We start from the raw sequence: 288,358 nt of genomic DNA on the forward strand, positions 1-288,358 counted from the left end.
CCAGCCTCCCACATTCTACACTATGTAAACTTGAGGTCATGCAAAACTCAGCAGCCCGTGTACAAACTCGCACCAAGTCACGATCATCCATCACCCCTGTGCTTTCCGACCTACATTGGCTCCCGATTAAACAACGCCGCAATTTCAAAATTCTCATCCTTGTTTACAAATCACTCCATCGGCTTGCCCCTCCCTATATCTGTAATCTTTTTTGGCCTTACAACCCCACAAGATGTCTGCGCTCCTCAAATTCTGGCCTCTTGAATATCCCTGTTTTTTCTGTTCAACCATCGGTGGCCGTGCCTTCTGCTGCTTGGGCCCTAAGCTCTGGAACTTCCTCCCTAAACCACTCCGCCTCTCTACCTCTCTTTCCTTCTTTAAGACGCTCTTTAAAACCTACCTCTTTAACCAACTTTTAGTCATCTGCCTTAATTTCTTCTTTTGTGGCTCGATGTCAGATTTATCTGTTTTGTCTTATAACACTATTATGAAGCGCCTTGGAACGTGTTACTGCGTTAAAGGTGCTATATAAATAAAATTTATTATTACAGTATTATTATTTATATTATCTCCTAGTCTTTTTTCATGTTCCCATTTAGTCCCTGTAATCTCCCTTTTAACCTTTCCGCTACACTTTTTATATTCCTCATGATTTTCTTTTGCATTTTTAACACAAGTTTTATTTTGTGCCTTTCCTTTAAGTTTCAGTTTAGATTAAATATTTGAATTGGATGGGGAGGAAAAATTAAAGAATCATAGCATGATACAGCACAGAAGGAGGCCATTCAGTCCATCATGCCTGTGCCAGCTCTTTGGTGGAGCTATCCAATTAGTTCCACTCCCCTGCCCTTTCTCCACAGGCCTGTAATGTTTTCCATTCAAGTATTTATCCAATTCCCCTTTGAACGTTATTATTTCTCCACCCTGTCAGGCAATGCATTTCAGGAAATAACCAACTCGCTGTGTAAATTACTTTTTCCTTATATCGTCTCTGGTTCTTTTGCCAATCATCTGCGACCTCTGCTTAACGATCCTTCTACCACTGGAAACAGTTTTTCCTGATTTGCTCTATTAAAATCGTTCCTGATTTTGAACATTTTTAGCAAATCTCCTCTTAAACTTCTCTGCTGTAAGAAGAACAATACCAGTTTCTCCAGCCTCTCCACGTAACTGAAGTTCCTCATCTCTGGTAATGTTCCAGTAAATCTCTTCTGCACCCGCTCTAAGGCCTTGATATCCTTCCTAAGGTTTGGTGCCCAGAATTGAACACAAAGCTCAAGATGAGGCCTAATCAGTGTTTTGTAATGATTTAGCATATCTTCCGTGCTTTTGTACTCCATGGTTCTATTAATAAAGCCAAGGATCCCATATGGTTTTTTGAAAGCCTTCTTAACTTGTCCTGCCACCTTCAAAGATTTGTTTACATACACCCCCAAATCCAAACTCTTTCTGTTCCTGCACCCCCTTTGAAATTGTACCATTTAGTTCAAATTGCATTCCCTCATTCTTCCGATCAAGATGCATCACTTCACACCTTTCTATGTTAAATTTGATCTGCCATAGTCTGCCCATTTCACCAGTCTGCCTATGTACTCCTGAAGTCAGTTACTATCCTCCTTATTGTTTACTGTATTTCTGAGTCTCTTGTCATCTGCAAACTTTGAAATTATACCCTGTATACCCAAGTCCAGGTCATTAATATATATCAAATCAACCCTGGGGAACACCACTGTCTGTCCCTCGAATCTGAAAAACACCCATTCAGCATTACTCCGTGCTGTCTATCCCTTAGCCAATTTCATAGAATCATAGAAATTTACAGCATTGTGTCTGTGACAGACAAAAAAGAGCTATTCAGACTAATCCCACATTCCAGCTCTGGTGGGTGGCAGTGTGAGCTGTGAGGAGGATGCTAAGAGGCTACAGGGTGTCTTGGACAGGTTAGATGAGTGGGCAAATGCATGGCAGATGCAGTATAATGTGGATAAATGTGAGGTTATCCACTTTGGTGGCAAAAACACGAAGGCAGAATAATATCTGAATGTTGAATGATTAGGAAAAGGGGAGGTGCAATGAGACCTGGGTGTCATGGTACATCAGTCATTGAAAGTTGGCATGCAGGTACAACAGGCAGTGAAGAAGGCAAATGGCATGTTGGCCTTCATAGCGAGAGGAATTGAGTATAGGAGCAGGGAGGTCTTACTGCAGTTGTACAGGGCCTTGGTGAGGCCACACCTTGAATATTGTGTTCAGTTTTGGTCTCCTAATCTGAGGAAACTTAGAAACATAGAAAATAGGTGCAGGAGTAGGCCATTCTGCCCTTCGAGCCTGCACCGCCATTCAATAAGATCATGGCTGATCATTCCCTCAGTACCCCTTTCCTGCTTTCTCTCCATACCCCTTGATCCCCTTAGCCGTAAGGACCATATCTAACTCCCTCTTGAAAATATCCAATGAACTGGCATCAACAACTCTCTGCGGCAGGGAATTCCACAGGTTAACAACTCTCTGAGTGAAGAAGTTTCTCCTCATCTCAGTCCTAAATGGCTTTGCCATTATCCTTAGACTATGTCCCCTGGTTCTGGACTTCCCCAACATCGGGAACATTTTTCCCGCATCTAACCTGTCCAGCCCCGTCAGAATCTTATACGTTTCTATGAGATCCCCTCTCATCCTTCTAAAATCCAGTGAATAAAGGCCCAGTTGATCCAGTCTCTCCTCATATGTCAGTCCAGCCATCCTTGGAATTAGTCTGGTGAACCTTCGCTGGACAAAGAAACGGTATTGGGGAAAATTGAGCCCAAAGAGTTGTAATGGTTAAATTTCCTTGTTACACCACTGTGTGATGAGTCTTGAATTGTCTCCACTGCTATTTAAAGGTCTGCAGTTATCTATAATACACTCTTACACATAATTTCTTTAGGGATTCTCCTGATCTCCCACTGGAAGATGGAAAGAATACCTGGAGAAATGGCATAAGTGACTAGAAACGGCCCGAGTGGATTGAATAACCTACAAACTGCTTCATAGAAAAGCAAGAAACTGTTGGCCGACATAAAAGATAACCTCAGTGAGTTGGAGAAAAGGAATAATAGAGGGGAATGTGGCAAGATTAATAAAGGGTTCTATCAAAGTGCTAGAAAGATATTTTGGGTTTTTTGTTAAGACAGAATCTATATGGATAGAGTTACAGAAAAGGAAGGTAAATCATGTTTTGATTTTTTTGATGAAGTAACGGCGAGGGTTCATGATGGTAGTCCGATTGATGTTGTGTGTATGGACTTTCAAAAGGCATTTGATAAAGTACCACATTATAGACTTGTTGCAAAATTAAAACCCATGGGATTAAATGGACAGTGGCAGCATGGATGCAAAATGTATAAAATTATGAGGGGAACTAGATAGAGTGAATAGGAAGGACCTACTTTGCCTAGCCGAGAGGTCAATAACTAGGAGGCATAGATTTAAATTAATTGGTAGAAGGATGAGAGGGGAGTTGAGGAGAACCTTTTTCACCCAGAGGGTGATAGAAATATAGAAATATAGAAAATGGGTGCAGAGTAGGCCATTCGGCCCTTCGAGCCTGCACCACCATTCAATATGATCATGGCTAATCATGCAACTTCAGTACCCCATTCCGGCTTTCTCGCCATACCCCTTGATCCCTTTAGCTGTAAGGGCCACATCTAACTCCCTTTTGAATATATCTAACGAACTGGCATCAACAACTTTCTGTGGTAGAGAAATCCACAGGTTCACAATTCTCTGAGTGAAGAAGTTTCTCCTCATCTCAGTCCTAAATGGCTTACCCCTCATCCTTAGACTGTGACCCCTGATTCTGGACTTCCCCAACATCGGGAACATTCTTCCTGCATCTAACCTGTTCAATTGCGTCAGAATTTTATATGTTTCTTTGAGATCCCCTCTCATCCTTCTAAATTCCAGTGAATATAAGCCGAGTCGATCCAATTTTTCTTCACATGTCACTCCTGCCATCCCAGGAATCAGTCTGGTGAACCTTCGTTGTACTCCCTCAATAGCAAGAATGTCCTTCCTGAAGAGGAAATTAATGCAATAGTAAGGAGGGACATTAGCCTGGATGATGTGGAATCAGTATGGGTGGAGCTGCGGAATACCAAAGGGCAGAAAACGCTAGTGGGAGTTGTGTACAGACCACCAAACAGTAGTAGTGAGGTTGGGGACAGCATCAAATAAGAAATAAGGGATGTGTGCAATAAAGGTACAGCAGTTATCATGGGCAACTTTAATCTACATATTGATTGGGCTAACCAAACTGGTAGCAATGCAGTGGAGGAGGATTTCCTGGAGTGTATTAGGGATGGTTTTCTAGACCAATATGTCGAGGGGCCAACTAGAGAGCTGGCCATCCTAGACTGGGTGATGTGTAATGAGAAGGGACTAATTAGAAATCTTGTTGTGTGAGGCCCCTTGGGGAAGAGTGACCATAATATGGTAGAATTCTTTATTAAGATGGAGAGTGACAAAGTTAATTCGGAAACTATGGTCATAAACTTAAGGAAAGGTAACTTCGACGGTATGAGGCGTGAATTGGCTAGAATGGACTGGCAAAGGATACTTAAAGGGTTGACGGTGGATAAGCAAGGGCAAACATTTAAAGATCGCATGGATGAACTTCAACAATTGTACATCCCTGTCTGGAGTAAAAATAAAATGGGGAAGGCTAACAAGGGAAATTAAGGATAGTGTTAAAACAAGGAAGAGACATATAAATTGGCTAGAAAAAGTAACAAACCTGAGGACTGGGAAAAATTTGGAATTCAACAGAGGAGGACTAAGGGTTTACTTAAGAGGGGGAAAATAGAGTACGAGAGGAAGCTTGCAGGGAACATAAAAAATGACTGCAAAAGCTTCTATAAATATGTGAAGAGAAAAAGATTAGTGAAGACAAATGTAGGTCCCTTGCAGTTGGAGTCAGGTGAAATTATAATGGGGAACAAAGAAATGGCAGATCAATTGAACAAATACTTTGGCTCTGTCTTCATGAAGGAAGACACAAATAACCTTCTGAATGTACTAGGGGACAGTGGGTCTAGTGAGAAGGAGGAACTGAAGGATATCCTTATTAGGCGGGAAATTGTGTTCGGGAAATTGATGGGATTGAAGACAGGGTCAATCCCTGGGGCCTGATAGTCTGCATCCCAGAGTACTTAAGGAAGTGGCCCTAGAAATAGTGGACGCATTGGTGATCATTTTCCAACAGTCTATCGACTCTGGATCAGTTCCTATGGGCTAATGTAACACCACTTTTTAAAAAAGGAGGGAGAGAGAAAACGGGTATTTATAGGCCGGTTAGCCTGACATCAATAGTGGGGAAAATGTTGGAATCAATCATTAAGGATGAAATAGCAGCGCATTTGGAAAGCAGTGACAGGATCGGAGCAAGTCAGCATGGATTTATGAAAGGGAAATCATGCTTGACGAATCTTCTGGAATTTTTTGAGGATGTAACTAGCAGAGTGGACAAGGGAGAACCAGTGGATGTGGTGTATTTGGACTTTCAAAAGGCTTTTGACAAGGTCCCGCACAGAGATTGGTGTGCAAAATCAAAGCATATGGTATTGGGGGTCAGGTACTGACGTGGATCGAGAACTGGTTGGCAGACAGGAAGCAGAGAGTCAGGATAAATGGGTCCTTTTCAGAATGGCAGGCAGTGACTAGTGGAATGTCGCAGGGCTCAACGCTGGGACCCCAGCTCTTTACAATATACATTAACGATTTGGATGAAGGAATTGAGTGTAATATCTCCAAGTTTGCAGATGACACTAAACTGGGTGGCGGTGTGAGCTGTGAGGGGGATGTTAAGAGGCTGCAGGTTGACTTGGACAGGTTAGGTGAGTGGGCAAATGCATGGCAGATGCAGTATAATGTGGATAAATGTGAGGTTATCCGTTTTGCGGGCAAAAACACGAAGGCAGAATATTATCTGAATGGCGGTAGATTAGGAAAAGGGGAGGTGCAACAAGACCTGGGTGTCATGGTTCATCAGTCATTGAAGGCTGGCATACAGGTACAGCAAGCGGTGAAGGCAGCAAATGGTATGTTGGCCTTCATAGCTAGGGGATTTGAGTATAGGAGCAGGGAGGTCTTACTGTAGTTGTATAGGGCCTTGGTGAGGCCTCACCTGGAATATTGTGTTCAGTTTTGATCTCCTAATTTGAGGAAAGACTTCTTGCTATTGAGGGAGTGCAGCTAAAGGTGCTCGCAAGGTGATGTGTGTACAATCAATGCAGCCCTGTACCTTTGGGAAGACAGCAATCCTGGAGAAGCCCACAGCCCTTTCATGCATTTCCTGGGTGGTCATGGGGAACTTTATGCAGTCATTCCTCCGGGCATGTAGTGCAGCAGTTACTTACCGAATGCAGATATGTGTTGCATGTTGAGAAATGGTGCATACATCCCCAGTTGTGGCCTGGAATGATCCAGGCGCATAGAACGAAAGTGCAGCTGTAACCTTCACTTCAACTGACAAAGCAGTCTTCCTGACGTTTCTAGGTTGCAGGTCTGATTTTACTAACTCACGCATCTCGGTTACAACGTCTGTGTGGAAACGCATCCTTCTCACACAGTCTGCATCATTCAGGTGCAGGTATGGATGCCTGTCTCGATATACCCGATGTGGGTAAGGCCTCCTCCTCATCATCCTATGTGCTCTGAGGTTTCTTATGCAATGACGTCGAATCAGTCATCTCCTCCGCAGCACCATCATGCAGAAGGCTTGCTCGAAGTATGGCATTGTCAGTATTGCCCCCATGATTAAATTGTACCTTTGCAAGAAGCTCAAAACAGCAGGACAAGCTTCTTTGTTGTCTCTCTCCAAGGTCGATGCCCTAGTATGGACCACACCCAGGTCTGCACATGCGCAATAGGCTTGCTTAGAACGGGAAGCTAGATATTCAAATGAGGACATTTGGGGCAACGAAGTCTAATACAATTCTTTAATTTTAAATATCTTTCAAAGTACCACCCCACCACTGACCAAACGTCTCCTCAGTGGGCTCAAGTGTCAGCCGGCAGAATCGCTCCCTTGCCCGGACACAGGGGCTCGGCAAACACTCAACTCTCCCCCCGGCTTCTTTTGATGCTGCTTCAAAATGTAAGGGTTCTCATCCTTCAGTTCAGTGCCCACACACCCCCAACCCCCCCGGGCTTCTTTTGAAGCCAAGGTCCGAGCCCCTGTGTCCGGGTGAGGGATCGATTCTGCCGGCCGACACTCCAACCTTCGAGCCTGGTTTGGAGACATTCGGTGATGGTGTGGAACTTTGAAAAAAATCCCAAATGAAACTTCCATTTTCTGCGTTTTAAGTTTGAAAACATTAAGCTTTATGATGCATATTTAATGTGTTCTTCGCCTAAAAACAATTGCGTCTTTCTGCGCTGATTTTTTATGTGCGCTGTTTTTTCTTAAGTGCACAGAAGGTTTTTTAAGAGTGGTCCCAGGAAAAATGTAAGTTGGCTAAACTTGCATAAATGTGAAAAACTGGCACAGACATCAGGTTACGCCCTCTATGATGCAAAAAACCCCTAAAAAGATCATATTTAACTGAGTTACACTGGCGCACAATCTTTGGGGAAACTTGGATGTTTAAATTTAGGCCAAAAATAGGAGCACGCGCCAAAAAAACGGCGCAGATAACTGGGAAAATTGAGCCCCAAGATTTTGAAATAGCTCTCATTAGTGGCTGTGCATTATTTAAAGAGTGCTGTGACACTTATTATGGAATGCCACGAATATAAATGTAGGCCCAACATCTTACTATTTGGTTTGCTCAAGATCTCATCCCCTTAGCAACAGTTCTGAGTAAACATTCTGTTTAATTGGGTTTAACCCCTCCTCCCCAGTTAATGTGGAACTTCGTCTCTGCCCAATGCACAAACTTAAGAATCACTGCACCATGGTTGTTCCCAGGTGTTGCCCTACTATCAGAAAAAAAATTAGAGATGAGATTTTCACTCCTAGAATTTCTACTTTGTATCTTGTGTGCTGTTCCTGAACTCGGAATGGTTCATGCATTAAAGAAGAAACTTCTATCGCCCAGCACTGGCATTTCTCAACTTGATGCGCACAAATATTCACAGAGAAATATAACAAAAATTGAACCTTATTTTCTGCATGGTTGATACATGCCTAAATGGACAATGAGGCTGATTTTTCTATTCAAAGGCTTAATTGCTGTAATCAGTAGTTTGGCACGCAATACTCCAATCAATATGATAATGTAATCAGTGACTCTTGTGTTATTCATGCTGATGTGGGTGCATTGGTCTAGTGCAACACTATTAAAGTGTTCATAAAAAGGGCATCATTTTCTAAATGCATATCACCGGTGAGGAGCCATGCCCACCACCAGCACTTGTCAGAACATTGCTGGCAGTGAAACCACGATTCTCCAATATGTGTCCTCACTGCAAACACATTCTTGGTGTCACCCTCACATAAAAGTCTGTGCTTCCTAGTATTAGCCGTGGCTCAGTGTGTAGCATGCTTGCCTCTGAGTCAGAAGGTTCTGGGTTCAAAATCTAGGCTGACACTCCAGTGCAGTATTGAGGGAGTGCTGCACTGTTGGAGGTGCCGTATTTTGGATGAGACATTAAATGAAGGCCCCGACTGCTCCCTCAGCTGGACATAAAATATTCCACAGCACTATTTCAATGAAGAGCAGGGGAGTTATCCCTGGCCAATATTTATAATTGAACCAACCTCACTAAAACAGATTATCTGGTTATTATCTCATTGCTGTTAGTGGGATCTTGCTGTGTGCAAATTGGCTGCCTGTTTATTACATTACAACAGTGATTACATTTCAAAAAATACTTCTTTGGCTGTAAAGCACTTTGAGACGTTTTAAGGTCAAGAAAAGCCCTATATAAATGCAAATTATTTCTTTCTTATTTTCTGTCCTCAACTATTAGGAGAAGGGCTGGGTAGTCCATATTAGTAAAGCAGAGATTTTACTTGAGTGGGCATTGTTCTGCAAATGTATAATAAAAATATTGCAGAAAGGTTATTTGAGAGAGAAGTGAAAGAGCCAACCACTGAATGAAGCAGTCCATGTCCGAATGCAACAAGACCTGCATGACTTTCAGGCTTGGGCTGATAAGTGGCAAGTAACATTCGCATTACACAAGTGCCAGGCAATGATTATCTCCAACAAGAGAGAGTCTACCCACCGCCCCTTGACATTCAATGGCATCACCATCGACAAATCTCTCACCATCAATATTCTGGCGGGTCACCATCGACCAGAAACGTAACTGGACCAGCCACATAAATACTGTGGCTACAAGAGCACGTCAGAGGCTGGGTATTCTGTGGTGAGTGTCTCATTTCCTGACTCCCCAAAGCCATTCCACCATCTACAAGGCACGTCAGGAATGTGATGGAATACTCTCCACTTGCCTGGATGAGTGCAGTTCCAACACTCAAGAAGCTCGGCAACATCCAGGACAAAGCAGTCCGCTTGACTGGCACCTCATCTACCACCTTAAACATTCACTCCCTCCACTACCGGCGCACTGTGGCTGCAGTGTGTACCTCCAACAAGATGCACTGCAGCAACTCGCCAAGGCTTCTTCGGCAGCACCTCCCAAACCCACGACCTCTACCACATAGAAGGATTAGGGCAGCAGGCGCATGGGAACACCACCAACTCCAAATGCCCCTCGAAGTCATATACCATCCTGACTTGGAAATATTTCGCCGTTCCTTTGCAGATGCTGGGTTAAAATCCTGGAACTCCCTCCTTAACAGCACTATGGGAGTTCCTTCACCTCACCGACTGCAGCAGTCCAAGAAGGTGGCTCACTACCACCTTCTCAAGTACAATTAGGGATGGGCAATAAATGCTGGTCTTTCCAGCGACGCCCACATCCCAGGAAGGAATTTTTTAAAAAGTGTTCCTCTTTTACTTGGTATTCTGATGCGGTAGAGTACAAGCTGAACTGTCTTTTTAAAAGCTACGGAGGATTTTCCATGCAATTCAGCTGTTTAACTCCAGGTTTACTTGGGTGGGACACTAATGACTGCACCAGAGGGAATGCAAATGGCAGATGTGGAACCCTGTGTGTAACTCTCTCTGCAGGCCACCGGCATAATTTTTTTAAAGTACAATGGCAGTGTAACTCTAGAAGTGTAATGGAAGCATGCTAGGAGCCTAAAATGACGAACCAGAGACTTATCTTAATGGAGGCAAGGATCCCTTTAAATACTGCTTGTGAAAGCTGCTTGCCAACTGTTCCCACCATGATTTGCTGGAGGCGCATGGACAGCTATTTCACAAACCGTTCCTGATTCAGTCACCGGATCCTTATTAACAAATTTAAATGATGCCTGCGTTTGTCTCAGCTGGCCTCCAGGGACACCTATCTAGCACCCAAACCAACATGCAGCTGGGGGTACTTCTGGTGCCATTTCTGGCATAGAATGTCTCGCTGCAGAATTCAACTTTGTGGTACCCATTTTTGGACCTGTAAAATTGTGCAAAATGCAGACCAATTTCTGTTTCACTATTGCAGAGAAGCCACCTCTCTTTCAGTTTGAATCTTCTGAAAGAGAAAAAAATCAGTTTGAATTTCTGTATAGCAATTTAGATTAATTAGGCTTCACAGTGGTAAGAAATTCAGGGAAAAGAATCCCTGTACAATATGAAAGTTATTTACAAAGAATTGGCTTAATTCTTTGTCCACTCAAGGAGTTCGGGGAGAGGATATCTGCTATAGATATTTAACTATTATATGACTGCTACTTATTTGCCTGCTCATATTTTGTAAAATAAATTTTCTAGATATTTTAAACTTAAACCATAGCCTAATATGATGTTCTATCACTTTCAAAGACTGGAGTGAGAATTTATAGAAGCATAGGATATAGTTTATATGCAGTTCACAAGAGCGATCTACAAAGCTGCCACCAAGAACTGAGTGTGGATCAAGCAGGTTTCAGAGCAAACTGTGATCAAGTGCTGGCACTCAACACCTACATCAAGAATGGCTTTCAGACTAGGCAGAAGACGGGTGCAGTATTCCAAGATCTTACTGCTACATATGACACGGTCTGGCCTACTGCACAAACTGTTATTGGTCGTAACACAATGGGTTAGCATGGCTGTGGAACTGCTACTGAGAGACCTCTGGTTTCAAGTTCCACTTGGAGGTCCCAAACCTGTGCTCTACCCGAAGACTTGGTTCTAGCACTGACACTTTTCAACCTTTTCACAAATGACCTTCCCAGCACCACTGCAGGCACTTTATTTACACAGATGACATCTGACTGGCAGTCACCTAAAAGAAGTCCTGAATGTTGCCTTGAGGAAGATGTTCCACTGTTGCAAAAGATGGAGACGTAAACCAAGTGTTAAAATGACAGTTTCCAGCTGCTTTCCATCTAAACCACAAAAAAGGCCAATAAACAGCTTGTCATCTTCCTGAATGAACACAGGATGGACCACGACCCAAAGCCTGTGTATCTGGATGTTACACTGAATAGAACTTTGACTTTCAAAGAACACCTTACCAAGACCTCGCTGAAAATAAAGACAAGAAGCAACTTGATCAGCAAACTAGCTAGTTCACTCTCGGGAACCAATGCATAGATATGAAGTAACTCTAGGCTTACCGTACGTTATTCTGTAGCAGAGTATTACACTTGGTGTGGCTCAGTTCTTCTCACAGAGGACTAGTTCGACACCCAGCTGAATGAAACCAGGCATAGGTACCATGGGGCCAACAACCTGGCCTGACTGCCAGTCCTGTTCAACATCGCCCCTTCTGAAATCATTTAACAGGGTGCCTTGCAGAATCTGCTCTTTAATGTTCAAGATATGACTCATTTCCCCTGTTTAAAGATGTGCTTAATCAACCGAGCCACCAGCTTAGCTCAAGTCACCATTTAGGACAATTCTTCTAAGCATTCTAGATGCCACCTCCAGATGGTGTACTTGGTGGCAAAGAACAAACTTCAAACATAGCCAATGTTTATTTAGTGATAGATCCAACAGTCCAGTCCTCTGGTTTTGACCTTCTACACCTCCTCTGGGTTAAACTCAATCACTTCAGATGTGGATTGATCAGATGTGCTGCAAATGATTATGTGAGGTCTTCGTGGCGCCCGCCCTTTCAGCTGTAGCCAGTTAGGAGATAGAGGCTGCATACCTGCAGGCTGTATCCATAGGTAAGGACTGCCTGATTCCCTAATGGACTTGCACAATGCCCTTAACTCAGCTATTGAATGGTTAGGACACTAAGCTAATGAATGGTTAGGAGACTATCATTGCAAATGTAATTGCAATACAATAAAAAATCTGTACTGTCCTCTATTTTAATGACAACAACCTAGCTCAAGCAATCTTCAATTGCATTCCTCATTCAGAATCCCAACCATTGCGAATATGGATCATTTTGAACTCCAGATCACAGGGAATCTCAAACATACGGATATATATTTATTAGATCAGCAATCCAATAGGTTACACCAGACTCACAGAACTAACATATACTTTGGACTCATTAAACTTCTAGGGAAATTTAATTGGACTTATATGGGAACTGTGTAAACCCCGGGAAAATGATATAATATAATTTACGCTGTTTTTCCAAGGTTTCTGTTGTTATTCTCTCAAATTTACAGCAGAAGATTGGGGGAACCCCAATGAAATTCAACCCTAGTGTAGCCTTCAGGTGAACTGGGCTTAGAGGGTAGAGGATAATTGGACTAGGGTTCACAGATGTAATAAAGTCTCCATTTTAAACATCTGTCCTTACTTTTATATAACACTTTAATTTAATTTTTTTTTAAATATGTTTTTGGGATGTGGGCATCACTGGCAAGGCCAGAATTTATTGCCCATCCCTAATTGCCCTTGAGAAGATGGTGGTGAGTAGCCTTCTTGAACCGCTGCATGAAGCTACTCCCAGTGCTGTTAGGGAGGGAGTTCTAGGATTTTGACCCAGCGACGATGAAGGAATGGCAATATACTTCCAGTCAGGATGGTGTGTGACTTCGAGGGGAACGTGGAGGTGGTGGTGGGTTCCCTTGTGCCTGCTGCCCTTGTCCTTCTTGGTGTTAGAGGGTTTGGGAGGTGCTGCCGAAGAAGCCTTGACGAGTTATCTTGTAGATGCACTGGCTATATAAGCTAAACATTCTGGAGCTCGCATGATATTCGGATTTCTGGCACATATTATTATTTCTAGGTAACTAACAAAACTTATGGTAATTTGTGAAGCAGTGAAATAGAGTTGGTTGGAGCATAGAACTGTATCTGCATTACAGGCTAATGAGCTGAGAAATGCAAAACAGAAGTAGTAGAGTACCACTAGTTGTGGGAGGGTGTAATTACAGCCTGACAACATTACAGACACTGTTTTCATTACAAATATGGACATGGAAATTTATAATGGAAAAAAACTGATGTAAAAATGTGACACCAGGTCTAATAGACAGGAAATATGCACAGATGGAAGAGTTTTAATATATTAATAATAGATTCAGGTCAAAAACAGTGTAAAACATTTCTAAAAATACTATAGTAATACATTTAACTACTATTAACACAAAAAGTGAAACAAAAATAATTATATTTGTTAAATGTGGATATTACCTATGTTTTATTATTTGTACAACTGGTTTACTTTTGAAATCAGGACGTGTATAATTCTTGAAATTGCAGTTGGTGATTTCTTTTAAAAGTTCTGCCACTCATACTATGCCTGTTACCTTCATGCTTGGTGACTTTTACTGAATTGAACCTGCACTGACAATTGGGATGCAGCTGGAGAACTGTCAATAAAACTGCAATAATAGGATTATGATGATAGCAACCCAATGGGCAATTGAGATTCTCCCAGCTGTGTAGCAGCTGGCCAATGTAATTAAAATGATAATTCTCTGCTAACATGAAAGCTGAAATGTGTGTTCACTCAGAAGAAGCTCATAATTAAGGATGTATTTGCTCTCTTTTACGGTATTCAGCACCAATCCTGAGTGAGGACATTAATCCTGCAGGCTGAGTCAGGCCCTTTCTGTTGCTTCAAGCAGTTGGTTATGCTAGCTTTTGTAATCACTGGCTATATAAGCTAAAATTTCTGAAGTTGCGTATTAATCTGGTTTTTGCATGATACTAGGATTTCTGGTACATATTTATTAGCTGTAATAAAAGTGAGACGTGGAGTACAGGTTGAACCTTCCTTATCCAGCACCCTCGGAACCTGGCCTGTGGTGGACAAGGGATTTTGCCAGACGAGGGGAGGTCACGTGTTCTACTGTCTTTTACAACTGCCAGCTCCCAGCCACAGCCAGCCAGCCTTGATGCAGATATCCCCGACCCCGCGATCCTCCGCCCTGCCGCTCCCCCGCCACTCCCCCACACCCCACGAACTCCAAGACTCATAGAAACATAGAAACATAGAAAATAAGTGCAGGAGTAGGCCATTTGGCCCTTCGAGCCTGCACCGCCATTCAATGAGTTCATGGCTCAACAGGCAACTTCAGAACACCATTCCTGCTTTCTCGCCATACCCCTTGATCCCCCTAATAGTAAGGACTACATCTAACTCCTTTTTGAATATATTTAGTGAATTGGCCTCAACAACTTTCTGTGGTAGAGAATTCCACAGGTTCACCACACTCTGGGTGAAGAAGTTTCTCCTCATCTTGGTCCTAAATGGCTAACCCCTTATCCTTAGACTGTGACCCATGGTTCTGGACTTCCCCAATATTGGGAACATTCTTCCTGCATCTAACCTGTTTAAACCCGTCAGAATTTTAAACGTTTCTATGAGATCCCCTCTCATTCTTCTGAATTCCTGTGAATACAAGCCCAGTTGATCCAGTCTTTCTTGATATGTCAGTCCCGCCATCCCGGGAATCAGTCTGGTGAACCTTCGCTGCACTCGCTGAATAGCAAGAATGTCCTTCCTCAAGTTAGGAGACCAAAACTGTACACAATACTCCAGGTGTGGCCTCACCAAGGCCCTGTACAACTGTAGCAACACCTCCCTGCCCCTGTACTCAAATCCCCTCGCTATGAAGGCCAACATGCCATTTGCTTTCTTAACCGCCTGCTGCACCTGCATGTCAACCTTCAATGACTGATGTACCATGACACCCAGGTCTCGTTGCACCTCCCCTTTTCCTAATCTGTCACCATTCAGATAATAGTCTGTCTCTCTGTTTTTACCACCAAAGTGGATAACCTCACATTTATCCACATTATGCTTCATCTGCCATGTATTTGCCCACTCACCTAACCTATCCAAGTCACTCTGCAGCCTCATAGCATCCTCCTCGCAGCTCACACTGCCACCCAATTTAGTGTCATCCGTAAATTTGGAGATACTACATTTAATCCCCTCGTCCAAATCATTAATGTACAATGTAAACAGCTGGGGCCCCAGCACAGAACCTTGCGGTACCCCACTAGTCACTGCTGCCATTCTGAAAAGTACCCATTTACTCCCACTCTTTGCTTCCTGTCTGCCAACCAGTTCTCAATCCATGTCAGCACACTACCCCCAATCCCATGTGCTTTAACTTTGCACATTAATCTCTTGTGTGGGACCTTGTCGAAAGCCTTCTGAAAGTCCAAATGCACCACATCAACTGGTTCTCCCTTGTCCACTCCACTGGAAACATCCTCAAAAAATTCCAGAAGATTTGTCAAGCATGATTTCCCTTTCACAAATCCATGCTGACTTGGACCTATCATGTCACCTCTTTCCAAATACGCTGCTATGACATCCTTAATAATTGATTCCATCATTTTACCCACTACTGATGTCAGGCTGACCGGTCTATAATTCCCTGTTTTCTCTCTCCCTCCTTTTTTAAAAAGTGGGGTTACTTTGGCTACCCTCCACACGATAGGAATTGATCCAGAGTCTATGGAATGTTGGAAAATGACTGTCAATGCATCCGCTATTTCCAAGGCCACCTCCTTAAGTACTCTGGGATGCAATCCATCAGGCCCTGGGGATTTATCGGCCTTCAATCCCATCAAGTTCCCCAACACAATTTCCCGACTAATAAGGATTTCTCTCAGTTCCTCCTTCTTATGGTACCCTCTGACCCCTTTTATAACCGGAAGGTTGTTTGTGTCCTCCTTAGTGAATACCGAACCAAAGTACTTGTTCAATTGGTCTGCATTTCTTTGTTCCCCGTTATGACTTCCCCTGATTCTGACTGCAGGGGACCTACGTTTGTCTTTACTAACCTTTTTCTCTTTACATATCTATAGAAACTTTTGCAGTCCTTCTTAATGTTCCCTGCAAGCTTCCTCTCGGACTCTATTTTCCCTGCCCTAATCAAACCCTTTGTCCTCCTCTGCTGTGTTCTAAATTTCTCCCAGTCCCCAGGTTCACTGCTATTTCTGGCCAATTTGTATGCCACTGCCTTGGCTTTAATACTATCCCTGATTTCCCTTGATAGTCATGGTTTAGCCACCTTCCCTTTTTTATTTTTACGCCAGACAGGGATGTACAATTGTTGTAATTCATCCATGCGGTCTCCAAATGTCTGCCATTGCCCATCCACAGTCAACCCCTTAAGTATCATTCGCCAATCTATCCTAGCCAATTCACGCCTCATACATTCAAAGTTACCCTTCTTTAAGTTCTGGACCATGGTCTCTGAATTAACTGTTTCATTCTCCATCCTAATGTAGAATTCCACCATATTATGGTCACTCTTCCCCAAGGGGCCTCGCACAATGAGATTGCTAATTAATCCTCTCTCATTACACAACACCCAGTCTAAGATGGCCTCCCCCCGTTGGTTCCTCGACATATTGGTCTAGAAAACCATCCCTTATGCACTCCAGGAAATCCTCCTCCACCGTATTGCTTCCAGTTTGGTTAGCCCAATCTATATGCATATTAAAGTCACCCATGATAATTGCTGCACCTTTATTGAATGCACCCCTAATTTCCTGTTTGATGCCCTCTCCAACATCACTACTACTGTTTGGAGGTCTGTACACAACTCCCACTAACGTTTTTTGCCCTTTGGTGTTCTGCAGCTCTACCCATATAGATTCCAGATCATCCAAACTAATGTCCTTCCTAACTATTGCATTAATCTCCTCTTTAACCAGCAATGCTACCCCACCTCCTTTTCCTTTTATTCTATCCTTCCTGAATGTTGAATACCCTTCGATGTTGAGTTCCCAGCCCTGATCATTCTGGAGCCACGTCTCTGTAATCCCAATCACATCATATCCGTTAACATCTATTTGCACAGTTAATTCATCCACCTTATTACGGATACTCCTTGCATTAAGACACAAAGCCTTCAGGCTTGTTTTTTTAGCACCCTTTGTCCTTTTAGAATTATGATGTAGTGTGGCCCTTTTTGTTTCTTGCCTTTGTTTAATCGGCCTTCCACTATTGCTTTTTACCTTTCTACCATCTGTTTCTGACTCCATATTACTTCACACCTATCTCGCTGCATAGGTTCCCATCCCCCTGCCATATTAGGTGAAATACTCCCGAACTGCATTCGCAAATGTTACCCCTAGGACATCAGTTCCAGTCCTGCCCAAGTGCAGACCGTCCCTTTTGTACAGGTCCCACTTCCCCCAGAACTATTTCCAATGTCCCAGGAATTTGAATCCTCCCTCTTGCACCACTGCTCAAGCCACGTATTTATTCAAACTATTCAGCTCCCTCTACTCTGATTTGCACGTGGCACTGGTAGAAATCCAGAGATTACTACCTTTGAGGTCCTACTTTTTAATTTAACTCCTAGCTCCCTAAATTCAGCTTGTAGGACCTCCTCCCGCTTCTTACCTATATTGTTGGTACCTACATGTACCACGACAACCGGCTGTTCACCCTTCCTCTCCAGAATGCTCTGCAGCTGCTCCGAGATATCCTTGACCCTTGCACAGGGAGGCAACATACCATCCTGGAGTCTCGGTTGCGGCCACAGAAACTCCTATCTATTCCCCTCACCATTGAATCCCCTATCACTATCGCTCTCCCACTCTTTTTCCTGCCCTCCTGTGCAACAGAGCCAGCCACAGTTCCATGAACTTGGCTGCTGCTGCCCTCCCCTGATGAGTCATCCTCCTCAACAGTACCCAAAGCGGTGTATCTGTTTTGCAGGGGGATGACCGCAGGGGACCCCTGCACTACCTTCCTTGCACTGCTCTTCCTGCTGGTCTTCCATTCCCTAGCTGGCTGTGGACCATTCACCTGCGGTAAGACCAACTCGCTACACGTGCTACTCACGTCATTCTCTGCATCGTGGATGCTCCAGAGTAAATCCACCCTCAGCTCCAACTCCGCAACGCGGTCTGTCAGGAGCTGGAGGTGGATACACTTCCCGCACACATAGTCATCAGGGACACCGGAAGTGTCCCTGAGTTCCCACATGGTACAGGAGGAGCATATCACATGACCGAGCTCTCCTGTCATGACCTAACCCTTAGATTAACTAAAATTGGCAACAACAATGCTAAAGTTTACTCATTGTTATACAAGAGAACAAAGAAAAACTACTCACCAATCAACAGCTCATCACTTACCCCCTTGGCTATGACGTCACCTTTCTGTTTCTTTCCACTTCTTTTTTCTACTCATTGAAAGTAATGAAGAGGTATTTTCTTTTTGTTTGGCAGAGCGCCGAGGGCAGCGGGGAGGAGAGCGGAGGAACGGCTAGCCCAGGACGCGGCCCGCTGGCCCGACCACAGAGGGAGCGCCGACAGCAGTAGGAAGCGGAGGGGAGGAGCACAGCCAGCCCAGGATGTGGCCCGCCGGCCCAACCTTGGCCAGGGCACGGAAGGCAGGTCAATGGGACTCAGTGCAATCCGTGTGCTGAGCCGGGATCGTGTTAAGAGCAAGCCCACCCAGCCTAAGCATGAGTTCCCGGCATAGAGGAGAAAGATAGCGGCCAAGCTTGGCAAAGTGAAAAACTAGCCGGGGGGGTTTAAAACATATTTATTTTTTTAGAAAATAACTTTTATCAAGCTTTTATTTATACTTTAATTCAAAGTATAATTATTAATAGCACAGGTTGAACCTCTCTCACCCACCCACCGACTTGAATATCCACCCTCAAGGCCACTTAGGCAATCAGTGCCTTCCGAATCAGACCGAGGAAGGAGTCTCCATCTTCAGGAGAGCAGAGAATATTGGTGAGTAAGACAAAAAAATAATCTGCGCATGCACCACCTGGCGGCCAGGAATGGTGCCAGACGAGGGGTGGTGCCGGATAAGAAAGTCACGGATAAGAGAGGTTCAACCTGTATTTGGAATAGGAAATTGAAAGGTGATCAGGAATAAATTTGGTGGAGGATAATGAAAATAAACTGAAATTAGTTCAATCTTTTGAAAGAGAGACTCATAGCCATGCCACATACTTAAGGATGAATATTACTATCCCACAATCGCAGGGGTTACTTATTAAAATTGATTATCCTTTCCAATTAATGTTTAATATAATAGCTATCTTTATTAGAGCTAAACTGGCACAAGTTATTTGTGCTTGAGAAATAAAGTAAGTACATTCTGTTTATATTCATACACTTGAGTTTTCAAATATTTTTAATGTTGTCTCTAATTATTTTTAATAGAAGCTATTATGAGCATAGCTGGTCCTGTATTATTGTTGCTGCTATCATGTGAGCCGTTTCATCAATCTCCAGAAGTTATTGCCTGTCACCGTGCTTCTGAACACAGATTAATTATTAAATTAACAGAGGCAACTGAACTCCAAATAGAACCCGAGTCAACCATGATTCATGGCGGAAAAATGTTAACATAATACGTAACTGTGCGACATGATGTGAATAGACAAACAGTAAATGTTGCATTTCTCTTTTGGCCACAATACAGATTGAAAGCTTACACTTCAGGCTCGCACTGCAGTGCTATGACTGCAGACCTCCTGATATCAGGGAGTTTATGACAGCAGTACTTAACTTATGGCCAGCCTGCTGAAACTAAGTACAGATTCTGTTCTATATAGCGGCCAATGGTGAATTTTAGCATTTAAACATTGAGCATTGCGTATGCACTGAAAATCGGCTTTTCCGATTATCAAGTTTCTGGCTTGACAGATCTCGTACATATCGGGAACGAGGATATTTGTACGTGCAAATTTGCGATATCTACACATACAAATGTCCTCAAAAATCTTTCACCTGAAAAAGCAGGCGCATAGCCTATTTTGCAGGCGCAAGTTTTTTAAAACACACAAAAACGTATAAAAATAAAGTTATGAAAACATATTTTATTGTTAAAAACCCTCCTCCCAACGGTAAGTTTATTTTAAGGCATAATTTTAAAAACTTTTTTTCAAAGATTGCGAAAAACATTTTTTATAAGACATTAATAACTTTAATTTAAATGAATCTTAAATATGTAGTGTATATTTTCTATTTTTTATTAGTGTTTTGGGTGTTTGGGGAGGGGTTTCTCATTCATAGTAATAGGAGTTTCGGACTTACGAAACTCCTATTACTATGAATGAGAATATACTATACCTGATTGGCTGCCCAGAGCCATGTGACTCCAGCTCCAGGCCTGCGCATGTCCCAACGTGCACGCGCTGCGATGTGCAGCAAGAGGAGGCCTGTGGATCGGAATGTCGAGCGGGGGCCAGCAGCTTCAGGTAGGTGCATATTTTTTCTTTAAAATCAAGTCGAACGCCCACGTGAAGGAGAAAGTGGAATTTCTGCGCCATTATTTTTTATGTGAGTTTGTATGGATAAATGGAGCTAAAAATGATCCTAGCTCGGTGACTCAATACTAAAACAATCTATGTTTACTGGTGTGAGGTGCCAGGAGACTGAGCTGGGCTCTCCTTTGAACAAAGCAGCTGATTCCTGTAAGGGTTGCTAAATGCCTAGTCCCTGTTACACAGTTCTTGATGTCAGCTTTAAAAAGAACAAAATTACACACGGCACAGGGTTTTGGCTCAACCAAGAATCGTACGTTTTATGGAACATGCACACAACTACCTCCATAGTATAAATCACTACGATCTATGTGGGACTAACAAACCCAGAATACAAACCCCTACGAAAAGGTCATTTGCATTGGCACAACTTGACAAAGTTAAACTCGTTTGCGATTTGACTGTTACAAAAAAAAAACCCTTCCCTCAACGACTATCTGTCCCACCTGTGGTCGAGTCTCTGGCTCTCATATTGGACTGTTCAGCCACCTAAGAACTCATTTTAAGAGTGGAAGCAAGTCTTCTTCGATTCCGAGGGACTGCCTATGATGATGATGACACATAAGTTATCCAGACCCAAACACAAAACCCTTCTATGATTTGGCTGGAACAAAACATACAATCACCAATTCCTCGGCTGTATTCTGAGGTTGACTGTAGGCCCTTTCCTTGGTTGCAGCTTGTGTCCCGAAGACTGGCTGGCTTCTGAAGCTGTTCCTGTACTGCTTCTATACTGCTGAGTCCTTTGCCTTCGAAAATAGGTTTTCTTTATACCAAGAACCAACTTGCAATCTTGGAACAGATTTAACACGATGGCCGCATCAAATGTGAACTCTTGATGGTTAATTGTTCCCCATCTAGAATCCTTGTTCATGATAGTTTTGAGATCCTTTACAAGATTGGTTTTCTATTAGTATTCATATCCGTGTGGCTCAGGGTCCGGTCCATTGTCTAGGACTAACCTGATACCAGCCTTTCTGGAGCCACAGTCCAGGGTACGTTCTTTAAACAATGTAACCCCTTAAGGTAAATGAATATATAAATGTTCCTATAGTTTTTCAGGCAGGAAACCATTGAAGTTCTGAATGTCTGTCTTCGGCTGCCTTTGGCTGGTGATTTAGGTCGATGGCAGATATCCTGTATCAAAGTCCTTCATGATGCCTGATGGTTTGGCTGCAATGTAAAAATTAACACTTTCCTGCCCAGCTCTTTTTGCAGGTTGTAACACAGTTCTGAGTATTTATATTCAATAGTCCAATTTTTGCTGTTGCGGGGGGAGGAACGGATCCTACATTCCTGTTGTTGAATAGTAGGGAACTCATAACTGTAAAAATAATGGACAAGTGAAGAACTTGACGATCTGAGCAGGGGTTTTCATGCTATTATTTCAACAAAATGACCTTGTGAAAAGGCTAAAGGTCAATTTTTCCCCTTACTGGATGATCGTGCGCTACTAAAGCATAACTGGGTACATGACGTTATTATATTTATTGGCTGTCGCTGATGCACTTTACCATATGTAAATGAAACAATAGATTTGAGTAATGTCAGCTGACATGTGACTGGGTGTTTCACCTTTATGCAAATGGAAAGTAAGCCACAGATTGTGCGAATTGCAAGCTTCCTGCTTGAGAAGTAACTGTGCCCAAGTACCATTGGGACTGTTAGAGTGAACACAATTCCTGCACATCAATTTATCACTGTCAATACATTTGGACGTGTTTGTAATTTGCATCGGTCTTACTAGTCATACATATTACTAGTATTCACAGCACCACAATATAAGTTCCAGTTTTTGTGTTGTTTGGCAACTTAATTTGGAATGTGGGTGTAAAGTCCTGTCCCTGCAGTACAAATTCACACGAGGCACATAATGAAGTCAAGGTCACTCAGGACCTGCACCTTTATTACATAGCTCCCGAATGCCACACTTGCCTGAGACCTGTCCTTATATATCTGTCTGGGACAGGTATCCAGTGTCTCCTGCAAGTGCACCCCTGGTGGTAAGGTAAGCTTGTGGTTACAGGTCATCTCTAGTTACAGTCATGTATAGCATGGTAAGATACAATTATGTACAGTAGTGTGAGATACATGACATTACCCTCCCCCAAGGTCTTATTGTCTTTATAGGTTCAGTCTCTCAGGTAGTCTACGCTCTCGTGTGGAGTGTCTTAGTTGTGGTTCAGTTGTTTGCCTTGGTGCCTGTTTTTCTTTCGGTGTGATTGCTGGTATCTCACATGGGCTGCCTGTTTCGTTCAGTATGATTGTTGGTGTCTCGCCTGGGCTGTCTGTTGGGATTGCCCTTTCCTCAGGTTGTTCCCTCTGTCTGTCCACCAGGTGTGGTGTGAGTTCCACATTGTAGTCTGCCTCTGGTTCAGCAGTGTTGTTGGTAAATCTACTTTTGACTTGGTCTACATGCCTCCGGCAGGTTTGGCCATTGTCTATTTGTACCACCAGTAGCCTGTTTCCTTCCTTGCCTGTTACTGAGCCTGCAAGCCATTTGGGACCCCTGCCATCGTTTAGTACAAACACCTTGTCCCCTATCTCATTCCACCTCCCCCTCGACTTTCGGTCATAGTATTCAGTTAGCTTACGGCACTTTGCCTCAACGATTTCATGCATGTCTGGGAGAATTAATGAGAGCCTTGTCTTCAAGGTCCATTTCATTAATAGTTGCGCGGGGGGAACTCCAGTCAATGAGTGCGGACGAGATCTGTATGCCAGCAGCAGTCGTGACAGGCGGCCCTGTAGCGTGGCATCTTGGATTTTGAGCATGCCTTGTTTAATGATCTGCACTGCTCGCTCCACCTGGCTGTTGGAGGCCGGCTTGAACGGTGCCGTCTTAACGTGATTTATGCCGTGGTCACTTATAAAATCTTGGAATTCTGCACTGGTGAAGCACGGACCATTATCACTGACCAATATGTCAGGAATGCCGTGCGTTGCGAACATGGTTCCAAGGCTCTCCACAGTGGTGGAGGTGGTGCTCGAGTTTAAAATGGTGCATTTGATCCACTTAGAAAATGCATCTACAAAGATGAGGAACATTTTGCCCATGAATGGGCCCGCATAGTCCACGTGCACCCGCGACCACGGTTTGGTGGGCCAGGGCCAGGGACTCAGGGGGGCCTCCCTGGGGGCATTACTGAGTTGGGCACAAATGGTGCACCGTCGGACGCAGAGCTCCAAGTCCGCATAAATGCCAGGCCACCAGATGTGGGATCTGGCTATGGCCTTCATGAGAACTGTCATGTATTCAACCAGCATTGTAACCCATGTATAAACTGACCTAAGTTGTACACCGTGAGAACACTGACCACGAGGTGGGAGACACTCCTAACCTGGATCTTCAGGTATAAAAGGGGAAGCTCCACCCACCTTCATCACTTGAGTGCTATGGAATAAAGGATAGGTCACAGACTGACCTTCTCTCAAGCATGGGCCTCGTGTACATTTATACTGTGTAGAAAGGACGTATCAATGGCGACAAGAAATTGGGATTTAAACCACGCGAGCATGGCCACTAGCAGAACAGACGAGAGGTACTGTGTTAAGGAATGGTTGGGACAGAGATTCAACATTGTTAAAGCAGCACACAGTTCTCCAGGCAGACAAGGGCAGTCAGGCATGCCCCAACATGTAGTCGAACCCAGAGGGGGAGTTCGACAGAGACAATGGCAAGCTGAACAGTGATTCACGCCATTGCAAGGGACAATGCGGCCAGTAATGGGGCCATCAATACCTGTTAATGGTGCACTCAAGGACAATAACAGGGGCAGTCAGGGACGATTTACTGGCAAGGGACCTTTTGTTTCAAACCGCAACTCATGCTGGAGGCATAGAGGCATACATTCAGCCGGAGTTTGCAGAGATGAGCAAAATACCTGCAGAAATTGCAGAAATGGACACTGGGGGAAATCGCTGGAAGCTGAAGTTCAGTGAGTTCATGTGGAGCACGTATACAGTTCATACACCAGGACGCCATCGATAATGATGAAAGTGCTCCTCAATGGCATCCCAGTATCAATGGAGTTAGACACGGGTGCCAGCCAGTCCCTGATGGGTATCAAACAGTTCGAAAAGTTGTGGGCATCCAAGGCCAGGAGGCCAAAATTATCGCCGATTGACGCACAGCTACGGATTAAGACAAAGCAGATCATTCCGGTGCTAGGCAACGCCACGGTAGTCGTGACCCACAAAGATTCGGAGAACAGGTTGCCACTCTGGATTGTCCCAGGGGACGGTCCCGCACTACTGGGGAGGAGTTGGCTTGCTGTCATGAACTGGAAATGGGGCGATGTCAATGCAATTTCCTCTGTGGAACGAGTATCATGCTCGCAGGTCCTGGACAAATTTGACTCATTATTTCAACCCGGCATTGGCACTTTCATGGGGGCCAAGGTAGTGATTCACATAAACCCGGACGCCAGACCAGTACACCACAAGGCCAGAGCGGTGCCATACGTGATGCGGGAAAAGATAGAAGGCGAATTGGACCGCCTGTTGAGGGAAGGCATCATCTCGTCAGTCGAATTCAGTGACTGGGCGAGCCCGATTGTGCCGGTGCTCAAGGCGGATGGGTCGGTCAGGATATGTGGCGATTACAAGGCCACCATCAATCGGGTGTCACTCCAAGACCAGTACCCGCTACCGAGAGCGGAGGACCTCTTTGCGACGCTATCCGGTGGCAAACTTTTTTCAAAATTGGACCTGACCTCAGCTTACATGACCCAGGAGCTGGCGAGTGAGTCGAAGAAGCTGACCACCATCATGACACATAAGGGGTTGTTTGAGTACAACAGATGTCCATTCGGGATTCGCTCGGCCGCCGCGATCTTCCAACGAAATATGGAAAGCCTCCTCAAGTCGATTCCAGGGACGGTGGTTTTTCAGGATGACATCCTCATTACGGGTTACGATACTGAAGAACACCTCCACAACCTGGAGGAGGTGCTACGCAGACTGGACCGGGTAGGTCTGCGACTGAAAAAGGCGAAGTGCGTCTTCCTAGCTCCAGAGGTAGAATTCCTGGGGATGAGGGTAGCAGCAGACGGGATCAGCCCTACTGCACCCAAGACGGAAGCGATCCAGAGAACACCCAGACCCCGTAACACGACGGAGCTGTGTTCGTTCCTGGGGCTCCTGAACTATTTTGGAAACTTTCTTCCCAAATTGAGTACGCTGCTAGAGCCGCTACATGTGCTCCTACGCAAAGGTCGCGAATGGGTCTGGGGGGACAGCCAGGAAAGGGCTTTTAATAGAGCACGCAATTTGTTATGTTCCAACAATCTGTTAACGCTATATGATCCATGTAAGAAACTTGTGTTAACGTGCGATGCATCGTCCTATGGTGTCGGGTGTGTGTTACAGCATGTCAATGCCAAGGGTCAGTTATAGCCGGTAGCTTATGTCTCCAGGAGTCTGTCCCAGGCAGAAAGGGGCTACGGGATGGTAGAAAAGGAGGCGCTCGCATGTGTATATGCGGTAAAGAAAATGCACCAGTACCTGTTTGGCAGGAAATTTGAGCTGGAGACAGATCACAAACCCCTAACGTCCCTTTTGGCCGATCCTCTGCCATGGTAGAAAGTCTACGGGCAATGTTCGCCGCCCACGGTCTACCGGACATCTTGGTCAGCGACAATGCCCGTGCTTCACAAGCACTGAATTCCAGGACTTCATGGCAGGCAATGGAATTAACCATGTTATAACGGCACCGGTCAAGCTGGCCTCAAACGGCCAGGTAGAACGAGCAGTGCAGATAATCAAACAGGGGATGCTCAGATTCCAAGGGGGTTCCCTACAAACCCGCTTATCACGCCTCCTGTTGGCCTATAGATCTCGACCACACTCGCTCACAGGGGTTCCACCCGCAGAGCTACTAATGAAAAGGACGCTCAAAACCCGATTATCCCTTATACACCCCATCATGAAAGAAATTGTCGCGAGCAGGCGCCAGTCACAATATGACTACCATGACATGAATGCGAGGGCGCAATGTATTGATGTAAATGATCCTGTTTTTGTCCTCAACTACGCTGCAGGGCCCAAATGGCTCGCAGGCACTGTGGCTGCCAAAGAGGGAAATAGGATTCTGGTAGTTAAACTTACCAATGGACAAATCTGCCGCAAACATGTGGATCAAACAAAAAGGAGATTCAGCAACCCCATAGAAGAAGCAGAGGAAGAACACGATATAGAGTTCACTCCATCACAGGTGACCGAACACCGGAACCAAAGGGAGGAGAGCCCAGTCACTGTGGGCAGTCCGGACAGGCCAGAGGCACTGCAAACAGCAGACATTCAGGCCAGTGCCCAACAACCGGAGACCCAACTCAGGTGCTCTACAAGGGAGCGTAAACCACCAGAGAGACTCAACCTGTGATCCAAATAAGACTTTGGGGGGGGAGGTGATGTCATGTATTCAACCAGCATTGTAACCCATGTATAAACTGACCTAAGTTGTACACCGTGAGAACACTGACCACTAGGTGGGAGACACTCCTAACCTGGACCTTCAGGTATAAAAGGGGAAGCTCCACCCACCTTCATCACTTGAGTGCAAAGGAATAAAGGACAGGTCACAGACTGACCTTTTCTCAAGCATGGGCCTCGTGTGCATTTATACTGTGTAGTAAGGACGTATCAAGAACGATCCCCGGGTGCTCGCGGTGGAACTCCCGGACAAATGCCTCTCTGCCTCGCAGAGGCATAACTACTTGGCTGCCCCACATCAGGCAGTCTGCTTATAGTGACAGCTCATGCATGCGCCTATGCGCCTCGGGACAGGCATCGCGAGCCTCTGTCCAGTCACCAGTTAAGACACATCTTTTTACTCGGGATAACGTGGGGTCGCTGGCCGTCCAGGCTCTGATTTGGCGAGCCGTCATGGGCGAAGCTGTGGACTCAAAGGCATTGATTGCCATGACTATCTCACAGTCCTGTTCGTCGGACCCTTCTGTGGTCACCAGGGATAGCCTGCTAAGCGCGTCGGCACAGTTGTCTGTGCCTGGTCTGTGCCTTATGGTATAATCGTAAGACGCCAGCATGAGTGATCACCATTGACTGCGCGCCGAGGCGTTGGCGCTTATTGCCTTGCTCTCGGATAGTAGACACGTGAGGGGCTTGTGGTCGGTTTCTAATGCGAACTTGGCCCCGAAAAGTTATTGGTGCATCTTTTTAACACCGTACATGCAAGCGAGTGCCTCCTTCTCTACCATTCCGTACCCGCGCTCCGTTTGCGAAAGTGACCTGGAGGCATAAGCTATGGGTTGAAATTTACCCGCACTATTGACATGTTGTAAAACGCACCCGACCCCGTATGCTGATGCATCAAATGTAAGAACTAGCTTTTTACCTGGATCAAAGAAAGCCAAAGCATTGTTGGAACACAGAAGGTTGCGTGCCTTATTGAAGGCGCGTTCCTGGGCGTCCCCCCAAAACCAATCGCACCCCTTCCTGAGTAGCACATGGAGAGGCTCCAGCAGCATACTTAAGTTCTGCATAAAGTTCCCAAATTAATTGATTAGCCCGAGAAAGGCACGCAGTTTTGAGACATTCCAGGGCCTGGGTGCCAGGCGAATTGCTTCTGTTTTGGACTCTGTTGGGCGGATTCCATCAGCGGCAATCCTTCTGCCCAAAAATTCAACCTCGGGTGCGAGAAACAGGCACTTGGATTTCTTAACTCTTAGGCCTACCCGATCCAACCGCTTTAGTACTTCCTCCAAATTGCGGAGATTGAAGTCAGTGTCCCTACCCATGATAAATATGTCGTCTTGAAATACAACCGTCCCTGGGATGGACTTGAGCAGACTCTCCATGTTGCGCTGGAATATGGCAGCAGCTGACCTGATGCCGAATGGGCATCGATTGTACATGAAAAGGCTTCGATGTGTGTTGATGGTGGTGAGTAGCTTAGACTCGTCGGTCAATTCTTGCGTCATATACGCAGATGTGAGATCTAGTTTTGAGAAAAGTTTTCCTCCAGCCAATGTGGCAAATAAGTCCTCCACTCTGGCAGCGGGTATTGGTCCTGTAGGGAGACTCTATTTATGGTAGATTTGTAGTCCCCACAGATTCGTACGGATCCATCAGGCTTCATGACTGGGACGATGGGACTTGCCCAGTCGCTAAATACCACAGGTAAGATAATGCCTTCCCACAGAAGCCTGTCCAGTTCATGTTCAATCTTTTCCCTCATCACATAGGGCACAGCTCTAGACTTGTGATGGACCAGTCTAGCATCCTGTGTGATGTAGATTTTGACTTTAGCCCCTTTGAAGGTGCCCACACCTGGCTGAAAGAGATGTTCAAATTGACTTAGAACTGTTGAGCAGGAGGTCCGTTCCTCTGACGACATAGCGTGAACATCATCCCATTTCCAGTTTAGTTTTGCCAGCCAGCTTCTCCCCAGCAGTGCTGGGAGATCTCCGGGGACAATCCACAGGGGAAGTCGGTTCACTGTCCCTTTGTGTGTGACTGAGAGCATGGCACTGCCGAGGACTGCGACGATTTCTTTGGTATAGGTCCTTAGTTTGGTGTCGACCCTTGTGAGTTTAGGTCTATCTCTTTTGTGCGGCCACAGCTGTTCAAATTGTTGAGCGCTCATGAGAGATTGACTCGCTCCCGTATCGAGCTCCATGTTGACGGGTATCCCATTGAATAGGACCCTCATCATTATTGGAGGCGTCTTGTTGTAGGAGCAGTGGCCATTGATCGTGTTGACCCGCTGTACATAGGTGTCCCGGGTACTGTCCCCATCGTCTTCTGGTCCACTTTCCGACCCTTCCGATTCGTATACCAGCCGAGCTGCCGTTTTTCTGCACATATGGGCCAGATGCCCTGTATAGTCGCAGTTTCTGAAAACAGCATGCTGAAATCGACATCCCCTTGATGAGTGCCTTCCCCCACATCTCCAGCACAGACCGCTGCCATTGTTTCCAAAGGATGAGCTGCGTCTGGCTGATCTCTCATGAGCTTCTCTCAGTTTGTAGTTGATTGCTCGCATTGTGGGTTGATGAGGTGTGAACAGCCGTTCATGTGGCCCTTGATGGCTTCTGGCACCACTGCCTGCTGTTGAGGGCCTGCTCTCCTGCCTTTGCCTGTGTGTGGGGGTAGCAGCTTGTTTCACGCTGTGAACCCCTTGTTCCGATGTTTCGTTAGTTGTCGTACCCACAGTGTAGATCAACCTCGTCTCTTCTTCTCCTGCCAGGAATGACTGTGCAACCAATGCTGCTGCCTCTAGGGTCAGGTTCTTGGTCTCTATGAGCTTTCAGAATATGCCTGCGTGGCTTTTTCCTTCAATAAAAAAAGTCTCTCAGTACTTCTCTCCTTAGTTCATCGGGGAACTCACATAAGCTAGCCAACCTCCGAAGTTTCGCCCCGAAGTCGGGTATGCTCTGGCCCACACAATGTCTGTAGTTGTAGAACCTGTGTCTGGCCATGTGTAGGCTGCTCACTGGCTTCAGGTCGTCTCTTACCAGTGTGCTCAACTCTTCAAACGACTTGCTTGCTGGTTTCTCAGGTGCCAGCAGGTCCTTCATTAAGGCGTATGTTTTTGAGCCACAGCTGGTCAAGAGATGTGCTCTTCTCTTGTCTGCCTTATCGTCTCCTATCCAGTCTTTCGTTACAAAGCTTTGCTGGAGCCTTTCTATAAAGTCCTCCAAATTATCTCCAGCATTGTATTTTTCCTCTGAGCCGTTGGTCGCCATTCTGTGGATTCTGTAATCCCGTAACTCGTCGCCATTGTAAAGTCCTGTCCCTGCAGTACAGATTCATACGAGGCACATAATGAAGTCAAGGTCACTCAAGACCTGCACCTTTATTACACAGCTCCTGAATGCCACACTTGCCTGAGACCTGTCCTTATATACCTGTCTGGGACAGGTATCCAGTGTGACCTGCAAGTGCACCCCTGTTGGTAAGATAAGCTTGTGGTTACAGGTCATCTCTAGTTACAGTCATGTAAGATACAGTTATGTACAGTAGTGTGAGATACATGACAGTGGGCCAGATACATTTCCATTTCATAATTTCTAGGGGAAATTTACCATTCTTGTGCCGCAGGGGTGAACCTGAAGGTGTGTATGCGCATCTTGCATTGAGGTCATTTTGAGGGCATCTCCCAGCATTTCCCAAAGTTCTCTTATTTTACACAAGGCTGCCAGTGCAGGTTGGTCCATGTGCTGGGAGCATGGAGGTTTTGGTTGTTACGATATCTGGTACAGCAGCAGATAAGAACTTTCACTGTGCCTTAATGGGGCACCTGTACTTTCTGTTATTTGCAGACACAATGCTTCAATTTGTTTTTGTTGGGATATTATAGATAGCAGAGGAGAGTGAAAGGGCCCGGGGGGAGGGAGGACTGCTTCTTTTACAGGCAGAATCTTCACTTAAATATAATACAACTGTCCTTCCACATCCCTGTGTAACTTTTAAAGGTTACTGAAGAAAAGCTAACTGAAGAGAGAGCTGAGGTAGTGTAGTGGTTATGCTACTGGACCAATAATCCAGAAACCTAAGCTAATAATTTAGCAAATTCAAATCCCACCTGGGCAGTTTGAAAATTTTAATTCAGTTTTAAAAAGCTGGTAATAATAAGTGACCATGAAGCTGTCAGATTGTTGTAAAAGCCTAACTGGTTCACAAGTCAACTTTGGGTGAGGAAATCTGCTATCCTTATGCTGTCTGAATTATACATGACTCCAATCCCACACCAATGTAGTTAACTCTTAACTGCTGCCCTCTGAAGTGGCCTAGCAAGCCATTCAGCGACGTGAAAACTTGGGCGACTGGAGACAGTGAACAAATGCCAACCTTGCCATTGATGCCTATGTTCTGAGAATGAATTCGAAAAAAAGAGAAACCTTTATTCAAGAACAACTAAAATGTTAAATCTAAATAATAATTATTGTTTGGCAGTACTGCATGTGATTTCTATTATTCAAAGCCATTTTATGTGCGGCTTCTACTTTACAATGTTGTACTAAATCAGGGCTAGGTAATCAAGAAGAGTGTCACAGAGACTCGGTTTGCTTGTATTTTATTTAGACAATTATTGAAATCCACATAAATACATGTACAAAACAATCCATTACTGGCAAATTGGAAGCTGCTTATACATAGAAACATAGAAACATAGAAATATAGAAAATAGGTGCAGGAGTAGGTCATTCGGCCCTTCGAGCCTGCACCGCCATTCAATAAGATCATGGCTGATCATTCACCTCAGTACCCCTTTCCTGCTTTCTCTCCGTACCCCTTTATCCCCTTAGCCGTAAGGGCCATATCTAACTCCCTCTTGAATATATCCAATGAACTGGCATCAACAACTCTCTGTGGCAGGGTATTCCATAGGTTAACAACTCTCTGAGTGAAGAAGATTCTCCTCATGTCAGTCCTAAATGGCCTACCCCTTATCCTAAGCCTATGTCCCCTGGTTCTGGACTTCCCCAACATCGGGAACATTCTTCCCGCATCTAATCTGTCCAGTCCTGTCAGAATCTTATACATTTCTATGAGATCCCCTCTCATCCTTCTAAACTCCAGTGAATAAAGCCCAGTTGATCCAGTCTCTCCTCATATGACAGTCCAGCCATCCCTGGAATCAGTCTGGTGAACCGTCGCTGCACTCCCTCAACAGCAAGAATATCCTTCCTCAGATTAGGAGACCAAAACTGAACACAATATTCCAGGTGAGGCCTCACTAAGGCCCTGTACAACTGCAGTAAGACCTCCCTGCTCCTATACTCAAATCCCCTTGCTATGAAGGCCAACACACCATTTGCCTTCTTCACCGCATGCTGTACCAGCATGCCCACTTTCAGTGACTGATGAACCATGACACCCAGGTCTCGTTGCACCTCCCCTTTTCCTAATCTGCCACCATTCAGATAATAATCTGCCCGTGTGTTTTTGCCCTAAAATGTATAACCTCACATTTATCCACATTATACTGCATCTGCCATGCATTTGCCCACTCACCTAACCTGTCCAAGTCACCCTGCAGCCTGTTAGCATCGTCCTCACAGCTCACACCGCCACCCAGTTTAGTGTCATCCACAAACTTGGAGATATTACATTCAATTCCTTCATCTAAATCGTTAATGTATATTGTAAAGAGCTGGGGTCCCAGCATTTAGCTCTGCGGCACTCCACTTTCAACTTTTTAGGTTTATGCTGTCCAATAACAGAATCGGGAGGTTTTAGCTGTGTGCTATAAATCTATGAATTAATTTTTTAAGTGGATCTTCAATGCACTTTTCTTCATTCATTGCACTATATTTCTCTGTAAATTTGACTAAATTAAAAGATGAAAGTGGCAACTTGACATGTCTGCAGTTTTGGAATTAAATCACTTGAAAGTAATTTGTAACTGCATAAAAATATATTTCATGGCAAAATTTAGCAAGGTAGCAGAATGTAAGTGTAGCTGTAATCCACGTTTGCTTATAATCGCAGCTGGTTTGATTGTTCTGTTTTGTATATCATTATTTATCTGGAATCATAAGGTCCTAGGTTTGAACAGATAATCCAAGCCAACAATTCAGTGAAGGACTGAGAAGTGTAGCATTGTGGGAGATGTTATGATTTGGATCAGAACTGGGATTCTAATTCGCGATCCTGAAATTGGACAGAATCACGGTGAAGAATAACAGAAAATTTGGACGGTGAGGCCATACCATCCAACTGGGATTTCCTTTCCCACCCCCACTGGGACCGGCAGTAGCCACTTCTTTCCTGCCCAGCACATGCAAAGGGTGGCAGAACAATTGGTTCCGGGTCCCAGAGGATTTCCTGTCCATCTGGCCCACTTATTGCTGTTCTTTGAGGCTGTCATATGGTAAAGGCCCCGGGTTTCCCGAATAGAGGAAGAAGGCTTTCTAGCTGACTCCTCTCCCTCCAAGTCAGGCCCAGTGCTTACCTGTTAAAGGTTTTGGCCGAGGCCTTCATTGTGAACTTTGATGCCATATTCTTGGTGCTTCTGATCCTTCCCTTGCTGCTTCTTCTGGTGCTGCAGAACCATTCCCACTGCAACACCGCTAGGATTTACACCCTTGCACTGACAGGCTCCCTCTTGAAGGCAGGAATTCTGCCGGGAGCCCGTCATGCAACACAATAAGTCCCAACTCAGGAAAATGGCTTGAGGTTGGGACAGATTTGGTGTCCCACCCCAAGCAGAAACTCTGCCCCGAAGAGGAAAATCCAGCTGAGCTGTTAAACTGAGATCCCACCTCCCTTTTAAGGTGGATGTAAAATATCCCACAGTACTATTCTATGAAGAGCAGGAAAGTTCTTCCAGAGTCTTGGCCAACAGTTATCCTTCAACCAATGCACCAAAAACAGATGAAGTGGTTATTCATCTTATTTGCTGTTTGTAGAACCTTGCTGTGTGGAAATTGACTGCTGTGTTTGCCTACAGAATAACACTGAATATACCCTTCCAAAAGAATTAATTGTCTGTGAAGTGCTTTGGGGCATCCTGAAGACATAAAAGGTGATGTATAAATCCAAATGCTTTCTTTCATAGAAAGAAATGAAAAATAGCATGAAATAGAGTTTTCACAGATATTTAGGAATCAAAAACATATGATTCTGCAGGTATACAAGAAATATATTTGCTAAAAAGAAAGAAAGACTTGCATTTTATATGGTGCCTTTCATGACCATTGCATGTCCCAAGCACTTTATAGCCAATGAAGTACTTTTGGAAGTGTAGGAAACGCAGCAGCCAATTTGCGCACAGTAAGCCCCCACAAACAGCCATGTGATCATGATCGGATAATCGGTTTTAGTAATGTTGAATGTGGGATAAGTATTGGCCAGGGGATAACTCCCCTACTCTTCTTCAAAATAGTGCTGTGGGATCTTTTACGTCCATCTGAGATAGCAGATGGGGCCTCAGTGTAATATCTCCTCTGAAAGACAGCACATCCGGCAGTGCAGCACTCCCTCCTGCTGCCAGGACTGGAGAATTTTAGCTATGAGGAAAGATTGGATAGGCTGGGGTTGTTTTCTTTGGAACAGAGGAGACTTAATTGAGGCATATAAAAATCAGGTATATACAATTATGAGGGACCTAGATGGAGTGGATAGAAAGCACCTATTTCCCTTAGAAAAGTGGTCAATAACCAGGGGGCAAAGGATTAGAGGGGAGATGAGGAGTTGAGGAGAACTTTTTACTGTCTGAAAGGCTCGTAGAGAGAGAAAACCTCATCATATTTAAAAAGTACTTGTATATGAACTTGAAGTGCCATAACCTGCAAGGCTACGGACCAAGAGCTGAAAAGTGGAATTAGGCTGGATAGCTCTTACCACCAGCGCAGACATGATGAGCCAAATGGCCTCCTTCTGTGCCATAAATTTCTATGAGTCCATGATTCAGTACTGCACTGGAGTGTCAGCCTGGATCTTTGTGCTCAAGTCTCGACAGTGAGACTCTGAACCCACAGTCTTCTGACTCAGAGCCAAGGGTGCTACCAACTGAGCCATGGCTGAGATGGCTAATTATATTGTGGCAAACGAAAATGAAAAACACAGTATTGAACAGTATTCTGTGGAAATACTGAATTTTAATAACTTTTTTTGGGGACAGGGTAGTTGTTATGTATTCATCACTAGTCATCGACTAGAGCAGCTGGGATTGTTCTCCTTAGAGCAGAAAAGGTTAAAGGGAGATTTAATTAAGGTAGTAAAAATTATGAAGGGTTTTGATAGAGTAAATAAGGAGAAACTGTTATCCACTGGCAGGAGGGTCGGTAATCAGAGGACACAAATTTGGCAAAAGAACCAGAGAGGAGATGAGAAGGATGTTGCTGATGCAATGAGTTGGTATGATCTGGAAGGAGGATTCAATAATAACTTTCAAAAGAGAATTAGACATATACTTGAAAAGGAAAAAAATTGCAGTGTTATGGGGAAAGGGCGGGGGGAAAGATTAATTGAATAGCTCTTTCAAAGAGCTGGCACAGGTATGATGGTTCGAATGACTTCCTTCTGTGCTGTATGGTTCAATGAATCCATGAAGCAACATAATATCACCACTGTGGAATTAAGTCTTCTCTGATGTTTTCACCCATTGTCTCACCAATTACTGTTGTTAATTGCAGTATGATTCAGCAGCTGTCAAGTTTTCTCTACATTATTCCAACAATATTTTAACCTTCTAATATCCGAATAATATAATAAAAAAATCAAGCCTGCTGCACTAAATTAAGGTTAATATTTCACACAACAGCCACCTTTATATTTTAATGAAATAGATTGCCCAACTAGTATCAGATTCAGCATCATTTTATGCTATGGGTCACTGCACTTTGAACTAAGTGGATACTTACCAAATTAATTTTCATTTCTGGGCCTTAAAAGCTGTAATGTAGTGAAAGATATAATCCCTTCTATCTGGACTAGGTTCAAGTAAAAGTTCTGTATTTTCTTGTTCACCCCTATCCATGATAAACATTTTTTCAAGAGGTGATATTAAAGTCAGATCCACGCTCACCTTTCACCCCAGTTAAAATCGGGGCTTTCGTTTCATCATTCCAGGTTGAATTTGAGCCCAAGCTCTTGAAGAGAAGGAAACCATGCTAAAGTCATAATTCAGTCCACAATTTTATAAATCTTATTTTCTTTTAATTCAAGTAAAGCGTTTGTTTAAGAATATATAAAACAACTGTTAATTATCTTAGTCTTCACCCATATATCTAAAGATCATTTAATTTGGACAAGAAAAAATAGAAGCCTTTAACATGTTAATATGTAGTGACTGGTGAATAAACAGTGAGATTTGGAGAGATTCCATTGTTTACATTAACTGTGCGAATCACTGGAGATAGCAACAGCTGCAGAGGTTTGAGATGTAATGAATGTGGCTCATGCATTTAACGCGTTTCCATAAATTGTATGTTATAGTGCATTCCTAAATTCATTTGTGTAAATGAATATTTGATTGGAGAAAAGTACATTGCTAATTACTTGACTTCCAGAAACATCTTGAATGTTGTTGAATGTTATTCAAGCTTTTGATCAGAACCAGGGAATTTTATGAACAGTTCTGGACACAGATAGAAATATTCCAGTTAATTGTAGCCATGACTTCTATCATTGCATCCAACACCATATTAATGACTTGTGTGAATGTAATTCCTGATGTAATGCTTTATCAAGTATCTCATGCAAGTAATATGATCATGAGCGTTGAGCAATTAATTAAATTATTGGTGTAACTGAAATTGTAATTAAATAATAAAAAGAAAATCTATGCCGAAATGTATGTGAAGCACAGTATAATAAACCTAGTGAATGTTCAGTCCAATACAGTAAAAGAGAGATTGCCTGGAAGTCTTAAAACTGGTTAATTTTGGTTTAAAACTACCAGCTCCGCAGTAATGAACACTGGGACAGGCATTCACCTTTAGGTGCACATCAGTTCAAACTTTTTAAGATGTGGTGCAAATCACATCTAAAGCGTTGCCATGGATTTTCGGGCCCAGTCGGCTCTCCACAAATAGCTTGCCCATTTTGGAAAAATCCATTTCAAGCAGCTTGCCTCGGCGGAAGTGAACCTCAGGTGAGGAGCACAAAGGGCAGGGGATGGGGGGGGGGGGGGGGCAGGTAGGGAGAGAGAAAACAGGGAATTATAGACCGGTCAGCCTGACATCGGCAATGGGTAAAATGATGGAATCAATTATTAAGGATGTCATAGCAGCGCATTTGGAAAGAGGTGACATGATAGGTCCAAGTCAGCATGGATTTGTGAAAGGGAAATCATGCTTGACAAATCTTCTGGAATTTTTTGAGGATGTTTCCAGTGGAGTGGACAAGGGAGAACCAGTTGATGTGATGTATTTGGAATTTCAGAAGGCTTTCGACAAGGTCCCACACAAGAGATTAATGTGCAAAGTTAAAGCACATGGGATTGGGGGTAGTGTGCTGACGTGGATTGAGAACTGGTTGGCAGACAGGAAGCAAAGAGTAGGAATAAATGAATACTTTTCAGAATGGCAGGCAGTGACGAGTGGGGTACCGCAGGGTTCTGTGCTGGGGCCCCAGCTGTTTACATTGTACATTAATGATTTAGACGAAGGGATTAAATGTAGTATCTCCAAATTTGCAGATGACACTAAATTGGGTGGCAGTGTGAACTGCGAGAAGGATGCTATGAGGCTGCAGAGTGATTTGGATAGGTTAGGTGAGTGGGCAAATGCATGGCAGATGAAGTATAATGTGGATAAATGTGAGGTTATCCACTTTGGTGGTAAAAACAGAGAGACAGACTATTATCTGAATGGTGACAGATTAGGAAAAGGGGAGGTGCAACGAGACCTGGGTGTCATGGTACATCAGTCATTGAAGGTTGGCATGCAGGTACAGCAGGCGGTTAAGAAAGCAAATGGCATGTTGGCCTTCATAGTGAGGGGATTTGAGTACAGGGACAGGGAGGTGTTGCTACAGTTGTACAGGGCCTTGGTGAGGCCACACCTGGAGTATTGTGTACAGTTTTAGTCTCCTAACTTGAGGAAGGACATTCTTGCTATTGAGTGAGTGCAGCAAAGGTTCACCAGACTGATTCCCGGGATGACGGGACTGACATATCAAGAAAGACTGGATCAACTGGGCTTGTATTCACTGGAGTTCAGAAGAATGAGAGGGGATCTCATAGAAACATTTAAAATTCTGATGGATTTAGACAGGTTAGATGCAGGAAGAATGTTCCCAATGTTGGGGAAGTCCAGAACCAGGGGTCACAGTCTAAGGATAAGGGGTAAGCCATTTAGGACCAAGATGAGGAGAAACTTCTTCATCCAGAGAGTGGTGAACCTGTGGAATTCTCTACCACAGAAAGTTGTTGAGGCCAATTCACTAAATATATTCAAAAAGGAGTTAGATGTAGTCCTTACTACTAGGGGGATCAAGGGGTATGGTGAGAAAGCAGGAATGGGGTACTGAAGTTGCATGTTCAGCCATGAACTCATTGAATGGCGGTGCAGGCTCGAAGGGCCGAATGGCCTACTCCTACACCTATTTTCTATGTTTTTATGTTTCTATGAAGAGGGACAGCAGAAGTGCTGTGGAGCTGGGAGGAGCACTTCTACTTCTCCTGGATCCAGATGAATTAAAAAAAAGAAACTTACCTTTTTGGTGGCGACCACTTACTCTGCTGCGTACACACCTGGAAAGACTGAACATCTGCTCTGCTCACGACAGCCCAGTTTCCCTGACAGGTCCGAAAATAGGCATTTGGCCCTTCTTTAGTGATGATTAATTTCTACTCGATCAAATACAAATAGCACTTACATACATACGAACAATGATGGACAGGTAAAGGCTCTCTGGTCCAGCCAGCCTGTCCTTCAAAATTGCGATATCTTGTGTATCACAATATATACACTCCACTCCACCCAAAACCATGTGATCTCCTGGGAGAGGCAAAAAAAGATTTTAAAATCCAGGCCAATTTGGGGGGAAAAAGATCTGGGAAATTCCTCTCTGACCCATCTTGACAATCACTCTGGCCCTGAATTCCCTGCAGTGCCTCCCTGCTGTAAGAGGTGATCTCCGCCGCAGCCAGAAGCAGGTCCTGCTCTCGCTTGAAGGAATTCTGTGAATCAGCATCCACTGCACAAGACAGCAGCCTGTTCCAGAGGTCCAATATTCTCTGGGAAAAGAACCACCTCCTGGCATCTAACCTAGATCTGGCTAAACATAACTTTAATTTGTGACCCCTCTGGGCATCCCTAACCTATTTAATTGAAACAAACTGTCAGCTGGAACACAACCTATTCCCTTCATTATGTTATGAACTTCAATCAGATCACCTCTAAAATTTGACACCAAGCTAGATAAGGAGATGTTAGGACAGGGCTTGGTCAAAGAGGGAGCTTTTGAACGACTTAAAGGAAGAGTGAGAGGTAGAGAAGTGGAAAGGCTTAGGAAGGGAATTCCAAGGCCTAGTGTCCAGGCACTGATGGTGGCTGCACTCAGGGAAATCAACCCTACAGACTGCACCTCCTGACCCCACAAAGATAAGTTTACAGTTTACCCTTTAGGACCTCCACTTTCTCCTCTACAAGGTTTACTGAACAGGGCAGCCATAGTAGTCTCAAGGAACTAAACTTTTTTTATTTTGGATGAGACTGAGTGCAGATATCGCACTCGTCTTGAAACATTGAAGTAATGTACAAAAGATGAGAGGACTCAAGTACATAATTCACAAACCTCAAGCATAGTTATACCACAACAACAGCACCAATTTTCATTTACATTGTATCGTTAACATAGATAATGTCCCAAGGCATTTCACATAAGTGTTACCAAACAAAATTTGACATCGATCCACACAAGGGGCTGGATTTTGTTGGCGCTATGAGGGCGCATTCAGAAGCGGGTCTGCTGTCAAAATCTAAAAGATTGACAGCGGGGCAAGATTCTGTTCTGTACCCACCTCCGGGGATAATGTATTTGCTTCATGGATTCTTTGCTTAAGAATTCATAGCAACACATTGCTATTAAGAACTAGTTGGTTTAATAGCAAAGGTTTAACAATCACACGACACATTACCAGTTCATCCACCAGGCTCCCAACTACCTGCCTCATCGTGGATCCCATGAATCCAACTGTCTGGGCTTTTATTAAGTCTTGTGATCATCATGTGACTGGCTCAGCCACTCCTAACTCAACAGCTCTACATTATTACTGTAACACAATAAATCAAGTGCCCCCTTTTAAGGGACACTAAAATTGATAAACTAAACAAATTAAACTTCTAACATTAATGGATTAAATTAAAATTTGGTTACCAATGGGTAATGATGCACTCCAGTCCCTCCCGTGCCCACCTCTCACGGAATGCCGCGAGCATACTGGTGGATACTGCATGCTCCATCTCCAGGGACACCCTCGGAAGAGAGGCAGGCAGTCGGGCTGAATGACCCCCTCGACCACCTCCTGCCTGGGCTGGTTAATGGCCTACAAGGAGGCCTTCTGACCTGCCCGCTCCCCTCCACACAGGATGCCCAAAGATCAGGAGCGTGGGATTGAAGTGCAACCAGAATTTGAGGAGCAGCCCCATCAAATATTGGAACAGGAGCTGCAACCTGACACACTCCATATTGTAAGGGGTGGTTTTCAGGGGGTCAGCTTTCCCTTCTGACCTTATATGAGCAGTTCCGAATCACTCCCACACCCTTAGTTCCAGACACTGAAATTATGAAGGGACTGTGACAGACTTGGACAGACAATCGGTTTCAAGTTAGGAAGCAGGTAAGGCTTTATTGTGTCTAAAAAAAGAAGTAAAAGGCACACCTTTAATAACACACACAGAATAGTAATACCAATACACACTGAGGGGTACAACACATTGAATAAAATGTCAAATTACAGCCTGTGGGGAAAAGAATACAGCTTAAACTCTAAATGGGGTAAAGAGGAGAATGGAGATACATTTACACAAGTTATCCCAGCCTCCCCCCACCCAATTCCCCTAACTAACTAAGTTATAGCTCTGAGGGTTCAGGGGCTATGCTCACCAATCCCTTTTGACAGTTGCCGGTGAATCGTGATTTCGGGGTTCACTCCACTTGGCCTTCTAGGCGGGCCGTACCCCGGATGGAGGAGAGGACTTCAGATTGCGTAGTCTTTGGTTGGGGTGCGTCCGTTGATGCGGTAAGTTGCGTTTTGGATGTATGGGGTAAGTACCCACTTTCTTTGGTTAGGAATAGTTTTAGTTAGCCCTTTTTGATAATTTCTCACCCGTTGGGTTGTTCAGAAGTAGATTGTAGAGTGGTTGTCAATTTGGTTGCTGACTCCTAACATTTCGTGGGCCTCGTGCTCGGTCAATTCTTGATGAGTTCTAGTTGTTTCCTTCACTACTCCATTTCTTCACTCCCCAGCTCCGGCTGCTTGTGTCTGTGTCTGTGTTCGAGTCTGTGTCTTTTCCTGGTAAAACTGGGAACAGATATACCCCCAAAAGGCTTCCTTATCTCCCACCAAATCTGGCCCAGCTCTTTGTTTCGATTTTGCAGCCCAGCTAACTGAAACTTGATTAAGTGGTTTTAATCTGGCGTTAATAGGCTTTTCGAAGTTGATGAGCACTCGTCCATTGTGCTAGTCTGGCCTGAGCCAGCTATTTCTATGCCTGTTAAAAAGGTGTTGGAATATGTATGTGACATTTGGGTCCTCTGGGTGGGGTGATAATGTTTCTTCCATGGTCGATTGTTTAAATGCTAATGTTTTCTAGGGGCAAGTTTCGAGGGGAAACAGTTCGCAGACAATTTGATTAGTTCCAATGTCCAAACTGGCCCTTTAGAGATTGACCCCACCTCTTTTCTTGCAGACCCAACATTCACCTTTTAAAAATCCCAAATTCGATTAAAGTTCGGAGTTTCTTCCATGTGCACTTTAGGATTTCAAACTTTCTGGTAGATAGTTCCAAATTAAATTCCCTTTCCTGTGAGTCCAAGCACTGGGGGGGTCTCCATGAATGCATCCCCTTTTATCCCCTGCAGGCCTCGTCTCCCCCCTTTAAAACTCATTTGTGTCCCGAAGTTTTTCCTTCCATTTTAAAAGTCCAGAAAAGGATTCTTCTCCTCTGCAGGGGAAAGGTACCAGGAATCTTTGCGAAATATTGGTAAATTCTACAATCTAAACATGGAACACGGACTCTTGCAGACCGTAGAAATTCTAAGCGGCCTTGGAATCCGTGAACCAACTTAAAAATCTACTGCACGGGACTGCCCCGTGCTCCACCCTCCAGGCTAAGTCCCCAATAAATAAAGGGAGGATTCCCATATAGAGAGCACTCCATTGGGGACCACCGCCTCCTCTGGATGGCAAAATATTAACAGCTCTACAAACCTGTGAGCATATATTATCACTGTGTAAGTTTCCCAAGTGCCGGTACTGCCTGAGCTTTGCAGACTGGCTTTGCACACTAAGCGGCAATTTAAATATTTAAGAGGGTATTTAAGCAGAATTTTTCAGCTACTAACCATTTTTTGAATTTTTTCACGAGGTTCCCTTGCTCATGGATCATGTCAGGTAAGTACGCCGGGTTTTCAGTTACTCTTCATTGCTTTGAATAGGTGACAGCTGCAAAAGTGGTATAAAAGCTACCATTTCACAGCTGTTCACTTTCCAATCTTAGAAACTGGAGCCTTCAGGATTTGGAAGAAACTTTTGAACTGTGTGCAGGTTGGAAGTATTTGCAGTGAACTCTCTATTCACTGTCACCTCCTTGGAGCAACCTCTCTCACCATTGACAGATCATTTCTGTCATCTCAACTGCATCTGCCATCTATTCCATCAGCATCGATGCCCTTGAAAAAATCTCATCTTGGTCCTCAGAATCCCACCATGATCAGCCCCAAAACCAACATCATCGGGCACACCAGCAACACCAACAACAACACCAACCTTCTCCACAATCACCTGATGCTGAACAGGACACAGGGCATCAATACATGAACACATTGCTGCCTGGGAGGCCAGGGATGGCCTCACCATGGCTATATTTACTTCACTTGATGCTGTACATCCTGGCTACTACATGCTGCAGCAAATTGGCACCACCCCACGCCAGCACCATAAAGCATCCTTGCAATGTCCAAGCCATTCATTTCATACTCATCACAGGGAGTATCCTTATGTCTCACCATTCACTACAACTCACTAAGCCACTTCCAAATGCACACACAAATCTGTCCAAGAAGGCAAAGTATTCAAATGTTTGACAACACATTAGCAGAAACTCTACATGAAATTGGCTCAAAGACCCAAGTACATACCCTTGTGTGATGTTAATTGGTATTATTGGACTAGGATGAGGGTGATTGTGAGAGGTGGCTAGTGAGATGGAGATGTGATAATGTAGATAAAGAGAGAGAGGGATGGGTGGAGGTACAAGGTAAGTTGGTGTGAGTAAGGATGTGCAGGAGTAGGGAAGGCAGAGTGATGGGGATGTGATGAATGGCACAGCAGGATGAGGTTGAGTCTGGCTTTGCAGAAACATACCATGATCTACTGAGATCATTGAAAGGTTTGCGCCAGTGCAACCAGGTCTTGCTGACATCCCTGCTTGTGCCCTCCTGTACAATGTGCAACCAGGCATTGGTGTCCTGCGGAGATCTCTTCCGCCCATTGGAAAGGAAGAGATTCTCCCTGCCTTCTGTGACTCGCTCCATAAGCATCTGGAGGGAGTCATGGGAGAGCCTAGGTGCAGCTATGCACCTTTGTGCAGTGCTTGTCATTGTTTGCAGCACCTCAATGCTGTAGAACACTGACAGCACAACCGTAAAAATCAATATGAACATGGTCCCTTTAAGGAAACCATCTGATGATGTGTGTCATCAAATGATGTCATCAGACCTGCTTCCTTTTAACTGACCGGGAATCTCGCAGGGCCAGCATAACAAGCCCCATCAGGGAAAAATTACTTCAACAGAGCATAATGGAACCGGTAGCAGGGTCTCAGTCTGCCACCTATCTTGGCCGCACTTAGCCCAACTCGGTAGGTGAAATCGCAGCCAAGGAGATAGTCAGACAGATGATCAAAAGCTTGGTCAAAAAGGTAGGTTTTAAGGAGCGCCTTAAAGAGAGAGATAGTGGTAGAGAGGCTGAGAGTTTAAGGGAGGAATTCCAGAGTTTAGAGCCTAGGCAGCTGAAGGCACAGCCGCCAATATGGAGCGATTAAAATCGGGGATGCACAATAGATCAGAATTGGAGTGCAGAGATCTTGGAGGGTTGTAGGGCTAGAGATAGGGTGTGGTGAGGCTGTAAAGAATTTGAAAACAAGGATAAGAATATTAAAATTGGGTCTTTGCCAGACCTGAACCAGTGCTGGTCAGTAAGCACAGTACTGATGTATGAACGGGACTTGGTGTGAGTTAAGTTATAGGCAGCAGAGTTTTGGATGAGTTCAAGTTTACGGAGGGTGCAAGGTGGGAGGATGGCCAGGAGAGCTTAGCTCAGGATAAAATAGAATGTCAAGGTTGCGTAGAATCTGGTTCAGACTTAGACGGTGACCAGGGAGAGGGTTGGAGTTGGTGACTAGGGAACGGAGTTTGTGGCGGGAATCGAAAACAATGACTTCGGTCTTCCCAATATTTATTGGAGGAAATTTCTGTTCATCCAGGTTTTGAGGTCAACCAAGCAGTCTGAAAATTTAGAGACAGTTGAGTGGTTGAGTTAGCTGGTAGTGAGGTAGAGCTGGGTGTCTTCAGCATACATGTGGAATCTGACATTGGGCCAGAAACTGTGGTCGGACGCTTCCCGCGGGCGGAGTATGTCATTGAAAGTAATGGTGAGTTCCGTTTGTACAGAGTTCCGTTTGTACAGAGCTCCCATTACAATTAATGAGAATACCCTCAAAAATACAGAAACACCAAAACATAAATAAACATACACCTCACATATTTAAAATGAATTGAAATTGAATTGAATTAAATGTTTTAGAAAAATAATTATTTTTTTGAAATTTTTGTTACTATCGTTTAATAGGGTTAAAAATAAACTTACCTTAATGCACAGGGTTTTTAATATAAAATTTAGTGATAAAATTTAATTTTTCTATCCTTTAAAACTCTTATGCTGGTAAAAGCAGGCTAAATGGAATGTTGGCCTTTATTGCAAGGGGCATAGAGTAAAAAGTAGGAAAGTCCTGCTACAACTGTACAGGGCATTGGTAAGACCACACCTAGAGTACTGCATACAGTTTTGGTCTCCTTATTTAAGGAAGGATATACTTGCATTGAAGGCAGTTCAGAGAAGGTTCACAAGGTTGATTCCTGAGATGAAGGGGTTGTCATATGAAAAAAAGTTGAGCAGGCAGCTCAGAGAGTCTGAAAGGTTATCTTATTGAAAAGTATAAGATTCCAAGGGGGCTTGACAGGGTAGATGCAGAGATGTTTTCTCATAGGGTATCTAGAACTAGAGGGCATAGATTCAGAATAAGGGATCGCCCATTTAAAATGGAAATGAGGAGGAATTTCTTCTCCCAGAGGACCCGTGAATCTTTGGAATTCTCCAACCCCAGAGAGCTGTGGAGGCTCTTTGAATATATTTAAGGTGGAGATAGACAGATTTTTGAATGATAAGGGAGTCAATGGAGAGCGGGCGGGGAAGTGGAGTTGAGGCCAGGATTAGATCAGCCATGATCTTATTGAATGGCGGAGCAGGCTCGAGGGGCAAAATGGCCTACACCTGCTCTTATTTCTTATGTTCTTATGTTCTTATGCCTGCTTTTACCAGGCATAAGAGTTTTGAGGACATTCCCTGGACAGGAGTTGGACAAATAGACCAAATCTCCACCTGCGAAGGCCCTTCTCCCGTGGAGGCACACGATCTTTCAAAATAAATTTTAACAGGTCGCAAGTCCTGGGATCAGGCGCATGCGCTTCGCGTTCCTAAACCCAGAACCTGCGGGACATCTTTGGGCACATACGCACATTGTACGCACCTGGAGAGGCTACAATTTACCATTGTGTTTTCAGATGATGTCACAGAGGAGCAGCATGTAGATGAGAATAGGAAGAAGCCAAGGATAGAACCTTGGGGGACTCCAGAGGTAATGGTGTGAGAGTGGGAAGAAAAGCCATTGCAGGCGATTCTCTGGCTATGACTGGATAGGTAAGAATGACATCAGGCGAGGGCAGTCCACCCAGCTGGACGACGAAAGAGAGGCTGGAAATCCTTCACCCCACCCCTCACACAGGATAGTGAATACATGGGACTGGCTACTAGAGAACATAGGTGATTTCAAAGGGAATTGGAGCAATATCTGTTGAGAAACGGGTTAAAGTTATAAAGACAGTAATCACACTACTTCATGGCCTATAATTTGTAGTCAGCAGAGAATCAAAGGCACTTGCTGCTGGTCCCGAAGAAAGCTGCCCACATAGATCATGGGACGTTCAATTGATTGCAATGCTCTGTAATGGGAATTCATAGTGGGATGCTGTTGTGACATCAACAAGCAACCAATCACATTGCAGAATTCTCACAGACAGAAAATGAAGAAATGAGAAGCTGCTTTTATCTGGACTTTTAAAAAATATTACAGAGAGTAAAATAAAGACTGGCCCATGGGCGGATTTTCAGCTCCTTTCCGCTCCATTTTTCGCCCCGGAGCAACAGCAATGGCGGCGGTGAGGTGTTCTGGCTGGGCGGTCAGCCTCCAGCGCCCGCAACGATCCTTGGGTCTGGTTTTACAGCGGCGTGGAGCAGCACCGCCGGGAAGAGCTGTGCCAGTGTGCAACACCCCTGATTGCGACACCGGCCCGTGTTTTGACTCTTGCCCGATCCGTATGCCCCGAAGCGTGCCCCGCAGTGAACACTTGGGAAGTCAGGCGGTCCAACGATACTGACAGCGAAGAGGTAAGTTAATTGGCTCCTAAGATAAGTGTGATTGTTTTTCCTTTCATTTTTTTGGCTATTTTTGTTGTGCTGGCATGGGCAATGTTGTTGTGGCTTTTTTGAATGTTTTTTATCCCCCCCAGGCGTCTCTTGGAGTGCTCCCGGCTCCTGTCTTTAGAAACATAGAAACATAGAAAATAGGTGCAGGAGTAGGCCATTCGGCCCTTCTAGCCTGCACCGCCATTCAATGAGTTCATGGCTGAACATTCAACTTCAGTACCCCATTCCTGCTTTCTCGCCATACCCCTTGATCCCCCTAGTAGTAAGGACCTCATCTAACTCCTTTTTGAATATATTTAGTGAATTGGCCTCAACGACTTTCTGTGGTAGAGAATTACACAGGTTCACCACTGTCTGGGTGAAGAAGTTCCTCCGCATCTCGGTCCTAAATGACTTACCCCTTATCCTTAGACTGTGACCTCTGGTTCTGGACTTCCCCAACATTGGGAACATTCTTCCTGCATCTAACCTATCTAACCCCGTCAGAATTTTAAACGTTTCCATGAGGTCCCCTCTCATTCTTCTGAACTCCAGTGAATACAAGCCCAGTTGATCCAGTCTTTCTTGATAGGTCAGTCCCGCCATCCCGGGAATCAGTCTGGTGAACCTTCGCTACACTCCCTCAATAGCAAGAATGTCCTTCCTCAGGTTAGGAGACCAAAACTGTACACAATACTCCAGGTGTGGCCTCACCAATGCCCTGTACAACTGTAGCAACACCTCCCTGCCCCTGTACTCAAATCCCCTTGCTATGAAGGCCAACATGCCATTTGCTTTCTTAACCGCCTGCTGCACCTGCATGCCAACCTTCAATGACTGATGTACCATGACACCCAGGTCTCTTTGCACCTCCCCTTTTCCTAATCTGTCACCATTCAGATAATAGTCTGTCTCTCTGTTTTTACCACCAAAGTGGATAACCTCACATTTATCCACATAATACTTCATCTGTCATGCATTTGTCCACTCACCTAACCTATCCAAGTCGCTCTGCAGCCTCACAGCATCCTCCTCGTAGCTCACACTGCCACCCAACTTAGTGTCATCCGCAAATTTGGAGATACTACATTTAATCCCCTCATCTAAATCATTAATGTACAGTGTAAACAGCTGGGGCCCCAGCAGAGAACCTTGCAGTTCCCCACTAGTCACTGCCTGCCATTCTGAAAAGTACCCATTTACTCCTACTCTTTGCTTCCTGTCTGACAACCAGTTCTCAATCCATGTCAGCACACTACCCCCAATCCCATGTGCTCTAACTTTGCACATCAATCTCTTGTGTGGGACCTTGTCGAACGCCTTCTGAAAGTCCAAATATACCACATCAACTGGTTCTCCCTTGTCCACTCTGCTGGAAACATCCTCAAAAAATTCCAGAAGATTTGTCAAGCATGATTTCCCTTTCACAAATCCATGCTGACTTGGACCCCTATCATGTCACCTCTTTCCAAATGCACTGCTATGACATCCTTAATAATTGATTCCATCATTTTACCCACTACCGATGTCAGGCTGACCGATCTATAATTCCCTGTTTTCTCTCTCCCTCCTTTTTTAAAAAGTGGGGTTACATTGGCTACCCTCCACTCTATAGGAACTGATCCAGAGTCAATGGAATGTTGGAAAATGACTGTCAATGCATCCACTATTTCCAAGGCCACCTCCTTAAGTACTCTGGGATGCAGTCCATCAGGCCCTGGGGATTTATCGGCCTTCAATCCCATCAATTTCCCCAACACAATTTCCCGACTAATAAGGATTTCCCTCAGTTACTCCTCCATACTAGACCCCCCGACCCCTTTTATAACCGGAAGGTTGTTTGTGTCCTCCTTCGTGAATACCGAACCAAAGTACTTGTTCAATTGGTCCGCCATTTCTTTGTTCCCCGTTATGACTTCCCCTGATTCTGACTGCAGGGGACCTACGTTTGTCTTTACTAACCTTTTTCTCTTTACATATCTATCGAAAGTTTTGCAATCCGTCTTAATGTTCCCTGCAAGCTTCTTCTCATACTCCATTTTCCCTGCCCTAATCAAACCCTTTGTCCTCCTCTGTTGAGTTCTAAATTTCTCCCAGTCCCCAGGTTCACTGCTATTTCTGGCCAATTTGTATGCCACTTCCTTGGCTTTAATACTATCCCTGATTTCCCTTGATAGCCACGGTTGAGCCACCTTCCCTTTTTTATTTTTATGCCAGACAGGAATGTACAATTGTTGTAATTCATCCATGCGGTCTCTAAATGTCTGCCATTGCCCATCCACAGTCAACCCCTTAAGTATCATTCGCCAATCCATCCCAGCCAATTCACGCCTCATACCTTCAAAGTTAGCCTTCTTTAAGTTCTGGACCATGGTCTCTGAATTAACTGTTTCATTCTCCATCCTAATGCAGAATTCCACCATATTATGGTCACTCTTCCCCAAGGGGCCTCGCACAAAGAGGTTGCTAATTAATCCTCTCTCATTACATAACACCCAGTCTAAGATGGCCTCCCCCCTAGTTGGTTCCTCGACATATTGGTCTAAAAAACCATCCCTTATGCACTCGAGGAAATCCTCCTCCACCGTATTGCTTCCAGTTTGGTTAGCCCAATCTATGTGCATATTAAAGTCACCCATTATAACTGCTGCACCTTTATTGCATGCACCCCTAATTTCCTGTTTGATGCCCTCCCGAACATCACTACTACTGTTTGGAGGTCTGTACACAACTCCCACATTAAGTTTTTTTGACCTTTGGTGTTCTGTAGCTCTACCCATATAGATTCCACATCATCCAAGCTAATGTCCTTCCTAACTATTGCCTTAATCTCCTCCTTAATCAGCAATGCTACCCCACCTCCTTTTCCTTTTATTCTATCCTTCCTGAATGTTGAATACCCCTGGATGTTGAGTTCCCAGTCCTGATCATCCTGGAGCCACGTCTCTGTAATCCCAATCACATCATATTTGTTAACATCTATTTGCACAGTTAATTCATCCACCTTATTGCGGATACTCCTTGCATTAAGACACAAAGCCTTTAGGCTTGTTTTTTTAGCACCCTTTGTCCTTTTAGAATTTTGCTGTACAGTGGCCCTTTTTGTTCTTTGCCTTGGGTTTCTCCGCCCTCCACTTTTCCTCATCTCCTTTCTGTCTTTTGCTTTTGCCTCCTTTTTGTTTCCCTCTATCTCCCTGCATTGGTTCCCATCCCCCTGCCGTATTCGTTTAACTCCTCCCCAACAGCACTAGCTCTGGAGTTTCCCATGCTAGCACCCAAAGAGAGGTGCACAACGCCTCCCTTAGTGCTACGACCCCTGACTCAGGGCCCAGCTGCCCAATGTTACTTACTGAGGCACAAACTATTCCCGGGTTCAAACTTTACGGCCCCGCTGCCATTACCGCCCCAAAAACATCAAAGCTGAAAATCCAGCCTGGGACTTTCACACTGGGATAAGGTAGAAGCTGAAATATCATGAACAAACTTAAAAAATATATTACTTATGTTTTTGTTAAATTCCAGGCCCATGTTTTCAAGGTAAGTAGAGGAAGGAACTTAATACTCTTTAAAGTCGGAGATTAACAGGTGGTGGTAGGGAGGGAAAGGTCTATGATGGAATACTCATACATGGAATTTGGATGGAGTGGGCTTAATGGCTTCTGGTTGCATGGGCTTTTTATGTTCTTCACATGCTGTACTACTCATCAGTTCTGCTTTCTCAAGTCAAGACATCCTATGGCACATAATTGTAAATGATGGGTTGACATTAATAGTAGCACTTGCTCTAAACTTCTGCATACTGTTTGCTGCATGTTGAGCACATTCCCGTCAAGACAACCTAGTGTTTTCTCCACTCTCCAGGTGATCCTGTGCATTTGTCTCTGCTTCCTCACGTCTCAAATATTCTATTTTCTTTTGGTTTATCTGCCACATCATCCCATTCCTTCACCAGGTTTAGTGCCAGCTCTGCTCAACTGTAGTATAAACCGTTGCCATCAGAAGTCCAATGATGTGGAAATTTGCAGGACTTTAAGGTCTTAACAAGAAACAAACCACTTTGGGGAAAATTTTTACTACTCTTCATCTGCCATGTTTCCATTGGGCAAGGAATTTTAGGAGCAATGCAAATGGACGAATGCTCCATCGTACACTGTTCCATATTTATGACCATTTATGCAGTCATTAAATAGGGGAGAGGATGTGTTTTCAGACAGACTAAAAATTGTAGAGCTGTATTTATTGTGAAAGCTTTGATAATTATACCAGTAGTGTACAATGGAACGGACACCCTGCAGTTTTCCATTTGCTGCTGGTATTCATGCTTGTCCACCCACTGAAGCTGTCAATCTATGGTTAGGCTTCAGTGCCACAAGTCCTGCTACAGCTGCTTTCAAATTACTGTTATTTACCTTCAAAGAGAAACTATATAGATCTCTGCTACATTTGAAACCATTACCTTAATTAAAAGCCCCAAATTAAATGGCTTATTCAGCTTTAGCCATGCAGATAATAGTGTTGTAGAAACCTCAAATGATGATATATTTAGCAGCGTTTAGACTATGCTGAGTTTAAGATTAGCTGCAACCCAGAATTAACAGATGTGACAAATGTTTCTCTTATCTGACTTTCATTCAAAACACTGAATAGCAATGGTTATTAAATCCCACAAAGATTTTTTCTCCTAAAGCCAAGCAGAGACATCTTGGTGCTTCCTATGTGGTGATTCTTGCAGTATTTTTGACCTTGGTTCATTCCTTTCTTGAGTCATCTATCCAAAATAAAATTACATGTGTCATTAATTGTCCACATTAGCATTCATCTCTAATTCCAAGCAACATTTATCTGTATCAACTTTCTACCAAGATAACAATGTCCCATCCATCTATCTGTCCATCCATCCATTCATCCACCTATTTATATCAGCGTCCTCGTCCAGGCTAACATCCCCAGCATTGAAGCACTGACCACATTCGATCAACTCCACTGGGCAGGCCACATGGTTCGCATGCCAGACACGAGACTCCCAAAGCAAGTGCGTTACTCAGAGCTCCTTCCATGGCAAACGAACCAAAGGTGGGCAGCGGAAACATTATAAGCACACCCGCAAAGCTTTCCTGATAAAGTGTGACATCCCCACTGACACCTGGGAGACCCTGGCCAAAGACCGCCCTAAGTGGAGGAAGTGCATCCGGGAGGGCGCTGAGCATCTCGAGTATGAATGCCAAGGGTATGCAGAAATCAAGCGCAGGCAGTGGAAAGAGCATGCAGTAAACCAGTCCCACCCATCCCATCCCTCAATGACGATCTGTCCCACCTGTGACAAAGTCTGTGGCTCTCGTATTGGACTGTTCAACCACCAAAGGACTCACTTCAGGAGTGGAAGCAAGTCTTCCTCGATTCCAAGGGACTGCCTATGATGATATATAAAAATGCATCACATACACCCATGTCATCACATTTTGATGATGCACCTTGGGTATCACACCTTGTTGAATGCAAATATTGTGTCTGATTAGCTGAAATGTTGCAGGAAATGCACAAATTAAATGCAAAGGCAGCAGGCAGATAAATGTCTATGCCGAAGATCAGCGGAACCTCCCGTTTCCACTATTTATCCAGGTCTTTTGCTGATTATCCACCAAGGTAAAAGTGGCAGATCAGGAGAACCCTTGAGGAAATTCCCAGAACTCTCTCTCCAGACTACCAGCAGGTGCACCACTTTTTCCAATAGTGCACTTGGAGAAAATCCACCCCCGTCCCCTATGATCCAATAATTAGTGTTCTGTGTGTTGCACATTCAGAAGGTTATTTAATTAATCGTAAGTTTGCAAGTTTCTAACTGGGATTAAAAATGCCAGGTATAATTTTGTTTGACAGGTATTAGACAACAGCTCTAGAGAGTTCAACCGTGGAATGAAGAACATTATAACTGGATGCTTCTAAATCAGAATTGAGATTATACAGTAGGTACTGAACAATACTTCAGGCAGTTTTATTCTGTCGATGTATTTTTGATGGAAATAGACCGAGGGCCGTGAAACTCATTCCATCTGTGACCCATTACAGGTCTTACTGAATCCCTTGTAAACACCTTTCTTCTTTAAGCATTAGCCTGTGGATATCGAAAACAATCCTGAAAACTAATTTTACTAACACCAGCGCATAATCCTTTTAGGATATATCCACATTAGTAAAACTGGAGTCTAAAGATATTACCATAAAGTTTTGCCTCTAAAACTGTTACTTTTACTGCATTGCCTAATATGTTTCAGATACAAATAGCTGAAAGCATTTTGTGAAGCAATTTAAGTGTCATGGCGTATAGACGTAAACATCGATTGTATTGCCAGTTCATTTTCTTCTGTAGCCTAAAGGAATTGCTCAGTTCTCCAGTTGACCAATCATCTGATGCTACTTTTCTGTGATATTCCAAAAAGGATCTTTAAAACAAACTAGTTTTTTAATATTAATTAAGGCAAGTGAGATGTAAACATGCAAGGCTCTCTCTTGAGAAATGTTTCCAGTGAATCTCTCAATATTGCTCTTTTCTCTCTAGTCATACTTTTGGAAAACTATCGTAGCCTGAATATGGGTACAATTTATAAGGCAATTCTAAAACTAATTCAGAGTAGACAGAGTTTTGGCATAAAAGGTGGACAGTTAATGACACAATATGATTTAATCACTATTGCCTAGAAATTACTGTTACAATTTCAGCATACATAATCTGAACCTGTTTGTATGATTTTCCTCTGTCTTTTATTTTAATGAAGGCCTTTACCAACTTAAGATAAACAAGTGAGTCTAGAAATTCAATGGCACTGTGGCCATTTTACAGACACTAAACAGGAGCCCAAGCCTCCAATATACCGAGCTGGAAGTGTGCCGTCCGCCATATTAGTACTGGCGACAAAAGCGTTTAAGGCCCCACACCTGAAACAGGTATTAGTCCTTTTACATATTCAAATAAGAGGACTAATGCCTGTTTGAGGCCCCCTGTCCAAAACTGGGTTGCCCTGAATGCAGCCAGCACCGGGGCAGCTGCATTCTGGAATACCAGGTCCACATGTCCTTAAAGGGCCACCACTAAAAAAGATTAAGCTTTTATTATATACTTTCCTGAATGTGTAGACAGGAGGTGGAGGAATGCTCCTCCTGGCTCGACATTAAAACAACGATCTGCTGCTAGCCATTGCTCGCTCTCCCTCCTGATTACCCTCTTCTCCTTGTCACTCCCTTCCTCATCACCAGCCTCCGCCCATGCTTCAGTCTATCTTTGGCTGAAACCCTTATCCATGCTTTTTTGACCTCCATAATCAACTATTCCAATGGTGTCCTGGCTGGCCTCTCATTTTCCACCCACTATAATCTTGAGCTCATCCAAGGCTCTGCTGCCCTTATCCTAACCAGCAACAAGTCCCATTCGCCCATCGCTCTTGTGCTCGTTGACGTACCATTGCTCTAGTCTATCTCAAATTAAAAATTCTCATCCTCTTGTTCAACTTGCTGCATGGCCTAGCCCCTCCCTATTTTTGTAAGCTACTGCAACCCTAGAACCTCTGAAAACTCTGCATTCCTCCAACTCTGGCCCCACTCCTTTCACTTCACCATTGGCGGCTGTGCTTTCAACTTTTTAGGCCCTAAACTCTAAACCTCTATGCCTCTTCTCCTTAAAATTTACCCCTTTGACTAAACTTTTAGTCATCCCTCTTGATAACTCGTTCTTGGGCTTGGTGTGAATTTGTGTTTGATTATGCTTCTGTGATGTGCGTGGGACATTTGTCAACATTAAAGGCATTTTATAAATGCAAGTTGTTGTTGTTTTTGTTAATAATTGAATACGGTTGAAAATGGGATGTGCACATCTAATGTTGTTCAAACAAAATCATGAAACGCTGGATCTAATGATAATTTTATATTCCTATGTCTATCTTTATCTCCTGATGTGCTAACATGATATGTCCATCCCTGACAAGAAATATTACCAAAAGCTATTTCATTTCCTGTTCCAAGAAAATCAAATGTGCATATCTCTGCTTCTGTTCTGTATGGGCTGGCACCAGACTATGCAATGTATTTTACAGATCTCCTGTCTCTTTTAAGCCATCAATGAAACTGTGACAATTAGTCAGAATAATTTTCGCAGAACAATAGTATCAAGCATTTCACTTGTTTCTTTTCTGTGGGGCCATAATTGAACATGCTCAACTGATACAAGTGCTTGTCTATGGCAAGATAACAAGGCACTTGTGTTGAAGGAGCCATTCAGTCCCAAATAACAGGAATGAACAATAGGTTTTATTCTACCAGATAATTTTACAAGAACCATTGCCGAAACCCTCACCACATTTAAAAAGTACTTGGATGTGCACTTGAAGTGCTGTAACTTGCAGGACTATGGACCAAGAGCTGCAAAGTTGGATTAGGCTGGATAGCTCTTTGTTGGCCGGTGCGGACATGATGGGCTGAAATGGCCTCTGTTGGGGTACAAGGAAGACTTCTCTTCCTTGAGGTGGACTCCCTGATATAAGGAGTCGACACTTGCCCTCTGTATAGCGACCACGGAATCACTTAGACCGAAAACTTCGGTTCAACCGGGTTTTATTCGAGCATGCAAGGGAAATGTTCTGAGGAACACTTCCCAGAACAACAGTTTGTAATTATATTTATACATATTCTGAGGGATGCCACCCTCCTACAAAACCACCGATTGGCCGACTGCTATCAGTGAAGTTATATTGATTTGTTGACTCTTATCAGACTGGCTCTGAGTGGTTCTTCCCCACCTGTCCATCTCCCATCACATGTCACCCTTCTGGAATGTGTTATTCAAAGGTGTCACTTTGCCTCAGTTTCTCATGACGTGTGAAGTAACCTTGCTTCCCAGGGTTTGATACCTTGTTCCCAAAACAGCTGCATTCTTATCCTGTTCCCAAGAGGACTTTAGTCATAATGTCCTAGGTTCTCATGAAGCTGTTTACAATCTATGTTCCCAAATACTTTACTCTCCACTGTCCTTGGCAAGTGTTGTTCGATACTGAATGTGTTGTTTCCATTGTTTCCATTTATGGTAGTTCATTAACCATTAGGCATTGCAACCTAGCAAGTATTGCTGCTTCCCCTTCTTAAAATCCATTCAAGCAAGTGTATAAGCATGCTTTACATACATAAGCAAATTTTACATAAAATTACAAACGCTATAGAGATAGAGGAACTCCTGATTCCTCAGAACCTCCTAATATTGATAAGCCTACAATTTCAGTTCATGTATCAGTTTTCCTCCCCTTACAGTCTCCTTCGGTGCTGTAAATTTCTTATGATTCTATGATACAAGATGAAGGTTAAATGCCGGGGTAAGGAAGAGAGAGAAGAGTCATGAGGATCAAACATTACTCGGACCACGTCCTGGAGATTGAAACTGGTGCCAATACTGGAAATGAGACTTCTGCCACTCAGTGCAATTTTGAAAATATAGGAAGTGGTTGTTTTAATGGTGAACTGCTTTATTTTAAAATGTTGAAAATGTATTTTTTAAGCAACATTTGCAAAAAAGAACCCTGTAAATTTACCACTATTCAACATGAGAGACATAGAAACATAGAAACATAGACAATAGGTGCAGGAGTAGGCCATTCAGCCCTTCGAGCCTGCACCGCCATTCAATGAGTTCATGGCTGAACATGCAACTTCAGTACCACATTCCTGCTTTCTCGCCATACCCCTTGATTCCCCCTAGTAGTAAGAACTACATCTAACTCCTTTTTGAATATATTTAGTGAATTGGCCTCAACAACTTTCTGTGGTAGAGAATTCCACAGGTTCACCACTCTCTGGGTGAAGAAGTTTCTCCTCATCTCGGTCCTAAATGGCTAACCCCTTATCCTTAGACTGTGACCCCTGGTTCTGGACTTCCCCAATATTGGGAACATTCTTCCTGCATCTAACCTGTTTAAACCCGTCAGAATTTTAAACGTTTCAATGAGATCCCCTCTCATTCTTCTGAACTCCAGTGAATACAAGCCAAGTTGATCCAGTCTTTCTTGATAGGTCAGTCCCGCCATCCCGGGAATCAGTCTGGTGAACCTTTGCTGCACTCCCTCAATCGCAAGAATGTCCTTCCTCAAGTTAGGAGACCAAAACTGTGCACAATACTCCAGGTGTGGCCTCACCAAGGTCCTGTACAACTGTAGCAACCTCCCTGCCCCTGTATTCAAATCCCTTCGCTATGAAGGCCAACATGCCATTTGCTTTCTTAACCGCATGCCAACCTTCAATGACTGATGTACCATGATACCCAGGTCTCGTTGCACCTCTCCTTTTCCTAATCTGTCACCATTCAGATAATAGTCTGTCTCTCTGTTTTTACCACCAAAGTGGATAACCTCACATTTATCCACATTATACTTCATCTGCCATGCATTTGCCCACTCACCTAACCTATCCAAGTCGCTCTGCAGCCTCATAGAATCCTCCTTGCAGCTCACACTGCCACCCAACTTAGTGTCATCCGCAAATTTGGAGATACTACATTTAATCCCCTCGTCTAAATCATTAATGTACAGTGTAAACAGCTGGGGCCCCAGCACAGAACCTTGCGGTACCCCACTAGTCATTGCCTGCCATTCTGAAAAGTACCCATTTACTCCTACTCTTTGCTTCCTGTCTGACAACCAGTTCTCAATCCACATCAGCATACTACCCCCAATCCCATGTGCTTTAACTTTGCACATTAATCTCTTGTGTGGGACCTTGTCGAAAGCCTTCTGAAAGTCCAAATGCACCACATCAACTGGTTCTCCCTTGCCCACTCCACTGGAAACATCCTCAAAAAATTCCAGAAGATTTGTCAAGCATGATTTCCCTTTCACAAATCCATGCTGACTTGGACCTATCATGTCACCTCTTTCCAAATGCGCTGCTATGACATCCTTAATAATTGATTCCATCATTTTACCCACTACCGATGCCAGGCTGACCGGTCTATAATTCCCTGTTTTCTCTCTCCCTCCTTTTTTAAAAAATGGGGTTACATTGGCTACCCTCCACTCTATAGGAACTGATCCAGAGTCTATGGAATGTTGGAAAATGACTGTCAATGCATCCGCTATTTCCAAGGCCACCTCCTTAAGTACTCTGGGATGCAGTCCATCAGGCCCTGGGGATTTATCGGCCTTCAATCCCATCAATTTCCCCAACACAATTTCCCGACTAATAAGGATTTCCCTCAGTTCCTCCTTCTTACTAGACTCTCTGACCCCTTTTATATCCGGAAGGTTGTTTGTGCCCTCCTTAGTGAATACCGAACCAAAGTACTTGTTCAATTGGTCTGCCATTTCTTTGTTCCCCGTTATGACTTCCCCTGATTCTGACTGCAGGGGACCTACGTTTGTCTTTACTAACCTTTTTCTCTTTACATATCTATAGAAACTTTTGCAGTCCGTCTTAATGTTCCCTGCAAGCTTCCGCTCACTCCACAAAATAATGCGATCAGTAATGGGAAATAGAAGCCCTGCACACACATGGGGATAGTACTGTCCTACTGTCCTAGCAGTGAAATACTTTTGATCAAGGGTATAGCTTGAATTTAAAAACCAAGTGAGTGGAGAGAATTCTGTGTCACCATTCCAAAAAACAATCAAGCATCCTCACGTACCTCATGGGTGTAACTCTAAGGAGATATATAGCTTGTTAAAATAAATAAAATTGGAAACAGAATGCTGAAAAAATATCAAAATTGCTATTAAAAATGCTTATAGAAATATGATACCCTGTCAAGCCCCCTCAGAATCTTATACATTTCAATAAGATCACCTCTCATTCTTCTAAACTCCAATGAGTGTAGACCCAACCTGCTCAACCTATCGTCATAAGACAACCCCTTCATCTCAGGAATCAACCTAGTGAACCTTCTCTGAATTGGCTCCAATGCAAGCATATCCTTCCTTAAATACGGAGACCAAAAGTGCACGCAGTACTCCAGGTGTGGCTTCCCCAGTACCCTGTACAGTTGTAGCAGGACTTCTCTGCTTTTATACTCCATCCACCTTGCAATAAAGGCCAACATTCCATTTGCCTCACTGATCACTTGCTGTACCTGCATATTAGCTTTTTGTGTTTCATGCACAAATACCCCCAGGTCGCTCTGGACCGCAACATTTTGTAATCTCTCCCCATTTAAATATTAATTTGTCTTTTTATTTTTCCTACCAAAGTGGATAACCTCACATTTTCCCACATTATAATTCCATCTGCCAAATTTTTGCCCACTCACATTTCCCCTCGTGGGGGAATCTAGAACTAAGGGGCATAGTTTCAGAATAAGGGGTCACCCATTTAAAGCTGAGATGAGGAGGAATTTCTTCTCTCGTAGGGTTGTAAATCTGTGGATTTCTCTGCCCCAGAGAGCTGTGGAGGCTGGGTCATTGAATATATTTAATGCAGAGATAGACAGATTTTTGAACAATAAGGGAGTGAAGGGTTCTGGGGAGCGGGCAGGAAAGTGGAGTTGAGTCCATGATCAGATCAGTCATGATCTTATTGAATGGCAGAGCAGGCTCGAGGGACCAAATGGCCGACTCCTGCTCCTATTTCTTATGTTCTTATGTTCTAATTAGGCTCCTTGCCCTTTTCAGGTTTTCTAGGCATTGATAAGGCCCAGCAAGTGGCTGCCACCAAAATGGTAAGTTTAATGAAAGCTGCACTGTGCTTTAAACCCTGGAGCTTTAGTGAGTGAAAGACCCTTGCACCAGAAATCAGAAACTATGTACAGTTATATTGTTCCAACTTTGTAGACATCATAGTTATCAATGATAACATTGAACGTGTTGTACAGCCTGTTGAGGAAATCCACCACCTGGTAAGGGGTACTGGCACTGGACAGCAGAGCAAATCCAACAATATCACTAGAGGAAAATAAACAGGGAGTACGTAAACAGAAACATAACTGGAACAATTGCTCTCTCCGCTCAAAATGTACAAAGGTAAGTTTTTGGTGATACAGGCTGTGAGAGACCATCAGCGCAAGGTCGGGGCCATAAAAGGAGCGGCGTACGGCCCAGGAGCAGTGTGGAGGCCAGGCCACTACAAGGTACAGCGTGAGCTGGAGCAGGAGGGCGACGGCAGTGAAAAGTGATGTCACCAAGGTCCAAGTCGGTGATTGGAGCATGGGCAGATACAGCAGGAGCGGCGAGGTCGGGGCGAAGGAGTGCTGAGAGATTGTAGAGGGATGTGGTCGGGGCTCAAGGGAGGCATGAGTTCGGGGTCCAAGAGAGGCGCGAGTTCAGGGCCAGCGGCCCAGGGGCAGCATGGGCCAACCCACACTGCGATATGTGTGCGCACTAGGTTCGTGCAGCAGAGCAGGTTCCCCAGTCATCCTGGTTAACCCTTGCCATTGGACCAAGATCTAGATCTGTCAAGCCCGTGTGGTGGCTGGGGTGCAACGGTCACACATGTTAAAAAAATCCATGCGCAGGCATCTTCCACCGTTCAGGATGTAGTTCGAGTCCTTCATTGAAACACCCATGAATTCATCCTTTTTGTGGCGTGGAAGCAAGTCGTCCTTGTTTCGAGGGACCGCCTATGATGATGATGATGATGAGTAATATGATGTGATACTGAGCCTTACATACCAGAAAAGTCCTGGGTTTCATCCCTGGTCTTTCTTGAATTTAGACTTCAGTCTGGCAGCAATGGAGGACATTCCAATTAGCATCAAGGTCTCCTGACTAAAGAGGTGAAAATTCAGCCAGGATTATCATTCCTAAATGCTATCCACTGACCCTTGTTGGACAACTGCATCTGTGTGGATGTGGCATTAGGGTGAGATTGGTGGTGAGTTGTGATGCCACACAACCAGGAATGCTGACACTCAGGGTCTGAAATTCCTGAGGTCGGTGAAGATGCAATGGTGATGTTTTTAGTGCAGGGGATTAGGAATTTGGCGAGGGACCTGGAACCACTAGGTTTTGGCTCCATTTAAAATTCATTCAAATTACACTAGAAGTGAAGGCGGTAGGAAGGAGTGCCCATTTTATAAACTGTGCAAGTATGCAAATGTTGGATTTAGAATGGGGTGATGTCATCCGTCCTAAATTCTGTCATTTTAATCCTCAAATCCACCTTTCCATGAAGCACCTGTATAAAGCAGACATGTTTGTCAGGGTCAGGTGAGAACAGCAAAGTGCAGTCCGAGAGTAAAAGGGACCATGTAACTCTGATGGGAATGCAGTGGAAAGGCCAAGAATTTGGCCGGCATCCAATGAAGCTGGGTCTTGATTTTATGTCAGGGATTCCACAGGCTTTGCAGTGGGTGGTGCCTCCATCTGCCCCTTACAAGGCCTGTAAGAAATACATAGAAATATGGAGAAGTTACAACATGGAAATAAACCATTTAGACCAACTAATCTGTGATGGCATTTACCCTCCAAGCAAGCAAATAGTTCTAATCACATTTACCAGACACTCCTGGTGAAATTCTGCTAACAGACTGTGGGCCAGAAATTCCGACGTCCCGGGACCGTACGAAGTTTCTACAGACCTGGGAAGGCATCGCAATGCGCATGCGCTGAAAACTGGCTTTTCCGATCTGTCAAGCTGGAGCTTGGACAGCTCATAGCCAGATCGGGAGCGAGGACATTTCCTTGGGCAAGATTGCGATATTTATGCATACCTTGCCCAGCAAATGTCCTCAAAAATCTTGCACCTGATAAAAGCAGGTGCATAGCCTACTTTTACAGGTGCATGTGTTTTAAAACGCACAAAAACATATTAAAATAAAGTTATGAAAACATATTTTATTGTTAAAAACCTTCCCCACTATGGTAAGTTTATTTTAAGGCACAATTAAAAAAACTTTTTTTTAAATCGGGAAAATATATTTTTTTTATTAGACATTAATAACTTTAATTTAAATGAATCTTAAATATGTAGTGTATATTTTCTTTTTTTATTAGCATTTTGGGTGTTTGGGAAAGTTTCTCATTCATAATAATACGAATTCCAACTTACGGAGCTCCCATTATTATGAATGAGAAAATACTGTACCTTGATTGGCTGCCCAGAGCCACGTGGCTGCAACTCCAGCTTACGGACGTCCCGACGAGCATGTGCTGCAACGTGCAGGGAGAGGAGGCCTATGGACCGGGATCTCGATCGGGGGCAGCAGTTTCAGGTAGGTGCGCATTTTTTCTCCAAAATCTAGTCGAACACCCGCGGGAAGGAGAAAGCGGGATTTCTGGATCATGACAACTAAAATACTCCTTCTTAACACTCTTTATAGAATTGTGTCTTAAAAGACAACAATTCAGCCCAGATGCCTCAGAGAATCTCTGCTTACTGTTGCAACTGAAACTGCAGATCAGATCTGGAACTAGGACTGTGCTTATGGTTACCAAAAAGGCCACAACACCACTCAAATTATTTTACAACTAACTCATTTCAAGGTGACTATTGTTGCATAAGTCAATTTGCAGTCAATACCACCCTAAGGTATTATAAACCAGCACTGTTTGTCAGGTCTGCCCAATTGTATTTCCACAGAGTTGCAGGATTTCCCAGGGACCTTGGGGTGATTCACTGCACAGATGTGACTATACGTGCCTAGACTGAAAATCCTTAGCATTTAATTAACAGAAAGGGATTTCACTCCTTGAAAGTTCAACTAACATGTAATTACAGGCATAGATTCTTTCATGTGAATACAAAGTCTGCTGGCAGCCACCATGTTGCCTTCAACCTCTGGAAGCTGAGCATCCCTGCTCTATTGCAAAATGAAGGACAATTGCTAGGATGGCTCCATGGAGACAAACATAGAAACATAGGAACATAGAAAATAGGTGCAGGAGTAGGCCATTCGGCCCTTTGAGCCTGCACCACCATTCAATGAGTTCATGGCTGAACATGCAACTTCAGTACCCCATTCCTGCTTTCTCGCAATACCCCTTGATCCCCCTAGTAGTAAGGACTACATCTAACTCCTTTTTCAATATATTTAGTGAATTGGCCTCAACAACTTCCTGTGGTAGAGAATTCCACAGTTTCACCACTCTCTGGGTGAAGAAATTCCTCCTCATCTCGGTCCTAAATGGCTTACCCCTTATCCTTGAATGAAGTGAAGTACACACCTTTACCAACAAGAGTCCCCTGATTATGATGAACATTAAACTGAACGACATACCGGTACCGATGGAACTGGACACGGGTGCGAGCCAATCGATCATGAGTCAGAAGGCCTTCGAGAAGTTATGGGCAAACAAGACACACAGGCTCAAGCTAAGCCCGATCGATGTGAAGCTGCGCACCTACACCAAAGAGATAATCCCGGTCCTCGGAAGTGCAATGGTTCAGGTGCTGTATGATGGTTCTGTGCATAAATTGCCACTATGTATTGTTCCCGGTAATGGGCCCAGGCTGCTTGGCAGAAGCTGGCTACAGAATTTTAACTGGAAATGGGACGATGTAAAAGCATTATCGTCGGTGGAGAAAGCCACGTGTGCGCAGGTCTTAGACAAGTTTCCCTCACTGTTCCAGCCTGGCATCGGCAGCGTCACAGTTGATCCCATTGCGGGTTATGAATTCTTTGAATTCAGCACTGGTGAAACATAGCCCATTGTTACTGACCAGTATGTCAGGCAGGCCGTGGGTGGCAAACATGGCCCTCAGGCTTTCAATGGTGGCAGTGGTGGTGCTTCCCGACATTATTTCACATTCAATCCATTTTGAAAAAGCATCCACCACCACCAGGAACATTTTACCGAGAAATGGGCCCGCATAGTCGACATGGATCATCAACCATGGTCTGGAGGGCCAGGACCACAAACTTACTGGTGCCTCTCTGGGCGTGTTGCTCAACTGAGCACATACGCTGCATTGCCGTACACAGGACTCTAAGTCAGAGTTGATACCGGGCCACCACACGTGGGATCTGGCTATCGCTTTCATCATTACTATACCCGGGTGTGTGCTGTGGAGATCCGAGATGAACGTCTCCCTGCCCTTTTTGGGTGGCACTATGCGGTTACCCCACAACAGGCAGTCTGCCTGAATGGACAGCCCGTCCTTTCGCCGCTGGGACGGCTTGATTAGCTCTTGCATTTCAATGGGGATGCTGGCCCAGCTCCCATGCAGTACACAGTTTTTTTACCAGGGACAGCAGAGGATCTTGGCTGATCAAAGTCTTAATCTGGCGGGCCGTGACAGGTGATTTATCATTTTCAAACGCTTCCATGACCATCAAGTCTGCGGGCTGCACCACCATCAACAAGTTTGCAGGCTGCACCATTTCCACCCCTGTGGTGGGCAACGGTAGCCGACTGAGGGCATCCGCACAGTTCTCGGTGCCTGGCCTGTGGCGGATGGTATAGTTATACACTGATAGCGCGAGTGCCCACCTTTTTATGCGGGATGAGGCATTAGTATTTCTCACCTTGTTTTCAGCGAACAGGGATATGAGGGGCTTGTGATCGGTTTTCAGCTCAAATTTAAGGCCAAACAGGTACTGATGCATTTTCTTTACCCCAAACACACACGCTAATGCCTCTTTCTCAATCATGCTGTAGGTCCTCTTGGCCTTAGACAAGCTCCTGGAGGCATAGGCGACGGGTTGCAACTTCCCCGCAACGCTGGTTGTTGTAATACACACCCGACTCCATATGACGATGCATCACATGCTAGCACAAGACTTTTACACGAGTTATACAATACAAGCAGCTTGTTGGAGCATAAAATGTTTCTAGCTTTCTCAAAAGCAATTACTTGTTTTTTTTCCCATACCCAGTTCTCACCTTTACGCAATAAATGTAGGGGTTCTAAGAGGGTGCTTAACCCTGGTAGGAAGTTACCAAAATAGTTGAGGAGTCCCAGGAACGACCGCAGCTCCGTGACGTTCTGTGGCCTGGGCGTGTTCCTGATAGCCTCTGTCTTGGTGTCTGTGGGCCGAATGCCGTCCGCCGTGATCTTTCTCCCCAAAAACTCCACTTCTGTTGCCATGAAGACGCATTTCGACCTCTTCAGCCGCAGCCCTACGCGATCCAGTCGCTAGAGGACCTCCTCGAGGTTTTGTAGGTGCTCGACAGTGTCCCGTGACCAATATGTCATCCTGAAAAACCTTAGTGCGTGGTACCGACTTGAGTAGGCTCTCCATGTTTCTCTGGAAGATCGCTGCAGCCGACCGAATTCTAAATGGGCATCAGTCCCTTGTGCGTGTTGATGCAGGTGAGGCCCTTCGAAGACTCCTCCAGCTCCTGCGTCATGTTGGCCGAAGTCAGGTCGAGCTTGGTGAACGTCTTGCCTCCTGCCACATCGCAAAAAGATCGTCTGCCTTAGGGGGGTATTGGTCCTGTATCGAGAAACGATTAATAGTTACTTTATAATCGCCGCAAATCCTGACCGTGCCATCACTTTTGAGTACTGGAACAATTGGGCTGGCCCACTCGCTGAATTCCTCTGGGGAGATGATGCCCTCGCGTTGCAGCCTGTCCAGCTCGATTTCCACTCTCTCTCCCTCATCATGTGAGGTATCGCTCGTGCCTTGTGGTGAATGGGTCGTGCCTCTGGGACCAAGTGGATCTGCACCTATGCCCCGGAAAAGTTTCTAATGCCTGGCTCAAAAATGGAAGGAAATTTTTTAAGAACCTGGGTACATGAGGCCTCATCAATATGTGATAGCACTCAGATGTCATCCCAGTTTCAGCGGATTTTGCCTAGCCAGCTCCTTCCAAGCAGTGTGGGGCCATCGCCAAGGACAGTCCAGAGTGGCAGTTCATGCACCGTGCCCTCGTAGGTGACCTTGACCATGGTGCTGCCCAGGACAGTGATGAGCTCTTTGGTGTATGTTCTCAGTTTCGTGTGGATGGAGCTCAGGGCTGGTCTGATTGCCTTGTTGCACCACAGTCTCTCAAACATCTTTTTACTCATGGTGGATTGGCTAGCGCCACTGTCCAGTTCCATAGCTACGGGTAAGCCATTCAATTTTACATTTAGCATTATAGGTGGACATTTCGTCGAAAATTTGTGCACCCCATGTACTTCAGCATCTGCCTCCTCTCTCTGAGACTCGAAATTGCTTTGATCCACCATGGACCGATCTTGCTCTGCCACGTGGTGTTTAGCAGGTTTTGCAGAGCTTGCAGATCGTCTGTAAGCTCGTTGGATGTGTCCCATTGTTTCACAGCTCTTGCAAACATACCCTTTAAAGCAGCATGAATAAGCTGAATGGAAGCCTCCACAATGCCAACAAGGTGTGAATTGCCTTGCATTCATTCTTTGTTGTGGACTCTGAGTCATCTGGGTCACCTGAGGCCTGCTGGTAGTTGCAGACTCATGGCTTCTGCCCTGTACATTTTTGCTCGCAAACATAGTTCCAGTTAATTTAGGAACATTGCTAGCAGTTGTGTGCTGAGAGATTTGTTTGGTGTTATCACTGGCGGACATAATCGCCTGTGCTATCGCAATGGCCTTACTGAGTGTCGGTGTCTCTACAGTCAAAAGTTTTCGTAGGATGGTGTCGTGGCCAATGCCCAGTACAAAAAAGTCTTTGAGCATCTGCTCCAGGTAGCCATCAAACTCACATTGTCCTGCAAGTCACCTTAGCTTGACCTTCAGATCGCTGGCATGTGTAGAACCGATACCTCGCCATCAGCACGCTCTCCCTCATGTTAAGATGCCCCCGAACCAGTGTACACAGCTCCTCAGATGACTTATCTGTGGGTTTCACCAGAGCCAGAAGATTCTTCATGAGGCTGTAGGTCGGTGCCCCGCAGACCGTTAGGAGGACCGCTCTCCTTTTTGCAGCGTTTCCTTCTCCGTCCAGCTCGTTGGCTACAAAGTACTGGTCTAGCCTTTCGACATAGGCTTCCCAGTCCTCACCCTCCGAGAACTTCTCCAGGATGCCCACAGTTTGCTGCATCTCTGCATTGGATTCGTATACTCGTCGCCAGTTATTATGTTGATAACACAGCTGAGACTGCACACAGGGAGGTTAAAGTAACAGTGACCTCAGTCTTTATTAAGACACTCCAGAGAGTGAGGAGCAGGCCTTAGGGGCCGGCTTATATACAGTGCTCCCAAGGGTTGCTGGGATCCCTTGGGACTTCAGGGATGCGCTCCCTGGTGGCGGAACATGGGAGTGCATGCTTTACAAATACACAACAAAAACATTGCCACGATAGATAAAAAGCTTAAAAAACCTCCAAGAACAATTCACTACCTGCTGTCGTGAGACTTGCCTGTTTCAATTTTCCCTTTCTGGGCCTCCAAGGTTCAGTGTCATGTCAGGACCATAAATCATGTCATTAACAGGGTTCTTATGACAAGAATGACCAGTCCTAAATGGCTGTGGCAAGATTAATTCACTTTATCGGCATAAATTCTGTAATTTCTGCAAAATAAATTTCAATGAGGAGGTTGATGGCGAGTTTGCAGTTTTTTTTGGTTTTGTCGAGGTCAATGGTAAAGCAAATCACCCTGCAATTTGTGGAGAATCGGAATTCATGGCATATCTCTTCCAGGCATAAATTGCTGGATCTTTTACAAAATAACAATGGCAAGTGCTGTTAATTCACCATTATTTTTCCAGGAATTTCTGAGCCAATATTTCTATGCATTCTTCAATCTCTCCATCAACTATGTCCCCTCAGTGCTGGGACCCCAACTATTTACAATCTATATCAACAACTTGAAAGAAGGGACTGAGTGTAACGTAGCCAAGTTTGCTGATGATACAAAGATGGGAGGAAAAGCAATGTGTGAGGAGGACACAAAAATTCTGCAAAAGGACATAGATAGGCTAAGTGAGTGGGCAGAAATTTGGCAGATGGAGTATAATGTTGGAAAGTGTGAGGTCATGCACTTTGGCAGAAAAAATCAAAGAGCAAGTTATTATTTAAATGGAGAAAGATTGCAAAGTGCTGCAGTACAGCGGGACCTGGGGGTACTTGTGCATGAAACACAAAAGGATAGTATGCAGATAGAGCAAGTGATCAGGAAGACCAATGGAATCTTGGCCTTTAATGCAAAGGGGATGGAGTATAAAAGCAGGGAATTCTTGCTACAGCTATACAGGGTATTGATGAGGCCACACCTGGAATACTGCATGCAGTTTTGGTTTTCATAGTTACGAAAGGATATACTTGCTTTGTAGGCAGTTCAGAGAAGGTTCACTAGGTTGATTCCGGAGATGAGGGGGTTGACTTATGAGGAAAGGTTGAGTAGGTTGGGCCTCTATTCAATTGAATTCAGAAGAATGAGAGGTGATCTTATCGAAACGTATAAGATTATGAGGGGGCTTGACAAGGTGGATGCAAAGAGGATGTTTTCACTGATAGGGGAGACTAGAACTAGAGGACATGATCTTAGAATAAGGGGCAGAGACGAGGAGAAATTTCTTCTCTCAGAGGGTTGTAAATCTGTGGAATTCGCTGCCTCAAACAGCTGTGGAAGCTGGGACATTGAACAAATTTAAGACAGAAATAGACAGTTTATTAAACGATAAGGGGATAAGGAGTTATGGGGAGTGGGCAGGGAAGTGGAGCTGAGTCCATGATCAGATCAGCCATGATCTTATTGAATGGCGGAGCAGGCTCGAGGGGCAGTATGGCCTACTCCTGTTCCTATTTCTTATGTTCTTATTATAAGAGACCCGCAAAGCTGCTATTTAAGACATTGTGGTAGCCACATACACCAAGTTAACTGTCACTTTTTTTCCCTCCAGAGGCTGAAAGCAAGGAAATAGAAGAGAATGATAATGATGGGCCAAACATTTGCAGTTCCCTCTACCTCTGGAAACATTGGCACCCAATCACCTACCTCGTCATTCACTCATTCCCTTGCACACAGCAGCCCAGAGACAATTAGTTGATAGGGTATATAAGGAATTGTAAAACATCTAGGATGGATGATATCATCCTATCCTAACTCCATGATTAACATACAACTGCTATTGAGAGGGTAGGCACACCTTCAGCCTACGTTGAAAGCTACCAGAATTTGTGACATAATGCATTTGGATGGAAACAGGATAGATCGAACACTCACCTCAAATTCCTGCCCCACTCTGCAAATACCAACCTCCACCCTGTCCAATATAGAAAGTTCATGGCTTCTGTTTCTATAGCTAATGTCTGAACCTTAAACAAGGAGGATTTTAGAACAATATCGATAGGTAAATAATATTGGCCCTGAATTTGCAGATGGATGAGACCAGGATCAAGTTTGGTTATGATGCTCCTTAAAGTTGAATAGCTTCCTGAAACTGATGAGACACACATTGCCATTTCGCTAGTACCTCTGAAGTTGTATCCCAGCAAAGACAAAATATTCCATGAAGGTGGAGAGAAAATTGAAAAGAGAAAGAAAAAAAAGAAGAAATAATAATCCAATGACAAATTTTAACAATAATGCAAGTTTCCTCATTTGTTTGAAGGCACTACCACACACGGTCAGCAGCTTTTGATGTCCCTATCATTGAAACGATTCATTTCACAGGAAGCTGCAGCTGTCCTGGTCACTGATGTTGAGAAACTGACAAACTAATTATACCTAGAATCAATAAAGGTCACATTTAGTTCAACTGAAAATGACCCAATCTGAATGGTATTCCTTGGGGCTGCTCTGATTTTGGGTATTAAACAATCTGACTGATGCAACAGCTGACCTTTTTTTAATCAGTATAAAATGGTTGAAGAGGTGCAGTAGGCAATTATTTCAGCCTGGCACACAAATCTAATTTATAGTTCTGTCCAACTCTGAGGTGAGCAGTTTGTAATTTTAATACATCCAGAGTCATTGATAACTTTATGGGCTTTTATTGTTGATAATTTGCATAGCTCATCTGCAAATTTTCAAGATATAATTATAAGCTCTATTTTAAACGTAACTTTTGTGTTTGATTAGCATTTTAATTTCCAAGTGAGGAAGAATGGGTCGATTTTAACCCAACCTGCATGGTGGTAAAATTGGCCAGGCGGGTGGGCATTTAAAATAGCCCAGGTTACCTACCTGCTCTAGTGCTGCCAGCAACTGAGTGTTTGGGATTTTATCCTGCTGAGCTGAGCAGGTGTTAAGGACACCTACCCAAAGCTGGGGATGTTTGTGTCAGGTCCCGACGACATCATGATCCACACTGCCTTGGAAATCCCAATTGATGGCGCAGAGTCGGGCTATTTGCCCACCAACTGCCCAGCAATTACGGACATTTTTCTTATGGTTCGTGAAAGCAGGCGCAGGAGCTTGTTTCACATCTTAAATGAGGTATGTATATTGTGTATGTTTTGGTGGAGGAAACATTTTATGTTGGTTGAATTTCATTTTAATTTCTTGGGAAGTTGAATAAGAACGTTAAATAAAGTGGACATCTATCAGATTTCAGTGACCAATTGTGTTCTTTCAACTCAAAAATGAACATCACAAACAAGATCTGTGGTTTGCTTGAATACCCTTGACATTTGTTGCTAATTTACAGATCGTTGACCATTTCACAGCTTCATGCTACAAGCATACCTGGCTGGGCTGTTTTCTGTCTCTCCCAGATTCAAATGCAACTAATGGCTTACACAAACACCTTCCCAAATAACCGTGCACATGAAAGCATTTACTGAGACAGGAAAGAACCTCTATTATGTATCGGATGGAATTCTCTGGGAATATTAAACAAATCAAATATACCCATCTCCCAAAATAAAGGTAAACTAGATTAGATAATAAAACAAACCTGGGAATGTGACAAACCTTTGTATACGTTTGGTTCAATGTTTAATGGTGATCATGTCAGAGGGAGCAAGCTGCCCCTTTATAACTGAGTTTTTGCACTTGACTTGCCAGTGGAAAAAAAAATCTCTAGGTAACAATTTTACCTGAAGAACTTACGAACATGGTGATCTGCTTTAATATTGCAGACTTTCTTTCATTACAGTTATTTCTTAGTTCCTATGGATTGGAGGATAGCTAATGTAACCCCACTTTTTAAAAAAGGAGGAAGAGAGAAAACGGGTAATTATAGACCAGTTAGCCTGACATCAGAAGTGGGGAAAATGCTGGAACCAATTATTAAAGATGTAATAGCAGCGTATTTGGAAGCAGTGACAGGATCGGTCCAAGTCAGCATGGATTTATGAAAGGGAAATCATGCTTAACAAATCTTCTGGAGTTTTTTGAGGAGGACTGTTGCTAAATAGATTACTGTCAAAAATGTGAAAAACAAGATAATCACAGTAATTCGAGCTAGCTAAACATTTATTTGTTTGATTTTTTTTTTCATATAAATATTAGCCTAATTAGAAATCTACTCGACAATAAAACTTTCAAGATGTTACTCCAAAGTAATTGTTAACGTAGTTCCATCGTCAGACTCACTGACGATTAAGGGCTGTGTGCATAAAATCAACAGACAATTCAAAAGTCAACTTACATAGATTTGAATGAGTTCCGTTCTAACAGGTAGTGACCAACTGGTCTGGCAATTTTAATCGATCTGAACAAAACAAGTGAATCAACGTCCATGTGAGTGTGACTATGCCTTTAACAGACTGAAAAGCTCAGCGCAGTTAATATAATGCATCTATAACAAAGAAACTTGATTTATCTATTCGTAGTCTAAATGAGGTATGAATAATGTATTTTATTCCTGAAAATTAACATTGAATATACGGCTGGGAATCTCTTTCTGAAGTTCAACAATGTAATTTGTAGGTGATATAAAACATTGTTAGACCTTTACTGAGTATCAAAATAAGAAATTGTTTACATAGAGACCAATAAATTGTGAGATTGGATGAAGAAAATAAAACAAAATGCTCATACATGAAATAAGTCCAAATACCATTTTTTTAAAAAAGGTTTTAATTTCAATGGAAAAGACTGGAAAAGGTTTCTGTGGGCGTTGCTTAATTTTGACAGATTTTGTGGGCATGTCTTCCCTTACACATGGGCTATATGCTGTGCTCCTGGCCTTCATGATGTAATACATTGTGCACAACTCTGCAACGCAGAAGAGGAAGTCTCCATCTGGGAGTCGCACAAGGTAAGTGTGAATTTTTTTCATTGGTTGGTGCCGTACTCCATAGCTATGCCCTATTTGAAGCAGGGTGGTACGATGGAATTTTGGTATGTTTCACATTGTTTCTGCTCATGAACTGTGCATATTCTTCTGAACAAAATTGTGGCCCATTATCTGATACAATTTCTTCTGGGAGGCCATATGAAGAAAACAATCTTTGCAAATTGTCTAGTGTTTTACTTGTTGTTATTTTCCGCATCGGATGCACGTCTACCCACATTGAATGACTCTTAATCACAATGAACAATTGTTGTCCTTCTAGTTCAGCAAAATTTACATGTAAGCTTTGCCACACCCTGGGAGTCCATTTTCATGGCTGTAAAGGTACTGATGGTGATTTCTTCCTTACCATGTTTACACTGACTAATGATATACTCTATAGAAACATAGAAACATAGAAACATAGAAAATAGGTGCAGGAGCAGGCCATTCAGCCCTTCTAGCCTGCACCGCCATTCAACGAGTTCATGGCTGAACATGAAACTTCAGTACCCACTTCCTGCTTTCACGCCATACCCCTTGATCCCCCGAGTACTAAGGACTTCATCTAACTCCCTTTTGAATATATTTAGTGAATTGGCCTCAACTACTTCCTGTGGTAGAGAATTCCACAGGTTCACCACTCTCTGGGTGAAGAAGTTTCTCCTTATCTCGGTCCTAAATGGCTTACCCCTTATCCTTAGACTGTGACCCCTGGTTCTGGACTTCCCCAACATTGGGAACATTCTTCCTGCATCCAACCTGTCCAAACCCGTCAGAATTTTAAACGTTTCTATGAGGTCCCCTCTCACTCTTCTGAACTCCAGTGAATACAAGCCCAGTTGATTCAGTCTTTCTTGATAGGTCAGTCCCACCATCCCGGGAATCAGTCTGGTGAATCTTCGCTGCACTCCCTCAACAGCAAGTATGTCCTTCCTCAAGTTAGGAGACCAAAACTGTACACAATACTCCAGGTGTGGCCTCACCAAGGCCCTGTACAACTGTAGCAACACCTCCCTGCCCCTGTACTCAAATCCCCTCGCTATGAAGGCCAACATGCCATTTGCTTTCTTAACCGCCTGCTGTACCTGCATGCCAACCTTCAATGACTGATGTACCATGACACCCAGGTCTCGTTGCACCTTCCCTTTTCCTAATCTGTCACCATTCAGATAATAGTCTGTCTCTCTGTTTTTACCACCAAAGTGGATAACCTCACATTTATCCACATTATACTTCATCTGCCACGCATTTGCCCACTCACCTAACCTATCCAAGTCACTCTGTAGCCTCATAGCATCCTCCTCGCAGCTCACACTGCCACCCAACTTAGTGTCATCCGCAAATTTGGAGATACTACATTTAATCCCTTCGTCTAAATCATTAATGTATAATGTAAACAGCTGGGGCCCCAGCACAGAACCCTGCGGTACCCCACTAGTCACTGCCTGCCATTCCGAAAAGTACCCATTTACTCCTACTCTTTGCTTCCTGTCTGACAACCAGTTCTCAATCCACGTCAGCACACTACCCCCAATCCCATGTGCTTTAACTTTGCACATTAATCTCCTGTGTGGGACCTTGTCGAAAGCCTTCTGAAAGTCCAAATATACCACATCAACTGGTACTCCTTTGTCCACTTTATTGGAAACATCCTCAAAAAATTCCAGAAGATTTGTCAAGCATGATCTCCCTTTTACAAATCCATGCTGACTTGGACCTATCATGTCACCATTTTCCAAATGCGCTGCTATGACATCCTTAATAATTGATTCCATCATTTTACCCACTACTGAGGTCAGGCTGACCGGTCTATAATTCCCTGCTTTCTCTCTCCCTCCTTTTTTAAAAAGTGGGGTTACATTGGCTACCCTCCACTCGATAGGAACTGATCCAGAGTCAATGGAATGTTGGAAAATGACTGTCAATGCATCCGCTATTTCCAAGGCCACCTCCTTAAGTACTCTGGGATGCAGTCCATCAGGCCCTGGGGATTTATCGGCCTTCAATCCCATCAATTTCCCCAACACAATTTCCCGACTAATAAAGATTTCCCTCAGTTCCTCCTCTTTAATAGACCCTCTGACCACTTTTATATCCGGAAGGTTGTTTGTGTCCTCCTTAGTGAATACTGAACCAAAGTACTTGTTCAATTGGTCTGCCATTTCTTTGTTCCCCGTTATGACTTCCCCTGATTCTGACTGCAGGGGACCTACGTTTGTTTTTACTAACCTCTTTCTCTTTACATACCTATAGAAACTTTTGCAATCCGCCTTAATGTTCCCTGCAAGCTTCTTCTCGTACTCCATTTTCCCTGCCCTAATCAAACCCTTTGTCCTCCTCTGCTGAGTTCTAAATTTCTCCCAGTCCTCAGGTTCGCTGCTATTTCTGGCCAATTTGTATGCCACTTCCTTGGCTTTAATACTATCCCTGATTTCCCTAGATAGCCACGGTTGAGCCACCTTCCCTTTTTTATTTTTACGCCAGACAGGAATGTACAATTGTTGTAATTCATCCATGCGTTCTCTAAATGTCTGCCATTGCCCATCCACAGTCAACCCCTTAAGTATCATTAGCCAATCTATCTTAGCCAATTCATGCCTCATACCTTCAAAGTTACCCTTCTTTAAGTTCTGGACCATGGTCTCTGAATTAACTGTTTCATTCTCCATCCTAATGCAGAATTCCACCATATTATGGTCACTCTTCCCCAAGGGGCCTCGCACAATGAGATTGCTAATTAATCCTCTCTCATTACACAACACCCAGTCTAAGATGGCCTCCCCCCTAGTTGGTTCCTCGACATATTGGTCTAGAAAACCATCCCTTATGCATTCCAGGAAATCCTCCTCCACCGTATTGCTTCCAGTTTGGCTAGCCCAATCTATGTGCATATTAAAGTCACCCATTATAACTGCTGCACCTTTATTGCATGCACTCCTAATTTCCTGTTTGATGCCCTCCCCAACATCACTACTACTGTTTGGAGGTCTGTACACAACTCCCACTAACGATTTTTGCCCTTTAGTGTTCTGCAGCTCCACCCATATAGATTCCACATCATCCAAGCTAATGTCTTTCCTAACTATTGCATTAATCTCCTCTTTAACCAGTAATGCTACCCCACCTCCTTTTCCTTTTATTCTATCCTTCCTGAATGTTGAATACCCCTGGATGTTGAGTTCCCAGCCCTGATCATCCTGGAGCCACGTCTCCGTAATCCCAATCACATCATATTTGTTAACATCTATTTGCACAATTAATTCATCCACCTTATTGCGGATACTCCTTGCATTAAGACACAAAGCCTTCAGGCTTGTTTTTTTAACACCCTTTGTCCTTTTAGAATTTTGCTGTACAGTGGCCCTTTTTGTTCTTTGCCTTGGGTTTCTCTGCCCTCCACTTTTCCTCATCTCCTTTCTGTCTTTTGCTTTTGCTTCCTTTTTGTCTCCCTCTGTCTCCCTGTATAGGTTCCCATCCCCTTGCAATATTAGTTTAACTCCTCCCCAACAGCACTAGCAAACACTCCCCCTAGGACATTGGTTCCGGACCTGCCCAGGTGCAGACCGTCCGGTTTGTACTGGTCCCACCTCCCCCAGAACCGGTTCCAATGCCCCAAGAATTTGAATCCCTCCCTGCTGCACCACTGCTCAAGCCATGTATTCATCTGCGCTATCCTGCGATTCCTACTCTGACTAGCACGTGGCACTGGTAGCAATCCCGAGATTACTACTTTTGAGGTCCTACTTTTTAATTTAGCTCCTAGCTCCTTAAATTCTTTTCGTAGGACCTCATCCCTTTTTTTACCTATGTCGTTGGTACCAATGTGCACCACGACAACTGGCTGTTCTCCCTCCCATTTCAGAATGTCCTGCACCCGCTCCGAGACATCCTTGACCCTTGCACCAGGGAGGCAACATACCATCCTGGAGTCTCGGTTGCGTCCGCAGAAACGCCTATCTATTCCCCTCACCATCGAATCCCCTATCACTATCGCGCTCCCACTCTTTTTCCTGCCCTCCTTTGCAGCAGAGCCACCTACGGTGCCATGAACTTGGCTGCTGCTGCCCTCCCCTGATGAGTCATCCTCCCCAACAGTACTCAAAGCAGTGTATCTGTTTTGCAGGGGGATGACCACAGGGGACTCCTGCACTATCTTTCTTGCACTGCTCTTCCTGTTGGTCTTCCATTCCATATCTGGCTGTGGACCCTTCTCCTGCGGTAAGACCAACTCACTACACGTGATACTCACGTCATTCTCAGCATCGTGGATGCTCCAGAGTGAATCCACCTTCAGCTCCAATTCTGCAACGCGGACCGTCAAGAGCTCGAGGTGGATACACTTCCCACACACGTAGTCGTCAGGGACACCGGAAGTGTCCCCGAGTTCCCACATGGTACAGGAGGAGCATATCACATGACTGAGCTCTCCTGCCATGTCTTAACCTTAGATACCCTTAAATTGGTAATAACAATGTTATAGTTCACTTACTGATATAAAAAATAAAAGAAAAGCTACTCACCCAACACCAGCCAATCACTTACCCCATTGGCTGTGACGTCACTTTTTGATTACTTTCTACTTCTATTTTGCTTTCTCTCCCGCTGTAGCTGCACCGGTATGCTGGCTCTCGATCTCCCGCTGGGCTTTTGACAGGTCGCTCCCCTCTCACCAACTGCCGCTGGCTCTCGATCTCCCGCTGGGCTTTTGACAGGTCGCTCCCCTCTCACCAACTGCCGCTGGCTCTCGATCTCCCGCTGGGCTTTTGACAGGTCGCTCCCCTCTCACCAACTGCCGCTGGCTCTCGATCTCCCGCTGGGCTTTTGACAGGTCGCTCCCCTCTCACCAACTGCCGCTGGCTCTCGATCTCCCGCTGGGCTTTTGACAGGTCGCTCCCCTCTCACCAACTTTATAACTTTATCTAAACCTGGCCACCATACGTAACTGTGTGCAAAACTCTTGTTCAAGCACATTCCCAGGTGCTGGTCATGAAGATCTCCTAACAATTTGGACCTGAACTTATTTGGAATAACTATTCTTGCACAACACATGATACAATCTTTATACACTGGCAATTCAGTCCTACGAACGAAATATGGATGAATATCCTCCTCTGATACCTGGTTTGGCCAACCATTTGCTATGTAATGATATACCTTCGACATAAAATTCTGATGGGTTTAGACAGGTTAGATGCAGGAAGAATGTTCCCAATGTTGGGGAAGTCCAGAACCAGGGGTCACAGTCTAAGGATAAGGGATAAGCCATTTAGGACCGAGATAAGGAGAAACTTCTTCACCCAGAGAGTGATGAACCTGTGGAATTCTCTACCACAGAAAGTTGTTGAGGCCAATTCACTAAATATATTCAAAAAGGAGTTAGATGTAGTCCTTACTACTAGGGGGATCAAGGGGTATGAAGCTGCATGTTCAGCCATGAACTCATTGAATGGTGGTGCAGGCTCGAAGGGCCGAATGGCCTACTCCTGCACCTATTTTCTATGTTTCTATAACTGGGTCACGTTTGGTTGCTCTACCAATCTCTTCAGCTGTGATGGATAGTTCATCAATGTGTGAAAAATAAAACACTTCTTCACTATTGGGTGTAACTTGTGATGGAAACCTGGACATAGCATCAGCATTACTGTGATCAGCTGATCATCTGTACTCAATGTCATACACATATGCTGACAAAATCAAAACCCATCTTTCCATTCGGGCTGCAGCTAAGGATGGAACTGGGGACTTTGAATGGAATATTGCTGTCAGAGACTTACAGGCAGTATCGATGGTAAACTTATGACCATACAAGTATTTGTTGAACTTCTTGACACAAAAATCAATGCCAAAGCTTGCCTTTCAATCTGTGCATAATTACGCTCACTGGCACTGAGAGTGCGCAAAGCAAAACTAGCCCACTAACTAGTACATGAGAGTTCACTGAGCCAACTCCATATGGAGGCATCAAATGCTAGCTTGATCTCCTTAGATACATCATAGTGAACTAACATGGTACTCTCTACCAATTGGCTTTTACACTCTTTGGATGCTGTGTCGCATTCTTCTGACCACTTCAATGGACCTGTGTTTTCAACAGCTCATTCAGTAGATGTAACACTGTAGCCAAATTTGGTAAGAACTTCCCATAATAGTTCAAATACCCCAAAATGATCGAAGTACAGTGACATTCTTGGGAGTGGGTGCATCCAGTTTTCCCTTGGTTGGATGTAAACCATCTTTGTCTACTCTGTGCCCTAAGTACTCCACTGAGTTTTGAAATAACTCACATTTGTGAGCAGTGACTCCGACACTGTGCTTCCCTAGACATTTGAGCACTTAATTCAATACATTATTATAGATTTTCCTGTTTGGTGCTGAAATGAGTATGTCATCTAAATAACAAACTGCCCAATCAAGACCTTGCAAAATCTGGTTCATTACCCCTTGGAATATGGCAGGGGCGGAAGATACTCCAACTGGTAGCCTATTAAACTGATATAGGCCTAGATGAGTGTTTATAGTCAAGCATGACTTGGACTCCTCATCTAGTTCAAATTGTAAGTTGGCATTTGTCAGATCTAAGTTCAAGAAGATCTGGCCACCTGTCAGTGTTATGAACAAATCTTCTACATTTGGCAATGTATTGGGTAGATTACCCTCTAGAACCTGGTTTACAGTTACTTTATAATCACCACACAACCTTACTTTACCACCTGACTTAGGTACAACAACAAGGAGTGTAGCCCAATTACTTAAATCTACCTTAGAGATAATGTTCTCAGTTTCTAGTCTTTGAGCTCTTGCTCAACTTTCTCTTTGAGTGCGTATGGTATGGGACAGGGCTTGCAGTAAACTGGTCTTGCACTCTGACACTCGCCTTGAAGTCTTGGATCGGACTGCCTGTTTCGCGGAACATCTTTGGATACTGCTTGATGATGTTACCTTTTGATGCAAATTTTATTTTCACACAAAAAATCTCCTTGCATTAAGACACAAAGCCTTCAGGCTTGTTTTTTTAACACCCTTTGTCCTTTTAGAATTTTGCTGTACAATGGTCCTTTTTGTTCTTTGCCTTGGGTTTCTCTGCCCTCCACTTTTCCTCATCTCCTTTCTGTCTTTTGCTTTTGCCTCCTTTTTGTTTCCCTCTGTCTCCCTGCATTGGTTCCCATCCCCCTGCCATATTAGTTTAACTCCTCCCCAACAGCACTAGCAAACGCTCCCCCTAGGACATTGGTTCTGGTCCTGCCCAGGTGCAGACCGTCCGGTTTGTACTGGTCCCACCTCCCCCAGAACCGGTTCCAATGCCCCAGGAATTTGAATCCCTCCCTGCTGCACCACTGCTCAAGCCACGTATTCATCAGGGTATTCCTGCGATTCCTACTCTGACTATCACGTGGCACTGGTAGCAATCCTGAGATTACTACTTTTGAGGTCCTACTTTTTAATTTAGCTCCTAGCTCCTTAAATTCGTTTCGATGGACCTCATCCCTTTTTTTACCTATGTCGTTGGTACTAATGTGCACCACGACAACTGGCTGATCTCCCTCCCTTTTTGGAATGTCCTGCACCCGCTCCAAGACATCCTTGACCCTTGCACCAGGGAGGCAACATACCATCCTGGAGTCTCGGTTGCGGCCGCAGAAACACCTATCTATTCCCCTTACAATTGAATCCCCTATCACTATCGCTCTCCCACTCTTTTTCCTGCCCTCCTGTGCAACAGAACCAGCCACGGTGCCATGAACTTGGCTGCTGCTGCCCTCCCGTGATGAGTCATCCCCCTCAACAGTACCCAAAGCAGTGTATCTGTTTTGCAGGGGGATGACCACAGGGGACTCCTGCACTACCTTCCTTGCACTGCTCTTCCTGTTGGTCTTCCATTCCCTATTTGGCTGTGGACCCTTTCCCTGCTGTACGACCAACTCGCTACACGTGATACTCACGTCATTCTCAGCATCGTGGATGCTCCAGAGTGAATCCACCCTCAGCTCCAACTCCGCAACGCGGACCGTCAGGAACTGGAGGTGGATACACTTCCTGCACACATAGTCGTCAGGGACACTGGAGTCATCACTGAGTTCCCACATGGTACAGGAGGAGCATAACACCCGACCGAGCTCTCCTGCCATGACTTAACCCTCAGATACACTTAAATTGGCAACAACAATGTTAAAGTTTAGTCACTGTTATAGAAGAGAAAAAAGAAAAACTACCCACCAATCACCAGCCAATCACTTACCCTCTTGGCTGTGACGTCACCTTTTGATTTCTTTCTACTTCTTTTTTGCCTTCTCTCCCCGCTGCAGCTGCACAGGCACGCCTCTTGCTGCCGCTGAGCCTTTATAGGCCTCACCAACGTCAGGAACTCCCACCTCTCTGACTGCCGCCGCCTCTTGCTGCCGCTGAGCCTTTATAGGCCTCACCAACGTCAGGAACTCCCACCTCTCGGACTGCCGCCGCCTCTCGCTGCCGCTGAGCCTTTATAGGCCTCACCAACGCCAGAAACTCCCACCTCTCGGACTGCCGCCGCCTCTCGCTGCTGCTGAGCCTTTATAGGCCTCACCAATGCCAGGAACTCCCGCCTCTCGGACTGCCGCCACCTCTCGCTGCCGCTGAGCCTTTATAGGCCTCACCAACGCCAGGAACGCCCGCCTCTCGGACTGCCCATGATCCTTTATTATTTGGACATGCTTAGTTGTACTGCCAAAATGGCAAACATGATCCACCCTTTGTTCTGGTTGGCCCCCTTGGGGGATGAGCCACATCCTGAAGTTTCATAGGAATTTATAACTGGAACCACCCATCTCAAGGTCTCACTGACTTTCCAATTTGTATCTTGATCCACTTTGACTTCCTGAAGCGACAGAGGACAGAGCTCCCCAGAAGACAGCAAGGGCCAGCCAAAGTGCCCTACCCCAGTCCAAGTACAACCCTCCCCCAGCCAAAGTGCCTTACCCTAGTCCAAGTGCATCCGTCCCCTTCCCCCACCTCACCATAGATGAGGCAGGTATTATGTATGGATTGTATGGATTGTTAACAGGTTTATTGGTTATGACGTGAATAGTGACAGTGTCGTGACTTCTGGATATCATCCACTCCAACGATGTCCCTTGTAGGGGGCTGGAAGAACGTGATCCGTCTTCCCCCCCCCACCCGTGTCCCTCCCCCACACCCGTGTCTCTCCCACCCCCCCGCCCCACCCCACCCATGTCTCTCTCTTCCCCCCCAGCCTTTCTCTCTCCCCTGTCTCTCTCTCTCTCTCCCCTTGCCCCCCCACCCCACCCCCTCAGTCTCTCTCTCCCTCTTCCCAGCCTCTCTCTCGCTATCGGGTCCACGCCGGTCACTCTCGGGCCCAGGACCGCCGCTCTTGGCCCACGCTGGCCGGAGAGGAGAGAGTCGGAACCTCAGGTCCTGCTTCTCGGCACCACGTGCATGGAATGATTTGGGTCAGGAAGGGGGGTGGAGCTTGACAGGGGATGGGGCTTGTCGCCTGTCTGTCAAAAAAGTGCAGAATGGGCAGGGGGGGAGGGGTGGGTGTTTTGACAGATACCGGTCTGTCAAAAAAAGTCCAGTCCAATTAGTTACATTGTTATTATTTACATCAGTAGTTGCAGTACATCAGTACTCCACTAGGTGGAGCAGTAGTTCACTAGGGGGAGGTCTATTACAGGTGTCACTGGGTGTTTTGCAGCTAGATATGCCAAAGCTTTCGATGAATTTTATCCAAACACGACACTATCACCAAGAATTTCTTCTTGCTTTTGTCCGAAACCCCTTTAATGCACTTAAACAAGGATTCTGCTGATGTTACAATGGGAAAAGACCCCAATTTCTTAAACAATAAGGAGATAAGGGGTTATGGGGGAGCAGGCGGGGAAGTGGAGCTGAGTCCATGATCAAATCAGCCATGGTCTTAATGAATGGCGGAGCAGGCTCGAGGGGCCGTATGGCGGAGCAGGAGAGCTCGGACACGTGTTATGCTCCTCCTGTACTATATGGAAAATCAGGGACGCCTCCGGTGTCCCTGACGACTACGTGTGCAGGAAGTGTATCCACCTCCAGCTCCTGAAGAACCGCGTTGCGGAACTGGAGCTGCGGGTGGATTCATTCTGGAGCATGCACGATGCTGAGAATGATGTGAATAGCACATTTAGTGAGTTGGTCTTACCGCAGGTAAAGGGTGCACAGCCAGATAGGGAATGGAAGACCAACAGGAAGAGCAGTGCAAGGAAGGTAGTGCAGGGGCCCCTGCGGTCATCCCCCTGCAAAACAGATACGGCGCTGTGGGTACTGTTGAGGGGGATGACTCATCAGGGGAGAGCAACAGCAGCCAGGTTCATGGCACTGTGGTGGGCTCCGCTGCACAGGAGGGCAGGAAAAAGAGTGGGAGAGCAATAGTGATAGGGGATTCGATTGTAAGGGGAATAGATAGGCGTTTCAGCGGCCACAACCGAGACTCCAGGATGTTATGTTGCCTCCCTGGTGCAAGGGTCAAGGATGTCTCGGAGCGGGTGCAGGACATTCTGAAAAGGGAGGGTGAACAGCCAGTTGTCATGGTGCATATAGGTACCAACGACTTAGGTAAAAAATGAGGTCCTACGAGACGAATTTAGGGAGCTAGGAGTTAAATTAAAAAGTAGGACCTCAAAAGTAGTAATCTCAGGATTGCTACCAGTGCCACATGCTAGTCAGATTAGGAATCGCAGGATAGCTCAGATGAATACGTGGCTTGAGTAATGATGCAGCAGGGAGGGATTCAAATTCCTGGGGCATTGGAACCAGTTCTGGGGGAGGTGGGACCAGTACAAATCGAATGGTCTGCACCTGGGCAGGACTGGAACCAATGTCCTAGGGGGAGTGTTTGCTAGTGCTGTTGAGGAGGAGTTAAACTAATATGGCAGGGGGATGGGAACCAATGCAGGGAGACAGAGGGATACAAAATGGAGACAGAAGCAAAAGACAGAAAGGAGAAGAGTAAAAGTGAAGGGCAGAGAAACCCAAGGCAAAAAACAAAAAGGGCCACGTTACAGCAAAATTCTAAAGGTTCAAAGTGTGTTAAAAAGGCAAGCCTGAAGGCTCTGTGCCTCAATGCGAGGAGCATTCGGAATAAGGTTGACGAATTAACTGTGCAGATAGCAGTTAACGGATAAGATGTGGTTGGCATCACGGAGACATGGCTCCAGGGTGACCAAGACTGGGAACTCAACATCCAAGTGTACTCAATATTCAGGAAGGATAGACATAAAGGAAAAGGAGGCGGGGTGGCGTTGCTGGTTAAAGAGGAAATTAATGCAATTGTAAGGAAAGACATTAGCTTGGATGATGTGGAATCGGTATGGGTGGAGCTACGGAATACCAAAGGGGAGAAAACGCTAGTGGGAGTTGTATACAGACCTCCAAACAGTAGTAGTGATGTTGGGGAGGGCATCAAACAGGAAATTAGGCGCGCATGCAATAAAGGTGCAGCAGTTATCATGGGTGACTTTAATATGCATATAGTTTGGGCTAACCAAACTGGAAACAATACGGTGGAGGAGGATTTTATGGAGTGCATAAGGGATGGTTTTCTAGACCAATATGTCAAGGAACCAACTAGGGGGGAGGCCATCTTAGACTGGGTGTAGTGTAATGAAAGAGGATTAATTAGCAATCTCGTTGTGCGAGGCCCCTTGGGGAAGAGTGACCATAATATGGTGGAATTCTACATTAAGATGGAGAATGAAAGAGTTAATTCAGAGACCATGGTCCAGAACCTAAAGAAGGATAACTTTGAAGGTATGAGGTGTGAATTGGCGAGGTTAAATTGGCGAATGATACTTAAGTGGTTGACAGTGGATGGGCAATGGCAGACATTTGGAGACTGCATGGATGAACTACAACAATTGTACATCCCTGTCTGGCGTAAAAATAAAAAAGGGAAGGTGGCTCAACCGTGGAAATCAGGGATAGTATTAAAGCCAAGGAAGTGGCATACAAATTGGCCAGATATAGCAGCGAACCCGGGGACTGGGAGAAATTTAGAACTCAGCAGAGGAGGACAAAGGGTTTGATTAGGGCAGGGAAAATAGAGTACGAGCGGAAGCTTGCAGGGAACATTAAGACGGACTGCAAAAGCTTCGAACGATATGTAAAGAGAAAAAGGTTAATAAAAGACAATCGTAGGTCCCCTGCAGTCAGAATCAGGGGAAGTCATAACGGGGAACAAAGAAATGGCAGACCAATTGAACAAGTACTTTGGTTCGGTATTCACTAAGGAGGACACAAACAACCTTACGGATATAAAAGGGGTCAGAGGGTCCAGTAAGAAAGAGGAACTGAGGGAAATCCTTATTAGTCGGGAAATTGTGTTGGGGAAATTGATGGGATTGAAGGCCGATAAATCCCCAGGGCCTGATGGACTGCATCCCAGAGTACTTAAGGAGGTGGCCTTGGAAATAGCGGATGCATTGACAGTCATTTTCCAACATTCCATAGACTGTGGATCAGTTCCTATGGAGTGGAGGGTAGCCAATGTAACCCCATTTTTTAAAAAAGGAGGGAGAGAGAAAACAGGGAATTATAGACCGGTCAGCTTGACATCGGTAGTGGGTAAAATGATGGAATCAATTATTAAGGATGTCATAGCAGTGTATTTGGAAAGAGGTGACATGATAGGTCCAAGTTAACATGGATTTGTGAAAGGGAAATCATGCTTGACAAATCTTCTGGAATTTTTTGAGGATGTTTCCAGTAGAGTGGACAAGGGAGAACCAGTTGATGTGGTGTACTTGGACTTTCAGAAGGCTTTCGACAAGGTCCCACACAAGAGATTAATGTGCAAAGTTAAAGCACATGGGATTGGGGACAGTGTGCTGACGTGGATTGAGAACTAGTTGTCAGACAGGAAGCAAAGAGTAGGAGTAAATGGGTACTTTTCAGAATGGCAGGAGTGACTAGTGGCGTACCGCAAGGTTCTATGCTGGGGCCCCAGCCATTTATATTGTACATGAATGATTTAGATGAGGGGATTAAATGTAGTGTCTCCAAATTTGCAGATGACACGAAGTTGTGTGGCAGTGTGAGCTGCGAGGAGGATGCTATGAGGCTGCAGATGTGACTTGGATAGGTTAGGTGAGTGGGCAAATGCATGGCAGATGAAGTATAATGTGGATAAATGTGAAGTTATCCACTTTGGTGGTAAAAACAGAGAGACAGACTATTATCTGAATGGTGACAGATTAAGAAAAGGGGAGGTACAACAAGACCTGGGTGTCATGGTACATCAGTCATTGAAGGTTGGCATGCAGGTACAGCAGGCGGTTAAGAAAGCAAATGGCATGTTGGCCTTCATAGCGAGGGGATTTGAGTACAGGGGCAGGGAGGCGTTGCTACAGTTGTACAGTGCCTTGGTGAGGCCACACCTGGAGTATTGTGTACAGTTTTGGTCTCCTATCTTGAGGAAGGACATTCTTGCTGTTGAGGGAGTGCAGCGAAGGTTCACCAGACTGATTCCCGGGATGGCGGGAATGACATATCAAGAAAGACTGGATCAACTGGGCTTGTATTCATTGGAGTTCAGAAGAATGAGACAGGATCTCATATAAACGTTTAAAATTCTGACGGGTTTAGACAGGTTAGATGCAGGAAGAATGTTCCCAATGTTGGGGAAGTCCAGAACCAGGGGTGACAGTCTAAGGATAAGGGGTAAGCCATTTAGGACCGAGATGAGGAGAAACATCTTCACCCAGAGAGTGGTGAACCTGTGGAATTCTCTACCACAGAAAGTTGTTGAGGCCAATTCACTAAATATATTGAAAAAGGAGTTAGATGTAGTCCTTACTACTAGGAGGATCAAGGGGTATGGCGAGAAAGCAGGAATGGGGTACTGAAGTTGCATGTTCAGCCATGAACTCATTGAATGGCAGTGCAGGCTCGAAGGGCTGAATGGCCTACTCCTGCACCTACGTTCTATGGTTCTATGTTTACTCCTGTTCCTATTTCTTATGTTCTTATGAAATTAAACTTTCACTACTTCCACCTTCAACATTCACCCCATACACCGCCTTAAGCATTCACTCCCTCCACCACCGGTGCACCATGGCTGCAGTGTGTACCATCTGCAAGATGCACTGTTTCAAATCGCCAAGGTTACTTCAGCAGCACCTCCCAAACCCGCGACCTCTACCACCTAGAAGGCCAAGAGCAGCCAGCGTATAGGAACACCATCACCTCCATGTTCCCCTCCAAGTCACACACCATCCTGACTTGGAAGTATATTGCCGTTACTTCATCGTCGCTGGGTCAAAATCCTGGAACTCCCTCCCTAACAGCACTGTGGGAATACATTCACTATATGGGCTGCAGCGGTTCAACAAGACAGTTCACCAACATCTTCCTAATTCAGGGCAATTAGGGATGGGCAATAAGTGTTGGCCTTGCCAACTATGCCAACATCCCATGAGCGAATAAAAATAAAATGAGGACGGTCATTCTGAGCTCAGCCTGTTGTATTTAAAGGGGCAGGTCAGCATAGTTTGCTTGATCCAGCTATTGTTTTAATTTTTTGGTGAGAATCTTTGTGGAGCAGCATAAAAGTCACAGTAAATTATGGCGTGGTGTAAGTAATGCCTTAACTCACTCACGCCAGAATTTGTGCACCATAGCGGCATATGCCTTATTTGTGCCAGTAATATGGCTAGGTTTGAATCGTTAACTCTTTCTATCAGCACAGCTGCTGCCTGACCTGTTGAGTGCGTTCCAGATTTTCTGTGTTTATTTCAGATTTCCAGCATCTGCAGTATTTTGCTTTTGTCCTTTAGTTCAATGATTGGTTTACTCTCTTCTTGTGTTGAAGAAGGTGCAAGATATACATTTTTTAAGTTTGTTTGTGACTGATGTCTCTGTGGGTGTATTTCAGTCTAAATCATCTTCCGAACATTAAAAGAAGATGTGTCTGGAGATGTGTCTGTGCAGGTGTTGTACAAAGAGAAGGAATTACAAGATAGTGGTACTCGTGAAGAATAACAAGTAGGCTTGGCTCTTGGAGATGGAATGTCCGTCAAAATTGTGCTATAATTGTGTTCAAGAAAAGAAAAAAAGAAAACATCCTTGGTTCATGTCGTGTCCTTACACACTGCCAGCGGGGTTCTGAGTTGCGGTTACAATGTTAACTCACTGATCCATCGCCACGTTGGAAGCAGAGTTGCGCGCGTATACTATCTTGGTTTCCTCCTCCCCCGCCATGAAGGTCTGAGCCATCAAGGTCGCCACTTCCAAGGTCAAGTCCTTGGTCTCAATTAGCTTTCTGAAAATCCCGGCATGACCAATGCCCTCAATAAAGAAATCCCTTAACATCTCCCCCCTGCAGGCGTCTGTGAACTTAGAGGCTGGCCAAGCGCCGAAGGTATGCTCTGTCCTTCCCGACGTTGGTGCGTATAGAATCGGTATCGAGCCATGTGTATACTGCTCACCGGTTTGAGATGTTCACCGATCAGTTTGATGAGCTCTTCAAAGGTTTTGTCCGGTGGCTTCTCGGGTGCGAGCAGGTCTTTCATCAGCGCGTACGTCTTAGGTCCACAGCTGGTCAGTAGATGCGCCCTTCGCTAGTCGGCCACTGTATCTCCCAGCCAGTCCTTCGTGACAAAGCTCTGCTGGAGACTGTCAACGAAATCGTCCCAGTCCTCACCAACACAGTACCATTCCTCTGTGCTACCGGTGGCCATTCTCCTGAGTATTGATTCCCATTTCTCGTCGCCAAATGTAGTGTCCTTACACACTACTATAAATTCACACGAGGCACATTCTGCAGACAAGGTCACTCTGTGACCCGAACCTTTATTCACAGGACCAAGAAGTGATGACCCTGCTTGGGACCTCCCTTTATATACCTGGATGACCAGGTGAGGAGTGTTTCCCACAAGTTCACCCCCTGTGGTCAAGGTGTGCATTTCTTAGGTGTATACAGTATGCAGTGTTGTTACACGAAGGTTACAGTTGCATGAAGGTTACATACATGACAGTTCATTTTCATTTTAGCAAATTAAACAGAAGTGTTAGTCGACTCAGCTATCGTAATTTCAGGCTGTCTTTAGTATGAGTGGATGTAGAGTTCATAGCATGCAAGCAGCATAGGAGAAGCATGCAAAAACAAAAGAATCTTGGCAATTGAAAAAGTGTTCATTTGATGAAAGGACCACGTTAAAAGCTCTATTGACCGTAAGCAACAAGAAAAGAATAGCAGTATTATTTAGTGATACCAAGGGTCACATTTTGCTCTGCAGTCATTTTTATAACAAAGTAGATGTGGACAAATAATGGCAGTAGAAAGGTATAATACCATTTATTTAACCATTTGTACCATTACACCGAGTAGTGCTACTATTCCGAAAATTAGTTCATGATTGAATTTTGTTGATTGAGACTTGGGCAAGCATGAGACACTCGGGAGACAATAGGCTGGGGCCAAATGAAAAATGGGGAACTCTACATCAGATATGCTGTTTGTCGGCTGAAAAGCATTTTCTGGTGCATGGCTTAGCTTTAATAACCATTGTGCGTATCTGTTAGTATAAATCCCTTTATTATTGTTCTCTTAATGTCAGTTATCTAATAAGAATACAGGAGTAATGCCTGATGAGGCTCAGCCTCAGTGGGAGGTCTGTGAATGAGATACGCTGTCTGAACTACAAAGACCCAAAGGGGCTGCCAAACGCGTGGACTTCACTATCAGTAGCAGTGAAAGTCATTGGCTCTCTCAAACTTTTATGCCACAGGGTCCTTTTAAGCATCAAGATGCTTCGAATCAGCCACGCTTCTGTGCATCGATGAATTAAAACAGTAATAACCCCTTTCTTCATCATAAAATAATATGGTGATTATATAGCTAACCTGATATGTGCTGAATCTCAAAATCTTTTAATAATTTATAAAGCTGAAATAATACATCATGTTGATTTGTAACCTTTAAAATTTTCAGTGATCCAGAAAATATGATTTATTTTCCAGAAAACAATATAGTGAACATTAATACAGAAGCCACATTGAAATTTGCTGCAGTGAGATGATATTTAAAACTTTAATCTTCGATTCATTTGCATTACTCTTTCTGAAAGTTTTAATCACAAAAATACACCAGATATTTGATACAAACCAGAACACATTTCTGTATGTTTTTTCATGTGATCATTTGTTTAGAACAAATAAGAACTTGGAAGGTAATACTGCATGACAGGCACTTTACTGTTCATCTAATTTTCAGTGCATTGTTAGTACTGCTGTTCCAGTGTTGTCAAAAATATTACCTCAATAAAATTTAATTTGCAATCCATTTCCCCATGATTTTCATGACGCTGGCTCGCCTATTCCCTGCCTACACACAGCGATAGTGCTTCCTGTGCTCATGAAAAACATGCAGGAAGTGCCTGGAAATAACTTTAGTTCACTGACCCTGCCAAACCTGGTGACTCGTCTCCCCATTCTATTGTGCCAATACACTTGCACGCAGTGGTTCTGAGCTTGTTTTGTCCAGATTCACGGTATTAATCTTATGGTGAAAAGATGGTGGATTTTGAGATCAAGCAATGGTTTTTTCATAGTCCTAAAATATTCCAGCTTCACATTATGGCCACGATTTCGCCACCTGTGGCGTGGCCGACATCGGTGGCATGGGGGAAACCTGCTCCTCTCTGCAGCCCGCCCTCTTGAAACAATCTTCCCTAGATTGGGCTTGTTAAGCTCGCCCTGCGAGGTTACATAGGATTACATAGAATATATGACACAGAAATAAGCCGTTCGGCCCATCCAGTCCATGCCGGTATTTATGGTCCACTCAAGCCTCCTCCGTCTTTCCTCATCGAAATCTATCAGCATAACTCTCTATTTCCTTCTCTCTTATATGCTTGTCTAGCTTCCCCTTAAATGCACTTCAACCATTCAACCAAAAAAAGAGGGCAGGCAAAAGGCAGGTAACTATAGGCCGGTTAGTTTAACATCTGTAGTGGGGAAAATGCTTGAAACTATCATTAAGGAAGAAATAGCGGGACATCTAGATAGGAATAGTGCAATCAAGCAGACGCAGCATGGATTCATGAAAGGGAAATCATGTTTAACTAATTTACTGGAATTCTTTGAGGATATAACGAGCATGGTGGATAGAGGTGTACCGATGGATGTGGTGTATTTAGATTTCCAAAAAGCATTCGATAAGGTGCCACACAAAAGGTTACTGCAGAAGATAAAGGTACGCGGAGTCAGTGGAAATGTATTAGCATGGATAGAGAATTGGCTGGCGAACAGAAAGCAGAGAGTCGGGATAAATGGGTCCTTTTCCGGTTGGAAATCAGTGGTTAGTGGTGTGCCACAGGGATCAGTTCTGGGACCACAACTGTTTACAATATACATAGATGACCTAGAAGAGGGGACAGAGTGTAGTGCAACAAAATTTGCAGATGACACAAAGATTAGTGGGAAAGTGGGTTGTGTAGAGGACTCAGAGAGGCTGCAAGGAGATTTGGATAGGTTAAGCGAATGGGCTAAGGTTTGGCAGATGGAATACAATGTCGGAAAGTGTGAGGTCATCCACCTTGGGAAAAAAAACAGTAAAAGGGAATATTATTTGAATGGGGAGAAATTACAACATGCTGTGGAGCAGAGGGACCTGGGGGCCCTTGTGCATGAATCCCAAAAGGTTAGTTTGCAGGTGCAGCAGGTAATCAGGAAGGCGAATGGAATGTTGGCCTTCATTGCGAGAGGGATGGAGTACAAAAGCAGGGAGGTCTTGCTGCAACTGTATAAGGTATTGGTAAGGCCGCACCTGGAGTACTGCGTGCAGTTTTGGTCACCTTACTTAAGGAAGGATATACTAGCTTTGGAAGGGGTACAGAGACGATTCACTAGGCTGATTCCAGAAATGAGGGGGTTACCTTATGATGATAGATTGAGTAGACTGGGTCTTTACTCGTTCGAGTTCAGAAGGATGAGGGGTGATCTTACAGAAACATTTAAAATCATGAAAGGGATAGACAAGATAGAGGCAGAGAGGTTGTTTCCACTGGTAGGGGAGTCTAGACCTAGGGGGCACAGCCTCAAAATACGGAGGAGCCAATTTAAAACCGAGTTGAGAAAGAATTTCTTCTCCCAGAGGGTTGTGAATTTGTGGAATTCTCTGCCCAAGGAAGCAGTTGAGGCTAGCTCATTGAATGTATTCAAGTCACAGATAGATAGATTTTTAACCAATAAGGGAATTAAGGGTTACGGGGAGAGGGCGGGTAAGTGGAGCTGAGTCCACGGCCAGATCAGCCATGATCTTATTGAATGGCGGAGCAGGCTCGAGGGGCTAGATGGCCTACTCCTGTTCCTAATTCTTATGTTCTTATGTTCTTATGTTCTTATTTCCTGCCTTCGCGAGTTCCATGTTCTCACCACTCTTTGGGTAAAGAAGTTTCTTCTGAATTCCCTATTGGATTTCTTGGTTACTATCTTATAATGATGGCCTCTAGTTATGCCCTTCCCCACAAGTGGAAACCTTCTCTCTGTATCCATTCTATCAAAACCTTTCATAATTTTAAAGACCTCTATTAGGTCACCCCTCAGCCTTCTTTTTTCAAGAGAAGAGATCCGGGACCAAAATTCAGGTCCGCCAGAAAGCTGGTGCACCTCACGATTCTTTCGAGCCATCACTGCCAAAATCTTTGCAGCGTGCCCCCGATCCAAAGTCAGCAAAAAAAAAAGGCATCCTGTGCTAAGGAGCGGCTGTAAACGCCAGATTGCAGCGGTCTGGGTGTCTTGATTGAAGCGGGATCACCACGGAGAAATTCAGCTTGTTGCTAATGTGGAGATAATGAGTCAGCTGCTCCCTGGCCTCCTTAAAGGCCAAGGTTTGCAACTAGGCCCTGAAGAGGGAAGGGGTTGAGTTGCAGGATGGCTGGTGCTCGTGGACCAAGGAGGACAAGCCGCTTTACTGGCATGGAGCTGGAGACCCTCATGCACGGTGTCGAGTGCAGGAGGAGACTGATTTATTCAGATATGGGGAGAGCAACTCGTGAGGTGTTATGCAATGCATGGAGGGAGATTGCAGGGGAGCTTTCAGGCACATCCATTCATGACAGGACTCCCACGCAGTGCAGACAATGCTTTAATGATATCATTCATCTTATGAAAGTGAGTACCTGTTCCACCAACTACTGACCTTGCTTCTGTGAGCCTCTCCTTCAACATTCTCTGATTTCTCATTCTCACTGTTTAGTCACTGAAGCAGCATTTCATTGTTGATATATATATGTATATATATATAGATATATATATACATATATGTGTGTGTTCTCGCAATGGAGGCTCCCTTTCATCGCACACTCACAGCTGCATGTCAAGAACAAACACTTGTGCACTCATTTCTGATGCGTCATCACCGTGGTCCTCACCAACCATTCTTTGTTTTGCAGGCCAAACTGGCTCACAATCGCATGGAGCAGAGGATGACTGGTGGTGGCGAGGCAGAGATTCAGGTCCTCACACCTTTGGAGGAGAGGGTTGAGGCGCTTGTGGGCTGACATGGTCCCTTTCCTGTGGGGGTGGGTTGTGCTGATGCCGATGTGGGAAGTGAAGGCCCTCCTTTAATGCGCTCTCTCCTTGAATGCGCCATGTCTACTGTTCCTCCTGTGCCTTTCCTTCTGGAAGTCTGCAAGTTGCAACCTCCATGCGTTAATACCCCACCTCTCCTTTAGGACAGCCCTTCTCCCATTTCTGTTGCAGGTGAGATGCCCTCTGTGGCTTGCGGTATGACAACGCTGGATGTGGGCAGCATGGTTAAGTGAGGCCGTCTGTTAATGGGCTCGTTATCTGAATGCACCAGCGCCTTCTGTGCCTTTTCTTCTGGAAGTCTGCTATTTGCAGGCTCCATACATCAATGCCCCACCTCCCCCTCACGACAACCCTTCTCCCATTTATGCTTGGAGATGACAGACCGAATGGCAGTTCACCCAGCACAGTGGCGAGTAATGAGAGACCTCGCAGACCAGCTGGAGGCCTGCAGGAGACCCTTATCCACATAAGCGCAGACATCACAAGTCACAGCAGTGAGGACATTGAGGGGTCAAGCTCTGCTGACAGTATCGAGAGCACTCCATTGTTTGGGGATGCAACTGAAGAGGAAGAGAAGGACACTGATGGAATCAACGCATCACTGCTTCCACCCACATGCGCCACTCAGATACTGGGAGTTGACATAGTACAGGGGTCTGCAATGGGTGTTGCACTAAGGCCTAGCGGGCTGCAGCATGGTGACAGGGCAAGGCAACCTCATGTGCCATCTCTCCGGGGGGGTAAGTCCGCACCGGAGTTCTGCCAAGGAGAACTCAGATGATGCCATCGATGTTGCGGCTTATGAAAGAAGGGTGGAGGCCATGCATTCGCAGATGACAAGGGTGCCAGAGAGGCTGTCGGAACTTGTGAGGAGTGTGGAGGAGTCTGCCTCCCGCATAATTGACAGCTCTGCGTACACCATGGAGCCTATCATTGCCAGTGTACAGGAGATGGTGGACTCCCAGAGTGATGGTGCAGATCCAGCTTTGATGCTGCAACCTGCAGGTGATGCGGTAGCTGTCATTTCGGCCGAGGCCGAGGGAACAAGAGCATCGATGCTGGATTGGAGAGGATGGCCGCTGCCCTGGAAGCTCACAATGCTCTTATGCGCTCTGGACAACAGGCCATGGAATGTCTTACTGCTGCCATAGAGCATCAAACTGCTGCCATGTCTGTTGGCTTTGAGTCTCTGGCTGCTCTCATGCAGTCTCAGCTCGATGCCACCCGACATCTCAGTGTTGCATTCATAGCTGGGTCCAACATGGGCCATGGGGGACCTTCTGATGTCACGCCACAGCACCGACCTGACTTCCCTCTACCCCTGCACATCCTTTCTCACACCAACTTACCTTGCACCTCCATCCATCCCTCTCTCTCTAGCTACATTATCACATCCCCATCTCACTAGCCACCCCTCACACTCACCCTCATCCTTGTCCAATCATACCAATTAATAACACATAAGGGTAGGCACGTGGGTCCTTTAGGCAATGTTCATGTAAAGTTTATATTGATGTGTTGTCAAACATTGAAATCTTTATTTTCAACACTTTGCATTCTTGGACAGGTTTGTGTGCACCTTTGAAAGTGGCTTAGTGAATTGTAATGAATGGTGAGACATAAGGGTACCCCCACAATGGTGCTGAGTCTGAAAGGAATGGCTTGGGCATTGCAGGGATGCTTTATGGAGCTGGTGTCGGGTGGTGCCAACCTGGTGCATCATGTGGCAGCCAGGGTGTACAACGTTAAGTGAAGTAAATCTGACCATGCTGAGGCCATCCCTGGCCTCCTGAACAGCAATGTACTCGGGTGCTGATGCCCTGTGTACTGTGCAGCATCAGGTGATTGCGGAGAAGGTTGGTGTTGTTGATGCTGGTGTGTTTAGTGATGTTGATGTTGGGGCTGATCGTGGAGGGATTATGAGGTCCAAGGTGAGACTTTTTCAAGGGTACCGATGCTGCTGGAATAGATAGCAGGTGAGGTTCAGATGACAGAAACTATCTGTCAACAGCTCCAAAGTGTTTTCCAAATCCTGAAGTCTTCAGTTTATAACATTGGAAAGTGAACAGCTGTGAACTCGTAGCTTTCATACCACTTCTGCAGCTGTCAACTAGTCAAAGCAATGGAGAGTCACTGAGAACCCAACACACATACCTGGCGAGTTCCCCGAGGGATGGTAAACGTGTCAAAAACTTGGTAAAATGGTAAGTGCCTGGTTAAAATCCTTTTAAATATCTTTTAAAGTATCTGTTTTAAAGCATCTTAATTGACTGACCTACCACTTGAGAAACTGACATGGAGGCGGGTTCAGAGCAGACTTCCAACCTGCTGTCAATCAGGACCATTTTGTCAGCGGGCTCGCCTCCAAACCCACACTCGCAGGGCTGGTGAGATTCTCGCCTATATTTTTTTTTTATTTATTTGTTCATGGGATGTGGCGTCACCAGCATTTATTGCCCGTCCCTAATTGCCCTTGAAAAGGTGTTGGTGAGCCACCATTTCAGAGGGTAATTAAGAGTCAACCAAATTGCTGTGGGTCTGGAGTCACATTTAGGCCAGATCAGGAAAGGATGGCAGATTTCCTTCCCTAAAGGACATTAGTGAACCAGATGGGTTTTTACGCCAATCCGGTACTTTCATGGTCACCATTACTGATACTAGCTTTGTTATTTTAATTCCAGATGTATTTAATTAACTGAATTTAAATTCCCCAGCTGCATTGGTGGGATTTTAACTCTTGCCTCTGGATTACTAGTTCAGTAACATTACCACTATGCTACCGTCCCCTATATGTGTCAGTCGTGCTGTTTCGGTTATTACATTTCTGAAGTTTAAATCTGAATTGACCCATAAGTAAGTGATTGTCTGAGACTTCATCTGCTCCTCTTTTCACTCTCCCATATACATCTGGTAGATATGGATGTGATCTATTTGATTTTCCATACTATGGTTTTGTGGGGATAGATACTTCTGCTGTTGCTGAGGTTATTTAAAACACCTAGGTCACTTTAGGATTCTCATTCATTTCACCTACCCCTTGCTTGTCTAAAATGAGTTTGCTGCCAGTGTTATCATCTCCAACTTTGCATTTAAGTCTCCCATAACCAGAATCATATGCTTCTTTGTCTGTTTGTCCAGAACTACTTCTAACCTGTCATAGAAACTGTTCTTGTTCTGTATTATTGATTTGTGCATAGCATTGTATAACCACAACCTTGCATTTCTTACTGTACAACGTAGCACTGATGGTCCCAGATGAGACTACTTCTCATTCTATCAGTGATTTTGTGGCTACCTAGAAGAGCCTTTAGACAATTTTCCCTGTGTGGCATTTTTCTTCTTCATGGTCAGAATAACGCAATGCTTTACCGCGTGTAAGATGTATCTGCTCAGACTGTGTGTATTGTCTCTCGCCTAGGCCCAATAAGGTTAGATTGTATCTCTTCATTTCAACCCTCCAGTAGTAAGTGGAAAACAAAAATAAAGTTGGTACCTCAAACATTGGTAATCAGCTCACAAAAATGGACCAATTGGCCAATGATGTGAAAAGGGTCTTAAAAAATCTGTCCGTTTTGTATGTATTGCATTTGTGACATTTCAATAACATTGCATCCTTATGCACTAAGTTCTGAGAAGGAAGACTCTACCATTGTGTATTTCATGCATGATTAATACCAGGTCACTGTAATTATAAATCTTTTAGTCTTCAACAAGCTTAGTTAAATTGTAAACACTGCACATCCATTTTCATTTAGAAGATTAAGCCTGTGTAATTAATCATAATCTCAAAATCAATTATTTGATGCTTAATGAACTATGTAAATGGACAATTCAGTGCAAATTTCTAATATTGGAAAAATCAATTTTAATTATCTTCTTTCTGCCTTGCATTTTATTTTATTATTCGTTGTTGTAAACAGGAAAGTAGAGACTGGAATTTAACTGTACCTTCCTGTTTTTAACTGTATGTTGCTAAATTATGAATCAAAGCGTGGGGGTTAGAATAGGAACAGATCCGAGAAAATTCCTGACCCGAGTCCGACAAAATGCCACAGACTGTGATGCAAGTCAAGTATTACTTTTACAATTAGTGAAGAGGCGGGACAAAATTTTATATCGAGGAGAAAAGCTAAATGCTTCTATTACTGCGTGAGTTTATTAACCTTATTGACAGAAATCATGTCCTCGGTTTTGACCCAACCACCCCTGGCATGCAGGAGAGGGTCGGGGCAGGTTTAAAATATTGGGATCGGGGAACACAAACCCTTTAAATTGTTAAGTATTGGAATAAGGCCATGGATGAGGCTCCAGGGGGCCTAATTAACATACCAACATTGCGGCTTAATGACATCGTCGATGCCACGACTTAAATTTAATAGTGAGAGCGAGGCCTGACCTGTGGGATTCCGGGCAGCTGCTCCGAGGTGGGAGCTGCTGGTTCCCCAAGGTAAGTGGCTCTTTTAACTCACCTTTTGGGTCAGGAGAAGCAGGAGTGCTTCCCAAGGCCTCTCAAAGAAGTCTTCATCCTCCCCCAAACCTGGATCATAGGCCTTCCTCCCCAGTCTTCCTGATCACCGACCCACACCCACACCACCCCCTCCCGATCGTAGTCCGGAGCCCCCTTCCTAGTGCCAGGGATCATCCCCAAGAGTTCCCGGTTGTGGCCTGCCGCTAGTGTTCCCACCAGCCAGGCTGTGCATTTAGCCGGACGGGAGGTGGGCCTACAATATGCTAACGAGAACCTGCCCATGTCCCCGGCCTTCTTTGCCGGGTTTCTTCGGCCAATTTTAGTCTCCCCCACACTCTTCCTGGCTCCCCATTAATATTGGGGGCCTTGAACCCAAAACTATTTATTCCTATGGGTTAGAAATTCACCAAACTGTCTTTATTTGACAAATAATGCCATTTTAGTGGAAAAATAAGAAGAAAAATTTCGCCATTTTTTTAATGGGGTAAGTTTGGCCAAAGAGTACCCTCATCCTTAAATAACTGGAGGAATTGTGTTGGAAAACACTGTCCTCTCCAACTTTACCGCAAGGCTGATATCGCAAAAGATACAGAGCAAAAAACACCAAAAAAAGGTCAAAAATTAAAAATTAAAAATTGGGAAAACATTCACAAAAGCATTAACAACAGAATAACGAAAAAACATTTTTTTTTAGATCAACTTACCTTGTAGGTCTTCTTATTTACTGGTATTTTTGAAGCTGCAACGCCAAGGTTTTCAAAATGGTGTTTTACAAAGCGAATACGGTGGTACCAAATGGCCAAACTTTGGCGTAATGTTGTTTTAGTTATGGCGTTACTGAAAATGGCGATTTTTGCAAACGCCATCTTTAAGGTTTGTGGAATTTTAGGCACTTTATTTTTAGGACAATAACTTTATTTTAACGCAAAAAAACGTGTTAAATCACACGTTATGCTGGCGAATTTCTAGCCCATTATGTGTATTATAATTGGAAACATAGGGGGTAAATTTACATGGGGGTTCTCCTGCTCATGGACTGTAACTTCAGTGGAAGAACCACGGAAACCCCATTGGATATGTACTTGAAAAGGAAATATTTGCAGTGCTCTGGGGAAAGAGCAGGGGCTAATTGGATAGCTCTTTCAAAGAGCCAGCATAGGCATGATGGACTGAATGGCCTCCTTCTGTAGTGTATGATTTTATAATAATGGTGTATGCTGTGTACGTAATTTCTCCGGGGTTTTTGCACCAAAGTCACGGCAGACAAGCGGGAGAACCCCTGTGGAAATTCATCCGCAATCTCTGGAGTTTCCGAGGATCTTCCACCAGATTAACAGCCAACGATTGGGGAACCGCCACAGAAATTCAACCCCACTGACGTCCTCAAGAGCACTTACACCTCAGATCACCTGCTTCTTCCAGCTGCTCCAGGGTTGGTCAAACAATATTTGCAATGCTTTCGGGATGCAATGATTGAAAAGAAAGTTGACTCTTTGCTGCACGTGCATGCACTGATTGTCAACCGAATAGCAAAACCATTCACCACTGGTAAACATGCTGTATTATTTTACTCACAACCGGCTACTTTATTCATTCATGGGATGTGGGCATCACTGGCAAGGGCATCATTTATTGCCCATCCCTTACTGGCCTTGAGAAGATGGTGAGCTGCATTCTTAAACCACTGCAGTCCGTAGGATGAAGGTCTTTGTTCATAGCGGTTTGGTGCAACTGAATGGCTTACTAAGTCATTTCAGAGAGAAGTTAAGAGTCATCCACATTGCTGCGCATCTGGAGTCACATATAGGCCAGACTGGGTAAAGATGGCAGATTTGCTTCGCTGAAGGACATTAGTGAATCAGGTGGGTTTTTGCAACAATCCAGTAGTTTCATGGCCACCATTACTGAGGCTAGCTTTTTTATTCCAGAGTTATTGAATTAACTGAATACATCAGCTACATTTGGAAAGAGCTCAAATAGTAATAGCCAGAAAAAAGTGCCTCTCGTCAAGTGGCTGTCAATCAAGTGATACATTTTGAAATATTTATCCAATCTGGATACAATCCTATCCATTATAGTTCAAAAATCGCTTAACAACTGAAAAGGAGAGCAAATGACAAATTACCACTTTATAAAGAGCCTCTCTGTATAAGCTGAAGAAATAAATCTATATCAGCACCTTAACTGCAAACTGACAACTCGTCGCATGTCTTGCGAGTTCTTGGTTTTTGCAAGGTGAATCCTTGGAGTGTGGCCATCTGGAAGTTACCAATTATTTAAAACTAAATCTGATAACGCACTATTAAACTGTCCAGATCTTATTACTGAAAAAATAATTCAAATCATAGCACATACAAGTTAACATAAGTAAATCAATATTAGATGACCATCGGCCAGGGTGAAATAAAAGAGATGACAGGTCTCAAATGAAGACAAAATGTTCCAGGGTAGAATTTTCTCCCTGGCCACCTGTGAGTAAGAATTTGCAGGCACTCGCATTGTCTGGGAGAATTCCTGATACAGGCCTAACCCCCTAGATGGGTTTTTCACCTAAAAATGCATTACATGCAACCTACATAACTCCGAAAAGCACAATTAAAAGCTTCCATCAAGCTGGCTTTGGCCCCCAAAAATTGATAACTCAGGAAACAACATTAAGCTAAAGAACACTAAAGTTCGATGACCACAACCACCGCTTCAAGACAGCTAAATAAGTTACAGGGCTAAAAATTGATCAGCCTACCACTGCATTTCTCGGCGGTATTTCCTTGTTTTGGGCGGTCTTCCATTTCATTGGGAGTTTCATCAGGGCCTGTTGCCGGCATTTTGGAAATACCGCTGGGGAGCGGACTGCCGGCGTGCAACACTGGAAAAACCACTCCCAGCCGATTTTTGGTGGGAGCGGTGCTCCATTCTTCTTGAAAAAAAAACGCCTAGTCGGACCAGCCTTTCGATGGACGGTAGGTATGAAACTCTGCAAAAAAAGGTAAGTGAACATTTTTTTCCGAATTCTTTTGCAGCGGAAAAGGGTCCTCTGAATGTTTCCTGATGTTTTATTTTTAAATTTTTGAAAATATATTTTTCGTGTTTCTCTCCTTCTTAGGCCGACTCCAGCCTCGGACTTAATCTGACCAGGACCGCCGAGAATCCACGTGCAACGCCCATTTTTCTTGCCGGGCGTTTTTTTTCTTCTATTTTTTGATCAATTTTCCGCCGGCGTTAATTGCAGAATCTTAGCGGTTTTTGGGCAGTAAACGGGTGGTGGCAGCCTTTGATCAATTTCTAGCCCACATTTCTTTTCATTACATTGGATTTTAAATTTTTTTCGAAGTGTTTTGGGATCACATTCTGCAATTCAGCTTGTTTTTCATTGAAAACTGAAATCCAATGACTGGGGGGACTGAAGTATACAAAAGTAATTTTTTTGCATTGGTTAATTTAATAAAAGAGAGGTGTAATGGAGCACTCTCATTTTGGTGCACTTTCTAGCATGAAATGTACTATAATTCAGCATTTGAAAAATATATATAGGTATTTGAGTAGTGACTACAATAAAATTATTTTTGACTTCAAATTGCACTATTCTTGAGAATTTGATCTTGAATGCCTCCATATTTTTAACCATTTTGCAATCATGGAGACAGAGTAGAGGAATCCATAGTAATATTCAAATAGGTTAAAAAAAAATGGAAAAATAACAAAATACAGGTAAGTGATTCGGGAAGAAAATTCCCGAAGCACTGAAATGCAGCCCGTGGCACAGCAAGGGGAACTCTCATTCAGACTGAGATTTTTATACTATCTCACATAATGATACTCTTAAATCTGTAATTTTCCCTCTTTCATCAACTATACAATGCCAACTGTCCCTTGATATCTTAAACTGAAATGTAACAGATACTTTAGACCAAAGTGGGGTAGATCATTAAATAGATTGCAGGAGTTATCAAGCATGACTGGAATAGAATGTTGAAATTCAAGCATTAAGGGCCCAAGTTTCCACACGATAAAAAACGGGCGCTCCTCCGAGCTGGGTGCCCGTTTTTCGCGCCTAAAACGGCGCCTAAAAAAAACCTCGCGATTCTGGAGCGTTCTGCAGCTCCTTGTCTGCCTGGCGCGGCGCCCAGGGGGGCGGAGCCTACACTCGCGCCGATTTTATAAGTGGGAGGGGGCGGGTACTATTTAAATTAGTTTTTTTCCTGCCGGCAACGCGGTGCGTGCGCGTTGGAGCGTTCGCGCATGCGCAGTGTGAAGGAAACATTGGCACTCGGCCATTTTTGTAGTTCTTTGTAGCTGTTTAATTTTTGAACATTTTTTAATAAAAGCACATTGCCATCAGCACATCAGCACATCAGCACATCAGCACTTGCAGCCTTCTCACTGTCTCCTTCCCCTCTCCCCCGCGGGAAGAACGGGCGGCTCCTCCCCCCCCAGCGGGAAAGAACAGGCGCCTCAGGCTGACTGCAGCATTCTCCGTGCTTGAAGCACTTTCACACAGGTAGGAAGATGGTTTATTTAATCTTTTCTTTGCTTATAAATGTTTATTCAGGTTGGATTTATTTGTATAATATTTGTATAAGTATAAGTAAGGATTTATTGTAGAATTTAATGACTTCCCTTCCCCCCCCTCCCCCCCCCACTTCGTTCTGGACGCCTAATTTGTAACCTGCGCCTGATTTTTTAATGTGTAGAACAGGTTTTTTCAGTTCTACAAAAATCTTCACTTGCTCCATTCTAAGTTAGTTTGGAGTACGTTTTCACTGTGGAAACTTTCAAATCAGGCGTCAATGGCCGGACACGCCCCCTTTTGAAGAAAAAATTCTGTTCCAAAGTAGAACTGTTTTACCTGACTAGAACTGCAGAAAAAAAAAATGTGGAGAATGGCGATTTCTAAGATAGTCCGTTCTCCACCAGTTGCTCCTAAAAATCAGGTGCAAATCATGTGGAAACTTGGGCCCCAAATCCTTTTATATATCCGAATATAAAAAAGGAAATGGATGTCATGGTGGATAAATTGAGCTGTTGAGCACATTTGTAGGTGCTACATGGCCAAATAAGTCTAGAAAATAAGGTTCAAGATGTGCACATGCTTCCGCCAGGATGTGTGCAGGATGACATCTTGGTAAAGAGGCTTGCTCTCACGTGCCTATCGACCACAGGCAGATCATGACGCAAATAAGTGTGTAACGCTGATTTAAAGCCTCCGCTGCTATTTTTCAGCTCAACACTCTAACCAACACCTTGCCTTAACCTTGCAAAACTGAATATAATGTTAAACAGAATGAAGGACTCCTCCATCAAAGCTATTTCAAAGGATCATGAAGTACATGCAGGTGAGTTACTAGTGCAATTATCTGCATTTTTGGAGGTTTCCTATACATGGCTAAAGTTGCAATAGTCTACAGGGAGTGGTCTGGCTGGTTTTACAGTAAGTTTTTGTCAGATAAAATTTTGTGCTAAAATAAGTTGCTTCCAGACATAATGGTATCTAATTTAATCCTCTGTGGGCTCAATTTTTCCCAATGCCGTTTTTGGCATACTGCAAGAGTTATGCAGGGTTTTTTTGGGCCTGACTACTCAAAAAAAATGAACACGTTTCCCCGTTCTAATTTTTGAAATTGGCACTGTGCAGCCTGTCCTTTAGCTTCGGGGGGTGGAGCCTAATGTCTGTGCCAAAAAAGCGATGCTCCCCCTTCTGCACATGCACGAAAAAAAAAGGAAGTTTTTGACCTGATTGTTATGGGCACGCATGCCCAGTACACCTCCCAGTCTGCATTTAGCCATTGTTAAAGAGCCAGTTGTGTGTGAGAACTTTAATTCTCTTTGGAAAAATCAGAGCTGCAATACAAGATGCTTCGCGGCTCAAGGGCCAAGAATTTCTTACAGGTTGAAGTGTAGGCACTGGTTACTGTAATTGAGGCCAGATCACGAGCTGGACACCAGCAGAGATCACATAAAAGTTTCACCAAAAGAAGTGAAGTAACGCTGGAAACAAATTGCAGAAGATTACTGTGCAATGGTGAACACCCCGAGGTCTGGAGGCCAGTGCAAAAAGAAGTGGCAGGGTCTTGGTCAAGTAGTTAGTGTAAGTAATATTTTCAATTGTAAATGTGATCATCTGTATATGTCCCACCCAGCAGAAAGACACCATCGCTAAAAAGTTATATTTTCATCTTTGCAGAGGAAGGTGGCACATAACAAAAGGGAAAGAACTCGAACAGGAGGAGGCCCGGCAAATCTGCACCCACTGACACCCTTGGAAGAGAGGGTTGCTGCTCTGATGGGTCCTGCCTGGAGAAAAGCAATCACCACTGCACAAGCTGGGCCCACACTCGAGGGAAAGGGTAAGTCCTACAAATTCCACAGTCTGGCTTTGCTAAATGTTAGGTATTGCACAGGCTAGCCATGCTTCGGTTCATGGGGATATCTCTGTCAGCTATGCTTTGGTTGATGCAATGTGCTATCATAGAAACATAGAAAATAGGCGCAAGAGTAGGCCATTCGGCCCTTCGAGCCTGCACCACCATGCAATAAGATTATAGCTGATCATTCACCTCAGTACCCCTTTCCCGCTTTCTCTCCATACCCCTTGATCCCTTTATCCGTAAGGGCCATATCTAACTCCCTATTGAATATATCCAATGAACTGGCATCAACAACTCACTGCGGTAGGGAATTTCACATGCATCCTTTATAAATTTATACAATTAAAAGCTATGATTGTTCTTTCACATGATATACAGCAATGATGGTGAGCCTCTTTCAGCTCAAGTGCCATAAGATGATAAAGATTGGGTTATTTCTCAATATGTCTCTTGTTCCATAAACTCACTCTTGTCTCCTACGTGGAGATTGACAATGAACAATGACGCAACATCCACGGTCTTTTGGGGGAAGAGAATTCCACATTTCCACTACACTCTAGGGGAAAAAGTGCTCACTGATTTCATAGAAAATAGGTGCAGGATTAGGTCATTCGGCCCTTCGAGCCTGCACCACCATTCAATAACATCATGACTGATCATTCCTTCAGTACCACTTTCCTGCTTTCTCTCCATACCCCTTGATCCCTTGAAACGCAAGGGCCATATCTAACTCCCTCTTGAATATATCCAATGAACTGGCATCAACAACTCACTGCGGTAGGCAATTTCACAGGTTAACAACTCTCTGAGAGAAGAAGTTTCTCATCATCTCAGTCCTAAATGGCTTACCCCTTATCCTAAGCCTATGTCCCCAGGTTCTGGACTTCCCCAACATCGGGAACATGCTTCCTGCATCTAACCTGTCGAGTCCCGTCAGAATTTTATATGTTTCTATGAGATCCCCTCTCATCCTTCTAAACTCCAGTGAATACAGGCCCAGTCGATCCAGTCTCTCCTCACATGTCAGTCCTGCCATCCCGGGAATCTTTGCTGCACTCCCTCCATAGCAAGAACGTCCTTCCTCAGATTAGGAGACCAAAACTGAACACAATATTCCAGGTGAGGCCTCACTAAGGCCCTGTACAACTGCAGTAAGACCTCCCTGCTCCTATACTCAAATCCTCTAGCTATGAAGGTCAACATACCATTTGCCTTCTTCATTGCCTGCTGAACCTGCATGCCAACTTTCAATGACTGATGTACCATGACACCCAAGTCTTGTTGCACTTCCCTTTTTCCTAATCTTCCACCATTCAGATAATATTCTGCCCTTGTGTTTTTTTCACCAAAGTGGATAACCTGACATTTATCGACATTATATTGCATCTGCCATGCTTTTGCCCACTCACCTATCCTGTCCAAGTCACCCTACAGCCTTTTAGCGTCCTCCTCACAGCTCACACCGCCACCCAGCTTAGTGACATCTGCAAACTTGGAGATATTACACTCAATTCTCTCATCTAAATCATTAATGTATATTGTAAATAGCTGGGATCCCAGCACTGAGCCCTGCAGCACTCCACTAGTCACTGCCTGCCATTCTGAAAAGGACCCGGTTATTCTGACTCTCTGCTTCCTGTCTGCCAACCAGTTCTCTATCCACGTCAGTACACTACCCCCAATACCATGTGCTTTAATTTTGCACACCAATCTCTTGTGTGGGACCTTGTCAAATGCCTTTTGAAAGTCCAAATACACCACATCCACTGGTTCTCCCTTGTCCACTCTACCAGTTACATCCTCAAAAAATTCTGGAAGATTTGTCAAGCAGGATTTCCCTTTCATAATCCATGCTGACTTGGACCGATCCTGTCACTGCTTTCCAAATGTGCTGCTATTTCATCTTTAATAATTCATTCCAACATTTTTCCCTCTACCGATATCAGGCTTACCGGTCTATAATTACTTGTTTTCTCTCTCCTTCCTTTCTTAAAAAGTGCTGTTACATTAGCTACCCTCCAGTCCATAGGAACTGATCCAGAGTCGATAGACTGTTGGATAATGATCACCAATGCATCCACTATTTCTAGGGCTACGTCCGTAAGTACTCTGGGATGCAGACCATCAGACCTCGGGGACTTATCGGCCTTCAATCGCATCAATTTCCCTAACACAATTTCCCACCTAATAAGGATTTCCTTCAGTTTCTCCTTCTCACGAGATCCTCGGTCCCCTAGTATTTCCGGAAGTTTATTTGTGTCTTCCTTCGTGAAGACAGAACCAAAGTATTTGTTTAACTGCTCCGCCATCTTTTTTTCCCCATTATAAATTCATCTGAATCTGACTGCAAGGGACCTACGTTTGTTTTCACTAATCTTTTTCTCTTCACATAACTATTGAAGCTTTTGCAGTCAGTTTTTATGTTCCCAGCAAGCTTCCTCTCATACTCTATTTTCCCCCTCCTCATTAAACCCTTTGTCCTCCTCTGCTGTATTATAACATTCTCCCAGTTCTCAGGTTTGCTGCTTTTTCTGGGCAATTTAAATGCCTCTTCCTTGGATTTAACACTATCCTTAATTTCCCTTGTTAGCCACGGTTGAGCCACCTTCGCCATTTTATTTTTACTCCAGACTGGGATGTACAATTGTTGAAGTTCATCCATGTGATCTTTAAATGTTTGCCATTGCCTATCCACCGTCAACCTTTTAAGTATCACTTGCCAGTCTATTCTAGCCAATTCACGTTTCATACCATCAAAGTTACCTTTCCTTAACTTCAGGACCCTAGTCTCTGAATTAACTGTGTAGCTCTCCATCTTAAGAAAGAATTCTACCATATTATGGTCACTCTTCCACAAGGGACCTTGCATAACAAGATTGGTAATTAGACCTTTCTCATTACACATCACCCAGTCTAGGATGGCCAGCCCTCTAGTTGGTTCCTCGACATATTGGTTTCGAAAACCATCCCTAATACACTCCAGGAAATCCTCCTCCACCGCAGGAGGATTTCCTGGAGTGTATTAGGGATGATTAGCCCAATCAATATGTAGATTAAAGCCGCCCATTATAACTGCTGTACCTTTATTGCACGCATCCCTAATGTCTTGTTTGATGCGGTCCCCAACCTCACTACTACTGTTTGGTGGTCTGTACACAACTCCCACTAGCGCTTTCTGCCCTTTGGTATTCCGTAGCTCTACCCATACCGATTCCACATCATCCAAGCTAATGTCCTTTCTTACTATTGCATTAATTTCCTCTAAACCAGCAATGCCACCCCACCTCCTTTTCCTTTCTGTCTATCCTTCCTAAATGTTGAATACCCCTGGATGTTGAGTTCCCAGCCTTGGTCACCCTGGAGCCATGTCTCCGTGATTCCAATTACATCATATCCATTAACTGCTATCTGCACAGTTAATTCGTCCACCTTATTCCGAATACGCCTCGCATTGAGGCACAGAGCCTTCAGGCTTGTCTTTTTAACACACTTTGCCCCTTTAGAATTTTGCTGTAATGTGACCCTTTTTGCTTTTTGCCTTCGGTTTCTCTGCCCTCCACTTTTACTTTTCTTCTTTCTATCTTTTGCTTCTGCCCCCATTCTACTTCCCTCTGTCTCCCTGCAGATGTTCCCATCTCCTTGCCATATTAGTTTAACACCCTCCCCAACAGCACGAGCAAACATTCCCCCTAGGACATTGGTTCCGGTCCTGCCCAGGTGCAGATCGTCCGATTTGTACTGGTCCCACCTCCCCCAGCACCAGTTCCAATGTCCCAGGAATTTGAATCCCCCCTTCTGCACCACTCCTCAAGCCACATATCCATCTGAGCTATCCTGCGATTCCTACTCTGACTAGCACGTGGCACTGGTAGCAATCCTGAAATTGAGGAGGCAGAGCAGTGTCGAGTCAGGAGGCCTACAAGAGACCCATCAGTCGCAGTCGGGGAGCAGGAGTTCGAGAGGCGAAGCAGCGTCGAGGCGGGAGGCCTACAAGAGGCCAGCCGATGCAGCTGCAGCAGGGAGAGAAGGCAAAAAAGAAGTAGAAAGAAATAGAAGGGCGACGCCACAGCCAAGGGGGTAAGTGATTGGCTGGTGATTGGTTAGTAGTTTTTCTTTTCCTTTTCTTTATCAGTAAGTAACCTTTTAGCATTGTTGTTGCCAAATTAAGTTAATCTAAGGATTAAGTCATGGCAGGAGAGCTCGGACACATGTTATGCTCCTCCTGTGCTATGTGGGACGTCAGGGACGCTTGCAGTGTCCCTGATGATTACATGTGCGGGAAGTGCATCCACCTGCAGCACTTGACAAACCGCATTGCGGCACTGGAGCTGCGGGTTGATTTACTCTAGAGCATCCACGATGCTGAGGATGTCGTGAATAGCACATTTAGCGAGTTGGCTACACTGCAGGTAAAGAGTACACAGCCAGATAGAGGTTGAGTGACCAACAGGAAGAGCAGTGGAAGGAAGATAGTGCAGGGGTCCCCTGCGATCATCCCCCTGCAAAACAGATACATCGCTTTGGATACTGTTGAGGGGGATGACTCATCAGGGGAGAGCAGCAGCAGCCAAGTTCATGGCACCGTGGGTGGCTCTGCTCCACAGGAGGGCAGGAAAAAGTGGGAGAGTTATCGTGGTAGGGGATTCTATTGTAAGGGGAATAGATGGATGTTTCTGCGGCTGCAACCGAGACTCCAGGATGGTATGTTGCCTCCCTGGTGCAAGGGTCACGGATGTCTCGGAGCGGGTGCAGAGCATTTTGAAGGGGGAGGGTGAACAGCCAGTTGTCGTGGTGCATATAGGTACCAACGATATAGGTAAAAAACGGGATGAGGTCCTACAAGACGAACTTAGGGAGCTGGGAGCTAAATTAATCATTCATCGTGGTCCTTCAAATCAGCCTGCTGCTTGCGCTGTGTGAGCCGACTCATGCCACCCTGCCCCCTCCTCTGCTGCTAACCATTTGTCTGTTCTGTTATACTTTTCAGAACTTGAGGCCAACCCTGACGAGGCTGAAGCCGATGCAGAAGAAGATTCAGGCATGGACGAACCTGAAGAGGAGAACATCTTCCAATCCCACCTTCCAGACCAAGAGCATGGAGGTGATGGGGAGGGGGAGGAAGAGGTGATGGATGAAGCCCCCACTGTTGTACTCACTCTGGAGGAGGTGCTGGTGCCGCCCATTGAGGTGCCAGGACTCTTCCTGAGTGGCACGAGTGTCCGTGGGACATTCCATAGTTTCGCACCATTCGAGGCTGTGGGTCCCAGTGGGATGCATGAGGCACACTCAGGGCATAGAAACATAGAAACATAGAAAATAGGCCCTTCGAGCCTGCACTGCCATTCAATGAGTTCATGGCTGAACATGCATTCAGTACCCCATTCCTGCTTTCTCGCCATACCCCTTGATCCCCCTAGTAGTAAAGACTAAATCTAACTCCTTTTTGAATATATTTAGTGAATTGGCCTCAACAACTTTCTGTGGTAGAGAATTCCACAGGTTCACCACTCTCTGGGTGAAGAAGTTTCTCCTCATCTCGGTCCTAAATGGCTTACCCCTTATCCTTAGACTGTGACCCCTGGTTCTGGACTTCCCCAACATTGGGAACATTCTTCCTGCATCTAACCTGTCTAAACCCGTCAGAATTTTAAACGTTTCTATGAGATCCCCTCTCATTCTTCTGAACTCCAGTGAATACAAGCCCAGTTGATCGAGTCTTTCTTGATATGTCAGTCCCGCCATCCCGGGATTCAGTCTGGTGAACCTTCGCTGCACTCCCTCAATAGCAAGAACGTCCTTCCTCAAGTTAGGAGACCAAAACTGTACACAATACTCCAGGTGTGGCCTCACCAAGGCCCTGTACAACTGTAGTAACACCTCACTGCCCCTGTACTCAAATCCCCTCGCTATGAAGGCCAACATGCCATTTGCTTTCTTAACCGCTTGCTGTACCTGCATGCCAACCTTCAATGACTGATGTACCATGACACCCAGGTCTCGTTGCACCTCCCCTGTTCCTAATCTGTCACCATTCAGATAATAGTCTGTCTCTCTGTTTTTACCACCAAAGTGGATAACCTCAAATTTATCCACATTATACTTCATCTGCCATGCATTTGCCCACTCACCTAACCTATCCAAGTCACTCTGCAACCTCATAGCATCCTCCTCGCAGCTCACACTGCCACACAACTTCGTGTCATGCGCAAATTTGGAGATAATACATTTAATCCCCTCGTCTAAATCATTAATGTACAATGTAAACAGCTGGGGCCCCAGCACAGAACCTTGCGGTACCCCACTAGTCACTGCCTGCCATTCTGAAAAGTACCCATTTACTCCTACTCTTTGCTTCCTGTCTGACAACCACTTTGTAAGTGATCTTAAAGTTTGTCAGTGATCTTAACTGAAAACTTTAAAGTTTGATACAAGAATATTTTTATTAAAGTTAAGTACAAACAAGTGTTTGTTAAACTTTTGAATAAAATATATTTTAAAATATAACTGAATCATTTCCATTATTTGTTCCATTCACACAACACATTACGGAACAGGTCCAAACAGAAAACAAGATCCATTTGGAATAGTTGCCTCTGAACCTTCAAGGTGCAAAGCGTTCATGGATGAACTGCTGGCGCAAGGTTTGAGCAATCATTAAAGGGGCACGATGGCCTGTATTCCTCCACCGTCATGCTTTGTGTATAGGTAGTTGCATGGTTTCCTCATCCTCCTCCTCCCCGTAATTTGTATCTTCCTCCTCATCATCAGCCACGACAACCTCAGATGGGTTTTCTACTACCAGCTGCTGCTGCCTCATGATGGCTCAGTTATGCAGCATACAGCACACAACAGTGAACTGACCGACAATATCAGGGGAACATTGCAAGTAGCCTCTGGAATGGTCCAGGCATTGGAAACACCGTTTCAAGATGCCAATGGTCCTCTCTATTATGCTTCGCGTCGCAATGTGTGACATGTTGTATTCCCGGTCAGTTTCCGTTCGAGTTACGCATAGGGGCGTCATGAGCCAGGTGGCGAGGCTGTACTCTTTGTCCCCCAGCAGCCAGCTCTGCCCTTCTGGCTGCTGCTGAAACATGGCAGATATAACGCTCTCATGTAGGATGAACACATCATGGGTGCTGCCAAGGTAACTTGCATCGACTGACATGATGCGATGCATTTCGTCACACAAGAGCTGCACATTAACAGAGTGGAAGCCTTTTCTGCTGCTGTACATCTTGGAATCCTCCAAAGGTGCTCGCAAGGCGATGTGGGTACAATCAATGCAGCCCTGTACCTTTGGGCAGCCAACAATCCTGGAGAAGCCTACAGCCCTTTCATGCATTGCCTGGGTGGTCATGGGGAACTTTATGTAGTCTTCCTCCGGGCATATAGTGCAACAGTCACCTGCTGAATGCAGACATGTGTTGAATGTTGAGAAATGGCACATACATCCCCAGTTGTGGCCTGGAACGATCCAGTTGCATAGAATGAAAGTTCAGCTGAAACCTTCACTTCAACTGACAACTCCTGACGCTTCTAGGTTGCAGGTCTGCTTTTACTAACTCAGGGATCTCGGTTACAACTTCTTTGCAGAACTGCAGCCTTCTCACTCAGCCTGCATGACTCAAGTGCAGATATGAACACCTGTCTCGAGATACCCGACATGGGTAAGGCCTCCTGCCCATCATCCAACGTGCTCTGAGGTTCCTCATGCGATGACGTCAAATCAATTGTCTCCTTCACAGCACCATCATGCAGAAGGCTTGCACAAGGTATGGCCTTGTCAGTATTGCCCCCATGATTAAATTGTACCTTTGCAAGAAGCTCAAAATAGCAGGCAGGACAAGCTTCTTAGCTGTCTTTCTCCCCAATGTCGACGCCCTAGTCTTGGTGTGCACAATAAACTTGCTTAGATCAAGAAACACATTCCCTGCATCCCCCCGCCGGCCCGGGCTTCTTTTGATGCTGCTGCATAATGTAAGGTTTCTCATCGATTCAGTTCAGCTTCCAACCCCCACCCCTCCACCCCGCCCCCCCGCCGGGCATCATTTGAAGCCGAGCCCCGAGCCACAGTGTCTAGGTGAGGGACCAATTTTTCCGGCCAACGCCCCGACCCTCGAGCCCAGTTTGGTGGTGTCGTGGCTCTATGAAAAAAATCCAAAATTAAAGAATTGCATTCAACTTCCATTTTCTGCATTTTAAGTTTGAAAAAATTAAGCTTCATGATACATATTTAATGTGTCCTTGACTCTTTCCAAAACGTTGTATAAAAACAATGGCGTCTTTCTGCGCTGGTTTTTATTTTGCCCGGAAGGTTTTTTGGGAGTGGTCACATAAGCCTTTCTAGGATAAATGTAAGTTGGCCAAACTTACATAAATGTGAAAAATTGGCGCAGACATCAGGTTACGCCTACTACGACACAAAAAAAAAAACAACCTAAAAAATCTTTGTGGAAATTTTTAAATTTAGGTCAAAAAGAGTGGCGTATGCCAAAAAAACGGCGCAAATCACTGGGGAAAATTGAGCTCTATAATTTTATGAACACTTGTTTATGAGTACAGGTGCAGCGTCCAGAATCCAGAATTCCGGAATCCGAAATGTTCCAGAATCCGGACCCGGCGACCTTGCCGATCTCGGGGCCCTGCCGCTGCCAACCTCGGGCCTCGCCTCGCCTCGCCGCTGCTCGCCTTGCCCCACCACCGCTGCCCTTACCTTGAGGCCTCCTCACTGGCCCGCCTGACGACCTCTTCAGCGGGGCCGGCCCGCCCGAACACCTCGTCGGCGGGGCCTGCCCGACAACATCCTTGCTGGGGCCGGCCCGACGATGACCTCCTCTGCGGGGTCGGCCCGCCTGGCGGGCACCGGACGGCCCGAACAGCTCCCAACTCCTCGGCAAGTACCCTTTCCCCCCTGCCGCCCTTCTGACGTTCCGAAATCCGGAAATACCCGAACCTGGGCTCGGGTTTTCCGGATTCGTGACATCAGAAAGACGATCCAAAGTCCAGAAAAACGCGGAATCTAGAATAGTCTTGGTCCCAATGGTTACGGATTCGGGACGTTGCACCTGTACCTCCAAAAAATGGCCATATCAATTAACTTTGATCTCAATTATTAGTGTATTACTGGTGCAAGCCCAGTTGTATTTCACAAGGAAACCCCTGGATAAACCAGTGTGTTGCAATAGGGGGCAGAGACTTGACACAACAAACCTTTGCTCCTTTATCCTCTGCCCTGCATCTAGGAAGCACAGATTCCCAAGGTGTAGGACAAAGCAAAACATCCCCAGCAGTTTCAGCTGGCTAGCTTTAAAAGGGTGCATCAAACAAACTCCAGAAATCTGCATATTTCAGTATTACTGATCTTTATACAACTTGTGCTGTAAGTCATATTCAAAATAAAGTTAAGTATCATGGACAAGACAAACTTAAGTCATTGGCCCTGAATTTGCAGCCGGAGCCTTCCCACAGGGAAATGCCTCCAATCTGCAAATAAAATGCTCATGTACCTGGGGATCCGGGAGGTACGGAGACTCGTGGTCCTGAGCTGCTCTGGGTATCCGCAGCTGGAGGCTCACATATCTCGGGTGCACGTGGTTCGCAAGTGTCCCTGGGATCACATGGGCCGGCCCAACCAATCAAAGAAGGGAATTCCCATTCATGCTTATAGGGATTCCATATGTACAGAAACCTGATAAGTATGAATGGGAATACCCCAAAAAATACATCTACACTTCAAATCATTTTTTAAAAAAATAATTAAATATTTAAAGCAAAAATTACATTTTTTGAAAAATAAATGTATATATTTTAATGGGGCTGAAATAAACATATTTTATTGCCCAGGGTTTTTAATATGTAAATGATTGATAACATTTTATTTAAATGTTTTTTTTAACTCTTATGCTGGTAAAAGCAGATTTTATGCCGCAGGCATAAGAAGTTCACGAGCATTCGCTGGCCAGAAGTTGGGCAAATAGCCCTTTTCTCAAGAATGCGTTGGATCTGTCAAGAAACAGATTGCAAGGTTTTAGTGCATGTGCTTCGTGCGCGAAAAGCCGTAACTAGTGTGGCCTTTACGGGTGCGTGCGCAACTCGTGCGCTCCTGTGTGGGACGCAAATTACGGCCCATGATGTTTCTTCTTTCTTGTATAGTAATAGTCAGAACCATTCATTTGCATCATCAAATGACAGTAACAAACGTTTGCCCCATATATATATATATAATCATAGAATCATATTTGTTGAAACCATTCAAACGCCATTGCACTTTTATATTCTCAATAGGCAATGAAGGGACTATTCATCTATGCAACAATTATGCATAAAAATCAAAGTATATCTTAATATGCACAATCAAAGTTACATGCTCAGTGAACAAAACCATGAAAACAGGACTCAGAAGACTGACTATATAAAATGGATCTTTCAAAGTTAATGGGCCTATTTTGGGGATGAATGACCATTATGCTGTAAATTTCTAATACCTATATGGAAACAGAATGAGGAACCAGCACAGAAAGGAAGACACTTGGGAAAGAACTGAGTAAAACAAAAACTGATCAAATCAGTTGATAAATATTACATTGCAAAGTATTTTCGCTGAATCCACACAAATACATCTGACAGGTACTCGGCTTCACAATGCATTATTTTCTAATACTTTACATAAAAATCAAAACCGATGCTGGACTCTGTTCCACCCACTCAGTTTCCTAAAGAAGGCAATCGGATGCTCCCAGGAAAGTAAATTGCTGTAAAATTTTCCTCTGCCGCCCAAGGGTAATCAAGCAAAACTCCTGAATATTAGTCTAACCTTAAAAGAGAATATTACAATTGACTCATCCATGATCTCAGAAATGCAAAAGGTTGGGCCATAATTTTGCTGAGCAGGGAATCTAACACTGTCTGCCATTAGAGTTAAACTTGCCCTTGCCCGTTTAGGTTTTTAAATTTTTTGCATAGCAAGTTGATAGAAGTGCAAGCTGATAATGTCGAAGTGAGAAAAAACGCGCATTTGCGACCTGAGTGAACAGGACAAACAAGTGTGTATCTCCTTAACCAATTGGCTTGAAGGGTTGAGAAATAAACAGTGGAAGGACTGAGCAGGAGGGTGAATTAGTGTGGGTGAAATCAATGTCAAAGTACAGAAAGAGAAATAAAGAGAGGAAAAAAAAAATTTATTAACAGAGAGAGATAAGAAATAGGAGCAGGATTATGCCACCTGGCCCCTCGAGCCTGCTCCGCCATTCAATAAGATCATGGCTGATCTGATCATGGACTCAGCTCCACTTCCCTGCCCGCTCCACATAACCCTTTATTCCCTTGTCGCTCAAACATCTGTCTATCTCCACCTTAAATATATTCAATGACCAAGCCTCCACAGCTCTCGGGGGCAGAGAAGTCCATAGATTTACAATCCTCTGATAGAAGAAATTCCTCCTCATCTCAGTCTTAAATAGGCGGCCCCTTATTCTGAGACTATGCCCCCTAGTTTTAGTTTCCCCCATGAGTAGAAATATCTTCTCTGCATCCACCTTGTCGAGCCTCCTCATTATCTTATATGTTTTGATAAGATCACCTCTCATTCTTCTGAACTCCAATGTGTATAGGTCCAACTCAACCTATCTTCATAAAGTCAGCACCCTCATCTCCGCAATCAACCGAGTGAACCTTCTCTGAACAGCCTCCACTGCAAGTATATCCTTCCTTAAATACGGAGACCAAAACTGAATGCAGTATTCTAGGTGTGGTTTCACCAATACCCTGCACTTCTCTGCTTTTATACTCCATCCCCTTTGCAATAAAGGCCAACATTCCATTTGTCTTCCTGATTACTTGCTGTACCTTTTGAGTTTCACGCACAAGGACTCCCAGGTCCCTCTGTACTGCAGCACTTTGCAATTTTTCTCCATTTAAATTATAATTTACTTTCTATTTTTTTTCTGCCAAACCTCATATTTTCTAGATAACCTCATATTTTCCCACATTATACTCCATCTGCCAAATTTTTGCCCGCTCACTTAGCCTGTCTATATCCCTTTGCAGATTTTTTGTATTCTCCTCACAATTTGCTTTTCCTCCCATCTTTGTATAATCAGCAAACTTGGCTACATTACACTCGGTCCCTTCATCCAAGTCATTAATATAGATTGTAAATAGGTAAGGACCCAGCACCAAACCCTGTGGCACCCCACTAGTCACTGTTTGCCAACCGGAAAATGACCCATTTATCCTGACTCTGTTTTCTGTTAGTTCGCCAATCCTCTATCCATGCTAATATATGAAAGAGACAGAAAGAAAAAGTTCCAAAAAAAGTTAAGAAGAGTAAGCAGAAGAAGAGGATATTCTTCCGAATGGTTTTTGGGAATTGTTTTATTGGTCTTTGAAAAGTTAATGAGTAAATAGCAAGGTAGATATGCAAAATGTAGAACCAGAAAGGAAAAATAAAATTTAAAGTTTGACATTTTTAAAAATCTCCAACAATTAAAACCTGAAAGAATGAGGCCGGAATTTTCCAGGATGGTAATGGGTGAGATCGGTGGTGAGTCAAATGGGAAAGTGGTTATTTTTGATAGTGGGTTAGGAATCCGCTGTCATCTCGCTCCCATGTGCCTTTCCCTGAGGTGCTTCTGTCATCGCGCAGCCAACCCGACCGGCAGCAGCAGATGACCCAATTGAAATCATTATCAGGTAGTTTTTCCACTGATTCACGCAGCTCGGGAACCGATCTGTCAACCTGAGGTGGGAGTTCTGTGCCATTGTTCCAGCTGATTATTTGACAGCATCAAATGTACAGTAAAAGCTCCCAACTGAGAGATGATCACTTTCCTCAGGTAGAAGCTGTTGCTCAGTTCATTTCCAGCACAGATTCTACGGGCCGCAAGTGTTTCCAGCAAAGTCACCTCATTGGAAGAACTCTCTCACCATTAACAAAATGCTGCTGTCATCTGTACTTCACCTGCCATCTAGTCCATCAATATGGGTGCCATTTATACTGTCTCACTTTGGTCCTCAGAATCGGACCGTGATTATCCCCAACACCAGCAGCATCAGGCACACCAGCAGCACCAACAACAACACCAACCATATCCGCAATCATCTGATGCTGCACAGGACGGAGGGCATCAGCACCCAAGCACATTGCTGCCTGGGAGGCCAGATTTAGTTAACTTTATGCTGTAAACATAGAAACATAGAAACATAGAAAATAGGTGCAGGAGTAGGCTGATCATGCACCTCAGTAACCCTTTCCTGCTTTCTCTCCATACCCCTTGATCTCTTTAGCTGTAAGGGCCATATCTAACTCCCTCTTGAATATATCCAACGAACTGGCATCAACAACTCTCTGCGGTAGAGAATTCCACAGATTAACAACTCTCCTCATCTCGGTCCTAAATGGCTTACCCCTTAACCTTAGACTGTGTCCCCTGGTTCTGGACTTCCCCAACATCGGGAACATTCTACCTGCATCTAACCTGTCCAGTCCCGTCAATATTTTTTATGTTTCTATGAAATCCCCTCTCATTCTTCTAAACTCCGGTGAATACAGGCCCAGTTGCCCCAATCTCTCCTCATATGTCAGTCCTGCCATCCTGGGAATCAGTCTGGTGAATCTTCGCTGCACTCCCTCAATAGCAAGAACGTCCTTCCTCAGATTAGGAGACCAAAACTGAACACAATATTCCAGGTGAGGCCTCACCAAGGCCCTGTACAACTGCAGTAAGACCTCCCTGTCCCTATATTCAAATCCCCTAGCTACGAAGGCCAACATGCCATTTGCCTTCTTCACCGCCTGCTGTACCTGCATGCCAACTTTCAATTACTGATGTACCATGACACCCAGGTCTCGTTGCACCTCCCCTTTTCCTAATCTGCCGCCATTCAGATAATATTCTGCCCTCGTGTTTTTGCCACCAAAGTGGATAACCTCACATTTATCCACATTATGCTGCATCAGCTATGCATTTGCCCATTCACTTAACCTGTCGAAGTCACCCTGCAGCCTCTTAGCATCCTCCTCGCAGCTCATACCGCCACCCAGCTTAGTGTCATCTGCAAACTTGGAGATATTACACTCAATTCCTTCATCTAAATCATTGATGTATATTGTAAATAGCTGGCGTCCCAGCACTGAGCCCTGCGGCACCCCACTGGTCACTGCCTGCCATTTTGAAAATATCACGTTTATCCCGATTCTCTGCTTCCTGTCTGCCAACCAGTTCTCTATCCACATCAATACATTACCCCCAATACCATGTTCTTTAATTTTGCGCATCAATCTCTTGTGTGGGACCTTGTCAAAAGTCTTTTGAAAGTCCAAATAGACCATATCCACTGGTTCTCCCCTGTCCACATCCTCAAAAAATTCTAGAAGATTTGTCAAGCATGATTTCCCTTTCATAAATCCATGCTGACTTGGACTGATCCTGTCACTGCTTTCCAAATGCGCTGCTATTTCATCTTTAATAATTGATTCCAACATTTTCCCCACCACTGATGTCAGGCTAACCAGTCTATAGTTCCCCAATTTCTCACTCCCTCCTTTCTTAAAAAGTGGTGTTACATTAGCTACCCTCCAGTCAATAGGAACTGATCCAGAGTCGATAGACTGCTGGAAAATGATCACCAATGCATCCACTATTTCATGGGCCTTCCTTAAGTACTCTGGGACGCAGACTATCAGGCCCCAGGGATTTATCGGCCTTCAATCCCATCAATTTCCCAAAACAATTCCCTGGCTAATAAGGATTCCCTTCAGTTTCTCCTTCTCACTAGACCCTTGGTCCCCTAGTATTTCTAGAAGGTTATTTGTGTCTTGCTTCATGAAGACAGAACCAAAGTATGTGTTCAATTGGACTGACATTTCTTTGTTCCCCATTATAAATTCACCTGAATCTGAATGCAAGCGACCTACGTTTATCTTCACTAGTCTTTTTCTCTTCACATATCTATAGAAGCTTTTTCAGTCAGTTTTTGTATTCCCAGCAAGCTTCCTCTCATACTCTATTTTCCCCCTCCTAATTAAATCCTTTGTCCTCCTCTGCTGAATTCTAAATTTCTCCCAGTCCTCCGGTTTGCTGCTTTTTCTGGCCAATTTATATGCCTCTTCCTTGGATTTAACACTATCTTTAATTTCCCTTGTTACCACGGTTGAGCCACCTTTCCCATTTTATTTTTACTCCAGACAGGGATGTACAATTGTTGAAGTTCATCCATGTGATCTTTAAATGTTTGCCATTGCCTATGAACCCTTTAAGTATTATTCACCAGTCTATTCCAGCCAGTTCACATCTCATACGATCGAAGTTACCTTTTCCTAAGTTCAGGACTCTAGTCTCTGAATTAACTGTGTCAATCTCCATCTTAATAAAGAATTCTACCATATTATGGTCACGCTTTCCCAAGATTGCTACCAGTTTGCTAATTAGTTCTTTCTCATTACACATCACCCAGTCTAGGATGGCCAGCCCTCTAGTTGGTTCCTCGACATATTGGTCTAGAAAACCATCCCTAATATACTCCAGGAAATCCTCCTCCACCGTATTGCTACCAGTTTGGTAAGTCCAATCTATATGTAGATTAAAGTCACCCATGATAACTGCTGTACCCTTATTGCATGCATCCCTAATTTCTTGTTTGATGCTGTTCCCAACCTCACTACTACTGTTTGGTGGTTTGTACACAACTCCCACTAGCGTTTTCTGACTTTTGATATTCCACAGCTCTACCCATACAGATTCCACATCATCCAAGCTAATGTCCTTCCTTACTATTGTGTTAATTTCCTCTTTAACCAGCAACGCTACCCCACTTCCTTTTCCTTTCTGTCTATCCTTCCTGAATGTTGCGTACCCCTGGATGTTGAGTTCCCAGCCTTGGTCACCCTGGAGCCATGTCTCCGTAATGCCAATTATATCATATTCGTTAATAGCTGTCTGCGCAGTTAAGTCGTCCACCTTATTATTAAGAATACTCCTAGCATTGAGGCACAGAGCCTGCAGGCTTGTCTTATTTTGCTCCTTTAGAATTTTGCTGTAATGTAGCCCTTTTTGATTTTTGCCTTGGGTTTCTCTGTCGTCCACTTTTACTTTTCTTCTTTCTATCTTTTGCTTCTACCCCCATTCTACTTCCCTCTGTCTCCCTGCATAGGTTCCCACCCCCCTGCCATATTAGTTTAACCCCTTCCCAACAGCACCAGCAAACACTCCCCCTAGTACATTGGTTCCGGTCCTGCCCAGTTGCAGACCATCCGCTTTGTGCTGGTCCCACCTCCTCCAGAACTGGCTCCAACATCCTAGGAATTTGAATCTCTCCCTCTTGCACCATTCTTCAAGCCACGTATTCATCTTAGCAATCCTGCAATTCCTACTCTGACTAGCACGTGGCACTGGTAGCTATCCTGAGATTACTACCTTTGAGGTCCTACTTTTTAATTTAACTCCTAGCTCCCTAAATTCGTCTTGTAGGACCTCATCCCATTTTTTATCCTATATCGTTGGTACCTATATGGGCCACGACATCTAGCTGTTCACCCTTCCTCTCCAAAAGGTCCTGCAGCCACTCCGAGACATCCTTGACCCTTGCACCAGGGAGAGAACATACCATCACGGAGTCTCGATTGCAGCCACAGTACATCTATCTATTCCCCTTACAATAGAATCATCTACCACTATAGCTCTCCTACTTTTTTTCCTGCCCTCCTGTGCAGCAGAGCCACCCATGGTGCCATGAACTTGGCTGCTGCTGCTCTCCCCTGGTGAGTCATCCCCCTCAACAGCACCCAAGGCGGTGTATCTGCTTTGAATGGGGATGACCGCAGGGAACCCCTGCACTACCTTCCTTCCACTGCTCTTCCTGATGGTCATCCATTTCCTATCTACCTGAGTAACCTTTAGCTGCAGTGTGACCAACTCACTAAACGTGCTATTCACGATATCCTCAGCATCGCGGATGCTCCCGAGTGAATCCATGCACAGCTCCAGTGCCGCAATATGGTCTGTCAGGTGCTGCAGCAGGATATACTTCCTGCACATGTAGTCATCAGGGACACTGCAAGCGTTGTTGAGTTCCCAAATAGCACAGGAGGAGCATGACACGGGTCTGGGCTCTCCTGCCATGATTTAACCCTTAAATTAACTTAATTTGGCAACAATGATAAAGGTTACCTACTGATAAAGGAAAAGAAAAAGGAGAAAAAACACTCACCAATCACCAGCCAATCACTTAGCCCCTTGGCTGTGATGTCACACTTCGATTTCTTTTTACTTCATTTTTGCCTTCTCTCCCTGCTGCAGCTGCACCAGCTGGCTTCCCTCCGATCTCCCACGCCTCCTCCTCACCACTGCCGCTCCCTCTGACTACGGGCCTTTTATAGGCCTCCTCCGATCTGCCACACCGCCTCCTCGATGTCCCGCTGCTCCTCGACTGTTGGGCCTTTTAGAAGCCTCCTCCGATCTCCCGTGCTGCCTCCTCCGATGTCCCGCCACTCCTCGACTGTTGGGCCTTTTAAACGCCTCTTCTGATCTCTCGCACTGCCTCCTCGACACCAATATGGCTGCCACATGCTGCGCCAGGTTGGCACCATCACACACCAACATCAATATAAGCATCGGTGTAATCATTGACAGACTTCAGGATTTTCGACTTTAAGTTTTGCCCATTGCTTTTCCATATTTCATTTTACTGCAGAAGAGTTGATAGCATGACTGGGACAGGCCCACGCATGTTCCACAGGAATACACATCAGGTGGGCAGGGATAGTCTGGGATGGGTCAATGGCTGAAAGCAGAAACCTCATCGCAGGCAGATGGCTGATAGAGGACCCTTTTGTCATGTAATGGGAACCCATCAGCGAGAGATCAGGTAAACTGGTCAGTGCTCGAACCATCACCCTGGAATAAGATAGCCCCGGAACGCGGACAAAGGAAGCTATCGGCCCCCCAGACTCGTAGGAGTCTTTATCCCCAGGAAGAGCTCGGTAACAAAGGCGTAGGCCGGAGATGTGAGTTCATGCTCTTTAGTTGGACTGCCTCAGGCAAAGGACTGGTTTTTGGCGTAAGGATTCAGCAAGCATTTTTCAGGTATAGGAGATGGCAGTTTGCTGCCATATCTCTCTTTCTCTCCTCTTCTATGCCTGCTTGCTTTGTTCAACGCATTCAAGGACCGAGCACTCCATCTGGGACAGAGAGAAGAAACCATCATCTGCAAGCAAAGAGAGCCTCGCTATTTTGACTGGGAAGCTGACATTGAGACTGGGACTTGGAAACCACAGATTGGTACGGAACCAGAAGATATGCCTCACTGGGAGAAGCAGCGAGTAAGCCAGAGGGGTAACTGGTGAGCATTATCCCAGCCCACACATCCTTTAGAGCACCGCATAGTGTGAAGGGGTGTCGTGTGTCCTAACCAAGCCTTTGGGGTTTAGTGGGGAGGTTCTGCACGGATCATCGGCATACGCACAGATTCGGTGGTGCACTATTGATCCAAGTAGGGGTGTTTTAGTCATGGGTACTTTGCGATAGGGGCCTGTTCAGAAGGGCCAGTGGTGTGTGTTGTACTATGGGGGGTCTTTACGCCACCAGAGTGCATTTTACTGGAAGCAGGTATGTGCTTTAACTTGAATAAAAGCATTGTGACGGTTGAGACTGAAAGATCTGTCTATAACTGAGTATTCTGTTCACTACTATAATTCCCAGGTCTAGAACTGTTGCAAGCAGGGTGGTTCAAAACCACCAAGGGCAAAACCACTTACAGAGTCTGGCAACCACGAAGGGACCCTGGTTTTAGTGAACAGACAGTTATGGAAGATCTCAAGGTGAAGAGATCGGCAATGGGGGATAGGAGTTCCTTGTACATATTCGTAAAATTTAATGCAACACAGCAGTGGGTGTTAGACTTGTTGCAGGTTGAGAGTCCTGAGGACAAAGCTGCTGAGTGGATGCACAAAAAGGCAAAAGAAAAGGCCATTTGGTTCCTGTGTTTGCAGAAGCAAGTCCAGCTGCTCATGGAGCAGGATGGTAAGCTTAAGGCAGTGCTCCAAGAGTCAGAGGCGCAGTCAGCCGCAACGTCCATAGTGAGGAACTGATTAGTGAATGAGTTGCGCGAGGAGAGGCAGGAAAGACGCACTCGGGAGGAAACTCCCATAACACTGGAGAGTACCTGCAATGCCAGGTCACCGAGGCCAAGTTCAACGAGCAGGCTGTACGGGAGGAGAACGCCTGCTTAATGGGTAAAGTTGACGGGCTGGAGGGGCAACTGAGAGATATTAAGACAGCTTACAGTGTAGCTAGCAGTAGAGGGTTTGAGTTTGGGAATCACTGGCCCTGCCAAGAAAACATCCAAAGATTGACTCAAGCTCTATCCAAAGCCAAAGGCATGGTTTGCTTGATAGCCCTGGGAGAAGTTTGGGTGGACTGGGAAGAGGAAGGAGAAGATAGCAAGGATTGGGGACAGGGTCGGGACATCCGACCAGCACTTGAAGCGCCACAGGGACCGATGTGTCCCCTACGGCAGCAGAAGTTCGGCCCGCCCGTAGGCAGCGCGGGTCAGACACGCTGCAAAGCGATTTCGTGGTTCTGTTCACCACCCCGCAGCTGCAGAATATGATCTCGGGGTGCCCAAGTTAAAGAAAGAAGGGGACCCCTCAGTTCACTTCACCGAGGTGGACCTGATTGGGGGGATTAAATGGTGAAGTGAGGCCGAGGCTCACAAACTGTTACTGTTTTCCCTGGATGGGAAACTGTATCAGGCCCTGTCCGCCGAGACCAAACGGAGACAGGGGACCATGGCCGGCGACCATGGCCGGCTTAAAGAAGGAAATCCTGAGAGCCATGGGTCACACCCAGGGTAGTTTGTTCTCTAGGGTAGAGAGGACACTGTAACTGGCAGGGGAAGCACCTCAGGCATTCACAGACAGGCTCTGGTCCATCTACCAAAAGGCTATGGGTGGGGTGCTCGAAGAGCACAGTTGCAGGGGGGCCGAGAAACCATTGGCTCAGGACCCTCGTGGGTTTGCCATGAATACGAGTAAAAGTGGAGGCCTGGTTTGACTCTGAGGACCTCATGAATATGGAAGCCGGAGTGCTTCATCACATGAGCCTGGCTTTTAAAACCGGCTCAGAGGAGGAGGTCAAACCAAGTAAGGGCAAGGTACACGAAATGAAGGCCAGTGAGGCTAGTAAAAATGAATGGCGTCAGGAAGGGGTTTGCACAGGGAAAGCTAGGACGTGTTTCGGATGTGGGAAGATGGGACACTGGAGGAAAGACTGCCCGGCCCCGAGGAGGGGGCAAAGCAAAGGGGATCCACCAATGCCTAAGGCGAAACCTGTCGAGGCGAAGGGACCAACCGTGGAACAATTTGATGTTTTGGTGGCCGCCCTTTGGACAGTTTTTGTGCCAGAGCAGGGAAGGGTAGACGCTGCCGTGAGCAGGGAAATCCCGACCGCTCCGGTAATCCCACCACCCTGACTAGCGCGCACCCAGCCTGAGTACCTGTGTTTGCTCACGTACGATGAGTGGAGTAGACCATGCGTGAGGATGGGGGTGGAGAAGGGCAGTACTTAGTGGACATGGTTATCCATGCGAGGAACCCGACCGATTCACCCTGGTCCATTCAGTCTCGTAGGGTTCACCAGGAAGGAGCAGGCAGGGGCGATGTCCAGGCCGTTAGCCATAGATTTAGAATCCCTCCAAACCAAGTGGGAATGCATCCTAATAAAGTGGGAACAGCCAGGATCAGGAGTCCGAGGGGTTAACTTTATGTTAGCCCACAGAATTATAGCGGATTTGAGGAATCACTGCCCTTGGGAAGCAGTGGTTCCGATAAGAAGAAAGAAGTTGTAGTGATCCCAAGGAAAGTGGAAGAAAAAGGCAACATGTGTACCATGAAGCTGATGGGGAGTTACAACCTGGAGCAATTGGTCAATAATACCCCGGCCAAGTACCAGGCGTACATGCAGGACAACCTCACATCGTTCGCCACACACAAGCGCGACTGTGGTAGGGTAACAGGGAGGTCCGAGTACAGGTGATCCCATGTCACGGCCACAGAAGTAGTAGGCAGAGGCCGACTTGGAGACAGCACTGGGATCCCTGGTAGCACAGGAAGTGTTGAGGCCCATAGTCACACACAGTGTTGTGTGTTGTACTGTGTTTTTTTTTTATGCCACCAGCGTGTGTTTTACTGGAAGCAGGTATGTGCTTTAATTTGAATAAAAGCATTGTGACGGTTGAGACCGAAAGATCTGTCTATAACTGAGTATTATGTTCACTACTATAATTCCCGGGTCTAGAACTGTTGTAAGGGGGGTGATTCGAAACCACCAAGGGCAAAACCACTTACACGTAGAGCATCCCGACAATGCCCAAGCAGTTCCTTTCACACTCATCACCATTGTGGGGCGGCGGGGTACCGTTATGTTTCACCATTCACTGCAATTCACTAACAGCCACTTCAAAAGGTGCACACAAATCTGCCCAAGAATGGAAAGAGTTGAAAATAAAGATTTCAATGTTTGACACCACATTAAACAGAAACTTTACATAAACATTGGACAAAACAGCCAAGTGGCTACTCTTATGTGTTGTTAATTGGTATGATTGCACTCGAATGAGTGTGAGGGGTGGCTAGTGAGTGGGGATGTGATAATGTAGATAGAGAGAGGGATGGGTAGATGTGCAAGGTACATTGGTGTGAGTAAGGATGTGCAGGAATAGGATAGGGAAGGCAGAGTGATGGGGACGTGGTGAGAGGCACAGCAGGATGAAGTTGAGTGTGGCTTTGTACTAACGTTTCCTGATCTAATGAGATCATTGAAAAGTTTGAGGCACTTCACCCTGGTCCTCCTGACCACATCCTTGCTTGGGACCTACTCTGCAATCTTCAACCAGGCTGTTTTGGTCTCCTGAAGAGGTCTTTTCTGCCCATCGGAAGGGAAGAAGACCTCCCTGTGTGCTCTGACTCTCCCCATAAGCATATGGATGGAGTCATTGGAAGACTTGGGTGCAGCCCTCTGTCTCTGTGCAGTCATTGACGGTATTTGCAGCTCTCCAATGCTGTAGTGCACTGACAGCACTCTGTTAGATTAATCTAATGTGGCCACGGTCCCTTTAAATATCCCGGCTGAAAACACGTCATGAATGACGACACCAGACCCGCTCCATCTCATTGGGCCGGGTAATGCGCTGGGCAGGCTTAATAGGCCCCATTAAGATAAGTTCATTTTCAACAGCGGGATGGAGCTATCAGTGGGGTCGCAACCCCCCACGGACACCGGCCGCATCGGACCTGCTGAGGTAGGAAAAATCCTGCCTGAGATTTTGTAATAGTTAATTTTCAGTGCCAAAGAGGTTGACTGGCAGTAATTAACACTTATCACATCATTAGCAGGGTATTTAGACTTGAAATGGACAAGACTTAACTGTCTGCTGTGAGTTTAGTTTATATCTACCGTGCAGATGCAGCAACTTCATGCTATTCAATGCAACATCACCTCCAGTGTGCCAGTGCAGCCTTCGGCCGCCGGAGGAAAAGAATGCTTGAAGACCAGGCCCTCAAATCTACCACCAAGCTCATGGTCTACAGGGCTGTAGTAACACCTGCCCTCCTGTATGGCTCAGAGACATGGACCATGTACAGTAGACACCTCAAGTCGCTGGAGAAACATCACCAACGGTGTCTCCGCAAGATCCTACAAATCCCCTGGGAGGACAGGCGCAACAACATCAGCGTCCTCGACCAGGCCAACATCCCCAGCATTGAAGCACTGACCACACTTGATCTGCTCCGCTGGGTAGGACACATTGTTCGCATGCCAGACACGAGACGCCCAAAGCAAGTGCTCTACTTGGAACTCCTTCACGGCAAACGAGCCAAAGTTAGGCAGCGGAAATGCTAAAAGGACACCCTCAAAGCCTTCCTGATAAAGTGCAACATCCCCACTGACACCTGGGAGTCCCTGGCCAAAGACCACCCTAAGTGGAGGAAGTGCATCCGAGAGGGAGCTGAGCTACTCGAGTATCGCTGCCAAGAGCATGCAGAAATCAAGCGCAGGCAGCGGAAAGAGCGTGCGGCAAACCAGTCCCACCCACCCCTTCCCTCAACGACTATCTGTCCCACCTGTGACAGAGTTTGTGGCTCTCGTATTGGACTGTTCAGCCACCAAAGGACTCACTTCAGGAGTGGAAACAAGCCTTCCTCGATTCCGAGGGACTGCCTGTGATGATGATGATGGATGCTATTCAATGCATTTCAATGGTGAGGCAGACAGTGAGATGTCCTTTTAATGAAGCTAACAGTGGAGCGGCACAAATTGAACAGAAACATTTGGATTTTTGAGTTCAACTACGCATCTGCCCCTCACCTATAGTTGTAGTGCCTTTTGCACATAAATAACAGGTTGCGCCATTAACCTCACCATTATTTTGACAGCAAAATCTTTTCCGTTGTTCTGAAGAATATTTTATCATGGTTACATCATTGGCTCAGTGAATTTATCCTGCCAGTTGCCAAAATATACAAATCAGGCATGTCCCAGATTTAATCCCGAGTGTATGCTAAATTATCCCAGCTCGGTAGTGTTGTGTATCTGTAAAGCATGCACTCCCATGTTCCGCCACCAGAGAGCGCATCCCCTGAAGCCCCAAGGGATCCCAGCATTCTTTGAGAGCACTGTATATAAGCCGGCCCCTAAGGCCTGTTACTCACTCTGGAATGTCTTAATAAAGACTGAGGTCACTGTTACTTTAACCTCCCTGTGTGCAGTCTCATCTGTGTTAGGAACACAATAACTGGCGACGAGTATACGAATCCAACGCAAAGATGTAGCAAACTGTGGGCATCCTGGAGAAGTTCTCGGAGGGTGAGGACTGGGAAGCCTATGTCGAACAGTTAGGCCAGTACTTTGTAGCCAACGAGCTGGACGGAGAAGGAAGCGCTGCAAAAAGGAGAGCGGTCCTCCTCACGGTCTGCGGGGCACCGACCTACAGCCTCATGAAGAATCTTCTGGCTCTGGTGAAACCCACAGATAAGTCGTATGAGGAGCTGTGTACACTGGTTCGGGAGCATCTTAACCCGAGGGAGAGCGTGCTGGTGGCGAAGTATCAGTTCTATACATACCAGCAATCTGAAGGTCAGGAAGTGGCGAGCTACGTTGCCGAGCTAAGGCGACTTGCAGGACAATGTGAATTTGATGGCTACCTGGAGCAAATGCTCAGAGACTTTTTGTACTGGGCATTGGCCATGAGACCATCCTACAAAAACTTTTGACTGTAGAGATACCGACCCTCACTAAGGCCATTGCTATAGCACAGGTGTTTATGTCTACCAGTGATAACACCAAACAAATCTCTCAGCATACAAGTGCTAGCAATGTTCATAAATTAACTGGAACTGTGTTTGCAAGCAGAAATGTACAGGGCAGAAACCACGAGGCTGCAACTGCCAGCAGGCCTCAGGTGACCCAGGTGACTCAGAGTCCACAACAAAGGATGAATGCAAGGCAATTCACACCTTGTTGGTGTTATGGAGGCTTCCATTCAGCCTATTCATTCCGCTTCAAAGGGTATGTTTGCAAGAGCTGTGGAACAATGGGGCACCTCCAACGAGCTTCCTGATGAGCTGCAAGCTCTGCAAAACCTGCTAACCACCACGTGGCAGAGGAAGATCGATCCATGGTGGACCAAAGCAATTCCGAGCCTCAGAGAGAGGAGGTAGATGCGGAATTACACGGGGGGCACACATTTTTGACAAAATGTCCACCTATAATGCTAAACATAAAATTGAATGGCTTACCTGTAACTATGGAACTTGACAGTGGCGCTAGCCAATCCATCATGAGTAAAAAGATGTTTGAGAGACTGTGGTACAACAAGGCACTCAGACCAGCCCTGAGCCCAATCCACACGAAACTGAGAATGTACACCAAAGAGCTTATCACTGTCCTGGGCAGCGCCATGGTCAAGGTCACGTACGAGGGCACGGTGCATGAACTGCCACTCTGGATTGTCCCGGGCGATGGCCCCACACTGCTTGGAAGGAGTTGGCTGGGCAAAATCCGCTGGAACTGGGATGACATCCGAGCGCTATCACATGTCGATGAGGCCTCATGTACCCAAATTCTTAACAAATTTCCTTCCCTTTTTGAGCCAGGCATTGGAAACTTTACCGGGGCAAAGGTGCGGATCCACTTGGTCCCAGAGGCATGACCCATTCACCACAAGGCGCGAGCGGTACTTCACATGATGAGGGAGAGGGTGGAAATCAAGCTGGACAGGCTGCAACGCGAGGGCATCATTTCCCCAGTGGAATTCAATGAGTGGGCCAGCCCAATTGTTCTAGTACTCAGAGGTTATGGCACGGTCAGGATTTGCGGCGATTATAAAGTAACTATTAATCGTTTCTCGCTACAGGACCAATACCCGCTACCTAAGGCAGATGACCTATTTACGATGCTGGCAGGAGGCAAGACGTTCACCAAGCTCGACCTGACTTCGGCCTACATGACGCAGGAACTGGAGGAGTCTTCGAAGGGCCTCACCTGCATCAACACGCACAAGGGACTGTTCATCTACAACAGATGCCCGTTTGGAATTCGGTCGGCTGCAGCGATCTTCCAGAGAAACATGGAGAGCCTACTCAAGTCGGTACCATGCATGATGGTTTTTCAGGATGACATATTGGTCATGGGTCGGGACACCATCGAGTACCTACAAAACTTGGAGGAAGTCCTCCAGCGACTGGATCGCGTAGGGCTGCGGCTGAAGAGGTCGAAATACGTCTTCATGGCAACAGAAGTGGAATTTTTGGGGAGAAAGATCGCAGCGGGCGGCATTCGGCCCACAGACGCCAAAACAGAGGCTATCAGGAATGCGCCCAGGCCACAGAACGTCACGGAGCTGCGGTCGTTCCTGGGACTCCGCAACTATTTTGGTAACTTCCTACCGGGGTAAAGCGCCCTCTTAGAGCCCCTACATGTGTTATTGCGTAAAGGTGAGAACTGGATATGGAAAAAAAAACAAGTAATTGCTTTTGAGAAAGCCAGAAACATGTTATGCTCCAACAAGCTGCTTGTATTGTATAACCCGTGTAAAAGACTCCTGCTAGCATGTGATGTGTCATCGTATGGAGTCGAGTGTGTATTACAACAAGATAACGTTGCAGGGAAGTTGCAACCTATCACCTATGCTTCCAGGAGCTTGTCTAAGGCCGAGAGGGCCTACAGCATGATTGAGAAAGAGGCATCAGCGTGTGTGTTTGGCGTAAAGAAAATGCATCAGTACCTGTTTGGCCTCAAATTTGAGCTGGAAATCGATCACAAGCCCCTCATATCCCTGTTCGCTGAAAACAAGGGGATAAATACTAATGCCTCAGCCCGCATACAAAGGTGGGCACTCGCGCTATCAGCGTATAACTATACCATCCGCCACAGGCCAGGCGCCGAGAACTGTGCGGATACTCTCAGTCGACTACCATTACCCACCACGGGGGTGGAAATGGCACAGCCTGCAAACTTGTTGATGGTGGCGCAGCCCGCAGACTTGTTGATGGCCATGGAAGCATTTGAAAATGATAAATCACCTGTCACGGCCCGCCAGTTTAGGACTTGGACCAGCCAAGATCCTCTGCTGTCCCTAGTAAAAAACTGTGTACTGCATGGGAGCTGGGCCAGCATCCCCGTTGAAATGCAAGAGCTAATCAAGCCATTCCAGCAGCAAAAGGACGAGCTGTCCATTCAGGCAGACTGCCTGTTGTGGGGTAACCGCGTAGTGCTACCCAAAAAGGGCAGGGCGACGTTCATCTCGGATCTCCACAGCACACACCCGGGTATGGTAATGATGAAAGCGACAGCCAGATCCCATGTGTGGTGGCCCGGTATCGACTCTGACTTCGAATCCTGTGTACGGCAATGCAGCGTGTGTGCTCAGTTGAGCAATGCACCCAGAGACGCACCACTAAGTTTGTGGTCCTGGCCCTCCAGACCATGGTCGAGGATCCATGTCGACTATGCGGGCCCGTTTCTCGGTAAAGTGCTCCTGGTGGTGGTGGATGCTTTTTCAAAATGGATTGAACGTGAAATAATGTCTGGAAGCACCGCCACCATTGAAAGCCTGAGGGTCATATTTGCCACCCACGGCCTGCCTGACATACTGGTCAGTGACAACGAGCCATGTTTCACCAGTGCCGAATTTAATGAATTCATGACCTGCAATGGATCAAACATGTCACCTCGGCCCCGTTTAAACCAGCCTCCAATGGGCAGGCAGAGCGGGCAGTACAAACAATCAAACAGAGCCTCAAACGAGTCACAGAAGGCTCACTCCAAGCCCACCTGTCCCGAGTACTGCTCAGCTACCGCACGAGACCCCACTCGCTCACAGGGGTGCCCCCGGCTGAGCTACTCATGAAAAGGACACTTAAAACCAGACTCTCGCTGGTTCACCCCAACCTGCATGATCAGGTAGAGAGCAGGCGCCAGCAACAAAATGCAAATGATGATCACACCACTGTGTCACGGGAAATTGATCTGAATGACCCTGTGTATGTGCTAAACTATGGACATGGTTCCAAGTGGATCGCCGGCACGGTGATAGCTAAAGAAGGGAGTAGGGTATTTGTAGTCAAACTAGACAATGGACAAATTTGCAGAAAGCACCTGGACCAAACGAGGCTGCGGTTCACAGACTGCCCTGAACAACCCACAGCAGACACCACCTTTTTCGAGCCCACAACACACACCCAAAGAATCAACGACACCACGCCGGACCAGGAAATCAAACCCATCATGCCCAACAGCCCAGCAAGGCCAGGCTCACCCAGCAGCCCTGCAGGGCCAACAACACGCCAGCCTAGTGAAGGCAAAGCCAACACACCAGAACAGACATTTGTACCGAGGCGGTCCACCAGGGAAAGAAAGGCTCCCGACCGCCTCACCTTGTAAATAGTTTTCACTTTGACTTTGCGGGGGAGTGATATTCTGTATCTGTAAAGCATGCATTCCCATGTTCCGCCACCAGGGAGCGCATCCCCTGAAGTCCCAAGGGATCCCAGCATCCCTTGGGAACACTGTATATAAGCCGGCCCCTAAGGCCTGTTCCTCACTCTGAGTATCTTAATAAAGACTGAGGTCACTGTTACTTTAACCTTCCTGTGTGCAATCTCATCTGTGTTAGGAACACAACAGGTAGTGGCATAATGCTAGTATTGGTCTTAGTAGAAAGGGATACATCAGTCAGGATTGCTACTTCTTATTGCTAACCAACAACCTCTGCTAGAAGTGTACATTCATAAATGTAGTGTGAAGACAGAATTAGGCCTGGCCATGATGCCCTGTGCTGAGGAATAGCTTGTCAATTTCTCACTGTCAAAGCTGACATGAATAAAGGCTGGTTGGGCAAAATACCAAAAGATCCACAGCTCCTGCCGAATTGTATTTCAGTAAGGAGTTAAAGGTAGGATCAAATGGCAATAATGCACCGAGGGATTTAATTTGCTTTTACTGTGTTCAATAAAATATAATTTTCCCCTTATTTTAGTCCACTCACAGAACTCACAGACTTATTCAGCAGGGATAAGTTTCTGAATTTGCCCACCCAATGGGGAGCCTCACCAGCCAAGAGCATATAAGGAATCAAAACCTTCAGGGGGAAAAGAAATGGGAGAAAATTAGCCAGAACATGATATTTTAGAATCTGTGCTTGCCCTTATTCTTATAACTTTCATTTGCATTATGAACAGTCAATCAACATAGCATTATTGTTTTTGCTCGGAGTTTATTTCAGGTATCTGAGTGGAGAAAACACTCTTTTAAACTCTAGATTCTTTTGCAAATGTTATAAAATGTACTTTAGTTCTCTTGGTTCATGCCTTGTGCTATGTCTTGTGGAGGTGTGCAAACACTGATTTGAACATGATGAAAATTTAATTTATTGCCCATGTGAAGATGTTGAATACCATTGCACAAAGTGTTTTGTATGCACACAATTCAGTGCCACCAAGGCATTGTACAACTTCAAAGCTTCCCGTCATCATGGTGGCCTCCGTGTAGTAGTTGAGAAGAGCATATGTCATCTTTGGCCCAACACCTTTTCAAGACAGTCTTCTGCAAATAAAAGAATAACATGAATTGCCTGGGATGGGATGGCAACAGTCGACCACACAGTTGAATGTTACTCACTTTTGCACCACAAAACAACCTTAAAAAGTTAATGGCCCAGAAATTCCACTGGAGGTCTTCTCGTGGGCAATTGCCTCCTCGCTGGAGATTTTTTACAAAAGTACCTGGTGGTCTAGGAAGCCCTGGATTCCGGTCAAGAGGCCTTCTCTTCGCGCGCTGTGAAGCACGCTCCTGTCCCATGCAGAAGATGTGTCACGTGTGACTGCTCAGCCAATCAGGTAAGTATTTCACAGGTTCCCATTAATAGCACTGAGACGCGCGTATCTACGAATTCTCTGTGCTATTAATGGGAACAAAACCAAACATGCAAAATAATAAAAAAAAACAGACCACACATATCAAAATAAATTGAAATTAAACTTATTGGGCTAGAACCTTCACTTTTTTTGCATACTTATCGTCCACTTAATGCCCATTTTACCGCTGAAATGACGTATAACGCCAATATATCGCCCATTTTGACACAAAATGGAAACTGACGTTTTTTTTTAGGAGACTTATCGCCGAGTGTTATGTTCCCAATGAGCTTAACGCTGAAGAAAAATATTACCGCCTGTCCACTTTTTTGGGCGGAATCAGCAGAATGGGCGATTTCAACACCCATATTATCGCCCAGCATTACTTTACTCACGGAATTAACGCCGAAATTCAATAATACTGCCCGGCGACTGTTTTTTGTCGTAAAGAGCATATTTACCCAAACTAGCGGCCATGGAGATGGCCCACCATCAATTTCACCACCTCGCACACATATCGCCCAGAATATTGCCCGCTCAAAAAACCGCCCACAAAAAGTGGAACTAACCTGGACGGATGCCAGCGGTATGGCTGGCATTTATTAAATCCCACTCTTATGTGATATCGGAAAGATTTGCCTGAAAGAGCACTGATGTGAGTGACAATGCTGATACACTGCTGTGTGTGTGCAGCTCAGACATCAATGGTGCCCATCATCTTGCTGCCAATTACAGTTTACATTGATTCATGTTTTAACCCTTTCACGGTAAGGAATCACCAGTGTGTAATGGTCCAGCTATCTGAGACAATGCGCAACAAGGTTATGTTCAATAACAAAAGTTTAATAGCAACATTGGTCTGAAATCATAAGTATCACAGTCAATAACACCCAACCCCCGTCCACACCCAACTTTTCCCACCATTGACATAAATCACATGTTCAACATGTCCATCAACACAGAATACAAAGCAAAGCAGGAGCGTGGTCCCCAGCCCCCATACATTACAACAAATTGCATACACCCAGATGGAGATATAACACAGCCATCACCTGCGCACATGCACCTCACTTTCCTTCCCCCTGCTCCTTCTGTTCCCCACCTCTACCCCTTTCCCTCCTCACTCCACGGCACCTGGCCGAGGAGCTCCTCAGGCGCTGTCTCATTGGGGGGGATGCGGTGGTTACATGGGTACGAGAGCAGCGGGTGCCAAGGGGGCAACATTCTCTGATGCAGAAGCAGGATCTTGGTTCTTGCTCTCATCTGTCGTTCGCAGTGGTGGGGTGGAACCTAGGGGTGGAGTGCTGCGCTCGGGGACCACTGGGAGGCCTGTGCCAGCAGTGTTCCTGGCTATCACATCCAGGGACTTTGCCATGCACGGAATGTACTCGGTCATGGTGGCCAGGTGTCGAGAAATGCAACCCAATGCCTCGATGAGCTGGTCACCAATGTCTACAGTCCTCCTGGACAACTGTACCATCTCTCTGCTGTCATGTCGCACTCGTGGAACAGACCTGCCGCGTTCACGAGGCCTCCGCGGTGTTGGCGCCGTCCTGGGGACAAATGGGGTACCCTGTGGAGGGGTGCTTGGGGCCGGCACCCCCAGAGTGGAGGCAGGAATGACCGGAGGACCATTAGATGGCTTTGGGGTGGAATGGCTTCTGGAGCGTGGCGATGCAGGTTATTCGAAGTCCGCGCTCTCATCCGTCGAGAACAGACCCAGCGGATTGACGGGCGACAATCGGAGCTCCTCAGCACCAGATGCAGTAGGATCGTCCACCGACTCCTGCCCCGTGCCCCCACCTTCTGGCCTCTGTGACCTTGCCTGGGGTGGCCCTGCTGGTTGATGTGCAAAACACAAATGAGGTTATTAGAGGAGAATGGGGTGCTCGGGTGACAAGGTGAGTCCAGCGCTACACACAGCATATGCACGACAAAAGCACCACGGTGGATAGGCAATGGCAAACATTTAAAGATCACATGAATGAACTTCAGCAATTGTATATCCCTGTCTGGAATAAATATAAAACGGGGAAGGTGGCTCAACCATGGCTTACAAGGGAAATTAAGGATAATGTTAAATCCAAGGAAGAGGCATATAAATTGGCCAGAAAAAGCAGCAAACCTGAGGACTTGGAGAAAATTAGAATTCAGCAGAGGAGGACAAAGGGTTTAATTAATAGGAGGAAAATAGATTACAAGAAGAAGCTTGCCAGGAACATAAAAACTGACTGTAAAAGCTTCTACAGATATGTGAAGAGAAAAAGATTAGTGAAGACAAACGCAGGTCCCTTGTAGTCAGATTCAGATGAATTTATAATGGGGAACAAAGAAATGGCAGACTAATTGAACAAATACGTTGGTTCTGTCTTCATGAAGGAAGGCACAAATAACCTTCCGGAAGTATGAGGGGACTGAGGGTCTAGTGAGAAGGAGGAACTGAAGGATATCCTTATTAGGCAGGAAATTGTGTTAGGGAAATTGATGGGATTAAAGGCCGATAAATCCCTGGGGCCTGATAGTCTGCATCCCAGAGTACTTAAGGAAGTGGCCCTAGAAATAGTGGATGCATTGGTGATCATTTTCCAACAATCTATAGACTCGGGATCCGTTCCTATGGACTGGAGGGTAGCTAAGGTAAAACCACTTTTTAAAAAGGGAGGGAGAGAGAAAGCGGGTAATTATAGACCGGTTAGCCTGACATCAGCGCTAGGGAAAATGTTGGAATCAATTATTAAGGATGAAATAGCAGCGCATTGAAAAGTAGTGACAGGATCGGTCCAAATCAGCATGGATTTATGAAGGGCAAATCATGCTTGACAAACCTGGAGTTTTTTGAGGATGTAACTAGTAGAGTGGACAAGGGAGAACCAGTGGATGTGGTGTATTTGGACTTTCAAAAAGCTTTTGACAAGGTCCCATACAAGAAATTGGTGTGCAAAATCAAAGCACATGGTATTGGGGGTAATATACTGACGTGGATAGAGAACTGGTTGGCAGACAGGAAGCAGAGAGTCGGGATAAATCGCTCCTTTTCAGAATGGCAGGCAGTGACTAGTGGGGTGCCGCAGGGCTCAGTGCTGGGACCCAAGCTATTTACAATATACATCAATGATTTAAATGAAGGAATTGAGAGTAATATCTCCAAGTTTGCAGATGACACTAAACTGGGTGGTGGTGTGAGCTGTGAGAAGGATGCTAAGAGGCTGCAGGGTGACTTGGACAGGTTAGGTGAGTGGGCAAATGCATGGCAGATGCAGTATAATGTGGATAAATGTGAGGTTATCCACTTTGGGGGAAAAAACGCGAAGACAGAATATTTTCTGAAAGGTGGCAGATTAGGAAAAGGGGAGGTGCAATGAGACCTGGATGTCATGGTTCATCAGTCATTGAAAGTTGGCATATAGGTAGAGCAGGCGGTGAAGAAGGCAAATGGTATGTTGGCCTTCATAGCTAGGGGATTTGAGTATAGGAGCAGGGAGGTCTTACTGCAGTTGTACAGGGCCTTGGTGAGGCCTCATCTGGAATATTGTGTTCAGTTTTGTTATCCTAATCTGAGGAAGGACGTTCTTGCTATTGAGGGAGTGCAGCGAAGGTTCACCAGACTGATTCCTGGGATGGCTGGACTGACATATGAGGAGAAACTGGATGAACTGGGCCTTTATACATTAGAGTTTAGAAGGATGAGAGGGGATCTCATAGAAACATATAAAATTCTGACGGGTCGGGCCAGGTTAGATGCGAGTAGATTATTCCCGATGTTGGGGAAGTCCAGAACCAGGGGACACAGTCTTAGGATAAGGGGTAGGCCATATAGGACTGAGATGAGGAGAAACTTCTTCACTCTTCACTCAGAGAGTTGTTAACCTGTGGAATTCCCTGTCGCAGAGAGTTGTTGATGCCAGTTCATTGGATATATTCAAGAGGGTGTTAGATATGGCCCTTACATCTAAGGGGATCAAGGGGTATGGAGAGAAACCAGGAAAGGGGTACTAAGGGAGTGATCAGCCATGATCTTATTGAATGATGGTGCAGACTCGAAGGGCCGAATGGCCTACTCCTGCACTTATTTTCTATGTTTCTATGGCATGAGATTATTGTGTGACATCATTGCTAGGTACTGTAACAGACACTGATACAAGACATAACCGACAGATGTAATCATGATTATTATGATTATTATCATTCTTTACCTGAAGACGTACACCGTGACCGCAGGCTTTGAGTAAAACATTCCCAGTAAAAGTGCAAGACCTCACATCTGCTGATAGTCACTCATGACTGTTACAAATCAAGTTATATGAATACATAAGCACATGTAAATCAAAATAATACTCACTCTTGCGGATCCCACAAGGTCGTTCCATCGTTTGCGGCATTGGTTGCCCTCATGCACCTTGTTGGTCACCGATGAGACCACCTCTGCTATCTCGGTTCATATCTTCTGGTATGCCTTTGGGGTGGGCTTCCCACGCCCTCCCTGTGTCAAATCACCCCAGCGTAACTCAACCTCCTGCAGGAGGGAGGCATTTGCCTCGTCCGAGAACCTCCTGGCTCTTTTGCGGCTTTCAATGTGTTCCTCTCCCACCTCACTACTCTCTCCAGCTTCAGTCTCCACAGCGTGCTGAGATGCCTCCTCCTCTATCTCCATTATAGGGCAAATTCGGACAAATATGTGGCTGGTAACAGCTACTTTTGTTTGCCTACTTGCTGTGAAGCTCTAAAGTCTCCCTCCTTCCTCCCAAAGCAGCCACATCACACCCATACATGCCTTCAGTCCCTCTGAGCTCCCTCTCTCTCTGTCTCCTCTTCTGTGCATGTCATGGTGACCCTTGACTCCAAAATTGCGAGAATCAAGCGTTGCCATGCCGTTGCTAAGGACGGCCACAGTTTACGGCAGAAGTTCAGAAAAATTTAACCGTACCGTCCATTTGACTCGCGGTAACGGCCATTTTCAAAAATGTAAACTGGGTGTTTTGAAAATGGGTGAGAAGCCGGCGATCTGAAAACCCTTTTTTACCGCCCACGCCAGAAATAACGGCCATTTTTGGGTGATAACCACAGAATTGGGGGTTCTAGCCCATTATGTCTTATAAAAATAAAATATTTTCCTGGTTTTTTAAAAAGATTTTTAAATTATGGTTAAAAATTAACTTACCATAGTGGGGAGGGTTTTTAACAATAAACTATGTTTAATTTTATCGTGTTTTAAAATATGTTTTGAGTACATTTGCTGGGAAAGATATGTGTAAATCCCGCAATCTTGCCCAAGAAATGTCTTCGCACCCAATATGTCATCCTAGCTCCCGATATGTCTACGATCTGTCAAGCTCGGAAAATCCGATTTTTAGTGCATGCGCATTGCGCGCTGAAAACCCACTTTTCTGATGGCTTCCCGGGTGCGTAGAAACTTCGAACGGGCCCGGGACGTCGAAATTTCTACCCCAATATCTCATCGGAAAATTCAGTTCATCTCAAAACAGTTTTTGTTCAAACACAGCGGGCCCGAAATTCATCGTATTACCGCCCTCCACCGCCCACTTACTGCCCAGAAATGTCTTGATCAAAAAAAATCAATTACTGGCCACAATCCTGCTGGCGGGAAATTCATCAGATATTTATTGCCGGCGGTAGTCCATACTGCCCGCCCATTGGAGAAGACCCCAAAAATGCAAATTTGATCACTAAGATCCATTTACTGCCCGGGCTAAATACCGTCCTGAAAAGTAAGGTCTTACCTGATCTTAGCCGATGTTAAGCGGATGATACGGACGCCATTTTGAAAATGGGAGTATTTGATGAAAGGCTGCTGAGAGTTTAACACTTCGTTTACAGTAGGATTTAGAGGGAATTGGAAGTGATTTTTACAACTTCAGCACCAATTTCAGCCCAGTCCAAGTACATCCCACCCCCAGCCAAAGTCCCTCCTTACACCAGCGCAAGTGACCTTAACCCCCACCCCAATGGAGCATTGTGCACGGATTGTTAACAGGTTTATTGAGTTTGAAGTGAATAGTGACAGTGTCATGACCTCTGGATTTCATCCACTCCGACAAAAGAACGTGATCCGTCTTCTCTGAGTTCCCTCTCACCCCTCCGACCCCTCCCACCTGAGTCTCTCTCCTCCCAGTCTCTCTCTCTCCCCCAGATTCTTTCTCTCTCTCCCCAAGGCTCTCTCTCCAGCCCCCTCCCCCCCCCACCCCCCCGCAGGCTCTCTCTCTCCCCACCTCCCCACCCTGCCAGTCTCTCTCTCTCTCTCTCTCTCTCTAGCCCCCCCAGTCTCTCTCTCTCTCTCTCTCTCTCTCTCTCTCCCACCCCCCAAGTCTCTCTCTCTCTTCCCCCCCCCCGCCCCAGTCTCTCTACCCCCAGGCTCTCTCTCTCTCTCTCCCTCCCTTCTCTCTCTCTTCCTCCCCCCAGTCTCTCCCACTCTCTCTCTCTCCTCCCAGGCTCTCTCTCTCTCCCTCCCGCCCTCCCCGCCACCAGTCTCTCTCTTCCCCCCCCCAACCCCCTCCCCCTCCCCGCCAGTCTCTCTCTCTCTCTCCACCCCCCACCCCAGTCTCTCTCTCACTCCCCACCCCAGTCTCTCTCCCTCCTCTCCTCCACCTGCCCCAGTCTCTCTCTCTCCCTCCCCCACCCCAACCTCTCTCTCTCTTCCACCCCCCCTCTCGGTTACCCCGCCGGCTGCTTCGCAGCCTTCTCGCCGAGCTTGGGCAAGAGTGGGGGATTGACAGGTCGGCAGTCTTGGGCCTCAGGTCCTGTGGAGTGAATGATTCGGGGCCGACAGGGGCAGAGCTTGACAGATGCGTGCGCATGCGCAAAACTCGGCCTCCAATCTGTGCCAAGTCTAATGGCTTGCACCCCCTGCCAACACCCGCTATACCTTGCTCCTGCTGCCGCCCGCTACATTACCATCAAATTCACACTGGAGGATCTCAGCGGCAGCGGGCTGTAAAAAATGTAAGGCCGTCCGAATACCACCGAGAAATGGGCGGCAGCGGGTCATTATCAATTTTGGGCCCAGCAAAGTTAACAATGCAGTTAACATTAAAATTGTTCTTGCTCTGTTAACCAGTTGATATGTTATAGGTGTATAACAAATAACAGGAGGATTCTAAATGAGTAAAAATAAATAGCTATATATGATTCCTTTATATTATTCCTTTGTAATTTGGATGGATATGTTGAAAACCTGTGAAAATCTCAGGGGCCAGAACCTCCACTTTTTTTGCCTGCTTAACACCCACTTAACGCCCATTTTACCTCTGAAATGACGTATAATGACCATATATCGCCCATTTTGGCACCAAATGGAAACTGGCGGGTATTTTTCGGAAACTTATCGCCGAGCGTTATTTTTCCCATGTGCTGAAGGCCGAGAAAAAATATCACTGCCCGCCCACTTTTTTTGGGCGGAATCAGCAGAATGGGCGAATTCAACGCCCATAATATCACCCAGCGTTACTTTCTGCACAGAATTAAAGCCGAGATTCAATATTAACGCCCGCCCACTGTTTTTTGTTGTAAAGAGCATATTTACCCAAACTAGCGGCCATGGAGATCGCCCATCGTCAATTTCACTACCTCACACACATATCGGCCATAATATCGCTCGTCCAAAAAAACGGCCACATAAAGTGGTACTAACCGGACGAATCACAGCGTTATGGACGCCATGTTCCAGATCACATGTCGCGTCCTTTAAAAGGCGGCTATGCTTCAACCTCGGTGGAGTTCGCATGTACTCTGCAGGTTGTTGGAGTTGATGTGAATGTTATGTATTGATGTGTGTATCATCCTGGTACCTTAAATGTATAATAAGCACAATGGTACACCACAGATGGCGCTGTGGTGGGAGACCTGAAAGTACCTGCAAGAGGCAGTATAAAAGGCTGACCACCACAACTGAGAGTCACTCTGGAGCTGTTCAATAAAGGACGAAGGTCACAGCAGTTAGATTAACACCAGACCGTATGGAGTCAGTGATTTGTGTGCTACATACACCACATTGGCGACAAGGAAGCGGACGAACTCACGCAACCATGGCTACTCTGGGCTCGCTAAAGGATTTTACTGTGGGCAATGATTGGGAGGCCTTTACGGAAAGGCTCGAGTACTACTTTACAGCAAACGACCTGACGGAGGACACGGACGCAATGAGAGATAAGCGTAAGGTGAGATTGCTTTCCAGTTGTGGAGATGAGGTTTACTGTCTCGTCAGGGATTTTCTGGCACCCGAGAGTGCCAGGGACAAGTCATATGAAGAGTTGATCGCACTCATTCGTGATCAGCTGAAACCGAAGGAGAGCATCCTCACGGCCAGATACAAATGTTACCATCACTGCAGACCTGAGGGCCAGGATGTCACCAAATACGCTGCAGACCTCAGGAGACTCGGGGCGCCATGTGATTTTGGGGCACACCTTGACGAGGTGTTGCGGGACATTTTTGTTATGAGGATTCGCCACGAGGGCCTCCTTCACAAGCTGCTAGCCATGGAACCCACAGTCACTCTGACAAAGGCCATCACCATCAGTCGGGCACATATGACCTCGACTTGCAGCACCAAGCAAATGATCCACACAGTCTCGAACCCGGCAGGCACTGTCCACAGGATAGCACCCACCACGGACAAAACTGCAGAATGTGGCTCTGCCCGGGGCAGAGAATACGGACCTTGGGGTCCTGGAACACAGAGTCTGCTGAGGGAGGCCAATCAAGCAGCACCATGCTGGCGCTGCGTTGGAAGCCATGGGGCTCACCGGTGCAGGTTTGCGGAGTACACGTGCAATACCTGCCACCTGAAAGGCCACCTTCAGTGTATGTGTAAAAGAAATCGGACTCACCATGTGGCTGAGGAGATGGGGGACGATCGACTGTTCAGCGAGGAGCAGGCAGAAGAAGATGAGGTGTTGGGACTGTACACGTGTACCGACGATTCACCCCCAGTGATAATGGAAGTAAAAATCAACGGAGTCCCAGTGAGTATGGAAGTGGACACGGGCTCGGATCCGTCGTTGATGAGTCGGAGAACTTTTGATAAACTGTGGATTACCCAGCTGCACGACCCAAGCTGGTCCCGGTCACGGCGAAGCTGCGTACCTACACCAGGGAACTGATACCTGTTCTTGGCAGAGCGATGGTGCAGGTATCTCACCGGGTTGAGACGCACGCTTTACCTTTGTGGGTCGTTGCAGGCGATGGGCCGACACTCCTCGGCCGGAGGTGGATGGGGAAGGTCCGTGGGAAGATTTCACCACTCCACAGGCTGCTGCTCCCCGGGGTGCTGCCGTGCCCCGGGTTCCCAGAGAGCAGCGCCGACCGAGCTGGAACTGCAGCCTCAATCCACCCACAGGCAAGCCCCAGCCCTGGACCTCACACAGAGATCCTGCAGCCTCAGTCCCCACAGGCAAGCCCCAGCCCTGGACCTCACACAGAGACCCTGCAGCCTCAGCCCCCACAGGCAAGCAGCCCTGCAGAGAGGGGCCTAGTGGGGTGGGAGGGGGAGCGGGGGGGTGAGCCGGCGGGGCGCTGCGGGCGGGGTGCAAGGGATCCAGGATGGCTGGTGGATCGGAAGGGCCATGCAGAGGGAGAGTCGGGCGGCGGCAGCAGCTGGAGGTCGGCGGCCATGACGGCCGCAGAGGAGGCCGCTATGGAGGCCGCAGGGGAGGCGGCAAGTGCGGCGGCTGGAGAGGCCACGATGGCCGCAGGGGAGGCGGCTATGGTGGCCGCCGGAGAAGCGATGACGACGGCCGCAGGAGAGGCGGCAAGTCAGGTGGCAGTGGAGGGGAGCGGAGGCTGCGGCGGTGGAGGGCATCCGAAGCGGCGGAGAGCAAGATGGCGGCGGCCTCGTATCCAGAGCAGCAGAGCATCAAAGATGGCGGCGCCCAAGGAGAAGTCTCGTGGAATCCTGCTGCATCAAAGATGGCGCCTTAAAAAGGAAACGCACCCGGGAGTCTTAAAAGGGCCTTACCGCGTGGTGGTCCCCACAAAGTGACTTCTGTAAGGCAAGAGCGAGTCTAAAATGAGCTACGTTAATGTGAGATGACGGATTTATAAAAGAATTAATATTTCAATGCTGAATGGTCACTGTGTTTGTGTAAAATAATGGATAGGAAGTACAATTAATGATAAGCGCTCATAAGGAAATCAGGGATCCGTTACCAGTTAATAACTATTTAATGTAACTGCTCAGTGTACTCGCAACCCGTTGACGCAACATCTGTACCAGATAACGTGTACCATACAAATGCACTGTCTATGCATACCTGCCTTCTGTTGGACAAACAAGTTCGAGATCCCCGGCAACGGCTTCGGGACTCGGGGGGGAAGTGAGATGTTATGTATCGATGTGTGTATCGTCCTGCGTCCTGGAGGGGGGGGAAGTGAGATGTTATGTATCGATGTGTGTATCGTCCTGGTATCTTAAATGTATAATAAGCACAATGGTACACCACAGAGGGCACTGTGGTGGGAGACCTGAAAGTACCCGCAAGAGGCAGTATAAAAGGCTGACCACCACACCTGAGAGTCACTCTGGAGCTGTTCAATAAAGGACGAAGGTCACAGCAGTTAGATTAACACCAGATTGTGTGAAGTCAGTGATTTGTGTGCTACATACACCACAGTGAACATCTCTAAAAACATCTTGACCATACTGTGACCGATTGGAATTGAAGACGTGTGTTCGTCGGGACATTCCTTGTTTGTGAGCAATTGGTGGAAAACAGAGAGCTACTGCGATGGGGCCTGTCCTTTCTCACCCTCGCTTGGTGACCAGGTACATGCAGCAGACTCGGCATCGCCGAAGGAACACTCCACTGCATTATGTGCCCAAAGTAAGAAGTGACAGACAGATGAGGAGGACTAGACATTACACCCCCCGCAAGGACAAAGAGAAGCATTCTTACCTCGACTTGCCCGACACCACCTGCCTTTGGGGACTGCGCTTCCACAGAGAGGTTTTCACTGAGTTATGCCACTGATAAGGGCAGATCTGCAGCCTGCCAGCACCATCAGAACTGCACTGTCCGTCAAGGTCAAAGTCACTGCGGCACTGTTGTTCTACGCCTTGGGTTCTTTTCAGGCCACAGCTGGCGACATTTGCAGACTTTCTCAGCATGCCACACATCGCTGCATTAGTCAGGTCACTGAAGCCTTGTACGCATGCAAGAGGGACTTAATCAGCTTCCCTATGACCAAGGAGGCACAGAGTGAGAGGGCTCCAGGATTCTCCAGAATTGCAAACCTCCCCAAGGTGCAGGGAGCAATAGACTGTATGCACATCGCAATGCAGACACCTTATCAGGATGCTGAGGTTTTCAGGAACCGCAAGGGATTCCACTCCCTGAATGTCCAATTGGTCGTCGACCACCAGCAAATTATACTGGCAGTGAATGCTCAATTTACGGGCAGCATGTATGATACTCACATCCTGCGTGGGAGCACTGTATCTTACCTGTTTAACAATGAGCCACAAGGTCAATGCTGGATGCTTGGTGACAAAGGATATGGCCTCACCACCTGGCTGATGACCCCCCTGCATGACACCCACACCGAGGTCGAGAGGCGATACAACGAGAGCCAAAGAGCAACTCGCAATATCGTGGAGAAAACCATTGGAGTGCTGAAGCAGCACTTTAGATGCCTGGACCACTCAGGAGGCGCGCTCCAAAACCACCCTGAGCAGATAGCTCAATTCATGGTGGCGTGCTCCATGCTACACAACTTGGCTATCAGGAGAGGACAAGAATTGCCTGATAAGTCTGACAGTCCACCTCACCAGATAGAGGAAGAGGAGGACAAGGAGGCGGATGATGACATCGGCCCAGACAACCAGGCTGATGCTGAAGTCATGCCCCCACCCCCTGTAGACAACATGAAAGGGCCTATGATGGCATGATAGCTGCAAGAACCTTACATCAGGAGCTCATCAACGATCGCTTTGCCTGAAAGAACGTTGGTGATATCTACAAGGCTGACACACTGCTGGGTATGCAAGTCATACATCAATGCTGGGCATCACCTTGGTGATAGTTAAAGTTTAAGTTGATTGAAGTTAAGTGTGATTATACCCTTTGATGTTAAGGAATCACCAGCGTGTAATGGTGCAGCTATCTAAGCCAATGTGCAACAAGGTTTTGTTAAATAAAAAAGATTTAAACTGAACATTTGTCTGAAATCATCAGTATTTCTGTACAAACCAATCCTCCCCTCCGCTTCTCCTCCCCACCTCTATCCCTTCCCCTTCCCCTCCTGACTCCAAGCCGCCTGGCCGAGAAGGTCCTCAGGCGATGCTTCATTGGGGAGGGGGGGGGAGGCGGGGGTGACAGCCGAAGCGTTGCTTGGACGGATACGGGAGAGGACGGTCCCGAGGTGGGAATGTGCTCTGAGCCATAAGCAAGATGTTGCTGCTGGCTCTCATGTGTGGTTGGCAATGGGGGTGCGTCACCTTGGGATGCAATGTGGCGCACCGGGACCACTGGGAGCCCTCTGCCACCAGTGTTCATGGCTACCAGCTCCAGGGCCTCCTCCATCCCTTCCATGTTATATCTTATTTGTTAGTTAAAAACTCGGTGTCAACTATGTTCTTGGTGCTTAGTAGGCTTTTTGCTGCTGGTGAATCTCTGTCATTCCTCCCACAACAGCCAACCAAGCACACACCACAGCCACACATGCTTTCAGTGCCTCTGAGCTCCCTCTCTCTCTGTCTCCTCTTCTGCACATGTCATAATGACCTCCTGAATCGTGGGAATCGAGCGTTGCCATGCCGTTGCTAAGGACAGCTGCACTTTACGGCAGAAGGTCAAAAAAATGTAATGCTACAGCCCATTTGATATCGCTCGCGGTAACGACCATTTTCAAAAATATAAACTAGGTGCTTTGAGAATGGGTGAGAAGCCGGTGATCTGAAAACCTTTTTTAATGCCCATGCCGGAAATAACGCCCATTTTTGAGCGATAAGCACAAAAGTGGAGGTTCTAGCCCCATGTCTTTTAAAAATAACAACTTTCTTCAAATGGAATTGAATCATGACTGAAAAAGAACATAAGCTTTTGTAGGTCAGCTCACTGGGCTTTGAGATTCTCTCTTATAGTCAAAGGGGAAAAGAGGAAAGGAAATTCATACAAGTGATCTATTTTAGATTCGCACTGACATTCAAGGCTCCTGTTTGAATTTACTCATTGCACATCCAGGTAAAAGGACATACAATCAGGCCACACTAAAAAGTTGATTGAAAGTTTGCACTTTTTCTATTTATTAATCGTTACCTCATCAAATTTATAAACATTTCTTTGCATTTTCTTGTCCTCCTTACCTCCAATTTAAAAGATTTTGGGGCCGAAATTGCATTCCGCCACCACGTTCCTGCGAGAGGTGCAGTAGTCCTGCTCTACGACCTATATTTGGCTTACTGTCTCCGAGAGCAAGTGGAATGCAAAATATTGCACTCCGCTTGCTCAATGGGGCGTGAGCAGGGTGGAAGAACTCCGCGAAGAATGTGGCTGCCATGTAGGGGCGAGCCAAGCTGCCAACTCTGTAGGCGGAAAATGGGGCCATCCCTAATGGGAGGTGCAAATGCCCCGAATTTTTCCCCCTGAAGACATAAATGAGAAAGGCTTTGTAAGCTTTATTTTAGTGCATTTTAAATTACTTTTGGTTGACACAAGGCCAATGTAATATAATTGAGGTTAAATTCCAATGCTGCAGGCTATTTAATCAAAGCTTGGGAATTGTTTCAGTCTGAGACACAAGAGAAGTAGAAATCAATGCTATCATGCAAATTTTTGTAATAAATGGGCTCAATAAACCTTAAATGGATAACCAACATTATTTTCTATTGCAAAATAGTTGCAGTTTATTTTATTGTTTCAAAGCGCTACCATTTATTTTGCAGAGCAAAAAGAGTGAGGTAATTTCTAGAAGCCACTGACTGCAAGAAATGGAAAAAATAACGAAAAACAGCATTTCATTCCAGTTTTAGCAATTAGCAGATGGAGCTGAATTTTGATTGAAAATTAATTTAACAAATTTATGTGGATTGGGAATTGAATGACAGTAGATGCAACAATAAATAATTGATAGACAAAAGTAACGTTTGTCATTTTAAAGTAGGAACTTAAAACATGAAATAATGTTATGTTTCTATCTTTTATGTTTCAATTTCTAACCAGAGAAGGTGTAACAGCATGATATTTGACTGCTTTAAAAATGTTTTATCATACAATAATCTGACCGACCTCATTTTAACCTGCTGCACAAAGTGGAACACAGAAAAATCAAAACTTGTCCTAAGAAATATATTTCATTATGTTAAAAACGTTATTTAGTATCGATTTCTGGCAAGGAACTATGTTTTCTGAAATAATTCATGTGACCTGTGGTGTTTTTAAGAAACATCATCTGCGGTGAAGTTCCTCTCGATGAAAAACAGGAGAGCGTCTGCTTTTCTCCAAAATAACCCATGAATGAAATTGCAGAAACATATTGCTTTATTAGTGGGTCTTTCATTCTGGAAAAAATTTATTTCTACAGCTTTTTCATTAAAAGGTATTTCACCCCTTTTGAGATGCTTTCCTGGACTCAGAAATAATGTTATTAACTCACCCAGCTCAGCGCAACTCGGAATACATCCAATTATAGCATGATAGTCCAATTTGATTGCTTAATTTGCATATAATATATCCAGTCTAATATTTAACAATCCAAATATTAATGTCTGTGAATGACAGAAGAGAACCTTGTACTATATTCTAAGTTATAGGGCTCAATTTTCCCCAGTGACTTGTGCCGTTTCTTTTGTGGCATTCCGATCTTTTTGGCCTAAGTTAAAAAATGCAAGTTTCCCCAATCTTTGTGCGCCAGCGCAACTCAGTTGCGATTTTTTAGGTTAGTTTTTTTTTGTGTCATAGGGTGCGTAACCTGATGTCTGCACCAGTTTTTCTCAATTATGTAAGTTTGGCCAATTTAAATTTCTTCTCGGACAGCGTATGTGACTATTCCTGAAAACCGTCTGGGGACCTAAGAAAAACCAGTGCACATCAAAAAATCGGCGCAGAAAGACGCCATTGTTTTTAGGCGAAGTTTGGATGGAGTCAAGAATACATAAATATGCATAATAAAACTTAACACTTTTTAACTTAAAACGGAGGAAATGGAAGTTTAATGGAATTCTTTAAGTTTTTATTTTTTAAAACTCACACACCACCACCGAACATCTCCAAAGAGGGCTCAAGGATCGAAGGGTGGCCGGCAGAATTGGTCCCTCGCCCGCACACAGGGGCTCAGGGCTCAGCTTCAAAAGGAGGTGGAGGGGTGTGGTGGGGGATGGGAGGAAGCTGTGGGAGGCATACAGAAAGCATCAGAAGCCTACACTGCCCATCAAATGAAGCCCGGGGAGGTCGGGGGCAACGGAAGGTGAACGGAAGGCATCAGAAACCTACACTACGCATTAATTGAAGCTTGGGGAGTGAGCGGGGGGTTCCCTTTCACTGCGCTGCTCAGACCTCGGTGTGGTCCATACTAGGGCATCGGCCTTGGGGAGAGAGAGAACAAACAACCTTGTCCTGCATGCCATTTTGAGTTTCTTGCAAATGTACAATTTAATCATGGGGGCAATACTTTTTGCATGCCTTCTGCATGATGGTGCTGCGGAGGAGAAAATTGATTTGACGTCATCGCATGAGGAACCTCAGAGTATATATGGTGATGGACAGGAGGCCTTACCCACATCAGATATATCAAGATAGGTGTTTGCACCTGCACCTGAGTGATGCAGACTGTGACAGAAAGTTGCGTTTCCGCAAAGAAGTTATAACTGAGATCTGTGTGTTAGTAAAAGCAGACCTGCAACCTAGAAGCATCAGGAGGACTGCTTTGTCACTTGAAGTGAAAGTTACAGCTGCACTTTCATTCTATGCATCTGGATCATTCCAGGCCACAACTGGGGATGTGTGCACCATTTCTCAACATGCAACACATGTCTGCATTCGGTAGGTGACTGCTGCACTATATGCCCGGAGGAATGACTACATAAAATTCCCCATGACCATCCAAGCAATGTGTGAAAAGGCTGTGAGCTTCTCCAGGATCGCTGGCTTCCCAAAGGTACAGGGCTGCATTCATTGTACCCACATCGCCTTGCGAGCACATTTGGAGGATTCCAAGATATACAGGAGCAGAAAATGCTTCCACTCTGTTACTATGCAACTTGTTTGCGATGACATGCATTGCACCATATCAGTTGATGCTAGATACCTTGGGAGCACCCATGATGCGTTCATCCTACGCGAGAGTGCTATATCTGCCATGTTTCACCAGCAGCCAGAAGGGGAAAGCTGGCTACTGGGAGACAAAGGGTGCGGCCTTGCCACCTGACTCATGACGCCCCTATGCGTAACCCAGATGGAAGCTGACTGGGAATATAACATGCCACACATTGCGATGCGCAGCTTGATAGAAATGACCATTGGCATCTTGAAGCAACGTTTCCGATGCCTGGACCATTCCGGAGGCTACTTGCAATACTCCCCTGAGATTGTCGGTCAGTTCACTGTTGTGTGCTGCATGCTGCATAACTTAGCCATCATGAGGCAGCAGCAGCTGATAGTAGAAGACCCAACTGAGGTGAGAGTGACTGATGATGATGAGGAAGATGCAGATGATGATAATAAGGAGGAGCAGGACGAGGAGGAGGAGGAGGAGCAAGCAATGCAACTACCTGAATCACGAGCACAACGGCGGAGGAGAGGGGTTCGTCATGTCCCTTTAACGAGTGCTCGAGCCTTGTGCCAGAAGCTCATCTGTGAATGCTTTACTGCCTGAAGGCTCAGTGGCACATGACATTGGGAGTAATGTGTTGACGTGGATAGAGAACTGGTTGGCAGACAGGAAGCAGAGAGTCAGGATAAATGGCTCCTTTTCAGAATGGCAGGCAGTGACTAGTGGGGTGCCGCAGGTCTCAGTGCTGGGACCCCAGCTATTTACAATATACATCAATGATTTAAATGAAGGAATTGAGATAATATCTCCAAATTTGCAGATGACACTAAACTAGGTGGCGGTGTGAGCAGTGAGAAGGATGCTAAGAGGCTGCAGGGTGACTTCGACAGGTTAGTGAGTGGGCAAATGCATGGCAGATGCAGTATAATGTGGATAAATGTGAGGTTATCCACTTTGGTGGCAAAAACATGAAAGCAGAATATTATCTGAATGGCGGCAGGTTAGGAAAAGGGGAGGTGCAACGAGACCTGGGTGTCATGGTACATCAGTCATTGAAGATTGGCATGCAGGTGCAGCAGGCAGTGAAGAAGGCAAATGGCATGTTGGCCTGCATAGCTAGGGGATTTGAGTATAGGAGCAGGGAAGTCTTACTGCAGCTGCACAGGGCCTTGGTGAGGCCTCACCTGGAATATTGTGCTCAGTTTTGGTCTCCTAATCTGAGGAAGGACATTCTTGCTATCGAGGGAGTGCAGCAAAGGGTCACCAGACTGATTCCCGAGATGGCGGGACTGACATGAGGAGAGACTGGATCGCCTGGGCCTGTATTCACTGGAGTTTAGAAGAATGAGAGGGGATCTCATAGAAACATATAAAATTCTGACGGGATTCGACAGGTTAGATGCAAGAAGAATGTTCTCGATGTTGGGGAAGTCCAGAACCAGGGGTCACAGTCTAAGGATAAGGGGTAAGCCATTTAGGAACGAGATGAGGAGAAATTTCTTCACTCAGAGACTTGTTGACCCATGCAATTCTCTTCCGCAGAGAGTTGTTGATGCCAGTACATTAGATATATTCAAGAGGGAATTGGATATGGCCCTTACGGCTAAAGGGATCAAGGGGTATGGAGAGAAAGCAGGAAAGGCTTACTGAGATGAAAGATCAGCCATGATCTTATTGACTGGTGGTGCAGGCTTGAAGGACCGAATGACCTACTCCTGCACCTATTTTCTATGTTTCGATGTTTCTATTCCGCATGGACCATGTTTACTGTTTGGACCTGTACCGTAATATTCTGTTGTGTTACTGGATCAAATGATGCAAATCATTCTTGTTTACTTCAAAAAGTTGTGTTAATAATGGAACAAGTAATGGAAATGATTCTTCTTTAGTTCAAAATGTTGTGTTAATAATGGAACAAATGATGTAAATGATTCAGTTATAATTTAAAATATATTTTATTCAAAAGTTTAACAAACACTTGTTTGTACTTAACTTAACTTTAATAAAAATATTATTGTATCAAACTTTAAAGTTTTCAGTTTAGATCACTTACAAACTTTAAGATCACTTACAATTTTTTTAACTTTAAAATTTACATAACTTACAAAAAACTTTTATTTTGAGAACTGTTAGAACAACAATATTAACAACAACAACAGCAGCAAAGAAAGGCTGCATCCATCTCTCCTCCACCTTATTCTAAGACCGCCTGCTGCGCTTGGTCTTGGTGACTCCACCATCCCTGCCCGCAGGCGGTGGCACAGTGTTTCTTGGGTTGGTACCAAGCTTATTCTTTTGAACATCCAGGTTAATGCACACTTGTTAATAAGTAGGGGGGGTGTGAGGGGGTGGGGGGGTGGGGGGCAGGCAGCAATATGGAAGGCCCAGCTTGGGCTTCTTCAGAGGCTGGTCTGGGGATTGGAGTGGGAGTGGCAGTTGATTCTGTCAATGGGCATGTGCTTTGAGCATGTTCCCTTACTGCAGCAGCTATCTCCAACATTCCCTCCCTCATGTGCCCTGACAGTGTGTCAATTACCTGGAACATTCCCTCCCTCATGTGCCCTGACAGTGTGTCAATTACCTGTGACATGTCCTCCCTCATGTTCACTGACAGTGTTTGAACAACAGAAACATTCCCTCCCTCATGTGCCCGGACAGTGTTCCCATTTCTCGTGAGAGTGTGGTTACTTCTCCCAACAGTCCCGATACCTCATCACCACCTCAGTGATGGTGTCCAGCAGTGATCGGGTAAGGTCAATGCTCTCCGCACTCATTGCCATCATCTGAACCACATCTGTTAGATCCTGCACCTCAGGAGAGCGCGGTCGAGCTTTCCTTTCCCTCCTCACCCTGGGTGTGCCTCGCTGCTTCCCACTGGGACCCACAGCCTCGGACAGTGGGGCCCTGGGTGTGCCTTGCTGCATCCCACTGGGACCCGCAGCCTCGGACAGTGGAGCCCTGGGTGTGGCTCGCTGCATCCCACTGGGACCCACAGCCTCGGACAGTGGGGCCCTGGGTGTGGCTCGCTGCATCCCACTGGGTCCCGCAGCCTCGGACGGTGGGAAACCATGGAATGTCCCACCAACACTCAAACCATTATTCAGGGAAGGGGCTGGCACCTCAATGGGCAGCATCTGCACTTCCTCCAGAGTGAGTACAACAGTGTGGGTTTCATCCATCCCCTTCTCCTCCCCCTCCCTCTCACCCCCATGCTCTTGGTCTGGAAGGTGGGATTGGAACATGTTGTCTTTAGGCTCGTCCTCATCTAAATCTTCTTCTGCATCGTCAGGGTTGGCCTCAGGTTCTGCAAAATGTAACTGAACAGACAAATGGTTAGCAACAGAGGAGGGGACAGGGTGGATGACATGAGTAGGCTTACACAGCGCAGGCTGATTTGAAGGACCATGATGAATGATAGCACATTGCATCAACCGAAGCGTAGCTGACGGAGACATCCCCATGAACTGAAGCATGGCTAGCCCTTACAGTACTTAACATTTAGCAAAGCCAGTCTGTAGAATTTGCAGGACTTACCTCCCTGGAGTGTGGGCCCAGCTTGTGCAGTGGTGGTTGCTTTTCTCCAGGCAGGACCCATTAAAGCAGCGACCCTTTTTTCCAAGGGTGTGAGTGGGTGCAGATTTGCTGGGCCTCCTCCTTTCTTGAGTTCTTTCTCATTTGTTGTGTGCCACTTTCCTCTGCAAAGATGAAAATATAACTTTTTAGAGAGGGTGTCTTTCTGCTGGGTGAGACATATACAGATGGTCACATTTACAATTGCAATTCCAGTGAATAAATAAAAATATTACTTGCACTAACTACTTGATCAAGGTCCTGTCACTTCTTTTTGCACTGGCCTCCAGACCTCGGGGTGGTCACCATTGCATAGTAACCTTCTGCAAGTTGGTTCCAGCGTTTCTTCATTTCTTTTGGTGAAACTTTTATGTGATCTCTGCAGGTGTCCAGCTCGTGCCATCGGGCCTCAATTACAGTTACCAGTGCCGCCACTTCATCCTGCAAGAAATTCTTGGTCCTTGCACTGCATTGCATCTTGTATTGCAGCTCCTATTTTTCCAATGAGAATTAAAGTTCTCACACACAACTAGTTTTTAAAAAGTGGCCAAATGCAGACCGGGAGCTGTACCGGGCATGTGCGCCCATAGCAATCATGTCAAAAACGTCCTTTTTTTTGCGCTTGCGAAGAAGGGGTGGCGTCATTTTTCTGGCGGAGACATTAGGCTCCACCTCCCAAAGCTACAGGACAGGCTGCACAATGCCAATTTCAAAAAATAGAACAGGGAATCCTGCCACTTTTTTTTTGAGTAATTGGGGCCAGAAAAATGGGCGTAACTCTGGCAATACGCCAAAAAACGGTATTGAGGAAAATTGAGCCCATTATGTTAAATTTCAGCAAATAGCAACAGAAAGCTGTTGTGGTAAAGAGAGATCTAAGTTGAAGCTTTGCAGTTTCAACCATAAGGGAAGTGGAATGGGAGGACACTATGCAAGCTATTCTGAGTTGAGTAACATTGCTGTGGTTAGATTGTGCTTGAATGATACTTATAAAAGTAAAATTAATTTTTAATGGAGGTTTAGTTGTGAAATCATTTTTTGTATTTTTAGAGAGCTGAAATGATTGGCAATTTCTTACTGCAGTTAGAGAACTCAAACTGACTAGGCCTACTTCAGTATTACCAAGGGGATTGCGTTAGGGAGATGGCATGGAATCCCTTTAATGATGAAAGTTACTAATTGCATTTATCCACAACTCTGCAGCATGTCTATTCGAACATTTGGTAAATGATGTTGCTGGTGCTGTGATTTTTCATTCTAAAAATAGAACGGTGTCCCTTTTTAATTATCTACATATTGCAATTTCTCCGATTAATTATACTTCAGTTGGAAGAAACCTCTCTGATGACTATAGATTACAAATGTTCCCATTGAACACATGTTGATCTTTGTGTGGTTTAATAAGTTGACATGTGCTAAATACAATCTGCGTGATTGTTTAATGTGATCCATTAGGGTTGATATTAACCCCTCCACCCCTGCCCCTCCCACAACAAGCATGAGAGGGTTCAAAAAAATTAAAAATCACAAAACGTGACCCCAGCCCAGCGTGTACATGCCTGGTCATTATCACATTGCTGTTTGTGGGAGCTTACTTGTGTGCAAATTGGCTGCCGCATTTCCCACATTACAACAGTGACTACACTCCAAAAGTACTTCATTGGCTGTAAAGCGCTTTGAGACGTCAGTTCAGTATTCAGTAAATATGGTTGCAGTTCCTGGTTACCACCACAGCAGCAGGCCGGTGAGATGACAGTACTGTACTTCATCTTCCCCCGACCTGCGAGAGAACAGCTCCGCAGGTCGGGCTATAAAAAAGCTGGTGTGGCGTACCACTTCAACCTCCAGCGCGAGCTGTTCCAAGTATGTGTCGATTTTGAGATGGACGACTGGGTGATGTCATCAAAACCTTGGTTGCCGTTTTGGAGCGTGGGCAGGAAAATCGGCAGGGCCCAAGTACGGAGGATTGGGAAGGTCGGAGTGGATGAGCGGCAAGTGTTTGTGGCGAGATGCGGTGAATGTTTATGGCGGAGGAGCGGTGAGAGATCGTGGCAGAGGTGCGATAGATGAGGGTACGGGGCCTAGAAGAGCCGAAGGCCCTGGGGCAGCACGGGCCAGCCCACACTGCGATATGTGTGCGCACTAGGTCCATGCAGCAGAGCAAGTCTCCAGTAGTCTTGGTTAATCCTTGCCACTGGACCAAGACCTAACTCTGTCAAGCCCGTGTGGTGGCTGGTGTGCAACGGTCACCACACGTTAAAAAAATTCACGCACAGGTATCTTCCACCTCTTCAATTGGAGTTCAGGACTGGAACATCGGGTCCTTCATCGAAACACCTGTGAACTCGTGGAAGCAAGTCACCCTCATTCGAGGGACCGCCTATGATGATGATGATGTACATGCCAGCCGTCATTGTTACGGTGGTGGGTTGCATGGCGTGCCTGTATCCTGCCTTGGCAAGGTGGTACACTTCCTTATAATATTTAAATCAGGCTCTCACAGAGCAATTAGGAGCCTGATTTAAAATTAATGGCTGCCAGATGGGTTTCCCAGGGTTTGGGAAACACAGCAGCTAAATGGCGACAGGAGCAGCCGGAACAAGCAGGTAAGTGCTTTTTAGAGCACTGCTTATGAGCTTGGAGGAGCAGCAGTGCTTTTCCCCTGCCTCTCCAGCAAACCTTCTGCCAATTACTGCCTCTCCTCATTGCTGCGATTGGCTGACACGCCCCCACTTCCCCAATTGCTCCGAATCCCCACACCAACCCGCGATCTATCACTCCTGATTGCTGGGCTATGAGCCCCCCTCCTGCCCTCCACAAAACCCTGATCTTTCCCGATTGCCAAGGACTGTTCCCTTCAGTTCCCGGCTGCAGTCTTCTGCCATTGACTTTCCTGCCCATCAGCCAGCCAGTCTGTCAATTTGTCCGTCTGCCAGGCGGGAAGTGAATAAAAAATGATAATGAGCTCCTGTCACAAAATTTGGCAGGACCTCCGTGGCCCTGGGATTTCTGGGTTTCCCCGCGTTACCATGATCCCCTGCTCCTTCGCTGCCCCTTTGTAAATATTGGGGCCTTTGCGTTTGAATAGAAAAGGCAAAAATAACAAGACTTCCATAAGTATAACAAATCACATCTTAGATCACGAGGGCAGTTTTAACTCACCTTGCCCGATAGAAATAAATAGGGTAGTTTCGCTGTTAAAATCACCTCCAAAAACTTACCACCCAGTTCACTCTCCATTCCGATCTGCTGCTGTTTTAACTGGGCCCTTTTTTAGATAGCTGAGGTTCCTGCCTGACTTCGATGGGAGCCTCATTAATGAATGTAAATAGAAGTGCTAGAATGTTATTATGATCCTGATGGCATTTTAACCATCGACTGAGCCTGCTGTTATGCCTTGCTCATTAAAGCTTGATGTGGAGAAAGCAGAGGCCCTAAAAGGTATGTTTCAATCTTACCTTTGTAGGGCCAGAAGGAGCAGGAGTGCTCATCCAGGTCCCACAAGTAAACTCTGGGCCTCTGCTGCACTGGGCTCCACTCCTTTCCTACTCATGAGACCCTGCCAAACCAAGCACCGCCCCCCCCCCCCGCCCCACCACCCACTCCATCCCCCGGGCTATTGGGCTGCCCAATCTTTGTCTGCCAGTGGGATGTTAATGAGGTAAAATAGCCCAGGCCTCGAATTGATGCTATCAGGGGAATTGACGCACAGCCCACCTGGGAACCACTATCAGCTAAATATTTGCTTCAGATGCTTTTTCAAGTATTGCCTTCTACTGATCGGTCTTCATCATCAATTATGTCATCTGTCACTATTGCGGCGCTGTCAATCGACTGCATTAGAGTTCTAAGTTCAATAACATGCTGGAATTACAGAAATGTATGTCAGATTAAAGAGGAGATTGAATCATCAGGGAGTGCAACTCATGAAATTGCAGGTGCACAACCCATCATTTTCATCCGGTAATTTTAATGGAATCGAAATCATCTGCTGCGAGCAAGCGGATTTCAAAGGTGCGCTCTCTATGAGTGTCAGTACCCAATAGAGAGCTAATTTATGTATGAATTAATCCTTGTATCCTTCAATATTTTCTAATTATGTCTTAAATCCATTTACATTGTATTCTTCAATGGCTTATTCTACCCTCTGGGTGCCAATGCCACCGTACATAGTGAGGGACCACCTTTAATGATGATGACACAGTATGCTAGGAAGATCTGTCTTTAATATACAAATGTGTTGGATAAATAAATGGCAGCACTGTAAACTATTGTGGAGTTTACAGTGGTAAATGCAATATATAATTCTGTATCCGAGGGAATTTGTAACATAGCAGCATTGCTTCCTATAATAGAGGGCTCCACCTAGTGTACTACTGGTGTACTGCAACTAATGATGTAAATATAATAAAACGGTCATGTGGCAAAGTCACATAATGACAGTTTCTGTATTAGAGCCATCTTGTAGAGTGTGTTTGTTAGCGATGTTGTAAGTATATATCAGACTTCCAAATATTTTAACTTCAGGACATACACTATTCTGCAATCATGACTAGACATTCTTGTAAATGGAAAAGCCTGTGGAGAAAGTAAAAAGTTGCATCCACTGATGCTGCCTGACCTGCTGAGTATTTCCAGCATTTTCTGTTTTTATTCTCGTAAATGGGTTGAGTGAACAATAAGTGAATGTTTCTCTGATCTAATTGGTCTACAGTGTTCTGTCTTCAGAAAGATCATTGGCAGCTTTAACCAGATGGTGATCACCCATGGCCCAAATAGTGGACATCCAAGGCCAGGATTGAGCTCTGTTCCGATACCTACCATGGACAAGCAGACTGCTAATTCTAATGTCTGGGTTCATACAGGAAGAATGGCTGATTGGGGGCTACCAGTGCTCATGGAATTGTACCTCAGCACAAGTTACGGACCTGGAAACTCTATTGGGGTTCTCCTACTGTAAATTCAGTGAGAACTTGGTGGGATTCCCCAAAGAAACAGCATCAAAGGTTGTTTCAAGCTCTTCATGCTTTTTCTCCAGGAGTTACACTGATCTCTTGCTGATGTTATGGTGAGAAATTTCCTCAGAATTAAAGATCAATTTTCTAAAAAGTTAAAGATGAAAAAAAATGCAACAACAACTGACATTTCAATATCCTTATCCTAGCAAGATGAGCATAAAATATCACTAAAGAGACTTGTTACAGTAAATAACTGACTGGATTAGCTCAACATTTGTGTACGTCTTTTTTTTTGTGCCAGTGACTGTCAATCATGCCATAATCCTGATCCCTGTTAGTAAAATAGGGACATAAGTTGCCCCACTTGCTATTGCTGACATGGTGTAACAATTCTCTGAAGGTCTCCTTCATTAAAAAAAAAATTGCTTTAACTAATTTTCTACATGGATGCATAAAGCAAGAAAAAATTATTTTCGAAGAAGATTTCATTTTAGATGGGCAATTCTGTGTGCACTTGTAACAAAGTATTGCATTTTATGGGAAATGGGATATTTTAAATCGCGTTTGTTTTACAAGCAGAAATTAAGGAATAGCAAGTGAAATATTAAATCATTAAGGCAGACTTAGTATTAGCATTTTAGATTTTCTATGTTGATGAATATTTCTTTTATATTTTGACACTTTAGATAAAAGTGTCGTGTAGTTTTAACAAAAATATTGCAAATTATATCTGTGTCTTGGTTGATTTGCAGCCAACTTTTAATAACTGTTGTAAATACTTTAACTCAATTTTAATCCACGGCTAAGAACACTGAATCTTAATGCTCCAGCAAAGTCAAATAAATCTATCCTCTGTTTAGCAGTTGCATTTCTGTGCAATAAGTGATGAGAGGTTTTATTTGAGCTTGAGGGCCAGTTCTGTTAAACAGTCTCATCGCAAGCTGGGGTTGATTTTTCCACAAATCACATTTTACAGAGCAGGATCTAGCAGGAGAATATGTTGTTCAAAGAATTCCACAGCTGTATCTGGGGAGAAAATGCCACTATTGAAATACCATCGATTTTTGAGCTTCACAGGGACCTGTCATTTTGGGTCTCCTTCCTTTCAGATCCAATTGCAGGGAAAAACTGCCTCTGTCCCAGAGTATCTCTATTCATTTTAATGGAGGCTATAATTCTGAACCAATCTGGGATCCAATGTGGACTTGCATGATCCTAGTAAAATATTCTGAACTGGTGTCCTTTAATTGAGTTACTACTTTTAGATTGTTCAGAACAAAAAAATGTCAATATTGTCATTGTGGAATATTTCAAAATACTCTGCACAAGTCTGACATCGAGAGTTCAAACAGTCTTTATTCGCAGGCGTGGGGAGACAACTTGCTTTCTGTCTTTAGCCAATCTCTCCAATTTGATACAGAAATTTACAGATATTTATACTCATAAATGACACATTGTAGAATGTCCCTGCCTACTTTCTAGATTACATCATTAGTCTTAATTCCTGTTTACTACCAGATGTTCACATTAATTTTGATAATGGTTAAACAGTAGGCGGTTGCAGTCAGTATTATACAACACGTGGACAGTAACTTTATAAACAGTTGTGGTCAGCAGTTAGTCTGACCTGTGACACACATTGTTGCAACTGATTTACTACTGGCAGTTGGGGTCAGCAGATTTAGCCTAATCACATTTCGCTTTATCTTGTTTAACCTTGCCTATTGTTTTACCACTCAAGCTGTAGTCAAAGATATCCTTAGTTTTCCTGCCACACAAGCTAGCTAGTCCCATGTTCCCCTTTCAGTCCCAACTTTTGGCCCTTGGCTATTATCGGCCCAAGGTAGCCACTAAGGCTCGCATCGCTAATAAGTCCTGATAGTTCGGGTCATTATACATCTGTCTGTAAATGTTCTTGTACACGGCTCTCTGTAGATCAGCCTTTGCAGCCTCTGCCAACCTTTTGATTCTTAATCATTTGCATTTATGAGAGCAGCTTGCTATCAGGTATAGAATGACACCAAGGTGTGGGACACTATTCCCACAGGTCCCCTCTTATCCTCTCCGTGGCATTGAGAACCACCTACTGTCTTTTATAGTTTCCTGCTTTTTGTCTGCCTCCTTTTTTAAATACCACAGGCATGAGCTTGTGGTGTATATTATCATACAATATTCTCTGATTGTCCACTAATACCAGTCCACCTTTGGGACCTAGGGTTGTCTCCGGACATTCCCAGGGTTTTGGTGTCACCCCAGTCGTTGGTGTAGATTCTGCGGTGGTTCTGTTTACAGGACACATCTGCCACCACTGGGTATTGTCAGCCATAGCGAATGGTGAACATTCCCTTTCTTGCTGGTTGGCCTTTTTTGTCAATGTTTCCTCCAAGATTCAACACGTCACCATGAAACAATTGGGCTCAGGAATAATGCAGGATTCCCCTTTCTCATTCTCCTACCCTGTTGGGTCGGATTGTTGTCCATCCGTTGGCACATGTAACTCCGCCCTCCACATTGTCTCAGATCGCACCCCCACTGGTGGTTATTGACAGGCCACCGATGACCCAAATTAGCAGCATTGTGTCAGTATTTTACCTGTGGGAAGATAGTACGGTCTTGGTCGTCACCAAGGGTTAGTGGCCATTACTGGTAAATCTCTTAAGTTGGGTCCAGTGTTTCCACCATCCCTTTCCATTCATATCTACACATGCATATGCATTGCTTGTCAGTATGATTTCAAGGGGTCCAGTCCACCATGGGGAGAACCCTGGTCACTCTGGAAATGCTTGGACCATCACGGAGTCCCCTACCTTTGGTAGGGGTTCTATTGGTTCCGCCATTGGGTATTATTTCTCCATATCACTTCTGTTTCTTGTTTAGCCCCCTTTCTCTCCCAACTTTCTTTTTCGTTAACGCCCCTGTCCTCCTTTAGTTTCTTTACATCCATTTCTTCTGGCCCAAAGGCTGCTGCAGCTATTTGGGTCACAGTTTTTGTTTCGGTCGCCTTACGGGCAGCTTTGTCGGCTACCTCGTTCCCCCTTTGGATCTCATCTGTCACTTTTTGGTGTGCTTTTACCTTGATTACCGCTGCCTCTGTGGGACCATTTGTGGCTTCTATCAGATTCTTTACTATGTTCTCATGTCTGATGTGCCATCCCCTGGAGGTAAGATATCCTCCCTGATTCCATGCAGTCATGTAATCATGTACCACGCTGAAAGTGTATCCACTGTCCATATAGATATTTACTCATTTTTCTTTTGCTAATTCGAGGGCTCGAGTTAGGCCAACTAGTTCGGCTACTTGCTCTAGCATAGATCCTTCTAGCGCCCCCCTTTTTCTATTACCTTTTCATATTGATCTACCATTGCCCACCCTGTGCTGGTTCTCCATCTATATATTTCCTAGATCCATCCACAGACAGTGTGAGGTCTGAATTTTCAATGGCTTTGTCTGATATCCCACTGGGATTTTCCAACTCTTGCTATCTTACAGAGGCATTCTTCTCCCTCGGACAGTATTCCGTCAGCGGGGTTAGGATGGGAATCCTTAATTATCTGTACTGATTGGCCCTTGGGATCAGGGCTGCCTCCCAAGCGGCCCTTCCTCCGGGGGCCGAGGCTAGCTATTTCTCTGTCAATGACTTTACCAACTGCAGCAGTTGCTCTTTATTCAAGGTTTCTATGGGGATATCTCATCAATTGGTGCATACCTGCCCTGTGGCCCTCACCCTTCACTTCCTCCTCCTCGTGCACAAGTCCTTTTCCTCATGTCCCATTTTATTGCAGTTTATGCACTGAACTCCTATCTTTCCATGGTGCCCTACAGTCTTGGCAGCGGTGCCCTGGCTTATTGCAGATAAAACATAACTCTAGTCTGTCTACAGCTCCCACATATTGTTTTCCTTCCATGGTGGCCACCATTGAGACATAGAAACATAGAAAATAGGTGGAGGAGTAGGCCATTCGGCCCTTCGAGCCTGCACCACCATTCAATATGATCATGGCTGATCATGCACTTCAGTACCCCATTCCTGCTTTCTCTCCACACCCCTTGATCTCTTTAGCCGTAAGGGCCACATCTAATTCCCCTTTGAATATATCTAACGAACTGGTCTCAACAACTTTCTGTGGTAGAGAATTCCACAGGTTCACAATTCTCTGAGTGAAGAAGTTTCTCCTCATCTCGGTCCTAATTGGCTTACCGCTTACCCTTAGACTGTGACCCCTGGTTCTGGACTTCCCAACATCGGAAACATTCTTCCTACATCTAACCTGTCTAATCCCGTCAGAATTTTATATGTTTCTATGAGATCCCCTCTCATTCTTCTAAATTCCAGCAAATATAAGCCGAGTTGATCCAGTCTTTCTTCATATGTTAGTCCTGCCATCCCGGGATTCAGTCTGGTGAACCTTCGCTGCACTCCCTCAATAGCAAGAATGTCCTTCCTCAGATTAGGAGACCAAAACTGTACACAATACTCGAGGTGTGACCGCACCAAGGCCCTGTACAACTGCAGTAAGACCTCCCTGCTCCTATACTCAAATCCTCTGGCTATGAAGGCCAACATGCCATTTGCCTTCTTCACCGCCTGCTGTACCTGCATGCCAACTTTCAATGACTGATATACCATGACACCCAGGTCACGTTGCACCTCCCCTTTTCTTAATCTGTCATCATTCAGATAATAATCTGCCGTCCAGTTTTTGCCATCAAAGTGGATAACTTCACATTTATCTACATTATACTGCATCTGCCATGCATTTGCCCACTTAACTAACCTGTCCAAGTCACTCTGCAACCTCTTAGCATCCTCCTCACAGCTCACACTGCCACCCAGCTTAGTGTCATCTGCAAATGTGGAGATATTACATTCAATTCCTTCATCTAAATCATTAATGTATATTGTAAATAGCTGGGATCCCAGCACTGAACGTTGCGGTACCCCATTAGTCACTGCCTGCCATTGTAAAAAGGACCCGTTTATTCCTACTCTTTGCTTTCTGTCTGCCAACCAGTTCTCTATCCACGTCAATACATTACCCCCAATACCATGTACTTAAATTTTGCACATTAATCTCTTGTGTGGGGCCTTGTCAAAAGCCTTTTGAAAGTCCAAATACACCAGATTCACTGGCTCTTCCTTGTCCACTCTACTAGTTACATCCTCAAACAATTCTGGAAGATTTGTCAAGCATGATTTCTCTTTCATAAATCCATGCTGACTTGGACCAATCCTGTCACTGTTTTCCAAATGCGCTGCTATTACATCTTTAATAATTGATTCCAACATATTCCCCACTACCGATGTCATGCTAACTGGTCTATAATTCCCTGTTTTCTCTCTCCCTCCTTTTTTTAAAAGTGGGGTTACATTAGCTAGCCTACAATCCATAGGAACTGATCCAGAGTCTATAGAATGTAAAATGACCACCAATGCATCCACTATTTCTAGGGCCACTTCCTTAAATACTCTGGGATGCAGACTATCTGGCCCTGGGGATTTAGCAGCCTTCAGTCCCATCAATTTTCCTAACACAATTTCCTGACTAATAAGGATTTCCTTCAGTTCTTCCTTCTCGCTAGATCCTCGGTCCCCTAATACTTCCGGAAGGTTGTTTGTGTCTTCCTTAGTGAAGACAGATCCAAAGTATTTGTTCAATTGGTCTACCAATTCTTTATTCCTCATTATAAATTCGCCTAATTCTGACTGCAAGAGACCTACAATTGTCTTCACTAATCTTTTGCTCTTCACTTATCTATAAAAGCTTTCGCATTCAGTTTTTATGTTCCCGGCAAGCTTCCTCTCATACTCTATTTTCCCCCTCCTAATTAAACCCGTTGTCCTCCTCTGCTGAATTCTAAATTTCTCCCAGTCTTCAGGTTTGCTGCTTTTTCTGGCCAATTTATATGCCTCTTCCTTGGATTTAACACTATCCCTAATTTCCCTTGTTAGCCACGGTTGAGCCACCTTCCCCGTTTTATTTTTACGCCAGACAGGGATGTACAATTGTTGAAGTTCATCTATGTGATCTTTAAGTGTCTGTCATTGCCGATCCACCGTCAACCCTTTAAGTATCATTCGCCAGTCTATCCTAGCCAATTCACGTCTCATACCATCTAAGTTACCTTTCTTTAGGTTCAGGACTCTAGTCTCTGAATTAATTGTGTCACTTTCCATCTTAATGAAGAATTCTACCATATTGTGGTCACTCTTCCCCAAGTGGCCTCGCACAACAAGATTGATAATTAATCCTCTCTTATTACACAACACCCAGTCTCGGATGGCCAGCTCTCTAGTTGGTTCCTCGACATATTGGTCTCGAAAACCATCCCTTATACACTCCAGGAAATCCTCCCCTATCGTATTGCTACCAGTTTGGTTACCCCAATCTATATGCAGATTAAAGTCACCCATGGTAACTGCTGTACCTTTATTGCACGCATCTCTAATTTCCTGTTTGATTCCATCCCCAATCTCACTACTACTGTTTGGTGGTCTGTACACAACTCCCACTAGCGTTTTCTGCCCTTTGGTGTTCCGCAGCTCTACCCATACAGATTCCACATCATCCAAGCTAATGTCCTTCCTTACTATTGCGTTAATCTCCTCTTTAACCAGTAACGCTACCCCACCTCCTTTTCCTTTCTGTCTATCCTTCCTGAATATTGAATACCCCTGGATATTTAGTTCCCAGCCTTGGTCACCCTGGAGCTATGTCTCCGTAATCCCAATTATATCATATCTGTTTACAGCTATCTGCGGAGTTAATTCATCCACCTTATTATGAATGCTCCTCGCTTTGAGACACAGAGCCTTCAGGCTTGTTTTTTTTTTTATCACTCTTTGTCCTTTTAGAATTATGTTGTAATGTGGCCCCTTTTGATTTTTGCATTTGATTTCTCTGCCCTCCACTTTTCCTTATCTCCTCTCTACCTTTTGATTCTGCCCCCATTTTACGTCCCTCTGTCTCCCTGCATAGATTCCCATCCCCCTGCCATATTAGTTTCAACCCTCCCCAACAGCATGAGCAAACACTCCCCCGAGAACATTGGTTCCAGTCCTGCCCAGGTGCAGACCGTCCGGTTTGCACTGGTCCCACCTTCCCCCAGAACCAGTTCCAATGTCCCAAGAATTTGAATCCCTCCCTCTTGCACCATTCCTCAAGCCACGTATTCATCTTAACTATCCTACTATTTCTACTCTGACTTTGCCCTCTATTGCTTGTGTACTTCAGTGGCCCATCACATTTGTTCATCATAACCTTGCATGGTGACTGACCCGGTTTTAAGAATAACTTGGTGTGTGCTGCTGAGCCCATCTTTAAACATTTTTAGAAAGGCTGCATTTCCTCGGGTGAGACACACCACTATACCCGAGTGTACCTGAAAGCTGGTGTATTTCCTTTCACCGTAGTCGTGTGCAGATTCACCTTTATTTTGGGTAACTCCCATTATCAATCCCCAATTTATAGGGACTACTCCCATTACGCGTGTTACTTTCGTTCTGAATAGTGTGTATTCAGCTTCACATTGTACCACGGTGGGTGCTACATCTGCACTCCAGGTTCCATCCTGGAACTGTTGGCCCAACTTTTCCCACATACTTTCCTGCATTTTTGCCCATTCAAGCCCCTCCACATCTCGGTTATGTAGAGATTTGCAGATACGCCTTTCTCTCATTTTTTGTCAAAATTCAACATCACTTTGTCTAGCTTTTATTTCTGGGAGTAATTGCAGCAACTTCAACTTGTTGCCAGGGAGAATGGTACATATGTAGTTCGGATTACATCCGGTCCTGCTGCCACTGGCGGGGCAGCATTTGGTTGGGCAGGTGCTCCTGGGATGAATTCCGATTTAATAGGAGCTAGTGAGAATGGTTTGTCATTGTGGTGTGATGCATCCCACCCATGACCCCCGTTATAATCTGCTGCCTCTTTTCCTAAATCTCCCCAGTCTATGGATCCGTCATCGTCATTGTCTGTCATGTCTGGTGCAGCAGCTCAGAGTGGCGAAACTTGAGAGTTTGTGTGGCAGTGTAACTGAGCAGGAGCAGACCGAGGCCTGAGAGTGAGGATAAAAGCCGCAGCAGACCTGCAACTTCAAGGAATCTAATACGGCCAGTGTGATCTCCTGGACTAGTTTCCATCGACTGATTTGGTCGGAGAGGAGTTTTCCCAGATTTTTTTCCTCAATTGGCCTGGGTTTTTATCTGTTTTTTTGTGTCCCAGGAGATCGCATGGCTCTGGGTGGGGATAATTCTGCAGTGTGACATCACAAGTAAGACTATGGGCTAAGTTTTTCTTTTAAATTAACATCTAACATATAACTAAATTCTAAAAGCTAACCTTTATTTATTTAACTAATTTAATAAACTACATAGGTAAATATTTTGATTAACACTAACCGAATTAATTAAATTAAGAAATGGTAGAACAGGAGATGTGTTGCTGCTGCAATGTGTGAGAGCTTCTGGACTTTTTGGTCCAGGGCGACTACATCTGCGGTAAGTGTCTGCAGCTCGACGAACTTCAGCTTCGAGTTGAGGAGCTGGAGACCGAGCTGTAGACATTGCAAGAATTCAGGGAGGGAGAAAGTTACCTGGACCTTTTGCTCCAGGAGGCAGCTGCACCGTCTAGATTAAATACTTTAGAATTGACACGTGGTCAGGGACAGGAGGGTATGACTGCGAATGAGGCAGGTACGGGGATCCAGGAGGTAGTATTGCAGGAACCTCAGTCTCTGCACTTGTCCAATAGATTTGAGGTTCTTGCAACGCTTGTGGACAAGTATGCAGACTGCGGGGTGGACGAGCAGATTGACCATGGTGCAGAAAGCCATTCAAGTGGGAGGAGTAAAGAGGAAGGTGATTGTAGTAGCGGACAGTACAGTTAGGAGGATAGATAAGGTTCTCTGCAGCCAAGAGCATGGGTCCCAAAGGCTGTATTGCCTACCCAGTGTCAGAATAAAGAACATCTCCTCCGGGCTGAAGAAGAACTTGGAGTGGGAGGGGGATGATCCAGTTGTCAAGGTACACGTAGGTACCAATGACATAGATAGAACTCAGAAAGAGGTTCTGCTGAAAGAATTTGAGCAGCTAGGGACTAAATTGAAAAGCAGAACCACAAAAGTAATAATCTCTGGATAATTACGTGAGCCACGAGCAAATTGTCATAGGGTCAATAGAATCAGGGAGATGAATGCGTGGCTCAGAGGTTGGTGTGGGAGGAGTGGGTTTCAATTCATGGGGTGCTGGCACCAATATTCGGGAAAGAGAGAGCTGTTCCATGGGGATGGACTACACCTGAACGATGCTGGGATCAGAGTTCTAGCGAATCGAATAGCTAGGGAGCTAGAAAGGGCTTTAAACTAAATAAGGCCGGGGGGGGGGGGGGGGTTGGGGGGAGGGTCCCAGTGGAGAGAAATCTAGAATGCTAAAGAGAAAAGAAAAGGAAGCAATGCAGGAAAGTGATTGTGGGAAGGATAACCAGATTATGTCAGGAAGGGACGGAGCATACAAACAAAAGTGCACTAACAAATAGGGTCCAGGTAAGAAAAAAATAGTGATAAGACAAATAGCGATACAGTACAAAATAATGTTAAGATGTCTAATAATGTTAAAAAGACAATTCTAAAAGCATTGTATCTGAATGCACAAAGCATTTGTAATAAGTTAGACAAATTAACAACGCAAATAGATGTAAAAGGATACGATATAGTTGCAATTATGGAGACATGGTTGCAGGGTGACCAGGGGTTGGGAACTGAATATCCAAGGATATTCGATATTTAGGAAGGGCAGGCAAAAAGGAAAAGGGGCGTTGTTAGTAAAGGAGGAAATCAGAGCAAAAGTGAGAAAGGATATTGGCTCAGAAAATCAAGATGTAGGATCAGTCTGGGTGGAGCTAAGGAGCACCCAAGAGGCAGAAAACTTTGGTGAGAGTTGTCTATAGGCCTCCAAACAGTAGTGGTAATATAAGGATAACATCAAACAGGAAATAAGAGATGCATGTAACAAGGGTACTACAATAATCTTAGGTGACTTTAATCTACATATAGACTGGCCAAACCAAATTAGTAATAATACTGTGGAGGATGAATCCTGGAATGTGTACGAAATGGTTTTTTAGACCAGTACATTGAGGAGCCTACTCGGGAACAGGCTGTCTTAGATTGGGTATTGTGCAATGAGAAGGGGTTAATTAATAGTCCTTTTTGGCGGGGTCCTTTCGGGAAGAGTGACCATAACATGATTGAATTCTTTATTAAGATGGAAAGTGAAGTAGTCCAATCCGAAACTAGGGTCCTAAATCTAAACAATGTAAACTCTGAAAGTATGAGGAATTAATTGGCTATGATAGATTGGAAAGATTCATTAAAAGGCATGACGGTGGATAGGCAATGGCTAACATTTAAGGAACGAATGCATGAATTGCAACAGTTATACATTCCTTTCTAGTGCAAAAACACAAAAGGAAAAGTGGCCCAACCATGGCTAACAAAATAAATTAAGGATAGTATTCGATCCAAAGAGGAGTTATACAAAGTTGCCAGAAAAAGTAGCAAGCCTGAGGATTGGGAACAGTTTAAAATTCAGCAAAAAAGGACCAAGAGATTGATTAAGAGGGAAAAATAGAGTATGAGAATAAACTTGCAAGGAACATAAAAAACGACTGCAAAAGTTTCTACAAGTACGTAAAAAGAAAAAGATTAATGAAGACAAATGTAGGTCCTTTACAGACAGAAACAGGAGAATTTATAATGGGGAACAAAGAAATGGCAGAACAATTAAATAAATATTTTGGTTCTGTCTTCACGGAAGAGGAACAAATAATGGCCCATAAATGATAGGGAACCAAGAGTCTTGTGAGCAAGAGGAATTAAAGGAAATGATTATTAGTAAGAAAATAGTGCTGGAGAAACTAATGGGACTGAAAGCCGATAAATCCCCAGGGCCTGATGATCTGCATCCCAGAGTACTAAAAGAGGTAGCCATGGAAATAGTGGATGCATTGGTTGTCATCTTCCAAAATTCTATAGATTATGAAACAGTTCCTGCAGATTGGAGGGTGGCAAATGTAACCCCACTATTTGAAAAAGGAGAAAGAAAACAGGGAACTACAGACCGGTTAGCCTAACATCAGTTGTAGGGAAAATGCTCGAGTCTATTATAAAGGATGTGATAACGGGACTCTTTGATAATATCAACAGGATTAGACAAAGTCAACATGGATTTATGAAAGGAAAATCGCGTCAGTGAGGCGGGAGTCGGAGCGGCAGCAGCCTATAAAAGGTCCAGCAGTTCGGGGATCAGCGAGTGCGTCAGAGAGGCGGGAGTCGGAGCGGCAGCGGCCTATAAAAGGCCCAGCAGTTCGGGGACCAGTGAGGTGCGTCAGTGAGGCGGGAGTCAGAGCGGCAGCGGCCTATAAAAGGCCCAGCAGTTCGGGGACCAGTGAGGTGCGTCAGTGAGGCGGGAGTCGGAGCGGCAGCGGCCTATAAAAGGCCCAGCAGTTCGGGGATTAGTGAGGTGCGTCGGAGAGGCGGGAGTCGGAGCAGCAGCGGCCTATAAAAGGCCCAGCAGCTCGGGGACCAGTGAGGTGCGTCAGTGAGGCGGGAGTCGGAGCGGCAGCGGCCTATAAAAGGCCCAGCAGTTCGGGGACCAGTGAGGTGCGTCGGAAAGGTGGGAGTCGGAGCAGCAGCGGTCTATAAAAGGCCCAGCAGTTCGGGGACCAGTGAGGTGCGTCAGTGAGGCCAGCCGGTGCAACTGCAGCAGGGAGCCAAAAAAGAAGTAGAAAGAAATCGAAAGGTGATGCCACAGCCAAGGGGGTAAGTGATTGGCTGGTAATTGGTAAATAGTTTTTCTTTTTATTTTCCTTTATCAGTAGGTAACGTTTAGCATTATTTTTTCCAAATTAAGTTTACCTAAGGGTTAAGTCATGGCAGGAGAGTTCGGACACGTGTTATGCTCCTCCTGTACTATGTGGGAAGTCAGGGACGCTCCGGTGTCCCTGACGACTACGTGTGCGGGAAATGTATCCGCCTGAAGATCCTAACAGACCGTATTGCGGCACTAGAGCTGTGGGTGGATTCATTCTGGAGCATCCACGCTGAGAATGATGTGAATAGCATGTTTAGCGAGTTGGTCTTACCGCAGGAAAAGGGTACACAGGCAAATAGGGAATGGAAGACCAACAGGAAGAGCAGTGCAAGGAAGGTAGTGCAGGGGTCCCGTGCGGTCATCCCCCTGCAAAACAGATGCACCGCTTTGAGTACTGTTGAGGGGGATGACTCATCAGGGAAGAGCAGCAGCAGCCAAGTACATGGCACCGTGGGTGGCTCTGCTGCACAAGAGGGCAGGAAAAAGAGTAGGAGAGCGATAGTTATAGGGGATTCAATTGTTAGGGGAATAGATAGATGTTTCTGCAGCCGCAACCGAGACTCCAGGATGGTATGTTGCCTCCCTGGGGCAAGGGTCAAGAATGTCTTGGAGCGGGGGCAGCACATTCTGAAAAGGGAGGGTGAACAGCCAGTTGTCGTGGTGCACATTGGTAGCAACGATATAGGTAAAAAATGGGATGAGGTCCTACGAGACGAATTTAGGGAGCTAGGAGTTAAATTAAAAAGTAGGACCTCAAAAGTAGTAATCTCAGGATTGCTACCAGTGCCACGTGCTAGTCAGAGTAGGAATCGCAGGATAGCTCAGATGAATACATGGCTTCAGCAGTGGTGCAGCAGGGAGGGATTCAAATTCCTGGGTCATTGGAACCTGTTCTGGGGGAGGTGGGACCAGTACAAACCGGACAGACTACACCTGGGCAGAACCGGAACCAATGTCCCAGGGGGAGTGTTTGCTAGTGCTGTTTAGGAGGAGTTAAACTAATATGGCAGGGGTTGAGAACCTATGCAGGAAGACAGAGGGAAATAAAATGGAGACAGAAGCAAAAGATAGAAAGGAGAATAGTAAAAGTGGAGGGCAGAAAAACCCAAGGCAAAAAACAAAAAGGGCCACTTTACAGCAAAATTCTAAAGGGTCAAAGTGTGCTAAAAAGACAAGCCTGAAGGCTCTGTGCCTCAATGCGAGGAGTATTCGGAATAAGGTGGATGAATTAACTGCGCAGATAGCAGTTAACGGATACGATGTGATTGGCATCATGGGGACATGGCTCCAGGGTGACCAAGGCTGGGAACTCAACATCCAAGGGTATTCAGCATTTAGGAAGGATAGACAGAAAGGAAAAGGAGGCGGGGTGGCGTTGCTGGTTAAAGAGGAAATCAATGCAATTGTAAGGAAGGACATTAGTTTGGATGATGTGGAATCGGTATGGGTGGAGCTACGGAATACCAAAGGGCAGAAAACACAAGTGGGAGTTGTGTACAGGCCACCAAATAGTAATAGTGAGGTTGGGGACAGCATCAAACAAGAAATAAGCGATGTGAGCAATAAAGGTACAGCAGTAATCATGGGCAACTTTAATCTACATATTGATTGGGCTAACCTAACTGGTAGCAATGTGGTGGAGAAGGATTTCCTGGAGTATATTAGGGATGGTTTTCTGGACCAATATGTCGAGGAACCAACCAGAGAGCTGGCCATCCTAGACTGGGTGATGTGTAATGAGAAGGGACTAATTAGCAATCTTGTTGTGCGAGGCGCCTTGGGGAAGAGTGACCATAATATGGTAGAATTCTTTATTAAGATGGAGAGTGACAAAATTAATTCAGAAACTAAGATCCTGAACTGAAGGAAAGGTAACTTTGATGGTATGAGGCGTGAATTGGCTAGATTAGACTGGCAAATGATATTTAAAGGGTTGACGGTGGATAGGCAATGACAAACCTTTAAAGATCATAAGGACAAACTTCAACAATTGTACATCCCTGTCTGGAGTAAAAATAAAATGGGGAAGGTGGCTCAATCGTGGCTAACAAGGGAAATTAAGAATAGTGTTAAATCCAAGGAAGAGGCAGACAAATTAACCAGAAAAAGCAGCAAAGTGGAGGACTGGGAGAAATTTAGAATTCAGCAGAGGAGGACAAAGGGTTTAATTAGGAGGGGAAAATAGAGTATGAGAGGAAGCTTGCCGGAAACATAAAAACTGACTGCAAAAGCTTCTATAGATATGTGAAGAGACAAAAATTAGTGAAGACAAACATAGGCCCATTGCAGTCAGATTCGGGTGAAATTATAATGGGGAACAAAGAAATGGCAGACCAGTTGAACAAGTACTTTGGTTCTGTCTTCACAAAGGAAGACACAAATAACCTTCCGGATGTACTAGGGGACCAAGGGTCTAGTGAGAAGGAGGAACTGAAGGAATCCTTATTAGTCTGGAAATTGTATTAGGGAAATTGATGGGATTGAAGGCCGATAAATCCCTGGTAGTCTGCTTCCCAGAGTACTTAAGGAAGTGGCCCCAGAAATAGTGGATGCATTGGTCATCATTTTCCAACAGTCTATTGACTCTGGATCAGTTCCTATGGACTGGAGGGTAGCTAATGTAACACCACTTTAAAAAAAAAGAGGGAGAGAGAAAGCGGGTAATTATAGACCGGTTAGCCTGACATCAGTTGTGGGGAAAATGTTGGAATCAATCATTAAAGATGAAACAGCAGCGCATTTAGAAAGCAGTGACAGGATCAGTCCAAGTCAGCATGGATTTATGAAAGGGAAATCAGGCTTGACAAATCTTCTGGAATTTTTTGAGGATGTAACTAGCAGAGTGGACAAGGGAGAACCAGTGGATGTGGCATATTTGGACTTTCAAAAGGCTTTTGACAAGGTCCCGCACAAGAGATTGGTGTGCAAAATCAAAGCACATGGTATGGGGGTAATGTACTGGCGTGGATAGAGAACTGGTTAGCAGGCAGGAAGCAGAGAGTCGGGATAAACGGATCCTTTCAGAATGGCAGGCAGTGACTAGTGGAGTGCCGCAGGGCTCAGTGCTGGGACCCCAGCTCTTTACAATATACATTAACGATTTAGATGAAGGAATTGAGTGTAATATCTCCAAGTTTGCAAATGACACTAAACTGGCTGGCGGTATGAGCTGTGAGGAGGACGCTAAGAGGCTGCAGGATGACTTGGACAGGTTAGGTGAGTGGGCAAATGCATGGCAGATGCAGTATAATGTGGATAAATGTGAGGTTATCCAATTTGGGGACAAAAACACGAAGGCAGAATATTATCTGAATGGCGGCAGATTAGAAAAGAGGAGGTGCAACGAGACCTGGGTGTCATGGTTTATCAGTCATTAAAAGTTGGCATGCAGGTGCAACAGGCGGTGAAGAAGGCAAATGGTATGTTGGCCTTCATAGCTAGGGGATTTGAGCATAGTAGCAGGAGGTCTTACTGAAGTTGTACAGGGCCTTGGTGAGGCCTCACCTGGAATATTGTGTTCAGTTTTGGTCTCCTAATCTGAGGAAGGACGTTCTTGCTATTGAGGGAGTGCAGCGAAGGTTCACCAGACTGATTCCTGGGATGGCTGGACTGAAATATGAGGAGAGACTGGATCAACTGGGCCTTTATACACTGGAGTTTTGGAAGGATGAGAGTGTATGTCATAGAAACGTACAAGATTCTGACGGGACTGGCCAGGTTAGATGCGGGAAGAATGTTCCCAATGTTGGGGAAGTCCAGAACCAGGGGACATTGTCTTAGGATATATTCAATAGGGAGTTAGATATGGCCCTTTTGGCTACAGGGATCAAGGGGTTTGGAGAGAAAGCAGGAAAGGAGTACTGAGGGAATGATCAGCCATGATCTTATTGAATGGCGGTGCAGGCTCGAAGGGCCGAATAGCCTACTCCTGCACCTATTTTTCGATGTTTCTATGTTTCTATGTAGCGCTGGACTCATCTCGTGACCCTAGCTCCCCCTTCTCCTCTAATAACCTCATTTGTGTTTTGCAGCACAGCCAGCAGCGCGGCACCAGGCAAGACCATGGAAGCTAGAAGGTGGGGTCGCAGGGCCCGGACGATTCTACATCTGGTGCTGAGGAGCTCCGATTCTCACCCATCAATCTACTGCATCTGTTCTCCATGGATGAGAGCGCTGACTTCAAAGAACCTGCATCTCCACGCTCCAGAAGCCATTCCACCCCAAAACCATCTCATGGCATACAAATTGGCCAGAAATAGCAGCGAACCTGGGGACTGGGAGAAATTTAGAACTCAGCAGAGGAGGACAAAGGGTTTGATTAGGGCAGGGAAAATGGAGTCCGAGAAGAAGCTTGCAGGGAACATTAAGGCGGATTGCAAAAGTTTCTATAGATATGTAAAGAGAAAAAGGTTAGTAAAGACAAACGTAGGTCCCCTGCAGTCAGAATGAGGGGAAGTCATAACGGGGAACAAAGAAATGGCAGACCAATTGAACAAGTACTTTGGTTCGGTATTCACTAAGGAGGATACAAACAACCTTCTGGATATAAAAGGGGTCAGAGGGTCTAGTAAGGAGGGGGAACTGAGGGAAATCTTTATTAGTCGGGAAATTGTGTTGGGGAAATTGATGGAATTGAAGGCCGATAAATCCCCAGGGCCTGATGGACTGCATCCCAGAGTACTTAAGGAGGTGGCCTTGGAAATAGCGGATGCATTGACAGTCATTTTCCAACATTCCATTGACTCTGGATCAGTTCCTATGGAGTGGAGGGTAGCCAATGTAACCCCACTTTTTAAAAAAGGAGGGAGAGAGAAAACAGGGAATTATAGACCGGTCAGCCTGACCTCAGTAGTGGGTAAAATGATGGAATCAATTATTAAGGATGTCATAGCAATGCATCTGGAAAATGGTGACATGATAGGTCCAAGTCAGCATGGATTTGTGAAAGGGAAATCATGCTTGACAAATCTTCTGGAATTTTTTGAGGATGTTTCCAGTAAAGTGGACAAAGGAGAACCAGTTGATGTGGTATATTTGGACTTTCAGAAGGCTTTCGACAAGGTCCCACACAAGAGATTAATGTGCAAAGTTAAAGCACATGGGATTGGGGGTAGTGTGCTGATGTGGATTGAGAACTGGTTGTCAGACAGGAAGCAAAGAGTACGAGTAAACGGGTACTTTTCAGAATGGCAGGCAGTGACTAGTGGGGTGCCGCAAGGTTCTGTGCTGGGGCCCCAGCTGTTTACATTGTACATTAATGATTTAGACGAGGGGATTAAATGCAGTATCTCCAAATTTGCGGATGACACTAAGTTGGATGGCAGTGTGAGCTGCGAGGAGGATGCTATTAGGCTGCAGAGTGACTTGGATAGGTTAGGTGAGTGGGCAAATGCATGGCAGGTGAAGTATAATGTGGATAAATGTGAGGTTATCCACTTTGGTGGTAAAACAGAGAGACAAACTATTATCTGAATGGTGACAGATTAGGAAAAGGGAAGGTGCAACGAGACCTGGGTGTCATGGTACATCAGTCATTGAAGGTTAGCATGCAGGTACAGCAGGCGGTTAAGAAAGCAAATGGCATGTTGGCCTTCATAGCGAGGGGATTTGAATACAGGGGCAGGGAGGTGTTGCTACAGTTGTACAGGGCCTTGGTGAGGCCACACCTGGAGTATTGTGTACAGTTTTGGTCTCCTAACTTGAGGAAGGACATTCTTGCTATTGAGGGAGTGCAGCGAAGATTCACCAGACTGATTCCCGGGATGGCGGGACTGACCTATCAAGAAAGACTGGATCAACTGGGCTTGTATTCACTGGAGTTCAGAAGAATGAGAGGGGACCTCATGGAAACGTTTAAAATTCTGACGGGTTTAGACAGGTTAGATGCAGGAAGAATGTTCCCAATGTTGGGGAAGTCCAGAATCAGGGGTCACAGTCTGAGGATAAGGGGTAAGCCATTTAGGACCGAGATGAGGAGAAACTTCTTCACCCAGAGAGTGGTGAACCTGTGGAATTCTCTCCCACAGAAAGTAGTTGAGGCCAATTCACTAAATATATTCAAAAGGGAGTTAGATGACGTCCTTACTACTTGGGAGATCAAGGGTTATGGCGAGAAAGCAGGAAGGGGATACTGAAGTTTCATGTTCAGCCATGAGCTCATTGAATGGCGGTGCAGGCTAGAAGGGCTGAATGGCCTACTCCTGCACCTATTTTCTATGTTTCTATGTTTCTATGGTCCTCCGGTCATTCACGCCTCTACTGTGGAGGAACCGGCCCCAAGCACCTCATCACAGGGCACCCCATTTGTCCCCAGGATGACGTCGACCCCGCGGAGGCCTCGTGGATGTGGCAGGTCTGGTCCATGAACGCCACATGGCGAGAAGGTACATTTGTCCAGGAGGGCTGAAGACATTGTTGACCAGATCATCGAAGCATTGGGGGGAATATCCCAACAGCTGGCCACCATGACTGAGTACATTCTGCGGATGGCAAAGGCCCAGGATGCGATAACTAGGAACACTGTTGGCACAGGCCTCCCAGTGGTCCCAGAGCGCTGCACTCCACCCCTAGTTTCCACACCACCACTGCGCACGACAGATGAGAGCAAGGACCAAGATCCTGCTTCTGCATTAGAGAATGTTGCCCCCTTGGCACCCCCTGCCCCCATACACGTGCAACCACCGCATCTGCCTCCAACCCCCCCAATGAGGCACCACATGAGGAACTCCTCGGACTGGTGCCATGGAGCGAGGACGGGAAGGGGTAGAGGTGGGGAGAAGAAGGGGAGGGGGGAAGGAAAGTGAGGTGCATGTCCGCAGGCGATGACTGTGTTATATCTCCATCTCGATGTATGCAATTTGTTGTAATGTATCGGGGGAGGGGAGCACGCTTCTGCTTTGCATTTGTATTCTGCGTTGGTGGACATGTTGAACATTTGATTGATGTCAAAGGTGGAAAAAGTGGGGTGTGTGTGGGGGTTGGGTGTTTTTGCCTGTGATACTTATGATTTCAGACCAATGTTGGTATAACATTTTTTTTATTGAACATAATCTTGTTGCGCATTGTCTCAGTTAGCTGGACGATTACACACTGGTGATTCCTTAACATGAAAGGGTTAAATAAATCTTAACTTCAATCAACGTAAACTTTAACTGGCACCAGGGTGATGGGCACCATTGATGTCTGAGCTGCACACGCACAGCAGTGTGTCAGCGTTGACACTCACAGCAACGTTCTTTCAGGCAAATCATTCAGATATCAGCTCCTCACGTAAGAGTCTTGCAGCTATGTAGCCACCACGGGCCCTTTTCTGCGGTCTGGAGGGGATCATGGGCATGGTTGCATAGTCAGCCTGAGTTTTTGGCCCTCGGTCAGCCTCTTCTTCCCTCTCCTGAGGTAGAGCATCAGTCCCTTCTGGCAATTCTTGGCCCCTCCTGATAGCCAGGTTGTGCAGCATGGAGCACACGACCACGAATTTACCTACTTGTTCAGGGTTGTATTGTAGCGCCCCTCCTGAGTGGGCCAGACATCTGAAGCGCTGCTTAAGCACAGTTATTGTTTCCTGGACCACATTGCGTGTGTCTCTGTGGCTCCGGTTGTATCGCTTCTTGGCCTCGGTGTGGGTGTCACGCAGGCGGGTCATCATCCAGGGGGCTAGGCCATATCGTTTGTCACCAAGCATCCAGCATTGTCTTTGTGGCTGACTCTTAAAGATGTCAGAGACAGCGCTCTCATGCAGGATGTGAGCCTCATCGAATGTGCCCGGACATTTGGCATTCACTACCAGTATGATCTAATTGTGGTCGACAACTAGTTAGATCTTCAGGGAGTGAAATCCTTTTCTGTTACGAAAACATTCCGGGTCCTGAGAAGGAGCCCGCATGGCGATGTGAGTGCACTGTATAGCTCCCTGTACCCTGGGGAACTTAGCAATGCGGTAGACTGCTCCAGCCCTGTCAGTCTTAGCTTCCGTGGTCATGGGGAAGCTGATAAAGTCCGTCCTTCTCATGTACAGGGCCTCTGTGACCTATCTAATGCAGCGATGGGTTGCATGGTGAGACAGAGGGAAAATCTCGACCGCGGAGGCCCGAAAGGAACCGGACGCATAGAAAGACAGTGCCGTGATGACCTTGACCTTGATCGACACTGATGTCCTGATGGGAGGCTGCATATGTGGCCTGATGAGCTCACATATTTCATTGATCACCACCTTGTAGAAGCACAGATGTGGTCGTACAAGTCGAGGTAAGACCTCTTTTCCCTGTACGTGCGGGGTGTGTACGGTCTGGCCCTCCTCCTCATTCTTGCACGTCTTAAATTGGGGACATAATGATGTGCATCACATGTTGAGCCATCTGCACTCTGCAGGCTGAGAAATGGCTGGCCCCATTGCAATGAAAGTATAATAGCAATTGATCAGAAGCAATAATTTCCTCACTAAAATACACCTAGAGTAAACCCCCAATAGTCCAGAATCTGAAAACATGTCTGTTGAGATGGTCACTTCACCTAAGAAGAACTCCAGAGTCAATGCAAACTCCCCCGAAGTTGAAGCAGCCTTTTGAATGAAATGACCTGCGATTTTAAAAATGGCAGCCACACCGCTGGCTTCAGTTCAGAACAGTTCCACTTTTTCTGGGCGGTTTGTTGGACGAGCGATATTGTGGGCGATATGGGTGCGAGGTGGTGAAAGTAACGGTGACTGATCTCCTGGACGTTAGTTTCACCAAAAGTGCTCTTTACAACAAAAAAAAAATGGGCGGGCGGTATTATTTTTTTCCCAGCGTTATGCAAATGGGGAAAGTAAATTGTGGTGCTAAGATTCTGAAAAATGCCCGTCAATTTCCATTTTGTGGCTAAATGGCCGATATATGGGCGTTATACGTCATTTCAGCAGTAAAATGGATGTTAAGTGGGTGTTAAGCATGCAAAAAATGAGGAAAGTCTAGCCCCAGATTACATAGGTCATTTTACCTGGGGTAGTTTGCCGTAGACTACATGCTCGTGTTTGTTGATTTGGACTGTAAACACTTCAGGAGAAAATAAATGGGTTAGCACGTAAGTAGATAACAAATTGGAGCAGGAGTAGGCTATTCGGCCCTTTGAGCCTGCCAGGATTCACAACCTTTTGAGTGAAGAAATTTCTCCTCATCTCAGTCCTACTTAGCCTATCCCTGATTCTGAGACTGTTGTCCCTAGTTCTAGACTTACCAGCCTGGGGAAACATCCTCCATGCATCTACCCTGTCAAGTACCTTAAGAATTTTATAAGTTTCAATGATATCACCTCTCATTCTTCTAACCTTGACAGAATACAGGCTTAGATTTCATAATCTCTCCTCATTAAAAGCATGAGGAGATCAGCCATGATCTTATTAAATGGCGGAGCAGGTTCGAGGAGCCAAGTGGCCTACTCCTGCTCCTATTTCTTATGAGAGAGGTTTGGACAATTTCCTTTAAACAGAGGGATGTTGAAACATGGACTACCTTGGCACAGGAAGTAGATGAGGCAGAAGCTACTGCATCTTTTAACGGATGAGTTGATAAACATTTGAAGCAGAGCAAGATGGGGCTATGAAGAGAGAGTGGGGCAATGGACTGGTTTTGGATTGCGCTTGGAAAGAGCAGGTACAGACACAATGGATTGAATGGCCTCCTTCTTTGCTGTAAACTGTGATGATTTTATAGTTCCCTGGTGCTGGCTGATCTTCAATACCTCACTCAAGTGGCCAAACTTAATTTGTGAACCTTGTTAGTGTTTAGGATTAGGGTCAACTGCAGAGGGCCTCACTGCCAAATCTGTTCTCACCCCATTTGCACACATGCACAATTTCAGGAGGGGTCATTGAATAGTGGTCATGAGCAGGAACCACAGCTGATTTCCTCATCCCTAATCCAGGAGCGCTGAGATTAGTTGTAGCATCCACACTGCCTCCTGGCTAAGATCATCTAAATCAGACTGCAGATTGAGCCTGCAACCATCCTGGTCTGTATGGTTCAGCTACACACTGGATAAACTCACAGAGCCAATGAGGGTGTCAAAAAGTCCCATCTTGATCAATAATTCACTGCATGTAAACCACCGATATCCAGCCCACACCTGTGACTTAAAGAGAAAGAAACCATTATGAATAAGCCATTGCTTTTTGAATGTTTGTATGACAGAACCCTGAGTCCAAACTGCACATAGTCAGAGTGCTGCTGTCAATATCATACTTCATTTCAAAGATCAACTTGAGAACCCAAAAACAGCCCATGTAGAACAGTTAAAAACATTTAGAGGCCGAAATTGCCCCTCGCTGGGTTTGGGCGCATAATTTGAATTAAGTGAAAAGTTAGCGCCGGCCGAGATGGGTAGGAGGAAGTTTGTAATTTCAGCACTTTGCTTCCCAAAGTGGAGAGCTGCGTTGTTGGAGTGCTAAATGGCCTCTGCGTGGTGCTGGAGGTGTTAACTGGCACTGCTCAAAGGGGCAATTTTGGTCCCTTAAAGAATGTAATTGATCATTTAATGTTGCTTTGTGTTCAGCTTCCAAAAATTCTGACAAATTATATCCTCCCAGTGAAAAATTCCAAAAAAATGATGTTATTCCAAACCTTTCTGAACAAATTAAATTCCAATAAAACCCACTCTGGTAATTTCAAAATGTTAAAATTAATTGGCAGGCACAGACTGCATTTGTTTAATGGTCTTTACATGCATTTGGCAGATGAATTGATCATTAAGGGACAATGTTCTGGTGCCATACTATATAATTAGGCTAATAGATAGATGACAGGGAATTGTCAGAGTTTTTATAAATAAAAGACTTGGGGGCCGAAATAGCCCCCCACCCGAAACGAGGCACACACACCTAGTTTCAATGGTTTTTACCGTAGCTGTGGTTGAGGTCGCCTCTTGAGCAAAATTCCGCTCTTTGTTGCTTTTTTCTTCGGATCCGGAAGTCGCTTTTAATGGGGACGGTAACTACATGAGAGGGGCGGACACGCGGTGGTGGCAACATCTGAGAGGCGGAAGTTGGGGGCAGTGTGGAATGCCCGCTGCAATGACATCATTGCGGCGCTGCATCACCACGGCTCTCCCCTTCACTTAAAAGGCGGAGCCTTCACGATTTAAAAATTTCGGCCCACTGGAGGGATTCGACTGGGCCAGTGGCCTGGCACCCAAGAGGGGGTGCCAGGCTGCCTGTTGCTGGCCCAGCCAAACCCGGGGGCATAATTGTCAAGCTTTCATGGTAGTTGGCCGAAAAAAAGACATGACGGCAGCGGCAGTGCATCCTCCCCTTTAAGGGAAGCTGCACTGCCATTGCAGAAGGCCACAGCCTCACTGGACCACTGGGAAAAAACTGGTTTTGGCACCGCTGGGCGGGCGAAGAGGGGAATGTCGCCGTCGGTGGGGGGAGGGGCGGCTGGTTGGGAGTTGATCGGCGGTGCGCATGGTGATGACACATTTAACACGGATCGGCAGTAGCGGAGCGGTTGGGGGGGTGATCAGGGCACTGGCGTGAAACCAAACAGGCGATTTTGGAATTTGGGCTCAATTTTTTAAATCATGCTTTGGGATGTGGACATTTGTGGCAAGGCCAATATTTATTGCCCAGAGAAGATGGCAGGTGCTTCCAGAACTTTGTTAGGGAGGGAGCGCCAGGATTTTGACCCAGCAACAATGAAGGAACAGCGATATATGTCCAAGTCTGGATGGTGCGTGACTTGGAGGGGAACTCAATGGTATTCCTATGCACCTCTTGCCCTTGTCTTTCTAGGTGGTGGAGGTTATGGGTTTGGGAGGTCCTGCTGAAGAAGCTTTGGCAAATTGCTGCAGTGCGTTCTGTAGATAGCACACACTGCAGCTGCAGTACTGGAGTGGACGGTATTGGAGAGAGTGGCTGTTTAAGCTAGTGCATGGGGTTCCGATCAATTGGAGTACTTTATTCTGGGTGGTGTTGAACTTCTTGTGTGTTGTTGGAGCTGCACTTAAACAGGCAAGTGGAGAGTATTCCATCATGATCTTAACTTGTACCTGGTAGGTGGTGGCGAGGCTATATAAATGCCACGCTTCTGACTTGCGCGAGTCGCCACAGCATTTATGTGGCTGTTCTCGTTGAGTTTTTAGTCATAGGTGACCACCAGATTATTGATGGTAGGGTACTTGGCGATTGCAATGCTATTGAATGTCAAGGGGAGGTGGTTAGGTGCTCTCTTGTTGGAGATGGTCATTGCCTGGCACTCATGTGATCCAAATATTACTTACCACATAGCAGCTCAATCCTGGATGCTATCCAGGTCTTGCTGCATGTGGGCATGGACTGCTTCATTTTCTGAGGAGTTGCAGATGGAACTGAACACTGTGCAATCATCAGGGAACATTCCCACTTCTGACCTTATGATGGAGGGAAGGTCATTAATGAGGCAGCTGAAGATGGTTGGGCCTATGATGCTGCCCTGAGGAACTCCTGCAGCGAAGCCCTGGGGCTGGGATGATTGACCTCCAACAATCACAATCATCTTCCAATGTGCCAGGCATGACTCCACCAGTGGAGCATTTCCCCACCGAATCCATTGACTTCAGTATTCCTACTGCTCCTTAATGTCACACTTGGTTAAATGCTGCCTTGATGTCAAGGGCAATCACTTTACTGAAATAAAACCTGCCCTTACACCACCATCCATGTGCGCACAGCTAGATACATCAAACAGCATCTAAATGCAGAAACTACAGCCCAGAAGTTACAGTGGCTACCTTGCACGCAGAGGGTCAAATTTGCATCCACCCTTCTGGTCTCACCGTGACCCTATCCCAAATCCCAAGGATGAAGTAATTTAAATATTTGGACTGGGCACTTGGAAAGTATCTGAACAGTCGCTAGAATGCAGTATATTGCCACTCTGTGGTGCTGCACCAAGCTTACAATGAAAAACTATAAAGATGCCTTTTAAGTCAACATTACTAATTTATGCAAAGTTATCCAGCCAATCTTGTTAGGCTTTCTCTATTTCATCTCTTGCAGAAACATCTTCAAAGCAGAATCTTAGAATGGTTCTGTTCTACTTCTCCACTTTGTTTCCTGTCATTAAAAAAAGTTGGAGCCAATTCCTCCAGTAGCTCTTTAACAACTACTGGTGCTGGATATTGCTGATCCCTGCATGTTTAAGATGTATTATGCATGTGTCGAGAAAGTCAAAGATTTATTTAAATTATCTCACCTTATTTTATAGTGCAAGATCAGCTTAGTGGTCTCATATTTCTATCTTTTCTGACTGAGCAGTCAAAACCGAATTAGTTCCTCTCCAAATTAATTTCTGCTGCCATGGCTTATGTGTTTTGATAGTGACAAAAGATTACTGGTAACCTTATCTCAATGTAAGACACATATATGGTAGTACCCTCTGTAAGACAAAAATTTGGGGTTCCCTTGTCTTAGAATTAGCAGTGTAGCACCGTGAAGATAGCACAGATCCTTTGCATCATTATCAAATGTTTCATTGAGATTTTGATACAATATATGACCAGATACAGCAAGAAAGAAAGGAAAGACTTGCATTTATATCACGCCTTTCTCAACCTCAGGATGTCCCAAAGCGCTATATAGCCAATGAAGTACTTTTGGAGTGTAGTTACTGTTGTAATGTAGGCAATGGCAGCCAATTTGCGCATAGTAAGCTTCCACAAACGGTAATGTGATAATGGCCAGATAATCTTTTTTTTGTAATGTTGATTGAGGGATAAATATTGGCCGGGGATAACTCCCCTGCTCTTCTTCGAAATTAGCCATGAGATCTTTTACATCCACCTGAGACTGCAGACCTCAGGTTAACGTCTCATTTTAAAGATGGCACCTTCAACAATGCAGCGCTCCCTCAGCACTGCACTGGAGTCTCAGCCTAGATCTTTGTGTAGTATCTGCAAGCACTCTAGTAATGATGCAACGAGGCAAGGTATTGCACTTGAACTGTCATGACCTTAGTCCATTTATTGCAGCTCCTGAATGAGATTACAATAAGGTGGGCTCCCTTGGTTACCTGCGGTTTGCAGGTGACCTCTAGGTCTCCACCAGTTGCACCCTCTGGTGGTACAGGCATATTGTATACAGTGTAAAGATACATTCATTGGTCTTTTGTAACTGTACATTGAATGTACAGGGTATATACATACACAACATCACTCCCCCCTAAGTCTTGTGCCACTGGCCTTTGCACTGGGTGCTCTGGCCCTCGACTTGAGTGCCCAAAGCCCTTGCACTTTATCTGTGCTTAGGAATGGCTCTCTCCCTGTGGACCCTCAAGTCCTTATTGCCACAACATTGGGAGATGGTCAGCAGTGGATTGCTGGAGGCTGAAATGGAGGTTTGAGTGGGTTCTGGGTGTGATCCATGTGTCCATGGCTACATACCCTAATTTCCCCCCCCCCCCCCCATACATAGACCATGTGTGTGGCTCGACACTTGCATTTACATACATGTACAGAGAATGGGGAAAAAAAGTAGAATTAGTTACAGCACTGGGTTTAGCAGTAGTGGAACAAGTACATTTTACAGTTAAGGTACATACGTGGTATTACAGTCTTGCCCCTGGGCTGTAGGTGCAGGTGGGTGAGGACGTTTGTTCCAGAGTAACCGGACTGTGTCCAGGTTGTCTGATGGCGGTGCTGCATCCCCTGCCAGCTGGGAGGGCTTGGATCTCTCCCTTGGCTCAGGGCCTTTGTCATTGCCTTGTGGTGGGCAGAGCCAAAGAAATGTGTGGCCTCCCTTCCTCCTTTGAGGGCTGCAGGGTCTCCCTGCTGCCCTTCGGCGGTAGTGGGAACCTGGTCATTCCAGGTCCCATCGAGAGGGCTGGAGGGTCTGGCCTCTTGCTCCCGGTGCTGGCCCTGGTGGCCAGAGAGGCAGGGCCGATCTGGGGCAGGGTGCCGGTAGTGGTGCCTGTGCTGTCTGCTGATCGCTGGCCCTGCAGTGGAAAAGCTCCCACTGTGTGTGGACACACTCCCTGGGGCATCATATTGGTCCCGGAGGCACAGGCTACATGATCGGGTAGCCCGCTGGACCTGGGTGCTTCAAACGGGAGGTTGCCCTTGGTTTTGTCGGCGTGCATATTGAACCCGCCATCACACATTATTCCATCGTTTACATTCATGATACATTGGCTCCGATCGCACTCAGGTACAAGTTCACATTTGTCAATTACATCTTTTCCCTCAATTAAATATTTTCCCTGTATATTGCCGGCATCGCTGTTCAATGTTACATTTAGATATTTGTGTTCATCAATTACATCTTTTCCACGTATCCTACCGGCATCGTTGTTCAACGGTACATTTGAATACTTGCATTTGTTAATTACATCTCTCACATTAGTATCACCGGCATCGCTGTACAAAAAGTGGAACTGTTCTGGGTTGCCGGTCTCCTTTAAGAGGGCCTTGCAATCTTTACCCCAATCCGGTTCACTGCTCAGCATCATGTGTTGCTCCCTCAATGCTGCCCCTTGTGGCATGGTCGCGGCCATCTTGATTTCAGGCACTTCGCCTCGTGGTGCGGGCACCATCTTTTCTCTCTCCACGAGGTAGGCTGCGGTGATCCTTCTCTCCCCAGGTTCTGCCACTGAAGCCGGGGATTTACCTTCTGCATCGATCTTCTCTCTTTGGAGTCCTACCACGGCCCGGAAGGTGAATACTGGTCGCTCGGGTTAGATCATCTCGCCGTTGGGTAATGCGGTCTGTGTTGTCGCCGCGCAGTTGAGTTGGACGGTAGGATCTTCAGGTGCTACGATGGATCCAAATTTGGGGCCGCATAGGACGTCGATTGCTGGGGCCTGGAGGCTTTCCCAGCTCCAACAGATTTGGATTTGCTTCATCCAACTTCTTCCTAGCAGCGTTGGACCATCACCAGCAACGATCCACAAAGTAGCCGTATCACACCTGGACATCCACGCTGCCAACGACTGGGATGGTGTCGTTTGTGTAAGTGAGCAGCTTCGCCTGGATTGGTAGCACTTTAGGTTTTCGATAGGGTTGTTCCAGAGTTTCTCGAAGGCCGCCTGGTTCATCAGCGATTGGCTCGTCCCTGTGTCGACTTCCATCGAGACTGGAACACCATTGATTTCAACTTCTATTTTCAACAGGGAACTATCGGTGGAGCAGGTAAACACTCCGCACACCTCTTCCTGGGGCTGAGCTGCCTCCTGGACACTCTCTTCGTCTTCATCAGCGCTGAAGCCCAGGTGATCGACCAACTCTTCAACAGCGGTGCAGGCTCGAAGAGCCGAATGGCCTAATCCTGTACCTATTTTCTATGTTTCTAACTCTGTGAGTAAAATTTATTTTACACATTTGCTGTAGATGGCCTTTAGTGTTACAGCCTGGGCAAGTATAGTCTCTGTATCGGCATTGTTGGGCTCTGTGATTTCCTCCACAGCACCAGCATGGGGCTGGCCAATTAACCCCCTGCGGCGGACTCAGGGTTGCGGGGCTCGGGGTTGCAGTCCTGCCTCTGAAAGGCACGATTCGGTTCACTGTACTTGCCGTGTTGGAGTCCTGGGGCTGAGTCATCATCCTTCTGGAATCGCAGGCCGAGGCCATGAACGCTTGGCTCATGTTAATTGCTTTCTGCAGGGTGACGGTGGTGTCCGCAGAGAGCAGCCTGTGGAGGGGCCCTCGTGGATGATTCCAATATCAAAGATGTCCCTCAGTGCTTCGGCGAGGTGGTCGCCAAAATCACAGAGTGCAGCCAATTGTCTCAGGTCTGCAGCACATTTTGCGATTTCTTGGCATTCGGGCCGTCGGTGTGTGTAGAACAGGTGTCTGGCTGTGAAGATGCTCTCTTTCGGCTTGAGCTGTTTCTGTATAAACTTTATGAGCTCCACGAACGTTTTCATTGTCATCTTCTCTGGGGCTAGCAAGTCCCTGACAAAGCCACAAACGGTGGGCCCACAACTGCTGAACAGGATAGCTCAGCGCTCATCAGCCAGCAAGGTCGATGTGTCTCCAGCAGGTCGTTCGCGATGAAGAAGTGTTCTAGCCTTTCCACAAAGGCATCCCAATCTTCCCCATCAGCGAATTATTGGAAGTTGCCAAGGTTAGCCATTTTTCACGTGGAATTCATATTCTTGTCGCCAATTGTAGTATCTGGTAAGCACTCTAGTAATGACTCCACAAGGTAAGGTATTGCACTTGAACTGCCATGACCTTAGTCCATTTATTGCAGCTCCTGAATGAGATTACAGTAAGATGGGCTCGCTTTTATACTTGGTTACCTGTGGTGTGCAGGTGACCTCTAGGTCTCCACCAATTGCACCCTCTGGTGGTACAGGCATATTGTATACAGTGTGAAGATACATTCAGTGGTCTTATGTAAATATCCATTGAGTGTACAGGGTATATACATACACAACACTTTGTGCTCAAGTCTCTTTACTGGGACTTGCATCCACAACCTTCTGACTCAGAGGCGAGAGTGCTTTCCACTGTGCCATGGCTGAAAACGATTGTAAGTGAGATTTTTAAAAAAAAATTTGAACCTGTTCTCTCATAAAAATGTAAGTAGAAAACATATCTGTGTTTGGAAACTGGAATAAACTCAAGTCATAAAGGACAGGGATGATTCATATGTCAATTTGTCACACAACTGTGTCAATAAAGTCAGGTCACAGAAGTTTAAAGCTTTGAAACATATTAGAAGAAAGATGGCTTTATAACACATTAAAGTCATGAGATGTGGAAACTATTTAACGCATCCTCAGTGTTTTATTTCATCTGAAATTTATATCTACTTTTTCTCCATGAAAGTGAAAATCCAACATCAAGTTAAAATACATTTGACTCATCAATATTGACTTTAAATTTAGTACTTTCAATAGTATTCATGGAAGAAACAATTGTTTCAGTACAGACTTCAACAAAAAAAAATTCAGTTAAATAGAAAGTGAATTTAAATTTAAAAGCAAAAACTCCCAAAATACTGCAAATGCTGTAAATCTGGATCGACTGGGCCTGTATTTACTGGAGTTTAGAAGAATGAGAGGGGATCTCATAGAAACATAAAATTCTGACGGGACTGGACAGGTTAGTGTCATGTATCTCACATTACTGTATATAACTGTATCTTACCATGCTATACATGACTGTAACTGGACATGACCTGTAACAATAAGCATACCTGACCACCAGGGGTGCACTTGCAGGAGACACTCCATACCTGTCCCACTGAGGTACATAAAGGGAGGTCTCAGGCAAGTGCAGCACTGCAGAGCCGGAATTAAAGGTGCAGGTCCTGAGTGACCTTGACTTCAGCATGTGTCTTGTGTAAGTCAGTACATTAGAGTCAGGACTTAACAGTGGCGACGAGTTACAGGATCACAGAATCCACAGAATGGCTACCAACAGCTCAGATGAGAAATACAATGCTGGAGACAATTGGGATGACTTTATAGAAAGGCTCCAGCAAAGCCTTGTGACCAAAGACTGGCTGGGCGACGATAAGGCAGACAAGAGAAAAGCCCATCTCTTGACCAGCTGTGGCTCGAAAACATACGCTTTAATGAAAGACCTGCTGGTCCAAGAAACCAGCAAGCAAGTCGTTTGAGGAGTTGAGCACACTGGTGAGAGACCACTTGAAACCAGCGAGCAGCCTACACATGACCAGACACAGGTTCTACAACTACAGACGCTGTGTGGGCCAAAGCATACCCAACTTCGTGGCGGAACTTCGAAGGCTGGCTAGTTCATGTGAGTTCCCCGATGAACTAAGGAGAGAAGTATTGAAATACTTTTTTATTGAGGCATATTCCGAAAGCTTATAGAGACTAAGAACTTGACTCTAGAGGCGGCAGCACTGGTTGCACAGACGTTCTTGGCAGGCGAAGAAGAAACGAGGCTGATCTATACTTCGGGTACGACAAGCAACGAGGCATCGGAACAAGGGGTTCACATTGTGAAACAAACCGCTACCTCCACACACAGACAAAGGCAGGAGTGCAGGCCTTCAACAGCAGACAGTGGTGCCAGAAGCCATCAAAATCAAGGGCCACATGAACGGCCGATCACACCTCATCAACCCACAATGCGAGCAATCAACAACAGATTGAGAGAAGCTCAAGGGAGATCAGCCAGACACAGCTCATCCTTCGGAAACAATGGAAGTGTTGGAGATGTGGGGGAAGGCACTTAACCAGGGTGTGTCGATTTCAGCATGCCGTTTGCAAAAACTGCAACGACACAGGGCATTTGGCTCGCATGTGCAGAAAAACAGCAGCTCGGCTGGTATACGAATCGGAAGGGTCGGAAAGCGGACCAGAAGACGTTTGGAACAGTGCATGGGACGCCGAGGTACAGCGGGTTAACACGATCAATATCCACTGTTCTTACATCAAGATGCCTCCAATTATGATGAGGGTTTTACTCAACGGGATACCCAACAACATGGAACTGGACACGGGTGCCAGTCAATCCCTCATGAGCGTTCAACAATTTGAACAGCTTGAACAATTTGAAAACTCACAAAAATCAACACCAAACTAAGGACCTATACTAAAGAAATCGTCCCAGTCCTTGGCAGCGCCATGCTCTCAGTCACACACAAAGGGATGGTGAACTGACTTTCCCTGTGGATTGTGCCCAGGGATCTCCCAGCCCTGTTGGAGAGAAGTTGGCTAGCAGAACTTAATTGGAAATGGGATGATGTTCACACCATTCGTCAGAGGAACGGGCCTCCTGCTCAACAGTTCTAAGTCGTTTTGAACATCTCTTTCAGCCAGGTGTGGGCACCTTCAAAGGGGCTAAAGTTAGAATCTACATCACACAGAATGCCAGACTGGTCCATCACAAGGCTAGAGCTGTGCCTTATGTGATGAGGGAAAAGATTGAAAACAAACTGGACCGGCTTCTGCGGGAAGGCATAATTTCTCCCGTGGAATTCAGCAACTGGGCAAGCCCCATCATCCCCGTCATGAAGTCTGATGGATCTGTGCGAATCTGTGGGGATTACAAGTCTACCATAAACAGAGTCTCCCTACAGGACCAATACCCGCTGCCCAGAGCGGAGAACCTATTTGCCACGTTGGCTGGAGGAAAACTTTTCTCGAAACTTGACCTCACATCTGCGTATATGACGCAAGAACTGACAGAGTCTAAGCTACTCACCATCATCAACACACATCGAGGCTTTTTTGTGTACAATCGATGCCCATTCGGCATCAGGTCGGCTGCTGCTATATTCCAGCGCAACATGGAGAGTCTGCTCAAATCCATCCCGGGGACGATTGTGTTTCAAGGTGGCATACTCATCACGGGCAGAGACACCGACTCTCATCTCCGCAATCTTGAGGAAGTACTAAGCCGATTGGATCGGGTAGGCCGAAGAGTTAAGAAATCCAAGTGTCTGTTTCTCGTGCCTGAGATTGAATTTTTGGGCAGAACGATTGCCGCTGATGGAATCCGCCCAACCAAATCCAAAACCGAAGCGATTCGCCTGGCACCCAGGCCCCGGAATGTCTCGGAATTGCGCGCCTTTCTCTGGCTACTCAATTACTTTGGGAACTTTATGCAGAACTTGAGCATGCTGCTGGAGCCTCTTCACGTGCGACTCAGAAAGTGGTGCGATCGGTTTTGGGGGGGACGCCCAAGAACGCGCCTTCAATAAGGCACGCAACCTTCTATGTTCCAAGAGTGTTTTAGCCTTTTTTGACCCAGGTAAAAAGTTAGTCCTTATGTGTGATGCGTCAGTGTATGGGGTCGGGTGCGTTTTACAGCACGTGAATGATATGAGTATATTGCAGCCCGTTGCTTATGCCACCAGGTCACTTTCGTGGGCGGAGCACGGGTACGATATGGTTGAGAAGGAGGCGCTCGCTTGCATGTACGGTGTCAAAAAGATGCACCAATACCTTTTCGGGGCCAAGTTTGCGTCAGAAACCGATCACAAACCCCTCATGTCCCTACTATCCGAGGGCAAGGCAATCAACGCCAACGCCTCGACGCGCATTCAGCGGTGGGCACTCATGCTGGCGGCTTACGACTACACAATAAGGCACAGACCAGGCACAGACAACTGTGCCGACGCACTTAGCAGACTACCCCTGGTGACCACAGAAGGGTTCGACGAACAGGAATGTGAGATGGTCATGGCAATCAATGCCTCTGAATCCACAGGTTTGCTCATGACAGCTCACCAAATCAGAGCCTGGACGACCAGCGACCCCACGTTATCTCTAGTTAAAAGATGCGTTTTAACCGGTGACTGGGCAGAGGCTCACGATGCCTGCCCCGAGGAAGTCAAACCCTTCCACAGGCGCATGCATGAACTCTCACTACAGGCAGACTGCCTGATGTGGGGCAGCCGAGTAGTTATGCCCTTACAAGGCAGGGAGCCGTTTGTCCGGGAGCTCCATCGTGAGCACCCGGGAATCGTCTTTATGAAGGCCATAGCCAGATCCTATGTCTGGTGGCTTGTCATTGACGCAGACTTGGAGCTCTGCATCCATCGGTGCATCATTTGTGCCCAACTCAGTAATGCCCCCAGGGAGGCCCCCCGAAGCCACTGGCCCTGGCCCACCAAACCGTGGTCGCTGGTGCATGTAGACTATGTGGGCCCATTCATGGGCAAAATGTTCCTCGTAGTCGTTCATGCATTTTCAAAATGGATCGATTGCACCATTTTAAACTCAAGCACCACCTCCACCATTATGGAGAGCCTTAGAACCATGTTTGCAACGCACAGCATTCCTGACATATTGGTCAGTGATAATGGTCCGTGCTTCATCAGCGCAGAATTTCACGATTTCACAGTTGACCAATGGCCAGGCGGAGCGAGCAGTGCAGATCTTTAAACAAGCCATGCTCAGAGTCCAAGGTCCCACGCTGCAGAGCCGCCTGTCGCGACTGCTGCTGGCATACAGATCTCGTCCGCATTCATTGACTGGGATTCCCCCCGCGCAACTATTGATGAAACGAACCTTAAAGACCAGACTCTCGTTAATCCTCCCAGACATGCATGAAATTGTTGAGGCTAAGCGTCAAAAGCTGACTGAGTACCATGACCGTAATTCGAGGGGAAGGTGGAATAAGATAGGGGACAAAGTGTTTGTGCTAAACTATGATCGAGGTCCCAAATGGCTTACAGGGACATTAACAGACAAAGAGGGAAACAGGCTACTGGTTGTACAAATGGACAATGGCCAAACCTGCTGGAGGCATGTAGACCAAGTAAAAAGTAGATTCACTGATAACACTGAAGAACCAGAGGCAGACCACAATGTGGAACTCACACCACACCTAGTGGACAGACAGGTGGAACAAGGTGAGTGGAGAGGCGCAAGTCCGGGGTCGGCGAAAAGCCTATAAAAGGCACAACGTGGCGGCAGTCGAGGAGGTGCGTGGAGAGGCGCGAGTCCGGGGTCGGCGAGAGGCCTATAAAAGGCACAACGTGGCGGCAGTCGAGGAGGTGCGTGGAGAGGCGCGAGTCCGGGGTCGGCGAGAGGCCTATAAAAGGCACAACGTGGCGGCAGTCGAGGAGGTGCGTGGAGAGGCGCGAGTCCGGGGTCGGCGAGAGGCCTATAAAAGGCACAACGTGGCGGCAGTCGAGGAGGTGCGTGGAGAGGCGCGAGTCCGGGGTCGGCGAGAGGCCTATAAAAGGCACAACGTGGCGGCAGTCGAGGAGGTGCGTGGAGAGGCCAGCCAGTGCAGCTTTAGGGAGAAGGCAAAAAAGAAGTAAAAAGAAATAGAAAGGTGACATTACAGCCAAGGGGGTAAGTGATTGGCTGGTGATTGGTGAGTAGTTTTTCTTTTTTCTCTTCTATATCAGCGAGTAACTTTCAGCATTGTTGTTGCCAATTTAAGTTAATCTAAGGGTTAAGTCATGGCAGGAGAGCTCTGACATGTGTTATGCTCCTCCTGTACTATGTGGGAAATCAGAGACGCCTCCGGTGTCCCTGACGACTACATGTGCGGGAAATGTATCCGCCTCCAGCTCCTGACGGACCGCGTTGCGGAATTGGAGCTGAAGGTGGATTCACTTTGGAGCATCCACGATGCTGAGAATGACGTGAATAGCACGTTTAGTGAGTTGGTCTTACGGCAGGTAAAGGGTCAACAGCCAGATAGGGAATTAAAGAAGAAATTAAGGAAGAAATAGCGGGACATCGAGATAGGAATAGTGCAATCAAGCAGACGCAACATGTGTTCATGAAGGGGAAATCATGTTTAACTAATTTACTGGAATTCTTTGAGGATATAACGAGCATGGTGGATAGAGGTGCACCGAAGGATGTGGGTTTTTTTGATTTCCAAAAGGCATTCGATAAGGTGCCACACAAAAGGTTACTGCAGAAAATAAAGGTACGCGGAGTCAGAGGAAATGTATTAGCATGGATAGAGAATTGGCTGGTTAACAGAAAGCAGAGAGTCGGATAAATGGGTCCTTTTCAGGTTGAAATCGGTGGTCAGTGGTGTGCCACAGGGATCGGTGCTGGGACCACAACTGTTTACAATATACATAGATGACCTGGAAGAGGGGACAGAGTGTAGTGTAACAAAATTTGCAGATGACACAAAGATTAGTGGGAAAGCGGGCTGTGTAGAGGACACAGAGAGGCTGCAAAGAGATTTAGATAGGTTAAGCGAATGGGGAGATGGAATACAATGTCGGAAAATGTGAGGTCATCCACCTTGGAAAAAAAAACATTAAAAGGGAATATTATTTGAATGGGGAGAAATTACAACATGCTGCGGTGCAGAGGGACCTGGGGGTCCTTGTGCATGAATCCCAAAAAGTTAGTTTGCAGGTGCAGCAGGTAATCAGGAAGGCGAATGGAATGTTGGCCTTCATTGCGAGAGGGATGGAATAGAAAAACAGGGAGGTCCTGCTGCAACTGTACAGGGTATTAGTGAGGCCGCACCTGGAGTACTGCGTGCAGTTTTGGTCACCTTACTTAAGGAAGGATATACTAGCTTTGGAGGGGGTACAGAAATGATTCACTAGGCTGATTCCGGAGATGAGGGGGTTACCTTATGATGATAGATTGGGTAGACTGGGTCGTTACTCGTTGGAGTTCAGAAGGATGTGGGATGATCTTATAGAAACATTTAAAATAATGAAAGGGATAGACAAGATAGAGGCAGAGAGGTTGTTTCCACTGGTCAGGGAGATGAGAACTAGGGGACACAGCCTCAAAATACGGGGGAACCAATTTAAAACTGAGTTGAGAGGAAATTTCTTCTCCCAGAGGGTTGTGAATCTGTGGAATTCTCTGCCCAAGGAAGCAGTTGAGGCTAGCTCATTGAATGTATTCAAGTCACAGATGGATAGATTTTTAACCAATAAGGGAGTTGAGGGTTATGGGGAGCGGGCGGGTAAGTGGAGCTGAGTCCACGGCCAGATCAGCCATGATCTTGTTCAATGGCGGAGCAGGCTCGAGGGGTGGATAGCCTACTCCTGTTCCTAATTCTTATGTTCTTATTATGTTCTTACAGCTAAGGGGATCAAGGGCCATGGAGAGAAAGCAGGAAATGGGTACTGAGGGAATGATCAGCCATGATCTTATTGAATGGCGGTGCAGGCTTGAAGGGCCGAATGGCCTACTCCTGCACCTATTTTCTATGTTTCTATGTTTCTATGAATGGAAGACCAACAGGAAGAGCAGTGCAAAGAAGGTAGTGCAGGGGTCCCCTGCGGTCATCCCCCTGCAAAACAGATACACCGTTTTGAGTACTGTTGAGGGGGATGACTCATCGGGGGGAGCAGCAGCAGCCAAGTTCATGGCACCGTGGCTGGCTCTGCTGCAGAGGAGAGCAGGAAAAAGAGTGGGAGAGCGATAGTGATAGGGGATTCAATTGTAAGGGGAATAGATAGACGTTTCTGCAGCCGCATCCGAGACTCCAGGATGTTATGTTGCCTTCCTGGTGCAAGGGTCAAGGATGTCTCGGAACGGGTGCAGGACATTCTGAAAAGGGAGGGTGAACAGCCAGTCATCGTGGTGCACATTGGTACCAACGATGTAGGTAAAAAACGGGATGAGGTTCTACGAGACGAATTTAAGGAGCTAGGAGCTAAATTAAAAAGTAGGACCTCAAAAGTAGTAATCTCGGGATTGATACTAGTGCCACGTGTGAGTCAGAGTAGGAATCGCAGGATAGCTCAGATGAATACGTGGCTTGGGCAGTGGTGCAGCAGGGAGGGATTCAAATTCCTGGGGCATTGGAACCAGTTCTGGGGGAGGTGGGACCAGTACAAACCGAACGGTCTACACCTAGGCAGGATTGGAACCAATGTCCGAGGAGGAGTGTTTGCTACTGCTGTTGGGGAGGAGTTAAACTAATATGGCAGGGGGATGGGAACCAATGCTGGGAGACAGAGGGAAACAAAATGGAGACAGAAGCAAAAGACAGAAAGGAAATGAGTAAAAGTGGAGGGCAGAGAAACCCAAGGCAAAAAACAAAAAGGGCCACTTTGCAGCAACATTCTAAAGGGTCTAAGTGTGTTAAAAAGGCAAGACTGAAGGCTCTGTGCCTCAATGCGAGGAGTATTCGGAATAAGGTGGACGAATTAGCTGTGCAGATAGCAGTTAACGGATACGATGTGGTGAGCATCACGGAGACATGGCTCCAGGGTGACCAAGGCTGGGGACTCAACATCCAAGGGTATTCAACATTTAGGAAGGATAGACAGAAAGGAAAAGGAGGCGGGGTGGCATTGCTGGTTAAAGAGGAAATTAATGCAATTGTAAGGAAAGACATTAGCTTGGATGATGTGGAATCGGTATGGGTGGAGCTATGGAATATCAAGGGGCAGAAAACGCTAGTGGGAGTTGTGTACAGACCTCCAAACAGTAGTAGTGATGTTGGGGAGAGCATCAAACTGGAAATTAAGGGTGCATGCAATAAAGGTGCAGCAGTTATCATAGATGACTTTAATAGGCATATAGATTGGGCTAACCAAACTAGAAGCAATACGGTGGAGGAGGATTTCCTGGAGTGTATAAGGGATGGTTTTCTAGACCAATATGTTGAGGAACCAACTAGGGGGGAGGCCATCTTAGACTGGGTGTTGTGTAATGAGAGAGGATTAATTAGCAATCTCGTTGTGCGAGGCCCCTTGGGGAAGAGTGACCATAATATGGTGGAATTCTACATTAGGATGGAGAATGAAACAGTTAATTCAGAGACCATGGTCCAGAACTTAAAGAAGGGTAACTTTGAATGTATGAGGCGTGAATTGGTTAGTATAGATTGGCGAATGATACTTAAGGGGTTGACAGTGGATGGGCAATGGCAGACATTTGGAGACCGCATGGATGAAATACAACAATTGTACATCACTGTCTGGCGTAAAAATAAAAAAGGGAAGGTGGCTCAACCATGGCTATCAAGGGAAATCAGGGATAGTATTAAAGCCAAGGAAGTGGCATACAAATTGGCCAGAAATAGCAGCGGACCCAGGGACTGGGAGAAATTTAGAACTCAGCAAAGGAGGACAAAGGGTTTGATTAGGGCAGGGAAAATAGAGTACGATTGGAAGCTTGCAGGAAACAATAAAATTGACTGCGAAAGCTTCTATAAATATCTAAAGAGAAAAAGGTTAGTAAAGACAAATGTAGGTCCTCTGCAGTCAGAATCAGGGGAAGTCATAACTGGGATCAAAGAAAAGGCAGACCAATTGAACAAGTACTTTGGTTCGGTATTCACTAAGCAGGACACAAACAACCTTTCGGATATAAAAGGGGTCAGAGAGTCTAGTAAGGAGGAGGAACTGAGGGAAATCCTTATTAGTCGGGAAATTGTGTTGGGGAAATTGATGGGATTGAAGGCCGATTAATCCCCAGGGCCTGATGGTCTGCATCCCAGAGTACTTAAGGAGGTGGCCTTGGAAATAGCGGATGCATTGAAAGTCATTTTCCAACATTCCATAGACTCTGGATCAGTTCCTATGGAGTGGAGGGTAGCCAATGTCACCCCACTTTTTCAAAAAGGAGGGAAAGAGAAAACAGGGAATTATAGACCGGTCAGCCTGACCTCAATAGTGGCTAAAATGATGGAATCAATTATTAAGGATGTCATAGCAGTGCATTTGGAAGGAGGTGACATGATAGGTCCAAGTCAGCATGGATTTGTGAAAGGAAACTCATGCTTGACAAATCTTCTGGAATTTTTTGAGGATGTTTCCAGTAGAGTGGACAAGGGAGAACCAGTTGATGTGGTGTATTTGGACTTTCAGAAGGCTTTCGACAAGGTCCCACACAAGAGATTAATGTGCAAAGTTAAAGCACATGGGATTGGGGGTAGTGTGCTGACGTGGTTTGAGAACTGGTTGGCAGACAGGAAGCAAAGAGTAGGAGTAAATGGGGACTTTTCAGAATGGCAGGCAGTGACTAGTGGGGTACCGCAAGGTTCTGCGCTGGGGCCCCAGCGGTTTACATTGTACATTAATGATTTAGACGAGGGGATTAAATGTAGTATCTCCAAATTTGCGGATGACACTAAGTTGGGTGGCAGTGTGAGCTGCGAGGAGGATGCTATGAGGCTGCAGAGTGACTTGGATAGGTTAGGTGAGTGGGCAAATGCATGGCAGATGAAGTATAATGTGAATAAATGTGAGGTTGTCCACTTTGGTGGTAAAAACAGAGAGACAGACTATTATCTGAATGGTGACAGATTAGGAAAAGGGGAGGTGCAACGAGACCTGGGTGTCATGGTACATCAGTCATTGAAGGTTGGCATGCAGGTGCAGCAGGCGGTTAAGAAAGCAAATGGCATGTTGGCCTTCATAGTGAGGGGATTTGAGTACAAGGGCAGGGAGGCGTTACTACAGTTGTACAGGGCCTTGGTGAGGCCACACCTGGAGTATTGTGTACAGTTTTGGTCTCCTAACTTGAGGAAGGACGTTCTTGCTATTGAGGGAGTGCAGCGAAGTTTCACCAGACTGATTCCCGGGATGGCGGGACTGACATATCAAGAAAGACTCGATCAACTGGGCTTGTATTCACTGGAGTTCAGAAGAATGAGAGGGGATCTCATAGAAACGTTTAAAATTCTGACAGGTTTAGACAGGTTAGATGCAGGAAGAATGTTCCCAATGTTGGGGAAGTTCAGAATCAGGGGTCACAGTCAAAGGATAAAGGGTAAGCCATTTAGGACTGAGATGAGGAGAAACTTCTTCACCCAGAGAGTGGTGAACCTGTGGAATTCTCCACCACAGAAAGTTGTTGAGGCCAATTCACTGAATATATTCAAAAAGGAGTTCAAAGTGGTCTTTACTACTAGGGGGATCAAGGGGTCTGGCGAGAAAGCAGGAATGGGGTACTAAAGTTGCATGTTCAGCCATGAACTCATTGAATGGCGGTGCAGGCTCGAAGAGTCGAATGGCCGACTCCTGCATCTATTTTCTATGTTTCTATGTTTCTATGTTTCTAACCTGAGGAAAGGGCAGTCTCAACAGACAGCCTAGGCGAGATACCAGCAATCACACTGAACGAAACAGGCAGCCCAGGTGAGATACCAGCAATCACACCAAACGAAAAATAGGCACCAAGGCAAACAACTGAACCACAACTAAACGCGAGAGCGCAGACCACCTGAGAGACTGAATCTATCAAGGCAATCAGACCTTGGGGGAGGGTGATGTCATGTATCTCACATTACTGTATATAACTGTATCTTACCATGCTATACATGACTGTAATTGGATATGACTGTAACAATAAGCATACCTTACCACCAGGGGTGCACTTGCAGGAGACACTTCATACCTGTACCACTGAGGTTTATAAAGGGAGGTCTCAGGCAAGTGCAGCACTAGAGAGCCGGATTTAAAGGTGCAGGTCCTGAGTGACCTTGACTTCAGCATGTGTCTCGTGTAAGTCAGTACATTAGAATCAGGACTTAACAGTTAGATGCAGAAAGAATGTTCCCAATGTTGGAGAAGTCCAGAACCAGGGGACATAGTCTAAGGATAAGGGGTAAGCAATTTAGGACTGAGGTGAGGAGAAACTTCTTCACTCTGAGAGTTGTTAACCTGTGGAATTCCCTACCGCAGAGAGTTGTTGATGCCAGTTCATTGGATATATTCAAGCGGGAGTTAGATATGGCTCTTAAGGCTAAAGGGATCAAGGGGTATGGAGAGAAAGCAGGAAAGGGGAACTGAGGTGAATGTTTTGCCATGATCTAATTGAATGGTGGTGCAGGCTCAAAGGGCCGAATGGCCTAATCCTGCACCTATTTTCTATGTTTCTATGTTTCTATAAATACAGAAAATGCTGAAAACACTCAGCGGGTTAGGCAGCATCTGTGGCTATAGAGCCATAGTGTTAATGTTTCATGGCGATGATTCATATGTCAATCTGTCACACAACTGTCTCAATAAAGTCATGTCACAGAAGTTTATTGATTATATTCAAGGCTGAGATAGTCAAGGATAAGATAGATAGATTTTTGGGGGCTGAAATTGCCCACCACCCGAAACGAGGCACAACTATCGTTTTTGATGTGTTCTGACCGCCCCAATACATGGGGTGGCCAAACCGTTGAAATTCAGCATTTTGGGGTTTTTTGGGGGGCGGTACGGAAGTGGCCTCAACATGGGGGTGGAAGTGGAGGTGGGGTAGAGTGGCCGTCGCTAATGGGGTGGAAGTGAGGGCGGGGCGGAGTGACTGATGCTGCAAGGCATCAGCGCAGTGCTGATGAGGTCATCGCGCTGGCATGTTACAACGTCCCTCCCCTTCAGTTAAAGGGGAGGTCTGCTGCAAACTCTGCAGCCACATTAGTGGCAAACACTGGGCCACCAGTGAGGGTTTAGGCCGGGCCAGCGACCTGGCACCCAAGAGGGGGTGCCAGGCTGCCTGTTGGCAGCCCAGCCGAACCCACGGCCATAATTGTCGGCCCGACCTGGTAGTTGGCCGACAAAAAAAAACATGGCGCTGACAGCAGTGCCACCTCCCTTTTAAGAGCGACTGCGCCGCCAAGCCAAAAGCCGTCAGTGGCACTGACTGACAGTGGGGCAATTCCGGGAAAGAGGCAATTTCCCGAGGGGCAATTTCGGGAAGGGGTCCCTGCCAGCCGCGGTGGGAACACTGGCGGAGCAGTCCCGGACACCCCTCCAAAATTGAGGAGGGGCAATTTTCACAATGGCAGCCCCTCTGCAGAGATTCAGCGGCCAGTCCGCACCGACCCGTGGCCGCCACTATTAGGCAGCCAGAGGCCTTTAGGAATGGACAATTTCGGCTCCTTGGGCTCTGGGCGAATCAAGGGATGTGGAGATCATGCAGAAAAATGGAGTTAAAGTCAAAGATCAGCAATGATCTTATTGAATGGCGGAGCAGGCTCGAAAGGTCGTATGGCCTACTGCTCTTAAATCTAATGCTCTTATGATGACTTTTTATCAGAACTTGAAGATATTACAGATGAGCATTTTTTAAGCAAGTACTGAGCCAGGGAAAAGGGAGCAGGAAAGGAAGAAAAGGAGGTCTATGACTGAGCAGAGGGAAGGAGATAATTAAATGATCGAAGTGAAGATGGTTCAAAGCAAAAGGAGGTAATAATAAGGGAAATTAGAGAAACAAAAGATACATCCAGAGGATGTTTGAATGGTTACAACAGAACATCAAAGAAAGAGGGAAGCATGGAAATTCTGTCAAAGCAGAGAAGGCTTCAGCGGTAGAGGAGTGTGGCAGATGAAAGGCAGGTAGACACCAGGGGTGCAAACCACCTTTGCTACTAAGGAGCCCTCATCGCAAGCACCACCCCACACATCCCCCATTCCCAGTAGCCCTTCTGTACCCATCCTACATTACCAGCACCTAAGGGAAGTTGCTGGTTCAGGTCTGAAATTGTTAAAATCAATGTTAACATCAGAAGGCTGTAAAGTACTTAATAGAAAGATAAGATGCTATTCATCCAACTTGCGTTGAGCTTCATTGGAACAGTGTAGGAGGCCAAGAACAAAGAATTCAGAGTGGGATGGAGAATTAAAATGGCAAGTGATTGGAGGCTTACGGTTGCACTTGCGGACAGAATGGAAGTGTTTAGCTCGGGAGCCTCTTATCAACAAAATCAGACATTGTTGCGAAGATCCAACACCGCCTCCAGTGCACCAGTGCAGCCTTCGACCGCCTGAGGAAAAGAGTGTTCGAAGACCAGGCCTTCAAATCTACCAGCAAGCTCATGGTGTACAGGGCTGTAGTAATATCTGCCCTCCTGTATAGTTCAGAGGCATGGACGATGTACAGAAGACACCTCAAGTCACTGGAGATATATCACCAATGATGTCTCCACAAGATCCTGCAAATCCCCTGGGAGGACAGGCGCACCAACATCAGTATCCTCGTCCAGGCTAACATCCCCAGCATTGAAGCACTGAACACATTTAATCAGCTTCACTGGGCAGGCCACACAGTTTGCATGCCAGACACGAGACTCCCAAAACAAGTGCTCTATGCGGAGCTCCTTCACGGCAAACGAGCCAAACGTGGGCAGCGGAAACGTTACAAGGGCACCCTCAAAGCCTCCCTGATAAAGTGCGACATCACCACTGACACCTGGGAGTCCCTGGCCAAAGACTGCCCAAAGTGGAGGAGATGCATCTGGGAGGGCGCTGACCACTTCGAGTCTCAATGTCAAGAGCGTGAAGAGGTCAAGCGCAAGCAGCGGAAATAGCATCTGAGTTGAAGTTCTGGCATGGGTGAATTGGTCGGATCATTGCTGCACGGCCGCGCGGCTGGTCGGATTGGACTGTCGAGCATGGTGGGTTCATCCTTGTGATTGACAGCGAGGTCGATTGTGTTAGTAGATCGCTGGGGGCCAGGTCCTTTCACAGTAGTTCCTGATTATCTGTAGTTCAAAGTTTGGTCTGGTCCACATGCTTTCTGCATTTGCCCATTACATGGTTTCACAATAAACACTCAATTTTCATCACAAACACTCCATTCCCCTCTTTGGCGAATACAGCGCTAGCAGCTCATCTGGGGCCATGATCATGCTCTACATAATTTATTCTGATGTCGCGTGGAGGAGCCGTACGATCATGGTGCATTCTCTGCTGATAGTATATGGAAAGCCCAGTTCTGAGTGATTCAGTCCGGTGACTGCATAGCACCCGGGATAGCCGGGTCTGTGGAGAGTCTACCGTGACACGTGTGGTGCTCAGCTTTATGATTTGGGCTGCCCGCTCCGGACTATTGCTGCTAACCCGAAGGTCCGGCAAGCCAAGAATGGCAGATATGGCCTTGAGACTTTCAGTAGTGGCGGGAGGCCACATGGTCCCCGTGGATCCTGGGCCATGGTATGTTGGTCCAGGACCACCAATTGTGTGCAGCCTCCCTGCCTTTCTTTGCAACGTTGCAGGGTTGTCCCATCGTGGCCAATCTGATGGGATGAGCATTACGTCTTTGTGACGGATAAGCTGCAACATCCCGTCTAGCGGTTCGCCGTTAGCAGGCGATAACGTGGGATCCTGGCTATTTCAGGTCCTAGTATGTGGAGTCGTAGCGGTTGACCCCTCGCTTTCGAGCACTTCCATAACAACGAGCAGGTCTGTGGGCTGCGCCGTTTCCACCACAGTGGTGGGCAACGGTAGCCAACTGAGGGCATTAGTGCCGTTCTCAGTGCTGGGCCCGTGGCAGATCATGTTACAGTGCACAGAGAGCGTTAAACCTATTCGAGACAAAGCATTGATAATGGTGTAAAGTCCTGTCCCTGCAGTACAGACTCACACGAGGCACATAATGAAGTCAAGGTCACTCAGGACCTGCACCTTTATTACACAGCTCTCGAATGCCACACTTGCCTGAGACCTGTCCTTATATACCTGTCTGGGACAGGTATCCAGTGTCTCCTGCAAGTGCACCCCTGGTGGTAAGGTAAGCTGGTAGTTACAGGTCATCTCTAGTTACAGTCATGTACAGTAGTGTGAGATACATGACATCACCCTCCCCCAAGGTCTTATTGTCTTTATAGGTTCAGTCTCTCAGGTGGTCTACGCTCTCATGTGGAGCGTCTTAGTTGTGGTTCAGTTGTTTGTCTTGGTGCCTGTTTTTCTTTCAGTGTGATTGCTGGTATCTCGCCTGGGCTGTCTGTTTCGTTCAGTATGATTGTTGGTGTCTCGCCTGGGCTGTCTGTTGGGATTGCCCTTTCCTCAGGTTGTTCCCTCTGTCTGTCCATCAGGTGTGGTGTGAGTTCCACATTGTAGTCTGCTTCTGGTTCAGCAGTGTTGTTGATGAATCTACTTTTGACTTGGTCTACATGCCTCCACCAGGTTTGGCCATTGTCCATTTGTACCACCAGTAGCCTGTTTCCTTCCTTGCCCGTTACTGTCCCTGCAAGCCATTTGGGACTCCTGCCATAGTTTAGTACAAACACCTTGTCCCCTATCTCATTCCACCTCCCCGTCGAATCTCGGTCATGGTACTCTGTTAGCTTCTGGCGCTTTGCCTCAACGATGTCATTCATGTCTTGGAGGATTAATGAGAGCCTTGTCTTTAGGGTCCGTTTCATCAATAGTTGCGCGGGTGGAAATCCAGTCAATGAATGCGGACGAGATCTGTATGTCAGCAGCAGGCGTGACAGGCGGCCCTGCAGCGTGGGACCTTGGATTTTGAGCATGCCTTGTTTAATGATCTGCATTGCTCGCTCCGCCTGGCCATTGGAGGCCGGCTTGAACGGTGCCGTCCTAACGTAATTTATGCCGTGGTCACTCATAAAATCTTGGAATTCTGCACTGGTGAAGCACGGACCATTATCACTGACCAATATGTCAGGAATGCCATGCGTTGCGAACATGGTTCCAAGGCTCTCCACAGTGGTGGAGGTGGTGCTCGAGTTTAAAATGGTGCATTCGATCCACTTTGAAAATGCATCCACAACTACGAGGAACATTTTGCCCATGAATGGGCCCGCGTAGTCTCCGTGCACCCGCGACCAAGGTTTGGTGGGCCAGGGCCAGGGGCTCAGAGGGGCCTCAATGGGGGCATTACTGAGTTGGGCACAAATGGTGTACCGTCGGACGCAGAGCTCCAAGTCCGCATCAATGCCAGGCCACCAGACGTGGGATCTGGCTATGGCCTTCATGAGAACGATCCACGGGAGCTTGCAGTGGAGCCCCCGGAAAATGCCTCTCTGCCTCGCAGAGGCATAACTATTCAGCTGGCCCACATCAGGCAGCCTGCTTGTAGTGACAGCTCATGCATGCGCCTATGGAAAGGTTTGATCTGCTCGGGGCAGGCATCGTGAGCCTCTGCCCAGTCACCAGTTAAGACACATCTTTTTACTGGGGATAACGTGGGGTCGCTGGTCGTCCAGGCTCTGATTTGGCGAGCCGTCATGGGCGAACCTGTGGACTCAAAGGCATTGATTGCCATGACTATCTCACAGTCCTGTTCATCAGACCCTTCCATGGTCACCAGGGGTAGCCTGCTAAGCGCGTCGACACAGTTGTCTGTGCCTGATCTGTGCCTTATGGTGTAATCATAAGAGACCAGCATGAGTGCCCACCGTTGAATGCGCGCCGAGGTAATTATTGCCTTGCTCTCGGATAGCAGGGACATGAGGGGCTTGTGGTTGGTTTCTAATGCGAACTTGGCCCTGAAAAGGTATTGGTGCATCTTTTTGACACCGTACACGCACGCGAGCGCCTCCTTCTCAACCATACCGTACCCGTGCTCCGCCCGCGAAAGTGACCTCAAGGCATAAGCTATGGGTTGTAATTTACCCGCACTATTGACATGCTGTAAAACGCACCCGGCCCCATACGCTGACGCATCACATGTAAGAACTAGCTTTTTACCTGGATCAAAGAAAGTCAAAACACTTGGAACACAGAAGGTTGCGTGCCTTATTGAAGGCGCGTTCCTGGGCGTCCCCCCAAAACCAATCGCACCCCTTCCTGATTAGCATGTGGAGAGGCTCCAGCAGTGTGCTTAAGTTCTGCATAAAGTTCCCGAAGTAATTCAGTAGCCCGAGAAAGGCGCGCAGTTCTGAAACATTCCGGGGCCTAGGTGCCAGGCGAATTGTTTCGGTTTTGGACTCTGTTGGGCGGATTCCATCAGCGGCAATCCTTCTGCCCAAAAATTCAACCTCGGGCGCGAGAAACAGGCACTTGGATTTCTTAACTCTTAGGCCTACCCGATCCAACCGCTTTAGTATGTCCTCCAAATTGCGGAGATGGGAGTCGGTGTCCCTGCCCATGATAAATATGCCGTCTTGACCGTTCCCGGGATGGACTTGAGCAGACTCTACATGTTGCGCTGGAATATAGCAGCTGCTGACCTGATGCCGAATGGGCATCGATTGTACATGAAAAGGCTTCGATGTGTGTTGATGGTGCTGAGTAGCTTAGACTCGTCGGTCAATTCTTGCGTCATATACACAGATGTGAGATCTAGTTTTGAGAAAAGTTTTCCTCCAGCCAATATGGCAAATAAGTCCTCCGCTCTGGGCAGCGAGTATTGGTCCTGTAGGGAAACTCTGTTTGTGGTAGATTTGTAGTCCCCACAGATTCGTATGGATCCATCAGACTTCATGACTGCGACGATGGGACTTGCCCAGTCGCTAAATTCCACGGGTGAGATAATGCCTTCCCGCAGAAGCCTGTCCAGTTCATGTTCAATCTTTTCCCTCATCATATAGGGCACAGCTCTAGCCTTGTGATGGACCGGTCTAGCATCCTGTGTGATGTAGATTTTGACTTTAGCCCCTTTGAAGGTGCCCACACCTGGCTGAAAGAGATGTTCAAATCGACTTAGAACTGTTGAGCAGGAGGTCTGTTCCTCTGATGACATGGCGTGAACATCATCCCATTTCCAGTTTAGTTTTGCCAGCCAGCTTCTCCCCAGCAGTGCTGGGAGATCTCCGGGGACAATCCACAGGGGAAGTCAGTTCACTGTCCCTTTGTGTGTGACTGAGAGCATGGCGCTGCCAAGGACTGGGACGATTTCTTTGGTATAGGTCCTTATTTTGGTGTCGACCCTTGTGAGCTTTGGTCTGTCTCTTTTCTGCGGCCACAGCTGTTCAAATTGTTAAGCGCTCATGAGAGATTGACTCGCTCCCGTATCCATGTTGACGGGTATCCCGTTGAGTCGGACCCTCATCATTATTGGAGGCGTCTTGTTGTAAGAGCAGTGGACATTGATCGTGTTGACCCGCTGTACATCGGTGTCCCAGGTACTATCCCCACCGTCTTCTGGTTCACTTTCCGACCCATCCGATTTGTATCCCAGCCGAGCTACTGTTTTTCTGCACATGCGGGCCAGATGCCCTGTATAGTCGCAGTTTCTGCAAACAGCATGCTGAAATCGACACCCCCTTGATGAGTGCCTTCCCCCACATCTTCAGCACAGACTGCTTCCATTGTTTCCAAAGGATGAGCTGCGTCTGGCTGATCTCTCTTGAGTTTCTCTCAGTTTGTAGTTGATTGCTCGCATTGTGGGTTGATGAGGTGTGAATGGCTGTTCATGTGGCCCTTGGTGGCTTCTGGCGCCACTGCCTGCTGTTGAGGGCCTGCTCTCCTGCCTTTGTCCGTATGTGGGGGTAGCGGCTTGTTTCATGCTGTGAACCCCTTGTTCCGATGTTGTCATACCCGCAGTGTAGATCAACCTCGTTTCTTCTTCTCCTGCCAAAAATGTCTGTGCAACCAGTGCTGCTGCCTCTAGGGTCAGGTGCTTGGTCTCTATGAGCTTTCGGAATATGCCTGCGTGGCCCATTCCTTCAATAAAAAAGTCTCTCAGTACTTCTCTCCTTAGTTCATCGGAGAACTCACATAAACTAGCCAACCTCCGAAGTTCCGCCATGAAGTCGGGTATGCTCTGGCCCACACAGCGTCTGTAGTTATAGAACCTGTGTCTGGCCATGTGTAGGCTGCTCGCTGGCTTCAGGTGGTCTCTTACAGTGTGCTCAACTCTATCACTAGGGGGATAGTGCTGGACAGGCTAATGGATCTCAAGGTAGACAAGTCCCCTGGTCCTGGTGAAATGCACCCCAGGGTATTAAAAGACATGGTGGAAGTTATAGCAGATGCATTCGTTATAATCTACCAAAATTCTCTGGACTCTGGGGAAGTACCATCGGATTGGAAAGCAGCTAATGTAACGCCTCTGTTTAAAATAGGGGGCAGACAAAACGCAGGTAACTATAGGCCAGTTAGTTTAACATCTGTAGTGGGGAAAATGCTTGAAGCTATATTAAGGAAGAAATAGCGGGACATCTAGATAGGAATAGTGCAATCAAGCAGACGCAACATGGGTTAAAGAAGGCTAACTTTGAAGGTATGAGGCGTGAATTGGCTGAGATGGATTGGCGAATGATACTTAAGGGGTTGACTGTGGATGGGCAATGGCAGACATTTAGAGACCGCATGGATGAACTACAACAATTGTACATTCCTGTCTGGCATAGAAATAAAAAAGGGAAGGTGGCTCAACCGTGGCTATCAAGGGAAATCAGGGATAGTATTAAAGCCAAGGAAGTGGCATACAAATTGGCCAGAAATAGCAGCGAACCTGGGGACTGGGAGAAATTTAGAACTCAGCAGAGGAGGACAAAGGGTTTGATTAGGGCAGGGAAAATGGAGTATGAGAAGAAGCTTGCAGGGAACATTAAGACGGATTGCAAAAGTTTCTATAGATATGTAAAGAGAAAAAGGTTAGTAAAGACAAATGTAGGTCCCCTGCAGTCAGAATCAGGGGAAGTCATAACGGGGAACAAAGAAATGGCGGACCAATTGAACAAGTACTTTGGTTCGGTATTCACGAAGGAGGACACGAACAAACTTCCGGTTATAAAAGGGGTCGGGGGGTCTAGTAAGGAGGAGGAACTGAGGGAAATCCTTATTAGCCGGGAAATTGTGTTGGGGAAATTGATGGAATTGAAGGCCGATAAATCCCCAGGGCCTGATGGACTGCATCCCAGAGTACTTAAGGAGGTGGCCTTGGAAATAGTGGATGCGTTGACAGTCATTTTCCAACATTCCATTGACTCTGGATCAGTTCCTATGGAGTGGAGGGTAGCCAATGTAACCCCACTTTTTAAAAAAGGAGGGAGAGAGAAAACAGGGAATTATAGACCGGTCAGCCTGACATCGGTAGTGGGTAAAATGATGGAATCAATTATTAAGGATGTCATAGCAGTGCATTTGGAAAGAGGTGACATGATAGGTCCAAGTCAGCATGGATTTGTGAAAGGGAAATCATGCTTGACAAATCTTCTGGAATTTTTTGAGGATGTTTCCAGTAGAGTGGATAAGGGAGAACCAGTTGATGTGGTATATTTGGACTTTCAGAAGGCGTTCGACAAGGTCCCACACAAGAGATTGATGTGCAAAGTTAGAGCACATGGGATTGGGGGTAGTGTACTGACATGGATTGAGAACTGGTTGTCAGACAGGAAGCAAAGAGTAGGAGTAAATGGGTACTTTTCAGAATGGCAGGCAGTGACTAGTGGGGTACCGCAAGGTTCTGTGCTGGGGCCCCAGCTGTTTACACTGTACATTAATGATTTAGATGAGGGGATTAAATGTAGTATCTCCAAATTTGCGGATGACACTAAGTTGGGTGGCAGTGTGAGCTGCGAGGAGGATGCTGTGAGGCTGCAGAGCGACTTGGATAGGTTAGGTGAGTGGGCAAATGCATGGCAGATGAAGTATAATGTGGATAAATGTGAGGTTATCCACTTTGGTGGTAAAAACAGAGAGACAGACTATTATCTGAATGGTGACAGATTAGGAAAAGGGGAGGTGCAAAGAGACCTGGGTGTCATGGTACATCAGTCATTGAAGGTTGGCATGCAGGTGCAGCAGGCGGTTAAGAAAGCAAATGGCATGTTGGCCTTCATAGCAAGAGGATTTGAGTACAGGGGCAGGGAGGTGTTGCTACAGTTGTACAGGGCATTGGTGAGGCCACACCTGGAGTATTGTGTACAGTTTTGGTCTCCTAACCTGAGGAAGGACATTCTTGCTATTGAGGGAGTGCAGCGAAGGTTCACCAGACTGATTCCCGGGATGGCGGGACTGACCTATCAAGAAAGACTGGATCAACTGGGCTTGTATTCACTGGAGTTCAGAAGAATGAGAGGGGACCTCATAGAAACGTTTAAAATTCTGACGGGGTTAGACAGGTTAGATGCAGGAAGAATGTTCCCAATGTTGGGGAAGTCCAGAACCAGGGGTCACAGTCTAAGGATAAGGGGTAAGCCATTTAGGACCGAGATGCGGAGGAACTTCTTCACCCAGAGAGTGGTGAACCTGTGGAATTCTCTACCACAGAAAGTTGTTGAGGCCAATTCACTAAATATATTCAAAAAGGAGTTAGATGAGGTCCTTACTGCTAGGGGGATCAAGGGGTATGGCGAGAAAGCGGGAATGGGGTACTGAAGTTGAATGTTCAGCCATGAACTCATTGAATGGCGGTGCAGGCTAGAAGGGCCGAATGGCCTACTCCTGCACCTATTTTCTATGTTTCTATGTTTCTATGTTTCATGAAGGGGAAATCATGTTTAACTAATTTACTGGAATTCTTTGAGGATATAACGAGCATGGTGGATAGAGGTGTACGGATGGATATGGTGTATTTAGATTTCCAAAAGGCATTCAATAAGGTGCCACACAAAAGGTTACTGCAGAAGATAAAGGTATGCGGAGTCAGAGGAAATGTATTAGCATGGATAGGGAATTGGCTGGCTAACAGAAAGCAGAGAGTTGGGATAAATGGGTCCTTTTCGGTTTGGAAATCGGTGGTTAGTGGTGTACCACAGGGATCGGTGCTGGGACCACAACTGTTTACAATATACATAGATGACCTGGAAGAGGGGACAGAGTGTAGTGTAACAAAATTTTCAGATGACACAAAGATTAATGGGAAAGCGGGTTGTGTAGAGGACACAGAGAGGCTGCAAAGAGATTTAGATAGGTTAAGCGAATGGGCTAAGGTTTGGCAGATGGAATACAATGTCAGAAAATGTGAGGTCATCCACCTTGGAAAAAAAAACAGTAAAAGGGAATATTATTTGAATGGGGAGAAATTACAACATGCTGCGGTGCAGAGGGACCTGGGGGTCCTTGTGCATGAATCCCAAAAAGTTAGTTTGCAGGTGCAGCAGGTAATCAGGAAGGCGAATGGAATGTTGGCCTTCATTGCGAGAGGGATGGAGTACAAAAGCAGGGAGGTCCTGGTGCAACTGTACAGGATATTGGTGAGGCCGCACCTGGAGTACTGCGTGCAGTTTTGGTCACCTTACTTAAGGAAGGATATACTAGCTTTGGAGGGGGTACAGAGACGATTCACTAGGCTGATTCCGGAGATGAGGGGGTTACCTTATGATGATAGATTGAGTAGATTTGGGTCTTCCCTTGTTGGAGTTCAGAAGGATGAGGGGTGATCTTATAGAAACATTTAAAATAATGAAAGGGATAGACAAGATAGAGGCAGAGAGGTTGTTTCCACTGGTCGGGGAGACTAGAACTAGGGGGCACAGCCTCAAAATATGGGGGAGCCAATTGAAAACCGAGTTGAGAAGGAATTTCTTCTCCCAAAGGGTTGTGAATCTGTGGAATTCTTTGCCCAGGGAAACTGTTGAGGCTAGCTCATTGAATGTATTCAAATCACAGATAGATAGATTTTTAACCAATAAGGGAATTAAGGGTTATGGGGAGCGGGCGGGTAAGTGGAGCTGAGTCCACGGCCAGATTAGCCATGATCTTGTTGAGTGGCGGAGCAGGCTTGAGGGGCTAGATGGCCTACTCCTGTTCCTAATTTTTATGTTCTTATGAGGAGAAACTTCTTCACTCAGACAGTGGTGAACCTGTGGAATTCTCTACCACAGAAATTTGTTGAGGCCAATTCACTAAATATATTCAAAAAGGAGTTAAATGTAATCCTTACTACTAGGGGGATCAAAGGGTATGGCGAGAAAGCAGGAATGGGGTACTGAGGTTGCATGTTCAGCCATGAACTCATTGAATGGCGGTGCAGGCTCGAAGGGCCGAATGGTCTACTCCTGCACCTATTTTCTATGTTTCTATGTTTCTACGTTCCCATGTTTTATTTGGAGGAAGTGAGTGGAGTTAAAATAAAAAGTTGTTCAATGTGAGAACAAGTTCGGCCAGGCGGAGGAGAATGGTGGTAAATGGAGCCTTGTTGGGCCTTTTCTAAGGAAGAAGTGGAGGGCTTACTTTAGCAAATACATGATCATACAGGAGAAACTGATAGCAATGAAGGTGAATAGAGTAAAAGAAGGAAATATATTTCATTGGAAAAAAAGAGCAGACGTTCTTCAACATGGGTATTCCTGGAAGAGAAATGGCTGTAAATGAAAGGAGAAGTGGAGAAAGGTAGTTGGAAGGGAGAGGAGGAAGGGCAGGGTGAGAGGAAGCGAGGAGGGGGAGGGGAGAGGGTAAAAGACAGTAGCGGAGGGGAGAAGGGGAGAGGGATGGGGACTGGGAGAGATTAAAAGTTAGGAATACTACCCCTGCAGTGGGAGTGCGGGTTGAAACAAGTCATCAAATGACAGCCACTCTCCTGCTTCAGTACGCGTGCTCTTCAGCAGGTGGGTGCCCAAGATGCAGCCCTTGTGGTGTGCGCACCTGCCATTGCCATTCAAGTAAAAAGACCTACCCCTACCCCCCCCCAACTTTGACAGGCTGAGTGTTGCAGGTCCCAGGTGAGTAAATCCCTCCAACCCTCATCCTCCCCCCCCCTCACCCCACTTCCCCACCTGTGGATTTTCAGCCTTTCTTTCCTGGGACAATAGTAAGTTAACTCGTGCAGTTCTGCAGGCATCTGTCTGGGTTTTCTACGGTTTACACAATGCGTGACTGATGTACAGGAGAGTACTTCCATTAATATTAAACAATTTATACTGTTATTAAGATAGGTGCTGATAACACCAAGCTATATGATGTGTTGCCTAGTGTAAGATTGAATTCGATGACTTTCCATTATTCTGTAAAAGCTATAATTGAGTGGCCTTTATTTTTTTAACAATATTCCTTTATCTATATGTATTTTGTTAGTGACCTAAACATGAAAAAATATATATTAACAAATTGAAGTTGGATTTTAATTTGAACAAATGTAAGGTAAGACACAATGGCATAGGACACATGTGGACATAAAGAATGGATGCCCATTAGCAACAATGGAAACAGGAAAAAATGATCACCCATACACTAAAGGTATATGGGCAATGCTATCAGGGAGGCGAATTGAATACTGGTTTGCATCTCTGCAGCATTTGATTATAACTCAAAGCAGTTTAGTCTAACCCGAGGGTAGAATTTATGCAGGGTTCTCTCAATCATCTGCTAGAACTTCAGTGGACGATCAGATGAAACTCTTGAAAAATTGCACAACCGCCATTTATGCCATTTCGATGGGGTTTCCACTGAAGTTACAATGGGAGATCAGGAGAGCGTCCCTGGAAATTCCAGGTGTCAATCTATTTCCTTGATAAGGCCACAATTTAAGTATTTTGGAACCCAATAGTCAAATATAAATTGATGCATTGGATAGCGTTCACAGAAGAATGTCAAAGATGATTCCAAGACTCTTAAGAAGCTCTGCAGACTGATCTTGTTTTCCTTCGAGAAGAGATGATAGAACAAGGATATGATTCAGGGTTTCAAATGCTGAAAGGCATAGAGAAGTTTACTTAAATGTTGACTGGAAAACTAGAGGACATAATGATCAGAAGAATGTGTTTCTTCTTCATATGGGGTAGTAGCAATATGAAATGGATTAAAGGTATGAGGTATTTGGTCCCTGATATGAAACTAGTTGTTGTGTTCCGAACACAGATGAGACTGCACACAGGGAGGTTAAAGTAACAGTGGCCTCAGTCTTTATTAAGACACTCCAGAGTGAGGAACAAGCCTGAGGGGCCGGCTTATATACAGTGCTCCCAAGAGATGCTGGGATCTCTTGGGACTTCAGGGGATGTACTCCCTGGTGGCGGAACATGGGAGTGCATGCTTTACGGAAACACAACATCACTCCCCGTCAAAGTCAAAGTGAAAACTATTTACAAGGTGAGGCGGTCGGGAGCCTTTCTTTCCCTGGTGGACCACCTCGGTACAAATGTCTGTTCTGGTGTGTTGGTTGTGCCCTCGCTGGACTGGCGCATTGTTGGCCCTGCAGGGCTGCTGGGAGAGCCTGGCCTTGCTGGGCTGTTGGGCGTGATGGGTTCAATTTCCTGATCCGGTGTGGTGTCGTTGATCCTTTGGGTGTGTGTTGTGGGCTCGAAAAAGGTGATGTCTGCTGTGGGTTGTTCAGGGCAGCCTGTGAACCACAGCCTCGTTTGGTCCAGGTGCTTTCTGCAAATTTGTCCATTGTCTAGTTTGACTACAAACACCCTACTCCCTTCTTTAGCTATCACAGTGCCCACGATCCGCTTGGGACCATGTCCATAGTTTAGCACATAAACAGGGTCATTCAGATCAATTTCCTGTGACACAGTGGGGCGACCATCGTTTACATTTTATTGCTGCCGCCTGCTCTCTACCTGATCATGCATGTTGGGGTGAACCAGCGAGAGTCTGGTTTTAAGTGTCCTTTTCATGAGCAGCTCAGCTGGGGGCACCCCTGTGAGTGAGTGGGGTCTCGTGCGGTAGCTCAGCAGTACTCGGGACAGGCGGATTTGGAGAGAGCCTTCTGTGACTCATTTGAGGCTCTGTTTGATTGTTTGTACTGCCCGCTCTGCCTGCCCATTGGAGGCTGGTTTAAACGGGGCCGAGGTGACATGCTTGATCCCATTGCGGGTCATGAATTCTTTAAATTCGGCACTGATGAAACATGGCCCGTTGTCACTGACCAATATGTCAGGCAGGCCGTGGGTGGCAAACATGGCCCTCAGGCTTTCAATGGTGGCGGTGGCGGTACTTCCTGACATTATTTCACATTCAATCCATTTGAAAATGCATCCACCACCACCAGGAATATTTTACCGAGAAACAGGCCCGCATAGTCGACATGGATCCTCGTCCATGGTCTGGAGGGCCAGGACCACAAACTTAGTGGTGCCTCTCTGGGCGCGTTGCTCAACTGAGCACACACGCTGCATTACCGTACACTGGATACTAAGTCAGAGTCTATACTGGGCCACCACACGTGGGATCTGGCTATCGCTTTCATCATTACTATACCTGAGTGTGTGCTGTGGAGATCCGAGATGAATGTCTCCCTGCCCTTTTTGGGTAGCACTACGTGGTTACCCCACAACAGGCAATCTGCCTGAATGGACAGCTCGTCCTTTCACCGCTGGAACGGCTTGATTAGCTCTTGTATTTCAACAGGGATGCTGGCCCAGCTCCCATGCAGTACACAGTCTCAGCTATCGCACGAGACCCCACTCACTCACAGGGGTGCCCCGGCTGAGCTACTCATGAAAAGGACACTGAAAACCAGACTATCGCTGGTTCATCCCAACCTGCATAATCAGGTAGAGAACAGGCGGCAGCAACAAAATGTAAATGATGGTCGTGCCACTGTGTCACGGGAAATTGATCTGAATGACCCTGTGTATGTGCTAAACTATGGACATGGTCCCAAGTGGATCGCGGGCACTGTGATAGCTAAAGAAGGGAGTAGGGTGTTTGTAGTCAAACTAGACAATGGATAAATTTGCAGGAGGCACCTGGACCAAACGAGGCTGCGGATCACAGACTGCCCTGAACATTTCTGCTCATAAACACAGTTCCAGTTAATTTATGAACATTGCTAGCACGTGTGCTGAGAGATTTGTTTGGTGTTATCACTGGTGAACATAAACGCCTGTGCTAGCGCAATGGCCTTACTGAGGGTCGGTGTCTCTACAGCCAAAAGTTTCGTGGCCAATGCCCAGTATAAAAATGTATCTGAACATTTGCTCCAGTTAGCCATCAAACTCACATTGTCCTGCAAGTCGCCTTAGCTCGGCGACGTAGCTCGCCACTTCCTGACCTTCAGATAGCTGGTACGTATAGAACCGATACCTTGCCATCAGCACGCTCTCCCTCGGGTTAAAATGCTCCCAAACCAGTGTACACAACTCCTCATACGACTTATCTGTGGGTTTCACCAGAGAAGATTCTTCATGAGGCTGTAGGTTGGTGCCCTGCAGACTGTGAGGAGGACCGCTCTGCTTTTTGCAGCTCTTCCTTCTCCATCCAGCTCGTTGGCTACAAAGTACTGGTCTAACCATTCGACATAGGCTTCCCAGTCCTCACTCACCGAGAACTTCTCCAGGATGCCCACAGTTTGCTGCATGTTTGCGTTGGATTCGCATACTCGTTGCCAATTATTGTGTTCCGAACACAGATGAGACTGCACACAGGGAGGTTAAAGTAACAGTGACCTCAGTCTTTATTAAGACACTCCAGAGTGAGGAACAGGCCTAAGGGGCCGGCTTATATACAGTGCTCCCAAGGGATGCTGGGATCCCTTGGGACTTCAGGGGATGCCCTCTCTGGTGGCGGAACATGGGAGTGCATGCTTTACAGATACACAACACTAATAAGGTGCCAGTTTACCTTTCTGTGGGACAGATTGAATCAAAATGTCATAAATAACAACCTATTTGACAATGACAGTGGTAAACCAAAGCCTGTCCACCGTTGTCCAGCTGAGTGCGACTGCACTTGCCTGGTTCCATTCTTGTCTATTCAGTTGTAGCCAGAGAATCGTCTGTAATGGCTTCTCATCCCACTCCCACACTATTACCTCTGGAATCCCCCACGGATCTATCCTTGGCCCCATCCTATTTCTCATCTACATGCTGCCCTTAGCGACATCATCTGAAAACACAGCATCAGTTTCCATATGTACGCTGACGACCCCCAGCTCTATCTCACCACCACTTCTCTCAACCCCTTCACTGTTTTTAAATTATCAGACTGCTTGTCCGACATCCAGTGCTGGATGAGCAGAAATGTCCTCCATCGAAATATTGGGAAGACCAAAGCCATTGTCTTCGGTCCCCACCACAACTATGTTCCTTAGCCACCGACTCCATCTCTTTCCCTGGCTACTCTCTGAGGTTGAACCAATCGGTTTGGTGTCATATTTGACCCTGAAATGAGCTTCCAACAACATATCCATGCCATCACTAAGACCAATTTCCATATATGTAGCAGCACCCGTCTCCACCCCGCCTCAACTCATCGACTGCTGAAACCCTCATCCATGCCTTTGTTACCTCTAGACTTAACTATTCCAACACATGACTGGCCAGCCTCCCACAGTCTACCCTCCGTAAATTTGAGGGCATCCAAAACTCTACTACGCATGTCCTAACTCGCACCAATCCCCGTTCACCCATCACTCCTGTGCTCACTGACCTACACTGGCTCCCCATTAAGCAACGCCTCGATTTTAAAATTCTCATACTTGTTTTCAAATCATTCCATGGCCTCACCCCTCACTATCACTGTAATCTTCTCCAGCCCCCACAATCTTCTAAGACATCAGCGTTCCTCCAATTTTAACCTTGTGAGCATCCCCGATTTTTATCGCTCCACCATCGGTGGCCGTGTCTTCAGCTGCCTAGGCCCTAAGCTCTGGAATTTCCTCCCTAAACCTCTCTGCCTCCCTACCTCTCTCACCTCCTTGAAGACGCTCCTTAAAACCTACCTCTTTGTACAAGCTTTTGGCCATCTGCCCTAATATCTCCTGATGAGGCTCGGTGTCAAGTTTTGTTTGATAATGCTCCCGTGAAGAACCTTTGATATTTTACTATGTTAATGGTGCTATATTACTACAAGTTGTTGTTGTTCTTGTTGCAAATCTAAACTTGTACACGTTTTTATAGCAGCAAGGAATCAAGGATTGATAAGGATTGTTCACAAATCACCAATACACACATATAGCCTCCAATACAACCAAAACCAGATGTGTCAGGGATACAGTTCACTAGATTACCAAGCAATCAGAAGGTTGTGAATCTATAGCCACTAAAGGACAAAAGCAGATCATACTTGGTAACTATATTTTTAAAAATCTACTATTGTGGCCATTTGTAACTATATCAGCCGGTCATCTTCAATCTGCTGACAGAAATAGACTGAATACCTTCATTTTCAATCAATTCAGATTTCAAATGTAATTTCTGGCTCTTCCATTCCCCCACTTCTCTCTCTTCCAACCACGAGACCATTTTATTTTCTACTGACTGACAGATGAAATGCAGGAAGATAGGTGGTCAATTTTTTCACTGTATCAACCTGTTAGCGTTAGTGTTTTCTCAGAAGAATCACTCAACACTCAGAGTCGGTTCCAATGCTGATGCGGATTTTATTACGCTCAGCGGGGAGGAAAAACTCAGGACCATATCCAGGTTTATCTCCACCGAACAAAGGGTTACATGCACCTTTATATGTTTCACAACAGTTACAAAACAGTTTACTACAGCTACACAGCCCATCACGGCTGGACACAAGCCAATCACAATGATTATAGATTACATATAGGTTCTTTTAACCCAATAGAATTCCCCTAGTATCCAGGGAACCATATGTTCGGTTATTGTCAGCTTGGGCTGATCGATGACTTTATAGGTTCTCTCCCTAGTTCTTTCATCTGGGAGAAATAATTGGTTTATAACCTTGTTTACAGGAGATGGTTTCCCTCTTATCTTTCTTCCTGGGGAATTAATTGGTTTATGACCTTGTTCACAGGAGATGGTTTCCTTCTTATCTCTGTCTTCCCGCATCCCAGGCATTCCTATAGTGGGCCTCACAGGGTTATTGCTTGGTCATTGAACGTTCAACAGTTCACAGCTTGAGTACCTGATTTCCCATCATGCCTGGGCAGCCATTTTATGTGTGTGTCCACTTTAAACTTACATGCGTTTAGATATATCTAGCAGGTGCCTAATGCCTAGTATTCTGGTATATTCTAAAGGTGCCTACCTCCTACAACAACTCCCCCTTTCAGTAAAGGGACTAGTCCTAGTCCCCTTTTAACCGACCATTCGACCTTTATTAGATTTTGTGCACGGCCCGGTACTCCCTGCCTCAACGTGCTGGCCAGTCACGCGGTTTCAGGAGTCCCGGTTGCTTAAATCGAATTGACAAAGGCCAAATCCTCCTGCCCCCTTATAAAACAGGCTTGTTTAGTATCCGGGGAACGGTGATTTGTCCGTCTTCGTTGTGCGTGGTGTCTGCATACCTGGCAGGCCATTACGCCCCATGTTATTGCTAAGATCAATTGTATCCCGACCAGTATATGTGAAATTATTCGAATCCATGGGTGGATGTTCACATTTATTCCCCAGTCCCAGACCTTTCTCCACCAACTCTGACTTTGTAAGTCTACCTCGGTATCTTCTTCCAGTACTTTGATTTTAGTTTGTAGTTGGTGGTAGAGCTTTACGGATTGACCCACTCTGAGCCTCAACTCTCGTAATACTTCAGTTAGATGTGGGATAAGGACCTGATCTGGTTCATCATAATCCTGCAAATGATCATGGAACTGATCGGTTACCTCAATAACTTCGGACTTCCGGCGCCTAACCTGGGTGATATGCGCTTGCCCGATCGCGTCAGGTCGTAGTGGTGTAAAGCAAAAGTTTGGCTGTGGTATAGGGCACTGCAGGTCATTATACTGGAATGAACGCTCTGTGGTAGAGACGCAGTATCTTCCCTTCCCTCCGTAGCCTGCCCTCGCGAAGTGCATGTGTGCGGGCACTATTTCTAGTACACACCCGTCGGTTCGGTTAAATCCGCACTCGTCTAGCTCCCCTCGGCCCACCGGGTGACGGCATACTGTGATTTCCCCCTTTTGCTTGCAATCTGCTAGGGAAATCCCGGTAAGTATGTTGTTTCAACGAACGGCAGAGGTGGTGGTCAGGTAGTACCGTATGGAGACATTTTCCCATATTATTCCGATATTCTCTCGTTGGTATAGGGGGAACGGCCCTGAGTCCGGCGTGGCTATAGGGATCATCAGGACTATCCCTATCCCGGTAGTCCTACCCATCTGGCAATCTGGAATTGCTGGGTATACTCTGGTCAGTCCCTTCAGAGTACAATTATCCAGTGTCCCCCTTTGGTTAGCCAACTGAGCTAAATGTGAACTGTCTATCCAATCGGGTACTTCCCCGCGTTGGATCTGGTTGAGATTGTGGCGGATCTGTCCCACCATCCACAGACCATAAGCGTGACAGAGTTGCCCCTGTCTTTGCTTTCCCTGTATCTTCCTGTTCTCTAACAATGAGGTGATTGATGGTTCTGGCGTGAGCTTCCAGGACTGAGATGCCATCCAGCTGGATTTTGGCACCCTCCTTTCCTAGGTTGGCTTGGTCTTCCTGGTTTTGCTCCACCCTCTCCAATAACCCCTTCATCACCCCTCTAAGCTGTTCCACCCTCTCAATTAATCCTTGTATGTCTATCGAGTTCACTACGGAGGTCCCTGTATTGAAAACGGTAGCAACATCATTAACTATTTCCCTCTTCATCCTGGGGGCTAACCCCTGTCCCCGGAACCTACTGGCACCCATTGCATCGGCAGCCTGCTGCATTACAACTTTACTTAATACATTGTACATCTTCCTTGACTGTTCTGTACAGTATTCCGGCATCTGGATGCCTGAAATATTGATCAGAACAGGCACAATTTCATGTTTAACATTATCATACAACAGTTCCCCCTCGTTGTACATTACAATCCCATTCTCTGGTCCCTTCGTAGTTATGGGGCAAGGCAGTTCCTCGGGCAATGTAGTGATTCTTATGGGGCGCGGTGTCGGAGGGGGTGAGAAACATACATACAATGATATTGCAGCTGCCCCCGCCTCCTCGTAATACCCACACAGCCCCATTTCCTTCTTGCGGATGACTGATTGCTGGGATTGTCCCGGAGGCGCGCAAATTATGCCGAAAGTACATTCATCAGGCCCTTTGACATCCCTCCTTTTAATGCATCTGCTCCTTATACCCGTGGAGCACTGTACACATACTCTTATTCTTATTAGGATTCTTATTAGGATTCACTTGTAACCATGAATTAAAATAAGTCCTGTCCTTGCTCCAGTCCTTGGCTGCTGGGATGCACATTCCGTCCGTTAAATTAAACAAGACTCCATAGTTCAGGTAGTTGTTTATTTCCAGCGTGCTCTGCTGTCCGTCGGTGTTGCCCAGGGTACGTGCATGTCGCAGGGCTATCCATATTACGAGTAGCGCCTTTCGTATTCCCATTCCGGTAAGTATTATCTGTAATTTTAAACAGATGGCCTGGTCGTCACCAGGGGTTAAGTTTTTTGCTCTACGAGTGTCCCTGTCACCCTGCAAACTCAGAAGCACAAGGTTATAATCGAACCATTTCGAGCTGAATCTGTAGGGCGTGCGCCCATGTCTTTACCCACTTAAATATTACCCAAACTCCTATGACCAAGGCCAAAGCTATTCCTCCAAACATCGCTGTCTGCTTTACCGTTAGGTTGGGTTTGTGGACTACACCTACCCACCGTGGGGTACATTGGCTCTATTGCCAAGGTGATGGTGCTATGGCTGCGCACTGCACTATCCGTCTAGTTCTGTTATCTCTTCCAGCCTGTTTATCTTAGCTTTTAACTCTTCAATTTGTTTTATTGAGTATCTATTTCTTTATTGTATCAGGCAAGTATTATTACATAAGCTAGTTCTGTTTTTATTTTTGTTTCCTCTGTTAGGTGAGTCTTTTTTTTTTCCTATTAAGAAATCCAAATTAATAATGTTCAGTATAAAACGGCTGTCAATGGAAAGGGTTAACTCCTTTCCAGGTTTGTAAGAAGACCTGATGTCATTACGTGACTTCACGTAATCATCTGAAAAAAAAAGTCTTTGTGCCTTCAAAACTGGCTTCGAAATTAGGAATCCGTTAAAAACAGCATAAATCATTAGAGTAAACTCCAATGTTTTCTTAACTTCTAATTCAAGTACTTGCCAAATATTTTTTTTTTAATTGTTTTAAAACAAGACCACACATACAATAGCAATTTTGTTTACTGAAATTCAATTCTGTTTTTTTTTTATTTCTCTCTTTCTCCTCGTTATCTTCAAAACCCTCTTGCTTGTTTAGACTGTTCGGGACTTTTTTGATAAACACTGTCCATTTTGGAAATCTTTTCAAACTGCATTGAAACTTTTTCATAATTGAAAATTCGAATCCATGTAGAGTGTTTTTTACTTATTCCAATTTTTTTTTTTCCTTCTAATTAAACCAATATCTTTTTCACAGCAAACATCAACTAGTATTTAGTAAGTTATGTCTTTTTCCATTTAGTCCATTACATCTTTTTTTTCTTTCTTCAAATTAGGTTTTGTATTTTACACGGAGGGTTTGTAACTCCATAAAGTTGTTAATTTAAAATCATTTGTTTACTTTCAAAGTGGCGTCTTTATCTTTTTCTTTTTTTTCATAACTGGAATGGAGTCCAGCTTTGAGAGTTTGAGGGCTGCCTTTCGTTATCTCAAAATGCTCCAGTTTCAAAGTCGTTACTAAAGCTTGCTGTTTTTTTAACATTTTCTAAAAGTTCCTTTTACACCTTCGCAGATAGCTTGCCACTTGCCCAGGAGTTTGACCTGATCAGATTTAATTTAATCTTTTTCTTTTTTTTAAATCCACCTCAGTATTTCCTGTGCCTTCTCTGAATATCTCAAAATCCCAATTCAAACTTTGTAATTTCAATCTTTATTTAAAACTTTTTTTTTTAAAGCATTCTTTATCTCATTCCGAGACTAAATTTATGTCTTTCAACCCAATCAATCATTGCATGTTTTCTTTCGGCAAGTAAGTGAGCGTGTCAAATAAATATTTTGCTCAACAAACCTATCCTTTATTTGTTTATTTTCCTAGCTCCGTAACTTATCATCCGAATAAATCCACACCTGCGTTTCTAACTTAAATGTCTTAAAACTTCCCACATACAGGACAACATTACAAAGGGTTAAAAAAAGACTTTCACTCTGTTTCTAAAATAAACAGACACTTGCATTCCTCTTCCAACCAGGCTTTCGGAACATGAAAACATAAAAAAATTCATTCTGCAGTCAAAAATCACACAGACACTTCTCACTCAACGATCAGACATTTACAACAGTCTCTCTTCTTGTTTTGGCCGGCTCTATTTTTGGATCCATGACCTTTCAGGGAATTCGTAGTTTTATCTAAATAATTCCTCACATAACTAGTTCCTGAGGATTCCACCCTGCTTTAATCATTTTTTCAATTAGCTTCTTTTATTTTTCCGCCAGGTGGCGGGTAAGCGACCCTTCTGGTCCCCACTCGAGTTTACTTGTTTTCATGGCCATTCCTGGGTAGGACTAGTACCGTTAGGAATCTACTCTCAGAGGTCCGCTTTCTTTCTAGCGCGACTTGTAGTAAACTGTCTCTTGGCTACTGTCAGGTCACAAGTTCTGCTGTTACACAAACTTATACAATTCTTAAAAACGCGTTTAAGCAATTCCCGCAGTGCTCTACGTATCCTTAACGACTACCTACCACCGCTCAGCCCGTTGGTCCGACCCTGTTCACAGGTTTAGATTCCGTTAGCCGCTGTACACCGCTTGGTTCTACCCCGGGGTATTTCAAATTACACTACTGGGTCCGGAAGATGTCTCTCGGTATCACGATCCCACGGTCTAAATGTGTTCCCTACGCCTACTTGGTTCCTGGCCGTCACGTGGGACAAAAGTCCTCTTAATTCAGGCTCAGGCTAGGCGTTTGAGATATTAGACCGTCTCCTCATGTCGATCAACCAGCTTCCACCTTCCGCACCCTTTATACTTAAAAATTGTTTTTTATACTCACCCGGGTTTTTTCCAAGGGCGTCCAGCGACTCCGGGAAATCCTGCCGACTACGCCATTGTTAGCGTTAGTGTTTTCTCAGAAGAATCACTCAACACTCAGAGTCGGTTCCAATGCTGATGCGGCTTTTATTACGCTCAGCGGGGAGGAAAAACTCAGGACCGTATCCAGGTTTATCTCCACCGAACAAAGTGTTACATGCACCTTTATATGTTTCACAACAGTTACAAAACAGTTTACTACAGCTACACAGCCCATCACGGCTGGACACAAGCCAATCACAACGATTATAGATTACATATAGGTTCTTTTAACCCAATAGAATTCCCCTAGTATCCAGGGAACCATATGTTCGGTTATTGTCAGCTTGGGCTGATCGATGACTTTATAGGTTCTCTCCCTAGTTCTTTCATCTGGGAGAAATAATTGGTTTATAACCTTGTTTACAGGAGATGGTTTCCCTCTTATCTTTCTTCCTGGGGAATTAATTGGTTTATGACCTTGTTCACAGGAGATGGTTTCCTTCTTATCTCTGTCTTCCCGCATCCCAGGCATTCCTACAGTGGGCCTCACAGGGTTATTGCTTGGTCATTGAACGTTCAACAGTTCACAGCTTGACTACCTGATTTCCCATCATGCCTGGGCAGCCATTTTATGTGTGTGTCCACTTTAAACTTATATGCGTTTAGATATATCTAGCAGGTGCCTAATGCCTAGTATTCTGGTATATTCTAAAGGTGCCTACCTCCTACAACACAACCAGACTTAACATTTCAGACTAAGCAATGTCAAACAGTGCAAGCACCTCATTCAATTATCATCATTTAAATTCATCACATAACCATCTTCAAAAGTCTTATCTAGTGCAACAAGATAAAAACATTTTCAATGTATATCAATGTAATGGCTTACCGACTGACTTTCTCCCAAATACTATAAATGCGAGTACTGCTATATGATTAGTTTTTTTTATTAATAATTTTAAACATTCAGTCGTTGCATTTTGGCTTAAAATCAATGGCAACTAAAAAAAAGCAGAAATGTACTTTTTGGGCTGGATTTTTGGCTATTAGTGTTTGGGGTAAGATCTCCTAGAAATATAGAAACGGAGAAAATAGGTGCAGGAGTAGGGCATTTGGCCCTTCGAGCCTGCACCGCCATTCAATGAGTTCATGGCTGAACATGCAACTTCAGTACCCCATTCCTGCTTTCTCGCCATACCCCTTGATCCCCCGAGTAGTAAGGACTACATCTAACTCCTTTTTGAATATATTTAGTGAATTGGCCTCTCAACTTTCTGTGCAGAGAATTCCACAGGTTCACCACTCTCTGGGTGAAGAAGTTTCTCTTCATCTCGGTCCTAAATGGCTTACTCCTTATCCTTAGACTGTGACCACTGGGTCTGGACTTCCCCAACATTGGGAACATTCTTCCTGCATCTAACCTGTCTAAACCCGTCAGAATTTTAAACATTTCTATGAGATCCCCTCTCATTCTTCTGAACTCCAGTGAATACAAGCCTAGTTGATCCAGTCTTTCTTGATATGTCAGTCCCACCATCCCGGGAACCAGTCTGGTGAACCTTCGCTGCACTCCCTCAATAGTAAGAATGTCCTTCCTCAAGTTAGGAGAACAAAACTGTACACCATACTCCAGGTGTGGCCTCACCAAGGCCCTGTACAATTGTAGTAACACCTCCCTGCCCCTGTACTCAAATCCCCTCGCTATGAAGGCCAACATGCCATTTGCTTTCTTAACCGCCTGCTGTACCTGCATGACAACACTCAATGACTGATTTACCATGACACCCAGTTCTCATTGCACCTCCCCTTTTCCTAATCTGTCACCATTCAGATAATAGTCTGTCTCTCTGCTTTACCACCAAAGTGGATAACCTCACATTTATCCACATTATACTTCATCTGCCATGCATTTTCCCACTCACCTAACCTATCCAAGTCACTCTGCAGCCTCATAGCATCCTCCTCGCAGCACACACTGCCACCCAATTTAATGTCATCCGCAAATTTGGAGATACTACATTTAATCCCCTCGTCTAAATTATTAATGTACAATGTAAACAGCTGGGGCCCTAGCATAGAACCTTGCGGTACCCCACTAGTCACTGCCTGCCATTCTGAAAAGTACCCATTTACTCCTACTCTTTGCTTCCTGTCTGCCAACCAGCTCTCAATCCACATCAGCACACTACCCCCAATCCCATGCTTTGACTTTGCACATTAATCTCTTGTGTGGAACCTTGTCGAAAGCCTTCTGAAAGTCCAAATACACCACATCAACTGGTTCTCCCTTGTCCACTCTACTGGAAACATCCTCAAAAAATTCCAGAAGATTTGTCAAGCATGATTTCCCTTTCACAAATCCTTGGACCTATCATGTCACCTCTTTCCAAATGCGCTGCGATGACATCCTTAATAATTGATTCCATCATTTTACCCACTACCGATGTCAGGCTGACCGGTCTATAATTCCCTGTTTTCTCTCTCCCTCCTTTTTTAAAAAGTGGGGTTACATTGGCTACCCTCCACTCCATAGGAACTGATCCAGAGTCTATGGAATGTTGGAAAATGACTTTCAATGCATCCGCTATTTCCAAGGCCATCTCCTTAAGTACTCTGGGATGCAGTCCATCAGGCCCTGGGGATTTATCGGCCTTCAATCCTATCAATTTTCCCAACACAATTTCCCGACTAATAAGGATTTCCCTCAGTCCCTCCTTCTTATGAGACCCTCTGACCCCTTTTATATCCGTAAGGTTGTTTGTGTCCTCCTTAGTGAATACCGAACCAAAGTACTTGTTCAATTGGTCTGCCATTTCTTTGTTCCCCGTTATGACTTCCCCTGATTCTGACTGCAGGGGACCTACGTTTGTCTTTACTAACATTTTTCTCTTTACATATCTATAGAAGCTTTTGCAGTCCGTCTTAATGTTCCCTGCAAGCTTCCTCTCGTACTCTATTTTCCCTGCCCTAATCAAACCCTTTGTCCTCCTCTGCTGAGTTCTAAATGTCTCCCAGTCCCTGGGTTCGCTGCTATTTCTGGCCAATTTGTATGCCATTTCTTTGGCTTTAATACTATCCCTGATTTCCCTTGATAGCCACGGTTGAGCCACCTTCCCTTTTTTATTTTTATGCCAGACAGGTATGTACAATTGTTGTAGTTCATCCATGCAGTCTCTAAATGTCTGCCATTGCCCATCCACAGTCAACCCCTTAAGTATCATTCGCCAATCTATCCTCGCCAATTCACACCTCATACCTTCAAAGTTCTGGACCATGGTCTCTGAATTAACGGTTTCATTCTCCATTCTAATGTAGAATTCCACCATATTATGATCACTCTTCCCCAAAGGGCCTCGCACAACGAGATTGCTCATTAATCCTCTCTCATTACACAACACCCAGTCTAAGATGGCCTCCCCCCTAGTTGGTTTCTCGACATATTGGTCGAGAAAACCATCCCTTATGCACTCCAGGAAATCCTCATTCACCGTATTGCTTCCAGTTTGGTTAGTCCGATCTATATGCATATTAAAGTCACCCATGATACCTGCTGCACCTTTATTGCATGCACCCCTAATTTCCTGTTTGATGCCATCCCCAACATCACTACTACTGTTTGGAGGTCTGTACACAACTCCCACTAACGTTTTTCCCCTTTGGTGTTCTGCAGCTCTACCCATTTAGATTCAACATCATCCAAGCTAATGTCCTTCCAAACTATTGCATTAATCTCCTCTTTAACCAGCAATGCTACCACACCTCCTTTTCCTTTTATTCTATCCTTCCTGAATATTGAATACCCATGGATGTTGAGTTCCCAGCCCTGATTATCCTGGAGCCATGTCTCTGTAATCCCAATCACATCATATCTGTTAACATCTATTTGCACAATTAATTCATCCACCTTATTACGGATACTCCTTGCATTAAGACATAAAGCCTTCAGGTTTGTTTTTTTAACACCCTTTGTCCTTTTAGAATTATGATGTAGTGTGGCCCTTTTTGTTTCTTGCCTTTGTTTACTCAGCCTTCCACTATTGCTTTTTACCTTTCTACCATCTGTTTCTGACTCCATATTACTTCACCCTGTCTCACTGCATAGGTTCCCATCCCCCTGCCATATTAGTTTAAACACTTCCGAACTGCATTAGCAAATGTTATCCCTAGGACATCAGTTCTAGTCCTGCCCAAGTACAGACCGTCCCTTTTGTACAGGTCCCACTTCCCCAGAACTGGTTCCAATGTCCCAGGAATTTGAATCCCTCCCTCTTGCACCACTGTTCAAGCCACGTATTTAGTCTAACTATCCTGCTCCCACTACTCTGATTAGCACGTGGCACTGGTAGCAATTCAGAGATTACTACCTTTGAGGTCCTACTTTTTAATTTAACTCCTAGCTCCCTAAATTCAGCTTGTAGGACCTCTTCCCGCTTCTTACCTATATCATTGGTACCTACATGTACCACGACAACTGGCTGTTCACCCTCCCTCTCCAGAATGCTCTGCAGCCGCTCCGAGACATCCTTGACCCTTGCACCAGGGAGGCAACATACCATCCTGGAATCTCGGCTGCGGCCGCAGAAACTCCTATCTATTCCCATTTACAATGGAGTCCCCTATCACTATAGCTCTTCCACTCTTTTTCCCGCCCTTCTGTGCAGCAGAGCCACCCATGGTGCCATGAACCTGGCTGCTGCTGCCTTCCCCTGGTAAGTCATCTCCCCCAATGGTATCCAAAATGGTATATCTGTTTTGGAGGGAGATGACCGTAGGGGACTCCTGCACTACCTTCCTGCTCTTGCCTTGTCTCTTGGTCACCCATTCACTATCTGTCCTAACCCTTACCTGCGGTGTGACCAACTCACTAAATGTGCTATCCACAACATTCTCAGCATCGCACATGCTCCAGAGTGAGTCCATCCGCAGCTCCAGTGCCGTCATGCGATCTGTCAGGAGCTGCAACTGGACATACTTCCCGCACACATAGTAGTCAAGGATACTGGAAGCGTCACTGATTTCCCACATAGCACAGGAGGAGCATAACACGGGTCCAAGCTCTCCTGCCATGACTTAACCCTTAAATTAGTTTACTTACTAAAATTTAATTAAACACCAAACAGCTACTTAGTAGTTTGCTGCCAATTAAACCAATCTAAAAGTCAGTTGAAAAGAGAGTTATACTTACCAGTCGAACAGCCAACCACTTACCAGCTTGGCTATGACGTCACCTCTCGATTTCAAAGTCCTCTATCTTTGTCTGCAGTTGGTTGGGCTGGTCTCTGGGCCTCCGTCTCCTACTCTCGCACTCCTTATCAGCTGCTCTATTGTCAGCACTGGTCGGAAAAACAAGACAAAACTGCACCTGCCACCCCCACTTGCCCAAACTCACCCACTTACCAAACTCACGAATGCCATTCTATGCTGCTGCACTCTGTGCTCTGCATGAGCTGCCTCTTTTAAAACTGTATCTAGATCAGATGACTCACTACTGGTCAGTCGTTTGCAGAACTGGTTTTAACTAGCTGCTAATTGCCTTCCCAAATGTCGACGAGCTCTTTGATTCCATTGCAAACCATGGACAATATGCCAGCTTGAAGCCGCCTGCCAATAGCAACCAGCATGATTTGCTGCTGAACTAGCATTGCCCTTACTATCTTACTGACTTTGAAAACAATGGGTTAATTCACATAAAAGTGCCGCTTTAAAGTGTACACTCATGCAGCCTTCTGCGTGCAACCGTGGCAGTCACTGACAACTGCGATATAAGATTTTCCCACCTCCCTTTAAATATGGCGGCAATTTCGCCTGCTGCACCCTGGGACCATCTGTTTTTTTCGGTTGGGTCCTTGGACGGACGCAAGATCAGGCGTAATGCCCGAAAGTTCCACCTGGGGCACTTGTGCAGCCTTGCATGACGATTGATGTCATCCTGATGGTTAAAACTGAGGGTGGGGCGGTAAGAATTTGCACCACCGCAAAACCATTGCCGAAACTTCCGGCCAGCTACTAAATCCTGGACACCCTGTTTGACATCCAGAAACACAATTTTCCATCCCACCGAGGTGCAAAACGGGCCGCAAATTAGCAGAAAATCCAGCTCTTTATTTTTGAAAAGGATAATTACAACATAATTCTAAAAGGACAAAGTGTAAAAAAAACAAGCCTGAAGGCTCTGAGTCTCAATGCGAGGAGCATTCATAATAAGGTGGAATAATTAACTGTGCAGATCGCTGTTAATGGGTATGATGTAATTGGGATTACAGAGACATGGCTCCAGGGTAACCAAGGCTGTGAACTCTACATCCAGGGGTATTCAATATTCAGGAAGGATAGACAGGAAGGAAAAGGAGGTGGGGTAGCATTAATGGTTAAAAAGGAGGTTAACGCAACAGTAAGGAAGGACATTAGCTTGGATGACGTGGAATTTATATGGGTAGAGCTGCGAAACACCAAATGGCAGAAAACGTTAGTGGGAGTTGTGTACAGACCACCAAACAGAAGTAGAGAGGTTGGGGATGGCATCAAACAGGAAATTAGGGACGTGTGCAATATGGGTACAGCAGTTATCATGGGTGACTTTAACCAACATTTTGATTGGGCTAACCAAACTGGTAGCAATACTGTGGAGGAGGATTTTGTGGAGTGTATAAGGGATGGTTTTCTAGACCAATATGTCGAGGAACCAACGAGAGAACAGGCAATCCTAGACTGGGTCTTGTGTAACGAGAGAGGATTAATTTGCAATCTGGTCGTGCGTGGTCCCTTGGGGAAGAGTGACCATGATATGGTAGAATTCTTCATTAAGATGGAGAGCGACACATTTAATTCAGAGACTAGGGTCCTGAACTTAAAGAAAGGAAACTTCGATGGTATGAGAAGTGATTTGGCTAGGATAGACTGACGAATGATATTTAAAGGGTTGACGGTGGATAGGCAATGGCAAACATTTAAAGATCACATGGATGAATTACAACTATTGTACATCCCTATCTGGCGTAAAAATAAAACAGGAAATTGTGGCTCAACCGTCGCTAACAAGGGAAATTAGGGATAGTGTTAAATCCAAGGAAGAGGCATATAAATTGCCCAGAAAAAGCAGCAAACCTGAGGACTGGGAGAAATTTGGAATTAGCAGAGGAGGAGAAAGGGTTTAATTAGGAAGGGGAAAATAGAGTATGAGAGTAAGTTTGCCAGGAACATAAAAACTGACTGCAAAAGCTTCTATAGATATGTGAAGAGAAAAAGATTAATGAAGAGTAATGTAGGTCTCTTGCAGTCAGAATCAGGCGAATTCGTAATGGGGAACAAGGAAATGGCAGACCAATTGAATAAATACTTTGGTTCTGTCTTCACTAAGGAAGACACGAATAACCTCCCGAAAATACTCGGGGACCGAGGGTCTAGAGAAAAGGAGGAACTGAGGGAAATCCTTATTAGTCAGGAAATGGTGTTAGGGAAACTGATGGGACTGAAGACCAATAAATCCCCAGGGCGTGATAGTCTGCATCCCAGAGTAGTAAGGAAGTGGCCCGAGAAATAGTAGATGCATTAGTAGTCATTTTCCAAAATTCCTTGGACTCTGGATCAGTACCTATGGATTGGAGGTTAGCTATTGTAACCCCACTTTTAAAAAAGGAGGGAGAGATAAATCAGAGAATTATAGGCCGGTTAGCCTGACATTGGTGGTGGAGAAAATGCTGGAATCAATTATTAAAGATGTAATAGCAGCGCATTTGGAAAACAGTGACAGGATCGGTCCAAGTCAGCATCGATTTATGAAGGGAAAGCAGGCTTGACAAATCTTCTCGAGCTTTTTGAGGATGTAACTCGTAGAGTAGATAAGGGAGAACCAGTGGATGTAGTGTATTTAGACTTTCAAAAGGCTTTTGACAAGATCCCACACAAGAGATTAGTGTGCAAAATTAAAGCACATGGTATTGGGGGTAATGTATTGAAGTGGATAGAGAACTGGTTGGCAGACAGGAAGCAAAGAATAGGAATAAACGGGTTCTTTTCAGAATGGCAGGCAGTGACTAGTGGGGTGCCGCAAGGTTCAGTGCTGGGACCCCAGCTATTTGCAATATACAGTAATGATTTGGACGCAGGAATTGAATGTAATATCTCCAAGTTTTCAGATGACATTAAGCTGGGTGGCAGAGTGAGCTGTGAGGAGGATGCTAAGAGGCTGTAGGGTGACTTTTACAGGTTAGGTGAATGGGCAAATGCATGGCAAATGCAGTATAATGTGGATAAATGTGAGGTTATCTGCTTTGGTGGCAAAAACAGGAAGGCAGATTATTATCTGAATGGCGACAGATTAGTAAAAGGGGAGGTGCAACGAGACCTGGATGTCATGGTACATCAATCACTGAAGGTAGGTATTATGTATTTAACCCTTGGCAACCTGTATTACACCACCACCAGTGGGCCTACCTGTTGGAGCCCCAAGGGATCCCAGCATCCCTTGGGAGCACTGTATATAAGTAGGCCACCCACACGGTACCTGCACTCTGGAGTCTAATTAAAGAAGCTAAGGTCACACTTACTCATTGCTTGCAGTACTCAGTTTCATCCTTTATTATGAGCGTAACAATTGGCGACGAGATAACGAACAATCATGCGAAAATACAAAGAATAGTTGGTCTTCTGGAGAATTCTCAGAAGGGGACAATTGGGAGGCCTTCGTGGAGAGACTCGACCAATACCCATGGCCAACAAGCTGGAAGGGGACGGGAATGCTGCCAAGCGAAGGGCGGTCCTCCTTACCATTTGTGGGGCAACAACCTATGGCCTCATGAAGCTCCGGTAAAACCAACAACCAAAACCTATGAAGAATTGTGTATGCTGGTCTGGTAGCACCTAAATCCTAAGGAAAGTGTTTTGATGGCGTGGTATTGGTTCTACATGTGTCAATGGTCGGAGGGCCAGGAAGTGGCGAGCTACGTCGCTGAACTAAGATGCCTCGCAGGACATTGCGAATTTGATAGATTCCTAGAACAAATGCTGAGAGATTTTTTTGTGTGTGTCATTGGCCATGAAGTAATCCTTCGTAAACTATTAACTGTTGAAACACTGAATCTGAGCAAAGCCATAACGATAGCCTAGGCATTTATGTCCACCAGCGATAACATGAAACAAATTTTGCAGCATAAAGAGGTTTCGGCCAGTACTGTGCACAAAGTAACGCCGTTTTCGAGCAGGAATATACATGGCAGAACATACACGCCGGCTACTGCATGACCTCAGATGACCCAAAATCCGCGATCAATCGTTAAAGCAAGGCAGTTAACACCTTGTTGGCGTTGCGGAGGTGATCATCGGGCCCATCAATGCCACTTCAAGCACTATGCGTGCAATGGCTGCAGAACAATGGGACACCTCCAGCGAATGTGCAGGCGAGCTGCAAACCCTGCAAACCCTGCAAACCACCACATTGCAGAGGAAGATCAATCCATGGTGGATCAGGCTGAAGTAGAGACTCAAATTGAGGAGGCAGAAGTGTACGGGGTACACACCTTCAGCACGAAATGTCCACCAATAATGTTAAAAGTTGAACTGAATGGAATTCCAGTATCCATGGAATTGAACACGGGTGAGAGTCAGTCCATAATTAGCAAAAAGGCCTTCGACAGGCTGTGGTGCAACAAGGCACACAGGCCCAAGCTCTGCCCCATTCACACTAAGCTAAGAACTTACACCAAAGAACTGATCCCTGTAATTGGCAGTGCAGAAGTCAAAGTCTCTTATGATGGAGCAGTACACAAACTCCCACTATGGATAATGCCCCACACTGTTCGGCAGAAGCTGGCTGGGAAAAATCCGCTGGAACTATGATGACATCCGAGCGCTTTCGTCCGTCGACGACGCCTCATGTGACCAGGTTCTGAGCAGATTTCCATCGTTGTTCGAGCCAGGCATTGGAAGTTTCTCGGGGGCGAAAGTGCAGATCCATTTGGTTCCCGGTACTCGACCCACCACAAGGCATGGGTGGTACCGTATATGATGCGAGAGAAAGTGGAAATTGAGCTGGACAGGCTGCCGCGAGAAGGCATCATTGAGCCGGTGGAATTCAATGAGTGGGCCAGTCTGATTGTCCCAGTACTTAAAGGTGACGGCATGGTCAGAATTTGTGGGGACTATAAAGTAATGATTAACCATTTTTTGCTACAGGACCAGTACCAGCTACCCAAGGTAGACAACCTATTTGCGAGCCTGGCTGGAGGAAAGACATTCACCAAGCTGGACCTGACCTCGGCCTACATGATGCAGGAGCTGGAGGAGTATTCGAAAGGCCTCATCTATATCAACACGCACAAACGTCTGTTCATCTATGACAGATGCCCGTTCAGGATTCGGTCGACTGTGGCAATTTTCCAACGGAACATGCAGAGCCTGCTAAAGTCGGTTCCTCGTATCGTGGTTTTCCAGGACGACACACTGGTTACAGGTCGGAACACCATCGAACACTTGAAGAATCTGGAAGAGATTCTAAGTCGGCTAGATCGCGTGGGACTCAGGTTGAAACGCTCGAAGTGTATTTTCCTGGCGCCGGAGGTCGAGTTCTTGGGAATAAGAATCACAGCAGACACCATCAGACCCACCGACGCCAAGGCAGAGGCCATCACGAATGCGCCGAGTCCACAGAACGTGATGGAGCTGCAGTCGTTCCTGGGACTCCTCAACTATTTTGGAAATTTCCTACCCGGGTTAAGCAGTTTGATAGAACCACTACATGTGCTACTGTGCAAGGGAGACGACTGGGTATGGGGGAAAGGGGCTGCCTTTGACAAAGCCAGAAATCTGTTATGTTCAAACAAACTGCTTATTCTGTATAACCTATGTAAACGATTAGTGCTAGCTTGCGATGCGTCGTCATACGGGGTCGGGTGTGTGTTACAACAGGCTAATGAATCGGGGATTTTGCAACCGGTCGCTTGTGCACCCAGGAGTCTGTCCAAGGCCAAAAGGGCCTCCAGCATGATTGAAAAAGAAGCTCTGGCGTGCGTTTACGGGGTGAAAAAAATGCACCAGCATTTGTTTGGCCTCAAGTTTGAGCTTGAAACTGACCACAAGCCGCTCATATCGCTATTCTCAGAGAGCAAAGAGATTAACACCAATGCCTCTGCCCGCATCCAAAGATGGGCGCTCATACTGTCAGCATAAAACTATGTAATCTGCCACAGACCGGGCACAGAGAACTGCGCTGATGCTCTCAGTCGGCTACCATTGCCCACCACCGGAGTGGAAATGGCACAGCCTACAGACTTGCTCATGGTGATGGATGCATTCGAAAATGAAAAGTCACCCGTTATGGCCTGCCAGATCAGGACTTGGACCAGCCAGGATCCTTTACAGTCCCTGGTAAAAAAAACTGTGTCCTCCATGGGAGCTGGTCCAGTGTCCTAGCGGAGATGCAGGATGCGATTAAGCTGTTCCACAGGCGCAAAGATGAAATGTCCTTGCAGGCGGACAGTCTTTTGTGGGGTAATCGCGTGGTCTTGCCCAAGAAAGGCAGAGAAACGTTCATTTGTGACCTACACAGCACCCACCCAGGCATTGTAATGATGAAAGCCATCGCCAGATCCCATGTGTGGTGGCCCGGCATCAACTCAGATTTAGAGTCATGTGTGCGCCAGTGCAACACTTGTTCCCAACTGAGCAATGCACCCAGAGAGGCACCGCTAAGTTTGTGGTCGTGGCCCTCCAAACCATGGTCTAGGAGCCACATTGACTATACGGGCCCATTTCTAGGCAAAATGTTCTTGGTTGTCGTGGATGCTTATTCAAAATGGATTGAATGTGTAATAATGTCTGTAAGCACGTCCACCGTCACCATCGTAAGCCTACGAGCCATGTTTGCCACACACGGCCTGCCTGATGTCCAAGTCAACGACAATGGGCCGTGTTTCACCAGTGCTGAATTCAAGGAATTCATAACCCGCAATGGGATCAAGCACGTCACATCTTCCCCGTTCAAGCCTGCATCCAACGGTCAGGCAGAACGGGCTGTTAAGACCATCAAGCAAAGTTTGAAACGTGTGTCGGAAGGCTCCCTGCAGACCCGACTGTCCCGAGTTCTGCTCAGCTACCGCACCAGACCCCACTCGCTCACCGGTGTTCCCCCAGCCGAGTTGATTATGAAAAGGGCGCTCAAAACAAGGCTCTCTCTTGTCCACCCTGTGTCCATGATCACATCGAGGGCAGGCGGCATCAACCAAATATGTACCATGACCGCGCAAATTTGTCACGCGATATTGAGGTCAATGGTGCTGTGTTTGCACTCAATTATGGACATGGTCCTAAATGGCTCACTGGCACAGGCATAGCCAAAGAGGGGAGTAGGGTGTTTCAGGTCAAATTGGCCAATGGACTAACGTGCAGAAAGCATTTGGACCAAATCAAATTGCGGTTCACTAACAGCTACGAGCAACCCGAAGAGCACACCACAAACTTCGACCCTCCAACACACACATAAGTGGCAACTGACATCATGGTTGACCACAAAGCCGAACTCATCATCCCCAGCAGCTTGACAAGGCTGGCTGCCCAGCAGCCCAGTGAAGAACTAACCAACATACCCACACCTGCATTTGTACCGAGACGATCGACAAGGGAGCGAAAAGCTCCAGATCGTCTCACCCTGTAAATAAGTGCACTATTGACTTTACGAGGGAGTGATGTTATGTATTTAACCCTTGGCAACCTGTATTACACCACCACCTGTTGGAGTCCCAAGGGATCCCAGCATCCCTTGGGAGCACTGTATATAAGTGGGCCACCCACTCTGTACCTGCACTCTGGAGTCTAATTAAAGGAGCTAAGGTCACACTTACTCATTGCTTATAGTACTCAGTTTCATCCTTTATTATCAGTGTAATAGTTGGCATGCAGGTACAGCAGGCAGTAAAGAAAGCAAATGGCATGCTGGCCTTCATAGCGAGGGGATTTGAGTATAGGAGCAGGGAGGTTTTACTGCAGTTGTACAGGGCCTTCATGAGACCAAACCTTGAGTATTGTGTGCAGTTTTGGTCTCCTAATCTGAGGAAGGACATGCTTGCTATGAGGGAGTGCAGCGAAGGTTCATCAGATTAATTCCCGGGATGGCAGGACTGACATATGAAGAAAGATTGGATTGGCTAGGCTTATACTCACTGGAATTTAGAAGAATGAGAGAGGATCTCATAGAAACATATAAAATTATGACAGGACTGGACAGGTTAGATGCAGGAAGAATGTTCCCGATGTTGGAGAAGTCCAGAATCAGGGGTCACAGTCTAAGGATAAGGGGTAAGCCATATAGGACCGAAATGAGGAGAAACTTTTTCACCCAGAGAGTGTTGAACCTGTGGAATTCTCTACCACAGAAAGTTGTTGAGTCCAGTTCATTGGATATATTCAAGAGGGAGTTAGATGTGGCCCTTACGGCTAAAGGGATCAGGGAATAAGGAGAGAAGGCGGAAATGGGATACCGAAGTTGCATGATCAGCCATGATCATATTGAATGGCAGTGCAGGCTCGAAGGGCCGAATGGCCTACTCCTGCGCCTATTTTCTATATTTCTATGAAAAGAAGTATCCTACCAGGCAAAAAAGTTTCATTAATGTTTTAAGAGGCAATGAAGATGGACAGTACATAGAAATATTTATACTTGCTCCTCGAAGATTAGTGTTAAGTAAAGAGTAAACTGATCAAAGGATTTTAAAATTGATCCTCATTCTTTGAAATAGCTAGATTTTAAAAACTTTGTATCTAATTGAATAAAAATTGGTTAAACTTGCATATCATTCACTCTAGATATTATATGCTTCTTTTCTACATAGTGCTTTATGTTGGTTTGCAGGTTGAAGAATATATAATCTTGAGCATCAATTCATCTGCAAGAATTATATCAACCTGCAGGCAAATCACAACGCAACCACATATACATGCAAAGTGTAAGTGCTGTTCATGTCCTCAGGATGTCCCAAAGCACTTTGTAACTAATGGATGACTTTGGAACTGCAATCACTGTTGCTATTAAGGCAGAATTGGCAAGCAATTTGCAGGCAGCAATATCCCACGAACAGTGAATGAACAATTGACCAAGTAGGGTGCTGAGTGAGGGAGGAAACTTGGCCAAGACAGCAGGAAAACTTACTGTTCTGCTTCCACTGTTGCTAATGGATCTTTTATGTCAAACTGAGCAGAGAGATAGGACCTTGATTTAACATCACATCTGAGACAAAGCACTTCTGGTAATGTAGCAGTCCCTCAGTACTGTACTGAAGTGTCAACCAAGGAAAATGTGCTCAAATCTGTAGCCTGTAAGTCACCCATACTGCCCTACCATTGGTTTGGGTATGTTTTGTCAATAATATATCATGTTGATTACAAGGTGGAATTATTGGAACACATTTATTTAGCACAAGTACATATTGAATTGACTTTGCTTCATAAGAACATAAGAAATAGGAGCAGGAGTAGGCCATTTGGCACCTCGAGCCTGCTCCGCCATTTAATAAAATCATGGCTGATCTGATCATGGACTCAGCTCCACTTCCCTGCCCACTCCCTATAACCTTTTATTCCCTTATCGCTCAAAAATCTGTCTATCTACGCCTTAAATATATTCAATGACCCAGCCTCCACAGCTGTCTGGGGCAGAAAATTCCATAGATTTACAACCCTCTGAGAGAAGAAATTCCTCCTCATCTCAGTTTTAAATGGGCAGCCCTTTATTCTGAGACTACGTCCCCTAGTTTTAGTTTCCCCTATGAGTGGAAATATTCTCTCTGCATCCACCTTGTTGAGCCCCCTCATTATCTTATATATTTCAATAAGATCTCATTCTTCTGAACCCCAATGAGTATAGGCTCACCCTACTCAACTATCTTCATAAGTCAATCCCCTCATCTCTGGAATCAACCTAGTGAATGTTCTCAGAACAACCTCCAATGCAAGTATATCCTCCCTTAAATACGGAGACCAAAACTGTACGCAGTTCTCTAGGTGTGGCCTCACCAATACCCTGTACAGTTGTAGCAGGACTTCTCTGCTTTTATACTCTATCCCCCTTGCAATAAAGGGCAACATTCCATGTGCCTTCCTGATTACTTGCTGTACCTCCATACTTGTGTTTCATGCACAAGGACCCCCAGGTCCCTCTGTACTGCAGCACTTTTAATTTTTTTCCATTTAAATAATAATTTTCTTTTTTATTTTTTCTGCCAAAGTGGATAACCTCACACTTTCCCACATTATACTCCATCTGCAAAATTTGTGCGCATTCACTTAGCCTTACTTATGGAGTTCGCATTATTATGAATGAGAATACTTTACCTTGATTGGCTGTCCAATGCCACGTGACTCCAACTTCTCCCTGCGCATCTGCAAGATGTGAATGCGCTCCGATGTGCGGGGAGAGGAGACCTCCGACCGGGATCGCTGGAGGGCGCAATAGCAAAAGGTAAGTGCAGATCTTTTTTTACTATTTTCTGGCGAGCGCCGGCGGGAAGCCCAGCACCGGGATTTCAGGCCCTAAATAATTAGCCTTTAAAGATGCTAATGTTCTTTTAGGCTGTGCAATTCTTATTTGTGTTATCATTTGGTCAGCAAACAGACAAGCTCTAGTCCATAGTGATGCCTATACCTGCAGATCCATTTAAGTTCTGTATCTCTGTAATGAGCGTGAGTCCCTCATTCCTTTTTTTCTCCTTTTCCTTATTTCTCTCTGATTCTGCCTTCTCTATCTCCCAACTATACATCATTACAAATGTGTCACTATATTCCCTTAGTGTAGAGGCCTTGGGTTAGGTCACCCTCCCAACACAGGTGTAAGCACATTGCTGCCTTTTCTGACAGCTCCTGCATCATAGCCATGCCTGTTGTCCCAGCTGACGTTGCACTACCATATGTTTAAGAAATTTTAAACAAATTGTGTTGAGCAAAACTGCCAACATGACCACCATCGATGGAGGCTTTGAAACTTCACAGATGCAAGTGCGACGGAAAAAAGGAACATAGCAGTGAGTTCTTTCAAGTTTCCATAAAAACTAATCAAATTTGGTTGTCTTTGAATCACAAATGTAATTTACACCATTCAAGTAAAGTAAGTACTGACTATATATACAATAAAACAAATGTATTGTTCATTAAGCTTCTATAAATATTACTATGATTAGAAATGACCTTGCAAGATGAGGCCAAAGAATTGCTAATTTTTCAATATTATCATGTGATGCTTGTTTTCCCTAAGTATCTTGGATCAATCCAATTTGGACTTATTTAAGCCAACCAAGCTCAATATTTCAACTCTCTCTTCCCACTGTAATGGTTATTTAAATATACAGAAGACTGGTAAATCTGCTTTACTGATCTCGATTCAAATCTGTGAAGCATCAAATGTAAAGATTTAACATGGCTCTAATGTCCTACTGCTGTCTAATATTATAAACTAAAGCAGGTCCATCCAAATGTGATAGATTTTTGCAATTATGATCATGTGATGTCTGCTTTTCTTCGAATTACCCGAAAAGCCATAGAAATTATGTATCAGTCTTGTGCTGCAATGGATTTTTGAGAGTTAAGCAATTTGTTTGTTTTTTGTCTTGGTCATTAGGCTTTAGTCAGACTGAGGTCAGAAGAGAAACATGGCACCTGTGGCCCTGTTTGCTGGGGATGCTATTCTTCCCTGGTTTTAGGCAGGTCACTGCTGCTGACATATTTCCCCTGCTGGGAGGATGGTTTGGAGTTTGAAGGGAAGACTTGGCTTGGATTTTCTGCTATTTTGAGCTTTGTTTCGCACCCCGACGGGGTGGTAAATGGTATTTCTCAGCATTTAGAAAAGAAACCAAGGAGAAAAAAAAATTAAATGCGCATGCGCAAAATGGCCGCCTCCTTGTAGACATCAGCTCCCCAAGGATTGTTGGACATTATCTGGACATTGTGTTTTAATATTTCTCACTGCAGGGAAAAAAAGCTGGAAGCCTTTTGTGGGAGGGGCCCAGGTACTTTTCCATGTTGTACTCGAAATCCACACCTGATGGGCAGGGGTGGTCTGGGAAGTTACAATGGCCAAGATAAGGCAACTCATCACAGGTAATGGGCAAAGAGGATCCATTGTTAAGCAATGTGAACTCGTCAGAGTTAGATCAGATATGAACTGGTCAGTGATCAAGCCATTGCCTGGATGAGATAACCCTGAGAGGCGGGAAACCAGAACAATAGAAAGCCATTAAGCTCCAGACCGGTTGGAAGTGAAACCCCATCAACCAGCCATCAGTGGAATACCCAGAAGCCACATAAACAGGAAGCCTCGAAACAAGGACAAACTTTATTTGGCCAGAAATGGCAAACGAACTGGGGATATAAAAGGGGACCGTGTGGCCACATCTCACTCTCTCTTGCTCTCGCTTACTTCACCCCTACAAGAAACGAGCACCCCATCTGGGACGGAGAGAAGAAATCAGTACGGAACCAGAAGAGACACATTTTCACCAGGAGAAGCAGCGAGTAAGCCAATGAATCAGTGAGCATTATCCCTGCCCACGCATCATTAAGATCACAGCCACTGTGTGAGAAGGAGTCATGTGTTCCCCCAACTAAGCATTAGAAGAGTTTTAGTGGGGAGGTTTTGCTGCAAGGACCACAGGGTACACCCAGCCGGTCGATACAGATTCGGGGGTACACTGTGGATCCGAGCAGAGGGTTTAGACATTGGGTACTTTGCGATAGGGGCAGTTTAGACACACCAGGGTATTGTATTGTATGACATTGTCACTGTGTTTACTTGTTTTGCTGTGTTGAGGTAGATTTAATAAAGCATTGCCGGTTGAGACCAAGGTATTTGTCCTTGACTCATTCATCTGTTCATTACAGTAATCACTCCCAGGTCTAGAACTGTTGTAACATGGGGGTGAGTCGAAAACACCTAAGGGAAACCACTTACAGAATCTGGTGACCGCAGGCAGGACCTGGGTGTACTGAACAGAGAATTATGGAAGATATTAAGGCCATAAGAACATAAGAACATAAGAATTAGGAACAGGAGTAGGCCATCTAGCCCCTCGAGCCTGCTCCGCCATTCAACAAGATCATGGCTGATCTGGCCGTGGATTCAGCTCCACTTACCCGCCCGCTCCCCATAACCTTAATTCCCTTATTGGTTAAAAATCTAGCTATCTGTGATTTGAATACATTCAATGAGCTAGCCTCAACTTCTTCCTTGGGCAGAGAATTCCACAGATTCACAACCATCTGGGAGAAGAAATTCCTTCTCAACTCGGTTTTAAATTGGCTCCCCCGTATTTTGAGGCTGTGCCCCCTTGTTCTAGTCTCCCCGACCAGTGGAAACAACCTCTCTGCCTCTGTCTTGTCTATCCCTTTCATTATTTTAAATGTTTCCATAAGATCACCCCTCATCCTTCTGAACTCTAACGAGTAAAGATCCAGTCTACTCAATCTATCTTCATAAAGGCCCAGCGGGAGCTCGAGAGTCAGCGGCAGTTGGTGAGAGGTGGGAGCAGCGTCGGAGCGGCCTATAAAGGCCCAGCAGGAGCTCGAGAGTCAGCGGCAGTTGGTGAGAGGCGGGAGCAGCGTCGGAGCAGCCTATAAAAGTGTACTTGTGCAGCTACAGCGGGAGAGAAGGCAAAAAAGGAATCAAAAGGTGACGTCACAGCCAATGGGGTAAGTGATTGGCTGGTGATTGGTGAGTAGCTTTTCTTTTTATTTTTATATCAGTAAGTAAACTGCAACATTGTTATTACCAATTTAAGGGTATCTAAGGATTAAGGCATGGCAGGAGAGATCGGTCACGTGATATGCTCCTCCTGTGCCATGTGGGAACACAGGGACGCTTCCGGTGTCCCTTACGACTACATGTGTAAGAAGTGTATCCGCCTCCATCTCCTGATGGACCGCGTTGCGGAATTGGAGCTGAGGGTGGATTCACTCTGGAGCAGCCACGATGCTGAGAATGACATAAGTGGCACGTGTAGTTACTTGGTCTTACCGCATGAGAAGGATCCACAGCCAGCTAGGGAATGGAAGACCAGCAGGAAGAGTAGTACAAAGAAGGTAGTGCAGGGGTCCCATCTGGTCATCCCCCTGCAAAACAGATACACTGTTTTGAGTGCTGTTGAGGGAGATGACTCATTAGGGGAGAGCAACAGCAGCCAAGTTCATGGCACCGTGGCTGGCTCTGTTGTACAGGAGGGCATAAAAAAGAGTGGGAGAGCGATAGTGATAGGGGATTCAATCATAAGGGGAATCGATAGGAGTTTCTGCGGCCGCAATCAAGAGTCCAGGATGGTATGTTGCCTCCCTGGTGCAAGGATGTCTCCGAGCGAGTGCAGGACATTCTGAAAATGGAGGGAGAACAGCCAGTTGTCGTGGTGCACATTGGTACCAACGACATAGGTAAAAAAAGGGATAAGGTCCTACGAGACGAATTTAAGGAGCTAGGAGTTAAATTAAAAAGTAGGACCTCAAAAGTAGTAATCTTGGGATTGCTACCAGTGCCACGTGCTAGTCAGAGTAGGAATCGCAGGATAGCACAGATGAATACGTGGCTTGAGCAGTGGTGCAGCAGGGAGGGATTCAAATTCGTGGGGCATTGGAACAGGTTCTGGGGGAGGTGGGACCAGTACAAACCAGACGGTCTGCACCTGGGCAGGAATGGAACCAATGTCCTAGGGGGAGTGTTTGCTAGTGCTGTTGGTGAGGAGTTAAACTAATATGGCAGGGGGATGGGAACCAATACAGGGAGACAGAGGGAAACAAAAAGGAGACAAAAACAAAAGACAGAAAAGAGATGAGTAAAAGTGGAGGGCAGAGAAACCAAAGACAAGAAACAAAAAGGGCCACTCAATATAAAAGGGCTGCAGGAGGGGTAAAAACTAAAAATCATGGTTTAAAAACTAGGATGAAAACACTCTACCTAAATGCACGCAGCATTAGAAATAAAGTAAATGAGTTGACGGCACAAATCATTACAAATGGGTATGATTTGGTGGCCATTACAGAGACATGGTTGCAAGGTGGCCAGGACTGGGAATTAAACGTACAGGGGTATCTGACGATTCGGAAAGATAGGCAGGAAGGGAAGAGAGGTGGGGTAGCTCTGTTAATAAGGGATGATATCAGGGCAGTTGTGAGGGATGATATTGGCTCCAATGAACAAAATGTTGAATCATTGTGGGTGGAGATTAGAGATAGTAAGGGGAAAAAGTCACTGGTCGGCGTAGTTTATAGGCCCCCAAATAATAACTTCATGGTGGGGCGGGCAATAATCAAGGGAATAATGGAGGCATGTGAAAAAGGAACGGCAGTAGTTATGGGGGATTTTAACCTACATATCGATTGGTCAAATCAAATCGCAGGGGGTAGCCTGGAGGAGGAATTTGTAGAATGCATACGGGATTGTTTCTTAGAACAGTATGTAACAGAGCCTACAAGGGAGCAAGCCATTTTGGATCTGGTCCTGTGTAACGAGACAGGAATAATAAACGATCTCCTCGTAAAAGATCTTCTCGGAATGAGTGATCACAATATGGTTGAATTTGTAATACAGATTGAGGATGAGGAAGTTGTGTCAGAAACGGGACTACAGTGGGATGAGGGCAGAGTTGGCTAAAGTAGACTGGAAACAAGGACTAAACGATGGCACAATTGAGGAACAGTGGAGGACTTTTAAGGAGCTCTTTCATAATGCGCAACAAAAATATATTCCAGTGAAAAAGAAGGGCGGCAAGAGAAGAGATAACCAGCCGTGGATAACCAAGGAAATAAAGGAAAGTATCAAATCAAAGACCAATGCGTATAAGGTGGCCAAGGTTAGTGGAAACTAGAGGATTGGGAAGATTTTAAGCAACAGCAAAGAATGACTAAAAAAGCAATAAAGAAAGGGAAGATAGATTACGAAGGTAAACTTGCGCTAAACATAAAAACAGATAGTAAAAGCTTTTACAGATATATAAAACGGAAAAGAGTGACTAAAGTAAATGTTGGTCCCTTAGAAGATGAAAAGGGGGATTTAATAATGGGAAATGTGGAAATGGCTGAGACCTTAAACAATTATTTTGCTTCCGTCTTCATAGTGGAAGACACAAAAACCATGCCAAAAATTGCTGGTCATAGGAATGTGGGAAGGGAGGACCTTGAGATGATCACTATCACTAGGGAGGTAGTGCTGGACAGACTAATGGGACTGAAGGTAGACACAGGGGACTTGTCCTGATGAAATGCATCCTAGGGTATTAAAAGAGATGGCGGAAGTTATAGCAGATGCATTTGTTATAATCTACCAAAATTCTCTGGACTCTGGGGAGGTACCAGCGGATTGGAGAGCAGCTAATGTAACGCCTCTGTTTAAAAAAGGGGGCAGGCAAAAGGCAGGTAACTATAGGCCGGTTAGTTTAACATCTGTAGTGGGGAAAATGCTTGAAACTATCATTAAGGAAGAAATAGCGGGACATCTGGATAGGAATAGTGCAATCAAGCAGACGCAGCATGGATTCATGAAAGGGAAATCATGTTTAACTAACTTACTGGAATTCTTTGAGGATATAACAAGCATGGTGGATAGAGGTGTACCGATGGATGTGGTGTATTTAGATTTCCAAAAGGCATTCGATAAGGTGCCACACAAAAGGTTACTGCAGAAGATAAAGGTACGCGGAGTCAGAGGAAATGTATTAGCATGGATAGAGAATTGGCTGGCGAACAGAAAGCAGAGAGTCGGGATAAATGGGTCCTTTTCTGGTTGGAAATCAGTGGTTAGTGGTGTGCCACAGGGATCAGTGCTGGGACCACAACTGTTTACAATATACATAGATGACCTAGAGGAGGGGACAGAGTGTAGTGCAACAAAATTTGCAGATGACACTAAGATTAGTGGGAAAGCGGGTTGTGTAGAGGACTCAGAGAGGCTGCAAGGAGATTTGGATAGGTTAAGCGAATGGGCTAAGGTTTGGCAGATGGAATACAATGTCGGAAAGTGTGAGGTCATCCACCTTGGGGAAAAAAAACAGTAAAAGGGAATATTATTTGAATGGGGAGAAATTACAACATGCTGTGGTGCAGAGGGACCTGGGGGTCCTTGTGCATGAATCCCAAAAGGTTAGTTTGCAGGTGCAGCAGGTAATCAGAAAGGCAAATGGAATGTTGGCCTTCATTGCGAAAGGGATGGAGTACAAAAGCAGGGAGGTGTTGCTGCAACTGTATAAGGTATTGGTAAGGCCGCACCTGGAGTACTGCGTGCAGTTTTGGTCACCTTACTTAAGGAAGGATATACTAGCTTTGGAAGGGGTACAGAGACGATTCACTAGGTTGATTCGAGAAATGAGGGGGTTACCTTATGATGATAGATTAAGTAGACTGGGTCTTTACTCCTTGGAGTTCAGAAGGATGAGGGGTGATCTTATGGAAACATTTAAAATCATGAAAGGGATAGACAAGATAGAGGCAGAGAGGTTGTTTCCATTGGTGGGGGAGACTAGAACTAGGGGGCACAGCCTCAAAATACGGAGGAGCCAATTTAAAACCGAGTTGAGAAAGAATTTCTTCTCCCAGAGGGTTGTGAATCTGTGGAATTCTCTGCCCAAGGAAGCAGTTGAGGCTGGCTCATTGAATGTTTTCAAGTCAAAGATAGATAGATTTTTAAGCAATAAGGGAATTAAGGGTTACGGGGAGAGGGCGGGTAAGTGGAGCTGAGTCCACGACCAGATCAGCCATGATCTTATTGAATGGCGGAGCAGGCCGAGGGGCTAGATGGTCTACTCCTGTTCCTAATTCTTATGTTCTTATGTTCTTATAAGGTAACCCCCTCATCTCTGGAATCAGCTGAGTGAATCGTCTCCGTATCCCCTCCAAAGCTAGTATATCCTTCCTTAAGTAAGGTGACCAAAACTGCACGCAGTACTCCAGGTGCGGCCTCACCAATAGCCTGTACAGTTGCAGCAGGACCTCCCTGCTTTTGTACTCCATCCCTCTCGCAATGAAGGCCAACATTCTATTCGCCTTCCTGATTACCTGCTGCACCTGCAAACTAACTTTTTGGGATTCATGCACAAGGACCCCCAGGTCCCTCTGCACCACAGCATGTTGTAATTTCTCCCCATTCAAATAATATTCCCTTTTACTGCTTTTTTTTCCCAAGGTGGGTGACCTCACATTTTCCGACATTGTATTCCATCTGCAAAACCTTAGCCCATTTGCTTAACCTATCTAAATCTCTTTGCAGCCTCTCTGTGTCCTCTACACAACCCGCTTTCCCACTAATCTTTGTGTCATCTGCAAATTTTGTTACACTACACTCTGTCCCCTCTTCCAGGTCATCTATGTATATTGTAAACAGTTGTGGTCCCAGCACCGATCCCTGTAGCACACCACTCACCACCAATTTCCAACCCGAAAAGGACCCATTTATCCCGACTCTCTGCTTTCTGTTAGCCAGCCAATTCCCTATCCATGCTAATACATTTCCTCTGACTCCGCGTACCTTTATCTTCTGCAGTAACCTTTTGTATGGCACCTTATCGAATGCCTTTTGGAAATCTAAATACACCACATCCATTGGTACACCTCTATCCCCCATGCTCGTTATATCCTTAAAGAATTCCAGTAAATTAGTTAAACATGATTTCCCCTTCATGAATCCATGTTGCGTCTGCTTGATTGTACTATTCCTATCTAGATGTCCTGCTATTTCTTCCTTAATGATAGCTTCAAGCATTTTCCCCACTACAGATGTTAAACTAACTGGCCTATAGTTACCTGCCTTTTGTCTGCCCCCTTTTTTAAACAGAGGCGTTACAGTAGCTGCTTTCCAATCCGCTGGTACCTCCCCAGAATCCAGAGAATTTTGGTAGATTATAACGAATGCATCTGCTATAACTTCCGCCATCTCTTTTAATACCCTGGGATGCATTTCATCAGGACCAGGGGACTTGTCTACCTTGAGTCCCATTAGCCTGTCCAGCACTACCCCCCTAGTGATAGTGATTGTCTCAAGTTTCTCCCTTCCCACATTCCCATGACCAGCAATCTTTGGCATGGTTTTTGTGTCTTCACAGGAAGCCGAGGGAAAGATGGAGACAACCCTGGTAATCGTTCTTTGGAGCTTGGCCGGAACAGGGTACAGCAGGAGGAGGGATGCCGAGTTGTCCTTCCTCTGGCGGGAATGGACCCACCATGACACGGGTTGGGGGGGGGGAGGGGGAAGGACAGGGGACACGGACGGGATAGACTGCCTACTTCCACGAGGGAAGATGGCCAGGGTGGCTGGGGTCAAACTCGACGGAATACTCCAGCCACGCCAGGTTCACATACTGTGAGGCTTCCATACCGGGTCTCAGAGAAAAGGTCACAGCCACACGGGTTAGGGTGACCGAGGGCAAGCGCGAATGCCTGAAGTGCAAAGGACACATTCCCTGGAACAGTGGTGATTGCTCAGGAAATTGAGTCAGGACACGGGGAACCAGACAGCGGACTGGGAACGACTGGGGAACGATACGTACCGACAGATCACGGGGTCAAAGGGGGGAGTGGAAGTGTGCTGGGACAAGTGGTGGAAGGAGGAACAGGGAATTTATGTGTGTATGTGGGGGTCGGAGCGGATCTGCCCAGCAGGTGTGTCAATTGCCTTTTCGCAGCAATGGCAGGAGCCAGGGTTGGGATCAGATGGGATCGGAGTATGGACTCCTGCGTGATCCCAGGCCCTCCCAACACAATAAATGACACTGAACTTGTAGCACACAAGAGGAAGCCCCTGCCCACAGCCCCACCGGTACAGACAACAGAAGTTAGGTGTCCAGCCACCACACCAGGCCCAGGGAATGGTTTAGTTTTAGTCCTGACTGGAAAGGTTTTATTCCAGGGGGTGCATGACGCGGTCGCGTCTGTCATTTAAAACCTAACCGGGGTACATCTGCCCGAGTGATGTCCAAAAGAAACTCAGCAGCTGTATGAGGTGTTCATTAAAGAAATGTTCCACATGTCCGTTGAACTCAGTTACGGGGATGTGAGTCAGGAAAGATTGTATGGTATGGGAGTGAGGGATAACGTTATTCTGGGGAGGCAGAGGCGAGGGGTGCTCAATGATGTCGCTACGGCGTTTAGCGCGGGTACATCCCTCGTCAATAGTATGGATGTCGTGCAGATGCAGATCAGTGGTTTAAAGGATCAGCTGCGGAAAATCCTGGGGGAAGGGAACGCGGTGGTGGGGTCTATTGTGTTCCTAACACAGATGAGGCTGCACACAGGGAGGTTAAAGTAACAGCGGCCTCAGTCTTTATTAAGACACTCCAGAATGAGGAACAGGCCTTAGGGGCCGGTTTATATACAGTGCTCCCAAGGGATGCTGGGATCCCTTGGGACTTCAGGGGATGCGTTTCCTGGTGGCGGAACATGGGAGTGCATGCTTTACAGATACACGGCATCACTCCCCCGCAAAGTCAAAGTGAATACTATTTACAAGGTGAGGCGGCCGGGAGCCTTTCTTTCCCTGGTGGACCGCCTCGGTACAAATGTCTGTTCTGGTGTGTTGGTTGTGCCCTCGCTGGGCTGGCGTGTTGTTGTCCTGCAGGGCTGCTGGGTGAGCCTGGCCTTGCTGGGTTGTTGGGCGTGATGGGTTCAATTTCCTGGTCCAGGGTCGTGTCATTGATCCTTTGGGTGTGTGTTGTGGGCTCGAAAAAGGTGATGTCTGCTGTGGGTTGTTCAGGGCAGTCTGTGAACCGCAGCCTCGTTTGGTCCAGATGCTTTCTGCAAATTTGTCCATTGTCTAGTTTGACTACAAACACCCTATTCTCTTCTTTAGCTATCACCGTGCCTGCGATCCATTTGGGACCATGTCCATAGTTTAGCACATATGGGTCATTCAGATCAATTTCCCGTGACACAGTGGCGCGGCCATCGTTTACATTTTGTTCTTCCGCCTGCTCTCTATCTGACCATGCAGGTTGGGGTGAACCAGTGAGAGTCTGGTTTCAAATGTCCTTTTCATGAGTAGCTCAGCCGGGAGCAAATGGGGTCTCGTGCGGTAGCTGAGCAGTACTCGGGACAGGCGGGTTTGGAGTGAGCCTACTATGACTCGTTTAAGGCTCTGTTTGATTGTTTGCACTGCCCGCTCTGCCTGCCCATTGGAGGCTGCTTTAAACGGGGCCGAGGTGACATGTTTGATCCCACTGCGGGTCATGAATTCTTTAAATTCGGCACTGGTGAAACATGGCCCGTTGTCACTGACCAGTATGTCAGGCAAACATGGCCCTAAGGCTTTCAATGGTGGCGGTGGCGGTGCTTCCCGATATTATTTCACATTCAGTCCATTTTGAAAAAGCATCCACCACCACCAGGAACATTCTACCGTGAAACGGGCCCGCATAGTCGACATGGATCCTCGACCATGGTCTGGAGGGCCAGGACCACAAATTTAGTGGTGCCTCTCTGGTCACGTTGCTCAACTGAGCACACACGCTGCATTGCCATACACAGGACTCTAAGTCAGAGTCGATACCGGGCCACCACACCTGGGATCTGGCTATCGCTTTCATCGTTACTATACCCGGATGTGTGCTGTGGAGATCTGAGATGAACGTCTCCCTGCCCTTTTCTGGTAGCACTACATGGTTACCCCACAACAGGCAGTCTGACTGAATGGACAGCTCGTCCTTTCGCCACTGGAATGGTTAGATTAGCTCTTGCATTTCAACGGGGATGCTGGCCCAGCTCCCATGCAGTACACAGTTTTTTACTCGGGACAGCAGAGGATCTTGGCTGGTCCAAGTACTAATCTGGCAGGCCGTGACAGGTGATTTATCATTTTCAAACACTTCCATGACGATCAACAAGTTTGCGGGCTGCGCCACCATCAACAAGTTTGCAGGCTGCGCCATTTCCACCCCCGTGGTGGGCAATGGTAGCCGACTGAGAGCATCCGCACAGTTCTCGGTGCCTGGCCTGTGGCGCATGGTGTAGTTATACGCTGATAACGCGAGTGCCCACCTTTGTATGCGGGCTGAACATGGATATGAGGGGCTTGTGATCGGTTTCCAGCTCAAACTTGAGGCCAAACAGGTACTGATGCATTTTCTTTACCCCGAACACACACGCTGATGCCTCTTTCTCAATCATGCTGTAGGCCCTCACGGCCTCAGACAAGCTCCTGGAGGCATAGGCGACAGGTTGCAACTTCCCCGCAACGTTAGCTTGTTGTAATACACACCCGACTCCATCGACGATGCATCACATGCTAGCACAAGTCTTTTACACGGGTTATACAATACAAGCAGCTTGTTGGAGCATAAAATGTTTCTGGCTTTCTCAAAAGCAATTACTTGTTTTTTTCCCCATACCCAGTTCTCACCTTTATGCAAAAACACATGTAGGGGATCTAAGAGGGTGCTTAACCCCGGTAGGAAGTTACCAAAATAGTTGAGGAGTCCCAGGAACGAGCGCAGCTCCGTGACGTTCTGTGGCCTGGGCGCGTTCCTGATAGCCTCCGTCTTGGCGTCTGTGGGCCGAATGCCATCCGCCGCGATCTTTTTCCCCAAAAACTCCACCGTCATGAAGACGCATTTCGATCTCTTCAGCCGCAGCCCTACGCGATCCAGTCGCTGGAGGACCTCCTCCAGGTTTTGTAGGTGTTTGATCGTGTCCTGACCCGTGACCAATATGTCGCCCTGAATAACCACCATGCATGGTATCGACTTGAGTAGGCTCTCCATGTTTCTCTGCAAGATCGCTGCAGCTGACCGAATTCCAAAAGGGCATCTGTTGTAGATGAACAGTCCCTTGTGCATGTTGATGCAGGTGAGGCCCTTCGAAGACTCCTCCAGCTCCTGCGTCAAGTAGGCCGAAGTCAGGTCGAGCTTGGTGAACGTCTTGCCTCCTGCCAGCATCGCAAATAGGTCATCTGCCTTAGGTAGCGGGTATTGGTCCTGTAGCGAGAAACGATTAATAGTTACTTTATAATCACTGTAAATCCTGCAAAGGTGCTATCACTTTTGAGTACTGGAACAATCGGGCTGGCCCACTCGCTGAATTCCACTGGGGAGATGATGCCCTCGCGTTGCAGCCTGTCTAGCTCGATGTCCACTCTCTCCCTCATCATGTGAGGTACCGCTCGTGCCTTTTGGTGAATGCGTCATGCCTCTGGGACCAAGTGGATCCGCACCTTCACCGCGGAAAAATTTCCAATGCCTGGCTCAAAAAGGGAAGGAAATTTGTTCAGAACCTGGGTACATGAGGCCTCATCGACATGTGATAGCGCTTGGATGTCATCCCAGTTCCAGCGGATTTTGCCCAGCCAGCTCCTTCCAAGCAGTGTGGAGCCATCGCCCGGGACAATCCAGAGTGGCAGTGCATGCTCCGTGCCCTCGTAGGTGACCTTGACCATGTGCTGCCCAAGACAGTGATGAGCTCTTTGGCGTACGTTCTCAGTTTTGTGTGGATGGGGCTCAGGGCTGGTCTGAGTGCTTTGTTGCACCACAGTCTCTCAAAGATCTTTTTACTCATGATGGATTGGCTAGCGCCAGTGTCCAGTTCCACGGCTACAGGTAAGCCATTCAATTTTACATTTAACATTATTGGTGAACATTTTGTCAAAAATGTGTGCACCCCGTGTACTTCAGCATCTGCCTCCTCTCTCTGAGGCTCGAAATTGCTTTGATCCACCATGGACCAATCGTCCTCTGCCACGTGGTGGTTTGTAGATTTTGCAGAGCTTGCAGGTCGTCTGCAAACTCGTTGGAGGTGCCCCACTGTTCCACAGCTCTTGCAAACATACCCTTTGAAGCGGCATGAATAAGCTGAATGGAAGCCTCCACAACGCCAACAAGGTGTGAATTCATCCTTTGTTGGGGACTCTGAGTCATCTGGGTCACCTGAGGCCTGCTGGCAGGTGCAGACTCGTGGGTTTTGCCCTGTACATTTCTGCTCGCAAACACAGTTCCAGTTAATTCATGAACATTACTAGCACTTATATGCTGAGAGATTTGTTTGGTGTTATCACTGGTGGACATAAACGTCTGGGCTATCGTAATGGTCTTACTGAGGGTCAGTGTCTCTACAGTCAAAAGTTTTCATACGATGGCCTCGTGGCCAATGCCCAGTACAAAAAAGTCTCTGAGCATCTGCTCCAGATAGCCATCATACTCACATTGTCCTGCAAGTCGCCTTAGCTCGGCGACGTAGCTCCCAACTTGCTGACCTTCAGATCGCTGGCACGTGTAGAACCAATACCTCGCCATCAGCACACTCTCCCTCGGGTTAAGATGCTCCCGAACCAGTGTACACAGCTCCTCATACGACTTATCTGTGGGTTTCACCGGAGCCAGAAGATTCTTCATGGGTCGTGAGGAGGACCGCTCTCCATTTTGCAGCGCTTCCTTCTCCACCCATCTTGTTGGCTACAAAGTACTGGTCTAGCCATTCGACATAGGCTTCCCAGTCCTCACCCTCCGAGAACTTCTTCAGGATGCCCACAGTTTGCTGCATCTTTGCATTGGATTCGTATACTAATCGCCAGTTGTTGTGTTCCTAACACAGATGAGACCGCACACAGAAAGGTTAAAGTAACAGTGACCTCAGTCTTTATTAAGGCTCTCCAGAGTGAGTGACAGGCCTTAGGGGCCGGCTTATATACAGTGCTCCCAAGGGATGCTGGGATCCCTTGGAACTTCAGGGGATGCACTCCCTGGTGGCCGAAAATGGGAGTGCATGCTTTACAGATACACAACAGGGTCGGAGTTAGAGTAGGACCAGGCAATGACTGTCCATTTAAAGGAGGTCATCGCAGAGCTGGAGACACGCGCAAAGACTGTAAATGCATTAATACAGGAGGACAGGAATGCCTCAGCGCAGGCAGCACGAAACGAAGTGTGCGTGTTGTACAGCGCCTGTTTGTTGAGCGAGGGGCACAGTAATTTAGAGGACCTCCAGCAAGGTTGTGTTCCGTCATGAATCAGTAACCGGCACCTCGCAGCGCTCAGCCCGTACAGTAATTCGATGAGCCCGTGTAAGCTCTGTCTAGCCTCCAAAGCCTACCCAGTCCCAGTGGATTGCGGTCGGTCCAACCACACAATCATGGGGATAGTATTGCATATGCCGGTAATGGGTGGGACATCACAACCAGTGCCGGTATACAGGGTGGAGAATAGTGGGGGTCATACGGGAAGGGATGCATGTGCGGTATCATGCGGTCTCACCATTTGTTATAAAGTGGGAGCACGCAATGACTGGCACTGACCTCAAGGGTTGCCAGAGCAGGGGTGCACACATCATATTGTGTCCCAGGCATTTGAACGCGTTCGATCGGCCAGAGTACAGGTTTGAATCCGAGACTCGAGAGCCCATCAATTGCACCATGGAGATATGGGCCCAGAGCCACGTTCCACCTCAGGTAGCATATGTGGGCGATGGGACATACTGCGTAACCACGAGTGTGGACCGATATCGAGTGCACTGGGGCACATGGTATCCGGTCACCAACAGTACTTTCTGCTTCAAACCCCACGCCGAAGTTCAAGTGGCACAGGAACGTATTATTCCGATCCCAGATCCATCCATGGTACACATTACGGTAAACGACACAATCCCGAACTTGCAACATTACCCAGCTCAGGTATCAGATTCCTTTTCTGCCGGAACACCTAACAATGTTATTAAAGGCCGTCGAGCTATCCCAAAAACATTATTTCACACTGGAACAGACAAACCAGGACACAGGGGAAAGAATTAAAGGGATAAAATCCCCACCCTGGTGGGACCTTGGTATAAGTGTGGAGGTTCCTCCGTGGATCTGGATATGCTCACATGCTCTTGTCATTGTACAGTTTTTGATTGTGATGTACCTGTTGTGTATTTCTTGTAAAAAGAGAAGTCAGACGCGCCGGAGACAATGGGAGGCTGTAGTTCCTGTAGTTTCTGTATATATGTGGTAAGAGTTTGGTGCACGGTTGTATTTCGGGGACGTATATTCAGAGTGTTTCAAAAGTAAAAAGGGATAGGATTGGTTGGGAACTACGATGTTTACTCACCAGAAGGATTTTTGAAATATCATAGGGGGGACTCTAGGCATCAGCTCCCCAAGGATTGTTGGACATTATCTGGACATTGCATTTTAATATTTCTCACTGCAGGGAAAAAAGCTGGAAGCCTTTTGTGGGAGGGGCCCAGGTACTTTTCCATGTTGTACTCGAAATCCACACCTGATTGGCAAGGGGTAGTCTGGGAAGTTACAATGGCCAGGATAAGGCAACCCATCACAGGTAATGGGCAAAGAGGGTCCATTGTTAAGCAATGTGAACTCGTCAGAGTTAGATCAGATATGAACTGGTCAGTGATCAAGCCATTACCTGGATGAGGTAACCCCGAGAGGCGGGAAACCAGAACAATAGAAAGCCATTAAGCCCAGACCGGTTGGAAGTGAAACCCCATCAACCAGCCATCAGTGGAATACCCAGAAGCCACACAAACAGGAAGCCTCGAAACAAGGACAAACTTTATTTGGCCAGAAAAGGCAAATGAACTGGGGATATAAAAGGGGACTGTGTGGCCACATCTCACTCTCTCTTGCTCTCGCTTACTTCACCCCTACATGAACTGAGCACCCCGTCTGGGACAGAGAGAAGAAATCAGTACGGAACCAGAAGAGACACATTTTCACCAGGAGAAGCAGCAAGTGAGCCAATGAATCAGTGAGCATTATCCCTGCCCACGCATCTTTAAGATCACAGCCACTGTGTGAGAAGGTGTCATGTGTTCCCCCAACCAAGCATTAGAAGAGTTTTAGTGGGGAGGTTTTGCTGCAAGGACCACAGGGGTACGCCCAGCCGGTCGGTACAGATTCGGGGGTACACTGTGGAAGCGAGCAGAGGATTTAGACATTGGGTATTTCACAATAGGTGCGGTTTAGACACACCAGGATATTGTATTATACTACATTGTCACTGTGTTTACTTGTTTTGCTGTGCTGAGGTAGCTTTAATAAAGCATTGCCGGTTGAGACCAAGGTATTTGTCTGTGACTCATTCATCTGTTCAGTACAGTAATCACTCCCAGGTCTAGAACTATTGCAACTTGGGGGTGCGTTGAAAACACCTAAGAGAAACCACTTACATCCTTCAAAGTCAAATGTTTTTGGCTCAGGTGCACAATGTCAATCGTGCAATGCCTGACTTAACGCCAATGCTTCTCCAGATCACTTTTTTGCTGAAAATTCCTGATGAGGGCAGAAACCATTTCCCAGCGATAACTTTTGCACACCGCCGTGAATAGCGCCCCGAAATACAAAAAGCCGAAAATCCAGCCCGTGAGCCTTCAGGAATAGAGCCCACACCACCTTGCATTTTCTCAGTTTCAGGCACAGGTTGAGCATCACTTCCATGTTTACATATTTATTGTGGGTGCTTTACCACAGTGGTGGATGCATTTTTTCTCAGCTAGCAATGAGCTACTACTAGATGGCATGCTGCAGGATCCCTTAGTAAACCCATCCTCCCATGGGACTGGGTCTGCTAGGATAGTGAGGCCAGCCAGAATGGTTGCACATGGGATTTGATGAGGCTATGTGTAGGATGGTGCCCTTCTGCTCTCCAGCAGTTATCTGGTGCTGAAGGTTGGAATGGTTGGAAAATGCATGGAATAAGGTATTTACATTATATAGCTATTCTCTTTTTCTAATCAGAATTAACTTGCATTTGCTTAGCACCTTTCACAACCACAGGGCTTCCCACAACAGTTCACAGCCGATGAAATACTTTTGAATTATAGAGAAATGCAACAGCCAATTTGCACACAGAAAGATCCCACAAATAGCAATGAGATAAATGACCAGATATTCTGCTTTTGGTGCTCTTGGCTAAGGGATACATAGTGGCCACAATACCAGGAAAATTCCCCTTCGAATCAAAATCAATGGGATCTTTTGCATCCACCTTGGAGGGGAGATAAAGGCTTGGTTTAATGTCTCATCTGAAAGACATCGCTTCTGACAGTGCAGCTCTCCTGCAGTATCAGCCTGGATTGCATGCTCAAGTTGTTGGAGTGAGGCTTGAACCCACGACCTTAAAGCTGAGAGGAGAGAGTGATGCCACTTATTCCAACACAAGACAATAAATAAAACTTTTGTAACGCCCTTTCAGTAATTGATTTTAAATCAGTTTAGTATTGCAGTTATTTTTAACCCATGTTTAACCTAATAATAGATATATTTTTCTACAAACATATTTTCTTTGAAATAGCTACTGGTTGATCATGGTAAGATATATTTCTAATCCATGACACATTACAGTTGCAATGGGGCAGAAATTCCGGCCTCCTGGGTCCGTACGGAGTGTCTATAGACCTGGCAAGGAATCGCAAAAGCCGATTTTCAGTGCACAACACGCATGCGCTGGAGCTTGACAGATCTTCTGTATCTCGGGAGCGAGGACATTTTCAAGGGCAAGATTGCAGGACTTACCCATATCTTGCCCAGCAAATGTTCTCAAAACTCTTGCGCTGATAAAAGCAGGCGCATAGCCTACTCTTACAGGTATAAGAGTCTTAAAAGACGCAAAAAAATGTTAAAATGAAATTATAAAAACACATTTTATTGTTTAAACCCCCCCCCCCCACTATGGTAAGTTTATTTTAAACCATAATTTAAAAAACTTAAAAAATCGAAAAACTATATATTTTTTAAATGCACAAATAATTTTAATGTAAATTAATAAAAATACGTAGTGTATTTTTCTATTTTTTATTATTGGTTTTGTGTGTTTTGGGGGCTGTTTCTCATTCATAATAATGGGTACTCCAACCTACGGAGTTCCCATTATTATGAATGAGAATAAACTATACCTGATTGGTTGCCCAGAGTCATGTGACTCCAGCTGCAGCCCTGCGCACATCCTGACGTGCACGCGCTGTGATGTAGTCAGTGGAGGCCTCAGGACCAGGAACTCACATGGGTGCAGCAGGATAAGGTAAGAGCGCATTTTTGAAAGTTTTTTACCCGATCGCCAACTGGGATTTCTGGGCCATTGCCTTTTGCTATTTTTTCAAGGAAATCAACTCAAAAATATTATAAAATTTTGGTTTGGTTCAGACACTTCTATTATCAAATCGCACTCATAGGGAACCATATTTAATGGAGGAAAGCTTGATAATTCTTCTGCAATTTGTTTCATCTTTCAGACATTGGTGTTGTTATCATGTCATTAGGTCTCACAATCCAGCCTTCAAAGTAATCTGCAGTAGGGTGTCACTCGATGCAGATGTTTCACCGCGTTGTTGTGATAAAATAAGCCTTCTCAGTGCAATAACACTCCTGTTAAAAAAAAGATAATCTGCAGAGAGATCATCTTGTAATAATTTTTCATCTCAAATAACTGTTGTTGCATTCAAAAAGTAAATGATGAATGGGGTTCTGACCGAATAAAGTGAATCCATGATTGAACACACTGCCCTTGACCTTGACTGCCTCTACTGAATCAGTAAACACTGACAGCTGATTGTTTATCATGGAAGATGGAAGAGAGAAAATACTGACTCAAGATCCCCGATTCCTTGACACTTCAGGACACCTTCCTATTTATTTTTGGATGAGCAAAATGTTAACCCTGCACACTCGCCATCCTTACTGTTAATTCAATTAACAATTCAATGGCCCAACACGGTGCTGAAATAAAACCTTATTCAGTTTTTCAGTAGTTCACTGATCATGATAACAAGAAATAAACCAATAGCAATAAACATGGGCACTAACTCTGCTTCTCATTATACCTCAGTCATCAGTAACTTTCTTATTAAATCAAAGAGCAAGTTATTATTTAAATGGAGAAAGATTGCAAAGTGCTGCAGTACACCTCGGGGTACTTGTGCATGAAACACAAAAGAATAGTATGCAGGTACAGCAAGTGATCAGGAAGGCCAATGTAATCTTGACCTTTATTGCAAAGGGGATGGAGCATAAAAGCAGGGAAGTCTTGCTACAGCTATACAGGGTGTTGGTGAGGCCACACCTGGAATACTGCATGCAGTTTTGGTTTCCATATTTACAAAAAGATCATCATCATCATCATCATTGACAGTCCCTCGAAATCAAGGGAGACTTGCTTCCACTCCTGAAGTGAGTTCTTTGGTGGCTGAACAGTCTAATACGAGAGCCACAGACTCTGTCACAGGTGGGACAGATAGTCGTTGAGGGGAGGGGTGGGTGGGACTGGTTTGCCGCATGCTCTTTCTACTGCCTGCGCTTGATTTCTGCATGCTCCCGGCGTTGAGACGCGAGGTGCTCAGCGCCCTCTCGGATGCACTTCCTCCACTTAGGGTGGTCTTGGGCCAGGGACTCTCAGGTGTCAGTGGGGATGTTGCACTTTATCAGGGAAGCTTTGAGGGTGTCCTTGTATAATTTTCGCTACCCATCTTTGGCTTGTTTGCTGTGAAGGAGCTCCGAGTAGAGCACTTGCTTTGGGAGTCTTGTGACGAAAAGATATACTTGCTTTGGAGACAGTTCAGAGAAGGTCCACAAGGTTGATTCCGGAGACTTATAAGGAAAAGTTGAGCAGGTTGAGCCTCTACTCATTGGAATTCAGAAAAATGAGAGGTGATCTTATCGCAACGTATAAGATTATGAGGGGGCTTGACAAGGTGGATGCAGAGAGATGTTTCCACTGATAGGGGAGACTAGAACTAGGGAGCATAATCTTAGAATAAGGGGCCGCCCATTTAAAACTGAGATGAGGAGAAATTTCTTCTTTCAGAGTATTGTGGATCTGTGGAATTCACTGCCTCAGAGAGAGCTGTGGAAGCTGGGACATTGAATAAATTTAAGACGGAAATAGACAGACTCTTAAACGATAAGGGAATAAGGGGTTATGGAGAGCGGTCAGGGAAGTGGACCTGAGTCCATGATTGAATCAACCATGATCGTGTTGAATGGTGAAGCAGGCTCGAGGGGCCATATGGCCTACTCCTGCTCCTATTTCTTATGTTATATCCTAGTTGATTTTTCGTGCCATTGCACACAGAGGAGTAACATTTCCACCTATGTTCTCCCGATCTCTCACTGTAACTTTGATGGACGATCAGCATGATCTTCGGAGAAATGGTGTAAACAGCTGTTTATGTCATTTCTTTAGGATTTCTGCAAAATTGTGGTGGGAGATCAGGTGAACCCCTAAATAAACCTTACCCCAGAAAATCAAAACTAAGTCTAGTCTAAAAGTGGGAGTGGAGGCTGGGGAAATCATTGGACCAGGGTGAGCCAATGTAATTCAGTCTCCAGTTTAAAGTCATACATTTCTTATTTTCATATTTCCATTATAAATTTCTATGTCCACATTTATAATGGAAACTGCTTATGTGAACTCTCTCTCCACTGGGGAGAGAGAGTTTAATAAATAAATAAATGTGAATGTAAAATTTATAAGTGAAAAATTTGACAGGATGCAGATGTAAGATTTTTAAAAATATATTACATGTTTTATATATATATATATATATATAAGTAATTTTTTTAACTCCTGCTTTTGTTTAATTAACTCCAGTGACAGACAAAAAAGATTTACATTTATATAGCTTCCTTCGTGACCACTGGGTGCCCAAAGCGCTTTCGGGCCAATGAAGTACTTTTACAGTGTAGTCACTGTTGTAACGTAGGAAACACAGCAGCCAAATTGCGCACAGCAAGTTCCCACAAACAGCAATGTGATAATGTCCACACAGTCTGTTTTAGTGATGTTGGTTGAGGGATAAATATTGGCCAGGACACCAGGGATAACTCTCCTGCTCTACTTCAAAATAGTGCCATGGGATCTTTTACATCCACTTCTTGTGTCTCTTGTGTCAGGAAATGAAAATGGCTCTATATGGGAGCAAAGCAATACTTTGAGCTCTCTTTATTTATGCACTGCCATTCCCCCCCACCCCCACCTCCCCACTGGCCCTGAATGGTTCAAAATCAGATATTTACAAATTAGTCAGAAATAGCACAATTTTGTATCTGTTTTGCACTCACCATTAATTCTGATAGATATGTGACATAATGCTTTAGAATCTCTATATAATAAAGGAAACTATGTAACCTAAAAATGCTGCAATGTACGTTGACATGCAAGAAATGTTGGCATGTCATTTCCACCTTGTTTTGGCCCAGGTTTTGAATTGCTATCATTTTTTAATTATGCTGAATCTCCCAATAGAACGTTAAAAGTTTTCGACGTCTGATGTGAAATGCGGACTAACAAGCAACTGCTAATGGAATGAATATATGTTCATCAATTATGGTAGCTGATGTTTTTATAACCTAAGTCTTCTCGCCGATGATTCAAGCCAAAAAACAGCTTTAATGCAATCAGACAGCAACTATCCAGCACACATACGGCAAATGTTGGGACTACCAGTAAAAGATTGAAACAGAGCACTTAATGGCAACATATCACAACACAGTAAGTTGAATTGCGCTGCACTATTTAACATCTGCTTCCTGAAGATAACATATTTTGATCAATATTACTTTTCTTATTTGCTTTTAGTAATAAATATATCCATGCATAAAATTATATGTCTGACTAAACAATGCCCTAAAGAGAAAAAGAGGGCAAAAGTCAATTGAAGCTTGGCCTTGAAATCCTGCCTTTTAGTCAAGGATTTTCTCATTTGGCGTTACAACCACGTAACAAGACACTGCACATATTGAAATATAACAGCTTTTATTATAGCGCTGCTGATTAATTTGTAGTTGTCAATGAGTTAAGTGAAAGCTGTACATGACAGCTGGCACCGCTGTTATTTATTACATCACACACATCATGGATAGCCGTGGATAATAGTAAATAATGAAAGATAGCTCCTTAAAGCTAGACAGATGGCTACTATGAAGGAATACATTCTTGGATGTACTCCTTCATAATTCTGGAAAATGAAATAACTTTTCGAAGTGAGCAGAATTATTTGCTAAAATTAGACATTTACAGTTTAAGAAGTATATGTAAGTAAACATTTTATTCAAGATAAAAAGGAAAAACTGCTAATGGTGGAAATAAAACAGAAAATGCTGGAACAACACAGCCCACACCTTCTGCTCTTCTAGTGAAGGTATATTGTGAGTTCCCTTCTCTCTTCACGATACAGCCATTTTGCCCCATACTCTGAAACTCCCTCCATAAATTCCTTTGTTTGCTATATTTCTGCCCAGTTTCAAACTCCTTAAAATAAACCTCTTTGTAAGTTCCTTTGGCTACCTCCACTCATCCTCATCCTACTGTTACTCAACTTTGAAGTGACATGGGACATTTTGCTTCATTAAAGTTGCTTTATAACTGCAAGTTATTGAGGTTGTGTTAAAAACTAACAGTGGCATGGAAATTCCTGAGGCCCTGCTCCAGTGGTGTAAATGTGGTGGAAAGGCCCTTACTACTGCACAAATCTGAGAAGCTTGATCCTGTCAGTCTGTCTGAAGTCATCTAATTTAAATAATACCAGCAGAATAAGGGTGGAAGGCCAGCCAGCAGGGTTCAGATATATCAGGGAGTCCAGTAAATTTGACAAATGTGCTGGTTAGGGGCGTAATGTCCTTATTTAAAAGGCTCCATGTAATTAGAGGGGTTGAGCAAGCTCTTGGAAGAGGGACTGAAATGGGCGGAGGCAAAGGAGGAAAAGGGCTTGTTTCTAATTTCATGGGGTCAGCCCATTCACATAACAACTGTGGCCCCATTCACATAACTACCCATGGGCCCATTCAAATAACTACCCGTGGGCCCGTTTACATAACTACCCATGGGCCCATTCACATAACTATCCGTGGGCCCATTCACATAACTACCCGTGGGCCCATTCACATAACTACCCGTGGGCCCATTCACATAACTACCCGTGGGCCCATTCACATAACTACCCGTGGGCCCATTCACATAACTACCCGTGGGCCCATTCACATAACTACCCGTGGGCCAATTCACATAACTACCCTTGGGCCCATTCACATAATTACCCGTGGACCCATTCACATCACTACCCGTGGGCCCATTCACATAACTACCCATGGGCCAATTCACATAACTACCCTTGGGCCCATTCACATAACTACCCGTGGACCCATTCACATCACTACCCGTGGGCCCATTCACATAACTACCCGTGGGCCCATTCACATAACTACCCTTGGGCGTATTCACAGAACTACCCTTGGGCCCATTCACATAACTACCATGGCCCCATTCAAATAACTACCCGTGAGCCCATTCGAATAACTACCCGTGGGCCCATTTACATAACTACCCGTGGGCCCATTCACATAACTATCCGTGGGTCCATTCACATAACTATCCATGGGCCCATTCACATAACTACCCGTGGGCCCATTCACATAACTACCCGTGGGCCCATTCACATAACTATCCGTGGGCCCATTCACATAACTACCCGTGGGCCCATTCACATAACTACCCATGGGCCCATTCACATAACTACCCGTGGGCCCATTCACATAACTACCCATGGGCCCATTCACATAACTACCCGTGGGCCCATTCACATAACTACCCTTGGGCCCATTCATATAACTACCCTTGGGCCCATTCACATAACAACCATGGCCCCATTCACATAACTACCCTTGGGCCCATTCACATAACTACCATGGCCCCATTCACATAAGTACCCGTGGGCCCATTCACATAACTATCGTGAGCCCATTCACATAACTACCAGTGGGTCCATTCACATAACTACCCATGGGCCCATTTACATAACTACCATGGCCCATTCACATAACTACCATAGCCCCATTCACATAACTACCCGTGGGCCCATTCACATAACTACCGTGGGCCCATTCACATAACTACCGTGGGCCCATTCACATAACTAACGTGGGCCCATTCACATAACTACCCGTGGGCCCATTCACATAACTACCCGTGGGCCCATTCACATAACTACCCACGGGCCCATTCACATAACTACCCTTGGGCCCATTCACATAACTACCATGGCCCCATTCACATAACTACCCGTGGGCCCATTCACATAACTACCGTGGGCCCATTCACATAACTACCGTGAGCCCATTCACATAACAACAGTGGGCCCATTCACATAACTACCTGTGGGCCCATTCAGATAGCTACCCGTGGGCCCATTCACATAACTACCCGTGGGCCCATTCACATAACTACCCACGGGCCCATTCACATAACTACCCTTGGGCCGATTCACATAACTACCATGGCCCCATTCACATAACTACCCGTGTGCCCATTCACATAATTATCGTGGGCCCATTCACATAACTACCATGGCCCCATTCACATAACTACCATGGCCCCATTCACATAACTACCCGTGGGCCCATTCACATAACTATCGTGGGCCCATTCACATAACTTTCCGTGGGTCCATTCACATAACTACCCAGGGCCCATTCACATAACTACCGTGGGCCCATTCACATAACAACCGTGGGCCCATTCACATAACTACGCATGTGCCCATTCACATAACTACCGTGGGCTCATTCACATAACTACCCGTCGGCCCATTCACATAACTACCCGTGGGTCCATTCACAAAACTATCGTGGGCCCATTCACATAATTACCCGTGGGCCCATTTACATAACTACCATGGCCCATTCACATAACTACCATAGCCCCATTCACATAACTACCCGTGGGCCCATTCACATAACTATCGTGGGACCATTCACATAATTACCCATGGGCCCATTCACATAACTACCCTTGGGCCCATTCACATAACTACCGTGGCCCCATTCACATAAGTACCCATGGGCCCATTCACATAACTACCATGGCCCCATTCACATAACTACCATGGCCCCATTCACATAACTACCCGTGGGCCCATTCACATAACTACCCTTGGGCCCATTCACATAACTACCCGTCGGCCCATTCACATAATTACCCGTGGGCCCATTCACATAACTACCCATGGGCCCATTCACATAACTACCCTTGGGCCCATTCACATAACTATCGTGGGCCCATTCACATAATTACCCGTGGGCCCATTCACATAACTACCCTTGGGCCCATTCACATAACTACCATGGCCCCATTCACATAAGAACCTGTGGGCCCATTCACATAACTATCGTGGGCCCATTCACATAATTACCCGTGGGCCCATTCACATAACTACCCTTGGGCCCATTCACATAACTACCATGGCCCCATTCACATAAGAACCCGTGGGCCCATTCACATAACTATCATGAGCCCATTCACATAACTACCAGTGGGTCCATTCACATAACTACCCATGGGCCCATTCACATAACTACCCTTGGGCCCATTCACATAACTACCCTTGGGCCCATTCACATAACTACCCGTGGGCCCATTCACATAACTACCCGTGGGCCCATTCACATAATTACCCGTGGGCCCATTCACATAACTACCCATGTGCCCATTCACATAACTACCCTTGGGCCCATTCACATAACTATCGTGGGCCCATTCACATAATTACCCGTGGGCCCATTCACATAACTACCCTTGGGCCCATTCACATAACTACCATGGCCCCATTCACATAGGTACCCGTGGGCCCATTCACATAACTATCGTGAGCCCATTCACATAACTACCAGTGGGTCCATTCACATAACTACCCATGGACCCATTCACATAACTACCCTTGGGCCCATTCACATAACTACCCTTGGGCCCATTCACATAACTACCCGTGGGCCCATTCACATAACTATCGTGGGCCCATTCACATAATTACCCGTGGGCCCATTCACATATCTACCCTTGGGCCCATTCACATAACTACCTTGGCCCCATTCACATAAGAACCCGTGGGCCCATTCACATAACTATCGTGAGCCCATTCACATAACTACCAGTGGGTCCATTCACATAACTACCCATGGGCCCATTCACATAACTACCCTTGGGCCGATTCACATAACTACCATGGCCCCATTCACATAACTACCCGTGGGCCCATTCACATAACTATCGTGGGCCCATTCACATAACTACCATGGCCCCATTTACATAACTACCCGTGGGCCCATTCACATAACTATCGTGGGCCCATTCACATAACTATCCGTGGGTCCATTCACATAACTACCCAGGGCCCATTCACATAACTACCGTGGGCCCATTCACATAACAACCGTGGGCCCATTCACATAACTACGCATGTGCCCATTCACATAACTACCGTGGGCTCATTCACATAACTACCATGGGCTCATTCACATAACTACCCGTGGGCCCATTCACATAACTACCCGTGGGCCCATTCACATAACTACCCATGGGCCCATTCACATAACTACCCTTGGGCCCATTCACATAACTACCCGTCGGCCCATTCACATAACTACCCGTGGGTCCATTCGCATAACTATCGTGGGCCCATTCACATAATTACCCGTGGGCCCATTCACATAACTACCATGGCCCATTCACATAACTACCATAGCCCCATTCACATAACTACCCGTGGGCCCATTCACATAACTATCGTGGGCCCATTCACATAATTACCCGTGGGCCCATTCACATAACTACCCTTGGGCCCATTCACATAACTACCGTGGCTCCATTCACATAAGTACCCGTGGGCCCATTCACATAACTACCATGGTCCCATTCACATAACTACCATGGCCCCATTCACATAACTACCCGTGGGCCCATTCACATAATTACCCGTGGGCCCATTCACATAACCACCCATGGGCCCATTCACATAACTACCCTTGGGCCCATTCACATAACTACCCATGGGCCCATTCACATAACTACCCTTGTGCCCATTCACATAACTAACCGTGGGCCCATTCACATAACTACCCGTGGGCCCATTCACATAATTACCCGTGGGCCCATTCACATAACTACCCATGGGCCCATTCACATAACTATCGTGGGCCCATTCACATAATTACCCGTGGGCCCATTCACAGAACTACCCTTGGGCCCATTCACATAACTACCATGGCCCCATTCACATAAGTACCCGTGGGCCCATTCACATAACTATCGTGAGCCCATTCACATAACTACCAGTGGGTCCATTCACATAACTACCCATGGGCCCATTCACATAACTACCCTTGGGCCCATTCACATAACTACCCGTGGGCCCATTCACATAACTACCCCTGGGCCCATTCACATAATTACCCGTGGGCGCATTCACATAACTACCCATGGGCCCATTCACGTAACTACCCTTGGGCCCATTCACATAACTATCGTGGGCCCATTCACATAATTACCCGTGGGCCCATTCACATAACTACCCTTGGGCCCATTCACATAACTACCATGGCCCCATTCACATAAGTACCCGTGGGCCCATTCACATAACTATCGTGAGCCCATTCACATAACTACCAGTGGGTCCATTCACATAACTACGCATGGGCCCATTCACATAACTACACTTGGGCCCATTCACATAACTACCCTTGGGTCCATTCACATAACTACCCGTGGGCCCATTCACATAACTACCCGTGGGCCCATTCACATAATTACCCGTGGGCCCATTCACATAACTACCCATGGGCCCATTCACATAACTACCCTTGGGCCCATTCACATAACTATCGTGGGCCCATTCACATAATTACCCGTGGGCCCATTCACATAACTACCCTTGGGCCCATTCACATAACTACCATGGCCCCATTCACATAAGTACCCGTGGGCCCATTCACATAACTATCGTGAGCCCATTCACATAACTACCAGTGGGTCCATTCACATAACTACCCATGGGCCCATTCACATAACTACCGTGGGCCCATTCACATAACTACCATGGCCCCATTCACATAACTACCATGGCCCCATTCACATAACTACCCGTGGGCCCATTCACATAACTATCGTGGGCCCATTCACATAACTACCCGTGGGCCCATTCACATAACTATTACCCATGGGCCCATTCACATAACTATCCGTGGGCCCATTCACATAACTACCCGTGGGCCCATTCACATAACTACCCATGGGCCCATTCACATAACTACCCGTGGGCCCATTCACATAACTACCCATGGGCCCATTCACATAACTACCCGTGGGCACATTCACATAACTACCCTTGGGCCCATTCATATAACTACCCTTGGGCCCATTCACATAACAACCATGGCCCCATTCACATAACTACCCTTGGGCCCATTCACATAACTACCATGGCCCCATTCACATAAGTACCCGTGGGCCCATTCACATAACTATCGTGAGCCCATTCACATAACTACCAGTGGGTCCATGCACATAACTACCCATGGGCCCATTTACATAACTACCATGGCCCATTCACATAACTACCATAGCCCCATTCACATAACTACCCGTGGGCCCATTCACATAACTACCGTGGGCCCATTCACATAACTACCGTGGGCCCATTCACATAACTAACGTGGGCCCATTCACATAACTACCCGTGGGCCCATTCACATAACTACCCGTGGGCCCATTCACATAACTACCCACGGGCCCATTCACATAACTACCCTTGGGCCCATTCACATAACTACCATGGCCCCATTCACATAACTACCATGGCCCCATTCACATAACTACCCGTGGGCCCATTCACATAACTACCGTGGGCCCATTCACATAACTACCGTGAGCCCATTCACATAACAACAGTGGGCCCATTCACATAACTACCTGTGGGCCCATTCAGATAGCTACCCGTGGGCCCATTCACATAACTACCCGTGGGCCCATTCACATAACTACCCACGGGCCCATTCACATAACTACCCTTGGGCCGATTCACATAACTACCATGGCCCCATTCACATAACTACCCGTGTGCCCATTCACATAACTATCGTGTGCCCATTCACATAACTACCCGTGGGCCCATTCACATAACTATCGTGGGCCCATTCACATAACTTTCCGTGGGTCCATTCACATAACTACCCAGGGCCCATTCACATAACTACCGTGGGCCCATTCACATAACAACCGTGGGCCCATTCACATAACTACGCATGTGCCCATTCACATAACTACCGTGGGCTCATTCACATAACTACCCGTCGGCCCATTCACATAACTACCCGTGGGTCCATTCACAAAACTATCGTGGGCCCATTCACATAATTACCCGTGGGCCCATTTACATAACTACCATGGCCCATTCACATAACTACCATAGCCCCATTCACATAACTACCCGTGGGCCCATTCACATAACTATCGTGGGACCATTCACATAATTACCCATGGGCCCATTCACATAACTACCCTTGGGCCCATTCACATAACTACCGTGGCCCCATTCACATAAGTACCCGTGGGCCCATTCACATAACTACCATGGCCCCATTCACATAACTACCATGGCCCCATTCACATAACTACCCGTGGGCCCATTCACATAACTACCCTTGGGCCCATTCACATAACTACCCGTCGGCCCATTCACATAATTACCCGTGGGCCCATTCACATAACTACCCATGGGCCCATTCACATAACTACCCTTGGGCCCATTCACATAACTATCGTGGGCCCATTCACATAATTACCCGTGGGCCCATTCACATAACTACCCTTGGGCCCATTCACATAACTACCATGGCCCCATTCACATAAGAACCCGTGGGCCCATTCACATAACTATTGTGGGCCCATTCACATAATTACCCGTGGGCCCATTCACATAACTACCCTTGGGCCCATTCACATAACTACCATGGCCCCATTCACATAAGAACCCGTGGGCCCATTCACATAACTATCGTGAGCCCATTCACATAACTACCAGTGGGTCCATTCACATAACTACCCATGGGCCCATTCACATAACTACCCTTGGGCCCATTCACATAACTACCCTTGGGCCCATTCACATAACTACCCGTGGGCCCATTCACATAACTACCCGTGGGCCCATTCACATAATTACCCGTGGGCCCATTCACATAACTACCCATGTGCCCATTCACATAACTACCCTTGGGCCCATTCACATAACTATCGTGGGCCCATTCACATAATTACCCGTGGGCCCATTCACATAACTACCCTTGGGCCCATTCACATAACTACCATGGCCCCATTCACATAGGTACCCGTGGGCCCATTCACATAACTATCGTGAGCCCATTCACATAACTACCAGTGGGTCCATTCACATAACTACCCATGGACCCATTCACATAACTACCCTTGGGCCCATTCACATAACTACCCTTGGGCCCATTCACATAACTACCCGTGGGCCCATTCACATAACTATCGTGGGCCCATTCACATAATTACCCGTGGGCCCATTCACATATCTACCCTTGGGCCCATTCACATAACTACCATGGCCCCATTCACATAAGAACCCGTGGGCCCATTCACATAACTATCGTGAGCCCATTCACATAACTACCAGTGGGTCCATTCACATAACTACCCATGGGCCCATTCACATAACTACCCTTGGGCCGATTCACATAACTACCATGGCCCCATTCACATAACTACCCGTGGGCCCATTCACATAACTATCGTGGGCCCATTCACATAACTACCATGGCCCCATTTACATAACTACCCGTGGGCCCATTCACATAACTATCGTGGGCCCATTCACATAACTATCCGTGGGTCCATTCACATAACTACCCAAGGCCCATTCACATAACTACCGTGGGCCCATTCACATAACAACCTTGGGCCCATTCACATAACTACGCATGTGCCCATTCACATAACTACCGTGGGCTCATTCACATAACTACCATGGGCTCATTCACATAACTACCCGTGGGCCCATTCACATAACTACCCGTGGGCCCATTCACATAACTACCCATGGGCCCATTCACATAACTACCCTTGGGCCCATTCACATAACTACCCGTCGGCCCATTCACATAACTACCCGTGGGTCCATTCGCATAACTATCGTGGGCCCATTCACATAATTACCCGTGGGCCCATTCACATAACTACCATGGCCCATTCACATAACTACCATAGCCCCATTCACATAACTACCCGTGGGCCCATTCACATAACTATCGTGGGCCCATTCACATAATTACCCGTGGGCCCATTCACATAACTACCCTTGGGCCCATTCACATAACTACCGTGGCTCCATTCACATAAGTACCCGTGGGCCCATTCACATAACTACCATGGTCCCATTCACATAACTACCATGGCCCCATTCACATAACTACCCGTGGGCCCATTCACATAATTACCCGTGGGCCCATTCACATAACCACCCATGGGTCCATTCACATAACTACCCTTGGGCCCATTCACATAACTACCCATGGGCCCATTCACATAACTACCCTTGTGCCCATTCACATAACTAACCGTGGGCCCATTCACATAACTACCCGTGGGCCCATTCACATAATTACCCGTGGGCCCATTCACATAACTACCCATGGGCCCATTCACATAACTATCGTGGGCCCATTCACATAATTACCCGTGGGCCCATTCACAGAACTACCCTTGGGCCCATTCACATAACTACCATGGCCCCATTCACATAAGTACCCGTGGGCCCATTCACATAACTATCGTGAGCCCATTCACATAACTACCAGTGGGTCCATTCACATAACTACCCATGGGCCCATTCACATAACTACCCTTGGGCCCATTCACATAACTACCCGTGGGCCCATTCACATAACTACCCCTGGGCCCATTCACATAATTACCCGTGGGCGCATTCACATAACTACCCATGGGCCCATTCACGTAACTACCCTTGGGCCCATTCACATAACTATCGTGGGCCCATTCACATAATTACCCGTGGGCCCATTCACATAACTACCCTTGGGCCCATTCACATAACTACCATGGCCCCATTCACATAAGTACCCGTGGGCCCATTCACATAACTATCGTGAGCCCATTCACATAACTACCAGTGGGTCCATTCACATAACTACGCATGGGCCCATTCACATAACTATCGTGGGCCCATTCACATAACTACCCGTGGGCCCATTCACGTAACTACCCTTGGGCCCATTCACATAACTACCCTTGGGTCCATTCACATAACTACCCGTGGGCCCATTCACATAACTACCCGTGGGCCCATTCACATAATTACCCGTGGGCCCATTCACATAACTACCCATGGGCCCATTCACATAACTACCCTTGGGCCCATTCACATAACTATCGTGGGCCCATTCACATAATTACCCGTGGGCCCATTCACATAACTATCGTGGGCCCATTCACATAACTACCCGTGGGCCCATTCACATAACTATTACCCATGGGCCCATTCACATAACTACCCTTGACCCATTCACATAACTACCCGTCGGCCCATTCACATAATTACCCATGGGCCCATTCACATAATTACCCGTGGGCCCATTCACATAACTACCCTTGGGTCCATTCACATAACTACCATGGCCCATTCACATAACTACCATGGCCCCATTCACATAACTACCCGTGGGCCCATTCACATAACTATCGTGGGCCCATTCACATAACTACCCTTGGGCCCATTCACATATCTACCCGTGGCCCATTCACATATCTACCCGTGGCCCATTCACATAACTGCCCATGGGCCCATTCACAAAACTACCTTGGGCCCATTCACATAACTACCGTGGGCCCATTCACATAACTACCGCGGGCCCATTCACATAACTACCGTGGGCCCATTCACATAACTACCGTGGGCCCATTCACATAGCTACCCGTGGGCCCATTCACATAACTACCCGTGGCCCATTCACATAACTGCCCATGGGCCCATTCACAAAACTACCTTGGGCCCATTCACATAACTACCGTGGGCCCATTCACATAACTACCGCGGGCCCATTCACATAACTACCGTGGGCCCATTCACATAACTACCGTGGGCCCATTCACATAGCTACCCGTGGGCCCATTCACATAACTACCCGTGGGCCCATTCACATAACTACCCACGGGCCCATTCACATAACTACCCTTGGGCCCATTCACATAACTACCATGGCCCCATTCACATAATTACCCGTGGGCCCATTCACAAAACTATCGTGAGCCCATTCACATAACTACCAGTGGGTCCATTCACATAACTACCCATGGGCCCATTCACGTAACTACCGTGGGCCCATTCACATAACTACCGTGGGCCCATTCACATAACTATCCGTGGGCCCATTCACATAACTACCGTGGGCTCATTCACATAACTACCCGTGGGCCCATTCACATAACTACCCGTGGCCCATTCACATAACTACCCGTGGGCCCATTCACATAACTACCCACGGGCCCATTCACATAACTATCATGGGCCCATTCACATAACTACCCGTGGGTCCATTCACATAACTGCCCATGGGCCCATTCACATAACTACCTTGGGTCCATTCACATAACTACCGTGGGCCCATTCACATAACTACCCATGGGCCCATTCACATAACTACCCGTGGGCCCATTCACATAATTACCCGTGGGCCCATTCACATAACTACCCATGGGCCCATTCACATAACTACCCTTGGGCCCATTCACATAACTATCGTGGGCCAATTCACATAATTACCCGTGGGCCCATTCACATAACTACCCTTGGGCCCATTCACATAACTACCATGGCGCCATTCACATAAGTACCCGTGGGCCCATTCACATAACTATCGTGAGCCCATTCACATAACTACCAGTGGGTCCATTCACATAACTACCCATGGGCCCATTCACATAACTACCCTTGGGCCCATTCACATAACTACCCTTGGGCCCATTCACATAACTACCCGTGGGCCCATTCACATAACTACCCCTGGGCCCATTCACATAATTACCCGTGGGCCCATTCACATAACTATCCATGGGTCCATTCACATAACTACCCATGGGCCCATTCACATAACTACCCTTGGGCCCATTCACATAACTACCCTTGGGCCCATTCATATAACTACCCGTGGGCCCATTCACATAACTACCCGTGGGCCCATTCACATAATTACCCGTGGGCCCATTCACATAACTACCATGGCCCATTCACATAACTACCATAGCCCCATTCACATAACTACCCGTGGGCCCATTCACATAACTATCGTGGGCCCATTCACATAACTACCCATGGGTCCATTCACATAACTACCCAGGGGCCCATTCACATAACTACCGTGGGCCCATTCACATAACTACCGTGGGCCCATTCACATAACTACCCGTGGGCCCATTCACATAACTACCCGTGGGCCCATTCACATAACTACCCACGGGCCCATTCACATAACTATCATGGGCCCATTCACATAACTACCCATGGGTCCATTCACATAACTGCCCATGGGCCCATTCACATAACTACCTTGGGCCCATTCACATAACTACCGTGGGCCCATTCACATAACTACCCGTGGGCCCATTCACATAACTACCCGTGGGCCCATTCACATAATTACCCGTGGGCCCATTCACATAACTACCCATGGGCCCATTCACATAACTACCCTTGGGCCCATTCACATAACTATCATGGGCCCATTCACATAATTACCCGTGGGCCCATTCACATAACTACCCTTGGGCCCATTCACATAACTACCATGGCCCCATTCACATAAGTACCCGTGGGCCCATTCACATAACTATCGTGAGCCCATTCACATAACTACCAGTGGGTTCATTCACATAACTACCCATGGGCCCATTCACATAACTACCCTTGGGCCCATTCACATAACTACCCTTGGGCCCATTCACATAACTACCCGTGGGCCCATTCACATAACTACCCGTGGGCCCATTCACATAATTACCCGTGGGCCCATTCACATAACTACCCATGGGCCCATTCACATAACTACCCTTGGGCCCATTCACATAACTATCGTGAGCCCATTCACATAACTACCAGTGGGTCCATTCACATAACTACCCATGGTCCCATTCACATAACTACCCTTGGGCCCATTCACATAACTACCCTTGGGCCCATTCACATAACTACCCATGGGCCCATTCACATAACTACCCTTGGGCCTATTCACATAACTATCGTGGGCCCATTCACATAATTACCCGTGGGCCCATTCACATAACTACCCTTGGGCCCATTCACATAACTACCATGGCCCCATTCACATACGTACCCGTGGGCCCATTCACATAACTATCGTGAGCCCATTCACATAACTACCAGTGTGTCCATTCACATAACTACCCATGGGCCCATTCACATAACTACCCTTGGGCCCATTCACATAACTACACTTGGGCCCATTCACATAACTACCCATGGGCCCATTCACATAACTACCCGTGGGCCCATTCACATAACTACCCGTGGGCCCATTCACATAATTACCCGTGGGCCCATTCACATAACTACCCATGGGCCCATTCACATAACTATCGTGGGCCCATTCACATAATTACCCGTGGGCCCATTCACATAACTACCCTTGGGCCCATTCACATAACTATCGTGGGCCCATTCACATAATTACCCGTGGGCCCATTCACATAACTACCCTTGGGCCCATTCACATAACTACCATGGCCCCATTCACATAAGTACCCGTGGGCCCATTCACATAACTATCGTGAGCCCATTCACATAACTACCAGTGGGTTCATTCACATAACTACCCATGGGCCCATTCACATAACTACCCTTGGGCCCATTCACATAACTACCCTTGGGCCCATTCACATAACTACCCGTGGGCCCATTCACATAACTACCCGTGGGCCCATTCACATAATTACCCGTGGGCCCATTCACATAACTACCCATGGGCCCATTCACATAACTACCCTTGGGCCCATTCACATAACTATCGTGAGGACATTCACATAACTACCAGTGGGTCCATTCACATAACTACCCATGGGCCCATTCACATAACTACCCTTGGGCCCATTCACATAACTACCCTTGGGCCCATTCACATAACTACCCGTGGGCCCATTCACATAACTACCCGTGGGCCCATTCACATAATTACCCGTGGGCCCATTCACATAACTACCCATGGGCCAATTCACATAACTACCCTTGGGCCTATTCACATAACTATCGTGGGCCCATTCACATAATTACCCGTGGGCCCATTCACATAACTACCCTTGGGCCCATTCACATAACTACCATGGCCCCATTCACATACGTACCCGTGGGCCCATTCACATAACTATCGTGAGCCCATTCACATAACTACCAGTGTGTCCATTCACATAACTACCCATGGGCCCATTCACATAACTACCCTTGGGCCCATTCACATAACTACACTTGGGCCCATTCACATAACTACCCGTGGGCCCATTCACATAACTACCCGTGGGCCCATTCACATAATTACCCGTGGGCCCATTCACATAACTACCCATGGGCCCATTCACATAACTACCCTTGGGCCCATTCACATAACTATCGTGGGCCCATTCACATAATTACCCGTGGGCCCATTCACATAACTACCCTTGGTCCCATTCACATAACTACCATGGCCCCATTCACATAAGTACCCGTGGGCCCATTCACATAACTATCGTGAGCCCATTCACATAACTACCAGTGGGTCCATTCACATAACTACCCATGGGCCCATTCACATAACTACCGTGGGCCCATTCACATAACTACCATGGCCCTATTCACATAACTACCATGGCCCCATTCACATAACTACCCGTGGGCCCATTCACATAACTATCGTGGGCCCATTCACATAACTATCCGTGGGTCCATTCACATAACTACCCGTGGGCCCATTCACATAACTATTACCCATGGGCCCATTCACATAACTACCCTTGACCCATTCACATAACTACCCGTCGGCCCATTTACATAATTACCCGTGGGCCCATTCACATAATTACCCGTGGGCCCATTCACATAACTACCCTTGGGTCCATTCACATAACTACCATGGCCCATTCACATAACTACCATGGCCCCCTTCACATAACTACCCGTGGGCCCATTCACATAACTAGCGTGGGCCCATTCACATAACTACCCGTGGGTCCATTCACATAACTACCCAGGGGCCCATTCACATAACTACTACCCATGGGCCCATTCACATAACTACCCTTGGGCCCATTCACATATCTACCCGTGGCCCATTCACATAACTACCCGTGGGCCCATTCACACAACTACCCTTGGGTCCATTCACATAACTACCATGGGCCCATTCACATAACTACCCGTGGGTCCATTCACATAACTGCCCATGGGCCCATTCACATAACTACCGTGGGCCCATTCACATAACTACCGCGGGCCCATTCACATAACTACCGTGGGCCCATTCACATAACTACCTGTGGGCCCATTCACATAGCTACCCGTGGGCCCATTCACATTACTACCCGTGGGCCCATTCACATAACTACCCACGGGCTCATTCACATAACTACCCATGGGCCCATTCACATAACTACCATGGCCTATTCACATAACTACCGTGGGCCCATTCACATAGCTACCGTGGGCCCATTCACATAACTATCGTGGGCCCATTCACATAACTACCATGGCCCCATTCACATAACTACCATGGCCCCATTCACATAATTACCCGTGGGCCCATTCACATAACTATCATGGGCCCATTCACATAACTATCCGTGGGTCCATTCACATAACTACCCTTGGGCCCATTCACATAACTACCGTGGGCCCATACACATAACAACCGTGGGCCCATTCACATAACTACGCATGTGCCCATTCACATAACTACCGTGGGCTCATTCACATAACTACCATGGGCTCATTCACATAACTACCCGTGGGCCCATTCACATAACTACCCGTCGGCCCATTCACATAATTACCCGTGGGTCCATTCACATAACTATCGTGGGCCCATTCACATAATTACCCGTGGGCCCATTCACATAACTACCATGGGCCCATTCACATAACTACCCTTGGGCCCATTCACATAACTACCCATGGGCCCATTCACATAACTACCCTTGTGCCCATTCACATAACTAACCGTGGGCCCATTCACATAACTACCCGTGGGCCCATTCACATAATTACCCGTGGGCCCATTCACATAACTGCCCTTGGGCCCATTCACATAACTACCATGGCCCCATTCACATAAGTACCCGTGGGCCCATTCACATAACTATCGTGAGCCCATTCACATAACTACCAGTGGGTCCATTCACATAACTACCCATGGGCCCATTCACATAACTACCCTTGGGCCCATTCACATAACTACCCTTGGGCCCATTCACATAACTACCCGTGGGCCCATTCACATAACTACCCGTGGGCCCATTCACATAATTACCCGTGGGCGCATTCACATAACTACCCATGGGCCCATTCACATAACTACCCTTGGGCCCATTCACATAACTATCGTGGGCCCATTCAAATAATTACCCGTGGGCCCATTCACATAACTACCCTTGGGCCCATTCACAGAACTACCATGGCCCCATTCACATAAGTACCCGTGGGCCCATTCACATAACTATCGTGAGCCCATTCACATAACTACCAGTGGGTCCATTCACATAACTACGCATGGGCCCATTCACATAACTACCCTTGGGCCCATTCACATAACTACCCTTGGGTCCATTCACATAACTACCCGTGGGCCCATTCACATAACTACCCGTGGGCCCATTCACATAATTACCCGTGGGCCCATTCACATAACTACCCATGGGCCCATTCACATAACTACCCTTGGGCCCATTCACATAACTATCGTGGGCCCATTCACATAATTACCCGTGGGCCCATTCACATAACTACCCTTGGGCCCATTCACATAACTACCATGGCCCCATTCACATAAGTACCCGTGGGCCCATTCACATAACTATCGTGAGCCCATTCACATAACTACCAGTGGGTCCATTCACATAACTACCCATGGGCCCATTCACATAACTACCGTGGGCCCATTCACATAACTACCATGGCCCCATTCACATAACTACCATGGCCCCATTCACATAACTACCCGTGGGCCCATTCACATAACTATCGTGGGCCCATTCACATAACGATCCGTGGGTCCATTCACATAACTACCCGTGGGCCCATTCACATAACTATTACCCATGGGCCCATTCACATAACTACCCTTGACCCATTCACATAACTACCCGTCGGCCCATTCACAAAATTACCCGTGGGCCCATTCACATAATTACCCGTGGGCCCATTCACATAACTACCCTTGGGTCCATTCACATAACTACCATGGCCCATTCACATAACTACCATGGCCCCATTCACATAACTACCCGTGGGCCCATTCACATAACTATCGTGGGCCCATTCACATAACTACTCGTGGGTCCATTCACATAAATATCCAGGGGCCCATTCACATAACTATTACCCATGGGCCCATTCACATAACTACCCTTGGGCCCATTCACATATCTACCCGTGGCCCATTCACATAACTACCCGTGAGCCCATTCACATAACTACCCACGGGCCCATTCACATAACTATCATGGGCCCATTCACATAACTACCCGTGGGTCCATTCACATAACTGCCCATGGGCCCATTCACAAAACTACCTTGGGCCCATTCACATAACTACCGTGGGCCCATTCACATAACTACCGCGGGCCCATTCACAGAACTACCGTGGGCCCATTCACATAACTACCGTGGGCCCATTCACATAGCTACCCGTGGGCCCATTCACATAACTACCCGTGGGCCCATTCACATAACTACCCACGGGCCCATTCACATAACTATCATGGGCACATTCACATAACTACCCGTGGGTCCATTCACATAACTGCCCATGGGCCCATTCACATAACTACCTTGGGCCCATTCACATAACTACCGTGGGCCCATTCACATAACTACCGCGGGCCCATTCACATAACTACCGTGGGCCCATTCACATAACTACCGTGGGCCCATTCACATAACTACCCATGGGCCCATTCACATAACTACCCGTGGGCCCATTCACATAATTACCCGTGGGCCCATTCACATAACTACCCATGGGCCCATTCACATAACTACCCTTGGGCCCATTCACATAACTATCGTGGGCCCATTCACATAATTACCCGTGGGCCCATTCACATAACTACCCTTGGGACAATTCACATAACTACCATGGCCCCATTCACATAAGTACCCGTGGGCCCATTCACATAACTATCGTGAGCCCATTCACATAACTACCAGTGGGTCCATTCACATAACTACCCATGGGCCCATTCACGTAACTACTGTGGGCCCATTCACATAACTACCGTGGGCCCATTCACATAACTATTCGTGGGCCCATTCACATAACTTCCGTGGGCTCATTCACATAACTACCCGTGGGCCATTCACATAACTACCCGTGGGCCCATTCACATAACTACCCACGGGCCCATTCACATAACTATCATGGGCCCATTCACATAACTACCCGTGGGTCCATTCACATAATTGACCATGGGCCCATTCACATAACTACCTTGGGTCCATTCACATAACTACCGTGGGCCCATTCACATAACTACCCATGGGCCCATTCACATAAATACCCGTGGGCCCATTCACATAATTACCCGTGGGCCCATTCACATAACTACCCATGGGCCCATTCACATAACTACCCTTGGGCCCATTCACATAACTATCGTGGGCCCATTCACATAATTACCCGTGGGCCCATTCACATAACTACCCTTGGGCCCATTCACATAACTACTATGGCCCCATTCACATAAGTACCCGTGGGCCCATTCACATAACTATCGTGAGCCCATTCACATAACTACCAGTGGGTCCATTCACATAACTTCCCATGGGCCCATTCACATAACTACCCTTGGGCCCATTCACATAACTACCCTTGGGCCCATTCACATAACTACCCGTGGGCCCATTCACATAACGACCCGTGGGCCCATTCACATAAATACCCGTGGGCCCATTCACATAACTATCCATGGGTCCATTCACATAACTACCCATGGGCCCATTCACATAACTACCCTTGGGCCCATTCACATAACTACCCTTGGGCCCATTCACATAACTACCCGTGGGCCCATTCACATAACTACCCGTGGGCCCATTCACATAATTACCCGTGGGCCCATTCACATAACTACCATGGCCCATTCACATAACTACCATAGCCCCATTCACATAACTACCCGTGGGCCCATTCACATAACTATCGTGGGCCCATTCACATAACTACCCGTGGGTCCATTCACATAACTACCCAGGGGCCCATTCACATAACTACCGTGGGCCCATTCACATAACTACCGTGGGCCCATTCACATAACTACCCGTGGGCCCATTCACATAACTACCCGTTGGCCCATTCACATAACTACCCACGGGCCCATTCACATAACTATCATGGGCCCATTCACATAACTACCCGTGGGTCCATTCACATAACTGCCCATGGGCCCATTCACATAACTACCTTGGGCCCATTCACATAACTACCGTGGGCCCATTCACATAACTACCCGTGGGCCCATTCACATAACTACCCGTGGGCCCATTCACATAATTACCCGTGGTCCCATTCACATAACTACCCATAGGCCCATTCACATAACTACCCTTGGGCCCATTCACATAACTATCGTGGGCCCATTCACATAATTACCCGTGGGCCCATTCACATAACTACCCTTGGGCCCATTCACATAACTACCATGGCCCCATTCACATAAGTACCCGTGGGCCCATTCACATAACTATCGTGAGCCCATTCACATAACTACCAGTGTGTCCATTCACATAACTACCCATGGGCCCATTCACATAACTACCCTTGGGCCCATTCACATAACTACCCTTGGGCCCATTCACATAACTACCCGTGGGCCCATTCACATAACTACCCATGGGCCCATTCACATAACTACCGCGGGCCCATTCACATAACTACCCATGGGCCCATTCACATAACTACCCTTGGGCCCATTCACATAACTATCGTGGGCCCATTCACATAATTACCCGTGGGCCCATTCACATAACTACCCTTGGGCCCATTCACATAACTACCATGGCCCCATTCACATACGTACCCGTGGGCCCATTCACATAACTATCATGAGCCCATTCACATAACTACCAGTGGGTCCATTCACATAACTACCCATGGGCCCATTCACATAACTACCCTTGGGCCCATTCACATAACTACCCTTGGGCCCATTCACATAATTACCCGTGGGCCCATTCACATAACTACCCGTGGGCCCATTCACATAATTACCCGTGGGCCCATTCACATAACTACCCATGGGCCCATTCACATAACTACCCTTGGGCCCATTCACATAACTATCGTGGGCCCATTCACATAAGTACCCGTGGGCCCATTCACACAACTACCCTTGGGCCCATTCACATAACTACCATGGCCCCATTCACATAAGTACCCGTGGGCCCATTCACATAACTATCGGGAGCCCATTCACATAACTACCAGTGGGTCCATTCACATAACTACCCATGGGCCCATTCACATAACTACCGTGGGCCCATTCACATAACTACCATGGCCCTATTCACATAACTACCATGGCCCCATTCACATAACTACCCGTGGGCCCATTCACATAACTATCGTGGGCCCATTCACATAACTATCCGTGGGTCCATTCACATAACTACCCGTGGGCCAATTCACATAACTATTACCCATGGGCCCATTCACATAACTACCCTTGACCCATTCACATAACTACCCGTCGGCCCATTCACATAATTACCCGTGGGCCCATTCACATAATTACCCGTCGGCCCATTCACAGAACTACACTTGGGTCCATTCACATAACTACCATGGCCCATTCACATAACTACCATGGCCCCATTCACATAACTACCCGTGGGCCCATTCACATAACTATCGTGGGCCCATTCACATAACTACCCGTGGGTCCATTCACATAACTACCCAGGGGCCCATTCACATAACTATTACCCATGGGCCCATTCACATAACTACCCTTGGGCCCATTCACATATCTACCCGTGGCCCATTCACATAACTACCCGTGGGCCCATTCACATAACTACCCACGGGCCCATTCACATAACTATCATGGGCCCATTCACATAACTACTCGTGGGTCCATTCACATAACTGCCCATGGGCCCATTCACATAACTACCTTGGGCCCATTCACATAACTACCGTGGGCCCATTCACATAACTACCGCGGGCCCATTCACATAACTACCGCGGGCCCATTCACATAACTACCGTGGGCCCATTCACATAACTACCGTGGGCCCATTCACATAACTACCGTGGGCCCATTCACATAACTACCGTGGGCTCATTCACATAACTACCCGTGGGCCCATTCACATAACTACCCGTGGCCCATTCACATAACTACCCGTGGGCCCATTCACATAACTACCCACGGGCCCATTCACATAACTATCATGGGCCCATTCACATAAATACCCGTGGGCCCATTCACATAATTACCCGTGGGCCCATTCACATAACTACCCATGGGCCCATTCACATAACTACCCTTGGGCCCATTCACATAACTACCCGTGGGCCCATTCACATAATTGCCCATGGGCCCATTCACATAACTACCTTGGGTCCATTCACATAACTACCGTGGGCCCATTCACATAACTACCCATGGGCCCATTCACATAACTACCCTTGGGCCCATTCACATAACTATCGTGGGCCCATTCACATAATTACCCGTGGGCCCATTCACATAACTACCCTTGGGCCCATTCACATAACTACCATGGCCCCATTCACATACGTACCCGTGGGCCCATTCACATAACTATCGTGAGCCCATTCACATAACTACCAGTGGGTCCATTCACATAACTACCCATGGGCCCATTCACATAACTACCCTTGGGCCCATTCACATAACTACCCTTGGGCCCATTCACATAATTACCCGTGGTCCCATTCACATAAATACCCATAGGCCCATTCACATAACTACCCTTGGGCCCATTCACATAACTATCGTGGGCCCATTCACATAATTACCCGTGGGCCCATTCACATAACTACCCTTGGGCCCATTCACATAACTACCATGGCCCCATTCACATAAGTACCCGTGGGCCCATTCACATAACTATCGTGAGCCCATTCACATAACTACCAGTGTGTCCATTCACATAACTACCCATGGGCCCATTCACATAACTACCCTTGGGCCCATTCACATAACTACCCTTGGGCCCATTCACATAACTACCCGTGGGCCCATTCACATAACTACCCATGGGCCCATTCACATAACTACCGCGGGCCCATTCACATAACTACCCATGGGCCCATTCACATAACTACCCTTGGGCCCATTCACATAACTATCGTGGGCCCATTCACATAATTACCCGTGGGCCCATTCACATAACTACCCTTGGGCCCATTCACATAACTACCATGGCCCCATTCACATACGTACCCGTGGGCCCATTCACATAACTATCGTGAGCCCATTCACATAACTACCAGTGGGTCCATTGACATAACTACCCATGGGCCCATTCACATAACTACCCTTGGGCCCATTCACATAACTACCCTTGGGCCCATTCACATAATTACCCGTGGGCCCATTCACATAACTACCCGTGGGCCCATTCACATAATTACCCGTGGGCCCATTCACATAACTACCCATGGGCCCATTCACATAACTACCCTTGGGCCCATTCACATAACTATCGTGGGCCCATTCACATAAGTACCCGTGGGCCCATTCACACAACTACCCTTGGGCCCATTCACATAACTACCATGGCCCCATTCACATAAGTACCCGTGGGCCCATTCACATAACTATCGGGAGCCCATTCACATAACTACCAGTGGGTCCATTCACATAACTACCCATGGGCCCATTCACATAACTACCGTGGGCCCATTCACATAACTACCATGGCCCTATTCACATAACTACCATGGCCCCATTCACATAACTACCCGTGGGCCCATTCACATAACTATCGTGGGCCCATTCACATAACTATCCGTGGGTCCATTCACATAACTACCCGTGGGCCAATTCACATAACTATTACCCATGGGCCCATTCACATAACTACCCTTGACCCATTCACATAACTACCCGTCGGCCCATTCACATAATTACCCGTGGGCCCATTCACATAATTACCCGTCGGCCCATTCACAGAACTACACTTGGGTCCATTCACATAACTACCATGGCCCATTCACATAACTACCATGGCCCCATTCACATAACTACCCGTGGGCCCATTCACATAACTATCGTGGGCCCATTCACATAACTACCCGTGGGTCCATTCACATAACTACCCAGGGGCCCATTCACATAACTATTACCCATGGGCCCATTCACATAACTACCCTTGGGCCCATTCACATATCTACCCGTGGCCCATTCACATAACTACCCGTGGGCCCATTCACATAACTACCCACGGGCCCATTCACATAACTATCATGGGCCCATTCACATAACTACTCGTGGGTCCATTCACATAACTGCCCATGGGCCCATTCACATAACTACCTTGGGCCCATTCACATAACTACCGTGGGCCCATTCACATAACTACCGCGGGCCCATTCACATAACTACCACGGGCCCATTCACATAACTACCGTGGGCCCATTCACATAACTACCGTGGGCCCATTCACATAACTACCGTGGGCCCATTCACATAACTACCGTGGGCTCATTCACATAACTACCCGTGGGCCCATTCACATAACTACCCGTGGCCCATTCACATAACTACCCGTGGGCCCATTCACATAACTACCCACGGGCCCATTCACATAACTATCATGGGCCCATTCACATAAATACCCGTGGGCCCATTCACATAATTACCCGTGGGCCCATTCACATAACTACCCATGGGCCCATTCACATAACTACCCTTGGGCCCATTCACATAACTACCCGTGGGCCCATTCACATAATTGCCCATGGGCCCATTCACATAACTACCTTGGGTCCATTCACATAACTACCGTGGGCCCATTCACATAACTACCCATGGGCCCATTCACATAAATACCCGTGGGCCCATTCACATAATTACACGTGGGCCCATTCACATAACTACCCATGGGCCCATTCATATAACTACCCTTGGGCCCATTCACATAACTATCGTGGGCCCATTCACATAATTACCCGTGGGCCCATTCACATAACTACCCTTGGGCCCATTCACATAACTACCATGGCCCCATTCACATAAGTACCCGTGGGCCCATTCACATAACTATCGTGAGCCCATTCACATAACTACCAGTGGGTCCATTCACATAACTACCCATGGGCCCATTCACATAACTACCCTTGGGCCCATTCACATAACTACCCTTGGGCCCATTCATATAATTACCCGTGGGCCCATTCACATAACTACCCGTGGGCCCATTCACATAATTACCCGTGGGCCCATTCACATAACTACCCATGGGCCCATTCACATAACTACCCTTGGGCCCATTCACATAACTATCGTGGGCCCATTCACATAAGTACCCGTGGGCCCATTCACATAACTATCGTGAGCCCATTCACATAACTACCAGTGGGTCCATTCACATAACTACCCATGGGCCCATTCACATAACTACCCTTGGGCCCATTCACATAACTACCCTTGGGCCCATTCACATAACTACCATGGCCCCATTCACATAACTACCCGTGGGCCCATTCACATAACTATCGTGGGCCCATTCACATAACTACCCGTGGGTCCATTCACATAACTACCCAGGGGCCCATTCACATAACTATTACCCATGGGCCCATTCACATAACTACCCTTGGGCCCATTCACATATCTACCCGTGGCCCATTCACATAACTACCCGTGGGCCCATTCACATAACTACCCACGGGTATATTCACATAACTATCATGGGCCCATTCACATAACTACTCGTGGGTCCATTCACATAACTGCCCATGGGCCCATTCACATAACTACCTTGGGCCCATTCACATAACTACCGTGGGCCCATTCACATAACTACCGCGGGCCCATTCACATAACTACCGCGGGCCCATTCACATAACTACCGTGGGCCCATTCACATAACTACCGTGGGCCCATTCATATAACTAACCGTGGGTCCATTCACATAACTACCCGTGGGCCCATTCACATAATTACCCGTGGGCCCATTCACATAACTACCTTTGGGCCCATTCACATAACTATCGTGGGCCCATTCACATAATTACCCGTGGGCCCATTCACATAACTACCCTTGGGCCCATTCACATAACTACCATGGCGCCATTCACATAAGTACCCGTGGGCCCATTCACATAACTATCGTGAGCCCATTCACATAACTACCAGTGGGTCCATTCACATAACTACCCATGGGCCCATTCACGTAACTACCGTGGGCCCATTCACATAACTACCGTGGGCCCATTCACATAACTACCCGTGGGTCCATTCACATAACTACCCAGGGGCCCATTCACATAACTATTACCCATGGGCCCATTCACATAACTACCCTTGGGCCCATTCACATATCTACCCGTGGCCCATTCACATAACTACCCGTGGGCCCATTCACATAACTACCCACGGGCCCATTCACATAACTATCATGGGCCCATTCACATAACTACTCGTGGGTCCATTCACATAACTGCCCATGGGCCCATTCACATAACTACCCGTGGGCCCATTCACATAACTACCGCGGGCCCATTCACATAACTACCCATGGGCCCATTCACATAACTACCCTTGGGCCCATTCACATAACTATCGTGGGCCCATTCACATAATTACCCGTGGGCCCATTCACATAACTACCCTTGGGCCCATTCATATAACTACCATGGCCCCATTCACATACGTACCCGTGGGCCCATTCACATAACTATCGTGAGCCCATTCACATAACTACCAGTGGGTCCATTCACATAACTACCCATGGGCCCATTCACATAACTACCCTTGGGCCCATTCACATAACTACCCTTGGGCCCATTCATATAATTACCCGTGGGCCCATTCACATAACTACCCGTGGGCCCATTCACATAATTACCCGTGGGCCCATTCACATAACTACCCATGGGCCCATTCACATAACTACCCTTGGGCCCATTCACATAACTATCGTGGGCCCATTCACATAAGTACCCGTGGGCCCATTCACATAACTACCTTTGGGCCCATTCACATAACTACCATGGCCCCATTCACATAAGTACCCGTGGGCCCATTCACATAACTATCGTGAGCCCATTCACATAACTACCAGTGGGTCCATTCACATAACTACCCATGGGCCCATTCACATAACTACCCTTGGGCCCATTCACATAACTACCCTTGGGCCCATTCACATAACTACCATGGCCCCATTCACATAACTACCCGTGGGCCCATTCACATAACTATCGTGGGCCCATTCACATAACTACCCGTGGGTCCATTCACATAACTACCCAGGGGCCCATTCACATAACTATTACCCATGGGCCCATTCACATAACTACCCTTGGGCCCATTCACATATCTACCCGTGGCCCATTCACATAACTACCCGTGGGCCCATTCACATAACTACCCACGGGCCCATTCACATAACTATCATGGGCCCATTCACATAACTACTCGTGGGTCCATTCACATAACTGCCCATGGGCCCATTCACATAACTACCTTGGGCCCATTCACATAACTACCATGGGCCCATTCACATAACTACCGCGGGCCCATTCACATAACTACCGCGGGCCCATTCACATAACTACCGTGGGCCCATTCACATAACTACCGTGGGCCCATTCATATAACTAACCGTGGGTCCATTCACATAACTACCCGTGGGCCCATTCACATAATTACCCGTGGGCCCATTCATATAACTACCCTTGGGCCCATTCACATAACTATCGTGGGCCCATTCACATAATTACCCGTGGGCCCATTCACATAACTACCCTTGGGCCCATTCACATAACTACCATGGCGCCATTCACATAAGTACCCGTGGGCCCATTCACATAACTATCGTGAGCCCATTCACATAGCTACCAGTGGGTCCATTCACATAACTACCCATGGGCCCATTCACGTAACAACCGTGGGCCCATTCACATAACTACCGTGGGCCCATTCACATAACTATCCGTGGGCCCATTCACATAACTACCGTGGGCTCATTCACATAACTACCCGTGGGCCCATTCACATAACTACCCGTGGCCCATTCACATAACTACCCGTGGGCCCATTCACATAATTACCCACGGGCCCATTCACATAACTACCCGTGGGTCCATTCACATAATTGCCCATGGGCCCATTCACATAACTACCTTGGGTCCATTCACATAACTACCGTGGGCCCATTCACATAACTACCCATGGGCCCATTCACATAAATACCCGTGGGCCCATTCACATAATTACCCGTGGGCCCATTCACATAACTACCCATGGGCCCATTCACATAACTACCCTTGGGCCCATTCACATAACTATCGTGGGCCCATTCACATAATTACCCGTGGGCCCATTCACATAACTACCCTTGGGCCCATTCACATAACTACCATGGCCCCATTCACATAAGTACCCGTGGGCCCATTCACATAACTATCGTCAGCCCATTCACATAACTACCAGTGGGTCCATTCACATAACTACCCATGGGCCCATTCACATAACTACCCTTGGGCCCATTCACATAACTACCCTTGGGCCCATTCACATAACTACCCGTGGGCCCATTCACATAACTACCCGTGGGCCCATTCACATAATTACCCGTGGGCCCATTCACATAACTATCCATGGGTCCATTCACATAACTACCCATGGGCCCATTCACATAACTACCCTTGGGCCCATTCACATAACTACACGTGGGCCCATTCACATAATTACCCGTGGGCCCATTCACATAACTATCCATGGGTCCATTCACATAACTACCCATGGGCCCATTCACATAACTACCCTTGGGCCCATTCACATAACTACCCTTGGGCCCATTCACATAACTACCCGTGGGCCCATTCACATAACTACCCGTGGGCCCATTCACA

The sequence above is a fragment of the Pristiophorus japonicus genome, chromosome 7 (genome assembly GCF_044704955.1).
Source record: "Pristiophorus japonicus isolate sPriJap1 chromosome 7, sPriJap1.hap1, whole genome shotgun sequence".
NCBI lineage: Eukaryota > Metazoa > Chordata > Chondrichthyes > Pristiophoridae > Pristiophorus > Pristiophorus japonicus.